The sequence below is a fragment of the Chrysemys picta genome, chromosome 5 (assembly GCF_011386835.1).
Source record: "Chrysemys picta bellii isolate R12L10 chromosome 5, ASM1138683v2, whole genome shotgun sequence".
NCBI lineage: Eukaryota > Metazoa > Chordata > Testudines > Emydidae > Chrysemys > Chrysemys picta.
In genome coordinates this window covers 61,229,764-61,518,121 of record NC_088795.1, presented here as the reverse complement: position 1 = coordinate 61,518,121, position 288,358 = coordinate 61,229,764, and the positions used below count along the sequence as shown (strand labels likewise).

At 41.2% G+C, this 288,358-nt stretch overlaps 5 protein-coding genes and 1 long non-coding RNA gene across 15 annotated transcripts; 2 read left to right on the top strand and 4 right to left on the bottom strand.

Annotated features, from left to right (window-relative positions):
• The first annotated feature begins 43,327 nt into the window (after positions 1-43,327).
• SFRP2 (secreted frizzled related protein 2) lies at positions 43,328-47,808 on the top strand. Its single transcript, XM_005299349.5, has 3 exons — positions 43,328-44,426; positions 45,748-45,828; positions 47,254-47,808. The coding sequence occupies exons 1-3, from the start codon at positions 43,928-43,930 to the stop codon at positions 47,556-47,558; spliced, it is 885 nt and encodes a 294-aa protein (XP_005299406.1). The 5' UTR covers positions 43,328-43,927; the 3' UTR covers positions 47,559-47,808.
• Positions 47,809-65,095: 17,287 nt separating this feature from the next.
• On the top strand, positions 65,096-102,226 carry RNF175 (ring finger protein 175). The gene is given in 12 exon segments (XM_024106238.3): positions 65,096-65,161; positions 75,745-75,782; positions 80,931-81,046; positions 81,049-81,068; positions 90,402-90,556; positions 91,483-91,523; positions 91,526-91,562; positions 94,100-94,226; positions 94,958-95,091; positions 101,149-101,250; positions 102,108-102,122; positions 102,124-102,226. Coding segments are annotated over 12 exon segments (954 nt in total).
• A 5,581-nt stretch (positions 102,227-107,807) lies between these two features.
• Positions 107,808-115,080, bottom strand: TLR2 (toll like receptor 2). Of its 2 annotated transcripts, none has more exons than XM_008169402.4 (2): positions 114,435-115,080; positions 107,808-110,523 (listed from the first exon to the last, which is right to left on the bottom strand). In XM_008169402.4, exon 2 carries the CDS (start codon positions 110,513-110,515, stop codon positions 108,164-108,166), a length of 2,352 nt encoding a protein of 783 aa, XP_008167624.2. In that variant the 5' UTR covers positions 110,516-110,523; positions 114,435-115,080; the 3' UTR covers positions 107,808-108,163. The 2 variants fall into 2 exon arrangements, with proteins under 2 accessions (XP_008167624.2, XP_042698100.2); XM_042842166.2 differs by having other exon boundaries at positions 114,414-114,665.
• A 5,380-nt stretch (positions 115,081-120,460) lies between these two features.
• On the bottom strand, positions 120,461-129,519 carry LOC101932616 (toll-like receptor 2 type-2). Its single transcript, XM_065596462.1, has one exon. The coding sequence runs from the start codon at positions 125,717-125,719 to the stop codon at positions 123,332-123,334; it is 2,388 nt and encodes a 795-aa protein (XP_065452534.1). The 5' UTR covers positions 125,720-129,519; the 3' UTR covers positions 120,461-123,331.
• Positions 129,520-153,250: 23,731 nt separating this feature from the next.
• LOC135983652 (uncharacterized) lies at positions 153,251-157,628 on the bottom strand. Its single transcript, XR_010601375.1, has 2 exons — positions 157,489-157,628; positions 153,251-155,346 (listed from the first exon to the last, which is right to left on the bottom strand). It is a non-coding gene; the product is annotated as an uncharacterized LOC135983652 (long non-coding RNA).
• Positions 157,629-158,767: 1,139 nt separating this feature from the next.
• TMEM131L (transmembrane 131 like) lies at positions 158,768-274,811 on the bottom strand. 9 transcript variants are annotated; one of them, XM_065596460.1, is made up of 37 exons: positions 274,484-274,628; positions 273,608-273,678; positions 265,555-265,598; positions 220,978-222,079; positions 220,838-220,875; positions 219,278-219,346; positions 217,902-218,025; positions 216,642-216,758; positions 214,020-214,130; positions 206,117-206,194; positions 204,515-204,668; positions 201,761-201,819; positions 201,299-201,407; positions 199,403-199,508; positions 198,032-198,185; positions 197,025-197,195; positions 196,383-196,449; positions 195,569-195,686; positions 194,642-194,783; positions 193,265-193,374; positions 191,482-191,554; positions 189,498-189,643; positions 188,432-188,574; positions 187,539-187,725; positions 186,480-186,665; positions 184,064-184,213; positions 182,521-183,140; positions 176,142-176,296; positions 174,598-174,722; positions 171,108-171,241; positions 169,738-169,923; positions 166,713-166,791; positions 164,988-165,073; positions 163,377-163,497; positions 162,406-162,494; positions 160,723-160,865; positions 158,768-159,184 (listed from the first exon to the last, which is right to left on the bottom strand). In XM_065596460.1, the coding sequence occupies exons 6-37, from the start codon at positions 219,280-219,282 to the stop codon at positions 158,906-158,908; spliced, it is 4,527 nt and encodes a 1,508-aa protein (XP_065452532.1). In that variant the 5' UTR covers positions 219,283-219,346; positions 220,838-220,875; positions 220,978-222,079; positions 265,555-265,598; positions 273,608-273,678; positions 274,484-274,628; the 3' UTR covers positions 158,768-158,905. The 9 variants fall into 9 exon arrangements, with proteins under 9 accessions (XP_065452532.1, XP_065452533.1, XP_065452526.1 ...); XM_065596461.1 differs by having other exon boundaries at positions 189,498-189,640; XM_065596454.1 differs by lacking the exons at positions 220,838-220,875; positions 220,978-222,079 and having other exon boundaries at positions 189,498-189,640; positions 274,484-274,811.
• Positions 274,812-288,358: the final 13,547 nt, after the last annotated feature.

Sequence of the window (288,358 nt, the reverse complement as noted above, 5' to 3'; positions counted from 1 at the left end):
GTATCTCTGGGAATAAGACAAATAAGAATTCTGATTGTATTAGTTACAAAGGCAACAAGGAGTCTGGTGGCACCTTAAAGACTAACAGATTTATTTGGGCATAAGCTTTCGTGGGTAAAAACCTCACTTCTTCGGATGCATAGTTACAAAGGATTACTGTGACCAGGAATACTTTATGAACAGCATATGACTGAGCAAAATGTATATCCAAGGTAATTCAATAAGAGAATACTCTTCCACCAGCTAACTATGGATTATAGAACTCATATCAGTAATAATGTCCATAAAAGCTGTCTTACATAAAATGTGCAAATAGAAGGTGCCTCCTAAAATTTAAGATATATGAATCCTGTGACTTGTTTTTTGGATGTGGTAAGGTTCAAATAAGCCTTTGGGTGCAGCTGACACAGCATCAGAAGTCTTCTCATCTGGGCCCTCCTTTTCTTTCACCTTGCCTAGTCCTTACTGCATTGCCAATTTCCATATGAACCTGCCACTATCTTCCTTGATCGATGGAGAATGTTCCACTAAGTAGCCTGCATTTTTAACACTTGTTCTTCATTCAGTCAGTTTCCATATGGTACTTGTAGCGTCAGTCAGCTTATTTGATATCTTGCTTTCCAGACTGTCTTTGTCTGATGATGTATGTGAGTCAGTGATGGCTTCCCAGATCATTTCACTACTCAAGGACTCGCTATTGTAAAGTGTCTAACATTAGCTCCATATTTCCTAGACCTGCAGAAATGTACCCAAATGTACTCAATTTCCCCTTCTTGGGAGCTCTATGCAATTTTATGCATTGTTTGGTGTGAAAATGTTTTGCTAAACCTGACAAGCTGTTCTTCATTTAAATAAGTGAGAGTGTGTGCACTCTCTTGTTCTTGTGAGGAGAGCTCTCAGGAAGAGAAAGGGGACGTGAGACAAAATGTTAAGAAAGGGATGAAAGCCCCCAGGGAGAAAGGATGGGGTGAACCCTCTGGGAAGAAGGAACCTATAAGAAAAAAGGGATATCAATCTCCATCAGAAGAAGAGAACAGAGCGGACAAGCCCCTGCAGAAGAAATGGATTGGTATTGCTTGAACCTATCCCCCTCCACACAGAAACCCAGACAAACAAAAAGTAAAACCCTCCTTCAGGGAAAGCCAAAAAAAAGCTACCAACCCTCATAGATTTAGTCTTGAGGACTGACAGACCTTCCAAGCCAATTCTAACTGCTATAACTTTTGCAATAAGGTCTCCCATTACAATGACATATTTGACACCTTTGCCAGGAGCACTTAACAATATGCCAAAGAAAGAGTTAGTGCATGGTATTGAAAAAGCAGACCTGCTAAGATGTCTCACTAGAAATTCAATTCTTAGCAAACCTGAACTGGTAGGTTCCCAGTCCAACATAGATTTGGATTGTTGTCTCATGGGAGAAGTTAAGATCTGCTCCTTTGTTGTGCTTGTCATCACTGCTTTCTAATAAGATCACATGGTTTTCCATCATTAAATCTGGATTCAGCAGCATCTGGGCACCTGCTGTCAGTAATGTTCAAGACATCTGTGTTGTAAATGGTCATTTCTTTTGGCACTTGGACCACTTTGAAGACAGTTTCTTCCCCTGACTATTATATAAATGAGTATTCTATTTTTGTCTTGTCTGAATTAGCAGCATGCCAGAAAGTCAGCTCACAACATGGGGCTTTTACCAGGTCTTATCATTACTAAAATGAAGGGCCAAATTCTGCTTCTGTGGTGAGGAGCCCAGAAGAGAGGTGCAGTCTCTCTGGGCTCTACAGCCATGGAACTTCACAGACCACAAATAGAAACACACACCTTCCATCATCAGACAAATGCATAACCCCTTTCCAGGGGAGGAAAGATGTGACATTTGGTCACTGTGGAATGACATCAAGGAAAGTATTCAGATTTCTCCCTAGCTAAACAACAGTCCCCTTTATGGAAACCATAAAGTCTTTGTATGAGTCCAAATCAGCAGTCAGCTAGGGATAGCAGAAGCACTGATAGTGCGAAAGAAGAGTAACAGGATACGGGGAAGAGGCCTCCCCTTGCAAAATAATCATGTATTTTTATGTATAAAGAAAGAGAGACATGCTCCAGTCCTATCTAGCTTCCTTGGCTGGTGGAGAGACCCTCCAGGAGAGTTAATGCAACTATAGAACTGGAGCAACTCACACAGCCACAAGAGGAAAGTGTATCTTCCAGAAAGAAGTCAAGACTGGATGCCCTTGAGGAAGATATGCTTTAGCCAGCCACAAGTTTCGGGGCTCAGTACAGAAGGTAACAATGTAATTCTTTGGTCTGAGTTATACAGCAAGACTAGATGGTTCCTTCTGGACTTAAACTCTATGAATGGGAAGAGAAGGGACCAGGATTTGCATAAATGTATTTAGGGCTCAGAGAGCTCATTTAGATGAGCTCTGCAACTTCTGCTCATAGGGAAGATGCTATTCCAGTCTGCACCTCCCTAACCATCAGGCCAGCCACTCCCAGGACAGGGCAGTCCTGTCACAGGCAGTTTACATGGCAATCACTGGGTATGGCATCCTACACAGCCACTTAATCTGGGCCCAGGATTTGGTGCTAACATACTGCATGTTCTTTTAACATGAACTCATTTCTACAATTAGATTTGTGCTTTTCACGTTGAGGAAACTTACCATTGCGAAGGGATTGTTTTGTCCTTTAAAAGTTATACTTCATTTAATTGTTTTTCTCGTTGGTTTTACCTCCCAATTTGGGGTTAGCATTTACATAATCTGAGTTTGAGGCTGAGGTTCTTGTTGCTGTTGGACAGTCAAAATATTTTGTTATATAGGAGCAGTTTTCTTTTGTTGCCATCATCCTGAGAATCTATTTTCAGTATTGTATCCTTTATCCAAATCACCTTTTTCTGGCTAAAAGAGCTTCTGATGAACATACTGAATTGATCTAATAAATCATCTAACTTCCAAGTCTATATCTTGCAAGATACTTTTGATTAATAGCTTGAAATAATCTTGGACTTGTACTGCCCACTCTTCTGAGCCAACTGAATGACTTGTGTCTGGCTAAAACTTCTCCCTTTGATATTTCACAGAGACCAGCATGCTGAAGAGCTATTCTTCCCTGACTTTTATATCCATACTCCTTCCTTTAAACACATTGTGTTTTTGTTTAATGCAGGGCTCCACGTCCAGAGCTTTGCAGATGGAATGCATAATTGAACTTTACATTCAACTCTTGAGAAACACACCATAAAATTAATATTTAAGCCATATTCCTATACAAATGTACAAAGAAAGGAAGCAAAATAACACAAAGAACATTTTTTCCAAAGCAATCTGGCCTATCTATATAATACTCTCCAGCCATTACAGCAGGAAAATGGAAGACTTAATATTAGTAAAAAGTGACTTTTAATTCACAGCAATACTGTCCTGCACTGATCTGCCTGGGTCAGTCTTGTAGACTAGAGACCAGACAGAATGGGGGCAGAGGGAGAGACAGAAAGAGAAACAGTGTGCAATAACACCAGAAATCCTGTAATGCCTCCTGCCCCAGGTATGCACAACTGCAATAATGGGTAATATTCCCTTTCTAAGCAGAACAAAAAGAAGAACAGGAGTACTTGTGGCACCTTAGAGACTAACAAATTTATTAGAGCATAAGCTTTCGTGGACTACAGCCCACTTCTTCGGATGCATATAGAATGGAACATATATTGAGGAGATATATATACACACATACAGAGAGCATAAACAGGTGGGAGTTGTCTTACCAACTCTGAGAGGCCAATTAATGAAGAGAAAAAAAACTTTTGAAGTGATAATCAAGCTAGCCCAGTACAGACAATACCACCCTATATCTGAAACCTACTGACCGCTACACTTACCTACATGCCTCCAGCTTCCATCCAGGACACACCACACGATCCATTGTCTACAGCCAAGCTCTAAGATATAACCGCATTTGCTCCAATCCCTCGGATAGAGACAAGCACCTACAAGATCTCTATCAAGCATTCTTAAAACTACAATACCCACCTGCTGAAGTGAAAAAACAGATTGACAGAGCCAGACGAGTACCCAGAAGTCACCTCCTACAAGACAGGCCCAACAAAGAAAATAACAGAACACCACTAGCTGTCACCTTCAGCCCCCAACTAAAACCTCTCCAGCGCATCATCAGAGATCTACAACCTATCCTGAAAGATGACCCTTTACTCTCACAGATCTTGGGAGACAGACCTGTCCTCGCTTACAGACAACCCCCCAACCTAAAGCAAATACTCACCAGCAACCACACATCACTGAACAAAACCACTAACCCCGGAACCTATCCTTGTAACAAACCCCGATGCCAACTCTGTCCACATATCTATTCAAGTGACATCATCATAGGACCTAATCACATCAGCCATACCATCAGGGGCTCGTTCACCTGCACATCTACCAATGTGATATATGCCATCATGTGCCAGCAATGCCCCTCTACCATGTACATTGGCCAAACCGGACAGTCTCTACGCAAAAGAATTAATGGACACAAATCTGACATCAGGAATCAAAATACTCAAAAACCAGTGGGAGAACACTTTAACCTGTCTGGTCATTCAGTGACAGACCTGCGGGTGGCTATATTACAACAGAAAAACTTCAAAAACAGACTCCAAAGAGAGACTGCTGAGCTAGAATTGATATGCAAACTAGACACAATCAACTCCGGTTTGAATAAGGACTGGGAATGGCTGAGCTATTACAAACATTGACTCTATCTCCCCTTGTAAGTATTCTCACACTTATTATCAAACTGTCTGTACTGGGCTAGCTTGATTATCACTTCAAAAGTTTTTTTTCTCTTCATTAATTGGCCTCTCAGAGTTGGTAAGACAACTCCCACCTGTTTATGCTCTCTGTATGTGTGTATATATATCTCCTCAATATATGTTCCATTCTATATGCATCCGAAGAAGTGGGCTGTAGTCCACGAAAGCTTATGCTCTAATAAATTTGTTAGTCTCTAAGGTGCCACAAGTACTCCTGTTCTTCTTTTTGCAGATACAGACTAACACGGCTGTTACTCTGAAACCTAAGCAGAACAAATGACTGTTAGATATGAAACCACATTGCAAGTGGGACCACAGTGGGGGCCATAGGTTCCCCACATGGTAGTAGCCATAGGGTCCTTCATGCATGTGAAATGCCCAGGATGGAAGATTGAGGCTAACACCTGGAGCAGCGCTATCCTGCACTGAACTCGCAGATGCTAAAACAAAAGAATGGTTGCAAGTCATATTCAAGAGAGACTCAATCAAAGGGAAAAGAACAAGGAGTTTAGCAACTAACAATCAACAGCTTTGGTCAGGTATACATGGTCCTTCCCCTGTGTGAAGGGGTGAACTAGAATGACCTCTCAAGGTCCCTTTTAGTCCTATATTTCTATGATTCTTTGGATTTTATAGCCATGATACTGAGAATTGAATTTGAATCTAAACCTTACTTGTCTTAAGAAGTTTGAGCCTTAAAGTTTCGAGCTGGGACCAAATCCATATTTTCCCAAGTTTTTCAGTTGTTTAGATCTGGGGGTTTCCATTTGTACCCATATCTACTCATCTATGCATGTTAGATCTTTAGAAACATTTCATTAAATGACATCTGGTGGCTCATCTTGATACCTAACACTGTCCAAAAATGTCTCGAACTGTATTGCACAAATCATGTCCTGGGGGCTGCATGTGACCAGATTCTGCAAAATTTAAGCTTTCATTTTTTAAAAATTAGGCTTCTAGTATTTATGATTGCAAAGAAACAAAGGAACAAACCCAAACCTGATATTCATCATATGAACAGATGCAGTGCTGTCTTCCTGATTCTACAGATGTACAGCCTGAAATGACAGATTTGAGAGAAATTTCCATTGCCTCCATTCATCTAAATGTGATGTTAGCGCTGATGTCCAGTGATGGTGATTTAAATAACATGGTAAATTATTTTACTGCTAATAATTTTAGCATAAATGTCCAACTAATGTGCACACACATCATCTCTAGGTATCATAGTGGTTAGCAATGGGAAAGACCTTGGCAATAGATAAAGCTATGATATTGCATCCAAAGCTCATATGCTTATTTTTCATGATTTGATATGTATGAAGAGCTTATGAAGTGATTTAGCCCACATGACCCCAGGAAGGTTGTAGAAGTAAGAACAACAGCCACAACATCACTGAGGCATAAATCTTTCCCACATATGTATTAGTGTATTACTCAATGGTACTCACTTCGTTTTGCATTATCACCAAGTGGAGCAATCATTAAGATACCTTACCATTCTTAACTCTGACCACTGTAGAAGCGCCATCTGTTGTGATGTCAGTAAGTTTCACAAACACAAATCCATAAAGCCACATGTGCCAGTAGACTCTTTTGTTTAACCTTGAATTGAAGACACCCTCCCAAGATGTACTACTCACTACCCTCCTATTTAAATCCCTTCTAAAGAACCTCAGTGCCAAAAATAAGAGAGTCTGCTATTTTATCACTATTTTGATTTTATTTGGTACTGAAAAAACATACCACGATGCACTCGTATCTTTAACTAAGGGCTGGTCTACACTGAAGCTGTAAGTTGACCTAAGTTATGCTACTTCAGTCGTGTAAATTTGACTTACAGCACTGTCGATTTACAGTGCTGTCTACACTGCACTGTGTTGATCATAGATGCTCTCCCATCGACTTACCTTATGCTTCTCAGGGAGCTGGAGTACAGAGCGCTCTCCCATCAACTTAGCGGGTCTTCACCAGACCCACTAAATCAATACCGCTGCATCAATTGCCACAGTGCTGATTTAGCCATAAGTATATACAAGCCCTAAGTAAAAGCAAATTGCTGTTACCCTTGTTTTATTTATTTATTGTTGTTCTCCTAGTCCCTGCTGGCTGCTGGTCACCATTACTTGTAAACTTGGGGCCTTATCCTGCTAGCCAATCCTTACGGTTGGATCCCTGCACTCATACAGAATCTCACTGACGTCAAGGAAGCGTCTTGACAAACACAAACACAAGGATCCACCAGTACGGATCCAGCTGGAGGATTAGGGATGCAGACTGTAATCTCTTTAGGCCAGAGCGTGTCTTTTCTATGTCCCTGATGAAGTTCCTGGCATGCATTTTGGCATTATAAAACAAACAATAAATAATTTTCTAACATAATTGAGGAGTGGGCAATTGTATTGTGGAATTAACTACATCTGTGTTTCAAAATTTGGCTTCACCACCAGCACATGAGTGAAAACAGTGAGCTAAGAAGTGATATATATTTGCCAAGGTTGAGAAAGGAAAAGAAGACCCAAACCAATGGTAACCTGGTCCCACTGAGGTAATGGCAAAACTACTACTGACTTCAGTGGAAGCGGAATTGGGACCCAAATGAGCTACCAATGATTAAAGAGAGGAGATCTTAGCTATTATTTCTAAAGGCTTTTAGGGAAGAGGTACATAAGAATTGGACTTCACCCTGAAATCAGATTTTACTCCCGTATTGGCAGATATTGATGTCAGGAGCATATATGTGCAGTAGCCAGGCTCTGCTTCAGCTTGTAAAATCTTTTTGTGTGGGGTAGTGAATTGCCCAGTATTTTTCATGTTAGAATAAATTAACTTAAGTATGCATGGAAGGTAGGGGTACATATGACTCAAATGAAAAGTAAGGCTAAAAATAGCACTACACCAATTGCTTTGTTCATACTCAGGAAAAGGAAACCTGGTTGGGGGGGCTGGAAGGGAAGAAATATATTTAACAGCTGTCTCAACATAATGTCAGATTTATTCAAGATTTCTAAAATAGTCTTTGACAAGCCTTGACTTAGTGTGTAGGGCTGGAAATGGTATGAGAGTGAACTATTTCTCATGATTTATAAGAGACCACTGTGACTAGTTTGAAAAACCTGCATACAAGTGCAATAAATTAAAACAGAAGCCTACATAAGACATTCGACTTGTAGACAAAAGGTTTACTGCATTCTTCTGTCTGAACCCCCAGTGTGGTTTGCAAAGGGAAATCAGATTCAAGATATTTTGTTAGCAAAATACGAATGGCCTAATATTGTAGTAGCTGAAGTAAATTTTAAAAAGTTTAGCACATTTTTTTAAAATTAAAAACTACATACATGGAGCCATGTCATAATATTTCCAATGGCGTTTTATTTGGACTCTGTGTCAAAAGTTGTAGTACATGTTTTCATTAATCAAAAATAGGTGATTTCTTTATTTTATTTATTGAAAAACTTGGGCCCCTAAAGCAAGATCTAAGCCATTACAACTTTGAAAGCACACAGCATGCATGTGCAGAAGAGTGGAAAATGAGACCATGTGTATTTGATCAAAAGTGGTGGACGGGCTGGCCTTTCTTTTAGCTTTAGAAGATAATTACACAAATTTTCACATTACCTAATTCATCAACAGACCAGAATTCATCAACCATAATGTACCACAAAGAAAACATTCCAGCCATCATCAGTGAAAGCAACTGGAAAGTGAAAACCCTGCAGCAAAAGATATATTTATTTTGCAGGGTATTACTTATATAGATAGCAGAGAAGTCAGATACTGATCTTCCTTCATCTATAATTTTCCATTTCCTTTCATAAGGTTATTTTCTCACATTCCATTGTAGAATCCGACAAATGACTGAATCTAGATTAACTCACAATCCCTCAGAGATTCACAGACAGGAGAGGAAGTTGAGCGATTCCAGCCTCTGAAACCACCTTCCATGGATTTAAGACAAATTTGCATGGATAATCCACACCAAGAAGACTGCTTCTAGGCCATTGAGTGTAAAATGAATGTTTACATTATTGCATAAATTGATTACTCATAAAGTTATTAATGCTGGTGTATATTCTCCAGAGTGCACACATTCTAAATCTCCTCACCCAAACACACCCACAAACACACCCATATTAAATCTTATGGAGAGGAAGATTCCTGTTCAGAACCTACATTAATTCTGTCCTGCTGTTTTAGTTTACATAATTAATTTTTTATAGTTTGGTAACAAATTATCCATAACTTCTACCTTACTCCACATAAACTAAACAAAATATCAGACCAGTGTTAGAGAACACGTAATTCTTTAGGTACTGCACCTTTCCCTCATATTTTCCATTAACTAACATTAAACAGACTCTATCTGAACCCACTTACAAATCCATTGAAATCAGTGGCATTTCACCAATGTAAAATTGCTATATCGATTACAATCAGAGCCAACGTCTTTTTTGTCTGCTGAAATTGCTAAATATTACTCTGAAATGATGGACCAATTATCTCAGTTATGCGTTCTTCCTGGTTTGGATGAGGATAATAAGTCTTGATCTCATAAATTATTCCAACACATATGGTACTTGCAGCGAGAATTATTATAGCTGCAGAATGGTGAAACTCAGATTTACAGTAACTGAACAGATGGATTACAGAAGTCTGGGATGGCCTTGCAATGGAAAAGCTGATGAATTACAGGAGAAACACATGCCAGTTATTTAACCTACTGGTTGCCTTTCATTAATTACTAGAACAACGAACAAAAAGTTAAAAGAAAAGAAAACCCAAACAAACAGAAATGTGGTCATCTTTTATATACCATACTAACTGTAGAACTTCCTTTAGCAATTTTATGACATGTGGTTCACCAGTATTCAAAATGATATATCATTATTTGTGATTATACAGTAACGCCTCACTTAAAGTCGTCCTAGTTAACATTGTTTCGTTGCTGCTCAATTAGGGAACATGCTCGTTTAAAGTTGTGCAATGCTCCCTTCTAACGTCCACTGCTTGCAGGAAGAGCAGCCTGTTGCAGCTAGCTGGTGGGGGGCTTGGAACCAGGGTGGACCGGCAGCTAGGGTTACCATATTTCAATACTGCAAAAAGAGGACACTCCACGGGGCCCTGGCCCCACCCCAACTCCACTCCTTCCCCGCCCCAACTCCGCCCCTTCCCCAAAGTCCCCGCCCCAACTCCACTGCCTCCCCTGAGAACCCCGCATTCCCCCTCCTCCCTCCCGCCCCCCGGCTGCTGCTGTGCTGGGGAAGTTGCTTCGGCCCCCGCTGCGGTGGAGAGCGGCGGGAGCCGGGAAAGTTGGAGCCCAGGGAAGAGGCGGTCCCCTTACCATGCCTCCCTATTTTCCCGGACATGTCCGGCTTTTTGGAAATTCCTCCCGGACGGGGATTTGAGGACCAAAAAGCCGGACATGTCCGGGAAAATCTGGACGTATGGTAACACTACCCCAGAGCTGCCTGCCGCCCGCCGGACCCCCCCAGGCCTCACCCCAGAGCCGCTTCCTCCCGCCCCCCAGACCCACCCCCAGGCCTCACCCCAGAGCTGCCTCCCGGCCGCCCAACCCCCCAGGCTTCACCCCAGAGCCGCGTCCTGCCCGCCTGCTGGACCCCCCAGAGGTGCCTTCCACCCACCCACCGGACCCCCCAGGCCTCACCCCAGAGCCACCCGCTCTCCACAGGGCCCATCCTCAGCCTTCTCTAGCCTCAGTGCCCCCTCTCCTGACAGCCTGCCCTCCGCAGCCCCCCCCACTCTCTACGGCCCCTGCCTCAGAGCACCCCATCCCCTCCCATAGCCCCCACCTTCCATAGCACCTTCCACAGCACCCCCACCTCAGTCCTCCTCTTCACCTCCCTCCATAACCCCTACCCTTCATTTCCCCACCTCCTCCCATAGCCCACCCCCTCCACAGCCCCCCACTCTCCACAGCCCCTGCCTCAGAGCCCCCCACCCCCTTCCATAGTCCCCTACCCTCAAAATCCCCCCCACCTCAGAGTCCCCCACCGTTCACCTCCCTCAGGGGAGCCTCCACCCTGCTCCCAGCCAGACCTGGCAAGGCTGCAGCAGCTCAAGCTGCGGGAGGCGCTGCAGCGCAGGCCCTTCCCGGGTCGGGGAGCTCGTGCTCCCGGGAGCCGCTGCCACGGCGCGCCAAGAAACTTTCTCTGCGCCGGGACCCGCCCCCAGGCAGCGGCTCCGCCGGTGGGGAGGCAGCCCCGGCTGCACGGACCACTGGCAGGGGGGCTCCTTGCACGGCCGGGACGGAGGGGGGAGACTGAGGCTCTGCCAGAGCCACCGGGGATGCTTGGAGGAGGGAGAAGCGGCTGTGGGTCCCCCGCACCAGCAGCTGGCTGAAGAGACGCCACCGCTCCTAGCCTTGGGGCGCAGGGTTGCAGCAGCACGGGGGGTTGCAATCTACAGGCTGAGCGAGCTGACACCCCAAGAGGAGGGGGGCAGTGGGTAGGGTTATCATACATCCGTATTTTCTGGACGTTTTTATATATTTAAAAAATCCTCCCGGACGGCAATTAACAACTAAAAAGCTGGACATGTCCAGGGAAATATGGACGTATGGTAACCCTACCGGCAGCCCCCCTATCAGCTCCCCACTTCCCTAAGTTCCCTGTGCTGCAGCCGGCCAGCAGGCTATCACTCAGCAGTTCAGCTGTCCCTCCCCCCACTGCCATGTGCTGCTCCTGCCCTCTGCCTTGGAGCTGCTCCCAGAGACTCCTGCTTGCTGTGCAGGGAAGGGGGGGAGCTAATGTCAGGGTGTCTCCCTGCTCCTGCACCCCACTTACCCCTTCTCCGTATAAACCAGGGAGGGACACGGACAGAGAGACAGAGAGAGCTTGGGGCAGCAGCTGCTGTCTCAACTTCCTGATCCACTTAAAAAGACAATGCACTTAAGAGTGGGTAAGCTTACTTAAAGGGGCAGTGTGGATCTCTCTCTCTCTCTCTCTCCCACACACAAGGTGAGTGTCTATCTCCCCTCCCTCCTGTTCATGCTGCCTTGATGAGAGGCTACATTAACAACGTGTTAACCCTTGAGGCAGGGCCGGCTCTAGCATTTCTGCCGCCCCAAGCAAAAAAAAAAAAAAAAAAAAGCCGCGATTGGCGGTGGCAGTTCAGTGGCAGGTCCTTTGCTCCTAGAGGGAGTGAGGGACCTGCCGCCCCCAAATTGCCGCAGGTGCCGCCCCTCTCCCTTGCCCGCCCCAAGCACCTGCTTGTTAAGCTGGTGCCTGGAGCCAGCCCTGCCTTAAGGGCTCAGCTGAGTGCTAGTTCATCATTTAGCAGCAAGGCATTCAGTGGGAAATATCCCTCCCTCTTCCACCCTCTAACTTCACCACCTCAACCAAGCTTCACAATCATCATAACTGTGAACAGTATTAAATTGTTTGTTTAAAACGTATACTGTGTGTATATCTATATAATATATAGTTTTTTGTCTGGTGAAAAAAATTTCCCTGGAACCTAACCCCCCCTATTTTCATTAATTCTTATGGGGAAATTGGATCGCTTAACATTGTTTCGCTTAAAGTCGCATTTTTCAGGAACATAACTACAACGTTAAGCGAGGAGTTACTGTATTGTCAAAATAGCTTTTATGTTTTGTGTCCCAGATGTCCACTGTCCTCTGGTCTTTCTGATCTTATATTTGTCTGCATGCCTTTGCATTCAGAATTAAAACAAATATAATTAAAAAATAAAACAGTCACACTGAGACGAGATCTCCCTACTGTGATAAGCAGTGTATTTTTTTCTGTAGCTGTCTAAACCCAGGGCAAAAAATAAGGCCTTCATAAATTCCTATATTTAACCTTTCCTCTTTATACCTATGCCCTCACACACACACACTTTGCCATGAATTTCAAGGAAAATTCCAGTGATTCATTGTAGCGACTCAGGCTTATCTTTAAACCAATGGCAGCATATCTCCAAAGGGCATCATGCTTTGAGAGAGGGGAGGGAGTGGGCTGGGGATCATGCATATGAATAGGCATACCACATGGTTGGCCCAAGATCTGCAAGGTTGGGGACTGGATTCAACACAGCTGGAAGGTTTCATCTCCGCTGAAACCCGATATACCTCATCGCTCAAGTGGGTGAAACTGCAGGATTTTTTCTATGGTTTAAAAGCCATATTTTTATTAGAGGAATCAAATTTCTGAAAACTGTGGTATCCTCCCAGTATTTTCAGGGTCAAATTCTGCTCTAATGTATACTGGTATAAATCTAGAATAACACAATTCATTTCATTTTATTTTTATTATTACCCTGTACTCCTATGTAACAACAGTGGATAAACATAATCAGAGGCATCTACAGTTTACAGTTCTAAGATGCACAATCGGTATAAAAGATGAGTCTGATATTGGTTACCCTCCTTCAAATCATCCTTGCATTTCTTCTCTGTTTCCTTTGAAGTATTTGTAACTCAATTCATTCTGAAGGAAATATCTCATAATATTGATAGCATATTTTCTATTTTGAGGGTTCAGAATTCCTCCTCTGTGTTTATACATCACTTTTGTATCAAATCCTGACCTATCTCTATTTGCAGACCCTTTCTGATTACAGAATGGCAAAGTGACTCATAGAAAATTGGAATTCCAATGAAAAGACCATTTCATATTTCATCATGTTATTGTTTTGAGACAGGCAGTTTTTAAATGTGGATTGCTTTATCGTTACCAGAGGATGCTCAGTGCTACATTCTGTGTGCCCTCTGAGTCAGACTCCATGTAACTCATTATATTCAAAAACCTCAAAAACCACAGTACATGATGTTACTCAAGAATGGTGACACTAGATTTTTCTGATACCCAGTTTCTCCTGAGATACTGTTGGCTCTATCTGTGTCATGAACCCATCTTCCACAAAGATCTCTGTGGCCTTAAAAGCTTAAGCCTAGAACATTTTTATTTACTTCATCCCCCTTTATTCGTTGTAATATTTCAGTTAAAATTTCTGGGCTGACAGCTTTTGACAATAATATGAGAGAAAGGTATTCTAGGAAATACATTACACTCTGCCCATATATGCATATACCCAAGCTTGATTCCTTTTATCCAGGTACTTTCATATTTGGAACTAACAGCTCCAAGAGGATCAAATGATGGTTTAGCACCAGCAATTAAGAATGTATAATGCTGAAGCCATTCTCTAAAGAATCATATTTGAGGATGCCCAGACATACATTTTCAAGAGTGGCAACTGATTAAGAGTGCCCAACTTGAGATGCCTTGAGCTTGATTTGCAGAGCGCTTGATTTTAGGAGATATCTGCAACTCCCATTGACTGCAGTGGAGCTGTTGGTTCTGAGCTCTTCTGAGAAATCAGATCCATGGTAGTTGGCCATACAAAACACTGAAGCACCCAAAATCATTGGCCACTTTGGAAAATTTAGCCATTTGGGTTCCCTTGAAATCAGTTCTGCATAGGCTTGCAGGAGGGGTTCCCTCGAGCAAGCAGAAGGACCGCACTAGCTCTCCCAGATGGGAGAAGCAATTTAAATTATTTACTTTTTTAAACTAAAATACCACAAAAACAAAACACAATTGTGATTTTTCTAACTCCATCAGACAGATATCACCTTTGTGGTGAACTCAAGAGTGAGCAGAATGGTAATATTCATAGGCTGCAAAGGAAATAATGGATACATTACTCTTCTCACCATCTACAGTACTAATCTTATCAGTGTTACCAATGGCTCCCAAGGGTCTCAACATGAAGTATATCAAATTCTCAGTCTGATTCAAACATACATCATTACTCCTAAAGGGTCAACTGCTATGGGGGCTTTTGTTAGGGCCTCGGGATCCATCCATTGCTTGTGAACTATCAAAAGAAAGGAAAGACAAAAACAAATTTAGAAGGAAAGAACCGTACATAATCAGGATTTAAACTGCACTCCTATGTTGATGCCACTGGGTATTTAAATTGCATGCTCTGGGGTTTCCTGCTAGTTCCCTGAATTTTGAGAAGGTTCCTTATGTTTCATATTCGCCCATCAGAAGCCCATGAAATCCACCTTCTATTTTGTAGCAAAAGGAGCAAACATAATCAGAAGAGGTGCCAAACATGCTCGGAAGTTCTATCCCTTCCTGCTTATATTCACATCACCAAAACAATCTGATCTGGCTCAGGCTGACAGCAGGGTTTGAAATCCAGGCTTTCAGTACTAAAAGCATAAGTGTCACAGCTTGTGCTAAATAACTAAGGGGCTGTTACATGGTGGGGTTATGTGCACTACGGGGTTGCGATTTCTTAAGAGCATGAACGTGTTGCACATTAATTGGTCCATGCAGACCCTGCTGGAGTGCATGAAATCATACCTAATACACTTCAATGTAGTGCTCTTTGAAACTAGGGAACCTTTAGGGTACGTCTACATAAGGATAAAAGACTCATGGCACAGCCGCGGCTGGCCTGGGCCAGCTGACTTGGACTCGTGGGCCCAGGCTGAGGAGCTAAAAATTGTTGTGCTGGAATCTGAGCTCTGGGACTCTCCACCCTCACAGAATCCCAGAACTCGGGCTCCAGCCCAAGCCTGAACGTCTACACAGCGAATTTTCAGACCTGGAGCCCAAACCAACTGACTTGGGCCAGCTGTAAGTTTTTTTATCCCTGTGTAAACATATCCTTAGTGAGCACTGGTAGGGTCTACGTGGACAAATTAATGTGCAACACATTAGTCCCACATTCATAGTGTGCATTACTCCACTGTGTAGACAAGTCCCAAGACCCTCAGCTGAAAACTTTAGCAAATTCATAAATCTTTTATGTGGATCAACTACTAAATGGAGACAAAGATCAATTCTCTCCTAGTATGGATTACATGAACAAGACTGAAGATCTCACAGGATCAACCACCTGGGGAGAAGCAACTGAACTCACAGATTTTGCACAAAGAAGTTTATGGGCCAGATCCTCAACCAATGGTGAACTGGTATCACTCCATTGATTCCAGTGGAGCGACAACAGTTTTATACTAGTTGAGGATCCAGTCTATGTATTAATAATAATGCATTACACTTAGATAGTGTTTCCATCCAAACATCTCAAAGTGCTTTACAAATATTAGTGAATTTAGCCTAATAACATCCCACTGAGATAAGCTGTAATGGTATCTTATTTTAATAAATAAGGAAACTGGTATACAGAGAGAGAAAGAGGTTTGTTCAGAGTCACACAAGAAGCCTATAGCAGAGATGGGAATAGAAGCCAGATTTCTTGACTCCCAGTCCTGCGTCTTAAATCACAAAGCCATTCTTCCCCTTTCCCAGAACAAAGCAAGAGAAAGGAAATCTACACAAGCATTAAACCACCAAGGAAAAATAACTGGCTTTCTATAGAATCAAGTCAGTGAGGTCTTTTTGCTTAAAGCACAGTAGGACCATGCTAGAAAGGAAACTTGAGAAATTGGTCAATACAGTTCCTTCTTCTTGATCAGGTAGTCAAGGAGAATTGTCCTAATAAAGAGCATTAGTATGCATGTTCATATTGTAAGTTAAATATTATCTACAAATAGGTCAAAGGTGCTTATCTGGTTTCACATCTCCTTAGAGGAGCAGAGTTCCAGAAAAAAAAATCTCATACAAGCACCCCAAAATTAAACAGGACAGATTTTGAAAACATGGGTATAGGAACAATCAAATACTGCACAGCATCGTGGAATTAAAACTGATACCTGGTGCATATATTCTAAATGCACAACCAGCATGTAATGACGTAGGCCATCTAGGAAGGATTAAGGATTAGTTATCATTTCAATCCAATGAAAGAATATCTATATTTTTCTTTTAGACATGTAATTCTCAGGAGAATAGTGCTTGCCAACATTCTGAAAAAATAATCTTTCAGAATTCCTGCAAGCTCAATGTGTTATGATTTCATCTCATGAAATATGACACCTTTACATTAAACCTCATAAAACTAAATCCTACTGGATCTCTTCCAGGTTCAGAGAATAAGCAGATATATTGGTGATGCTTAGAACAGTAAAACTTGGCCCACTGTTACATGCCATCTTCCCATTTACAAGGGGCCACAGGTCTGCAGGGAGCTAATTCACTTTATTACAAAATATTTACATATGATGAATTTCTCACATAACAGATCTAACAAATACTTCAAGAAATAAGAACACTTCACAAGGCTGTAGTGGAGATCTATTTCTATTGATACTCCTCCCCCCACCCCCAAAAAAATTAAATATGTGCAGAGCTGTCCTGCTTCTTAGTTTGCAGGAATTAATTTGGTTGTGCCTGGATTTCAGGTAATCAGGAGAGACAATACAAAAGGTTATTAATCTAACCATTTAGAACTACTGCTAGCTACATTCAGTGAGACCATACATCTTTTTTTAAATCTGATTACTTCTGCTATACAGACTGAAAAGTAAGACAGATAAGATTCAGTCTTGTCATTTCTGTCCAGGGTGAATGATGAGGGTATCATGGTGCCCAGTATAGGCACAAGCACATTGTGCAACACAAACATGATACAAAAGCTATCTTCAAGTCATTCCAATTGGAAATTATTAGTAGTGTTCACTGCATGCAGCACATAGCCTAAGTGTAAATAATATTCTATTAGAAATACCCCCCCTCCACACACACACACATATATATATATATAACTGTATTGTAGCCCTAGAATCTGGAACGGCTCTGGCACATCTTAGTGTGAGATACGCAGCTATAGATATAGAAGTGCACACATCGCACATTCCTGAATTTTCAGATCAGTTAGTGAGCTAATTCCATCTCAGACAAACCACAAGATAACTGAGAGACAAAGTGGGTGAGATAATATCTTTTAGTGGCCCAGCTTCTGTTGGTGAGAGAGACAGGCTTTCAAACTTACACAGAGCTCTTCTTCAGTTCCGTGTAAGCTCAAAAGCTTGTCTCTCTCACCAACAGAAGTTGGGCCATTAAAAGACATTACCTCACCCACCTTATCTCTCTAATATCCTGGGACCAACGTGGCTACAACAACACTGTATACACAAGATAATCTTCAATTTTGAGGCACAATCTGTTCAAGCACGAGGCAACACTAATGTTAACAGATACTGCGCTTCATCATATTCAGAAGTCTCTTAAGATTCCTTTCCAATGTTTCTACTTTGATCAGAGCAGAACATGGAAGAATGCAAAAGTCTTGAATTTTGCTTCTTATTACCTGGTGGGGGGCAATAGTTTTGTAAAATGTACATTGCTCTTGGCAGAACACACAAAAAAAGATCCTAAAGAGCAGACATGTACGATACAAGAGGCAACAGATAAAGCACACAGTGGGTGATCAATGCAAAAAGGGAAAGGGGGTTCCTGGGAGCCATGAATAAGGGCAACTTCACTGGAATAGATATAAAGGGAAAACTCCCTAGTAGTGAGATCAGTTAGATAATGGGATTGCAGGGCCAAGAGAAACAAAACAGCCAAACAAACAGATCTTCAGCCCACCTTCTGAGCTCAGTCCTCAGATCCTTCCGGGCTATCTTTAAGGCCTTCCCTGCTCTATCCGAGCACTGACTCCCAGGCTGCTTCCCTAGAGTCCCTCTGGCAGTCTACCTCTCGCTGAACTCTCCTGCTCTGCACCCCTACTCCCAGGCACTGCAAAGTTCTCTCTTTTTTTCTTTTAGGTAAGCACTGCCTCCCAGGGCTTTCTCCTTGGAGGCTCTTCTTCCTAGCAGGTTCCCACTGTCTCTGCTCCCTGGGGACTGTGGCAGCTTCTCCCAGGGACTGCTTTGCTTCTTGCAGACCCTATCTCATGGGCCTCACACAGGGGCTTAACCTGCTTCTTGAAGTTCTTCCCATAACTGGTAGTTAATTATGGTACACTGGATCTCCATGAATAGGACTGGCTAGATCCTGGCTGCTAAAGGGGCAGGCTGCCCTGTTATACTTATGTTTCAGTGTTGTCTATCTTTTCAGCCTGAGCACCTTCATTTCATGTAAGTGTATAATTTATTAGTCAGTAAACACTACACATGTGTGTGTAAACCAAGGTACCAATGTTTTCAATCTGTTTATATCACAAAGCTAAACAATGTAATTTCCCAATTCACTTGTTAAAGTAAATATTAATCCTAACCCAACAATAACATAGTTAATACAACTTTATTCAGTGGGAAGACAGTGATTTACAATCCAATGTAAACCTCATGTGCCCTTAAGCTGTGGTTTGCAAAGTGTTCTGCATCTGAGGAATGTGAGCAAAGTGGAGAATTATATAGCCACCATCTTTTACACATAAATACATTTCATTTTTCATACGGCGAGAGCCCATCAAGACTGCACCGTGCATTGACTGGGGATGTGGGTTATTGAAAAGCAATGCACCACACTTCCTGCCCTAGGAACTAATATACCGCCAACCACCCCAGGAAAGCAAGTGTAATGTAGACCTTAACATGATGGTACAAATCACTTTCACATTTCATCCTGAAGCATTTTCATATGACAAACAACTGTATTTAAATCTCAGAATAAAGGATAACAACACACTCTAGCCGTGTGCTGCCATTCCAGCTTATTGCAAGTTGATCTTGCAAGAAATAAGCTAAAGTGGAGACAGGAGAAAAACATATGATGCTTGCACTTTTTATAGATTACATCTGGGAAATACATAGGTCATCAAAGAAAGTCTTAGGTCAGCTCCCCAGCTGTGAATGTCTGTGGATATGTGCTCACACTCCCAGAGCAAGGGCTTCCAACGTAATCGTTCTGCTCTCTGAAATTTGTACATGCTGGCTTGACATGTCAGAAGTACAAGGGAAACACTTAAAATAAAATAGAGAAAGTCACATTGGAAAGTTCATGACAACTACCTTAGAAACTAAAGAGTTTCTGGAAGCACAAGTTTATCCTTTCACATTACAAATGTCGGGATCACCTTCTGAAAACCTTGTCAAGGTTTATTGATCTTATTAGCTTCTGCAATTCTTTCCCCCTTTCCTAGGCCTTGATACTACATGCATTTATGTATTTGAATAAAGTTAGACACATGAGCTAACACACTCTCCATTAGTAGAAAGCTCATTAGTGAAATCCTGGCCCTACTTAGGTCAATAGGAGTCTTTCCTATTGACTTTAATGGGGCCAGGATTTCACCCAGTTTTTCTAGCAGGGCTGTGACATATAGGATGTTACAGCTGTGTCACTTTTATGAAGAGAAAAGCTGACACTGCTTCAGGATTAAGAATTGCACACATCCTATTATTTTGTTACACTATCTCAGGGGTCGGCAACGTTCGGCACGCGGCTCGCCAGGGTCAGCACCCTGGCGGGCCGGGCTAGTTTTATTTACCTGCTGACGTGGCAGGTTCGGCCGATCGCGGCCCCCACTGGCCATGGTTCGCCGTCCTGGGCCAATGGGGGCGGCGAGAAGCGGCACGAGTGAGCGATGTGCTGGCCGCGGCTTCTCACCGCCCAGATTGGCCCGGGACGGCAAACTGCCACGTCAGCAGGTAAATAAAACGCCGAACCTGCCATGTCAGCAGGTAAATAAAACTGGCCCGGCCCGCCAGGGTGCTTACGCTGGCGAGCCGCGTGCTGAACGTTGCTGACCCCTGCACTATCTTATCCATCCCACACCCCAACCTGCTTGTTTGTTTTAACCGTTGTGTCTTATCTTTTAGACTGTAAGCTCTGCAGGACAAGGCTGTCGTTTTCAATGTTAGTAGAGTGCCTAGCACAACAGGGCCACAATCTGATTGGCCTTTAGGCACTACCACAATAGAATTGTTTAAAAAAAATTTATGGTAACTGTCCATCTTGAAAGATGATGGTGTAAGTACCAAAGCAGTTCCGTTACTGTGTGTCACCCTCCAGCAATTCTCAACTGACAGTCCTTGCCACAAATGGGCATAAGGTGCAGGGCCAGAAGATGCAGCCAGGGCACTACTAGTGTTTGATGCCTACTTGTCTTCTTTAGACTGATAACTTGTGATGAATTCAGATTAACTAACACAAAGCTGCTATGAGCACTGCACCACGGGCAAAAATAAGTTATCTTTGCAGGTGTTTGACTTTGCTTTTTGCTCTTAGACATGCATCTGATCTTGTATGGGACATGTACATCCTCGGTGCTAGCTGAGAAAGCATGATGAAACAGCAGAGAAAAGAACATACCAGAGTGTTAGTGCCAAAATATTTCCTTGTTTGACACCACTGTGGGTTTCAAATCGGTCAGATTCATCACCATCACACTAGACTGTAGCCTTCATGCCATCATGGAAGGATCAAAGCAGACTGAGGAGGATTGGTGGGCAATCAATTCTCTCTTTTGCAACTTTAAAAGGCCCTTTCTGCTGAGCTGGTCAAAAGCCTTTGTAAGCTTTATGAAAGCCATGTAGAGAGGTTTCCTTTTCTTTTCTTGAATTGCTTTAATGCAAAGACCATCTCAATAGTTTACCTACCAGCATGGAAGCCACATTGACTCTGGATATACATGTTCAGTAAGGACTTGCAGTCTGTTGAGAAAGACCCGTGCAAATGTCTTGCCAGCAACACTAAGAAGAGAGATTCACCTGTAGTTGTTGCAATCACTTCAATCGCCTTTATCTTTATGCAATGTTATGATGATGGCATCCTTCATGTCTTGCAGTATCCCTTCTTCCCTCCACCAGGCAAGCAAAACATTGTGCAGATGTTTAAGCACAACCTGTGCTCCTTGTCCCATCTTTTCCTGTGCCTTTCCTTGTTGTATGGAGGGGACTGCCTTTTCAAACTCATTTTTAGATGGTTCTATAAATAAGAGAGGTTGTGAAATCTCCGTCATTGGGGGTTTTTAAGATCAAGTTAGAGAAACACTTGTCAGGAATAGTGTAGCTAGGTATTATATTGTCCTGCGTTGAGTACAGGGGACTGGACTAGATGACCTACTGAGGTCCCTTGTATCAAGCTCTTTAGTATTCCGGAGCCTGGGAATTATGTTTAGGGCTGCTTCAGAAAGAGTGGCTTTGCGTGAACAGAGTTTGTGGCAGTGTTCCACCCAGCATTGTATCTGTTTGCTTCTGTCAGTGATGATATCTCCATTAAGAGATTTGACTGGGGCAGTCTTTACTGAAGGGTCAATTGTTTTCTTGAGTCCATGATACATACCTCTTAGATCTCCATGTCCAAAGGACATTTATATCGTCTCTTGCAGATCGAACTACAATGATTGAGTGCATTGCCTTGCTGTTTGTTGCAACATGTTCTTGGCTTCTCTGAGGTTAGCACACCCAGGAGAGGGGTTCATATTGTACTGGAGGTGTTGTCACTTCAGTAACTGAAAGCATTTCTTCAGAGTATGATCTAAACCAGTCTTTATCTCATACAGTCTTTTACTAAAAGCTAAGGTTGATGCTATATGGATATTCATTCTGAGTGTGTTCCATGCTGCATCAGCATTCAAGGGAAGTTGCAATCGATGACATACCGGGGGGGAGGGGGGGGCTATTTATAGTGAATTGGAGACATCTTCCTTGGTCTTTTGTGCTGTTGATGTCAATGTGTGGACAAGAGCTTTGTTTGGTATGATGGAAGTTATGTGGTAAAAGCTTTATTTTGCACCATAGAAGTATGTAGTCTGTGTCACAGTCTTCGCGGTTGAAAACTGGAAGTATGGAGAATCTCTTATAGGTGCTTTTTATCCAGTTGGTGCCACTGTCCAGACATGGGATGTTTCCATGAGCACCTTAGAAGCAGCTGTTGGTAATCCACAGTCCTTGTTGGGTGCAGAGCTCTATTAGTCTTTGCCCATTGTCATTCACTTTTCTCACTTCATGGTGGCTAATGCTTAGCAGCCACATCTCGTGATCTTGGCTGACTCTAGCATTGGAGTCCCCCAGTAGACAGAGTAACTGTCCAAATGTTAGTTTACATATGAGACTGTCAGGTTGCTGATAGAACAAGTTCTTCTCTTCAGAGAAGGAGGAAAGTGTTGGGGTACATGTACTGATGATGTTGGCAAAACTACCTGTGATAGATATTCTTAGTAATATAGAATCATAGAAATGTAGGACTGGAAGGGACCTCAGCTGCCTGCACTGAGGCAGGACTAAGTATTATCTAGACCATCCCTGACAGGTGTTCCTCTAACTTGCTCTTAAAAACCTCCAGTGATGGAGATTTCACAACCTCCATAGGTAATTTGTTCCAGTGCTTAACTACCCTGGCAATTACAAAGCGTTTCCTAACATCTAACCTAAATCTCCCTTTCTGCAATTTAAGCCCATTATGTCTTATCCTATCCTCAGTGAATAAGGAGAACAATTTATCACCCTCATCCTTATAACAATCTTTTGCATACTTGAATACTATTATCATGTCCCCCCCCCCCTCATTCTTCTCTTCTCGAGACTAAACAAACAATTTTTTCAATCTTTCTTCATAGGTAATGTTTTATAGACTTTGAATCATTTTTGTTGCTCTCCTCTGGACTTTCTCCAATTTGTCCACATCTTTCCTGGTGTAATGCCCAGAACTGGACACAGTGTTCCAGTTAAGACCTTATCAGTGCTGAGTAGTGTAGAAGAATTACTTCTTGTGTCTTGATTACAACACTCCTGATAATACATCCCAGATTTATGTTCACTTTTTTGCAAAAATATTATATTGTTGACTCATATTTAGTTTGTGGTTTACTATAACACCCAGATTCTTTCTGCAGTACTCCTTCTCAGACAGTCATTTCCCATTTTGTATTTGTGTAACTGATTATTCCTTTTTAAGTGGAGTACTTTGCATTTGTCCTTCTTGAACATTATCCTATTTATTTCAGACCATTTCTCTAGTTTGTCAAGATCATTTTGAATTCTAATTCTGTCCTCCAAACCACTTGCAACCCTCCCAGCTTGGTATTGTTCACAAACTTTATCAGTGTACTTTCTATGCCATTATCCAAATCATTTATGAAGATATTGAATAGAACTGGACCCAGGACAGATTCCTGCGGGATGTAATTTGACGCGCCCTTCCAGCTTCACAGTGAGCCATTGATAACTACTGTTTTCCAACCAGTTGTGCACCCACCTTATACTTTATACGTACATTCTGATGTTACAGTGGGACATTTGACCTTGGATGCTAATGAGTTTTTGACTGCATAACCCACTATGTTTTCATGGCAGTCTTGTTTTCTGCTTCCATGCCAGAAAAACATATAATGCTTCTTGTATAGAGACTCCGTGTCATCAGTCTGTTTCAGAGAGAGCAGCTACATTGATTTCAGAGTTCTCCAGCTCTCTGTCAATGATGGCAACTTTCTAGGATCACTGACTTTCTGTAGATCATGACACAGCAGTGCACATTGTCCTCACATTCCAACAAGAAAGTTTGAAAAGGGTGACCATTATACCCAAATTCTTGACATATACACCTAGGCAGAAAAAATGAGGGATAGGCTTGCCTTAAGACCAAATTCCCCCTCTAGGTGGTACTGACTTGGCCCAAAGGGTTGGATATCAAGACATTTGGAAGCCAGCACAGTTGCAGGACATGTCAATTGCTTGACATTATGTCCGCAGCAGATTTGGTTCAACCAAACCTTTGTTCAGCCAAGAACTAGCTGCCAGGCAGCTGTGCCAGATGGAGTAACTCATTGTGGATATTGTTTTTCATTCCAGTGAATATCTGGCAGGTTGTACTGGGTTATGTGGTACCAGTAGCAGGCCTTACATGCCTGACCTGACTTGAATGTTAAATAATAAATAATCATAATAAAGACTGAATTTTGCCAGAACTAGGCTTTAGGTTGGGGAAATGTTGAGAGAAATTCTCCATTTGGGTGGGAAGAGGAAATTTTCTGTGTGACTGATGTACAGAAGCACTTTGAAGCTGCTTAGGATTTGAGAATGTTAAAATGAATCCCAGGAGAGAGAGATTAGCAGGCAAAGGTAAGTGAGGCAATCAAAGTTGCATGATAAATAAATGTATCACGACACTAAAATTAACCACATGGCTATGACTTCCATATGTTGCGCATGGGCACACACACACATATGTACATGTTGTGAGAATAGCTTATATGGGAATACATTATATTTCAAAGCAGTTTCCTCTTGAGATGCTGTAAAGTAGCTCTTCTCTATCAAGATGAAGATTCTAGAATGTTATCTTCATGACAGACATGGAGAAGTTAGGTAAAAAATAGCTAATATTTATGCTGGAAGGTTTCAATATAACACTACTGTTATTCTTAGAATTCATAATAACACACAATGAAAAACAGAGAGAGAGAGAGAGAATATGCAGGTTGCTCTCAAAGACAGAGAGGCACAACTCATCCCAAGCTGTTCTAGGCTGATGGCTGCTACATCGCACACTTTACTACTGAGGCCACTAGCCTACAAACAGACCCAGGAAATCGTCCGACTCTTAAAGTGATACCATGAAATTCCAAAACAGACCTCAATATACCACATAGAAGAGAAGCTTATAACTTAGGTCCAGAATAGGAAGGAATAAGAAAATGGAGATAATGAAACTGCTCAGACATTTGAACTTATTTTTCATTCTGCTGATGAATGAATGTTGAGTGACTAGCTTTGTTGCCAGGCTTATTTTTTTCAGTGATTTTTAAAAGATTTTTTTATTGAACTTTCCATAGGATGGTGATATAATGTCATCCTAAAACCTTTCACCCAGATAAGGCCATGCCAGCTTCCTCAAAAGTGGTCGCATTCTCTGGATTATTTATCTACATGGGGGGGTGTCACAGATTTACAGTCTCTGTGGTATGCAAAACACAAAATATTTTTAATTGCTGATTTAAGCACAGTTTTTCCAAACTGATGCTTGCTAAAGGTGACCTAATTCAAACGTGATTGGACCAAGTTGCCTGTCTCCATTGTAGGCCTTGCACCTGATCTGTCTGAAGACCTTGGAGGGAAGTGCTACGAAGTGGAGTAAGTGAAGTTCACAAACCGTAAGAATCAAAGGTAAGGTTGAGAAGCCTCATCTTTTATCAGCAATCCACCTAAGGGAAGACTGATGTTCCAGAATCTCCAAGATCTTGCAACCTTGAGGAGAGGAAGCCTTTGACCAGTCCCCCTGCACCAGATAAAGGTCTGCTAGTGAGAAGTGGTTAGCCAGCAGAACATTGCCATCTGTCTCCTTGTCTGCGGTTCCAGCTCCTACTCTGTGAAACCCAAGAGAATGAGAGAGCTGAAGAGTCTGTGAGCCCCTGTTATCTTAAGTATTTTATTTTTTCTTTTTCCATTTTTTATTAGCTGGAAGATGTCCCCGTCCTTTTTATATTCTTTAATTTTGGGTATGAAAGGTAAAGCATGGTTGCGAGCAAATGTGTGTGTATGAGCACCCATAAAGTCCACACAGGGAAGGCTCCAGAAAGATAGGTCCCCAGGTTTTACAGCCCCAAATATTGTCTATTCAGTAGAGTGTGCCCTGTGTTCTATATTTAAAAGTCTTGAGAGATTTGAGATTGTCATCTGAAGTCTCTGGTAAATAAGAATTGTCAAACTTCTGCTTATCAAGACTGTTCTGTAGAAGTCTGTATTTTAATATCTCTGTTTGAGAAAAGTAGGAGTGGTCAACCACCAGAGAGAAACTGAAATCTAAGAAGGAAAGATTTATAAGAGTCTCTAAGGCTATGGTTCAGACATTAGATAATAGTTTGGTTTTAGTATTAAGATCCTTAACAATTCAATTCAAGTTATAGATATGATTGACTTTAGTAAGATTCAAACATTGGGATTTATATTTAAATGGACAGCCACCTTTTGAACTTCTTGGAATTTATAAGGAATGACTCTTTTTGGCATAAATTTGATGATTTAATGCATTGATTTAATTCTAATCTAATATTGAGACTGATTTGTTTATTTGACCTCGATGTGATATTAATTTTATAGTTGCTTTATTTTGAGTTTAGTTTAGTAACTTAGCTTTGGTGGTATGTTTTCTTGATTTTATGTTTTGTTTGTTTATGTGTTTTAATGAAATTTATAAAAAGATACTGGGTTGCATTTCTTTCAACAAGCCACCTGGGTCCAGAACCATTAAGGACCTAAGAGGATAACAGTCAACCTGAAAGCCTGATCAGCTCCCTCTAATTAGTCTTTGGTTCTCAAAATCTCACATACACACAGTGTGTATACTAGACAATTCAAGGGCAGAGTAACTTTCTTTCTTTAAAGTTCAGTGCTCTTGAAATCTGCAGACTGACACCTTTGGAAATTAAAGTCCTCTGTGTATCCACAGAATAGGTACAACACTAGGCCACCTCTACAGATGAGAGAGAAGCATAATCATCCTGGCCACTTAATCTTTGCCCCTCTGTAAGACTGCTAACCATGGTGGTACCAGCTAGCAGCAATCATATTGATATTTTTTGTGATGTGATGGCATCCATCCATTAATTTGGAACACCAGTTCATTTGAGACAGGATACCAAAAGCAAGAAATAATATCATCTGTATGTAATTTCTATGGCTTCAGATTTAGAACTACTGAAATTCTCTTTTCTTGAAGATTTGGGATCAAGTCCTGGTCCCATTGAAGTCAATGGAAGTATTGTCATTATTGACATGAATGGGAGCAAGGTTGGGCCATAAAGTGAGGAATCATAGAACTGGAAGGGACCTTGAGAGGTCATCTAGTCCAGTCCCCTGCACTCAAGTCAGGACTAAGTATTATCTAGACCATCCCTGACAGATGTTTGTCCAACCTGCTCTTAAAAATCCCCAATGATGGAGAGTCCGCAATATAGAAAACAATATAGCTTAGAGCACTGGATGCATAAAGCTCCCTTTTTTTTGGCAATTTTAAAAAAAAATCTTCAAACCTTGAGATTAGCAATAAAGCCAGAACAATCAGAAAGTCAGATTAAAACACACAGAAGCAAATGGAAAGAAAGAAAACATGATCTACCAAGACAGTGGGATACCGCATCTAGCCTGGCCCAGGATTAAGACTCCTCAGAATAGGAGGCAAATCATTGTTTGTATGATGCCCTCTGCTACAGAACACCTTGCCATAGTAAATTACAGTGAGCATGTTCAGGTTGAATGTAAAGTCTTCCCCTATAGCTGGAGTGGCAGCTGCCCACAGGACCAACCCATAATCATGAACAAGTAAAAGGCAAGAAGAGAACAAGGATGATCTTGTGGTTAGGGCACTAGACTGGGCCTCAGGAGATCTGGGATCTGTTTCCAGCTCTGCCATAGTCTTTTCATATGACTTTGGGCAAGATGTTTAATTTCTTGGAATCAAATTTTGTTTGCAAATTAAATCAATGGCAAAACTCCCCTGAAGTTCAATGGGCCAGGATTTCACCCTTTGTGCATCCATTCCCCATCCACAAAATGGGGACCACAATATTTCTTTCTCCCACTCTTTGTCAATCTTGTCTATTTAGATTATAAACTCTTCAGGACAGGGACTACTGTGACGGGTTGGATCACAGAAATCCCCTTGGGAGCTGCCACCTAATGTACCATGACTACTTCTATTCCTGTTTTCCCTGCCAGCTCAGGGCTCCAGCACCCTATCTTGCTGAGCCAGACACTCCCGTCTGCTCCAACACAGACCCAGGATCTGAATTACTTGCCCCAAAGCTGCAAGTTTACCTGAAAACAGCTCACAAAAGTGTGTTTGTCTTTAGCACTCAGATGCCCAACTCCCAATGGGGTCTAAACCCAAATAAAACCGTTTTATCCTGTATAAAGCTTATACAGGGTAAACTCATGAATTGTTCGCCCTCTATAACACTGATAAAGAGATATGCACAGTTGTTTGCTCCCTCAGGTATTAATACATACTCTGAGTTAATTAATAGATAAAAAGTGATTTTATTAAATACAGACAGTAGGATTTAAGTGGCTCCAAGTAGTAACAGACAGAACAAAGTAAGTCACCAAGCAAAATAAACTAAAATGCGCAAATCTATGCCTAATCAAACTGAATACAGATAATCTCACCCTCAGAGATGCTTCAGTAAGTTTTTTCTCAGACTGGACACCTTCCAGGCCTGGGCACAATTCTTTCCCCAGTACAGCTCTTGTTGCAGCTCAGGTGATAGCTAGGGGATTCTTCATGATGGCTCCTCCACCACCTTGTTCTCTTCCTTTGTCCCTCTGGGTTTCCACCCCCCACTGGAAAAGCACCAGGTTAAAGATGGATTCCAGGTCAGGTGACATGATCACATGTCACTGCAAGACTTCATTACCCACTTGCCAGCACACACATGTACAGGAAGACTAACAGGTAAACACAGCCATCTGCAGACAATGGTCCTGGTTAATGGGAGTCATCAAGATTCCAAACCACTATTAATGGCCCACACTTTGCATCATTACAATAGGCCCTCAGAGTTATATTTCATATTTCTAGTTTTAGATACAAGAGTGGTACGTTTATACAAATAGGATGATCACACTCAGATTATAAGCTTTGTAATGATACCTTACAAGAGACCTTTTGCATGAAGCATATTCCAGTTACATTATATTCACTTCTTATGTTTTTATAAAACCATATAGACTGCACAACGTCACAAATACCTCTTACTATGTGTTTGTACAGCACCCATTATAATGGGGCCTCAATCTAGGCTCTGGCCTCTAGCTGCAGATATCATAAAAAGAAGAAATAATAAGGAAAAATAAACACTATACGGAGGAGGGAGAAAGGAAGGTACTTTAAATCATTAATATAATAGGAACTGGGATGGGAGGCGGAAATGTAAGATGATAGCCCTTTCAAGCATGCGCTGTGCTAACTTTAATTGTTGTCCAGCACTTAGATTAGACAGCTATAATGGGAGTACTAATCACAAACAGGAATACTGCATTAGGCAGAAATCCACACCATGGCAGGAACTGCAGCCAAATATAGATATACCACAGATAAATGAAAAAGATCACAACTGACAAAAACATTGAAGTGCAAATAAATGTAGATTTTATAAAAATCTATGTCCTACTCTTTTCATGTATCATTAAACAGACTGTGGAAAAATCATAAAGTGTAATGTGACATTAAATATAAATTACTTGAAATAAAACAATGATAGTCCTGACAGTAATAAACGAAACTAGTACAATTTGTTTAAAGATAGCAAATAAAGGGAAATTGTTGTGATGTGAATAACCACACTGGAGACAATAAAAATCTTATTTTGTGCCATTTGAAAATGATCAAAGTTCTTCTGAGCCTATGCAGCTCCTGAGCACAGAAATGCTTCTCTTATGTTGCAAACCAATCAAACTAGTCCTAAGGATTCAATCCCAAAAGCTTGTTTTCCTAGAGAAGATAAGGAATGCCAAAGTAATCTGAACAGCAGTAAAGTACACTGAAAATCAATAGCTGATCTCACTGGCTGTAGCAAAAATTACATTATGTGCACAAGCGCCACCAAGAGGTTCTTCCTTTATATTTCATTCATCGCTTTTTTCCATTTCCAAAGCACATTGGTACTAACTGGGGGCACTGTTTAGCACTCCACACCCAAATACCACTACAGTATTCAATTAACAGCACTGTAAATATACAATAAAAACTAGAAATTAGAATATTTTCATTTAAAGCAAAAAAATATGTCAATGTGACTTTTAATTTTGCACAACTGGACTATAAAATATTGTGATACACACACACACACACACACCCCTCATTGTCCAGCTTTAACCTTGGTTAAATTCCCCTCTTATCAGCCACCAAAGCCTAGCCAGCAATAATCTTACAATTAGAAAACAAAATTCTGCCTTCAGTTAGAAATTGTGCAATCCCCTTTTCTTCAATGGGCTAGAGATTTTTTTCAGAAGCTATACTATAAACAAAGCATGAGTGTGAATTTCACATGTTAATACATGCAACACTTTTCCATCGATGTTCCTGTCAGTGCTAGATGTAATTTTTAATGGTAAAGGAGCATTTTCTGTCACCAGGAGAGGGCCATTTTTGAAGCCTATCAGCCTCAACATAGCCACGTTATAGGTTGTATTCAATGAACTTGTTAAATGTGCTTTAACATCTGGAAAGTTACCACTTTTTTAATCTTGTGCAATGGCAGCTGACCAACCTGTATTTTTCTTTCTATTTGGGTTGCTAATCTGGAGACATAGGTGGCTCTTGAAAAGCCTACCTCACTTTTCCCAGATTCTATCAGTCCAACATTTACCAGAGGGTTAGGAATATTGGACCTAATTTTCATCTCATTTATGAGAGTAGAAATCATTCCACTGTAGTCAATGGAGTTACAGTGTTTAAGGGATCTCAGAATCAGTCCCATTATGTTTTTCTTTTGACTAGCACAACTTTCCATTTCTGTGGTTTTCTTATTATTTGGTGGGATTCGCATTTATTAGGTATGGCTGCGTTTCGACGGGTGCTATTGTTCATGCAGATTGATCTGTCTTCTGCAGTATTTTTCTCTTGACGGAAGGATACTTTCCCTCTTCAAGCACTATGGCTCTCTCAAGCCTTAAAAAAACACACATTGAATAAGCCAATAAAATAGTTTAAAAGATGTATGCCTTCCTTTGCATACATTACATATTCCAGAGTTTGGCAGGATTAAAGAAAAAAAACATGTGCATAATTTAAATACATTTCTTTCAGAATTTAAAATTTTAAATCAGAATTCAAACTAAGGTAATGAATGTGAAGCAAACTACATTTCAGACCCCATAATTACATTTTAGTGAGATGACTCAATTCTGCAGATGAGTAGAGCAAAGTATTATTTATTTTTCCCCACTGCAACATAACATTAAAATCCAGCAAAGTATCCAAAAGGGTCCATTGCCTTTATGGCCATTAAATCAAAAAGACGACAATCAAGTAAGCATAATTTTCACTGAAGCAGAGCTTAGTGCCCATAAGATTCATCAAGGCATTGCTGCTTACCTACACAGTATCTCTTGTAGCCATTGGTATCGCAGTTTTGACTAGCTTTTGTTTAGATTTGAGACTATACCATTTATTTATTTTTTAAGTGAACCATCAAATTTAAATCTATTTGGTTTCAAAAATGATTTAGACGGAGTTTGAAGAACTACATCTGCCAATAGGCGGGTTTCCTAATTTTACGAAGGCTTTTCTCTTGCCTGTTGCTGTTTGAAAGAGCCACACAAACAAAAAGGCAAACTGACTGATTGACTATATGAGGGAATATATTATTTGGTTGGTCCTGCTTGAGCAGGGGGTTGGACTAGATGACCTCCTGAGGTCCCTTCCAACCCTGATATTCTATGATTCTGTGAATAATGGAACAGACTATACTACAAGCATAGTAAAATGAACAAAGTAGGCTTGGCAAGATGGTTGATTGGTTCGTCAAATAATCTCAATTGATCCTATTACTTGACCATAAATTGACAAATATTCCAGCAAGAACGTCCTGACATAGGTGGTGGGCTGTCTTTCTGATTGCATTATGCAGACCCAGATTAAAGAATGATGGGGCCCTGTGCACTAAGGAAATTGGGGCTCCCCACCTTCCTCAAAGCGCCTCCACCCCATACATACCCCACTCCAGAATGCCTCTCTATCCCCACCCTACACACAGACACCGGAATGCCCTGCCCGCCCATATATATCCCTACAACTCTCTACCAGACCCATTTATCCTGACAGCTCCCACACATGTCCCAGCGGCCCTGACATCCATCCTGCTCACCACAGCACCCAACACATCAACCCCACTGGCCAAATCCCCCAGCAACCCTCACTCACATGCAATTCCTCACCCCACAGCAATTCAAACTCTCAGTGCCTTGCCCATTGCCCCTGGAGCCTTCCTGGCCACTTACTGGCACTCTCCTGCCCCCCGGTTCAGTGCTCCACTCCCATCCTGGGCTAGGGCAGTTCCTCCCAATCCCGGCCATCCAGATCTGGTCTCTCCCATTGCCTGTCCCACACTCACCCGGCCCTGCACTGCTCAGATTTGGCCTGGCCACCCCTCTGTCTGGACGGGGAGGTGACCAGGACTAATTTGAGTGAGTAGTGTTGTGATATGACAAACAGGGTCACAGTGCCACTCGGTTTTGGTTTTCTTTTGTTTTCCAAAGGTCAACCCTCCTATCCCCGTGATAGGAGCCTTGTGCAAGTGCACCGTTGCATATTGGTTAATCTGGGCATGGCATTATTCTTTCAATATTCAGAAATTCATTTCATTGTTTCATATTTTTGAGTGAAAATAACTCAGTTAAGTAACTGGCTTTTTGCAATTAGGCATAAGTATCTATCTAAAGCTAACCCTACTGGAGACCATAAAGCAGTGGTTCCCAAACTATGGGTTGCGACCCCAAGTGGGGTCATGCCATCAGCAGATGGGGTCACAGCAATCCCTAGTGTGAAGGATGCCATTTTTGTTCTACACAGCGTAACCTCATAACCTTGCTCTTCAAAAATGGCATCTTCCATGCTGTCTGGGTCCTGGGAGGAAATGATCAATTAAAATAGGGTCATGTGGGGGGAAAAATTGGGAAATGCTGCCATGGAGTCTTACTGTTCTTTGTTACTGTAGTTACTATTCTAATAAACTAGTGCTTTAAAATATTTGGCCAGTCAAATGCCCAATCCTGGCACAAAGTTAAAAAAAACCTAGCAATTATTTTTTTTTCTTTACTCTCTTTTAATTATTTTAATTTTTGGTGCTACTTGTAACAATAATAGGGACAGCGTTCGCCAACAGAAGGGTGGGTTTTAAGTTGATGGTGTTCCTTTAATATATTTGAGAATGTCCTAATTGCGTGAACCACTCTTCCTTCTTTTTGCCTTATGCTTCTAACTGATTTCAGTCTCTTCAGACAGACTTTTCATTTTCCCTCTTGTTACATGTTGATCGGTTCTTTTCCATTTCTTTGACCCCCATGTTAGGGACCAGGTTACTGGATAGCTCCTTACATCAAGGCACTGAGATTCTATATTGAGGTACCACCCATAAATGTGAGTTTTATTGACCCTCGTTACATTATGCACGTATCCTTAGTCTTCAATACCCAGCCCAACTAGCTGGACCCAGCCCAGGGCATATGCACTGGGAAAAGAGACCAAGCCTCTTGACCCCACTGGGAAAAGAGAACACGCATCTAGCTGCTTCCGAGACTATTTCAGTCAAATGAAAAACATTGAAAGACCTGCTTTTTATAACCAGAAATTAACAATTTTACAATGATGCCCTAACAAAAAAATAGAGTTTGATGTACTGTGGCCATTTAAAGAATAATTTAGTGTTAAGAGGAGAAATACATATTTTTCCCAGCAGCGCTGACTAAAGAATATCTCCCTAAAATACACAACAGTCATCTAGGCATTGAAAAAATGTAAGCAAAAGACAGAGCATATTTTGTTCTGGCATGATATGGCTGCTCAGATAAAAGACATTATAGCTCCTTGTGATCACTTTTGAAAAGCATAAACAAACAGACCCAAGGCAGGATTATGAATTCCTAGAGAGACCATGGCAAAGGCTAGGAGAGGATTTATTTAATTTGACAATAAAACCTATTTCTCAAGCCCTGAGAATAGCTATGTAACAGGTGTTACACACATACAGTGGTGAAGTGCAATAGAAAGCTGACTAATTGATATACAAATTCAGATGGTATTTTAAAGCAAAATCTCAGATCAGGTCAGGTCGTCAGATCAACTGCTAATAGCCCACAGTGAATTATGGGTGGGATTTTTAAAAGTGCTCAGCCTTGGCCTCACTCTGCTCCCATGTAAATCAATGTGAATTTCAGTGAGAACAGACTTAGGCCAACACTGAGTGCATTTGAAAATCCCACCCTATATTTCACAATGAGCAAGATCCTTCATTGAGGGGAGGAACAATGGAAAAGACTCATTTCCCCTGAGCTTTTGAATCTTCAGAGAGACTCCTGAGCATAAGGAGCCTTTTACTAAACCGTCTCCATGCATAACTGAACTGAAAGAAACACTAGGAGTCATTGTTTTTTATTATTTAATATAGAGTGGTGCCTAGATTTCTCAGTCAAGCTTGGAGCCCCTTTGGGGTAGGCCTTGTACAAACAATAGTGGGAGACTGTCACTGTGCCTATGAATTTAAAGATGATTCACCATGTGAGATGAACAAACGAGAGGAGGGGACAATGGTGGGAAATTCATGCAGTTATTGAGGTAGCTCCTGAACAACTTGATGGTTCCTGAAGAATGACAATAAAAATAGTAGGACTGGGCATACAATAGCTATGAATATTTCCTATACAAACTACAGAAGACCCATCAAACAAACAAAAAAACCCACACTGATAGGCAGTGAGGATGAGTAGTGTTATGACTTCCTCACTCTTTATGTCACCATGTATTAAGTGTGTTCAAGGCAGTAAATTTGTATTAGTAAAAATGTGCAAAAAGTAAATGAATATAGTTGATATTATTTATTACAGTATATTTCAGCAAACTGCTACCCATTTTTTGCCTGTTAGTACACATAATGCACACACTATTATAGCCTTCAGTCCTCCTTTCCTTGTTCATTCCTCAACCCACAGATGGTTTTTCAATCCCTAAAAAAGTTAGTGGTGGTGTTTCTTTGACAATCTGAGATTATATAAAATTTGGGTATGGGGGAATAGGGAGAGAAATGGTTTTATAGAGATTGATAGTACACAGACCCACTATAATAGTCACTGTATTCTATTGCTGCCTCTTAAACTGGACCTCTGTACCCGGAGATCAATTTTTCAGTCCCTTTATTCTCGCTCTCCACTCTCAAGTCTTAAAGTGATTTAAACACTTTCCTGTCTTAAGGATTTAAGACATTTTAACAGCATACATTGCCTTATGATCTAAAGTGGCTTAAATGCTTATGCTACTTTAAGGATTTCATGTGGCTTAACTGCATATGCCATTTTATGAATTTATGGACGCTTAAAAGCTTATGCTTCCTTTTAAAAACAATAATAAAGTGGCTTAAAAGATTATGACATTTTAAGGATGTTTTCTTCTTTTTCTTCCTGCTTGTCTTTAAAAAAAAAATCTAGGAAATGAAAGAAAAAATATGCTAATGTAACAGTAAGGTTGTACATTTAAAATAAAAATCACTAAAGTGCAAAAGCTAAGAGTCCTAAAACAGCATGAACTTATCCACACTGTTTCTATAGAGGATTTTTCTATTCCTCATTTTGTTTGATAAATAATAATGTGACCTTTCATAAAATATTCAGAATATACTGCAAAACTGAAAATGCTACTGTAGGAGGCCATTTCCTGATTATTGTTGTTTGAAACATGCAACCTTTGAATTATATCATCATACTAGACAGATCAATCCATCGATCAATAAATCAATTGATTTGGGTTTGCTTTGACAAAATACTTTCAAATTAACTCATTGCATTTTGGGAGCCAGAGCAGCACAGTGGGCCCACTTTTTATGCTGAGCATGTCCTCGGGATTTACACTCAAAAGATTTTCCTGGAGAAACTCAAATTCCATCTGTTGCCTCTACCACAAATCGCCTTTATTTTATTTACTTTACTCTCTTGACGCTCTTATCTGGTGGCAATAAATTCCCACTAGAGTGGAACACCAACTTAGCCAGTGACCCCAGACAGACAATAGAGCAGGTCCTTGCAGACACTCTCAACTGATTTCTGAGCTGCTCGCTCTCTCTTTCTCGATTGCTTCGTTTGTGCCAGGTTTTATTCAAGAGTTCCGACTATGTGCAATTAGGAGATTCTTCATTTAAAGGGACCTCATGGGGGCTGCAACAGATCAGTGGAGCAATAAATTACTGGGGCTTCAGAAGCAGAAGAAGACTGGAAGACAAGGGGGTGGGGTGGGAGGTGAAAGGGTATATACAATCGCTTGGAATCTCAGAAGCTGACTCCAAGGTAAAGAAATTACTAGCCTTGTAAATCTCAGCACTTGGGTAATGATGGGAATAACAGAAGCTTCAAAACATAGAAATTAACTTTGGGATGCTGGAACCAAGAGGTGGAATAATCGGCATCCTCATAAAAACAATAGGAAAAGAAATGCCAGCCATTTCCTACCATTATGTTAGAGTTTGAGCAGAAAAACCAAACGACCCGCGTTTTTACAAAGCAGTTGTTCTAATGTCCCTGGGAGGGCTTCTTCGTCCCTTCGACTGCGCACGTTTACAAATCAGAGCAGCCAATAAAGGCGAGCTCCAGGAAGCTGGAAGGAGCGTATGCTTGGAGCAAAGCCTATGAGATGCTGAACTGGTGCTCGCGTTAACAAAGTTAAAAGATCATTCCTGGCGAAGACGAAAATAAGCCAAAGCCTGCAAAATGGACACGCGAGGAGGCTCTATTCTTTCGTTTCTGGCTTCTGTAGTAAATTACAATGTTATCCCCTTTTAAAGGAACATGATGTGAAATGGGGTTTAAACAGAGTTCAGGCGAATTGATATACATCTGAACCTTTTAACGAGGAACCAAGCTGCCACATAAATACACTAGCATAATATCACCAATCACTGATAAGGTGATTGTTCGCTACGTGCACTTTTTCAGGGCTACCTTGCCCTGGGATGGGTGGATATTCGCCAAGGCTCGTTGTTTGCACATGGAGATCGTCCTTTAGCTTTGTTCACGCTCAGGATTGTTGCAGGCTCTAGACAACTGCCTCTCGTTGAGAGGAACACAAATGACCCACCTAAGGCCGCGCTATTTCCACGCAGCGTTGGAAGAGAGAAATTTCCTCCGCCTGTAATAAAGGGTTAAATCAAAGCTTGCTTGGCGAGTCAAAGAAGGACTTAGATTTACTCGAGTATGAAGTGGGGTCTAACGTGTTAAGTACGTGGGAAAATGCAGCCAAGGGCCATAAATATCTCATTAGTTTCATTTCCAATTAACCGTGAAACAGCAGCTGTTTAGTGGAGTGAACGCGTGCAGCAGGGGGATCCTAGTGCTGAGTCCCCTCGGGCCATGGATGAGACTGGAGAGCAGGAAGAGTCTGTCTGACACGGACACCACTGGCTGTAGCTAGAGCAGTTACTTCACTTCCCCTTCTAGCACCTTGTTCCCTTCCTCTTGATGCCCTCTCCGCTCTCCTCCTCCACTTCAGAATCACTTCCCGTTCACTGCACCAGCCCCCTCTCTCCCTCCTTCACACTATACCGCTAGTAATTAACTCCTCACTGCATTTCCCCGCCCCTCATTCACATCCAAATATAGCACTCCTGAGAAAGCAAACCAAGGCAGGGAGCTGGTGGCAAGAGCATGTGAGGCTTTTGAAAGACTCTGACAGCAGCCTTTCCACCCCTTCTGCCAATAGATGCTTTTGGTGTAAGTGGACCAAAGAAGGATTTTTCTTTATGGGTTTTTAATACAAAGTGTTTATGTGGCTAATAAATTATCTGGAAAGTGGTTGAAATTGAGATTCCCCCCCCCCCCCCCCAAAAAAAAGCTGTACTCAAAAGTGTGTGTGAATTTTGCTTTTTCATTCTCTACAAATCCAGTAAATTCAGCCTCTCCGGAATAGGCAAACACGACTCCGTTAATCTACTATTCCACAGTTTGGGAACGTGAGTTTTGCCATTGACTTCAGAAGCAAACTAATCTTCCACTCTAGCAACAACAAATCCAGCTTTTAAAACAGAATTAAGTCTCAAACCACACACTCAAGAGCTCATCACAAATCTGGACTCGGCCCATTTCTGTACAATTTGACATGTGGCACATTCACATTCCTTTTATGGGCGTGCAGCTTTTACAGCTCTTCCTTGAGCTTTTGAATTTCTTTACGGAGATATTCAGAAATTCTATTTTTCTTAGGGAAAAAATGCTATTAACATTGGGGAAAATGTATTGCATCAAGGCTGCAGCCATTTAGCTTCACTCCAAATTACCTTAAGCACAATTTTGGTAACACCTCCTTGCCAAAAATACCTTACAGTTTAGTCACACAATTGCAGTGATGCATTTATAGCCACAGACCTAAATTTTCAAAAGTGACTAAGAATTTGGGGTGCCCAAATTGAGACCCCTTAAAGGGGCCTAATTTTCAGAAAGTGCTGAATACCTGCCTTCTGAAAATCAGGCCCCTTTAATAGGTCTCAAGGCACTCAAGATCACTAGTCACTTTTGCAGATGTAGGCCTCCGTGTTTTACTTGAAGGTATTCGCTTTATTTAAACAAATGCATTGCCAAAGCTCTGGTGTGAACTGTGTAGATAAAATTTAACACAATAATGTGTTGTTAGTTTCTTTGTAGTCTACAAAGTAATAAATACAAAGACACAATCAACTAGAACACTAGTTGGAAAGTTATATCACTACTGTTGTTTTTCACAAACCTGTAATGCCTTCCAGAGTTATGCTAAAGTCTTGCATGCTAATCCAGGTGGTGCATGTCAGTACTGTGTTTAAGCTATAAAATGTATGCACTGACAGTCCTGGAACATAACTTCACTTAGGAAGGGTTGAAACACAATACCAATTTTAAACAGTTAGAGTCTCATTCCAAATCCAATCCTGTTCTTAACCCAAATCATTTAATGAAAATCAACCAGAGCCAGACCGATTAAGAAGAGGTTGAGAAGTCTCTTCACCAGAAGCTGTAATTCAATATGTCAAACTTCCTAGGTATCTCTGCAAAAAGGACAAGCATCTCAGAGAGCAAGCCCCCGTGACTTAACTCCTAGTCAGTCTATTTCTAAACAAAGTTCTCATTCTCCTAGACTATTTTAAACAGCAACCTCTTGCTCTTTGTCTCTCTCTCTCTCTCACACACACACACACACACCTGTAAAACTGATCTTGCAATTTGTGTGCCACTCAGAGAGAATATTTCATATCAAAATATCTTGACCGAGAGCTAATTCACGAGTTTCCAGTTTCAGTAAAGCTTTCTGATGTGCAAGAGTAATGATAGAGAATACAGGCATTTAAGCCTGCAGTTTAGGAAAGTAATACCAGAGTTTACAATCACAAGGACCAACCCTCAACCTTTCAATCTAAAGCACCCCAACATTTTCTATTAAAAGGATCAGCATGAGGAACATAAATATTGCTTGGTGCTGGGGGTTTTAAAATGTCATCTCACATTTACAGGAGACTGGTTCTCCAAGTCTGGTTTTAAAATGCTATTCTATTATCAAATCTAATCTAAAGTCAAGGCTCTAATCCTTGAAAAGCACAGTATGGTCCCCATCCTTCCCCTATTGAAGAGAATGGCAAAAATCTCATTGACTTCAATGATTGGAGGATCTTCTCCTACAATTTTATCCTCTTTGTTAGGACACAGCTCCTCCTCTTGACCTACAGACAGTCTGAGCTTCATTCCCCACTGTCTTGCAAATGACTGATTACACAGCCTGCACCTATGAAAAGAGTGCATATGAGAGGAGAATTATGGTTTGGTCATGTTTCAGATCCACTTTGCACAAGTGTAAATGACAACCCAAGATGGAAGGCAGTGGCAAATGAAGCCCTCTAAATTATAAAACTACACAAAGTAATCAGAGGTCAGTAGTGCTAGTCAAATGTAGTGTTAGACCCTACTCTCCCAGTGAACTCACTATGCGTTTTGCTATTGACTCCAGTGGGAGCAGGACAGGGCCCTGAAATTAGATATCTTGTGGAAACAAAAGAATCTGAAATATCTTATATTGCTCTCTAAGAGACTAGACAAAAAGCCTTCAATCCAGATACCACAATTAGTCTGAAGAACGCATTGCCACACAGAATACTATTGAGGTCAAAAGCTTAGTAGATTTCAAAAAAAGGATAGATATTAATATCGATAACAAGAATATCTTGAGTTATAGAATAGCTTTTTTAAATAAAGCATTTCAGAAAGGATATAACCCTTCATGTTACAGGATGTAAACCAAGAAGGGGGTGAGGAAGAAACTTTCCCTGTTATCATTCCATAACTTCCTATTGTGAGGTTTCTTGCACCTTCCTTGGACAGGATTGGTGTGGCCACATTCAGAGACCGGCCACTGGACTAGATGGACCACAGGTCTGACCCAGTATGGCAACTCCCATATTCTGCAGGGGGGATACAATAGTGAGACACTCTAGGAGTATGGCCCAGCCTGCAGTCCCTGAGCACCCAGAACTCCCAGTGACTTCTACAAATTGACTGATGCACTGGAAAATCTGTTTTATCAAGTCCTTGGTCAGATAATGTATACAAAAGGTGACTTCTTGGTTCATGTTCAGTTACACAGTGATGAATGCACAATGGTATAATACACCCTTACAGATATCCTACTTGCACTCTGCTTAACAAAACATGAACAAAGAAAATGACCCCCAAGATTTCTGAAACCTCAGTCAGCTAGCTAAATGTAGATGCATTACAAGATATATTCGTAATTTGCCACCATCATGATTTTCAAGTCAAGCATCTAATACCACATCTATAAGGAGATATTTAACGGTACCTTCAAATAGCAATGTTGTCATAAATAATTTTACTAAATCTCAGAGATTTGCAATTGCAAATAACAAAGAAGCTGTGTTGTGAATGAGATCCCAATGCCTCCTCCATTGGTTTTTGCCCTTGTAAATCAATGCAATATCCAATCCTGTAAGTATGTTTCTAGATGAAGACAGATGGTTAGAAAGCGACATACATACATTTTGTTCTCCCTATAGAACAATTCATTGTTTACCCTCGGCAAAGTTTTTAGAGTTAATATTTCAAAGACAATCTAATTCTTGCAACTGGGCAAAAGACTGAGGTCCCAGTTTCTCATTGATGAAATACAACAGTGAGGTGGGGACAGCACAAAAGGGGGTGAACCTCCAGGCTTGATTCTGAAGTCAATGGCAAAATTCTCACTAACTGTAATGTGCCCTCTCTCCGCTGAAAGGGGAAGTAGGGTACTCTCTCCCAGCTCCCCTTACTGGTCGCAGGTGAGTGCAAACTGAACAGCGTGATTAGAGGGCAGGGGTTGAAAGGAGGTCTGAAATTATAAGCATTCTCTCCCAGTTTTGAACTATGTATTTCCAGACTCAGATTGCTCCCTCTCCATTAATTAGAAGAAAGGTTCAGTAATGAAAAACCTTCTTTAGAGTATGGATCAGTTACATAGACATATGACAGCTTAGTAGGGCAAGTAGCTCAGATTCAAAGAGGCCTCCCTATCGGGAAGGTAAAAGACCTGTTATCATATACCTCAGACTAGGATGTGTGGTGGGGGAAGACAGCCTTCTTTGTCAAAGTCTCCTTGCTGTAAAAGACAGGCACTAAACCCCAACCCGGCTTAATCTCTACAGCACATTTTGTGTGGCACCACGCCACCTCACCTTCTTCCCACTCACCACTTCTACTTGCATGTCATGCAATGAACAGAACTGATCTCCCGTGCTTGGAGGCGAGAAGGCAACGGGAGCTCATGAAGTCATGGCATCATCAGCAAAAATTTCCTATGGTTTCACTTGGGTGAGAAGAAAAGGATGCAACTAAAACAGAAACAGGTTACAGAAACCTTGAGAGAACCACCAACCATGCAGTACTTTATCACACCACCAGGGGCACTGCTCCTGGTGTCTAGCTCAGAACTAAGCTGCACTATTACATCCATTTTTAGGGGAACACCTCATTGTACAATTATTTCCCCCGTTTGATCACTAAGTATTCACAAACAGAAGTATTGGGAGCATAAGCTTTCGTGGGTAAGAACCTCACTTCTTCAGATGCAAGAGATGACTTGCATCTGAAGAAGTGAGGTTCTTACCCACGAAAGCATATGCTCCTAATACTTCTGTTAGTCTCAAAGGTGCCACAGGACCCTCTGTTGCTTTTTACAGATTCAGACTAACACGGCCACTCCTCTGATACTTAAGTATTCACAGATTCCCATCGTTCATTTGTTTTTTTCTGTACTTTCTCTTGAAAAGGGGTTGATTTTTCTTACTATATGGTGGGAACGGGTATAATTAATTTAATGTTGTCTTTTTCCCCCCTGAATCCTGGCAACTATTGAGCCACATTTTTATTTTAATTGTGTAAATTAATTTGCGCATTAGATTGGATGGGGTAGAGAGGCTTTGGGCGCTTATAAATGTGTAAGTTTGAGCAATAAATAATTACTATAAGGCAAAAAAATAGCATGCAAAAGTCTTTTCTGTGATGCTAATGAATAAAGATTGATCCCTGCTATTAAAAGAAGACTGAAATCCTATGGAGTCAGTTAATGCAGTACAGTCAAACTGCTGAGCTAGCGGCAGTTTTTACCCACTTCGCTATGAGAATTGGAGACAGGTTAACCATTAATTAGTCTCTGAGCGTTTTTCATTGTGATCTTTATACTCCATATACACAATTAAAGCTGATTTTTTTTCTTTATTGAAACAAGCATCAGGGGAAAAAATCCTTAAGATGTGTGTGTGTGTGTGTGTACTAATCACCAAACGGACTACTTAAAATAAGGTCCAGGGGAAGTAAAGAAATAGCTACACTTCGGTGCAGTGCTGCGAATCCAGTTCTAATGCCAGTTTAAAAAAAATACCCCTCTTGCAACAAATTCGAAGGAATTAGAAACAGGTCAGAGGTGAAGAGACTCAGCTGGGGTCAAACTCACAGAAAACAAACAAGTCTCTCCTGATGCGTTCCGCTGGAGAAGGAAGCACCAGCCCAGCGTGGTAACTGAGTAAAGGAGACTAGTAGGAAACAGACCAGCATCTTCAATTGAAGGGGAAGAGGAAGAGTTCTATTTGCAATAGCTTTATTAACTGCAAAGCTCACCTTTAAAACTAAGCCACAACCTTAAAGCAGCTCTCTCTATTTGCCTGAACAATGAGCTCCTAAGTCTTTTGTGCTCTTTGTTCAGAGTTTTTTTTTTTTTAAACATGCATTGTAACATTTCTTTTAAGGATTGCCTGCCAAAAGCGAATCCCCTAAGGAAAACCAGACCAAGAAAGTAGTGACCAATCCTTTTCGGATTATTGTCAGAAGGCTCCTCCCAGCCCCTTCAATTTGCATAAAAAAATCCAGAAAACTCTTGTTTGCCCAGCATCTTGATCAGTTTGTCCACCCCTGTCTAACAGTCAGAGCCTGAGCCTCCTGGAAAGCTGCATGTAGCCTAAGGGGAACTGAGAGTTTCTCTCTCTGGGCTACAGCCTGTTTTCTGCCTTTGTAAGAAACTGGAAGCCTCGCTGGGGCGTTTTTTTTTCACCCCCGTTTTAGAGTGTGAGTCACCAACCATGTACCAGGGATACTGGTCTCTGTTCCTGATCTTTATCGCCTCCCACTGTATAGGGTCCGTCAAAGGGCTCTTTCTTTTTGGCCAGCCCGAGTTCTCATACAAGAGGTCCAACTGCAAACCTATCCCCGCCTCCCTGTTGTTGTGCCGCGGTATCGAGTACCCAAACATGAGGCTGCCCAATCTGCTGGGGCATGAAACTATCCAGGAGGTTCTGGAGCAGGCTGGAGCCTGGATCCCTCTAGTTCAGAAGCAGTGCCACCCGGACACCAGAAAGTTCCTATGCTCGCTCTTTGCGCCCGTCTGCATTGATGACCTGGATGAGACCATTCAGCCTTGCCATTCGCTCTGTGAGCAGGTGAAGGACAGTTGCGCCCCAGTTATGTCTGCCTTCGGCTTCCCCTGGCCTGATATGCTGGATTGCAGCCGCTTCCCCCAGGACAACGACCTATGCATCCCCCCGGCTAGCAGCGACCACGTCCTCCCTACCCCCAGAGAAGGTAAGAATGATTCTGCTGCAGCTTCCTGCGATCTGGGGCATTATTATTTCAATGAAGGGTTAATGGATTTCCCCGCATATTGTAATGGCTCAAGAACCATAGCATCCCCTATACTCTGCAACACATGCCAGGGGCTATGGAGTCATCTGGGTTGCAGTTGTAGGTCCTATGGGAGAGGGAATATTAACTTTTAAAGCAGCCGAAAATGAATTGTTTCCTGCTGTGAACAGGTTTTAAACAGTGACCGAAGTTAAGAACTACTGAATGTTGTTTTACACCTTTATTTACCATGTTAGTTTGTTGTAGGGTTGCTAAAGAGAGCGCGCTAGATAATGGAACTGAAAAAATGCCAACATTTTTGATTGATCAGCAAAACATGGACGTGAAAAGTCCATGAATCGACAGTTATTACGAATGAAGAATGCTTCTTCCATTGGTACCCGCTTTTTATGTGGGGGCTGGTTTTAATTAGCTGGAGAAGATCATGCAAAAGGAGAATTTCGCTAGTTATAAAAGGGGTGGGCGGGTGAGAGGGAGTTGCTATAGAAAGGGAACCGCGTGCGCTTGATACTCTTTCACAAAACCCCCCAGTGTGCCTGCCTTGATTTTTGTTCCTCGTGGGAGGGAAAGGGGGCTCCTTCATCCTTTTCAGGGGATTCGACAGGAACTTCTTTTCAAGCCCCTGCTTCATTCTAGGCAGATCTTAAATCAATTGCAAAGTTGCTTAGCAATCTTTTCTGACATGATGCAGCGTGACTTTCCAATCCTCTTGAGGTTAGATGGGTAATTCACTGGAAATGTTTTGCATTTTTCGAACATTTTCCCAACCCAAGCGATAAACAAATCAACGCGGTAGAAATGCTTTTATTCCTATCGCTTTTAGTGGGAACTGTGGTGGTTTTGTGATTTTACTTTAATGCCCTGGCTCTTTGCTGCCGTGCATTTCACGAATCTTCCTCTCCTTTTTGAAAAAGGAAGGACTTTGACCGGAACGTGATCTATATTATTACCATAGCTGAAAGAATACGCACACTTCACCGCTCATTCCTGTTTTAATGAAAATCCCTCTTTTCTTAGAATTAAAAAACCCAAAACAGTTCGTTTAGAGAGATTATGTTAACGAAGCAACCTCTGTGTGATCAGTTCTGGTGTCATCTAGGCAATGAAAGGTAAGTCAGAACTTAGTTAAAGGCAGCTGTGAGAATTCTATCAAGGGCACATACCAGTTGGTAGAAAATCTCGATTCGCTTCGATGTTCCCAAACGCCACCTGCTGTTCCTTTTTAACCAAACCTGCTGAAAGCTGCTTCTTACATTTCCAGCACCAAAGGTCTGCGATGCCTGCAAAAACAAGAACGAAGATGACAACGATATCGTGGAAAACCTTTGCAAAAATGACTTTGGTAAGTGGAAAAAGCCCCCTGGTTAGAATTCCAGGACTGGGGTCCGCTCCTGTATTGATCAGGTTAAACTCTCATAACAGGCAATGGGATTTCTACCAGAGTCAGGATTTAGCCTTATCTGCGAATCAAACGAAACTCAGTCCTTCCAAGATACTGTGTCAGAAGGCTTCCATCATGCAAATCTTAGTCCTCAGAGTGGACTAAAAAAAACGGTGTTTTTAAGTCCTAGCAAAGTCAGATTTCTAGCAATTTCCTCCTCATCTCAAAAACCAACTAAATCGCCAACAATAAAGCTGTCTAGATGTTTAATATTAGTTTATATAGTGGATTCGGGCAAGTGGAGTAGTACAATGAACAAGAGCAATCTGTAGTCCAAAATTCTGTCCACGGGAAAAAGTGGAGGAAGGATTTCATATAGGGGTGCAGAAGAGAGATCCAAAACCCAGTCCCAAACATTTGTAAAGACTTTCGTTGCACATTCATAATGAGCCTCTACATACGATTTAACAGAGAAGGTGGTGTGTGGAGACTTATGTATATATACAAAACATGAAAATTCTGGGTTAGGATAGGAAAGCCCCTTTAACAGGGAGAACTGGGAACTGTACAAACTGGAACATGCTTATTTCAAGAGACTATTATAATAGGTCAATATTTATAATTGAAGGTGGATGTGTACTGTAAACCTCTAAAGTAATTCAAATGTGTCCTCAGAAACAAAGCCATTATGAGGACAATGTATTCATATAGCCTGTATTTATCCTAGCTTTGGACTGGCAAACAATGCCTGAGGTATTCAGATAAAACCTTTTAGAGCTAAACATGTTGTGTAAGTCCTTAAAGAGCCTTGTATTTCCCTCTCCTAGTTATTTTATCAAATCAGATGCAGCTGTTAGAATAGATCACATGGAAGGAGAACTGACCTTTCAAACAGCAATACATGTGAAATATCATTTCCTTACAGGTTTACCTAAAAATCCTCTCCAGACTAATAAATTAAGTTTAAAGTTTTTAACCACAGAAAAGATCAGATTTCAAATTAGATTTAGATTCTTCCCCCTCCCTCCTTTTCAAATTCTAGGGTTTCAGTAAGAATGTCTAGTGCTGGGTTAAAAACTAGTGCATATTTAATGTACAAAATGTGCCCTCTCTGTGTTTGCAAATGTTAGGAAAACTAGAGAAAAGATGCATTTAGAAAAGAAGAAGAAGAAGAAAAAAATCTTAAGGTTGATTCAAACTGAGATGACTTGCATGCACTTAATGGCTTTAGAAAATGAGCCACCTGCTGCCCATTCTGTCAGCCCCTGACAGTTTAATTAGCAATAGAAGACCTCCCTCCCCAGGTCCCCTTTATGTGCACTAATGGGAAAAAAAATCTCTCAATCTCTCTCATCCCACTTCTCCCTCCCCCCCTCTCCCTATTAGCCCTGAAGATAAAAGTGAAGGAGATCACATACATCAATGGGGACACCAAGATCACCCCTGAAACAAAGAGCAAAACCATCTACAAGCTGAATGGGGTGACGGAAAGGGATCTGAGGAAGACAGTGCTCTGGCTCAAAGGTGGCCTGCAGTGTACCTGTGATGAGATGAATGACATAAATGCACCCTATTTAGTGATGGGACAAAGGCAGGCCGGGGAGCTGGTGATCACCTCCGTGAAGCGGTGGCAGAAAGGGCAGCGGGCATTCAAACGATTCTCCCGCAGCATCCGCAAACTGCAATGCTAATCACTTTTACTCTAGTCACTTTCACCCTAGTCACTTACACCAGCTGCCCCAGTTCTGAGCTCTTCAAGCCTCTTGCACCTTCTTGTTTCAGCCTTTCTGAACCACAAGATATAGCAGGCATGGGAGACAATGGCTGTTTGTTTAAAATGAAGAGGAGGGGAAAACCCTCCCCTTCAAATTTTGTAAATATATTAAAACTGTAATAAAAATCATGAATATTTTTGTGAAGTATTAAAATATCTTGCTTAAAGCTAGTTTGTTTGTGTTTTGTTTGGTTTGGTTTTTGCATAAGTGCAAATGTAACATTGGTCTCAATTTTTTCTTTTTCCTTCACATTGGGAAAGTTGATCAATTGCTATCACCACCTTTCTCTATACACGCATGTGTGTTTGTGTTTCTTTCTGATACACTCAGAAATGGCAACAAACATTTCTCCATTTTGTTGGCCTTGTAAATGGGGTCTGATTTTGTCCATGTATGAAATGGCATGCCATCTATTTTAACACTATAGAGGAGACCATTATAACTGCTACATGAGGTACATACGCATCAATAAAAGTAAGTTAACCATGTGCACATTGTATTTTCTACAAATCTGACCCCCCCCCCCCAAAAAAAAGTTTTGTAGCCTGATCTGAATACAGCTTTTAACTTTTTTAAACTTTGCAAATTTAATCATTTGTAGCCTAACTGTAATATACCTAACGATTAACCTGAGTTATAAAATATTGCTTTAACCAACCTTGTAAATATTCCAGATAAACATTATATTCTTGTATATAAACTTTACATCAGTTTATCAATTGTCTTCCTTTGGGGGCAGGAGGGGAGAGTTATTTCAATGAGTTTTGAAAATGAGAGAATTGAGAATCACCACCACAAACAGGTTTTTGTTATAATACAGCAAAACTTGCACCAAAGTCCCCAACTCCAATAAGTGAGAGAGAGAGAGAGAGAGCGCGCCCAATCCTGTGATTGGATCCATGTGGGTGGACTCTTACTTGAATTAATAGGACTCCACATAAACTTAAAGATCCACCCCTATCAGTTCTAAGATGTTTCTGTGGGACTTTTAAATGCCATTCTAAGATTAGCAGGGTTTTTTGCTGCTCCTTTGGGTGGCCACTTATGGTTTCACCATGTCTCCTAGGAAGACTTTGCTGTCTTGCTCTTCTTTTTTTTTTTTTAAATGTATTTTTTTATTCTCCCCCTTCCCCCCAAATAAGAAGAGAACAAAAAAATGACAAAAAAGGAAAGGAAAGAGGGTAGGGAGGGGAAAGGAAAGTAGCATCTCAGGTCTGGTCTACACTACCGACTTATACTGATATAACTACATCTTTCAGGGTTGTGAAAAATCCACACGCCGAGGGACATAGTTATACCAACTTACCCCTCCCCCCATAGACAGCACTATGTTACTGGGAGAGCTTCTCCCACTGACATAGTTAAACCACCTCCCCAAAAGGTGATAGCTAAGCCAAAGGGAGAGAGCTCTCCCGTCGGTGTAGAGCATCTTCATGAAAATGTTACAGCAGCATAGCTGTGCTGATGCAGCATTTTAAGTGTTGACTTGCCCTCAGATTCCACCCACTAAGAATTAGTCAAAGATTTCCAAAAATTCAAAACAAAACAACTCTTTTCAAATTTGTCCGAGGGGAAGACTTCACACTTTATCGATATAGAGTTACAATGGCTTATCTATTTTTAAATGATCAGAATAAGGTTCATTTTCATACACATACAATTGAAAGAAAGAAGTATAAAAGGAACCGAAAGGCCTGTGTGAAAATCCCTGTTAGTGCAGAATAATTAAGATTCTTTGTTTTGGGGTTTTATTTTATTTAAAATTTCCCAGGAATTTGTCAGTTTTTATTACTAAAATTTTTTTAAAAAAGTGAAAATTGGTGCAAAAAATTAACTTCATGGTTTTCTTGGGTAAATATCAGGATTAATACTGGGAGCTTTGTCCGGCAGGAGAAGCAGACCAAGCTCTGTGACCTGGGTCTTCTCTCTGGGTGCATGTTTTAACCCTCTCTCAGGCAGCGCTGAAGGGCCCAGATATTCACAGGGGCTATCACTGGAGCCAGTACTCACAGGGGCAGCGATAGGAGAGGGCTAGGAAATACCCGGTGGGGTGCTTGATACTTGCGGGGCAGAGTGAAGGGGTTCTTGGTGGGGCAGGAGGCCAGTACTCACTGGACAGGGGGGTGACAGGTGCCCATACTTACAGGGTGCAACTGTTGCTGTACTGATTGGCAATGGTCTCGATGTTGCCACTCTGCATCACCATGATGTAGCAGTGGAGGAAGTTCAAGTCCATGCCAGCCACCAACATGGCAGTTTCTGGTGCCTTCCACTCCCTGCAGACCTGTCGTAGCAGTGGTTGAGCAGTCTTGACTTCTGAGACCTGGTATCCTGCCAGTCTCACTGCCCCACTGCAGAGCAACAGCTACCCACCAGCAGTTACCCTGTTCGGTGCAGCCACACTCTGCTGTCTGGCAGGGACTCTACATGGAGGGACACTCTCCCCACCAGAGTCTGGACCAATACCCTGCTCTGGAAGGAGAGAGAACCACTTGGTATGTGCCATCTCTCATTTCAGGGCAGGGAGTCAGGTGCGGGGGCGGGGGGAAAATCAGTAAAAACAAAGAATGGGTTTTGTAAAACCCAAGACGTTTTCAGTAAAAACCAAAACCAAAGGGCCTTAGAAATAATTAAAATGGTAAAATAAACAAAAAGCTGGTACTTCTATTTCATATATATTTTTATATACACTAATATTTTTATTTTGACAAGAAATAGCAACAAACATAATAGGATTTTTAAAAACAAAACATCACTGGGGTTACCTAAGAGCTTAACTAGGAGACTATGTTAGCACCCATTCTTCCAAACAGTTACAGTGGGATGTGATTAAACGGTCATGTTTTATCATATATATCTTTAAATCATATAAATGGGCCTATTCCTCAAAGCTGCTGAACACCCAGTACTCCTATTGACTGCAGTGAGAATATTAGACTCTCAGGATCAGTCCCGGTCTTTTATTACTGACACAGAACAACATGCATATACCACACAATAATCAGTTTTTCAATGTGAAAACGAGAAAAGCAGCCCCATTACTTTCATGCATTCAGAATCATTTTTCCCTTGCAGCATACAAGGTTAAACCTTTTACTGTCTATTGCATAGAGCTTGTTTTGAACAGGATAAGATCCTGGGGCCCCATCCTGCATTCCTTGCATACTCAATACTTCCATTGAAGTCAACAATGCAGGACTGGCCCTTCACAGGAATATCTGCAGACAAACTTAAAAAGTAAGTGGCTCATACATTGCAGAAATTTTCTTACAGCTTTTCCTCTGAACATTTAGGGCTTCTCATGAAATAGGTCGGATCCTTTCTGTGCCTGACATTATTACTGGACTACCAACAATGGACTCAGCATTGTACAAACTCAACAATAAGCAGATGCCACACAACTCTATCTATCCTTCACAACACATGATAGGACCACTGTCACTAACTTGATCCAGTGCTTAGACCAGATCAGCTCATGGATGAAGAACAGCTGGCTGAAGCGGATCAAGGTTGAAATTATGCTGATTGGCAGAGGAAAGCACTTAGAGAAGTGTGCAGCCATGGTTCAGTCTCCACTGAGTGAAGATGCACAATCACAACTAATCAATTCAGTCCACAGTTTAGGAGTACTCCTTGTTTTCCTCACTGATACTAAGCTCTCATGTAATAGCCATAAGATTGTCCCCATCATGTTTCCCCTCTGAAAACAATAGCTTTGACTTCAATGGGAGCACAAGCGAGCACCAAGTCACTTGCCCAGCATCACCCTGAGTCAGTGGGACTGTTTGCTCAGGGTCACATTGACATCAGTGGGATTACTGTCATGAGTAAAGTATGTAGGATTTAGACTAGTGTCAAGAATAGCACTCAGGTCATTTAATTCCTATTTATTTCCCTGATTTAACTATGTTTCTTGCCATTTTAATGGCAATATGTTACTATAACAATCATTCACTTCGCCAAAAAAGGAATGGTTTAGTCAGTGTTTGTATTATAAAACCTATTATCAGGGGTGTATAACCCAGCTATTGAAAATCCAGGTCAGTTGAAAATTTGCATTATAAAAGGTCTCAACCTGGGAACAATCTTCTCCAGATGTTACCAAAAAAAAAAAAATCCATTTAATCTATTTCATGATTTTTACATTTTAGGAAATCATTTGGTCTATAACTGGAAGTCTTTGGTTATGTCAGGTAAAAAGAGATTCAGGTAAGTAGCTAAAGGCCATGCAGATCTATAACTTCTGATCAACATTGAATCATATACATTTGTTTAGAATTAGCTTTCTCATCTGATTTGTTAGGTTTCTAACTTAGATAACAGGGTTATTTGCAAACAGAATAAAATAGGGATTCACTTTCATATGTTTTAAGGGGGAAAAGTAATTTTCTAGACACTCTTGTTCTCTTCTAATTAAAAAGAATATTGTTAGGTAGTCAAGTACAGAAATTCCATTGTTAGTGCTTCCACAAAATATTTGTAAAATACCAGTTGACTACAATGGACTAATTTATGGAAAATAATAATACTTGACATTTATTAATTATCCAAGTTTCTCAAGTGCTTTACAGTCGCCCTAATTTTATTGATCAGGAAAATCAGGTCCAGATGGGTTAAATAACTTGCTCAAAGTCACACAGCAGCCATTTACAGAGTTCTGAAAAGAATCAAATCTCTTGCCTCCAATTTCTGTGCTCTAACCACTAGACCATAGCAATCTGAATGGCTCATGGTAGTACATCAATGTTGCAATTGTATCATTTGCAAACATAATAGTGACTAATGTTCCCTCTGTGTGAAAAAATGAGTGCCCAAACTCAAGTTTAAAATTTACCAGCTAAGTCTTTTACAATCTCATTCTCTTCCTTTCTTATTGGATACCCTCTAATTCCACCTACTCTTTCCATTTCACTCATTCCTGCTCCTTCCCTCCCCCCACCATTCCTCATTTATTCCATACCCCTATATTCACTGTTGCCTCCTCTCCACCACTCACTCGTTCCTTCCCCCTCACCACATATCCTCTCCCTCATTCTCAGTCTTTGTACAAAAAAGAAAGAACGTGCACACCAATTCTACACGTTCCAAAAAAACAAAAGATACTTGAACAATTCAAAACTACCTAATCATCATCTCTCCCGCTCTCTGTTTTCTCTTGTACTGTCTATCATCAGAAAGTAATGGGCTTCTCCTCTGCAAGTGGCTGGGCTGCAGGTGGGTGTGGTTAGAGAGAGAGGCGCTGGGGGAAATGGGAAATTGGAACTGAGCCCTTTTGTCTACTCTGGATTTGCCAGTACAGCAATAATGGTATAAACTGCCCCATTGGAAGTACAGCTTATACCAGCAAAAGAAAGTGCTTTTGCTAGTATAGTTTATACTGGTTCCCCAAAACATTTTTACACATATAAGTGCTTCCAAACGAGGGCTTTTGCTGGTATCGAAATGTTGTAAAAATAAAATAAAGTAATCACACCCCTAACCAACAGTGCTATTCTGGCAAAAGTTTCCTGTGTAGACCTGCCCTAAGTGTTCTTGAGGTGGGCAGGGTCATCGTTGCCAGAGGTCCAGGGGAGGCAGATGCTGCTGTGTGAGGCTCTGATAGCATTAATATGGGCTGGATTTTTTTTCTTCTGGTAGCTCTGAGGTTACAATATTACATAAGCGCACCCAAACTGCAACCTTTTCATATTGAACAGAATAATCCCATTTGCCCCTAAGCAGACAAATATTATTAGTGACAATGCTACTGTATTTTACTCTAGGTCATAAGGATGTGTATGTTACATTAAAGCAGGAATATGACTATGGTAATGAACCGCTAAACTTGATGGTAGAAAAAAAAAGTATTATACTCTGTTATCTAAATTTTTAGCATTAAGAAAACATCCCAATTTCCCTCAAAGCCAAAGGAAAGATAAGAGTGAATTTCAAAGGAAGTTTGGATCAGTACCTAAAATACCAACATAAATCCTGGGGCAAAGATAAGGTTGGCTGGGTGCTCGTCTGGTCATGGAGAATGTTTCCATTTAATAATCCATGGCTCAGAACTGTGTTTTAAAATTAAAGACTGGAAACACTGGTCTACAATTTTTGAGAAGTCATCTGCTTCAGAGATAAAATGTGCTATTTATTATGTATTTTGATGTGCTGAATACAAATACGACAATTAAAACAACTGATTGGCTACTGTTTCTAAGATATTTAAGTTTTTACATTCTATGTCTATGTATATTGTGTAGATAGTACAGTTTTAATCATAAATTGTAAACCTAGGTCTTTTCATGTGTTAATGGTTGCTTTACATGATAATATTTCACCTGTCCTGTTTATGTAACACTTTAAAAATCAGCAAAAGGGTTATATAAATCAAATTTATTATGAAACAAAAAGGCAAAAAACTATTATGTACATAGTTTAGTCCTATTCAGTGTCTACTCGGCGCTTCTTGGCTTGTCTCTTGTATTCATTAAATGGAGCATCTCTTGTCACTGTCCAGCAATAATCTGCAAGCATTGATGGGCTCCATTTGCCCTGATTGCAACAATGGAGAAACGCTATGTCCTGGTGAAATCGCTCGCCGCTCACTGCTCCGCAGTTCGGTGGGAAAAAAAATCTAGATGAGAGTGCCAAAAATGTATCTTTAGTGACATGTTGCAACCAAGGCTTTTGTATGCCTTGAGGAGGTTTTCCACCAACAACCTGTAGTTGTCTGCCTAGTTGTTTCCGAGAAAACTTATTGCCACTAACTGGAAGGCTTTCCATGCCGTCTTTTCCTTGCCACGCAGTGCATGGTCAAATGCATCATCTCAAAGAAGTTCACGAATCTGAGGACCAACAAAGACGCCTTCCTTTATCTTAGCTTCACTTAACCTTGGAAATTTTCCACGGGGGTACTTGAAAGCTGCTTGTGTTTTGTCAATGGCCTTGTCAAAGTTCTTCATCAGACCCAGCTTGATGTGTAAGAGTGGTAACAAAATCTTCCTTGATTCAACAAGTGGTGGATGCTGAACACTTTTTTCCTCCCAGGCTCCAATGACTGTTGGAGTGGCCAATCTTTCTTGATGTAGTGGGAATCTCTTGCACGACTATCCCATTCGCAGAGAAAACAGCAGTATTTTGTGTATCCAGTCTGCAGACCAAGCAAGAGAGCAACAACCTTCAAATCGCCACAAAGCTGCCACTGATGTTGGTCATAGTTTATGCACCTCAAAAGTTGTTTCATGTTGTCATAGGTTTCCTTCATATGGACTGCATGACCAACTGGAATTGATGGCAAAACATTGCCATTATGCAGTAAAACAGCTTTAAGACTCGTCTTCGATGAATCAATGAACAGTCTCCACTCCTCTGGATCGTGAACAATGTTGAGGGCTGCCATCACACCATCGATGTTGTTGCAGGCTACAAGATCACCTTCCATGAAGAAGAATGGGACAAGATCCTTTTGACGGTCACGGAACATGGAAACCCTAACATCACCTGCCAGGAGATTCCACTGCTGTAGTCTGGAGCCCAACAGCTCTGCCTTACTCTTGGGTAGTTCCAAATCCCTGACAAGGTCATTCAGTTCACCTTGTGTTATGAGGGGGTGTGGTTCAGATGAGGAGGATGGGAGAAAATGTGGGTCCTGTGACATTGATGGTTCAGGACCAGAAGTTTCATCCTCTTCCTCGTCTGACTCAAGTGAGAATGATTCTGGTGCATCAGGAACCGGCAGTCCTTCTCCGTGGGGTACTGGGCGTATAGCTGATGGAATGTTTGCATAATGCACAGTCCACTTTTTCTTCTTTGACACACCTTTCCCAACTGGAGGCACCATGCAGAAGTAACAATTGCTGGTATGATCTGTTGGCTCTCTCCAAATCATTGGCACTGCAAAATGGCATAGATTTTCCTTTTCTTGTTCAACCACTGGCGAAGATGTGTTGCACAAGTGTTGCAGCATATGTGTGGGGCCCACCTCTTGTCCTAATCTCCAATTTTGCAGCCAAAATAAAGGTGATAGGCTTTCTTAACCATAGTGGTTATACTGCACTTTTGTGATGCAAAAGTCACTTCACCACAAACATAGCAGAACTTATCTTCACTGTTCACACAAGTACGAGGCATCTCTGCTCACTTTGGCTAAACAGAAATGTGTCCCTTTGCAAAATCAAACACTGACAAATAAGAGAGCATGACACTGTATGATTTCTAGAGCTGATATAGGGAAATTTGTTCTGCAGAGTGATGTAAGCTTTGTTATGATTGCATCATCCATGACTTCTAGGAATAACATGATGCAATTCATATCATGTATGACACAATACCAGCTTCAGATTGCATCATTCATTGTTTTGCCTAAAAAGCAAGTACTTTCCAAACCCAGTCACAGATTTATTCATAGATCCAGTCAAAGATGTATTTTAGTCATTTCTGGTTTAAATTGAGATTCCTTCCCTTTATAACTCACTTATCCTCCGCCAGTCCCAAGTCAAGGGTCGTATATACTGACCCAATTGCAGATCTTGAAAACTAGAGCCAATCAATTTTAAGCATCATTTTCGTTCTCAGTGATCCAGAATTAGTAAAGTTTGACTACATTTATTTCAGAAGCATTTTGGCTATAGAGCAGTGAAATCGCAACCAGTTTTTGCGGGGTTTTATTTTGTTTTCACAGATGTGCTTAATGGTGCATTTTCTCTTGAATGAACAGCTTTAACTCACAGGCTCCAGAGACCGCGGGGCCAAAGGGCCATTGTCCTCCATTTTTAAAAACCTGAACACATTCATGGCTGGGAGGGAGCAGGACGCAGCCTGGCTGGCACCCACGTCCCACTCTGCGTCGTGCCACATGCCGGGCCCTCACCTGCTGGCTGCCAAATTCGCAGAGGCTCTTCTTGGTGCCAGTGGGTCCGGGAAGCAGGACAGTCGGCTTGCCAGCAGGGAGGGTAAAGTAAAGAGTAGGGTGGAGGAGGCAGGGGCTCCGGGAAGATAAGTCTGGTGGAGGGGGTGCTTCCTCCAGGGCTCTGGGAGTGAGACGTTTTGGTTGCTTGGCCCTTCCTCTTTTGCAGTCCTTCTGGTGCCCACGCTTTAACAACATTTTGTTTTTGCAATATCACAATAAAGATGCATTTGAAGCCTTTAACTACATTGAGTGTTTTAGAATCCTAAATATATCCTTAATTATTCAGTGGAAAGTAATTACATAAACAAGGTATTTCAAATATCAAGGTACATCTAGCATACTGAATGACTAAGGCTAGCTCTACAAGTTGTGCTGCTCTAGACAAACCAGCAAAATGTTGCTCTTACCAGCTTACAGTCATCCACACAAAGAGTTACTGAACATTTTGCTGTTTTAGATGCCTGCATGATACAGCCAGCTCTTTTGGTAACATTCAGAAGTACATGAGACTTCCATATCCAAAAAGGTTTGGTTAAGAATAGCTTGGCTGTGTGACAAACTTGTAATCCTTTAGCAATGGAAAAAATTGACCCAAGGGGGCCCTCAGTAGTGGAATAAACAACAGAAAGGTTTATTGCAACATCACATGAAAAAAAAATTGGCTCTCAACAAAATACAATGGTTGGCGACCATTCCTGACCTATTTGTATAACCAATCTAATATGAAATTCCTCTCCACCCCCAGCAAAAACCACAGAACTACCCCCCCAATCCAATATATAATGAATAGCTCAAGGGGAGGGGGGGGGGGGGAAGGAAAAACCACTGCCCAAGACCTGAAGATGAGCGCTGTGTAAGCTTGTCTCTCTCACCAACAGAAGTTGGTCCAACAAAATATATTACCTCACCCACCTTATCTCTCTAATATCCTGGGACTAACACCACAATATCAACTCTGCAAACAAGACAAAAAAAGGCAAAGGGAATGTTTTAATTTAATTTTTCTGTGGGGGCGGAAGAGGAGAGCTATACACACACACACACACACACACACACACACACACACGTACATATTAGACCCCATCCTGCACAACCACCATGCATCCTCTGCAACATACAGACAATTACAGTGTAACATCCCTCACATACTTTGTTTTATACCTCCCTCAGCCCCACTGTTGCACTCCTTTCTGACCCAAGTCCATGCTGCATCCAGTCACCCTAAAGCCCCATACTGCAAACCTTCAGCCATCCTGCTCATTTCTCTTTAATTTCTGGGGGAAGAGAATGGCAGCGAGGCCACAACTTGCTTGAAAGTTCTGGGGCATGGAAGGATCTGTTTGTTGTTTGAGGCCTCCAAGCATGGCAGCACAATTCCTTTCTGCATTCTTATAGAGTAAAAGCAAACAGTATGGCAAGCCCTTGTTCCTGTTGCTTCTTTCTGCCACCTGGTAGCATCACATTGATATACTAGCTTTGTGTGCATGAGTGATGTTGCCTCTACTGGCAACGCCACAGAAAGGATAAGAGACCTATTGCTAGCAGAGCAACAGGAGTTCTCTCCTAGTTCAAGTGGTAAAGGCTTTTGTTCTTAGAGCTGAAGGATCATATTTTGACAAAGGAAGAGTGAGAATGATGCCACAGGCCAGCGGCACTCATCTACGATGGGGGGTATCCAACTTCAAGTCCCTGTTCCAATAACTAGTGGAACAGCTTCAACAGGAGAAACTGAAACTCACTTGAAACCAGTGCAGTAGCCAAGGTACTCTCCTGGGAAATGGGAGACCTGGGTACAAATCCCTGCTCCACATCTGCTCCACATCTGGCAGGGGGAAACTGAACCCGGTCTCCTGCATCCTGGCTGAGTGCTCTAACTACTGGGTAAAAGAGCAGCACCTACTCCTCAGTTAGGGGAAAGGGTTAGGCACTCCAGGGGTTGGGGTGGGGCGGGGGGTTCATGGCTGTGAATATCAAGCAGAGGAAGACACCTACTTCCAGTCCAGAGTTAGGCACTTAAGGGCTAGTCCACACTAACCCCCCAGTTCGAACTAAGATATGCAACTTCAGCTACGTGAATAACGTAGCTGAAGTCGAAGTATCTTAGTTCGAACTACAAGGTACTTACCGCGGGTCCATACGCGGTAGGCAGGCTCCCCCGTCGACTCCGCGTACTCCTCTCGCGGAGCAGGAGTACTGGTGTCGATGGCGAGCACTTCCGGGATCGATTTATCGCGTCTAGACAAGACGCGATAAATCGATCCCAGAAGTTCGATTGCTTACCGCCGAACCCGGAGGTAAGTATAGACGTACCCTAAGTGTCTTTGAGGTCATGACTTAGGCCAAACATCCCTCCTTGGCATTACCTATTGGCTAGCATAGGCGGCTCCTGGCTCAGCATGCTTGTGTTTGTGGATCCCATTCTTAGGCTCCTAACTCTCCTCATGCATTGTATAGGGAGCCTCAGCGCCTAACTTCCACTAGCAAGCAGGGTGCCAAAATATTAGGCATTGCAACACTGAGACTAAGGGTATGTCTACACTACCCACCAGATCGGTGGGCAGCGATCGATCCCCGAGTGCTCTCCCGTCAACTCCTGTACTCCACTGCCACGAGAGGCACAGACAGAGTCGACGGGGGAGCGGCAGCAGTCAACTCACCGCAGTGAAGACACCACAGTAAGTCGATCTAAATACATTGACTTCAGCGACGCTATTCACGTAGCTGAAGTTGCATAACTTGGATCAATCCCCTCCCTTCCCCCTAGTGTAGGCCAGGCCTCGGTCTCCTTTGTGGATCTAGGCCCAGGAGCCTAAGTCCCATTTTCAAAAGTGACTTTGGCCACATTTTACCATTAACCCCAGTTTACAGACTGACTAACCAAGGCACAGAGTAGTTAAGTACATGATTAAGGTCAAAAAGCAAGTCTGTCACAGAGCCTGGAGGAAGCTCTGAGCAATTAGACAAACAATTCTAACCACTAGACAAACTTATTAATAAAAACAAAAAAGCTGGAAGACGAGAAGCTCCTGGTACAATAAACTCTAAAAAACAATTATTGTACACATAAAAAAGTTATAATGCACAACTGCACATCCAAAAACTTTACTGTATTAACAACACTTTTTAAAAAGTGAGATGATTCAGGTATCACAAAACAACATTAATCTTTTTGGGATCATGTACAACCCACATTTTGGTGCAAAAAAACCACTGGAGTATGTTCTGATTGTAGTCAGTGGAAGCAACACGCACACAGCAATATATACACAGACTATGGCTCATTAATGCAGAATGAGGGTAAGGTGGAAACAACATAACTGAAATCCAACACAATTCTTTGGCTATGTAGGGGGTTAAATTCTGAAGTCAAAACACAAGAGTCAGAAAACTCATAGTTAAGCATTAAACCTCCCATACTGAGCCACTATGGGGTGCCACTTTAATGTTCTCCAACACCTGTTATACTCAGGTAGGAGAAGATTAATCCTTCACTGACAATTTCCTTGCTTTTGTGAGTTTGCTTCAGATACTTAACATTATCTAAAAGGCTTTTTTGTTATGTGAATTTTGAACCATATGTGAGGATAAACCACATTTGGTTATATGGTTATGTAGGTGCTCTGTTGGATGTAGACCTTGCATCACAAGGCACACACACCATGTTAACAGAACTATCAATCACTTCAATTTACTTTAAGGCACAAAAGTGAATTTATTTAATGAAGTTAGGTCCTGACAAATTGTGTTTCTCTATTTAAGATAAAACTTGTTTAAAACATATTGCTCAAGATGAGATGGTAGAAAAAAAAGTTTTAATTTGTAGATCTTCATGGATCTAGAGGAACTAGACATTCAGAGAAAGCATGAAGATAAAAGATTATTTAAAAGCCAGGGATATTTTTTAATGGAAGATCACAATTTTGATAAAACTTGGCAGCCTTACTCAGCATGTCTGTTCCCTTCACAGACTGAATATCCTAATGTAGGGTCAGTTTCCAATACCTTAGCTCACTTTGAGTTATCCTTTACCCTGCAATTATCCCAGTGAAATCAATGGAGCTTTTTCAAGTAAAGGGGAAATTTTCAAGAACAGGTATATGACATAAGAGCAGGGGCTGGTCTATGTTTTTTGCCGCCCCAAGCACGGCAGTCAGGCGGCCTTCAGCGGCGTGCCTGCGGATGGTCTGTGGTCACGCAGCTTCTGCGGCGTTTCTGCGGGTGATCTGACCGGTCCCATGGCTTCAGCGTACCCGTCGCCGAATTGCCGCAGGAACCGTGGGACCTCCCGCACGACTTCCCGCAGGCATGCCACCGGAGGCTGCCTGACTGCACCCTCACAGCGACCGGCAAGCCACCCCCGCGACTTGCTGCCCCAGGCACGCGCTTGCTGCGCTGGTGCCTGGAGCCACCCCTGCATGGGAGCCTAAGTCTCACTTTTAAGAGACCTGGGTTCAAAGTTTTAAAAGGTATTTAGGCATTGCTCTACCCAATGTTGCAAAGCCAAAGGGTCAGGTTTTTCTAAAGATATTTAGGTGGCTAAACATGCAGATAGGCACTTGGGATTTTTAAAAACACCTAACTTTATCATTGGGAATTAGGCACCTGTGGGATTTTCAAAATCCCACAAGGCACCTATCTGCATCTTTAGGTGCCTAAATACTCTTAAAAATCTGGACCTAGTCATCTAAATCACTTTTGAAAATAGGACTTAGGCTCCTAATTCAATTAGAACATTTTGAAAATGTTATCCTAAAGGTATTACTCAAGTTGGATAACAGAATCTGTGTCAAAGACTTGATTTTTTTTTTAGGTCATTTGCTAATCATCTCAAAGTTTCACAGATGCAGTAGTCTGTGTGAGATGCAAAATAAGCTGTCCTGTGTAGATCTTTTTTGAGGACACTTGTCAGGCAGCTTGGATAATTTTTAAATTATTATTGTCCATTTTCAACCGACCAGCTAGTCAAAGTTCAGGGCCCTGAGCATGTTCCAGCTGGTAGAGGAAATTGAGAGAGTCTGCTATTTTCTTTGATGCAATCTTGGTTGTGGTTTTTCTTTGTTTGTTACAAGGAATGTACGAAATGCTGTGTCTTTCAGGCTTCCACAATTTTTTTTGTCCCAACACTTAGGCGAATGAAAGCAGTCGTAAGAAATATTTAGTTTCAGTCTCCACAATAAAATGTCTCTGAATGCAGGCGGAACCAAGAACAAAAGGAGCAATTTCTTAGCTTACCGTCCCCAAGCCTTTTAAGCCAACACCAGACCCAAAAGGTTTCTCGCTAGCTTTTTCCAGGCCTATGCTGTGCTCACAGGCTACTGCTTGGCTTTCTTGCCTGTACTTCTCTCTCTGATTTTGTCTGTTCTCAGTTTCTGTGTTATCCTCTTCCCATACTAAAAACCCTCCCAAAACAATACTCAGACAAAAGTTTCTGGGCAGTTTCACACACACCTGGTTTTAGGTGAGAGTTTATGCTTAAGCATAATCTCAGTAGGGTTTTAACTCAACCCATAACAAGGTTTCACCCAGCTCATAACATTATGGACCCAATTTAATTACACTTGTGCAAGAAAATCTCCCATTAAAGACAACCCTAGCTATTGAATTGAGCTTCCAGAAATCTTTCAGGCTTCCACAATTTTTTTTGTCCCAACACTTAAGCGAATGAAAGCAATCGTAAGAAATATTTAGTTTCAGTCTCCACAATAAAATGTGGCAGAAATTATACAGTGATATGTTGATCATTAACATTTTTGACTGTGGTAGTTAGTTGGCAGATAGAAAGGAGGGATGGAAAAACCCCAAGAAGCACTGGGTTTCACAATAGAAGGTACAAGGTGAAGAGGAAACTGTTTTCCTACTTAAATAAAATTCTTATTGTGAGGAGCATGGGAAATATCTGCATTATTAATTATTATATGTACCTCTGTCTAGATTAGTGGTTCTCAAACTTTTTTTTTTCCCATGGACCACTTGAAAATTGCTGAGGGTCTCGGCAGACCACTTACTGATCTTTCCAATTGTTGTTTGTACCGTTAGCTAACTATTGTAAAGCGCTTTGGATAAAAGCACTATATAAAAAAACCCCTTAATAATAATTTTTTTTGTTCTAAAAATAAAAGCACAACTCATATTTTAATATCAGTAGTCTTACTTTTCTAATACGATGGATGTGCCCACTCTCCCCCACCGCGGCAGCCCCTGAGCTGGGGCTGCAAAGGAGGCGGGTCTCTCCATCTCCCCCCCCACAGTAGCAGCCCCTGAGCTGGGACTGAGAAGAAGGGGGGTATCTCCCTCGCCACAGCAGCCACAAAGCTAAATCTGGGAAGGAGGGCCATCCCTCCCCGGCAGCCGCAGCCCTGGAGCTGGGGAAAGTCACCTCTTTCTCTGGCTGCCGCACCCCTGCACATCCCAAATTCCCCCCACCCCCTCTTCTCACCCCACTGCCCCCTCCCACCTACCTCCTATTCCCCCCCAAGGCCACCACCTCACCTTACATGTGCATCTTCTCCAGGGTCCTGGCACCTAATTAGTGGAGCCACGCCTGCACAGATTCACTAATTAGGTGGGTGGCCCTTCATTCTCTCGTGTGTGGCTGCCCAGGCGCGCACCTTAGAGCAGTGGTTCCCAAACTTTAACAACCTGTGAACTCCTTTCAATAAAATGTCAAGTCTTGCGAACCCCCTTCTTCAAATGAATATTTCCAGGGATTTTCTCCTTTGCCTGAGTATAAATTATAAAAGCAGTGATCTTGGAAATAACATTTGTTTTTATGACATGCTTATTACACACAATTTATTATTAATTATTATTTATCATTACAATATGTTTATTACATGATGAAAACGGCAACACTTTTCCAAGATCTCACTTTCGTAGCTTGTATCACTTTGAATAAGCCTGTTATAAGACAAGGCTCCTATGTTTCATCAAGGAGTATCAGATGTGAAACAGCAGGAAGGTATTTAAGACGTGAACTCAAAGAGTTCCTCCTACACAAGCATTCAGGTCTTGAGCAGTACAGGCAAACAACACACATTACAACAAAGCTTAAACTTATTTGTCATAATTTTAAAAACAATACTAGCTGCCTATTTAATTTTAAAAACAGCAAAACATATCCACCTCCCTTTCCATTTCTTATAAGGAGTCTTGAAGTTTAAATCTCCTCAGTGTGATAAAGCAAGCATATCTGATCTGCTTAGCTCTTGGAAGTCCAGGGTCTCCTGGCTGTTGGCCCCGTGCTGCCCAGGGTCCTAGGGACAGCTCTGTCTGCCATTACGGAATTCCCCTGCCCTCCCCGCCCCCCAAGAACCCCCTGTAACATTTCACAAACATGAACCCCAGTTTGGGAATCACTGCCTTAGAGGGAACTATCCACATACCACCTGAATGGAGCTTGCAGACCACTGGTCATCCGCGGACCACAGTTTGAGAACCTTTGGTCTAGATGATTCCTATCACAATGTCTGCTATATAGGGGCAAAGAATTAACCTAGTGCTGGAGGGTTATCCATCTGCAGGAAGACAGACAATAGTTGTAGATAGCCTAGTCACTTGATATGTAGCCAAAAATACAGGTGTCCAGACTTGTTATTGTTTTGTCCAAGTCCAAGGTGGGCACAACCAGCGTAGGACAGAGCCAGGGCCCTAGCAGGACAATGGAGATTACCAGTCAAAGGCTATTGATTTGTTGATGACTCTGATCCACTATAACAAACACAGAGGACTGGAGAATAGACAAATCTCAGTGGAAGGACAGATAGAGACAAAGGTATTAGAATCTGCTGTTAAAAGGGAGATTCTCTCTAGCAAGAAGTGACCAGACTGGACCAGAACCAGATGATAAGACTGAGCAAGAAAAGAGAAGGTGCAGAAGGATTCTGAACTTGTTCGAAGGATACAGACAAAGACCCAAAGGGCTCTAATGGCAGATAAGGAAACTGAGCCAGGGTCTTGTGTTCAAGTATTAGACAGTTTTCCATACACCTGTAACTCTTGTGCTTTGTCTATAAGTAAAGTGGGTGTGGTTTAGAAATTCTTCATAACATTTGTGTCCCCCTTGCTTTAACTGCCACATAGTCCTTGAAGAGTTAAATGATAAACCAGAGAACTCACAAGGATGAACCTCTGGAGAGGTTATGTGTGAGCTACTGGAGAGTCTTGGAGGGTCAGCGCTGGTTTTGGCGCTTAGGATAGCTGGCTGTAGGGCCTTACCTCCCAAGAAGGGGTACCAGCATTGATGTCTGTATCCCAGGAGTAGGTCTGAATGGCCAGATATAGAGACAGTGTCTGGACCCAGCTCAGACCCAGTCAGTTTAGAAAGTATGTGGGATCCAAAGGCAGGGTCCCATATAGGTAGCTCAGAGAGGCTTGTAACACATTTTAAAATACATGAAAAAATATAAATCTCAGTATTACAGTCCTCTTGGCTGGATCCCCTGCTGACGATATTTGAGCTGGAAATCCTAACTGCCTGCATGTCTCTTTCTCTCGTCCCTTTTTCCTGAGAATTGCACTCTAGAAGAGCTAGAACTGCTGCATTCAGTTTTTGACACCTTGTTCCATGATGGACATTGGAGAATCAGAAAACATCAAGGAAAAGACACCACCATTTACTGGAGTCTTTGCTAAGGTGCGGGAAGCTTTCCATGTCAGTAGAGATTTAGTGTGGGATATTCAAGTGCTCACTGCTGACCTAAATTTTCTCTCATTGAAATCAGCAGTAAAACTCCATTGACTTCAATGGGAGCAAAGGTAGACCAAAACTGAGCACCTTCAAATATCTGACCTTTGAACACTAGGATTATTTAATTTGGAAATGTCATAAGAGGTATGGTATATAAAATAATTAATGTCGCAAGTAGGTCAAGTTGGCCTCTCCTGCTTGCCCTATCCCATAATACAACCAGTAAGCATTCCATGAAATTAGCAGGCAAACATTTACAATAGATGCATAAAAATGATTTCATGTAACATATTACTGAACTACTGAAGTTACCACTGTAAGATATTATTGATGCAACTATTTGATTAAATAATTAAAGATAAAGATTAAATAAAGCAAAAGGCACTTGTCTGTGAACAAAAATAGCATCAGAGGTTACACTAGCTAGAAAAACAATGACTGCTACAGTTTCAAGGCATAAGAGGAGGATAATCATAGACTATCAGGGTTGGAAGGGACCTCAGGAGGTCATCTAGTCCAACCCCCTGCTCAAAGCAGGACCAATCCCCAACTAAATCATCCCAACCAGGGCTTCATCAAGCCTGACCTTAAAAACCTCTAAGGAAGGAGATTCCACCACCTCCCTAGGTAACACATTCCAGTGCTTCCCCATTCTCCTAGTGAAAAAGTTTTTCCTAGTATCCAACCTAAACCTCCCCCACTGCAACTTGAGACCATTACTCCTTGTTATCATCTGGTACCACTGAGAACTGTCTAGATCCATCCTCTTTGGAACCCTCCTTTCAGATAGTTGAAAGCAGCAATCAAATCCTCCCTCATTCTTCTCTTCTGCAGACTAAACAATCCCAGTTCCTTTAGCCTTGCCTCATAAGTCATGTGCTCCAGCCCCCTAATCATTTTTGTTACCCTCCGCTGGACTCTTTCCAATTTTTCCACATCCTTCCTGTAGCCCAAAACTGGACACAGTACTCCAGATGAGGCCTCACCAACACCGAATAGAGGGGAATGATCACGTCCCTCGATCTGCTGGCAATGCCCCTACTTATACAGCCCAAAATGCCATTAGCCTTCTTGGCAACAAGGGCACACTGTTGACTCACATCCAGCTTCTCGTCCACTGCAACCCCTAGGTCCTTCTCTGCAGAACTGCTGCCTAGCCAGTCGGTCCCTAGTCTGTAGCAGTGCATGGGACTCTTCCATCCTAAGTGCAGGACTCTGCATTTGTCCTTGTTGAACCTCATCAGGTTTCTTTTGGCCCAATCCTCTAATTTGTCTAGGTCCCTCTGTATCCTATCCCTACCCTCCAGCGTATCTACCACTCCTCCCAGTTTAGTGTCATCTGCAAACTTGCTGAGGATGCAGTCCACACTTCATCAGATGCATGGAGTGGAAAATACAGTAGGAAGATACATATACACACACTTGGTTATCATGGAATAAGGTACCATATTAAAAAAAGAACAAAAATTGTTGCTTGCATTGTTTGCATTGTGCTAGCCCATTAATTAGTTCTAAAAAGTTAGAAATCATGAAATTGAGATATGAATATGCCAATTATTGAATTTCAATTTGGATAAAGATACGAACACAACGTTTACTGAATTTGCTACATATAAACACATTATTGGAATAAGATTCTATAAAAGTAATAGAGCTATCAAGTTAACATTAACTCTTATCTCTTCTAACTCACAAGTATTAGACAATCATCATATGATTATAATGGCGATCACAGGACACCAATCTTGTGAAAATTGAGTTCACAGCATCACACAGGAATCCAAACAACAATTTAACCAATATATTCGATAATCTGCAAAACAATTAATCTGCATAAGATAATACTACCAAGTAATAAATCAAATTGCAGCTTTAAATCTGAACCTCAAATCAGCTATTTAGTTATTAAGCCTCTGATATGGGGTAGCAGCCAGATGATTATAAACTCTTTTCAGGTTACAATTTAGTTACGGTTACAGGGTTAAACAATGTACTCTCATTTAGTCCTCCAACTGGCCAGATTAACCATTATTTGTCACTACACTAGGCATATGCACCCTGCTGGTTGCTACTCTCCAGTGCCAAGTCATCTATTTCCCTGTTACTGCTAGGCAGCGGCTGCTCCATTCACACTCCAGACAGCTTCCTTTCAAGTGAGCATTACAAGCTCAACAACAGACTTCATTGTTGGAATTTCTATTTACACCACTATTTTTTGTTACTGAGACTGTGAAAGGAAACAACAAAAGATGGAGAGTAGATGGACTGCTAACACGCTAGACTAGAAGTCATCAACCCACAGTTCTTTGAAGTTATCTGCATGTAAACATAGAAAATATACAGATATGTGAAATAACTTTGTGGACTTAGTTCAGTTCCCAGTGGACACATGTGTCTATACCACAAAAATCATCACCACAAGCAGCAATAACTGGCAACCTTGCCCTATGCTTACAAAGACTTGCAGTGTATTTATTCGCCCAATTCCTATAGATTCTAATGGGATTTGGCTGGATAAATCCCCATGTAACTCTGAAAATGCAGGGACTTGTGGGCAGTCTCAGCGCAAAGGTGAAAAATTAAACAAACATTAAGATGGAATGTGATCCCTTCAGGCTAAAGGTAAAATACCTTGGCAGGTCATTGTAAGGGAAGCTCACACTATTGCTGCTGTGTTGGACCTATTTCTAGGGTTGAAATTCACCTCTATGCAGAAGGTCAGTGCCAGGCTTATGCACCTACGGATACAGACCCCAATTCAGCAAAGCACTTAAGCATGTTTAATTTTGAGCACGACTTTAAATCCCATTGATTTCAATGGCATTCAAGCATGTGCTTAAGTGCTTTGTTGCATAGGGATGAAGTTAAGCACATATTTAAATGTTTTACTGGACTGGGGCCTTAAATGGGATTTAGATGGTTCACAGACCTTTACATGGGTAAATTAGAGGACTTCAGCTTCTAGATTTTAGCTCAGCCCCTTTCACGAGCTCTATACACTTAGTTTATTTTGTAAATTACTTGTATCTATTATTAACCTTTGACGCGGACATGCCATTCTAATGCCAACCCGTGGGTTTATTCACATGAGTAAAATCACACATGTGTAAATCTGAGCAGGAGTGAGGCCATATATACTAAATTGATAAGCGCTATCTAAAACACTAAGCTAAACAGAGATATACAGCTCAGCCTCAGTGAACCCTGCCCCACTCACAAACTTATCTACTACTCTATACTGCAGCTCCACCAAAGGCACGCACTCCTATCTTCGGTGCTACTCTTCCAGTTGAGCCCATATCCCCGGTGCTACCGCACCTTTCCATTCATTTCCCAGTGCTTCCCTGCTGCGTTCCTCCTTTTGGCTTTCATTCCACCCGATTCCTGCATCACCAGGCTCCCACGACCTCTTATTCTAATGACCACTTCCCATGAGTTATTGCTCCACATTTCAGCCCATCCCCTGCTCCGTCTATCCTATCTTCTTCACTCCATCCATAGTTGATATGGGGCATTCTCAGATTCTCATGATCTCCTACCTGTATGCAGCATTTTCACAAACTTTTGGTCTTATTCAAAATGGCTCCCCATCTCCCAATACCTTCCACAGGGTGAGGCTATATTGCCTCAGATCAGACAGACACTAGTTCCCTACAGGGCTGGTTCTGGCTTTTTGGCCGCCCCAAGCAAAGAAAACCAAACAAACAAACCTGCGGGGCGCGGCTGGAGCGCGGGTGCAGGGGGACCGGCTGGGGGGGGGCGGGGGGAGGGAGTGGGCGGGAGAGAGAGAGAAGGGGGCGGCCAGGGCTACAGCAGGGGCGCTGCCACGCGGCCTCTCCCGCCGCCCCCTACAGAAAAAAAAAAAGCAGCCGTGCCGCCCTAGGATTGGGCGGAATGCCGCCTCAAACAATCTGCCGCCCCAAGCACCAGCTTGCTCAGCTGGTGCCTGGAGCCGGCCCTGGTTCCCCAAGACCTTGCTGGTGGAAGTAAAGTTGCCCATAAAGAAGATGCCTATTTCCCATCATTTTCAGTGGGACATAAGCCACGGGGCTGCCACCAGCTATGGCACTGTACAAAAACAGAACAAAAAGATAATCCCTGCCCCAGTTAATTATTCATTAAGTGCTTTGAGATCCTTGGACAAGAATATGTGCAGATTATTACTGAACATATTTATTACTGTACCAGATGGGATGTCAGTTCAGCCATTCAGCTTGTTACCCAGTCCACACCCTGTCATTTCCCCCCCATTTGTTTAAAAAGTGATAGAAGAGGAAATGGTTAGGGCAAAATATAGTTTTTGCCTTGTACATTTCTACTTTATTTAGTGGTAAATTCTGCAGTCCCCCTGTCTGATATGGGACATTGTGTTGAACGGCCAGTGTGATATTTGTACTGGAGAAGTGCATCCAGTGGTCAATAAAAGTAAAACACCAGTACTTAAAAAAAGTCACCAATACTACTGAAGAAACAGCAAACTGACTGGGGACAAGGCAGAGCACTGCGTAACTGGAAAGCTTGTTTCTCTCACCAACAGAAGTTGGTCTAATAAAACATAATTACGTCAGCTACGTTCTCTCTCATTCAGAACACTAAGTTACTGGAAAAATCCTCCACTCCAAATATTATGCACATATTAATGACGAATGAAAAGCTAACAGTAGCAACACCAACACAAGTTTGTTTTAAAATACAGTGCGTTTGTCTCTTGTATAACTATTTTGCTACCCTAAAAACATAACCACAACAAACAAACACACACACAAACAAACTGGGAGTGGAGGAGAGATGATAACCTTCTCCAATAGGTCATTTTTCAGTTAAAGCATATATTTGCACCCACCAATGTTACAGCACATACCTGTGTGCATGCACTAAACTGGCCTTCCCATGCCAAAGACGACATCTGTAGTCAAACTACATCATGAAAGGGCCTTTACCCAAATGTGCATATGCAGACCGCACTGCAACACACGCCATCAGTTACCCAGCTTGTGCATGCAGGTTGTGCTGCTAGGTTATCTGTTACCCGCCTGCACGCTATGGGGACCTCTCCTGGCCCCGCAAACAGGGGCGACTAAGGCCAAATTTAGGCCCTGATTCAAGCTAAGAGGGGGCTCGACCAAGGGAGGCTCAAGGCCTTCCAGCCATTTCTGAAAACGGGACCCCCAACGCGGCTGCCACTTCCCGTGAGTCAGCCCTGCCCTCCCACAGCTGCCAGAGCCCCTCTCCCGGTGCCACCGGGCTCCTAATCAGCGCTGGCACCCAGCCCCCTGCCTGGCACCCAGCCCACCCGACCGCTCCACCGCGGGGATGCTGCCGCTGGGAGCCGCCGGCGCAGCTGCTCCGCACTAGAGCGCCGGGGAGAGCAGGGCCATGGCCCTGGCCGCGGCGCAGCTCCGGGGGCTCCAGGCCCGGCACGAACAGATAACGGCGGCGCTGCAGCAGCCGCACCCCCTCCACGAAGGCGATGCGGGGTGGGGGCTAGAGGGCTGGACCCCGAGCCCGCCCCCATAGAAGTCCATTGGGACAGCTCAGAGCCAGGTTTTTCAACAGCATCGTTGATTGTGGCGCCGGGAGGACGTTGTATACATGGGGGTGGAGCGGAGGGGAAGGTGTGTTATTGGGAGCAGGATTTGTATCAGCTGGGGGTGGGGGTTGTGTAGCGTGGAGGGGGTGCTGTTTTAGCATGTTCGGGGGGCCAATTGAGGGGGGATCATAACATGGGGAAGTTGTACGAATATGGAGGAAGATATTGGTTCTTAGGGGTTTGTATCAATTCACTGTAATTTCGCTGTTATTAATCCCACTTTATTAAAAATTTCAAAGTTGTGTAAAGAGAAACGGAACTCTGCCAGAGAGATTTGACTCAGTGTCTTTTTGCTGTAGCGATTATTTGTCAGTTTCCCCTGCCTGAATGTAAGCCAGATCTGCAACCCGTTCTTATCTGAGTAGCACTTACTCGCCCAAATCATATTGCAGGCCTTACGCTATAGCTTCTACTTACATCTGGGCCCCAAATCACAACCCTTGTCTAAACAAAAATCAGAAGCAAGAAGCAAAAACTACAGCGCAGGAAGAAACCCCATGAATAATTCCTTATGCTCCAGGGGTATAACAAACTGATGAGTTGAGTGAGGGAGATTTTAACAACTGCAGGTTACGGGTTTGATCCTGAAAGCCTTTACTAACATGTAGAAAGGTTTGCCAAATCAAGCCTGTTCTTTCCACTAGTATCTTCCATCCCAACATCTCAAAATTCTTTACAAAACAGTAATTAATTAATGGGATACTAGATAATGTTTTCACCTCTCTTAGCCAGAAGGCCGAGAAGCGAGAATGTCTCATTTAAGCACATACACCCAGGGGAAAGACTTAAAATGTGCTCAGAACAAATCCCAAATATAGGAATTTTCCTTACCCCTGCTTGAGGGAACACTTAGCTTTTGGGTTTGTGGACTGCCAGCCCATGCAGCAGGACTTTCTGCCTCTCCCCCAAAGAGTATGTACATACATATGTACACACACTGTAAAAAATTGAAGAGGCCCTTAGAACAGTGGTATTAGGTCTCCATACACGACAACTTATATTAATTATAAGTATTATTAATTTGCATCTTGGTAGCATCCAAAGGCCCCAATCAGGAGCAAGGATCGTTTGTGCTGGGTGCTATACAAGTGCATAAGAATACATGGTGCCTGCCCCAAGGGACTTACAGTCTAATTTAAGACAAGATACACAATAAACAGGTGCTGAAAAATGGGAACAAAATTGTATAGTGTAAACTTAGACCAATATGATAATTATCGCAGAAGGTGCAGATAGCCATGTCTTTATTGAAGAGTGTGATAAAGAGAAAAAACAAACCTGTTAGTCACCCAAACAAAAGATGAGTCCAGGAAATAAGAATTGTACACCACAGTATCTACTCATCTACACCCATCTTTCCAGTCTGTATATTTTGCCACAGTGTAATTAGCTGGTCAAAAAACAAATATGGGATTTACCTGTGGTTGTGTTTCATAGTCATGTAAAATTACAGATTGGAAATAGGTTTTCCAGTGCTGTACATTTTTAAAATGGAGGATATTGCTTTACACTTCATTAGGGAGCACTTTTCACCTGACAGACATTCTGAACTTGAGTTTTTTGCTGCGTAAATAACTTCTAGTCTTTGCCATCAGCAGCTTTGACAGATAGGGTAAACAGCAACTTTTGAAAGGTAATCTATATAGTAAGGATTTTACATACAGAGCAGATTTTTTTGTTTTTCTCTCATCATTCTTCATTACTAAGGAAATATGCATGAAAAGAGGTGAATTTGACTGTAATTCCAGTGGCAGAGCTCTTTATACAATGTTATGCTGAGGATGCTTTCTATATTGATATAAAGTCTACAGCCATCTAAAAACAGACAAGTTTTTTTTGTTTTTTTTTTAATCTTGACCTACTGGTTTGGGTTAAAAGTGTCCCAATATTACTCCCAAATTTCTTCCCCTTCCACCTGTTGGTACACACATACATACAGAGAGCATGGTTCAATACCATCAAATGGGTTCCTGTTTTTCAAGTTTAAATTTAATTTATTTTTAGTTCAAGCACTTTTCTTTCTAAATAGATCAGTCCAACAGACAGAAGGTGTAAGTATTTGTGATCTTGAGGAAAATGACCTGGTGACTCCTGATTACATTACAAACCTTTTGGTAGAGTGACAGCAAAACCAAGACTGACTAGTATTACAGGAAATGTTTTAACATGGGCTAAAAGTTATCAATTCTGCAAGATGATTGGATACATTAGTAGCTAGGTAATGACATTCTAGAAGTGAATAAAGAGTGTAGTGCCATTTCCAGCTCTTCAGCATAACTGCGGCCTTTTTAACTTGTTTTCAACTGATTTCTAGAGAGAACTTTGCAAATGTGCAGTTTCAGAATTAAATAGTTTTATAAAGTCACATTAGTGCGTGCACATACACAGAGTAAAATAAAGTTTGTGTTTTGTAACCCTTGCTGATTAGACTCAGACTCAATGTCTGAGCTGTCCAGAGGAGTACTTTTCTAGGGTGACCAGACGTCCCGATAAAATTGGGACTGTCCCAGTATTGAATTCCGTCCCACGTCCTGACTGATGTACGATCGGGATGCCATTTGTCCCAATATTGTAGGGTTGCCGGGCCTCGGGTTGGCACAGGGCTGTCAGGCTCCCTACCCAGCCGGCTCCACACAGCTCCCCGGAAGTGGCAACATAGCCTTCTGGGTCCTAGGCGCAGGGGCAGCCAGGGTGGGGGGGCTCTGCATGCTGCCCCCACCATGAGCGCCGGCTCTACAGCTCCCATTGGCCGGGAACCACGGCTAGTGGGAGCTGTGGAGGCGGCACCTGCAGGCGAGGTAGCACATAGGGCCGCATAGCCACATCTCTGCCTAGGACCCTAGGAGGGAAATATTTCCACTTCCAGGGAGCCGCCTGAGGTAAGCGCCATCCGGAGCCTGCACCCCCTTCCACACACCAAGTCCCTGCCCCAGTCCTGAGCATCCTCCTGCACCTAAATTCCCTCCGGGAGTCAGAGCCCCAAACCCCTCTCTCATGCCCCAACTCACTGCCCCAGCCCTGAGAACCCCCCCTTGCGGTGGGGGCCAGAGCCAGGGCCACGCAACCCTGGCTTGCGTCGGGAGACGGAGCCAGGGCCGTGTGCCCCCGACCTGCAGCTTGCAGCTGGGGCTGGAGCTGGGCTGTGTGTCCCCGTGGCTTGTAGCGGAGGCTGGATCCAGGCAATGTGCTCCCCTTACTGCTTCCTAAGGCTATGCATCTCTCTCCCACATGGTTCAGGTGGGGACTGTGGCTTCCCCTCCCCCACGTGTCCCGATATTTTACTCTTGCGATCTGGTCACCCTAAGTACTTCCCCTCTCACGCCTCCCCTTACTCCAATGTAGCTCCAGCCACAGAGAAGAGAGCAGGAGCTACTTGCTTGATACTCCCTCCTGCAAACAAGTAGTGGTCAGGAGATGGGATGGGGCAGAGAGTGGGAAAAGCTTTGGTTCCATGGCAGTTAGATGCCCAAGGGGATTGAGAGTTGCAATTCCTCCTGTGGGTTGGTGCAGCTATATGCCACCCCTTTATTCAGGGTAGATTAAAAAGTTACAATCTAGCCCTAGATTCTCCCTTGTGCTGGCATTTTGCTTTAAGTCCTACTGTTAGGATTCCTATAGCAAACAGCACCCTAGAAATACCTCTAAATAAATAAAATGAATGTAAAACGTATGCACATGAGTAGTCCCACTGTAGTCAATATATTCTCAGGACAGGGCCGGCTCCAGGCACCAGCTTAACAAGCAGGTGCTTGGGGCGGCCAAGGGAGAGGGGCGGCATGTGCGGCAATTCGGAGGCGGCATGTCCCTCACTCCCTCTAGGGGAACTGCCACTGAACTGCCACCGCTGATCGTGGCTTTTTTTTTCCCCCCCCCCCCAATTGCCGCCGCTGGTCGCACTGCAATCGCGGCTTGTTTTTGTTTTTTGTTTTTTGCTTGGGGCGGCAGAAATGCTGGAGCCAGCCCTGTCTCAGGATTTGGTCCAAATGTATTAACAGGATACAAAATAACTGGTTGAGAAATGGCAAGACTGTTTTGTGAAAATTTTCAAAAAATAATTTTCTGGATTTTTTTTTTGAAATTTTTTTTAAACTTGTGGGTTTTAATGGAAAACCAGAAAAATAGAAATCCATTTTTAGTATTTTCCCTTCCTCTGTCTTTCCCTTCTCTATATCCCCCTTTTTTCACTTGCCACTGAAAAAGGGGAATGCATTTTCAGTTTTGATTTTAAAAAGAAATTGCAGGTTTTTGTTTGTTTCAAATTTTAAAAATCAGAATATTTTGAAGAAAAACAAATTTTCATGTACACATTTCATCTTCAAAACTAACCTACTTTAAGTTTTAAAAAGTTTTGTATTAAATATTTCAACCAGTTCTAATATGCAGTATCTAGACACTTCACTCTCTGGGCTTGATCCATCAGCCCTTACTTATGTGAACGATGCTATAGATCTATGGGACTTCAACAGGACAAATCATACCAGCAGCAACTGCAGAATTAAGCTTTATATTTGTAAGTCACTCTAGAGTATACTTAGCTTTAAACTCAACCTGATAATTTTTTTATGCAATTGCTATATTTTATCCCCAGGGATTTAAGGAGAAAGTTAAAGGACATTATATTTTATGATAAATTCATCATCTTAATGTACCATCCTAGAACAAGCATAACAAAAATTCCAACTGATATAAATTTTGCTTTTGGTCTTTCATTCAGTTTTGGGACCTTGATCTTGCTCAAACTGAAATTAATGGCAGAATTCCCCACCTATTTCTGGGGGAATGAGATGGAGTCCATAGTTTACTTGAGGGAAACTGTGGCATATGTATCTGATTTAAATATGTCTTACCTTTGGTACAGGGGGAAGGGGACTTTGAGAAGGAAACCCTCCTGATTATTGTACATTGTCAAGCTGTAATATTAGTTTTATGTCTGTTTCAGGGAGATGCGTTAAGATTATCAACAGAGGAACAATGGAAGTAAGTGAGTTTGCATATTAGCAGTAGATTTTATACATTGGTTTTCATTATAGCAGTTCTAGAAATTGGCAGAGCTGTTATCCCAAATATTTGTTTTTAGATTTAGAAAGTCTAGTCTTTTTTCCTTAATTTTCTATATTAAGCATAAAGATCACTTACATTTCCTCTAACATTTATTCATGGCAGAAAAGTTAGAAAATACTGCTCAAGAACTTTTTATTCTAACATTAATTCAACTCGACAGCAAAACAAAATAATTAGCATTTCTATTACTAATTAAAGTATAAAGTATTTTTTTAACCAATTAAAAAAAACAAAAACAAAAACAACCCAGTAAGGCTAAGATACAGAGAGTGGGATCATGACCATTTCATCTTTTTCCCTCCATCACAGTAGATTTTAATTTACCCACATATATAAGCTGTATGCATCCCCACTCCAGCTATTTTTAGAAGGCCATCATTCCAGCATGCTCTATGTGAAACAGAATGAGCATCTTCCTTTGTCATTATATCATGTAAATTATCCAGCAGGCGGCACTCTAAGAGCAGTGCACTTTATTTCTGGGAGGAAGATGCTAAGTGCATCACATTCACTGGCCACTTTAAAATATTTATAGCAAGTGTGGTGTCAATAAAATAGCAGAAGTGATTCTTTTATTATATCAGAACATATACATTTCATGTGTGTCAGAAACATATACATAAACATTCTCCCCGTCTGCAATTCAAAGTGTGGTCTGACCATGAGTCATTCAGCTAAATTCTGCAATGCTGTTTGACAAGTACTTCTCATATCTCTTCTATAGCTCTCATATCATCTTTGTTAAAGTGAGATACTGCATTCTATATTGAAGTCTTGAAGGGTGTTTCGATTTTGGGGATTGCCAGAAAAATCTTTCAGGTAGGTTTATATATATTATATTTATATATAGGTTTATATATTTTATTTATGATTAGATAGCCTTTTTACTTTGTGGAAAACAATGTTATAAGGGATATATTTCAAATGTCCATTTGGGGGTATTGTGTAGAATAAACTTAACAGGGACACTTTGATAAATCTGCATTTCTGAGAAGGAAGAAGTGACTAAGATGGGTAGCTATACTGCACTCATCTGTGATGTTGGCACAGGCCAAATAGCCATTGCTTTTTGAACGGAAGAGTCAGTATGAAAAGTAATAGGGGAGAAGTGGTACATCCTGATCCTTTCCCTCCCAACCGCTACTTCTGTTTTAAACTAAGAAAGAGGCAGCTAGCATCTCTTTTTCTGAGAAGCAGAGCCACAACATTAAGATCTGGATCCAAACTTCCTCAACATTCAAAGTATTGTTGGATCCAGGGCTTTGGTCTGACACATTACAGAGAAGTACTAGCAGTGAAGAGTAGATTTCCATTCAATTCAGGTTTAAAATCTGGATCCAGATGAGACTAGCGCAGGGGTTCAAGCTGCAGATCAAAGCAGGGCTAGAGTTCAGGTTCAGTCTTGACAACCCCAAAATTTCACAAAATGTTGGTCCCAAATTTATGGTAGGATCATTTTTTAGTTGTCAAGATTAAAGATTTGGGCTTTAATCATGAGAGTGACTGGTTTGGGATCCAAAACAGAAAATAGGTCTTTTCTTCTTCCCAGGCTCTGGGATTCAGCCCTTAGCATTTGTTATATAGCACTTTCTAGCTTCACAAATTTTTACAAGCATTAACTAGTTAACCCTCACAGTGACCATGTAAGGAAGATAAATAACTGAGCTCATCCTCATTTTACAGTCAGGGAAACAGAGGCAGAGAATTTAAGGCTCCTTCCAGTTTTGTTTCTGACCTGGAACCAAAATGCCAGGGTGAGTTCAGATGTGACAACTGGAATTCTACCCTCTTGCAAACACATCAAAAATTGAAAGAGAATTTGTCTCTGTAGCTTCAGTTGTGACCTCTCTGTGTTTAGAATGGGATCAACAGAAATTAGAGAGGAGAAGGGCCTATTAGAGCATCTAGTCTATCGCCATGCTAGTGCAGGATGGTTTTTCTCTTGTTTTAGTCAGTCTAGTTCTAAACAACCCAAGCACTGGAGCTTCTACCATTTGCCTAGGAAGAATTTAATTAATATTAGTGTCATGAAGTTTTTCCTGGTAATCATGCTAAATTTTCTATTTTTTAATTTTATCCCACTATGCCCCGAGGTACCATTTCTCTCCCTCTCTGATGTGCATAAGGGACAAGTTGATTATTATGACATTTCCTCTTCTCCCCTTGCCTCCATTAGCCATTGCATAGGTAAACTGAACAGCATTTGGCTTGTACTTAAAGTCAGTCCAACCCCCTAATAATTTGTGTTCCTTTTCTCTGAACGCCTTTCAATTTGTCAATATTTTTCTGTTATTGAGGTACCCAGATAGAAACCTGTATTCCAGGCAGGACTGCAGTTATACGGATGGTGTAATTCCCTTCCAGCTCTGTGATTTGATAGTTTCATATACAGTAACTCCTCACTTAAAGTCGTCCCGGTTAACATTGTTTCATTGTTACGTTGCTTATCAATTAGGGAACATGCTCGTTTAAAGTTGTGCAATGCTCCCTTCTAATGTCCACTGCTTGCAGGAAGAGCAGTCCGTTGCAGCTAGCTGGTGGGGGCTTGGAACCAGCTTGGACCGGCAGCCCCCGCATCAGCTCCCCTCTCCCGTAAGTTCCCTGTGCAGCAGCTGCCCAGCAGGCTACCAATTGCAGCTGTCCTTCCCCCCACTGCCATGTGCTGCTCCTGCCCTCTGCTTTGGAGCTGCTCCCCGAGACTCCTGCTTGCTGTGCAGGGGGAGGGGAAGAAGAGGGGGGCTAATGTCAGGGTGTCCCCCCCAAACACCCCGCTTACCCCATCTTCCATAGAGCAGGGGGGAAACATGACAGGGCTCAGGACGGAGGAAGGGAGGGAGCTTGCTGACAGCAGCTGCGGTCTCAGCAAGCTGATCTAATTAACAAGGCAGTGTACTAGGGTTACCATATTTCCTCATTAAAAAAAAGAGGACACTCCACGGGGCCCTAGCCCTGGCCCCGCCCCAACTCCGCCTCTTCCCCAAAGTCCCCGCCCCAACTCCGCCCCCTCCCCTGAGCACCCCGTATTCCCCCTCCTCCCTCCCAGCCGCGAAACAGCTGCCTGAGGGCTACCGGCTTCACGGTTTGCCGGGCAGCCCCCAGACCTCCAGACCCTGCCCCCGGCCGGGTGCTTCCCCAGTGCAACCGGAGCCCAGGCGGGGAAGTGCCTGGCTGGGGGCGCAGGGTCTGGAGGTCTGGGGGCTGCCCAGCAAACTGTGAAGCCGGTAGCATTAAGGCAGCTCGGCTCTTCAGCTACACAGAGCTGAGGTGTCTGGGGTGAGCAGCAGCGGCCGCCGCGGGGGAATCCGCCTGCAGCTCGCAGCCTGCGGGAGCTGCAAGGTAAGCAGGGGACTGGGTCAGGGATGCCGGCAAAGCTATTTTCCCGGACATGTTCGGCTTTTTGGCAATTCCCCCCGGACGGGGATTTGAGGATCAAAAAGCCGGACATGTCCGGGAAAAACCAGACGTATGGTAACCCTACCTAACTGCCCCCCAGGAATCCACCCCCTACCTAAGCCTCCCTGCTCTTTGTCCCCTGACTGCCCCCTCCTGAGGCCTTCCCCCCATCCTAACTGGCCCCCTAGGACCCTACCCGTCCCCTGACTGCCCCAACCCTTATCCACAGCCCCACTCCCAGACAGACACCAGGAACTCCCACGCCCCATCCAACCACTCCCACCCCCTGACAGCTCCCCCCCAGAACTCCCAACCCATCTAAACCCCTCTGCTCCCTGTCCCCTGACTGCCCCCTCCTGGGACCCCTGCTCCTAACTGCCCTCCAGAACCCCACCCCTACCTAAGCCTCCCTGTTCCTTGTCCCCTAACTGCCCCCTCCTGAGACCCACCCACCCTAACTGCCCCCCTAGGACCTTACCCCCTACCTATACCCTGACTGCCCGAAACCTTACACCCCCAACCCCCAGACAGCCCCTCCCCAAACTCCCGACCCATCCAACCCTCCCCCTGCTCCCTGTCTCTTGACTGCCCCCTCCAGAGCCTCCGTGCCCCTTCTCTGCCCCCCTGCCCCCCTTTCTGTGCTGCTCAGAACAGCGTATTGAGCTCCATGCACAGCCCGACACGCTGCTGTGCTCCCCCACGGAGCGCATAGCCCAGTTCCCGCCCTTGCAGAGTGCTGGGAAGCGGCGCGCTGGGCAATGGGAGGAGCTCCAGACTGCCGGAGGCCCATTGCGAATGGCCGGCCGGCTGCGAATGCAGGGAGGGGGAGGGAGGAGGGGAGTGATCTCAGCTGCAGGGGAGAGGAGGGGGAAGTGGAGGAGGGGCTCTCTCTGGCTGCCGGAGCCCCATGCAAGTGGCACCATCCGGCCGGCACCATGTCAGCCGCGCGCACTCTGCATGGGAGGGGGGGAGGAGGGGGGAGTCTGGACATTTACAAATTCCCCCCGGACGCTGAGAAAAGCCGGACATGTCCGGGGGAATCTGGACGAATGGTAACCCTAAGTGTACTTAAAGGGGAAATGCACATCGCTCTCTCTCACACACAGGGTGTGTGTCTTTGTCTGCGATGCTCTCTCCCTCCCTCCATTCCTGCTGCCTTGTAGAGTGTGAGAGTTAACCCTTGAGGGCTCAGCCAATTGCTAGTTCATCATTTAGCAGTAAGGCATTCCCCGGGAAATATCCCATCCTCTGACTCCTCCATCTCAACCAAGCTTCACAATAATCATCATCACTGTGTACCAGTATTAAATTGTTTGTTTAAAACTTATACTGTGTGACTATATTATAGTCTTTTGTCTGGTGAAAAAAAAATTCCCTGGAACCTAACCCCCTCATTTACATTAATTCTTATGGGGAAATTGGATTTGCTTAACATCGTTTCACCTAAAGTCGCATTTTTCAGGAACATAACTACAACGTTAAGTGAGGAGTTACTGTATAGTGACCAAAACTGCAGTGGCATATTGCATTGCAAACTAACACCTAATTTACTAGCTCACTATCTTCTTCAGGTCTGTCTGGGCATTTCCAGCTATCCTCCTCCCAGCTTCTCATTGTCAAAAAAAGTATGGACTAGTGTGTACATTTTAATTGTATGCATTTTCTTTTCAGACTTCAGCATCAGAAGATGCATGCAAAGCATGGCCATGGATCTATGCATATGGAGATGGTTCTTATTCTCATTGCAACCTTGGTAGTGGCACAGATTGTACTGGTTCAATGGAAGCAAAGCACTGCAGCTCATACAATGTAAATAACCAGTCAAAAGATTGCTGTTTTAGAGCCATAGCATCTCAAAACATCAGTTCTTTCTCATGCAAAGATTGTAAGTCAAGACTTCTCTTGAGGACTTAAGTTCAGAATGGCACTGCTGTGAATGGATGGAGAAAATGAGCCATCATTCTTGTTCTCAAGAAGAGTACCTTTTATCATTCCATGAGGAAAAAAGCAACTCTAATTTGATTTCCTCTATATACGAACTGGTGCTGAACTCAGTCCTTGGTGGGTTAAAAAAAAACAGTAGGGAAAAAAATTAGAGCACAGCCCTCGGAAACTCAAACGTCTGATTGGGAATCTGGGAGTTGGCTATGAATTTTCTCAAGGGGGTATGTCACATCTCTTTCTCTTCCCTTTCCACACCTAACCGAAGGGATGATGTAGAGAAGGATCCAAAGAGAGTCTGAAGTCTTGATTGAGCAAGGTGTTTCTGCATGTGACTAACTCTTAAGGAAGGATGGTCCAGTGATTAGGGCACTAGCCTGGGACTCAGGATACCTGGACTCCACCACAGATTGCTGTGTGTCCTGGGGCAATTCGCTTAGGCCCAGATCCTCAATCAGTGGAAGTTAGGAGCCTAAATATCTTTGAGGATCTGGACCTCAGGCTCTCTATGCTTCAGTTCCCCAACTGTGAAAATAGACACAATACCCTACCTCCCGAGTGCATGGGAGTGTAACTGCATTAAAGATTGTGAAGTGCTCACATACTATGGAAATGGGGGCCCTATAAGTACCTGAGACAGAACTTTAAGCATGTGAGCAAGTCCACTGAAGCCAATGAGTCTCTTGTAAGTAGCTCTTTCCCACTGGGAATTTGTCCTTGGAAATGAATGATCCAGGCCAAAGCCCTTGTTAGTTTGTATACTGATATCTTGAATTTTGGTGCCAAGGAGTTAGTGCACATCAGTAACCACTTCCTAAATCTTCCTTGACCTCTTTCCAACAACTTACCCGTCTTGGAGAGATTTTAAATTTAGTATGTTGCAAATCCCCTAGTTTTCCCTCTCTTCTTGTATTGGTTGAGGGAGGATAGAATCACAGTTTTATATGATTTACAGTCATTGTGTTTTGACAGAAAAATATAGAAAGAGGCTGATTCACCACTGCCTTACTTCAACCTCATGCTGGAGTTATTCTGTTGATTTTAGTGGAATTACAATGGCAAAAACTGGAATAGTGAAGTGGTGAATTAGTCCCTAAAAATACACCTTACAAAATAAGGAACTGTAATAAAAACTTTTAATAATGGAAGGGCTGTCAAAATGAAAAGCCTTTAATGGGATTGCAATGGGTGTAAGTCAGTGATGAATTTGGCTCCATGTCAATAAGAACTCCACAACTCTGAGCATACATACCAATATTGTCTGTTGAAATCAGTTTCTCAAGGTAGAGAAACTGCTGTCCCACCACCAGTACAAACACACAGCTGAATACTAAATATATACGGAGTTGTTGAGCTTTTATAATGGCCCCTCTTGGCATGTGCAAATATCTGATAGTGCTAAGAAACATACATTTTGCATTGTCCTTTCATTACTCTCCCTTACAATACTGTAAAGCTATTCATTGGTGCTGGATCACTGTCAGTGTCCAAAAACGCCAGTAGTATACTAGCTCTTGTCCTATGCCTTGTGTTGCTTACTAGGATCTACTTTTTGAAACTTTAGCCTCAACCAGTAGTTAATTACATTTTAAAAACTATCTGGTTGGTAGGTGATGATTTTAGTGGACCTAATACTCATTCATATGATCTATCTTATATCCACTTTATAGAGGACCCACTTCAGCTACAAGCATTAATCAGGTTTTAATAAGGGGGGGGGGTTGGTTTTTTTAAATGTACAACAACAGGGGTGGGCAAACTACGGCCCGCGAGCTGGATCCAGCCCATCAGAGCTTTGGATCCAGCCCACGGGATTGCCAGCCCCATGGCGGAGCGGGATTAAGGCAGGCTTCCTGCCTCCCCTGGCCCCGTGCCACTCCCAGAAGCAGCTGGCACCACATCCCTGTGGCCCCAGGCACTGCCCCCCGCAGCTCCCATTGGCTGGAAATGGGGAACCGTGGCCAATGGGCGCTTCAGGGGAGGTAGAATCATAGAATATGATAGGTACCCACAGGCGAGGGCAGTGCGCGGAGCCCTCTGCCCCCCGCCGTCCCCTGGAGGCCACAGGCACGTGATGCCGGCCACTTCCAGGAGCGGTGCGGGGCCAAGGCAGGCAGGGAGCCTGCCTTAGCCCCGCTGCGTGCCACTGTCACCCCGGAGCTGCTCAGGGTAAGCAGCACTGGGCCGGAACCCACACCCTGAACCTCTCCTGCATCCTGCACCCCAACCCCCTGCCACACCCCGCAACCCCAACCCCCTGCCCTGAGCCCTCCGCACCCCTTCTGAACCCCATCCCCCTGCCTTGAGCTCCCAACCCCCTGCCCTGAGCCCCCTGCCACACCCCTCCTGCACCCCAATCCACTGCCCTGAGCCCCTGCCACACCCCTCCTGCACTCCAATCCCCTGTCCTGAGCCCCCTCCCACACTCCGCACCCCCGCCCTCAGCCCCCTCCTACACCCCAACCCTTTGCCCTGAGCCCCTTCCTGCACACAGCACCCCGCACTCCCTCCCCCATCCCAGCCCTATTTAAGTGATGAATCACCGTCCTGTGGCAATGGCCAGATCTTCAAATCCAGTAATAATGGAAACGCAGTGAAAAGAAGCAGAATGTCTGTCTATATAAACCATCATACCAGAAGTTGAAGCTAATTTTGGACTTGGTTGTGGCAGTTCTGCTTTATGCTCTGCTTAGCTGAGAAAATAATTTAGTTTCGCATCCGTGCGCATCTATTTTTACAAGACTGTTAATGTTACTTGTACTGAGTCTCAAACAGCAGATAGTGCAGAGCATTAATTCCACATTAGATAACTTCAGAGAATTTTTCATTAATATATCTTGTAGTTAAAAAGAATAGATCTACACCCATATGGCAAGTCCGGGCATATATTACCTAATTTTCAAATTGGCCTCCTCAGTGGCACAGTTGCACTTTCACATGGTAAATAAACACCCTGACTTACACAATAAACAAAAAAATCAAGCTAATCCCATTTCAAAACAAGGTCAAAACAAGCCAATCCCTAAGAACCCCAACCCTCTATGTGACTAGATCCCCCTGGCATGCAGTCTGGGACTATGGTGGACCCGCTGTGCACCCCTGGCTCTCTCCCCCCTTGCCCCTGCTTGCTGGGAACCGATAAGAAAAAAAAGCAGCAACAAACTACAACAAGCTACAAGTCAAACAAGCTACAAGTCAAAAACTAGCCAACAAGCAACTCACAAGCCAATTAAGCCAAAAACAAGCCCAAGTTCTGCATTTTTTCCCCCACAGGGTAGGCATGTCTGATCACTGGCCACATAAACATCCTGTTTAGGATATTTCTGTGAATCACAGGGAATCTGTGAACTAACTTGAACACAACATTTTAAAATGCTTGTGCATTAGGCAAGTACAGAAAGAAACAAGAGATATCATTCACACCACTGGTAAACCCTTTTAGTCTCATCACCTTAAAGAATTCACTTCCTCTTTAACGATAACTTTGCAACAATATTGAAATCCATTCAATCACTCTAAATTTATACCAGTGTAATGGATAACAGAATGTGAGCCACTTTATGAGGCACAATAATATCCGGGACAAGGATCAGGACATAAAAGTTTACTGACTAGCTAGATTCTTACACAAAATAATCTGAATGTAGCATCTGAAACCAATCAGCACACACTGATTTATCAACTCAGATCAGAACACTTTCATTTAGAAACAGAGGCTTTGAATGCACTTACATTAATTACTTGATTAACTTGACTAACACACAGGGAACTGCACATTTGGAGTTAAAAACAAAACAAAACCTATATCACAAAACTAAATACAGGCAGGTTTAGGCCTCTGCATCACTACCTGATATAGGTACAGTCAGGTGCGAGTTATGATGGTTATAGGGTGTGCTCATACTGATATCACTGTAATCTCACCAAATCAGTGAGATTTAACTAAATCCTAGTTTAAAAAAAAAACCCAAACCCAACACATTAAAAAGATAAAACCGCTCTCTACTCTTGTTGCTCATGTACTTGCTTGCTACCCAGCTTTTGATCATCCAACTTGTATCTGAATAGTTTACTCATACTTTATGTGTGTGTGTCAGATTCTATGTACAGATGTGAGAGAATTAAATATTTTTGTTTCTGATGCTGCTGACTAAATGCTAACTTCTTAGGGAGTATGAGCGATGGGGAGGGGGTCAGATAAAGAAGCAAGCCATACAACCCTCCCCAGTAGAATAACTGTATAGTTGAGGCTTGGAATTTTAGTCTGCTGACAAAAAGCAGGTGGTTGTAATCGGGGTAAGAGTGGAAACTGCCTTCTTCTGTGTTCCCTTTCCCTAGGAGATTAGGGAACCAGATTATCATCACATGTGGCTTGGTTTGGCATAACCATTTGGCACCATGGTGCCTCTGGTACAAAGGCACTCTTATTCCTAGTAGTATGAAGGCTCTGAGGGAAGGCTGTCCTAAGTCTTCTTATTCCCTCCAAGGTATCTCCAAATGCTTTCTGTCTCCTTTATTCTGAGCTGGATATGTATGTCCTCTGCGGGATGCCTGTTTGATTGACTCATTAATGAGATCTTTGCATGACTGTAGTAGGTAGGAGTCAGACAAAGAGTTGAGGGGGATTGACAACCTACCAGTTGTTTGGTAAACTTGGGGGAAAATAGGCTACAGGAAGCATAAAAATCAAACCTGGAAGGAAAGGGCATCAGTGTGTCTAAAAAGAGAAAAATACCCAAATACTTACTGAATTCAAGGGAGGTAGTTACAGCCTGCAGCTTCTAAAATGTGTTCTGTAAGTTTATTCAGAATTTAGAGGGCCAGCAACTGAAAGAGGAGCATGCTGGGAAAGGTTCCTGTGTCAAAGGAATGAAAGCATTTGTTGTAACAAACCAGCCAAAATTCAGCTGTGGATAATTCTGGCGTGAGGGAAGAAATTGCCAGCCACCAGATGGTCAAATGTAAAATAGCCTGGGTGTGAGCCTGGAGAAAAAAAAATGTGGTTTTCCTGATGCTGGAATAAATCTTAGTAGTCCTCGCTTCAGTACTTCTTGTAGATGTAACTTCTTGTAACTCGGCTAGTTGGCCGAGAGAATTAGCTTCCAAATTATGGAGGTGCAGATTGAAGGAAACTATAAGAGTTTATTATCAGAGGGGTAGCTGTGTTAGTCTGGATCTGTAAAAAGCAACAAAGAGTCCTGTGGCACCTTATAGACTAAAAGACATATTGGAGCATAAGCTTTCGTGGGTGAATACCAACTTCGTCAGACGCATAAGAGTTTATGAAATCCTGATTAGTTTTCTTGACAAATTAAACTTGTTGTCCAAGTTTTTCAAAGTTGAGTAATGATTCTGGATCCCTCCATTTTTTTTCATATGCAAGCTGAAAAATATCTTAAGAGCCTGATATTCAGAAAGTGATCAGTTCAGTGTGCAAGTAGCAGGCCTGTTTCTCCATTCCATTACACTAGTTTTACACTGACTTGACTCCAATGAAGTCAATGTCAAACTGATGTGACAGAATGGAGTGTCAGGTCTGGAGTCTTCAACTGAAAAAAAGAATATAGTAAGAAAGCTTGTCAAATGATTTGACCCTCTGTCTTTTCCCAAGGGAAAATCTGACTAGCAGATACTGAGGTGCTTCTTATCATAGAGTTTGCTTATTTTTGGAAGCTATCCACTGATTAATATTTAATATATATGATCTGTGTTGAGAAAAATGCTTTCTTCTGGCATAATACAAAGTTTTAAAATATGTAGGACAGAAAAGGAATATTTGTCTTCAAATCATTTCAGATGTTTCTGATCATAGATGACTATATAAATATAAGTTGTGTATTCTACTAGTCATAAATCCTCTGTGGCAAGATTGCCATGTAATGAGTACTTTGGAATACAGTTGACAAATGAAGTAATATATTTAACAAATAATTGATTTCTACCAATAAATAATGAGTCTAAACTTGAAAATATTGTCATTTTGGTTTGGTTAATATAGAAATCTCTGCCAATTTCTGGCATACAATTGAATGTAAGCATATTACATTAAAATTTAAATGCCACATAGCTGAGTTATTACTGCTTTCATGCACGTTTTAAATATTTGAATATGTCTGCATCAAAAGAAACTAGATATTTAGAAAGCCCATTGGCTTCTGTTGCCAAATTAACAAGTTCTGATGAGATCATTCTGTCACAATAAATCTAATTATTAATAGTTATTTTCTTTATGTATGCATTTTTCACCACTTGCTTTAAGATGGAAGGAATAGCACAATAATACTTTTTTTTTTTCTGAATTTGTTTGTGGTATAAGTTCTTGTTTACTCATAACAGGAAAAAAAAGATAATTTGAGGCAGAGTACAAATATAATCTTTAAAAAAATCATTGTATGTTTGTGTGAATTGTTGTTCCATCTGTATAATTAGAAAATGGGAATGCTGTCTAGGACGCCAATGCTGACTTCACTTCCAGGTCTTTTTGTGCTCATTTAAAGTACAATAAAGAAAAAAACATTTTACTTTTTGGCAGCTGTCTGATTTGTCAGGAAATTCCTCTTGCTATGATATATGGATGAGGAAAATTTGGAATAATATGATCCAGATGCTAGAGTTGCCATTTACCAGCAATGCAGATGTGTTGTTACATGATGTTGTCCAGATGGTGACCCTCCAGAATTATTAATATATTGCAGATACTAGGCCTTGTATCTTTGACATGATTTCATATTTTTATACTCTTATTTACTTGATATAACTTTCCTACATTTCATATGTGGCAATTACTATTAAAATTAACAGTTCAATTTGTATGGAACACAATGAAGAGTATCTTTAATAGCTTTGAAGAGATGAGTTCTTTTTAGATTTAATGTAATATCTTCACCAAAATTCAATCTCCTTTATAGAATTAGCAAAGAAAATCTCAAAGTACAATTTTAAAATTGGTTAAGACATGAATGTTTATAACTAACCAATTAGATAATGATGATTAGCATTGAACAAATCTGGGAAAGTTGCTGCTCCTATGTAGCTGACGGTCTGATAATTTAAGAGGCTGAACTGTAATTTTAGGTTCCACTTTCAGCAGCCAAAAAATAACATGTGACCATGTTAGAACTTTAGGATCATGTTCTTCCTGGCCCTTACACAGGTGCACAGTGGGAAGGGGAGGCAGCAGGAAGCCTCTTCCAACTGGCATGGCTTAGGTGAGGGCCAGTGAGAATTCCAGTTCCTGCAGTCAAAGAAAGCCAGGAACTGCTCCCCCATCTCTTGTGAGGGTGAACAGTGCCCTACAGGGGGCAGGAAGGGATGGGCAGAATGCAGTGAGAAGGCACAGCCATAACTCATGCCAGCCACTAAAAAGGAGAAGGTGCTGAACTCCACAAAGGAGTACACGTACAGTGTGTATGCTTGCTCCCCCTGCACATTGGAAAGCATTCTGTAGTCCTTTTGAAGCTACTGCAGATCACATGCCAATCCTACACTACATTGCGTGACATGCAGAGGTTGCATTCACCCTGTCTGGTGTTCATAGAATCACCCAGCACATGAAAAAAAACACCTCAATGAGGGGCGTAGCTCCCAGCGCTTGGGCACTATTTACACTGGTGCTTTACAGTGCTGCAACTTGCTGTGCTCAGGGGGGGTGTTTTTTCACACCCCTGAGTGCGAAAGTTGCAGCGCTGTTAATTGCCAGTGCAGACAAACCCTCAAATGACCCACCAGAGGCAACTGGTAGTGCATGGGATGGGAGGAGCAATATTATTTTGATAGTTGAGTAGCAGACTTTCCCACACCTTGTAGTAGCCCTTGATCTCTGCAAGTGCAGGGCTTAGGCCCAGCTGGATCAATGTCTGATCCAGAATTGCTGTGTTCCTATCTTTTACATCTATTTATTTTAAATGACCTAATCTTTTATCAAGACCTTGATAATTAAATACTAATTTTAACAAAATATTGCTTCATATTAAAGCTCTTTTTTAGGGGAAAGTCTGTATTTAAAAACAAAAGGGAAATACAAAAAGTCCCTAATTTTTCTTAGTAACAGAGGAAAGCCTCAGTTCTGCTTCCATTGGAGTCTATGGCAAAACACCGATAGATGTCAGCTGGAATAAGATTGGGCACTACATGATTTCATTTTAGGTTTAAGAGATGAGATTCTTATCCTTCCCTTCCCTCCCCCCAGTAAGGAAATTGTGACCCGTCACCTTGTTATAGATAACATTTGAGGGTGGGGGGTTGTTGTTTTTTAATTTATCCACGTTCTAAATGAGTCTCTTCACAGTTTCTTTTATTCTCAGCAACCTTATTATAAAGTCTACCAATACAGGATTAGGAGCTGCAACTCTTAAACTTTACAAACACACTAAAGTCATTTAGCTTTATCTCTACCACCATCAGGTTTTCCCAGTGCCAAATTCATGGTCAATGAATAGGAGTCCTGGAGAGTGCCAACATCAGAAGGCTGACTATTCAGTGGGTTTAAAATGTTTGCATATTGTAAAGGATCTGGAATAGATATTTGATTACCACAGGCAAATTAAAAAGCAGAGATGAGCAAGTATAAATTATTAAGTTTACCAGCATTAATTGAGAAAAAGATGAAAAAGTTTAATCCATTTTGTTTGTGCTGGTGAGTGAGATTTTTAGAAAGTCATTGTCAGTGTTTTATGGCTGGTTTATTTGGGACTGAATTCAATGCCATGACTTTCAGTAGAGGCTTTTAAGAGTGACTCTAAATCTTATCGGCCAAATTCTTAACTGATGTAACTCTGTTGATTTCAGAGATTTTGGCCCATGAACTTTCGTATCAGTCACTTTTAAATGTAAATTGATTTTTTTTTTTAAATCAGTTGATTTCAGTGGCATGACATCAGCGGAAGATATGGCCTTTTGATTATGGGCCTGATTTCTTTTACCCCAGTTTTATAACAGTGTAGCTATCCACTGAATTGGAATTATTCCTGAGCTACAGTGTTGTAAGTGAGAGAAAAATCATCATAATTAGTTATAATGCAGTAGTGCCCAAATCAATATCAGGGCCACATTGTGGTCAGTGCTGTACAAATGATGCAACATATATTTTGTAGTGGTTTGTCACTATTCTGGTTTGTCAATATACTTTAATTAAAGTAATGATGGAATACAGAACTCTAGGCTCTTAGTAGTTTAAAGTGACTTTCTGTATTTCTCTGACAGCTGGTAACCCTCCTGCAGATGTGGGTTGTTCCTTTGTATTTCACCATCAAACTTCACTGGTGGCAATTTCTGTCCATGTGGGGAATGTTCTAACTTATTACCAGTTACATCATCTTCAGAGATACCCGCAAACCCTTCTCAGGCAGAACACTACGGTATGTATTCTTTAGGTCCTCTTTCTTTTGAAGGACAATTGAAGATGGAGGGTGGGGATTGTTAAGGGGATACTTTGGTTGGACTTGCAGTCATTTGCTGTTCATGTGTCACAAAGTTTAATAAATTTAATAGTTGTAGATTAAGACATTTATTAATCACATTGCTACGTTTGAATAACACCTAGAGAAAATCAAGCTCCTTTTATTTAGGTGCCTAAGTATGCTTTTGGTTGGTGACCTTTATCAAACTTGAAATGTAAATGAGTAAGTATGAAAGTTAAAGTTAACACCATATATGTGTATCTTAATTCCTATATTCAGCTATGGGCCTCTCACCCTACAAACACTACAGTGTGGTGCTTACTACAGTGAGTAGCTCCATTTGAGCACTATCATTGGCCTTGGCTACACTCAAGACTTCCCAGTGCTGCCGTTCTCTGAGGGGAATAGCTTGCAGTGTTGCGAGCGAGCGTGCAGTGCTGCAGGCTCTGATTACACTCGCGCTTTACAGTGCTGTACTTGCTGCGCTCGGGGGGGGGGGCATTTTCACACCCCTGAGCTCAGCAAGTTGCAGCGCTGTACAGCACCAGTGTAGCCAAGGCCATTTACTTCAAAGCGACTACTCACAGCAGTAAATCCTAATGAACACTAGTCGTCTTTTGGTGGAGCAGGCCCAGGGTACCTTCTCGGCAATGTATTTTGTTAAATATGCAGGTGTGGTGATACACCCATTTCTTGTGATAAGAAAGGAGTTTCTATCCAAATGGATTTTAATCCCAGTTTAATTTTGAATATAGACAAAGACAGGACATTTTAAACTTGCATTTCTTAGAAACTGAATTTGTAAAAAGATGTAGCAGTCTAAGATATGATACAGTATGAGATTTTGGAGATCTTCAGTATGTTTCCTTTTCTCTGATCCACAGGTTGGTCTACAAGTGGTTTCTTCTTATCTATAAACTGAGTTATGCATGTTTACCATGTTTGGATTTAATTTATTCTTTCGGTAGGTATCTTCAGGTAATCTTCAGATTGTGTGTCTCTTGTTACTTTCAAAATATGCTTTTATGTAGAATTTTTATAAACTTTGATGGTTGCAATGAAAACATTCACCTGAAATTTAATCTTTTCCCCACGTCAAACAAATAACTATAGCTTAGGGCACAGGTTTACATTTTCTCTAGTTTCTTGATTTTTTTGCACAATTAATCTGAGACTTGATACTTAAACTGCTTTAGTGGCTTCATATATTGTATTCCTGGATTGTAAGGGGAAAAAATAAAATTACATACCACCCCGGTGTTTGTACTTTTAACTATTTATTTTAACTGTTAAGTAAGGCCCTGCTCCTGCAATGGGATTCACACAGGAGATGATGCATACACAGGCTAAGGGACAGAAATAAAATATATAAGCATGGTGATCAGAGTGATGTTTAGCACACATCTTGTAGTTCCTCTTTATATATGGCTATGTCCAATTGCCGCTCTACTGATCTATTGTATTGTCAGGTTTTTTCCTTTTTGATTTTGACTCTTACCCCTACCCTCAGTTCTGTTCTCTTTAACCCAACTAATTCCACAAACTATTACACATCTCCCTACTGATTAATTGTTTTAAGGATATTTACAGAATTCCCCTTCCTGTGCCAAAATCCAATCAAGGTTTTACCAAACCCACCTCTCCACCCCCAAATTCATGGAGACAACAACCGCACTCATTTTAAAGGCTCTCCTTGTGTCCCCCCGTCAGCAAAAATTAGCAGTGCATTCTTAGGCCTCGTGGGAGGCTCCCAGATCTGTGAGAATGTACTCCTGGGGGAAGTTTCTGGCCTCCCAGGGAGTCCTGGCCTATATGGCTGCTCTTGGATTGAAAGGCTGAATTTTGCTACCGCCACAGTCTATCAATGCCAATTCAGAAGCAACTATACAAATGTATATGGAGGAATATTAGGCGTTACCTTCTCCCAAGTTCATGCGACCCCCACAGCACTTGCAGCCACTAATGGCTGGGGAACAAAAGACCCTTATTTGAGTCTCCTTCAAGGCAGTTATTGCATTATTCCCCCAATCTGTGTATGCAAATGAGTAAAGAAACAGAGTGGCTTGTTGGTCTACAGTTGCTGATAAGAAAACAGTGTTTGTAGTACTGATTTTTTAGAAGGAAACATGAAATGAGGAGGCTGTTTTGGAAAACTGCCTAAAATATTACATGTACTTCACAGACAGGAATGACTGGATAGTACCCATTTAATATTTACAGGCAGCATTGCTTTGGAGCTGTGGGAACACTGGAGATGAGGCAAAAAAAAGCTTTGAGAGTTTGCAAAGTGTATATAATATCTGTTGTTCTTTTAGGTGCGTGTACAGTATGTATGATTAGATTGTAAACTCAGCAGGACAAGGACCTGACCTATAAAGTACCTAATAAACTTCTGGGTGCTGTTAATAACTAATATTGTATAAAGTAAACTACTCTAGAAGATGACTTAACAATAAGCTTTATTAACATCACACTTAGTCTTTTGACTTAGATCACAGTATTTTCACAATTCCTGACTGTTATTTTTGTGTAGTGTTTCTGCTTTTAAGCTTCATTTACTGCAGTATAGTGAACTTTATTGTTGAGCATTTTTTCCAGGATGAGTTCTTTCAGCTAAAATAATTTAGCATTTATTTAAAAGGCATTTTACATTTTTACTAAGTATTGGGTGATTTTGTTGCTTCCTCGAAACAATAAAATGTCCGCCTAATTCATTTGTATTTTAAAGATTTTTCCCTTGGAAAAAAATGCCATTTTGCACTTTCTATAATAGAATCATAGAATCATAGATTATAGGACTGGAAGGGACCTCGAGAGGTCATCGAGTCCAGTCCCCTGCCCGCATGGCAGGACCAAATACTGTCTAGACCATCCCTGATAGACATTTATCTAACCTACTCTTAAATATCTCCAGAGACGGAGATTCCACAACCTCCCTAGGCATTTGTTCCAGTGTTTAACCACCCTGACAGTTAGGAACTTTTTCCTAATGTCCAACCTAGACCTCCCTTGCTGCAGTTTAAACCCATTGTTTCTGGTTCTATCCTTAGAGGCTAAGGTGAACAAGTTCTCTCCCTCCTCCTCATGACACCCTTTTAGATACCTGAAAACTGCTATCATGTCCCCTCTCAGTCTTCTCTTCTCCAAACTAAACAAACCCAGTTCTTTCAGCCTTCCTTCATAGGTCATGTTCTCAAGACCTTTAATCATTCTTGTTGCTCTTCTTTGGACCCTTTCCAATTTCTCCTTAAATACCTTATTTAGGTCGAGTTAAGTGTCTATAAAGATAACAGAAATTGTTAGAGCATACTTTTATGAGATTAATGTTGTTCCTTATTACACCACAAATATGAAGTTGGCTTCGAAGGAAATTGAAAACAGAGTTGTAGTGAGGAAAAACAAAGGCCGAGCTATCAGGAGTAAAAATCAGTTTGATACTTTCTCCCTATATTCTGTACACTAGCAAACACACCCATATGCTCTTTATCTGTTGTTATACAGAATCAAGACGGAAGATTCCATGGATTTTGGTGTGATATTGCTGTTTTATGGAATCTACTATGGAGTGATGGGAAGAGACTTTGCAGAGATTTGTTCTGATTACATGGCTTCCACTATAGGCATAAGTGCTGGTTTCATTACATTGAATGACAGTCAGATGGACTGGCAATGAGCTCTTGAGTCTAATTGTACCCCATGCTTCTAGAAGAAAGATTCCCCCCGTACTCTTTCTACAAGTTTATCTAACCTTTCCTTAAAGACAACTTTTATTGTGCCATAGGCAAACTCTCCTACTTTCTGACTGATCTTAGTTTCAAAAGGAATTTCTTAATACAGTATTATAACCAGTGAGTATTCACTGGTCTGAGTTAGGAGACACAATCCCTATATAGCAACGTAGAGGGCTGGTCCAAACAAAAAAGGCAAAAATAGGGTTTCTCTCAACCTGATTCCATATAAACAAGAGACCAAAAAAGACTCCTCATTGCCATAGGTGGGTCTGCTTCTTAGTTCTCCAAAACCCAGTGAAAGAGCCATTAAATCTTTCCCTTTTTGCAATTCTTGTCTTTTCTTCTTAATGAGGCAGTTAGGGAATGTAGGTGTCCTTAGTGAAGGACAAGTCTGGGATGTTTGGCACGCTTTGCAATAGAGGCAGACACTTGAAGTTCTCTTCTCAGCAAGAAGATTTTAATTCTCTCCAAACCACCTACATGTCAGGATCTATACATTCTGTCACTAGTATCTAAGTTTTAGCTTCTTTCATTCCTGTCCTTAACCATTGTGGACTTATACTGAGTTATTTGTGTCTCCTTGGCCCTAATGGAAAGTGTTGTTTCCCCCACTATAAATATTCAACAGTTTTATAATGTCAGTGGGATGCCTACAAGAAATTTGTCCAATGACATCTGTGCAGTCTGTAGACAGAAAATCTTTGTGGACATAAATGAGGAAGGGATAATTGAAAATACCTACCAGCTGTCATGCAATCATGTGTTTCCTTTCAATTCAATTATGAAATAATGGTTTCCTCTTTTCTTGCTGTTGCACCAAAAATAAAATGATTAGCAATAAACAGTCGGGGGGGGGGGGGGAGGGGAACAGAGGTGAAGAGAAATAAATGAACACAATCAAAGAAACCACAGCACAAAAGGTAAAAATAGCAATATAGAATAAGTTGCCTGTTTGCTCACATGAGGTTTAGTGGAAGACCTAAGTTTAAGTGCTATCATGCAATGCTTGCTTCCCAAGCTACTGAAACTCAGGTGCACCAAGCAGCTAACCCAGTGGTGGCCAACCAGGGTAAGCTGATTGCAGGCCGTGAGACATTTTACAGATGTTGACTGTCTGCAGGCATGGCCCCCCGCAGCTCCCGGTGGCCACGGTTCACCGTTCCCAGCCACTGGGAGCTGCGGGAGGCGGCACGCCACAGGGACAAGCCTGAGATTACAAGTCTGATTGATAAAGGTAATAGTGTTTGATGTAATGTACATAGACCTTTGTAAAGCATTTGACTTGGTACTGCACAACAGTTTGATTAAAAACTAGAATGATATAAAATTAATATGGCACATATTAAATAAATTAAAAGTTGGCTAACTTAACATGTCTGAAAATGTAATTGTAAATGGGGAATCATCATTGAATGGGTGTGTTTATAGTTGGATCCCACACGGCTCTGTTCGTAGCCCCACACTATTCAACACTTTTATCAAAGACCTGGAAGAAAACATAAAATTATCCCTGACAAAGTTTGCAGATTGTTTGCAAATTGTGGGAGTGGTAAATAATTCGGAGAACAGGCCACTGATGCAGAGTGATCTGGATCGCTTCGTAACTTGGGTGCAAGCAAACAATACGCATTTTTAAGATGGCTAAAATGTAAATATATACATCTAGGAACAAAGAAGGCAAGCCATGCTTACAGGATGGGGGACTCTATCCTGCAAAACTGACTCTGAAAAAGCTTTGGGGGTCATGGTGGATAGTCAGCTGAATATAAGCTCCCACAGCGAGGCTGTGGCCTAAAGGGCTAATGTGCTCTTTGGATGCATAAACAGGCAAATCTCGAGCCATAGAGAGGTTATTTTACTTCAGTATTTGGCACTGGTGAGACTGCTACTGGAATACTATGTCCAGTTCTGATATCCACAATTCAAGAACAATGTTGAAAAATTGGAGAGGGTTCAGAGACAAGCCGTGAGAACAGAAAATTTGCCTTACAGTGACAGACTCAAGGGTCCATGTGTTTATCTTAACAAAGCAAAGGTTAAGGGGTGACTTGATTACTGTTTATACAAACTGGAAATAAAGGTGTAAAATTTCAACAGTGAGAGTAATTGACCCTAGGTAAATTATTCCAATGGTTATGGTGGATATTCTATCACTGACCATTTTAAAAATCAATATTTGTTTTTTTTCTAAAAGAATTAATTTTGGGTATTTCTATGGCCTGTGGTATAAAAGTCAGAGTAGATGATCATAATGGTCCCTTCTGGCTTTAGAATCTATGACCATTGCCCACTTTCTATGTAGCGATCCATATCTACAGTCCAATAATACCTTGACTGCGTAGCAGCAGCGTTTGCATATCCTTCCCCAGAAAAATCAGTGCCATAGAACAGAGCAGCTGCAAGTTGAAGTTCAGCCATTGAGAGATGCAGTTTCACTGAGCCGGTGCTGCCATCTGATGTACCATAGGTTAAGACAGAAGGGCCTGATCCACAAGGGATTTAGTCATTGCATTGCTGAGCATCATGGTGTCTAACTTGTAGGCTCCTAGAAAAAAAAATCACAGGAACACTACTGTGATCCACAAAGCCTGAGTTAGGCACCTAGACTCCCTATACAATAAATGGGGAGATCGGAATGTGACACACAAAAGCCAGCACATTAGAGAGAGAGAAACCAAAAAAGAGGTGTGTGCAGGGTCGGCTCTGGCTTTTTTGCCGCCCCAGGCAAAAAAGCCTCCTGCCGCCCCCCTTCCCTGCCACCCCCCCGGAGCACGACAGGGGAGGGCGCTGAGCCTGGCCGCGGGCCCCTGTCCCAGACCGGCCGGAGCGCCGGGGGGAGGGCGGCGAGCCCACTGCGGCTCCGCTGGTGTCCAGAGCACCGGGAGGAGGGCGGAGAGCCCGGCTGGGGCTCCGCTCTCCCCGGCGGCCAGAGACGGAGTGACACGCCGTGCCGCCCTCCTCCAGGTGCCGCCCCAAGCACAAGCTTGGTGGGCTGGTGCCTGGAGCCGGCCCTGGGTGTGTGATAAACCCTGCCCCTCTCTGAGGTAGGCTACTGCCTCTGGGCTGCAGGGAGGTGCCTGTCTCGGCTTAGTGGTCCACAAATGAAAACGCATCTCTTGAAGTCAGGCAGCTTAGACACCTAAGAAGTTTGCTGCAGGAATGAGTTAAGCACCTATCTCACACACAAAATGGAGCTGTTGCTCACACTATAATTTTTAGCCTTATGGTTAATGCACTCATGTGTGATGTGGGTAGGATGACTAGACATCCCGTTTTTAAAGGGACAGTCCCATACTTAAGGCCTCCTGCGGGTGTCCCAACTTTTTCTTAAAAATGGGCAAATTGTCCTGTATTTTCTGTCTCTCCTCCCCCACTTCCCCATCAGGGCTGGTGGGTCTTGCTGCTGGTCGGATCCCTGCTTGCCAGCTGCCCGCCTACCAGTGATTAGTGGAGGGTCTGGTGGGTGTGCAAGGCTGGGGGTGGGGCTGGCTGCTCCCCCTGCTGGTCTGTCAGCATAGCCCCTGTTGCGGTGCCAGCTCTCGGCTAGTAGGGCTCTGCCCCCCGTTATGTTTCTGCATGCTGTGGTGGCTGGTGAGTGCAGGCAAGCGCTGGGCGATGGCCAGTTATGTGTCACCTCTGCAGCCCACCGATCGGCTCTTTACATGCTTCCCCTCTTGCTGTCCTCTCCCTGCTTTGCCCCTTTACCCCCTGCAGCTCCTCCATATTCCCCTCCCCCACCACAGGGTGCGTCCCGCTCCCAGCGCTGTGTGGAGAACCAGCCCCTAGTCGGAGCGCTGAGCTCACCAACAGCCTGGCCAGCAGGCTCCTTCCTTCCCCCACTGCCTCTGGTTGGGCTGGCACCCCGGGAAAGCTCAAGACCCTCCATCCTGGGGCGCTGGCCAGGAGGAGCTGAGCCCTGCATGTGCCAAAGCCCCACACAGCGCTGGTACGGGGAATCCTCTCTGCCCTTCAGCTAAGCTCTGGAGTGGTGAGGGGAAGCGATTTTCAGCCTGTTTGCACCCCGACCCTGCAGGCTTAACATCAGCCCCCGGGGCAGGGGCCTAGCACCCTCTTCACCCACCCCCTAGCGTGAAGGGCTGCTCCGTCCCCTAGGCACCCTCCCCTGCTCAGGGCCGGCTCCAGGCACCAGTTGAGCAAGCTGGTGCTTGGGGTGGCAGATTGTTCAAGGTGGCATTCTGCCCAATCCTAGGGCGGCACGGCCGCTTTTTGTTGTTGTTGTTGTTCCGCTCCGGCCGCCCTGTAGGGGGCGGTGGCACGGAGAACCAGATCACCCTGCAGGGCAGTCCTCTTCCTTCCCTCCCCGCCGACCGGAGCGGAGCCCTCACAGCAGGCGGCGGGAGGGGCCGCGTGGCAGTGCCCTTGCTATAGCCCTGGCTGCCCCCTTCTCTCTCTCTCCCACCCGCTCCCTCCCTCTCCCCCCCCCCCCCAGTCGGTCCCCCTGCACCCGTGCTCTGGCCGCGCCACAGGTTTTTTTTTTGTTTTTTGTTTTTTGCGCTTGGGGCGGCCAAAAAGCCAGAGATGGCCCTGCCCCTGCTGAGTCATCTCTCTGGCCCAGTTCCCTGAAGCCCCTGCAATCAGGTTCCCTGGGCCCTGGTGCACAATGCATCCTTAGGGCTTAACCCCTTCCTAGCTGCACTGTAGCCTGGGGACAGGCGGTGGCTGGGTTATGTCGGTGGCCAGCAACAGCCTAGAGGAGTTAGCTGCCTTTCGACACTGTGTGAGCAGGAAGGGACAAGCTGCTTCCAGCCATAGATAGGAAGTGGGGGGGGGGGGGGGGGAAGAGATGAGCTCTGCAAAGACACTGGCCAGGTCATCCCTCCCTCCCTCCCCCATCCCATGCGGCTGGAAGCAGGTCCCATCCTGCACAGTGCAAAAAGGCTGCTGCTGGCCACATTCTGGTGTGAACCACGGCAGAAATCGGGGATGAGGGGATGACCCTATGTTTCCCCCTCCACATGGTGCCTTGGGAAGATGCAGTACCAGGAGAGGCGGGTCTGTTCCAGGGGCCCAGCCAGGCATGGAGGGCGGAGAGTGCTGGGCAGGGAGGGTCGGTCACCCCCTGATATCAGACAGGTGGGGGGGGCCGTGTCCTCTCCCTGTGTGAACCCTAAAGCCTTAAAAATAAGAAGGTAAATAAAAAGAATCCAACTAGGCAGTATTTCTTTTTAACAAGGGCTCAGTCAACTTGATGTTAATTTGAATGTTTGTACTGTGTAGTTCGGATTGATTGCCGTTGAACTCGCTTGAATAAGATTAATTTTACCAGGTGTCCTGTATTCAGCACAGGGAAATATGGTCACCCTAGATGTGGGCGATCTAGGTTCAGGGGGCATTTGAACAGTGGTCTCCCAGCTCTCTGGAGGTCTGGGGCTGATGCGGGGCTCCTTTAATCTCTCCTAATGATGCTGTACCACTGTGGATAAAAACTTAAATAGTCATTTGGTGGATGCAGGGACAAGGAGAATAACTCTGTAGCCTGGTAGTTAAGACACCCACCTTAACCAGGGTCCAGTCCCTCCTGCTCTAGTCACTAATTGTTTATACAAAGGGGAAGAGCTTCAGTGGGAGAGATTAAGGAAGCTTCCCCATCTCCCATAGGTCTATGATTAGAGCATGTTCCTGAGAGATGGGAGATCCCTGTTTAAGTTATTTCACCCCTTCTGCCTGAGGGGAAAATTGAACCTGGATCTCCCACATCCCAGGTGAGAGTGCTAACTACTGAGCTAAAAGTTAAGGTGAGCTCCAGATTTTGAATAGGATCTGATCCAGTAGGTGGCCTCTCAGCAGTCTACCCAATTGGGCTCTGCATGCAAATTAGATAGACAAATGTCCATCTTCCCCTGGTTCATGAATTGCTCTGGGGCTTAGGCAGGAGATAGGCATCAGTGCACATGCTGAGAGGCAGAAACTTAGGCACTGCGTTAGTTTAGTAGCCTACAGGGTTTGGTTGGAGTTTTGTGGAATTAAAACTGGGATTTAGACATGTAAACCCTAGATTTAAGGCGCCTAAGTACCAAGGGACCTGATTCTCCACTCACCTAGCCTAGTTACACTGATGTGACTGACTTCAGGTGAGGTTACCCCCAAATTTGCATGAGTGAAAGTGGGATCAGAATCACTCAGGGAACACAGCTCAATATATGAAAGCATGACAAGGACAGGAGACCTTTAAAGCTGTTCTAAGGTAACTGATATCACTTCTTTTAATAGCTTAATGTAAGTAGTTTACAACTAATCAATCATTTAATCCCCTCTCCCCAAATTAAAAAAGAAATTATAACCTACTTTATAACAACTTCATAAGGCTCCTGACTTTCCATGAATTTCAAATGCTCAACTGCACTTCTTTTTTCTTTAACAATGTCCTTAGACTCTCACGATAATAGTTATAGACCCAAACTGGGAAATTCAAGAGTATTTTGATCTGAGGTTGTGATTCAGCCCATTCAAGAATAGGGCCAGCTACTAATAAATTTGGCTCTAGATTCCAGTTATTCCTAAATTCAAGGATGTCCAGATCCAGAATTTTGCCTTGGGCCCATATCTAATAATAATTAATAAATATAATATGAAATTGTGTGGCATGCTTTTCATCCAAGTTGGGTAAATATCATTATCCCCATTTTTAGTTGGGGAAACTGATGCAGAGAAGTTAAGTGACCTGTGTAAGTGCCTGAGATAAATAGCAATGCAATGTGCGCAATCAATAATAATTCAAATCTGTAGATAAGTTCACAGAAGCATGTATTGTTCCTTGTTTATATTTGAAAGAATCCTTAACAATATGCCCGATACGAGATTTCATGAATTTTGCATCCGAGGTTGGTGCATTGTTAGCAAAAAGCAGACTTGCCCATACTGCAACGAGAAAGTTGATTTGAAGAGGATGTTAAGTAACCCGTATCCTTTTCTTAACAAATGTGTTTTTTACTTCAATTTTTTAATTCTTTTGACTTTGCTAGTTTGTGTTATGATCCAGTGGAGAGAGGTGGGAGTAAAAAATAAAAATAAATATGGCCAGTTAAAATACCAGTAATAGCAGCAGATTTCTTTACTTCCTTCTTACTAGTTAGTATCTCTCCTAGTTTCTCCAGAAGGAAGGACAGTAGCCCAAATTCTGCTGCTGCATTTGTGAAACCCCATTCAAGTTGGAGCAGAATTTGCCCTACTGACTTTTTCAACCCATTTCAATTCCCATTGGGGGAACTGTTTACATTTTACTTTAAACATTTTTATGATAATATCATTCAAAACACAGTAATCTAGAGCAGTGAAACTCAGACCTCAGTGGTTCAGGAGCCAAATTAGCAATCAACATTACCCAAAGAGCCACAGTAGTGTGAATGCATTATTTCATTTACTATAGTACTATTCATATTTAAACTGTTCAACAGGGGAAATATTTTGTTTATATATATTATTCTCCCAGAAAATAAGTGAATAACTTAGTGCAAGTTGATAACTTAATTGGTTAATAACATAGTAAAAGCATCCTGATAGTTAATAACTTAGATTGGTGAATATTAAAATACTGTGTGATTTAATTATCATGTGCTGCAAGAGACACATTAAAGGGCCACTTGTGGCTCAGGAGCAACAGTCTGAGTATCACTACTGTAGAGGAACCGGAGAGCACTATGTTTGAGAACATTAAACAAGTACTTTTCTTCGCTTATTGCTGAAGGAACTGATGTCATATCAAATCTCTTTTCATCTTTAAACAATCTTGGCAGCAGATTTCCTTAACAGTAGTTTAGGTGGGAGCGTACAAAACATGTATGGGCAACTGTTGGATTGGCTCCGCTATCTGGTGGCCTGGCAACCAGTTGTTATAGGAATAGTCCAAGTCATTAACTATTCGCTGGGCTTAGACTAGGATATGTGATTATACACAGAATGTAAAATGTTGGGTATTTCAATATGTAAAATACTATTTATATCCTGTAATTAATATTGTAAAAATATAATTAAGACTGACCTCTGGTGTTCTTGTTGCACTGCTCTACAAGAGCCTCAGGTGGACCTCTCTGATGTTACAGCAATACTACATTACTTGAACAGCATGAAATTAAAACATTTCCGATTTTCTCAAAGTGTGCATGGAAAGGGTCTCCTTGAAAGGAGCATTTATGACAGGACAATGTTAGTAAAAGAAATGGCTATTTTTCTCATTATGACTATTTCTGAATATTTTTTTTATCTTTGCTGCACTAGTAAGTATGTCAATAGCACCAACTGATTGATGTTCAAGTCAGATTACTGAAAGACGGGTAGTGTAAATAGGTAGCCACCTCTTGAGCACACTCTCCTGGCCTGGGTGGTTCTGCAGCACACTTCCTCAGTTTCCCTTTCTCCCAGGGCTCCTCAAAAATGTCACCAATTCCATGTAATTTTAAAATATCTCCCTTCTGGAGGGGGATCCACTTTAGCCTATAGAGACATTAGTACTTCATACCAGCTTCCCCAGCGGGCCCCAGGGTTCTACAGTTTGAACAGTTCTCTCTCCTGGAGTCAGGAGTCCCCCCATCCCTCCTTCTCAGAGCGGAGTTCAGTCTCTCTCATTGAATCAGGAGTCCCTAGCCCTCCTTCCTGAAGCTGGGTTATAATCCAAACAGTCCCTTTATTCCCTACAGGAATCAGTCTCGCTCCTTACAGCACTGACCTGCAACAGCTTCTTCAGGCCAGTTGCTTCTGTTCTGCCTGACACTCCCAGCCCTACATAGCTCAAGTGGGAGACAGTAATACTCCAGTTCCTCACTCTCCCTCAGGCTTCTCCCTTATATCTGTAGGCCTGGCCTCAGTTAGTCATGACCTCATTTATTAGTACTCATCCTTCCCATCTGGGGAGAGGAGCTAAGCTTGTCCCAGGTAGGGCTGTGGCCTATCACCCCTTAAGGGGCCCAGCCACTCTGTGACAGGTAGCATTGGCTGATGAAATTGAGGATTGGCTCATAAAACTTAAATGCAACACAAGAGCTTGGCAAAATTTTACATGCAAAAACCTTTTTTTTTTTTTTCTGAAAACAAATGCAGATTCAGCTCGACTGAAACAGTTCATGAATTTTGGTCGATTTTGGCTCATTGTTTAGGTCCGAAAAAGAAAAAACATTTGCAAATGTCAAAATGTTTTATTTGTGTATTTCCAAAACAAAATATTTATATTTTTTCATTGCAGAAAGATGTTTGATTTTGAAATTTCCCTGAGTTTTATTTAGTCCAGGCATCGGCAACCTTTCGGAAGTGGTGTGTCGAGTCTTCATTTAGTCACTCTAATTTAAGGTTTTGCATGCCAGTAATAAATTTTAATGTTTTTAGAAGGTCTCTTTCTATAAGTCTATAATATATAACTAAACTATTGTTGTATGTAAAGTAAATAAGGTCTTTAAAATGTTTAAGAAGCTTCATTTAAAATTACATTAAAATGCACAGGCCCCCGGACTGGTGGCCAGGACCCAGGCAGTGTGCGTGCCACTGAAAATCAGCTCGCGTGCCGCCTTCGGCATGCGTGCCATAGGTTGCCTACCCCTTATTTAGTCTGTTTTTAAATGTTGAAAAAAAAACAACCTTGAAATGAAAATGAAAAATTTTTCAACATTTCAGTTCACTGAAAATTGTGAAACCGTTTCCTTTTGGGTTGACCCAATGTGATTTCTCTTTAATTTTTCAGACCTGACCCTGACCCAAATAGTCAGTTATTCAGCCAGCGTTAACAGCATCCATTCATGTGATTATTTGGAGGACCAGCCACAGCTGTGAGGACTAACTCAAGATCACTTATTCCCAAATGCAGCAAACATTAATCTGAGGCTATGTCTACACTGCCCCACAGTTCAGGTTACAGGAGCGTGTACCAAAATGTTATTCTGTCACTCCCCTGAGTGGATGCTGTTGGCACAAACTAAAAGGCTCCTGTTTTGCATTACGGTAGCCCTGTTTGCAGAAGACTAACTTAATTTGAACTAGGAACCTTTTAATTCATGTCCGCAGCACCCACACCAGGAAGTAACAGTGCAGCACTTTGGAGCACGCTACTATTCACAACCAGTAGTCCTGCAGAGAGGTATAAACAAGCCCTGTCTTTACCACTAGTCCTAGTAGGCACCTCTCTCGCCATTGTTTTTTGCTGTATCGGTGCTCCCCTCTTTAAAGAGCTGCTTGTACTAATCAAACTCCACTGAAATCCATCATAAAAGCTGCAAAATAATCTCCTCACATGTACCCCTCTCTTGATACAAGAGCATCAGAAGTCACCGATAAGCTTTTGCTTTACAGTGCAAGATCAGTGAAGCTGGGATCTGTTGCAGATGGAAGTGAAAGACACAGTAGGGGATGTGAAAGCAGTAAGGACTACAGACAACTCTTCTTCTTAACTTTTTATTTCCATGCTTTCCAAGTTTTTGAGTTGGTGGAGTGTGTCTTTGTTCAATCTTTACTGTCAGTAACTAACATTTTTATGTCTATTATATTATGTATTTTTTCACATTGTAATTCTCCTACCCTCAAACTGTCAAACAGGAAATGTATAGTGTAGGAAGGGTGTGACAGTCATGCACACGGGTGGGCCTTACGTTTTGATATGGCAAATTGACTTTGCTACAAGTATGTTCCACTGTAGTTGAAGACACTGCAGCCCTTTTACTTCTAAGGGCTGGTCTACACTGGGAACATACAGTGGCATAGCTACATCTCTTGGGAGTGTGAAAAACCCACACCCCATGAAAGACGTAGCTATGCCAACCTACCCCCATTGTTCACCGTGCTAGCTCAACAGATGTCAATTTAACTACCGCTTCTCAGGGAGGTGGATTACCAACAGTGACAGGAGAACCCCTCCCGTTGGCGTTGGTAGTGTCTACACTATGACAACTGTGCCACTGTAGCAGTTTAAGAGTAGACATACCCTAATAGTAAAATATTTTTTAGGTTATGGTTACACTAAAAATGCTACAGTGGCACAGCTGTGCCACTCTGGTGCAGACACCTACTGCAACAAGAAAGGGGTTCTTCCATCACTGTAGTAAATCCACCTCTCCCAGAGGCGGTAGTTAGTTTGACGAAAAAATTCTTTCGTCAACCTAGTGGGGTCTACACGGGGCTTAGATCGACTTAATTACATTGCACAGGATGGGAAATTTTTCACAGTTCTGTGCGATGCAGTTAAACCAACCTAATTTTGTGAAGTAGAGCAGCCCTTAGTAAGTGAGTTGTCCAGAATTAAAACAAGTGCCACTCTGTGGTATCAACAATGTAAAATGCTTTCTCCCATTTAATTTCTAGATTTATGAACTTCTGCAAACATAGGCCACTGCTGGTGACTTCCTCCCACCAATTCCCCAGTAAAGAAGAATGGATTTTTTTTCCAGAGAGGTCGCTTCCCTTTATTTCCCCACACACACACTATACTCTAAGGGGCCACCTCTTAGCAACCATCTCTCCAACCAAAGAGGGGTGAAGGCAAGATCCCTAACCATAATTCTATGTGTTAGCTATAAAAGAGGTAATATTTCAAAAATTATGTGAGATTCTCCCTTCTCAGGGACTGCCTAACGTACTGCCTCAGCAGTACCAGACTCTCAGCCCAAAAAGGAGGGACTAGAACACAGATTGTGCATGTCAGAGTGTATTCTGCAGTTCATGAGTCAGTGAAGTTGCCCCTGGAAGGGTAATTTCTCCAGGGTATGTATAACAGCTACTGTATTCAGACTAAACATCACCTATTCTTTAAAAGTATTTATATTGAGGTTTCAAATGAAAAATATAATGAACGTCACTTAAATGGATCATATTCCAAGATAAATTTGAAGTTACATGGAGCCAACTAAGGACAACTTTAAGGTTTTGATATATAACATAAGAAATGGAAGAAGAATAAACCATAAAACTTCAGCAAATAAGAAGAGCAGAGAGAGTGGAAGTTTTGCCTTTAAGAAGGAGTGGTGAAATTAATGATCCAAAACTCCAGTTTTGGGTGCAGTGCGGTGGAATTCTTCAGAGCAGGTCTTATTTCAACAGGCAGTTCCGTAACTACGAGCAGCTCAACGTATTGTGCTCATTAGCGTAAATTTCTGTTTAGTGTGTACTATTCTTTGACTCCATAATGTTTTTATGGCTATGTTCACATGTGCAAATACGAGTGTAAATAAATCTTCCTTTTTATGTTGCGCTGTCTGAGAGTTACTTAATTGGGAGGTGTTAGGGAAGCAGATTTAGTTACAGCATGCTAAAGGATTAGTGAGAAGTGCAAGAGGACTTCCCACACTGACCTGAATAATTATATAACAGTGAATCAACGACACATCTTCCAAAAGAATGTGTTAAAGACCCACAGTACTAAAAAGAACTAAGAGAATAGGCCCAATCCTCCTGTCATTGACATCAATTACAGAACTTTTCTTGACTACAGTGGGAGTGAGGTTTGGGTACCTAAGCAACCTAAGAGCCTGAATCCCATTTTCAGAAGTGATTTAGGAGCCTACGACGCAGTGGGATGTAGGCTATAGCTTTAAGAGGACGAATTGGAGAACTCAGAGGAGCAAGATAGTGGATTTTTTTTTCAGAGCAGTTCTTACTTCATTAGGTAGTTAGGAGTTAGGGCCTAAGTTTCTAAATCACTTTTGAAAATAGGACTGAGGATCCTAAGTCATTTTTGGATATGCTTCTATTGCATAGTCTATCCAGGCTCTGACACATGTGTAAGCCCAGGTATGATTGCAGCTCAGGTAGAGAGACTGGAGCTAGCTTTAATCTAGTTAACTTGAGAGCATGTGCTTCAGCATAGGCTAGCCCTGTGAATAGTTATCCAGAGTTTGAGGCAAGTTTGCATAACCTCCACTGAAGTGCACACTGCCGTGGCTTCAGCATTGCAGGATCCGATCTAGCTAGATTCAAACTAGCTTGGGTATGTGTACAGACCTGCAGTTGCACCCTGTGATTGCAGTATAAACATAGCTATAGGGACTTTTGACATTTTTATCCTGGGTCTAGACCAATTCCAATGGAAGTAAAATGGGAAGTTTTCCAATTGATTTAAATGGGAGCTAGATCAGGCCTTGAAAGAATTAACAACAAATTTGAGCAATAGCCAAATGTTTCCTTGGGTTACATGTTTTATAACTCTGGATTTATTTTCTTTACATTATTTTACTTTACAAAAAGTAACCAGACTACCATTTTCAACCCCCCCACGCCCCAGAAAAATCTATATCCAAAGCAAGGCCCCATAACCAGGGAAGAGTGAAGAGTAGAAGACTCAATGGAGTCCATCAATGACCTTGCATTGCCAGTCTAATAATGTGGCAGGCCCTTAGGCCCAGGTTGTCAAAGGTATTCAGGTGCCCAATTCCAATTGATTTCAAAAGGAGTTAGATACCTTAATACCTTTGAGGAGCTGGGCCTTAGATGGTATGGGTGCCAGAAAAAATATAATCTTAAGTATATAAATAAATAGGATGACTACATTTGGTTTTAAATGGTTTATATAACGAATACAGAATTGCACCAGATATTGCATATTCTCGCACTACAGCCTTTTTATAGACACGTATGCAGAGACGACATGGACAAATCTCTAAACAATTTTCTGTCCTCAATTCATATATTTCCTTAACACAAATTTCATTACTGTCAATTGAAATGTGGAGACAATACATGGCAAAAACAAAACATAAAAAGATTAAAAACTATTTTCATAACACCATGTAGAAACTCCAGTGTTTTCAGCTTTCTGGGAAATTTAGGAGCCTAATCCTGCAAATGTAATGGGATCAGGCCCTTATAGTGGACTCATTACTGGCTCAGTCTTGACAGACCTTTTCTAGTATTTTAATGCTATTTTCAAATTAAACCAAAATATCTGTTGCTGACCTTCGTCAAGAGGCCATTCAAGGTAGGTCTTTGTGTTCATTATTTTCCTCAGTTTACAGAATCTTTTGGGAATTGTTTCCTCCTGAATAGGCTCCAAAAGGATCAAAATTGCTGCATCATTATGCTCATCAAAGAGACGGAAGTGCGAGAACTCCAGCTCATACTTGCACCACTCGCTCTGCACAAAGTGCTCTGACAGCACAAACAGAGTTTTATGACTTTTTTCAATGGAGTCAATGATGTTGTCAATGATCCACTTCCCAGGCACAAAGTCCCGTTTATGAAGGCACAGTTTAAATGGGGGGATAGCATTCTCAAGTTCCTGTACCATTAAGTTTTCAACCCATTCGGAGTCTCTTTCACTGTAGGAAACAAAAGCATCATAGCAGAAGTCATGATTGTGTGATTTCTTGGGTTTCCTTTTTGCTTGAAGCCAAGCCCAGGTCATTTTCATGTACCAGATCACATGAAGTTTGTAGCCCAGGATCACAGTAAGCAGGATTACCAAAACCACCAGAATGCAAATTAAGGACACGGCCAAAGTTCTGTGACATTCAAACAGCGAAAGCCGAGCAGCTTTTACCTGCTGCCCTCTCACAGAGGACGGAGAGTCACAGATGTAATTCTCTGGCCAGTTAGCCAAGACATTAGCTATTCCCTCCTGATATTGAATGAAGGAGAGAAATTCACAAGAGCAGATGAAATTATTGTCACCTGCATCCAGTGTCTCCATTTTCCTAAATGATCCAAACTCTTCTTTCGAGAAACTGGTTAATTTGTTTCTGCTGATTCTCAGGGCTATTAAGTTAGGAATAAATGGAGCATTTGGCAAGGTCTTTAATTTGTTTTTTGAAACATAGAGCTCTTTGAGCCGTGGTAGCTTTAATTTAAAATCATCGAGGTTATTACTACTAACATCCAAAACTTCAAGAGTTTGAGGAATGCACGTTGTTAATTTGGGTATTTGAGTGCCTGAGATATTTAAATATTTCAGGTTTTCTGGCCACTGACACGATTCTGGAATCTCACCAAAATTGTTTCGGCTAATATCTAGGTGAGTAAGGTGTTTTAGATGAGATAGACTTCGTGCCGTCATTTGTAAATCACCCAATGTATTTTGACTTAAATTGAAAGTTTGCAGCAAGGGCCATGCACCATCACAGGATGAATGTTCCAAATTTGGATCTGCAAGCAAATTTTCACTGAGATCAAGATAAAGGAGTGAGGAAAAATGTTTTGAAATGTTGCAAGGCACCAAGAAGACCTTAGTATTTACAACTGTGATTTTAGTGATGTTACCTACAAGATTTTTTAAACTGCTAAGATCTGAAAACAAATAAAATTTTTCTATAGTTAATCTCTGTATTGTCACAACTTCCATGGGGCTTCTTCTCTTTATTTTAATTGGTTCATGCCAGTGTCCCGTTCCCTGCAGTATAGAATTGTCCAGCTCCAGCTCCAACAATTGCTCAGCATGCACCAAGATGTTTAACATTTTGTCAATACTTGCATCTGTAAACAAAACATTTTTTAACACAAATTTCTCCATGACAGAATGACTCATTGGCTCCAATAATGAAGATTCATTAGCTGTATTGAAGGCTATATGTCTCAGTTCTAAACATATTACAGAATGTATAAAATCTTCTACCATCACTGATAACACCTGAACGTCATTTATGTTTATGATGATATGATTTATGTTAACTGTTATCAAACTCCCTGATTCATATTGCCTGAGCCTTTGACCATCAATCTCAAGTTGCTCAAGAACGGTAATTCCATCAAAGTCTTGCTTCCGTATAGCAGAGAAGGAATTGTTATTCCCCAGGTGCAGATATCTCAAATTTTTGAGATTAGAAAACAAGGGATTCTCCCCCAGTGTTGTATATAAATTACCCTGTATGTTTAGGTGCTGTAGGGAAAAAAGATGTCTAAACCAAATGGGTGACAAGTGAGTCAACTTATTATTTGATAAATCCAAATGTTCCAATTTTCCAAGGAATATAAATGATTCCTTATCTATTGTCCAAATTTGGTTGAATTGCAGCAGCAGCACTCTCAGATTCACCCCCACCAGCAGATCAGTTTCTCTGACATATTTTATGCTGTTGTAGGACAGATTTAGCCCCATGATATCAGTTGTTAGCCCTGAAGGAATGGTGCTCAAATTCATTGAAGAACAGTCACAGAAATGAGTGGCATCACATGAAGGACACATCTGCATCGTGGTTTTTTCTTCAGAAAGATTTGCCGTTATGACCATGTAGATGACCCACCCTTTCCAGAGTTGGTTAGACATGATTTTACCTAAAATTTAAAAGAGGGATAGAATAAGCATAACATGAATTATTAGTGTTAAAAAAGCCAAACTTGAAAAATAGTCTCTACTGACTATCTTCAATAAGATGTTAGGAGTAGTTATTATTGTAAAGCCCTTGGAACATGAAAAATATATCAAGTGTTTAAAATATTACGTCAAGAAAATCAGATTATACATAAATGTGCCAGAATGATTTTCTGTTTGGCTTTCAGTTCCTTTTTCTTTTTCTGCTCTGTTTAACTTTGGAATGAAAAACATTACATTAATTACTACCTGCACCAGTCTTTCACAGATCAGTGAATACTTTAGTCAAATATTCATAAACCTAATAGTAATGTGATATTTACTAACCTAGTCCTTTTTTATGTTCAATAAATAGCTAGGTTCCAACAAACTGCTTTTTAAGAAAACACCCTCTAGTTATTCCCCCCTTCCTCCCCCCAAATCTGCAGATTTCATTTTGTGTACAAAGTTTGAGCTGTAGGGTGCTTACACTTTCTATGCACTCCAGCTCCCACTGAAGTCAATGAGAGCTGGGGACAAGCAATTTCTTGTAGAAATAGCTTATTGAATACTAAAATTATTTTCAAGATATGTCACTATTTCTGCAGAGTGTTTCTTTGAAAAGAAGAAAAAGCATTGTATGTGTTGTAATCCTTTCCCTCAACCTTCAGCTAGCTTTTGACTTTTCAGCTTGTGAAGTCTTGGGCACAGGGACTGCCTTTTCCTAGTGTCTGTGCAGAGCCTTCATTACCATATTGTATATGGACAGTGATGACAAACAAATATTTGTAAATATTGACAATGAATCCCTGAGAGGAGGGTTCAGCACTGGTTCCTACAGACCCTCAGTAGAGAGAAGGCTATGGTGTCTTTATGCTGCCAGAGCCTCTTCCCCGGTGGATGTTCTGGTTAGCATCGCTGACAGCCGCTCTTCCTTGTTCATTGTCTGCCCCACTTAGCATCTCATTTTTCAGCTTTTTTACAGGAAATGAGCAGCATTGCAAAATGAGAGTGTTTGTGGGTCAGGAGTGACATGGCTTTGTGAGGCAGCTAATGTACTGCTAGCCCAGCCTACTGCAGCAGGCCCTGTCTGTAGAAAGAACACTGGTACATTCTTCGCCGTCAACAGCGTCCTTTGTTCTGCCTTCCTCAGTCCCCCCAGTGCAGATGGCTGTGCCCCCCATTCTTCTTTCCTTCTCCCCCATCTGAGGTTTGGCAGTGGCTACTGTAGCAGGTACCGTAGCCAGGCTATGTAACAAAATACCAGCCGTAGACCAAAAAGAAATTAAGATAGTGTGCTTGGAAAGAGGCTACCTCCACATGTTTTCCCATAGCCCCTGAGAGTACCACAAGAGCAGAGAAAAGGTTACCAGAGGATTAAGAAAGCGGCTGCCTAAACCGTTCTAGTCTTATGGTTATTTAAAGGGATAGAATTATCGGTGTTTGTGCATTTATTTTATATACTGAGGGAGGGTACATTTCTTCAACCCCTCCCCCACCACACCACATCCTGGCCCCACACTAGGAGACTGTCTTCGTCCATGAGGCCCCCCACTACTCTCTCACCTATTCCACCTTTTTTCCTATTATTGCTGCCTCTCCCTAGAACTTTTGCCATAGAGTGGAAATCATGGGCGGAGAGTCCCGAACTATGACTACACCATTCACGCTTCTCTAGACTCAGCTATATTCCTGCTACAGCAATGGAAGTCATAACAGCAAAGAATACACAGGGCCAACAAGCTGGGGGGTATCACAGGAGCCGCTTGCCCCTTTAACTTTCCCCCTGTTCTCAGCCCAGTTGTCTAGTACTGTACTTCTGGAAAAGGAGCAGGCCGGCATTGGGGCTTCCAGCTTTCCCTACCCTCTGCTCTGACTACGGGCTTATCTAAATGATATTAGGTTGCTCAGTCACTACAGTGATGGGAGGTGGGGAATAAAATTAAATAGCTGGATTACAATCAGACCCTCCACTTCATGAGCCCCAAATGTACCCAGTTTATAAAATGCAGAAAGACCACACTTTGCCTCTTAAATGGCTCAGGAAATTCAAAAGGAAACACTGAGTAATGTGGCAAATATGGGCAGTTATTTACAGATAGAAAATTCTGGACAAAAAGTGAGGAAATGGCTAGCCACTAGGTGTAATCTCTAGCTGACTCAGCTACACACACCATGCTCCACAGGCACCAGCACTTCTTTGGACAGTAGCCTAAAGTGAAACTTCACTTGGATGCACTGCGGAGCAAATTGCATGGAGGGGAAAGAATTCTTGAGTAACTTCTCAGATATTTGAAATAATCAAGCTTTTCTTTAACATGCATTATGCAGGGCACTTTTCCCAGTCTTCTTCTTTTGACTGTGTTACTGTGTGAAATGCCAGGGAAAATCCCATTCTTATTTGTGTTCATTTTTTGCCAGCACTCTCACTTTCATATTTCTGGCTAGTAATTAAATTTAAGATCTTGACAATATTCATGGCTTTTTTAAATGGTTTTTCCCTGTCAAAGTAACAATGTTATCTTGCCCCTACGCATCATCATTGCTTTGGAAAGAAGTCACTTTCATCCATGCCACTCTAAAAGCATTGTCAGGTAGAAATTCAGAAACAACTAGCATCAGTCAAATATTTGCAGGAAGAAACACAGTAATGTCTATGCTGTAAACTTGGTATGAACTAACTTAGCAATTTTCAAGCTGTTGTACAGCTGTGTCTTCAGGGCCCCACAAGTGCTCATATCAATTAATAACTATTACAATAAAACTGAAATGTGCCAAGTTCTGCAAACTAAATATGGTACAGGAAACTATTATTAAGCTAAAGTTTAAAAATAAATGTTAACAGTTCTATGTACCCTGAAGCACTGAGGTCAATGGACATTTTGACATTGATTTCACAGACACAGGAGCAGGTCCTAAACGGGATAGTGTAAATTGTTACTATTCAACTCGAGCAGTGGTTCCCAAACTTTAACAACCTGTGAACCCCTTTCACTAAAATGTCAAGTCTCGCGAACCCCCTCCTAAAAATGAATATTTCCAGGGATTTTCTCCCTTACCTGAGTATAAATTATAAAAGCAGTGATCTTGGAAATATAAAATTTGTTTTTATGATATGCTTATTACACACTATTGTTAATTATTATTTATAATTACATTATTTTTATTACATTATGAAAACGGCAACACTCTTCCAAGATCTCACTTCCGTAGCTTGTATCACTTTGAATAAGCCTGTTATAAGACAAGGCTCCTATGTTTCATCAAGGAGTATCAGATTTGAAACAGCATGAAGGTATTTAAGAAGCCAACTCAAAGAGTTCCTCCTACATATGCATTCAGGTCTTGAGCAGTAAAGGCAAACAACGCACGTTACAACAAAGCTTAAACTTGTTCTTCATAATCATTTTAAAAACAATACTACCTGCCTATTTTATTTTAAAAACAGCAAAAAATATCCACCTCCCTTTCCATTTCTTATGAGTCTTGAAGTTTAAATCTCCTCAGTATGATAGATATGCTTAGCTCTTGGAAGTCCAGGGGGTCCAGGCTGCTGGCCCCGTGCTGTCCGGGGTCCCTAGGGACAACTCTGTCTGCCATTAGGGATTTTTTTCCCCAGAACCTCCTGTAACATTTTGTGAACCCCCAGGGGTTCACGAACCCCAGTTTGGGAACCACTGAACTAGAGCAACTACGCTAAAGTTATATGGAGGATAACTGCTAATATACTTAATACCGTTACATTCATCAGATACAAACACGCAAAGTCCTGAACCAGTTGGATCTGACCACGATGGGCATCGCAGGAAAAATGTCAGGTAACTAAAGAGATGTCCCAGGGCGCGCCCGAGAGAGATTATTATTTCTACCTTACCTATTCGGGTCTGTGACTCACCTGTCTTCAACACCGGGCTTCTCCGGGAGGTGATCAGAGGTCTAATAAATCAATATCTCGGAGAACAAAGAGCACCCTACAAACCACGTGCCCGTCAACCAATAAGCCAGGGCTGGAAGCTGTCAAACATGGCCCGAGGGGAGCTGCCCCAGTGAGCCCGTTTTGCTGGACCCAGCAAGGCCGGGACCAGACTCAACCCCAGGCAGAGGCTGCTTTGCTCTTTCCCCCTCTGTCCCCGCTTGCCCCAGCGCTGCACGGAGCCGCTCCTCCCGCCTGGGGAGCTGCAACCTCCGGGGACACGGGACCCGTCTGCGGCCGCACTGGGAGCTGCCGGATGGGTAGCGGGGGCGAGGCTATCGCACTGGCTCCCACCGCAGCCCCGAGTCACGCTCCGCTCCTCGCCCGCCCTCGCTCCGGCTTGTCCCCGCGGGAGGGCAGCTGCAGCGGCTGGGTCGCTCGGGCGCCGCAGGGTCCAGGAAAGCCCCGCCTGCGCGCAGAGAAGCGGCCAGCCAGCTCGTGCTGATGTGTGGCCCCGAGCGGCTTGGCTCGGACCCAGGCAGCGAGCCGGGGGCATTCGTTAGGAGGGCGGAGGAGACAGACATGGTCCCCGGCACCTCCCCAGCTCACTGCCTGCATCTTCCCTCCCTCCCTCCTCCGGGAATCTCCTCCCGCCTTCTCTAGCCCCCCTCCCCCTTTTCTGACAGTCTGCAAGGCAAAGTCAACTGTGGCCAGGCACCGGTTGTCCTCCCACTCAGCCAGTCATCACTCTGCTTCCCCGTGTAGAGAGCCCCGACCCCTGGTTTTCACTGGGACTTCAGTTAAGGGAAACGCTTCGCTTGATCTATTCCTGTCTCTCCCCTTTCACTCTCTGCATGCTCCTCTTCACCTCCCCGGCGCAGTGATGAGCTAAGAGGGAAGGTTCTCCCAGGGACCAGTAACTGTAAAGACAGGAAACAAAGCCTAGGAATAAATGGTCAGTTTTCAGAATGACAAGTAGTAAATAGTGGGGTTCCCCCAAGGATCCCTGCTAGGAATAGTGCTGTCCAGTTCAACATATTCATAAATGAGCTGGGGAAAAGGATAAACAGTGAGGTGGCAGAGTTTACAGACAATACAAAATTTCTGGAGCTAGTTAAGTCCACAGCTGACTGCAAAAAGTTACAAAGGGTTCTCACAAAGCTGGGTGACTGGGCAACAAAATTGCAGATGAAATTCAATGTTAATAAATGCAGATTTCAAAGTAGCAGAGTAATTCAGAGTAATGCACATTGGAAAACATAACCCCAACTGTACATATAAAATGGTGGGATCTAAATTAGTTGTTACCACTCAAGAAAGAGATCTTGAAGTAATTGTGGATAATTCTTTAAAAAGATCTGCTCATTGTGCAGCAGCAATCAAAAAGCTAACAATGTTAAGACCCATCAGGAAAGGGATAGATAATTAGACAGTAAATATGATAATGCCATTATATAAATCCAAGGTACATGCACACCTTGAATACTGCATGCAGTTCTGGTCACCCCATCTCAAAAAAAGATAAATTAATTGGAAAAGATACAGAGAAGGGCAACAGAAATGATTACGGGTATGGAACAGCTTCCAGCTGAGGAGAGATTAAAAAGACGGGGACTGTTGAGCTTGGAAAAGAGACGACTAAGGGAGGATATGATAGAGGTCTATAAAATCGTGAATGGTGTGGAGAAAGTGAGTAAGTGTTATTTACTCCTACACACAACACAAGAACCAGGGGTCACCCAATGAAATTAATAGGAAACAGGTTTAAAACAAAGGGAAGTATTTCTTCACACAACACACAGTCAGCCTGTGGAACTTGTTACCAGGGGATGTTGTGAAGGCCAAAAATATAATAGGGTTAAAAAAAGAACTAGCCAAGAAGGTCAGGGATGCATCTCCATACTCTTGGGCTAGGTCTACACTACCCACCTGAATCGGCGGGTAGAAATTGACCTCTCGGGGATCGATTTATCGCGTCTCATCGGGACGCAACAATTGATCTCCGAATCAACACTCTTACTCCACCAGCGGAGGTGGCAGTAAGCGCCGTCGACGGGAAGCAGCAGAGGTCGATTTTGCCGCCGTCCCTACAGCGGGGTAAGTCGGCTGCGATACGTTGAATTCAGCTACGCTATTCGCGTAGCTGAATTTGCGTATCTTAAATCGACCCACCCCACCCCCCCATAGTGAAGACCTGCCCTTGGTGTTTCTAGCCTGTTTGTCAGAAGCTAGTGTAGTAAGATGAGGCCCTGAAACATAAAATCTTGTACAGGAGGCCCAGTATGAGGCCTGAACTAGAGTAATAGTCAAGACATTGTTAAGCAAAGCTGGGCTGTGAGCCAGAGGCAGGTCCCTGCTCACAGAAGTTGGCAAGAAGTGGGCTACTAGAAGTACGTATTAATCACTAATAAAATGAACATGGGCCAAGATGGCACCAGAACAACTGAGTGCAAACACATCCCACACAGATAACAAAGAACAGGTAGACCTAGCCTAAAGACAATACAGTAGAGACAATATGATGGATAGACAATATGAAAGAACAATACGATGGATAGACAGTATGATGGATGGATAGTTTGTCCAAACCAACCTGTGCCAGGAGAAAGGCAACCCCCTAATAGAGGGGCTGTAACTTAATGTGTCAGTAGTGATGAGTAATCTGTTCTGCACCTGTTTATAAGAATAGGTCCCGGAGTGCACATCTTTGTCTGGCCTAGGGGGCAGTGGAAAGTCCTGCCACTGACTGAGCCGGTCCATTGCCAGGGAGCACATATATACTAGCAGACCCATCGATACCTAATCCGGCGAGCTGGAGACTGTGTTTCTCTTCGACAATAAACCTGGCCCGGGTGCCTTTGTACCTTATTAGAGTCTGTGGTCACTGGGGGTTCTCTCGGGGTCTGCTGTGTCAGTATCTGCGCAGAGCCAGGGCAGCACACAGAGGGAACGCACACAGACGACTGATATCAACATTGAGCAGAGCAGAGCACCACACCGGTAGTGTCTGACAACAGCTGGGAGTGGATGACAAGGGATGAAACACTTGAATGATTGCCAGGTTCTGTTCATTCCCCCTGAAGAACGTGACATTGGCCACTGTCAGAAGAGAAGATGCTTAGCTAGATGGACCATTGGTCTGACCCAGTATTGCCATTCTTATGTTCTCTTACCACTTGCTCCCACTCCTGGCCTTTTTTCTCATTCCAATTTTCTTCCTTGCAAAGGAAATATGTTTCTAAGCATTAGATAATTAACCTGTCTAATTCATTACCCAGGGGTATAATTGATGAAGATTTTAGTTTAATAAAATTCCAGAAGGGATTAACACACATGAATGAGAGGAGCTTCTCTAGTTACACTGACTATGCTAAAAATATCACTCCTCTGCTTCAGAGCATAATTTCATCAGCTGGAGTTAATAAAGATTTGCCCTAGTGTACTTCCACAGTACCCTGCTCAGGTGAAAGTTTGATCATGATTAGCTGATATGATGGGGAACATGATTTATCCTGGTCTACAGTGACTGCTTAATCATGTTCAACATTATGTTCATTAACACCATTGTTCACAACCACATGAAAACATGGTACATTTTAGTGTATACCAGGCCCAAGACTACTGCAGAGATCAGCAGAAACTGTGTGGTAGGATTAAAGCCCATTAACCAAATTCCTCTGAATCATCCAATTCTAAACAGACTGTGACCTATAATCCAAGACCAGGTAGTAGATGAACAGGTTCCTCTGCTCTGTGTTGTTGTTGGTTTTTTTTGTTTTTATAATTGATAGAATGCAGCATTTTGTAATTTTGGCTGCTGGCTAATGATGGTGTCTGGGACTGATGGCTCTAAATGTACTTTGGGCTACTTCCAGATTAGAGACACTTGACTCCTCAATGGGATAACTTTGCTGGGACATGGGTACTCTAAGAAGCAGGTTGATTTCTTTTGAAAACCCAAATCATTCTAACTGTTCAAGAGTATTTTTAAAATGCTGTTTTCCTGGTGTTCCCCCATAGTAATCTGTTACCGCTGTCTACACAGGATATCTGGAATTCCTTCTAGAAAGCTTATGTGAAGCTTGAGGTAGCGTTCCCTTCAAATCCAGGTCTCTGAATTGGGTGCAAGAGCCCATTTCTAGTCTACTTTAGAATTCTCATATCTGTTGCTTCTACAAAGGAAATCCCCTCATGGATTTCCCAAATGGAAAGATGGAACCTAAACAGGGTATCTCAAGATGTGACAAAGGCATGCTTTGAACCTAGGATGGAAGCATCACCATTTTTTTTTAATTGTGCATTAAAAAAATCCCCCTTACCAAACAAAACATTCCACTGCACACACACTTCTATCCCTAGGGAAAGGAGAGAAAGAACCGATCACATGTGACAGATATTAGTCATGTCCCTTAATGCACTACAGATAGAGTGGTGATGAGGGTGATATACAAGCCAATACAGAATAGAATATTTTTCAATCCTCAATTGTCTTTCTTACTGGCCACCATGTCACACAGAAGAGTGAAGATCTGAGTAGTCCCCTATATTAAAGAGGCGTAATTGCAGTTTCTCCCAGATAAATTAGTTCTTCAACCAGGGTCTGATTTTCCTCCTACAACAAACAAAATATTTCTCCTGCATTAATTGAAATTTCCAAGTCTCATTCAGTCCTAAATCTTCAAACAAGTTGGAATAATGATGCCAGATGTTAACTATGCTCAGGGCTATTCAAGTCAGAAGTGCCTTAAAGTAAATACTGCTTATTGCATCAGCGGTTCACTAACAGGTCTGGATTAATGCAGGGGCTTTAGGGGCTGCAGTCCAGGGACCCAGGCTAAGGGGGGCCCCAGCACAGCGGGGCTCAGGCAGGCTGCCTGCATGTCATGGCCCCACGCTGCTCCCAGAAGTGGCCAGCTGATGGCACATCTCTGCAGCCCCAGGCGGAAGTGGGGGAGGCAGCTCCATGAGCTGCCACTGCTCCCAGTACCATTCCCAGCCAATGGGAGCTGCGAGGATGGCACTTGCGGAGACACGATATCCCCCTTCCCCCCAGGGGTGTGCAGAGATATGCCAGCAGCCAGCCACTTCCGGGAGCGGCATGGGGCCACGATATGCAGCCTGCCTGAGCCCTGCTACGCCACCAGCCGGAGCCTGCACCTCACACTCCCTCCTGCACCCCAACCCCCTGTCCCAGGTCAGAATCCCCCTCCTGCACCCAAACTCCCTCGCAGAGCCCACATCCCTTACCCGGTCCTGCATCCCAACACTCTGCCACAGCCTGGAGCCCCCTCCTGCACCCAAACTCCCTCCCAGAAAGAAACTAAGAACAGCTGTTCCAAGGTAAGAAGTAGGCTATTTTGAATTAACTTAACTATATTCTATATCTTTTAAGACTGAAATGTAACCACACAATGGCTTTATGTTAACTAAAAGCAAGTTTAGTATAGCGTTAATAGCCTCGATGCCATAATTGTGATCATTTTGTTTTAAATTAGGAAAAAGACTTGTATATAGGGGCCCCAGAAAATCTAATAGCCCTGGGCCCACAGGAGAATTAATCTGGCCCTATTCACTAACTTCATGAAGACAGAGAGCTTCTAATGACATGATCACAGTAGTGTAGTGTGAAAGTAGAATGAATTATATTGTAAAAATAAAATGGATTAAAGAAATGCTGTATGTACCTTTCAGCAGAAATAAGGAATGCTGAAATACAGGTGTCAGGAAAAGGAACATTTAAGGCATAAACAATGAGTCCGCTTAAGCTAATGGTGAAACATTAACTGGAGATTGGTAAAAGTTAGTAAGGAAATTAACTATGCATGTCTAGCCCAGGTAAACTTATCAGATTCTGCTTCCTGTGTTATCTTGTTAAGTTCGCACCCTTTTATCTGTATAAATAAGATAATTTGTGTCTTGCATGGTGCTCACATTATCTGGGTGTTATTAGCAGAGCGCTGTGCTAGTAAAACAGAGTGGTCTGACAAACAATGAGTCCTGAGTCTAACTTTGACAGTAGTAACTTGGAAAGCCTTTGTTTTATTTGTTAACCAAACACTGTAAGAGTTGATTTATTTTTCCTTTCCTGTATTCTTAAAATGCAGTGTCACCAGTTGTCTCTCACTTCCATCTAATAAAACAAAGATATATTTTAAAATATATTCATAAATTGCATAAAAGACTACATTAACAGCATATTATTAAAGTTCTGAAGTCAAGCACTTAAAAGTTAGGAGATGAGTGAGTAAAGGTTGCTCGACAAATGAGCAACTCTTCGATATTTCTTTTCTACCTCCTAATTCAAGGTGAGGCCTCATGCCTAATTTACTGTACACCATTTAATCCCTGCACTGAATACAAAAATATTCACTTCCTCATAGGATTTTCCATGGTGCTTGTCGTCAAGGTATTTGGTGCCTTACAAACATGAATGAATTTATCTTCAACTTCTCTGGGAGATGGTACTATTGTCCCCATTTTACAAATGGGGAACTAAAGCACAGAAAGATTATGGCCAATCTTTGCAATAATGTTTTCTAATTTGAGGTGCCTCAGTTATGCAAAATAAACTACAGTCGGTGAAACTCACTTTTTACAACAATGCGGTGTCTACCCATGAGGTTTGCAGTGGTACCACTATATAGGTGGGTTACATCCGTGCAAAAAATCCCACTATAAAAAACCATGAATCTACTATACCTATACCTTAGTGGGGTAGGTAGAAGGAAAGAAGGGTAACATTGGGGCAGCAATAGTGAAACAGATTGGCTGGGGTTCATGGGAAGAGGGAGAGGAAACCTAATAAAGATGCATACTTAACATCACCAACAAGCATTTTGTCTGTTGTTTGAATATCTTAGGGTAAGCTACTAGGGACAGGAACTGTGACTTCAGTGTTTTTACAGTGCCTATAATAACAAATAATAAACACATAGAAATAATAAAGTACACAGACCATTAAAACGTACATATAGTGATCCTGTGACCTTTGAGATTGGACGCATCTCAAAGTTTTCACACCAAGTATCTGACATATTTGTCAAGTTGCTTCATTCTTAAATTGCTGGGCCACAAACAATCCTGGTGTAAATCCACTGATTCCCCTGGAGTTACATATTCTGTATTCTATTCTCTTTGAAAGGAATTACCTGTGGGAGGATCTAGCTTCAGAGATCTTATTTTTATCTAACTGGGCAATTTCTACTTTTCCACTGCATTTTTGTTGAATGACTCTAAATAGTCTGATAATATTTAAAACAAATAAGACGATGTAATCAATGGATCCTGTGGCATGTTTCAGCATGTTGGCTCTCTTTTTTATGAGAGAGAAAGAGAGAGCGCTGTAACTGCATTTGTTTTGGAATGGTTAAAAAGAGACTAAAGAAGCACACCAGATTCAGTAGTATTTCTTCCCCAAATCATTTTTAGAGACAGAGAGATGCTAGGGTACTTATTTACAGAAAGGTCAGACAACCAAAGAATCTCTAAAACAGTTGGATGCTCTCAGTTGGTATCCTTCATTTAGCTAAGCTAAAATTAGTTTAGTGTGAAGTCAAGTCAAGCCTAGCCTCCACAACACTGACATAAAAGTCAGCATAACAAAATATTTCTGTGACGTTGTGCAGTCTATATGGTTTTATAAAAACATGATAATAAGTGAATATAATGTAACTGGGATAGCTTTAGAAAAATATGGTAAAAAGTGAGTATAACGTAACTGGGATATGCTTCATGCAAAAGGTCTCTTGTAAGGTATCATTACAAAGCTTATAATCTACTGAGTGTGATTATCCGATTTGTATAAATGTACCACTCTTGTATCTAAAACTAGAAATATAAAATATAACTCTGAGGGCCTATTGTAATTATGTAAAGTGTAGGCCATTAATGATGGTTTGGAATCTTGATGACTCCCATTGTCTGCAGATGGCGGTCTTTACCTGTGAGTCTTCCTGTATATGTGTGTGCTGGCAAGTGAGTAATGAAGTTTTGCAGTGACATGTGATCATATCACCTGAACTGGAATCCATCTTTAACCTGGTGCTTTTCCAGGGGGGGCGGGGGAGGGGTGGAAACCCAGAGGGACAAAGGGTTCCCGCCTTATGCAAAAGATATATAAAGGGGTGGAAGAAAACAAAGGGGAGAGAGGAGCCATCATGAAGAATCCCCTAGCTATCACCTGAGCTGCAACAAGAGCTGTACCAGGAGAGAAAATTGTGCCCAGGCCTGGAAGGTGTCCAGTCTGAGAAAAAACTTACTGAAGAATCTCTGAGGGTGAGATTATCTGTATTCAGTTTGATTAGGCATAGATTTGCACATTTTATTTTATATGGTGACTTACTTTGTTCTGTCTGTTACTACTTGGAACCACCTAAATCCTATTTTCTGTATTTAATAAAATCACTTTTTATTTAGTAATTTACTCAGAGTATGTATTAATACCTGGGGGAACAAACAACTGTGCATCTCTCTCTATCAGTATTATAGAGGGCAAACAATTTATGAGTTTGCCCTGCATAAACTTTATGCAGGGTAAAACGGATTTATCTGGGTTTAGACCCCATTGGGAGTTGGGCATCTGAGTGCTAAAGACAAGCACACTTCTGTGAGTTGTTTTCAGGTAAACTTGCAGCTTTGGGACAAGTGATTCAGACCCTGGGTCTGTGTCTGGAGCCAGACAGGAGTGTCTGGCTCAGCAAGACAGGGTGCTAGAGTCCTGAGCTGGCAGGGAAAACAGAAGCAGGGGTAGTCTTTTGCACATCAGGTGGCAGCTCCCAAGGGGGTTTCTGTGATCCAACCCGTCACAATTTCTTAACAGGAAAAAGGCTTTACAAATGTCCTGCTTGGAAATGTAGCGTGGCTGAGTTAGTGGTTCAGCCTTAAATGACATCATAGGATTTTAATGCTGTTTTCAAGTTATTCCAAAATATTTGCTGCTGATTTTCGTCAAGAGGCCATTCAAGGTAGGTCTTTGTATTCATTATTTTCCTCAGTTTACAGAATCTTTTGGGAATTGTTTGCTCCTGAATGGGCTCCAAAAGGATCAAAATTGCTGCATCATTATGCTCATCAAAGAGACGGAAGTGCGAGAACTCCAGCTCATACTTGCACCACTCGCTCTGCACAAAGTGCTCGGACAGCACAAACAGAGTTTTATGACTTTTTTCAATGGAGTCAATGATGTTGTCAGTGATCCACTTCCCAGGCACAAAGTCCCGTTTATGAAGGCACAGTTTAAATGGGGGGATAGCGTTCTCAAGTTCCTGTACCATTAAGTTTTCAACCCATTCGGAGTCTCTTTCACTGTAGGAAACAAAAGCATCATAGCAGAAGTCATGATTGTGTGATTTCTTGGGTTTCCTTTTTGCTTGAAGCCAAGCCCAGATCATTTTCATGTACCAGATCACATGAAGTTTGTAGCCCAGGATCACAATAAGCAGGATTACCAAAACCACCAGAATGCAAATTAAGGACACGGCCAAAGTTCTGTGACATTCAAACAGCGAAAGCCGAGCAGCTTTTACCTGCTGCCCTCTCACAGAGGACGGAGAGTCACAGATGTAATTCTCTGGCCAGTTAGCCAAGACATTAGCTATTCCCTCCTGATATTGAATGAAGGAGAGAAATTCACAAGAGCAGATGAAATTATTGTCACCTGCATCCAGCGTCTCCATTTTCCTAAATGATCCAAACTCTTCTTTCGAGAAACTGGTTAATTTGTTTCTGCTGATTCTCAGGGCTATTAAGTTAGGAATAAATGGAGCATCTGGCAAGGTCTTTAATTTGTTTTTTGAAACATAGAGCTCTTTGAGCCGTGGTAGCTTTAATCTAAAATCATCGAGGTTATTATTACTAACATCCAAAACTTCAAGAGTTTGAGGAATGCACGTTGTTAATTTGGGTATTTGAGTGCCTGAGATATTTAAATATTTCAGGTTTTCTGGCCATTGACATGATTCTGGAATCTCACCAAAATTGTTTCGGCTAATATCTAGGTGAGTAAGGTGTTTTAGATGAGATAGACTTCGCCCTGTCATTTCTAAATCATCCAATGAATTTTGACTTAAATTGAAAGTTTGCAGCAAGGGCCATGCACCATCACAGGATGAATGTTCTAAAGTTGGATCTGCAAGCAAATTTTCACTGAGATCAAGATAAAGGAGCGAGGAAAAATGTTTTGAAATGTTGCAAGGCACCAAGAACACATTGGTATTTATAACTGTGGTTTTGGTAATGTTACCTAGAAGATTTTCCACACCACTAAGCTCTGAAAACAAATAAAATTGTTCTATAGCTAATCTCTGTACAGTGATTACTTCAATGGCACTTTCTCCATTTACTTCAATTTGTCCATGCCATTTTCCAGTTCCCTGTAGTACAGAATCATCCACTTCCAGCTCCAACACTTGTTTAGCATGCCTCAAGATATTTAACACTCTGATAACACTTGCATCTGTAAACAAAACATTTTTTAACACAAGTTTCTCCATGACAGAATGACTCATTGGCTCCAATAATGAAGATTCATTAGCTGTATTGAAGGCTATATTTCTCAGTTCTACACATATTGCAGAATTTATAAGATCCTCTAACATCACTGATAACACCTGAACATCATTTATGTTTATGATGATATGATTTATGCTGTTAACTGTTGTCAAACTCCCTGACTCGTATTGCCTGAGCCTTTGACCGTCAATCTCAAGTTGCTCAAGAATTGTAATTCCATCAAAGTCTTGCTTCCGTATAGCAGAAAAGGAATTGTTATTCCCCAGGTGCAGATATCTCAAATTTTTGAGATTAGAAAACAAGGGATTCTCCCCCAGTGTTGTATATAAATTACCCTGTATGTTTAGTTGCTGTAAGGAAAAAAGATGTCTAAACCAAATGGGTGACAAGTGAGTCAACTTATTATTTGATAAATCCAAATGTTCCAATTTTCCAAGGAAAATAAATGATTCCTTATCTATTGTCCTAATTTGATTGGATTGCAGCCGCAGCACTCTCAGATTCAAACCCGGCTTCAGATCAGTTTCTCTGACATGGTCTATGCTGTTGTAGGACAGATTTAGCCCCATGACATCAGTTGTTAAACCTGAAGGAATGGTGCTCAAATCCATTGAAGAACAGTCACAGAAACGAGTGGCATCACATGAAGGACACACCTGCGTCGTGGCTTTTTCTTCAGAGCGATTTGTACTTATGGCCATGTAGAAGATCCATACTCGCCAGATCTGCTTAGTGTTTGGTTTTCTTTGGTTCAACATCTTAAAAGAGAGAGCGAGAAAGAGAAATTAATATAAGGGAATTGAAATCCAGTGTAAGTTTAGTTATGAAGGAATTCACATTCGGATTTTTTTCTTGTAGTGATTTCCCGGTGGATTTTTTTCTCCCATTCTGGCTGCTTTATTTTGGAAGTATGAGAAGTCTTTGAAGTGAATTCATACTATAAGTTAAATATTCATAAAATTCACAGACCTGGTCCAATTTTTTAAACAGATATACCTCTGGATGTTTGAAAATTCTGGTTTAAGTCCGGGAGGGATTTTAATAACCTTTAACTTGGTTAGAAGTTTTAACATTATCAAACGATGCTAATGGTATATTCCCAGAATTCTGAGACCCACCCCTTCATTAATTATAAGGTGCAATTACAAAAGAAAAAAAGTGCTTATATGTAGAACATAAAACTATATATATGCTTGTCTCCCCAATGTCTGCCTCTATTTTTGTACAACGCATAACACAATGGGACCCTGATGTTGCTCAGAATGTCTAGTGTAACAGTATAAACAATAAAGGAAAGGATGAGACACATCTGACACTCCCTGTAAATTCTGCAAAAGGCAATTTAGTTTCTTTTTTTAAGTTAGAGTCTGATATCTAAGCAAACAAGTTCTTTCTGCATGTACACAATATAGGTACAAGTAATACATTACAATGCTATACATTACATTCCCCCTGCCAGAACAGCACTGTTTTTAATTCACACAGGATCTGATCCTGCTACCATTGAAGTCATTTGCCCTTGACTTCAATGGAAGTCAGAACAGGCCCATAGTTATTAAAGTTCACAAAAATATCTTATAGGAATCCTGGGTAGCCAGAGATGAAGTACTTATCTTTTTTACTGAGGCTTACAGCTTCGGTGCCAGTGTTTTGTATTGGTCTCATGCATTAGGATCCATGCAGTCTTCTCATCTGCAAGATGGCAACAGAAGCTGGAAATCTTTTGGCTGATAAACAATGGAAGGACGCAGGTCTGATGCTATGCCAGCTCTCAGGCTGGCAAACACTGATCTGTCCTGCTTAGTCAAAGCTTCACGCTAACAAATTTCCAAATGTTCCTTAACTCTTTGTCCCATAAACTTTAAGTAACCATTGCACTCACTCTACGAATTCATTGCTTTTGGAATGAGTAGGATTGTTCAATATTTCCACTGCACAGCTACTCTGCACTATACCATCCCTTATAGTCAAACCTCTGCCGCATTTATTTTTGTGCTAGAAAACGGATACAAAAGTTACTGTTTATTCTTGAAGTATCTTCTCTGTATGCTGCAATTCAGCAGAAGATCTCTTCTTTTGTTTGGTCAGCTCTCTTTGGTGCAACCACTGACGCAATGCTTTTGTACAAATTTTTCTTTCACAATCAGTGACTGCAGCACTGACAGGAATAATAGTTTCAGTACTTTTCTATTCCCATTCCTTCAATTTAAATCTATACTTATTTTTTGATTAGGAGTTGAGTAATTTTTGTCTTAGTTTACTCTATTGAGAATGGAGCATCTCATCTTACATAAGGTATTTTTTTTATATAGGTCCCTCTGAGTTGAAAGTGTTCTGTTCTATAAACCACTGTTTATATATAGACTATTTTACTGGGTCAAGTTGTTTAGTCGGGGAGGAGGGGGGGGAAGGAAGAGTTTTTTCATTTCCCAAGACACTGTATTCAAAGACATTATCTGAAGTGGACTTTTATTATCAACAAAGATTAAGTTAATAGGCAACAGTTCTGAAAATTGGATCAAGATCCTGTATCCAAGACAGAGAATTTTAATGAAAAAGAATGTCAAGTTCTCACTGAAAAGGTGCATCTAATTAAAAGTCAGCATGGAATTTGTATTAGGAAAAAGGAAATTATAAATTTTGCATTCATGCCACTTCTAAAGGAGAGGATGGACTAAAACTGTTTGTGCCTCACCAAACTTCCTGACCAAAAAGATGTTACACAGCTGCATAAGTGAAAGGTACAAGTGGTTGTTGTTTTTTAAACCAGACCTAAAAGAGGAATCTTTTGGATTCTAAGCACCAAACTTTTAAAATATGTTTTGCATTTTTTTGTACACAACTTTGCGTGTACACTTTTCCAGGTCAACCATTTATGAGTATATGTGATAAATTTTACATATGGGGGGGGGGGGGAAGGTTCATGCACTAAAATTCCTCCATGTGCATGTGGCAGAATGTGTGTGCAAATATTTGTGCTCCCAAGGTTGCGCAAACAGAAGAAGCCTGGCTGAGCCTCTTCATGCAGTTTGATCCTAATATGTTAAAATTAATAATTGATATCAACATGGCAGCTAGACATTTTCCAAAAATGATTTAAAAGTATTATACCTGCTTAAATTCCCAGCTGATCACATTTTGTTCATACTTAAAGCATTTTTGCTGTGTGAAACTGATTATACAGGGGAAACAGGGAAGCTGTTTTTTTATGAAGTTCTGTCATATGCATACAGCAACAAGCTAGAAAAAAAAAAAGATAGAGATTTTCCCCTCTAATTCCTTTCAATTGTAGCAATGTTAGATACAATATTTTTAGACTGACAATGAAAAACAATGCAGGATTACTAGTTTTTTTTAAACACACCCTTTAATAGCTTTTTTGTAATCAAGAGGAAAACTGCTTATCAAAGCTAGAATTAAGTTTGTAAAGCACTTTGAAAATGAGAAAGTATGAGATAAGCATTGTATTTACTACTTAATACTTTTGCTGTTTTGTTTTTCAGATTATCCACCACTCTTTCGATAAATACATTTGTGTATCATCTGGAATTGGCGTGATATTGGGGCATTTAATGAAATATTGACTCTCTCCTGACATCCAGGACCAGCCCACTATCTAATAACACATCTGTGTTGCACATAGCAGTCATAGTCCCTCAATCAGGAGGGCCAAAATAAGTTACATCAGCGCTTCTGACTTCTTCTCCAACCCACCTACATTATCTCAATCTTGTTTGGATTAAGTTGCAGCCAACTAGCCTTCATCCAAACGCCACATTCGTATAAACAACGAATTATTGGTTCCATTGTTCCGGCTGAGTCAGAGGTGATGGAGATGTACAGCAGGATGTCATCAACATACTGAATGCCTGGCAGCCCATGTTTCCTCATCAAGACACTCTTCAGTCTCATATACACAAGTTGAGCAGAAAGGTTGCTAGGACAGACACTATGGGATCAAGACAGTACCCTTAGGGCATAAGAACAATGGTCCACAATTGTCTTTTGGATTCTCTCTAAAAGATCAGAATGGAGTCACTCAAGAACAGCTCCATTCACCCTTACTAAGGTCCACAAGTGAGTCAATTCAATTCAAGAAACTGCTGACAGATCTAGAGAATCAGTACAAACACTTTATTTTCATCCATCAGTAGGTAGAAATCATGAGCTAACACAAGCAGCAGAGTTTCTATTTCATTCCTATAGCCCAATCAACAGAGGTCAAAGAAATCTTGGGGACTCAGACAAAAGCCACAATTGCCCTGCCACAACCTCCTTGGTAACTTTTCCTAAAGACAGAGATTGAATCCTGGTCAATTGGTTAGACAGATTGTCAATATCTAGAGTTGGTTTCTTGGAGACTGGCCCAAATGGCATCTTTTGGAACCATCTAGCTTTAATAAAGAAACATACTCACTCTGAATGCATATTTTTGAAAAGGAACAAAATACTTCCTCTAATTTCTAGCCAGAAGAGGCTGATGTTTAGTATTTATCGGATATGTCAGTATAAACGGATATGCCAGTATGTCCAGTAAGTGTATGTGCCCTTTAGTCTGAAGTGATGCTCTGTCTTCCTCTTTTGTAAAGCTTAAAAAAAAAAAAAAAAAAAAAAAAAAAAAGGAGGGGGAAGGGTACATTATATTTCTTATTTTTGTGCTCTTATGCTGAAAAGAAATCCAGCCTCCGCTTGTGAAACCCTAGCTTTTCCAAGCATTTACGTCAAGCTACAAATTATTGCACACATGGCAATTTTTTCAGCAGGAAGTGAGCAGAAATAAAGAAATGCAAGATGTGTGGCGATATTTTTGGGGTTTGGGTTGTATTACAGGTCACATGCGTGGATGCCCAAATTTAATTAATAAATAAATAAATGGAGATATCCTATCTCCTAGAACTGGAAGGGACCTTGAAAGGTCATTGAATCCAGCCCCCTGCCTTCACTAGCAGGACCAGATCCCTAAGTGGCCCCCATAAGGACTGAACTCAGAATCCTGGGCTTAGCAGGCCAATGCTCAAACCACTAAGCTATCCCTCCTGCCCTTCTTTCTTCTTGCTCACTGTGGGCCCTGGCCTACCACCCATGTGCAGACTGAGTAGCATTTATTCTTAAATTGGCTCACTGCAGCAATAGGGACTAGTCATGTAAGTGCTGCACAGCATAAGCAATATCGCCAACTCTCATCATTCTATCATGAGACTTGTGATACTGATTATTTTTCTTAAAGCCCCAGCTCCTGGAATCATTTGAATACATGAGAATCTCAGCTTTTTATAAAAAAAAAAAAAAAGAGCAAGTTTCTAGGTCTCACCATTGTGTAGTAAAACATTACCCCTAAAGGTTCAAAACACAGAAGGCAAATTAAAAGTACCAATATTTATTTGTCTTAAAAATAATGAGATTTTAAAATCTCTCTCATGATTTTTTGGAGACAGAATACTGAAGTAAATGGACCACTGGGGTCTGATCCGGTATGGCTATAGCTGTTTCTATGCCGGACACATCTTCTTCTACACTCTGCATTCATTATTGCTTCCATTGCACCACTCACTCTGGAGGGAGAGGGAGAGAGAGAGAGAGAGAAAGAAAGGGTCAGATGTGAGAGTAAGTGGTAGAGAGGAGGGCAGATAGACCAGAGTGATCAGAGAAGGCCCTTCATCCCAAATGAGAGGTAGGAATCCTGGGGTCGGTCTCTATCCCCTGGTGAGCGTGGAGCAGCAGCAGGAAATACCCCCATACCTTGGAAGCAACAGAAATAGACAGCTATACTTACCCCACCAGCTTGGATATATCTGCCTGGGAGCATGAGTGCATGGACCGGGGATAGCACTCTAGGCCAGGGAATGCTGTGCATTTCTCCTCTCCTGCCACACTCAGAGGCCTCTGGCAGGAATTCTCCAGCAAAGCAGGTTTCAGAATCAACAATTCACAGACCTGCCTGTTCACACCTCTCAGAGCTATTTTTTTTCCTGGGTCTCTGCAAACACCACTCCAACTGCTGCTCTTGCATCACACAAGCTTTTCTTCACAGCCAGAGCTAGAAACAGCATATTTATTTAAATTTTTATTTAGCGTGTTCATAATCACCTAGCATCTTCAGTGGCATGATGCAGTTCTTTTAGGCCACCACTGAACCTAGTCAGCAGGCATTCATCGACAATGTGCGTCATTGTCTGTGTTGTGCCACAGCTGCACAAAGGGCTGTCATGAAGGCTCCAGAGTTACTGGTAGGCTGAAAAGAGACCTTGCCCGGTCCAGAACCTGTTCAACAGGGACCATTGGTAATGGGGCAGGTCAAAACCAGGCAGACAAATTGTGGGGTTGGCGATAAGGGACTGGTTGGGGATTCTTCTCGCCAGAGCATTTCCACCGTAACATCCTGGCATGGTGGATGAGACTATAATGGGTGACGTGACAACAAACATACAGCTGGTGGTTTAAAAAGGTCATTGTGCAGCAGCAGGCTTGAGTTGGCATGTACTTTCTCCAGTCACTTGCCAGTGGCAATCTCTCATCGGATATGAGGAGCAGCAGTATTGCTCAGAACTGGGAGCCACGGGAGTGGAGTCGGATGCAGGGTGCCGGAGATGATACGCATGGCGGCATGTAACTGCATATCCACAAGTTTGATGTGTGATGATCTGCTCCATACTGGTGCACAGTACTCCACCACCGAATACAAGGTGGCAAGAGCTGACGTCCGCAGAGTTGGAGCATGAGCACCCTATGACGAACCTGCCAGTTTGCTAAGAAGATTGTTGCACATCTTAACTTTAGCTACTGTCTTCTTCAGGTGGGCATGGTAACTCAGTGTGCAGTCTAAAGTCACACCTAGATGGACCGGTTCTACTTCATGCTTCACCTTCTGAATATTTATCTGAATGGTCAGTTCTCGGGTTGCGCTGGCGTGACGAAGATGGAACAAACTGGAGACTGTTTTTATGACGCTTGGCTGGAGGTGCCAAGTCTTACAGTAGTCAGCTAACTTTATCACGTCCTGGTTTAAGATGGCATCAAGCTCGTGGAATGTCCAGGCCTGGGTACTGCAGCAGATGTCATCTGCATAAATTACCTTTCATTACTCCGTTGTTGGCAGGTCATTGATGCAAAGGTTGAACAGGGTTGGCAAAAGCACAGAGCCCTGGGGTAACCCATTGCTCTGTCATCTCCAAGCACTCATCTTCTCCCCCATATGAACTCTGAACTATCACCGAGGAACAGTTAAATGACTCCTGTGAGCCAAGGTAGCAGGACCCGTGTTATCTTCACAAGCAGGCCAGTGTACCACATTGTATCATACGCCATTGTTAGGTTGATGAAAACAGCACCTGTTTTCAAGTTTCTCTGGAAGCCATTTTCAACAAATGTGGTCAGCGTGAGTACTTGGTCGCATGTGCTATGGCCTCGGCGAAAGCCGGCTTGGTCAGGGCTCAAAATTCTCTCCACATCAGGTAATATGCGCTGTAGGACCAAGCACTCCAGCGCCTTGAAGAACACTGACGATGATATGGGACAATAGCTTGATGCTTGACTTGGATCCTTTCCAGGCGTTAGGAGGCCAATGACTTTTGCGGTGCGCCATATCTTCAGTAGCCTCCCTTCACTGATGACCCTGGTGAAGAATTTCACAAGCCAAAGCCGAGAACGGAAGCCAAGGTTTTTCAGGAATTCTGGGGATATGTTGCCATAGACTGTAGCTGTTCCACACTTGATGCTACCCAGTGTCTGTTCCAGTGAATGGTTCTGGGCAGCTTCTGATCTGGTATAGATGTTTAAACATACTCCATTCATTCCTCACTTGTCTTCGCACCTGTTTCTCCAAAGGTGCTCTGGCCACTATAAGGAGGTGTCCAGCTACCTGGTTGGGTGTCACTGAGGGTTGGCAGAGTGCAGGTGGCTGCTGCGCTGCTCCAAGGTGTCGGAGCAGACTCCAACACTTGTGGCTGGAGCGGGTAAAGCTCATCCTCTTGGTCTTCTCCTCCCATCTGGCTCGGCAAGCAGTGTCCAATGATTCGATCAGATGGTCAGCAACATCTGGGTCACCAGATGCCTCATATCGCTCAAACAAGGCGGCGCTCTCTGTGTTGAGACAGGGGATGTAGACCGGGTGACAACCATGTGGGATGGCACTGCAGGCTGCTTTGTAGATAGCACTACAGAAGTGAAGGTAGGTCTCATTTACTGAAATATGGCGGGCTGGTATTGTCACCACATTCTTCTTTATTTAAATGAAAGAAGAGAGCCTGGCATCATCACAGGCCTCCAGGAGCTGGGCCCTAAGCATTTGCCATTTGAGCCAACGCCTTCACCCTGCCTGCATGGCTGTGGGTATTAAGTATTAACTACTAAAAGAGGAACAATTGTAACAAAAATAATTAATTTTCAATTTGTTTTTGTTCCACAGTCCCCACCCTGATTCAGAACTCATTTGTCACCAGCTGAACCTTCCACAGTCTCTGATAAGCAGAGCTGAATTTTTAAATGCAGAGGAACAAATTCCACAATTTCTCTTCTTGGGGTTCCTGGATTGGCCCCTTCTCTCAGAGGAGAGCACAAAGCCACGTGAACAGCAGCAGCCGCCTCAGCAGTCAGCTATTCTCGCTTTCTGTGCCGGGAACCTGGAAAACTTTTTCCAGCCACTTACTGAAACATTCCGTTTGAAAGAACAGGCAGCTCAACCGCTGCCTTTACACAGGAGAGAAGGCGTAGCTGTTTGGCATGCTACAATTCCACATTTTCCCTTTGATAGCCTCTGGGAAAAATCACCTAATTCTGAAGTGATGGTCTCTCAGGGGGATTCGAAACTTTCAATTTGAAGTCCCATGGAAAAGTTAATTTATAAAAAGCAAATACTCCAAGGCTCCAGTCAAAAATAAGTTAGACTCAAGTATCAGAGGGGTAGCTGTGTTAGTCTGAATCTGTAAAAAGCAACAGAGGGTCCTGTGGCACCTTTGAGACTAACAGAAGTATTGGGAGCATAAGCTTTCGTGGGTAAGAACCTCACTTCTTCAGATGCAAGGCTTGAAGTGAGGTTCTTACCCACGAAAGCTTATGCTCCCAATACTTCTGTTAGTCTTAAAGGTGCCACAGGACCCTCTGTTGCTAAGTTAAACTCAGTTTTCTTCCTATTGTATATTCTAACAGGTAGGATGGAATTGGTTTGTTTGTGACATAAATGCTAGGAATTGTGATTTGCTAAAGGAGCTATATAACACAGTTCCCAATAATCAAATACGATAACAGGTACCCCTTTGGTACCCCTTTTCAAATAAGTATGGCACAAAACTATCGCAGAATGCCAAATACATACAAATGACTGTCAACTTAAAATTAAATCACACCAGGAAATTGGAACCTACTTTTAGCATTCCAGATTGCTCCACAGGCTCTCACATAATTTCGCTCCAATCAGCTACACTGAATGAGTATCTCTGCACCTGACAAACATTAGATGTACAGCATAAGTGATTTTCCCATTTTTATAGGAAAGTGTAGAAAGCAACCATTCCTAGCCCACGGCAAGGAATAATGCAAAATACCAAACAACTTACCCCCTTTCTGTAGACAAAATGCACAATTGTTATGGTCAAATCACCATCACTTCCTTTGAACTGAGATCCAGGCTTTCTTCTTACCTGTGGGATCTATTTCTATAACCTGCCTTCAGTGAGTATGGACCCATTGAAATAAGTGGGCGATATCTGGGCAAAATAACTGAGAAAGTAGTAACTACCAAGCTCCAACAACATGGGACATTAGCCAACATACTGGATGCCTCACAATCAGGATTCAGAGCAGGGCATAGCACAGAAATTGCTCTAGTGACACCAAAAGGTGAGCTCCTTATGTTGATGGACACAGGTAAGATCTTTTGCCACAAGCACTATGTAAACCAGGATACCCAGGAGGACAAAGGAAGTGTCCACGAGCCATGTGTTAATAATATTGCCACCCATCACTGTCATATTTGAGTGCTTTCCCTGTAAAATCAATATCAATAGCAAAGTCCTTAGTGGATTTCATGGAGTCATTGGCACAGCTTACTTTATGGGGTGAAAACTCTGTGTGGGGTAGGGTTGTTGTTGTTTGGAGAGGGAATTGCAAGGGGTTGGGGATGTAACGGGTGTTTGAGAAAGTCTTTTCACTGTAAGTTACACACACACACAATTCAAAGAGAAGGTTTTGTACCATTTCCTAAAGATGGTCAGTCTCTGGATTCACCTGATCTCCTCCAAAAGGCGGGCAGGAGCATTGTGTGCCAGCTGGAGCCTGTGCATTGTCTTCACATTCAGCTTCAGAAACAATGAGTTGCAGTAATCCAGCATGGCGGCAACAAACGCATGGATCACTGCGTCCACGGCCTTGTCCAGGAGGAAGAGATGAAGTTTCCTAGAGAGTTAGAGTGAAAGAAGGTATTTTTGCAAATTGATGCTACCTAGTCATCCACGCTTAGTGAAGAGTCAAACAGAACCCCAGGGCTTCACACCACATGGATGAATGGGGCTGTAAGAAGGTGGTGATGATTTTTTGGCCAGGTCTTTGAAGCATTTCTCCTTTATGACCAGCATCAGGGTTCATCTTGAGCCAGCTGCTATTCATCCAAAAGCTAATTCCCTGTGGGAATTCTGACATGTTAGCAGTAGCAGTGGTTGCATCAGTTAAGAATGAGATATATAGTTGAACATCATCAGCATAGTGTTGGCAGCCAAACCCATGGCATGTTACCTCTACCAGTGATCTCATGTAGATATTGAAGGGGAGGGGATAGTATGGATCCCTGTGGGACCCAGTAAGTGAGGGCTTTCAGAGAAGGAGGAGCAGTTACCCATCCCCACTCTCCAACTTGTGCTGAAGGGGAATGACTGGAGCCACTGTAGTGCTGGGCCTTCTACTCCTGCTATGCTGTGTAGGTACCTTGTGCTCTACTGTGTCAAAGCCTGCAGATGGGTTCTAGCAGTATAAGCATGGAGATCTATCCAGGAGGGCTATCAAAATTAAGTGGGCCTGTAGCAATGGGACTCACCCCTGCAGCACCTCCTGCTGGTCTCTGTCAGGAATTAGCTCTCCAGCCATCGGAGCACCCTCTGCAGGCCGGTGATCCGCCTTACCGCTGGCTCTCGTGTCCCTCCCAGGACCCCAGTGCCCCTTTGTGGGTGCTGCCCCTCTGGCAGTAACCCCCAATCTCAGGGTCTCCCCTCTCAAGGGAACCCCCACCCCCTATTCCCACCTTGCCTCAGTCTTGGCTACTGCTAGTCACCACTTAGCCCCCATTCACTGGGGCAGACTGCAGTGTATCAGCCACTCATCACAGGCAAGGGGGGGTCTGGATCTGCTTCCTCTGCCTTGCATATCCATGGGCTGCCTCCTGCAACCCAAGTGCCCCGTTGGCCTTACCCTACGCCTGCAGCCTGGGGCTTTCCAAGGCCAGATCTCCCCAGCCCTGCTCCACTCTAGGCACTTGGTTAAGCTCCCTGCAGCCAGGCTCTTCTCTCTCTGCCTTCAGAGAGAGATTATCTGCTTAAGCGCCTGGCTCAAGCCTTTATAAGGCCAGCTGGGCCCTGATTCGGGCATGGCCTCAGCTGAGCCTACTTCCCACTCAGCCTGGGCTGTTCTCCCAGCTCTCCAGCTCTCTCCCAGGGCTGGTTTTAACCCTGTCAGGGCTGGAGCGGGTAGCCACCATTGTAAGAGAAAAGTTTTGTTGATTGCCCCATCCACCCATGGAGAAGTACATGCAGAAGGCCTTGTCCCATTGGATTGAATGCTAGAAGAGGGAAATAAGAACAGTTGACATGAGAAGGTTTCCCCCCCCCCCCCTTTAGACACTTACAAGGGCTGGAACTAAGAAACAAAAAAGCAGAAATTCCCAGGGTCAACCTATGTTAGCCTTGAAAAGACATTCAGTGCTGTCTGATTACTACATCTCTGTCATCTTTTTGGAATCATAGAATGAACTCATTTGTGAACATATGTTGCTTGCTTTAACCTGTAAATAACCCTCTCATTTCTTAATTAGTTTACTATAGGATTGGCTACCAGCGTTGTCTTTGGTGTGAGATCTAAGGTACAAATTAGTCTCAGGTAAGTGATTGGTCTCATGAGAGTGGGAGCAACCTGAATATTTTATGATTTTTGCTGTAAGTGACCATTTATCAAATTCCAGTTTGCCTAGGTGGCAAAACAAACTGGAGAGTCCAAAAGGACTGTCTGTGACTCCACGGTAAGATTGTTACAGTGAGCCAAGCGTTCACATTTGTTACTGGGTTGGTGAAATCTAATTATAGAACATACCAGCAGTTTTGGGTATCTGCCCTACTTTTGATGGTTTGCCATGACCCACTCCAGACAGTGTGACAACCGTTTTCAAGATGTATTTGTTCAGAGAGGTCTGTGTGTACAGTTTATTTTTTCTCTAAGTAGAAACAAAGAATAAATCTCTTAATTAATAAAAGCAGATTTTTAATGCCTGTTTAAAAAATAAAATGTCTTTGGCCAACTTTCCCCATAGTATTCAGGTCCTCTTTCACCTCAAATCTCCTATTCATTTATGTTAAGTATGAAAATCATTGTATCAGTCCTGCTAAGTTTCTCCTCCAGCCTGTTTATTTTTCTTGCTCTTCTTTGACCTTCCTTCATTTTATCAATATCTTCCTTGTAATGAGGTGTTTGGGTCTGGACACAATATACCAAGTGTAGGTACATTACGAACACAGTGATGGACAGCTGTGTCTTTGTTCTGTAATGCAATCCCTCTGCATGTGTCTACTATTATAGCTGCAAAAAAACTAGCTCAGGAGATCAACCCCCTGCAGAAAAGTACTTTCTGCTGCAGTTAAACACATACAGCTACGCATGCTTCACGCTATGGCATTTGAGCTATTAGCACAAAATAAAGTTACAAAGACAAGGAATATTTCCGCAACAGTGCAGACATATTCAAAATGATCTGGAAACGTTTGTACCAAGTGCAGTGAATCTAAAAGTTCACAATACTTTCTTACAGCTTTCCATTTAATTTACACTATTCGCGTGTTGTGAATTATTTTTGCTCCTGGAAGCTTTCATGTTTCAAAGTTTTATTTCATTCTGTTCTTTTTTTGTCAGGTTATTTTCTGTGGGCGGGGGAATAGGAGTGCGCCTGCGTGGGAAGTGAAAGGGAGACTAGTCAATTTTACTTCCAGAAACTCCAGTGGGATTTAAATGGAAAATATTGAGACAAATTTAAAGTAATAATTCTTATTTGCATATTCCTACTGACTCTATGTCCCGGTTTGCACTATTTCTCTGTCCTTGGTGTGCAAACTACCTCTCAGTTTAGCATAATCTGCAAATGTCTTTGACATGTTGTTTTCATCCTTTTGCAAATCATTAATGAAGATGTTATGTAAAATGGGGCTAATCCTGGGTCTGGAGGAGGAGCGGAGTTTGTTGGTCTCCCTGTATTTAAGGAATCTAAACTTTCATTAAAAATTTTTAAAAAGTAGGGCTGTCAAGCGATTAAAAACATGAATCGCGCAATTAATTGCACTGTTAAACAATAATAGAATACCATTTATTTAAATATTTTTGGATGTTTTCTACATTTTCAAATATATTGATTTCAATTACAACACAGAATACAAAGTGTACAATGCTCACTTTATTTTTGACTACAAGTATTTGCACTGTAAAGAAAACAAAAGAAATAGTATTTTTCAGTTTACCTAATACAAATACTGTATTGCAATCTCTTTATCATGAAAGTTGAACTTGCAAATGTAGAATTATGTACAAAAAAAATGCATTCAAAAATAAAACAATGTAAAATTTTAGAGTCTGCAAGTCCACTCAGCCCTTCTTCTTGTTCAGCCAATCGCTCAGACAAACAAGTTTGTTTACATTTGCAAGAGATAATGCTGCCTGCTTCTTGTTTACGTCACCTGAAAGTGAGAACAAGCGTTCTCGTGGCAGTGTTGTAGCTGGCGTCGCAAGATATTTACATGCCAGATGTGTTAAAGATTCATATGTCCCTTCATGCTTCAACCACTATTCCGGGGGACATGCGTCCATGCTGATGATGGGTTCTGCTCAACAACAATCCAAAGCAGTGTGGCCTGATGCATGTTCATTTTCATTATCTGAGTCAGATGCCACCAGCAGAAGGCTGATTTTCTTTTTTGTTGGTTCGGGTTCTGTGATGTCTGCATTGGAGTGTTGCTCTTTTAAGACTTCTGAAAGCATGCTCCACACCTCATCCCTCTCAGATTTTGGAAGGCACTTCAGATTCTAAACCTTGGGTCGAGTGTTATAGCTATTTTTAGAAATCTCATATTGGTAGCTGCTTTGCGTTTTGTCAAATCTGCAGTGAAAGTGTTCTTAAAATGAACAACGTGTACTGGGTCATCATCCGAGACTGCTATAACATGAAATATATGGCAAAATGTGGGTAAAACAGAGCAGGGGACATACAATTCTCCCCCAAGGAGTTGAAACACAAATTTAATTACCACTTTTTTTTTTAAAAACAAGCATCATCACCATGGCCTCTGGAATGGTGGCCAAAGAATGAAGGGGCATATGAATGTTTAGCATATCTAGCACGTAAATCAGACATGCCACACCCTCGAAAAAAACACAGAAATTGGGCTTGTTTTTGGCTTAATTGGCTTGTGAGTTGCTCGTTGTAGCTTGTTGCTTTTTTTTTTTCCCCCAATCGGCTCCCGGTAAGCAGGGGCAAGTGGCAAGCAAAGTGGGGGGAGAGTTAGGGTGCACAATGGGCCCACCACAGTCCCAGACTGCATGTCGGGGGATCTAGTCACATCAAGTGTTGGGGTTTAGGGATTGGCTTCTTTTGGCCTTGTTTTGAAGTGGGATTAGCTTGATTTTTGGCTTATTGTGAAAGTTGGGGTGCTTATTTACCGTGTGAAAGTTGGCAACTGTGACAAATACCTTGCAATGACGGCTACAAAAGTAGCCTGTTCTCACTTTCTGGTGACATTGTAAATAAGAAGAGGGCAGCATTATCTCCTGTAAGTGTAAACAAATGTGTTTGTCTTAGCGATTGGCTGAACAAGAAGTAGGACTGAGTGGACTTGAAGGCTCTGAAGTTTTACATTGTTTTGTTTTTGAGTGCAGCTATGTAACAAAATAAATCTACATTTGTAAGTTGCATTTTCACAACAAAGAGATTGCCCTACAGTACTTGTATGAGGTGAATTGAAAAATACTATTTCCTTTATCATTTTTACAGTGCAAATATTTGTAATAAAAATATACACTTTGATTTCCATTACAACACAGAATACAATATATATGAAAATGTAGAAAAACATCCAAAATATTTAATACATTTCAATTAGTATTCTATTGTTTAACAGTGCGGTTAAAACTGCGATTAATCACGATTAAATGTTTTAATCGCGATTAATTTTTTTGTTAATCACATGAGTTAACTGCAATTAATTGACAGCCCTAAAAAAAAGTTTTAATTCTAGCCTTTATGGGTGCAATGATAACTTTCCAAATGGAACTGATGCGGATACAATCTTGTATCTTGCACCATGGAAGATAGGAACAGATTCCATCTATTGCGGCGCGTGCGTTGCTCTAGCTCCCACTCTTGCTGGGAAGTAGCACGAAGGGAGCACTGGTGCATGCAGCAATGAATTTAGTCTCTCTGAGTTCCATTTCAATAGCTTCACTGGCACAACAAGGTATGCAAATGTTGCCAAAGGTAATACTGTGACAGTCACTCATTACAGTCTTTCCCGTCACAGCTTAAGATTTCTGATTATGGGAATGGGTGTGTATATGAATGTTTGCATAGCAATATGCCAAGCTTTCTTACAGCTACATACACATAAAAGTGGTGGAAAATCAGCTCAAGCCCTGATTCTCAAAAGTATTTAGGCACCTCATGTCCATTGATTTTAATAGAAGTTAGAGGAGCCTAAATACCTTAGAGGATTTAGTCCCTATTTCCCATGGTTAACACATTGAAAGGGAAGGGACAGGCCATGTCTGTACAAGCTGCTGCGTAGCTTGGCATTTCTCATCAATTTAATTTATTTTGGCTGGCTGCACCAGGTAAAACATAACAAATGACTGAAACCAGGAAATGCTAAAAAAAAACCAAGTTCATGCATGCAATGAATTTCTCTCTCTCACTGAGAATCACTGGTTAGACTAGATCTGACAGTCTTCACACAAGCGAAATGCCCATGGAGAACTATAATTGACTAAGCACATTGATAGCAAGGAAATCAGCCACAGTCCCATTAATCAGGGAATTGTTTTGTAATTTAGTAACATCTCAGATTATGTAACTACCAGTCACTCTGCCATGCCCTGTAGCTCAACTATTTGGAAGTGTCGTTGTGAATGAAGACATTGCCCTACAAGGAGGCGAGAATCTTGTGGTTTATACCTCATTTTTTTAAACGTTATATCTGCATTTCATGTTTCAAAGAATTTCTCTGCAATTTTGATTTTCATTGTTCACTGAAAAAGTGTCAGGACAGAGAAGACTCTTTGTGCACAAATGTTTGGATGTAGTGATACTTGTACTTTGCACCTGGCACAAACAACACCTTTACTGATTGATTTATTTTCCTTAATAGCTTACATTCGGCTTATGCTAACATCAGCCCTGCACCTAGCTTAGCTACTCCAGATGATGGTCCAGGGGAAGGAATCCTCCCCTGGGGCAGTTTAGCACTATAGCTCCGTTGCTTTAACATTCCCGCTTCGGTAAGGAGGAAGAAATAGGATGCAACGACACACATAGCAATAGATCTTCCAGCCTTGCCCCATGAGTGCTTTAATGCAGGGCAGCAGCATGGAGCTGAGCTCAGGGTCACACAGGGAGTGTGTATCTCTATTTAGATGTAGTGCCCAGGCAGAGTTTGCTCCTAAGTACATACTCTCCCTCCTTTAGCCTGTGTTTACAAAGGAGTATGTCGGCACTGCAATGTAAGCCCAGGGTTAGTGAGCCTCAAGTCCATGGACAATGGGTTTGAAAACCGAGGACTTGAGTGTCTCGATTCATTGGTGATCGTAGGTTACAAAATTTTGAGCCCAGGACCCACACCCAGGCTACCGTGTCCACACTGCGATGAGCAGCCCTGAGTCAAACTACCATAACCCAGGCTTCCTAGCACCCTCCTGAAATGTGGCTGCTCTAGTCCTTTGTTCATAGGTGTGGGTGTGTCCTGTGGGAAAACTTGATCATGCAGCCCAAATGTTACATCCTGCCAAGCTGTCTTTTGGGTCTGCATGTGCCTGGAAACCAGAGCCAGCAACATGGCAGAATCACCATTTGAAGAACTTCTCTTGCTTGGGCTTTCACACTCCCGTTTCTGAAAAAGAGCAGAGTTTCTATGAGCCTTTGGTGGACATTTCAGCAGCTTTTTCTGACCTCCGGAATGCATCTGACAGAGGAGGAGGAGGAGGACAATACAGACATGGCGGGTTCAAACTGGCTGATGATGTTCATGACTCTCAGTATAGACACTGATGCCCTTTACATAGACCAGCACTTCTAGAGCAGGGCCAAAAGCACAGACGAAGGTGTATGTGTGTGGGGGGGCGATTCATATTATTATGCAGACCTGGGAGGAACAGCAGTGGGTCCAGAACTTCTGGAGCTCTGTGACCAGCTTGCCCTGACCCTCCAGTGTCATGACACATGCATGAGGGTGGCCATACAGGTTCAGAAGCAGATTGCTAAAACCATCTGGAAGCTGGCTACCCTGGACTGCTACAGTTCTGATTCTAACCAGCAGGGTCGGCTCCAGGCACCAGCCGACCAAGCATGCGCTTGGGGCGGCATCTTGTAAGGGGCGGCCAATCTTGGGGTGGCAGGGGGCTCTCGGGTTTTTTGTTTTGTCGGGGCGGCGCTCGGGGGGTGGGTTGTTTTTGTTTCAGGGGCATGGCATGGTGCAGCGCTGTGGGGGTGTTTCGGCTGCGTGGCACTGGGGGGGGGTGTTTCTGTGGGGCGGCACTTGGGGGGTGTTTCTGCGGGACGGCACGGCACTGGGTGTGTGTGTTTTGTTGGCACGGCGTTGGAGGGGGTGTTTCGGTGGCGTGGCGCTGGGGGGGGTGTTTTGGCAGCACGGTGCGGCGCTCGGGGGGGTGTTTTGGGGGTGACGCAGCACTGGGGAGGTGTTTCGGGGGGGGTGCTCTTTTTTTTTTTTTTGCTTGGGGCAGCAAAAAAGTTAGACCTGGCCCAGCTAACCAGATTGGTGTTGGAAAGTCAACTGTGGAGGTTTATGAGGCAATCAGGCATATGGCTTACTCCAAGGTGGTGAACATAAACAATATTCCTGAAGTAATTGCTGGCTTTGAGCAAATGGGATTTCCAGACTGGGCTGGAGCAGGGCCGGCTCTTTTTTGCTGCCCCAAGCAGCAGAAAAAAGCGCCGCCCCGCCAAGCGCCGCACTGCCGGAATCCCCTCCCCCCCCGAGTGCCGCGCCCCGCACTGCCTCCCTGCCGAACGCCGCCGGAAGCCCCCCCCCGAGCGCCGCGCCCCATGCTGCCCCCCCGCCGAGAGCCGCCGGAACCCCCCCCGAGCGCTGCGCCCTGCGCCGCCCCCCCACCGAGCGCCATGCCGCCAGAGCCCGCCCCACCCGCTGAGCACCGCGCTGCCAGAGCTCCCCCCACCCGCTGAGCACCGCGCTGCCAGAGCTCCCCCCCTGAGCGCCGTGGCCCGCGCCGCCCTCCCACCGGAGCACCTCCCCCCCCGCGCTGTCCCCCGCCACCTTAAGATTGGCTGCCCCTTACCAGGAGCCGCCCCAAGCATGTGCTTGGTTGCCTGGTGCCTGGAGCCAGCCCTGGGCTGGGGCCACTGATGGGACTCACATGCCCATAGGTTGCCCTCCTCAGAGAGCAAGGAGTACATAAACCTCAAAGGCAGACCCTTGTGGACCACAGAGGCTGATTTATGCAAGTCAGTGTGGGCTGCAATGGAAAAGTTCATGATGCCAAGATTTTCTGCTAACCAGAAATCTACATTCATGGATAGGCTGGGACACTATCCCCACCAAAGAACATTGTCATAAATGTAGTTACTATCCACACTGTTATTCTGGGGGAACCCGTCGATCCCATTCTTCTTTAGCTTAAGTAACCATATCCTGATCTCAGAAGGCCTGGCTAAAGAAAGTTTAATTACACTCTCAGCTGGTGTAGAATAGTGGTTGAATGTTTGTTTGACCGACTGAAATCCTGCTGGTGCTCTCTACAGACCCATTTGGATTCCAGTGTCATCAGTGCTGTCTGCACTATTGTGGCTTGCTATTCTCTTCATATCTTTGTGAAGCCAGAGGTGAGCCATATGCCTCTGAATGGACCTATGACAGTAATGGATTGCTGAACCAGTACACTCAGCCAGAAAGAGCACCTATCACAGCTGGAGCAGAAAGCTCCCGCACAACAGAAATCAGGGATGCTGTGTGGACTTGTAGGGGCAAAGAATAGTATGATTATGAATGTGTTTATACAGCAATGTTTACAGTAAATAAGGTACTGCCACATCACACAACAAAATGGGGGCACTGTCATTGTCTGCAGAGAATGGTGGGGCAAATTGATTGTCAAGAATTGTTATTATGGATGCGCTGACTGCTTATGAAATGGGGGGAACTGTGGCATATACTTGATAGATTCACGTACATGTATTGAGAAATTGTGTACAGATGCAACTTACCAGTTGTGCCTTACCATGCGTTTCTCTTTAGTATTTGAAATATACATTATATGATGTGATGTAGAGATGGCAATAAACTTCCTTAATAAAATCAAAGCCCTTTACTTGTGAACATGGCTGTATTCCCCCCCCACAAAAAAACACCCCAAACCAATATTAAATATTGCCAGGCAGGCTAGCTGCCATTAGAACATCCCAACAACAGAAATAAACCAACACTAAAACCAGTAATAAAGTATATAAACCTAACACTGAACAGTGCAAAAAGTGCCATGAAAAAAATCCCCTAATTTTGTGTGATCCCTGGTCCCCCTCCCCATTCGCCTTTCCCTTTCTTATGCCATTAGCACGCACTTGGCACCGCTACATGGTAGTGGAGACCTATCAGTTCCTTTGTCTGTCCTGCTACTTCATCCCCTCACTTCAACACCATCCCATAATACATATTAAAATATAAAATAAAATCTCATCCCAAAATACAAAACTTAACATGATGCTTGCGGGATATCATGCTGATCACACTGCTAATATGTCACGTCCCTTCATCCCTGCTCCCACCTCCCTCCACACAGTTTGTCTGTGTTACTCATTTGGACCCCGGCCCTCATAGTCAGAAGTCTCACTGTCTTTTTCAAAGCCCCTGGTGGAGATACAAGGTAGCCCAGCTAATTAATATATATCATATGCCAACAGAATAGCTCTGGGATTTAAAGGTTTCTTTCTTTCTGTCCCTACTAAACTTATCTATCTTAGGTATTTTATGGAGCTCATTTGGGGGAAGGAACATTGGAAAAATTGCACATTGGAAAACATAATCCCAACTATACATATACATATATATAAAATGATGAGGTCTAAATTAGCTATTACCTGTCAAGAAAGAGATCTTGGAGTCATTGTGGATAGTTCTCTGAAAACATCCACTCAATGTGCAGTGGCAGTCAAAAAAGCGAAAAGAATGTTGGGAATCATTAGGAAAGAGATAGACAGTAAGATCGAAAATAGCATATTTCCTCTATATAAATCCATGTTATGTCCAGATCTTGAATACTGAGTGCATATCTGCTCGCCCCATCTCCAAAAAGATATACTGGAATTGGAAAAGGTTCAGAAAAGGCCAACAAAAGGGGTATGGAACAGCTTCCATGTGAGGCGAGATTAATAAGACTGGGATTTTTCAGTTTGGAAAAGAGATGAATAAGGGGGGATATGATAGAGGTCTATAAAATCATGACTGGTGTGGAGAAAATAAAATAAGGAAGTGTTATTTACTCTGTCTCATAACACAAGAACTTGCATCTGAAGAAGTGAGGTTCTTACCCACGAAAGCTTATGCTCCCAGTACTTCTGTTAGTCTCAAAGGTGCCACAGGACCCTCTGTTGCTTTTTACAGATTCAGACTAACACGGCTACCCCTCTGATACAAGAACTAGGGGTCACCAAATGAAATTAATAGGCAGCAGGTTTAAAACAAACAAAAGGAAGTATTTCTTCACACAGTGCACAGTCATCCTGTGGAACTCGTTGCCAGAGGATATTGTGAAGGCCAAGACTATAACAGGGTTCAAAAAAGAACTAGTTAAGTTCATGGAGGATAAGTCCATCAATGGCTAGTAGCCATGATGGGTAGCGATGGTGTCCCAAGCCTCTGTTTGCCAGAAGCTGGGAATGGGCAACAGGGCATGAATCACTTGATTACCTGTTCTGTTCATTCCCTCTGAAGCACCTGGCACTGGCCACTGTCAAAAGACATGATACTGGGCTAGATGGATCTTTGGTCTGACCCAGTATGCCTGTTCTTATGGACCAACTTTTTGTTCTGTGTTTGTACACCGCCTAGCACAATGGGGTCCTGGTCACTAGGGCTCCTAAGCAGTATAGTAGTACAAACAAGTAGTATCTGAGTGCTTCCTGATCTTTAATGTATTTATCCTCACAACACCCCTGTAAGATGGGGAAGTGCTACTGAAATCAACACGAGTTAGACATGGAGACATATAGCGGGATCTTCAAAAGCCCCTATCTGTGTCTTTAGGCACCTGCCTACCTTTAAAAATCTGAGCCTAAGTGACTTACCCAAGGTCACACAAGAAGTCTGCAGCAGAGGTCATCGGTCTCCCAATTCCTAGGCCAGCCTCTAACTACTCAACCAGCCTTCTTTTCTCGCAATGTGTTTGACTACAAAATATTGCTCCAACAAAGTAAAAGTTGCTTTTAAATCCACAACTGACATTTAATGCCACCTGAAGGCATCAATTAGAGAAAATCAACTACATTTGTAGGAAAGCAATTTTCTGTAAGAATGCAAGTAGAGCTAGGCAATTATTTTGCACAAATTCGGTGAATAGTTTAATCAAAAAATGTCGGGGGGGTATTTGAAATGTAAAACATTTCATTTCAACCTTTTTAAAATGAACCATTTCAACATTTCATTTCAAAACATTTTCAGAACTGCCATTTTGAATCAACATATTCAAAACAACGTTCAAAGCATTTTGTTCAACTTGAATGATTTTTTTTTATTATTTTTGTTTTGCTGTGGTGAGAACAACAAAAACAATTCAGTTTTGGTTGGAAACAAACCAATAGTTTTTCCAGTTTGGACAGTTCAGACACCATACTGAAATAACAATTATTCATTCAGTTCTAAATGCAAAGTCATTAACACTGTCTAGAGACCTAATCATAGTGCAACCTATGGTAATAGTAAGGTTACCAAAGATTTTTGGCATCATCTGCTCTTTATATCAGAAAATAGATTCTATCTTTAGGCCCCATTGGAACTAGAGTAAACAGTTTTACCTGTACAGAGTCTCTTTCCTTTTTAAGGATTCCAAAGTACCTCACAAACAATATAATATGAGTACAATATGCTACCACACCCTCTGTTTTTGTTTCAGTTAGGCTTTTCTATTGACAGCATGAACTTCTAGCAACCCGCATTGCAAGTTATACTTGCACTGTATACCTAGGTCAGCACATAAATTAAACAAATACCAAATAATTTAACCAAGCTAACCCCTTTAACACCACTGATTTTACCTTTGAGAGCGCTTTCCCTGTAGGTCTGGTTGTCCTTCCTCCCCTCTTCTGAAAGAAGTTACTTCAAATTCCACTAGCACCCAGGTAATAAAGTTCACCTGCTCAATTGATTATGTCAGAGGCATTGCTCTGCTTCAGTCCCACAGCTTATGTGGTTTGCTCCAAAGGAGCAAGAGGGATGGTAGACAGCAGCCCACAGTTATTTCCTGGTAGTGCCCTAATGTCCTTGTTTCACTGTCATACCATTGTCTCTGTTTATTGATTTTACAAGCCTGAAATACTGTGTCACCCTTGTTAAAATTTGAACCTGTTCCAGAAAGCTTAGATAATCCAGCGAGGATGCATAGACCACGTCAACTTTATCTTTACTACAAAAAAGGTGCGTCTTCACATTGAGGTACCTCCTCTTTATAATCCATAATACAGACCACTCGGAGAATGTTAAGAGGCTAAGATAAGCTTCTCTATGAGTAACCATCAGCCAGAGAAGTTTACTTCTTTCCTACTAATATGGAAAGCTCATTTTAAAAGTATCTTCCTTTTATACAGCAGAAAGAGTAATCAACCATATACAAAAGAGAAAGTTTTTAAAATAGGAAAAATCCATTATGGCTGAGGCCTTCATATCAAGATCATATATCAGGACTTCTTCCAAATATCTTGTGGTATGTAAAGCATTAAATATTTTTTTCTCCGTCTCCTAATGCTAGAGACGTGTTTGTGGCAACTTTAACTGTAAAAAATATAAACATCAGGGCAAATTCACTGCTGGCATAAGTGGATGCATTTGACATTAGTGGATTTCACCCATTTATTTTACAGGTAAATTCTATCTATAAAAATGCATTATTCTGCTCTCTGTGTTCTTGGGGAACCAGGGCGCAGTATCCAGCCTGACTCATGAAAGACATCCTCCCACCCCCAGTCTCTGCTTGAACCAAAACCAAACTTGCAGAGAGCAGCGAAGGGCAGTTGGAGACACACCTAGACCCCTCCTGACAAGGGTGACAAGAACAAAGGCAACTCCCTTAGCCTCATCTGCATCAAAGAAGGGACAGGGGGCATCTCCATTACCATACAGAATGGAGAACAGAGAACCGCACTGAACCCTGGGACCAGAAAAGCAGGGAAGCACTGCATCATGGGGATCTCTGCTCCAGATGTTAATGAACCTACGGCTGCACACACCCAGCTCAGCAGTAATCAGACCAATTCTAGTAATGAATCCTTGATTGATATCCAAAATACTGAAGCAGCCTAATTGCATTGTGAGCTCCCTGCAAGAAACATCACCCATAGCTAGGAGTGATCAGCTCCTACTGTCTAGCCTAAAGAAAAAATCATCAGTTTACCCATAAACAAATCTAGTGTTCTCCCTTGAACCATTGTATTTTCCCTATAAAAACCCCTACTCACACTCCAGTAAGTGTTCTGATGCTTGGATCCAAACTATGCATCAGTTCCACTGGGACTCCATCTTCTCCTAACTGATTGTGCCGGGGGCTCTGCCTGTCTCCAGCACTCAGGACCCTGAGCTACCACCATCACCTGGGAACCCCGACCAGTTCAAGCTTCATGGAAGTGGTGAGATCCTTCTCTTTCTCTCTCTCTGTTTTCTTTTTTACCTCAGGTATTAACCTTTAATAATGTAACTATGATGTTGGTTTAGGCTCTCCTTGTGTAGTTATCACTGTTATTCAATAAATAACTTTTATGGTTAAGCTGGTTGCTTCCCTCTCTCTCTGAACTTTACTCTGTTGTGTTTTAGCTTCCCCCTTTACTCTGCAGCAACGCTTCTCTTACCTAAGCTAAAGATCCCTGTAGCGCCCAATAATACTGTGGGGGTTTGCTCATCAAGGGGGTTACTACCAGTACAATTGTGACATGAAAGTGGTGATAGGGACGTGCTGAACCTGTGGCATACGAGGGCGGCAGCTTGGAAGTGCTGCTTGACCCAGACTGCTCGAGCTTACTCTATTTCAGTGCGGTACCTGTGGTATATAAGGGTGGCAGCTTAAAAGTGCTGCTCGGCCCAGCCTATTGAAAGTGCTGATTGACCTGGTCCACTCAGACTGTGTCTTTGTCTGTGTGTGTGTGTCCCCAGTTCTGGGGCTGGAGGAATCCAGCCCTGGGGAATCTAGGTCCTGCCGGATAGCTCCATTGGGAGGGGACTTGCAGAAGGGAGAAGTAGACCTCCATATGAAAACACACATGACACAAGCAGTACATTCATAGAATTACAGAACACCTCACCCCTCTAGTTCCCGAGAACAGTAACCCTAATAAATGAGCATACCCCAAAGTAATGGGCAAATCTGGTAACAATGTTTTTAAGTTGGCCCTTTAGTATTTATAAAGATCAAATATAGCTATCACTTTTTTGTAACGTGTAAGAATACTAGTTACAGTACTGGTTAAAGCTATTTAGTTTCTGAAGACATTGGGCACCTGTTTCCTATTTCTGATTATAGAACTGACAGAACATTTTGTTTATTCTCTGGGGGCTTCGTTAATAAACCCACACTCCTGCATATAGCTACCAACTTTATTGCATCTCCCAAAACAGATAAGAGGGGAGTGCCCTCATGCCTGAGAGGTTGACGGGAAGAACTAATACTGAGGAGGATGGACAACTGGAAAAGGGAAGGAGATAGAAGAGGAAATGGGAATGAAGGGAGCAAGAAGATAATTTAAGACTCTTCTCTTCCATGCTCCCCTTCAAGCAAAACACTGTTCTGGTTAGTTTTTCAGATTTCTTGATCTTGGGCATAAGCTGTTTTAGATACTTGTAACAAAAAGCCAAACCAACAAACATGCAGCACATCTGATTTCATTTGCTTAAGTCATGCTGAAGGATACACGTTTCAGAGCACAGTGGGCCTGATTCTCGTTTACACCACTCTGGCCACGTAAAGGGACCTCAGTGCAAATGAGAAACAAGCCCGGGATGTCATTGAGACTCTACTGCATGGCAAAGGAGGTTCCTTTGTATTATGTATTCCCAGGGCTGCATTTAACCAACAAAAATTAATAATGATTAATACTGATACTTTACACATTTAGCAACTTTCATTTAAAGTCCTGTAAGTTCTTTTACAAACAATTATTTGGGCCTTGACAGCCTTGTGAGGAAAATATTACTCACTCTGCATTACATTCGCTTGGTGTGAATCATTAAAGTATATTCAAGGTGAACAGAAATATTTTTAAGAGCCCAAATCAATACCCTTAAACTACAGATGAATACATTTCAAATTATTTCCTTCTATACTTACCTGCCACAAACCTGAGTGCAATGTTTAATGTTCTCCTATAAACAGTGAGGTCACCTAAAAAAGTAAAAGCAATGCATTTCCTCCTCTATTGTGGGTGGTAGTGAGGTGCTAAACTGGTACAAGAGAAACAAAGAACCTTGAATTCAACTCTTGGCAGCAAGAAAATCTTAATGCTTCATTTGAAAAACAGTGAAGGGCAAAGGCAGACATGGGCTCACCCTCCCAGGCAATCCCTCTGCTGTATTGTCTTGCTGGTTAGGACTGTAAGACACCTCAACAGTCATTTTCATATTATTATTTATTTGTATTATAACACCTAGGAGACATACGTTCTGCTCAAAAGTTGTGCTTGAGATCAGGGATATTCTGAGCCGTAGATGAAGTGGAAGGCGTGCTTGGGCTGGCTGTGAAAGTGCACTAATCACTTTGGTATCACCAGCCATGCAGCAGGGATTCAAGGCAAGCCAATCTTGTGGTAGTGACTTGTCTCATACTGGTCACAAGGCCCATCATCTGAAGGTGCTAATTGTTATGATAGCCAGGTTAGGGATAGAGTTGCCTTAGCAAGTACTGGAGTCTAGTAGCAGTGGAGATCTGGTGGAGAAACTCCAGGAGGCAGTAAGAAGCAGGGGCAGAGAGTGACAATGAACCCACAGAACTTGAGTGGTTGGGGGCTGTGCTGGCTAGCACATTAATAGCAGTGAGGGAGAGCCACAAAGGAGGCAATTCTGAAGTCATGGAGACAGGGAGAGCCCTGGCTAATTATTAGCAAAGGGTCTTCTGAAAGGGCTAGGCCTCAAGCTACAGAGCACCTTAATTGGCTGGGTATAGAGGCATGGGGACTGGAAATGAGTCATTTGCTTCTCCATTCAGTTGAAAACTCTTTAAAGGGCAGTATGCATGATTTAAGGAATGTTAGAAGATCCATGCTCTGTAAGGAGCAGTGATGCAGTATACCAGAGAGGGGCACTCTGAACCTGCTGAGGGGCTGCAATCTGAACTGGTCAGAGACCACTAGCCATTTCCTATAGAGAACGACTCATCCAGCCCTGCCATGAGGCAGCCTACAACCTCAAAAGTTGTTTAAACAGCAATTTGTTTAAAAAATGGATTGTGGCCCCAAACAGTGGTGACAGACACGGGAGTAACTAACCACATGGCAGGAGAGATAGGGCAGCGATGAGATCATTCTTCAACTCACACACACAATTGATTCCTCCCAAAGCCTCCATGTGCAGTAGTGAGCCAAGCTTAATGAAGAGTAATTAATGAAGTGCAAATAAAAAGTTGGTAGGAGGAATATTGCAACAGTCCCTCATTTCTGATTTGAGCAGTACTGAAAAGAAGAATTTAGCCTAACTGACTATATCATACCATCTACTTGAGAAGACTGTTTGGAAGGAGATGCCATTTTTCTTCATCAGACTTTACTTTTATTTCACTCCCGAAAGGTTCCCTTGCCAATTTCAACATCCGGTTGGACTGGTTCTATTCTTTGGCATTTCCTTCTCTACTCAGAAAAACACCTTTCCTTAACAAGCCAAGTGAATTATGTGAAATTCATTTATTTCAGTAAATAAGGGACAGACATCATAACAGATCCATGTATAATGTCAATTGTGAAGTGTTTCACCAATGCAGTCTGAACTGTTACATTCAGGGGAAAGTAATGAAGTATTTCAATTGTTTGGGGACGGTGGGAGGAAGAGAAGTCTAGCGAATGTCTGTCACCCTGCACAAAGTAGTTTCTGGAAGTCAGACGAGTACAACGAGAAAGCTTCCTGTACATCTGTGCTCACACAGAAGTGGGAAACCAACCACTTCCCTTCACAAACTGTAAACTCAATAAAAATAAAATAAAAAAAAAACAGAAATCCAAATTTTGCCACTACTGGTTTGAGAAGCGAGGTCTTGCACAGCTAGTTATTTGGCATGAACATTCCAGAAAGCGTGGGTACAACCACAAGATATTGGTGGGGCAATATCTTCTGGAGGTTTTGGAGTCTGAAATGGCAGTATACAAGAAAAGAAGGCTGCTGGAATCAGGGCTTGTTCTGCAATGGGGTTGCACCAGTTTAACTAAAGATGTGAAGTTAAACCAGTGCAAACCCCAATATGGACATTCTTATTTTGGTTTAAGAGTGGCTGTTTGCAATGTAGCTTAAGTCAATTAGGAATAGGTTCATGCTAGACCAAAATAAGCCATTTTTTTGTGCTGATTTTTATATATATATATATACATACACACACACACACACACACACACACACACAAATAAAAATTTATATATAAATAAAACTTTTCATTTTTTTCTTATAATAAAAGGAACAAATTCTAGAAGCCAAAGTATGGAACACATATAAAAATACCCTACACCAAAAACAAGAAAAGACAACACTATTTACATAATGTCTGGATTTCCATGTATTAACTGCAATATTTCCAGCACACCGATTTTTATAGCACATAGCAAAACAACAACAACAACAACAACAAAAGAACAGCAGAGAGTTCAATGCAGAGAGAGATGACAATAAGTAAGGAGCCAAGAGTGGTCACAATAAAATTCAAAAGGATGGTGGTTTTTTAAGAAGCAGAAAAAAATGAATTAAGACTGATGCCGAAGGGGAGTCAGTTCCACAGCCGAAGTCCCACTGCAGCAAAAGGGTAATTTCGGTCAACCAGGATGGTGGAGAACTTTTAAAGAGAACTACACTACAGTGATCAGGGAGTTGGAAGAGCAGTGCTAGTCAGTCTGTCACAACAGAAGAGTCTTTGCACCATTTACTAAACTGTGGAGCAGACACACAAAATCTCCAAAGTTGCATCATACTGCTGCTTTATAGCAATGTGACAATGAATCCTCCCTCTCCCTCCTGACTTCTCAATAAAGGGGGAAAGTAGAGAGACTCACAACAGTGCTGTTCAGTGATCACTCAGTGCTTGCAAGAACTCTGCTTTATTCTATGTCCTTTTCTAACTGGCTGGGTGCAACAAGAGCTTCCACCAAACCCCTCCAGACTCTGTTTGGGTAACTCAGCACTTATAGGCCAGTTCCCACTACCACTTCGTCCCTGCCAAATGAAACTGAGTAACAGAAACATTAAAAAACCCAGTATTAATACAACACACAATTATTAATGTTGAATCAGTCTTCGATGTGCCTGCACTGTTGCTTGGACCTGTGGGGCTCCCCTAGAACAGCAGCACTCCTGCTTTCTGGAGGCAGTAAATCCACTTGTTCTTAACGTATTCTTGGTGCCTGTCTGAGACCCTCCTGGGCAAAATGGCAGACTTATCTCCCTCTCTTCTGGGATTATTCCTCTAGAGTTCATGTCCATCTGGGGTGACAGATGGCAACCTTTTATGACACCACTTCCGTTTTAAACCACTGTTTCCCATCAGAGAGATACACTGTGTCATGTTCATGAAGTGGTGGCAGCTCCCAGGACCCCAAATCACACTGAGGTTTTGTTTTCCTTTATCTGTCCCTTTACTGTCTGCAAGTCCTCAGTGGCTCTGATACCAGTTTCCAACAGTGCAGACATTCTTGTTTTCTGTTTTCTTTTGAACAAAGGATCAGCGACGACAGGGGCAGAGACCAGCATTGCATGCTTTTCTTCCTTAGTTCTCTTTTCTTGTTTTGGATTCTCTGTCATGTCCACATCCACCTCCAATAAGCTTCACTCTGAATTGGAGGATTTCCTTTTCTTGGCAAATTCTTATTGCTTTGTCAAGGATTAATTTGGCTCTCCCCATCATCTATTGCTGAAGTTTTTGTTTCAAATCTCAACCATACTCAGGTCTCTTATCAGGAACTCAGACCCCCAAAATTTCAAGATTGGCTCTTAGATCAGTCACAAACTCTTCTTTGGTTTCATCTTCTTTTTGTACTCTGTTTATAAACATCTCTCTCAGAGGTTTCATTTTTATGTGGAGTGCAGTATTCCTCAAATGTCTGTACTAGTTTCATGGTTGGCCTCCTCAGCCTGAGTTAACTGAAATTTATTATACACTTTGAGTGCATCGGAACCAGCTATTGCAAGACCATATGCACTGAGCGATCACCCCAAAACAGTACCAGAAGCAGAGTTGAAGTTCTCTGGAAATGTAAAAGACAATTCAAGAAGGTTTAAACAGCACTTCACTCTGTATGTGCAGAGGTAAGTGCCAGCTGTCTTCCTTTTTGTTGGGCTAAAAGTTATAAGGCGGATGATATTACCACTACCCTTCTCCTCTTCTTGCCAGTTAGGGCCAAGTTCTCAGCATGAGCTGAGTGTTGGCCAGTGGCACTGACAGGGCAGCAGCTTTCACAGTCATCACTCTTGAGGATGGAAACAAAAAGTCCAAACATTGGAGACAAGCTTCTGGCGCTTGAGAGGTAGGGCTGTAGGACAAGAAAAAAGCATCAGGGCAAAGTGCAAGATAATGCTTGGGGGGGAAACAGAATCTGAAAACACATACACTACATCAGAGGAAGAAGACTGAGAGAAGCCCAGTGTTCATATAGCTGGGAAATTATACGGAAGCTTACAAATGACATGGTTTCACACACACACACACACACAAAAAAACAATGCCGTTTGGGTTGCAAATGCAAAGGCATTTCACTAATCAGGGCAGTATTAGTCTTTTCCTATATGGCTCTGATGTGACACAACTGGAGTACTATATTCAATTCTGATCAGGCTTACCAGCCTAAATAGAGACAAATGGAAAAAAACTTAAAGAAGAGTAACAAAAAATATCAGGGGGATGAAGGACTGATTTAAGATGCAAGACAGAAAGAGCTAAAGATGTATAAGCTTGGCTAAAAGATGACTAATGGAGGGACATGGCAATGTGCTATAGCACTATTGGAAGGCTGAAATCACTAAGGACGGAGAGGAATTATTTAGAGTGCTGTAACGATGAGTAATGTGGTGCAAGCAAAAAAGAAATTTTAGGATGAGTATCAGGAAAAACCTCATGACAGTGAGATGTAGCATGTGGAACAGTCTGCCAATGGATGTCATAGAAACTTTAGGACTTTTAAAACCATCTAAAAGATATTGCACAGGAACTCCTGTTCTGTCAGGAAAATAGACTGAATTATCTAATAGGTTTTTCTAGTCTCAAACTTCTATGATTTCAGAATACATTCAAATGAAATATAGAATTAATGTGCCCCTCTGCCCCCTGCAAATTTCTATCACTTCTTCCATCCAGTGCCCTACTGAATCCACTATGAATGTGTGGTATTCAAATAATCTCTTGCTTTTACTGATGAGATTTCTCTACAATAAACTCTCTTCTCCTATTGCAAACACAAAAAATACATTTTCAAAGTGCAGGAGGTGATGATTATATTTAAAGACAACACTACAATACTTTGCACTGTGGGACTGAAATACCCACAACACGCATCTCTCGTCCAAGTGCAATAACCACATATGCATGTTCACGATAACTGGTGAACTGTGCAGACTATTCTTCGCAATTTAGTTGGTATGTGGGCACTTGTTGTTTCTATGCAGTGCTAAATACAATTTGGTATTAGCTTCATAGTGGTATGTGAAGAGCCTATTCCTACGGTCATGATTTCCTGATATGAGGCAAGAAATTACGGATAATATTGCTCAAGAGAAATGAGATTTCCTTATAATTAATTTGGACTTCTGATTCTTTCTTCTAACTGAAGTATAAAATCACTTGGGTATGAAGAACCAGTGGTAGATCATCTACTCCATCTCCCATTGCAATAGGAGTGATTTAACTGGCCATGACTATGATTAGTTGAGCCTTGAATGTCTTCTGGGGGGGGGTGAAGATTCCTCAGTCTTTTTAGCAGCTTGTGCCATGTTACATTTGTAGTTATTTGTAATATTTGGCCTAATATTACCAACTCAGCTCTAGTTTGACTAACGAGTGTTCCATTTTTTAATAACATTCTTTTACGTATTTGTAGTTTTATATGACCTTTCAATTGTTGTCTTTAGCCAAAATATGGCCAGTTCTCAGTATCCTTTTCTTGGAGTCTTGTTTTCAAACACTGAAATTTTTGCTGCTGCCTCCTGAACCTTCTCTAATGGATTTCTTTTTTAAAATGTGCAGCATGGTGCAGAATACATAACTCCAACTAGAACCTAAATAGGGCTGAGCGGAGAGACCAAACCATCAGTGAGGTTTCTAGCTGCAGTTCAATGTGAGTGCAAGAAGGCCATTTGCCTATAGCAGGGAGCAAAACCCTGTACTAACTGAGCAAAAATTGCATTATAATACATGGTATAGGGATATCCAAGGAATGAAAATCAGGCCTCCCCAATCCCATGAACATCATTAAGTTAACAGAACTGGTTGGGTATAGCAAGAGAGTGTGACTAGGCTTTTGCTAGATTTCTCTGCTGACTGCATTTCTTGTGGTTCCGCAAGGAACGAACATGGTATAAAACAAACAGCATTATCTGGGAAATCAGGGACTTCACTGCATTAGAACCTATAAAACCAAATGATCACTGGTATTCTTCACACATCTTGTGTACATACTCACAATATATATCTTTCAAAATCTCCTGTCAACATGCTGTCACAGGCTACAAAGACACAGAAAGGAATGTTAATGGTGACATCTACTTCTATAGGCTTAGCATTCAATTCTGGTATACCAGCAAAACTGAATTCAGAGAGTCCTATGAGCTATTACTTCTATGCCCACAGTCAGTGGGACAGTCCAGCAAAACACACCAGAAAAAATAGCACAGCATGTGAGGGCTGGTTACCAGTATAATAAAACCATTAAACACAAAACATGGAATTTTCAAAAGTGCTCATTATTAGCCTAGCTTTTGTCCCATTGAAATCAATGTGAGTTTTACCACTGACTTCAGAGAAAAACATTTTAAAACAAAAAAGGTGTGCTGTAGTTATCTCCTTAGATTTAACAGAGCTTAATCAACTCCTGCCCACTTTGTGACATATCAAGGGGACAGGGAAAACTGTGTGTTGTCCATGCCTGAGGAGATGACTCTTTAGGGATGGGCTGCTGACACAGCTTGCATGAAGGATACAATCAACAAGGGGCTGGTTCCTTTCTTGGCAATCTTTTCAACTATGAAGATTCAGCCTTCATGAAACAAACCGAAGTGTTGCTGTTCTGTTAACCCTGCTTTGCAGAAAAGCATAAAATCATCCCTCAATGAAAAGTGTGCCCCAATTTAAATGTTAGTGTTTTTAAACAAAGGAAATTAAATGCACCAAAGAATGCTCATGTAACATGAAAGTAAAAATTGCACCAAAAATGCTATAGCAACATGAAGGTTAAAACACAAAATATCAGGAGGTACAAAAAAGAAAAGCTTCTCAGAGAAACACTGACTCACACATGTTGCACAAATACAATACTATCAAATTACTAGTTAGGATTTTAAGGCCTGATATACAGCCAGACCACAGCCCAACCTCTAATTTTTGTGGGTGCAATTTTTGCATCCACAAATACCTTCTGCCTGTAGAAGCAGAACTTGGACATCTAAATATCTGCAACAGTAAGTGCAAATAGTTAGATGGCCAAATGTTACCATTTGCTGTGACTGCAATTATTTATAAGTGCAATTTTGTGTCTGCAAATTTAGAGGCCATTGCTGAAAATCAGGCCCTACATGTAACCTTTATATGAAATATATGCAATGCGGGTGAATATATTACTATGAGAATCTGAATTTTTTCCATCTTTTGAAAATTGTATTTTAAAATTTTAACCTTCACATGATGTTAACATAATGTTTTGTATATACTATTTATTAATTCTTAAAAAGTACTTAATACACAGATTTCTGTAAAAAAAAATTTATTGTCCATATAAAAGTGCCAAAATATCCACCAACACTGTAATCTAGTTCAATAACCAGCTTAATCTAGTAATCAAAATTGCAAGCATCTTTATTCACATTTTTAAAATCAAATTCCTGTCACATGTTTCCACAATAACCCGAGTCCCTAGAAAGTGGGAAATTTGCATTCCGGTTGGTTGTTGTAGTCCATATGTCCAAGTTCATATAGGCACGGAATGGGTTAAACCTTGGATAATACTCCTGCTTACACATAACTGCCTGGTTCTCAACATGAGCTGAGTGTTGACCGGTGGCACTGACTGGGCAGCAGCTTTCATAGACATCACTCTGAGGTGCCCAGATGGAACCAAAAAGTCCAGACATTGGGGACAAGCTTCTGGCGCTTGAGAGGTAGGGCTGTAGGACAAGAAAAAAGCATCAGGCAATATGCTGGGGGAAACAGAATCTGAAAACACATACACTACATGGGAGGAAGAAGCAGCCTGGGGAGCAGAATTGCTGAGAGAAACCTAGGGATCATATAGCCAGGAAATTATAGACAGGAGTTTACAAATGACATGGTTGCAAAAAAAAAAGGCCAATACAGTTTTGGGTTGCATATGCAAAGGCATTTCACAAAGCAGGGCAGTATTAGCCTTCTTCTATATGGCTCTGATGTGACCACAACTGGAGTACTATATCCAGGTCTGATCAGGCTTACCAGCAAAAATATAGACAAATGGAGAAAATTTAAAGAAGAGTAACAAAGAGTATCACGGGGATGAAGGACTGATTTAAGAGACAAGACAGAAAGAACTAAAGATGTATAAGCTTGGCTAAGAGATGACTAATGGAGGAACATGGTAACATGCTATAGCACTACTGGAAGAACGGAACACACTGCTGTGAGAGTAATGGGGTGCAAGTAAAGAGAAATTTTAGAATGAATATCAGGAAAAACCTCTTGAAAGTGAGATGTATTAGCCTGTGGAACAATCTGCCAATGGAGGTCACAGAAGCCTTAGGACTTTTAAAACCAGCTAAAACACTAAGAAATGTATTTTAGGGAAAATCCTGTTCTGTCAGGAAAATAGACTGAATTACCTAATAGGTTTTTCTAGTCTCAAACATCTATGATTCCAGAATACATTCAAATAAAATATAGAATTAATGTCCCTCTCTGCCCCCTGTAAATTTCTATCACTTCTTCCATCCAGTGCCCTATTGAATCCCCTATGAATGTGTGCTGTTGAAATCATCTCTTGCTTTTACTGATGAGATTTGTCTGTTAAACTCTCTTTTCCTATTGTAAACACAAAAAATACATTTTCAAAGTGGAAGATTTTCATCCTAGTGCAGGAGAAGGTGATTATATCTAAAGACAACACTACAACACTGAAATAAACTTGTCCCATCCCTTCCTGTTCATCTGCTACACTTTTCTCTTTGGAGACAAGCAACAAAGTGCCAAAGTGAGTGCTCAGGGACTCATGCACAAATCCAGCTGAAGTCAGTTTGAGTTGCATGTATACATTGCAGAGCAAACCTTGTGGATGTTACCAAGAGCACCAGGGCTGTGCATGCTACTCTACAATTTCTGATTTCCCTTTTGTGTTTATAACTTTAGAATTGTTTTCATTATCAGCACTTCTTGCTTCTATCCTCCACTGAAACCGTTTTTGTTTTTTTTTTTGAGGGAGGGAAAGGGGTAAACAGATTATCCAAATCCAACATGCACGTTTCCATTCTTAAGGGTCTCAATACAATGTTCAAGTAAAATGACCCAACAGAAACTTATCAAAATATTGGTGAGATACTATGAATAGTGCTAACAAAATCAACATCAAACACCACAGCCTACTGGAAAGAAAGGAGGAGAGACTGAAATGTAAAGGTATCTGGCAGGCACTTCAGAGCAGCACATTAGGCCAACACATAGTGACCGGAATACTCACTGAAGAGTTGACGTAACTGGCTGGTTCCCAGGTAGGCGCCATGTTGGGTGGAGCGCTCCAGGTAGACTGACAATTGTGATCAATGAAGGCAGTATTTTGAACTTCTGCAGTACATGGGAAGCCATTGGGGTAATTCATGTTTTCTGCAGTTGAGGAGAGATGGAGAACAAAATTAAGCTTTTTGCATTATAAATTATATTAAACTTTCTGCAGGGGGGGCTGAACTGTGCCAGCATGAGAGACATTAGAACTGCTGGCCAGTTTTCACCACTCCAAGCTGACTTCCTGGCAATACAGCAATCACCTCTTTGTAACATTTACATATTTCCATGTATCTTTCAGACCTACAATATAAATAGGATTATCATTTCTTATTAGCTACTACTGGGGCCTTTAGCCAATTGCTAGCAAGGGAAATGGGTAAAGGCTACATAAAACCTTTTATCTCTAGATTGCTGAAGCTTGAAACCCTCCATTAGCCACGGAACAGGTAGAGCGTGGACAACATTAAGGCAAAGCTTCCCCATCCTTCCCTGCCCACGTGCCTCAGCCCTAAACTCCCAAGAGACTACGGCGATTCAAAATCCTGTGCTCTTGTAGCTTCATCTTTAAATATAGCCTAGCTAGTAGTGCAGTATTCCAGGTAACTGTGAACATGCTTAATGTGCAAAATAAGTCACATCCTGGGGGAAAAATAGGCCACAAGAGACGTTATGTTGTACACGCTAGTATACTGAGCTCTGTCACAGGTGCACAATCTGTTGGGATTTCTACTTTGAGAAACCTGGTCTTTGCATAGCACTTTTAAGTTGCCTTGTTATTTCTTATATGCACACACAACACAATACTGTATAGCACTTGGTGTCAAAAATTTAAATTTGAGTAAATGACAACTTCTCAAAAACGAACAAATACTTTTCAGGCTTTCTATTCGTAGATTTGTTTCAGCTCATTCTCCACCAATGAGTACCGACATAGTTGAGGTTTGATATTTGTGAGTGCGGTGCACAGAAGGAATGTTAAAAAGAGCAGTCTGGGCCTGATAACTCTTCTGGAGTTACTGTAGTCACACTAGTAGAAAACTGATGTAAGTACAATCAAAATCAGGCCTTTAGGAAGCTCTGCAAACCAGGTTTTGGGTGAGTGGGTCAAAACTCATTCAGGTTGTTCCAAGTCAGGAATTTAACTAAGGGTGTCTGAAAAACCTCATTCTAGAGAGGAGTGAGGACCATGTGGTTAGGGCACTAGAACAGGAATCAGGAGACCTAGGTTGTGTTCCTAGATCTTCCACAGATTAAATTATTTAACTCCTCTGTGCCTTAGTTCCCTAACTGGAAAACAGACATAACTGCACTTTCCTTCTCCCATCCTTTGTCTGTCTTGTCCACTTAGACCATAAGTTCTTTGGGGTAGGGACCAACTCTTGTGCGTGTTCAGCACCTCGCACAATGGGAACCTCATATTACCTGGGGTCTCTAGGCACTACTGTAATACACATACGTGATAAAAACTAATTTCTCCTAATCTATTTTACCCTAATTAAAAAAATTAGCAAGCTCAGCTCTCTAACAGTCTAGTGCTACTGGTTTTAAAAGAACAAATGATATTCATTACCTTGCTTTTCAAAGGAGGAGAGAAAAGAACATGCTTAGTGATATTTTGGAAGTTTAGCAGCACTCTTACCTTCTGGAAAAGCACTGTATTCATTCATCTCTAATGGGCAATACATGTTGGGAAACTGGCTATCACAAGTTGCATTCCAATCAATGAAGCTATTACAAACGACAAAATCAAACAACAAAAATCGTATAAAATCAAACAACAAAAATCAAAATACTGTACAGGGTTTATGAAAATAGTTTAAAAACACTAAGATACTGTTAAACTATTAGATGACAATTGCCTGAAATAAGTGATTGCACTTCACACATACTAATTACGTAATAGTACAGAACAGTCATTATCAGCAATGGTGGTGTGTTAAAATCAGGCTCATTCTTATACTGAGTGGGGTTTGGAACAATTTTTATTGGGGGGGGAGGGACTGAAAGCCATTGAACCAAACTGTAAACCCTGTATATGATGGGAACCACTTCAAGCCATGGGGTGCAGCACCCCCTGCCCTTCTAGTTCCAGCACTTCTGATACTGAGCATTTTTTTAATCTTTTCCCCATGAGGCGGAAGAAGAGACTAGTGGCTAAAGTACAGAACTAATAGGAAGGTTATCTGAGTTCTGTTTCTGGATCTGCCACAAACTTCCTGTATTACTTAAGCAAGTACAAACCTTCTGGGATTCAGTTTCCCCATCTGTAAAAAAAAAGGAATTATAATATGTTCCTACCACATAAGCGTTTTAGGAGGGAACTATGGCCACTGGGAGTTGCAAGCGGCTGTACCTGCGGACGCTCAGGTAAACAAAGCATCTCACGGCCTGCCAGGGGCTTACCCTGAACAAGCCGCAAACCAAGTTTGGGAACCCCTGCTCTACAGTAAGATTCTTGCTTACTATAGCTTAACATGCAACCATACCATGGAAACTGTTTAAACGGCATATGCTTAAGAATCATTGCATGATAAGCTCAGATACATTCATGCTGTTAAGGCCATAGGCTGAAAAACACGATATCAAAAAGTGAAGCAAAAAATAACTTGCCTATTGTGAACCGAAGGGGTTTCCTGGATCATGCATGGTACGTTATTCTCAAGGTTATAGTTTAAGCTATTTGTCAAACAGACTGGTTGAGCAGGCCACAAGTCTCCTGTAGGATAAAGACCTAGAAAGGCAAAGAGATCTTGATTGAAGTGTATGAAATGCAACAGGGTAGAAATGAGGGATCCACCAAATCTTAGTACTATGGTGACATCTGATTCTCAGATCCACAGTAAAAAGGTTCTATGTATGAGAGATAATCCAACCAGAGAGATCGCTTTATAGTTTTCCCAAAGGACAGTACCTATCCCTCCCTCCTATATTACTACTTGAAACCAAAAAGAAGGGCTGTTAATATAAAAAGAAACCTCACTAAAAGATTCCAAGACAGACTAACTGTCAGGGCCAGATCCTACAGCTGATATAAACTGACTCAATGGAGGTAGGCCAATTTATACCAGGTGAGGATCTGTCCCTAAGAGTGTATGTCACTGGGCGAAAATTCCTAGGGAAGAACTTATTGACAAATGTTTACGTTTGATGGAACTTGCTGTGCAGATGAAAACAAAATCAAACACTTTTCAATTGGGTAAAAAAAAAAAAAGATAATAATAATAATATTGAAGCGGATTCTGAAATTCAACATAGCAAAAGCAAAGATTCCTACAGAAAGTACATGTGATGTTGGAATGACATCAGTGATGAGACCTGGTACTTGTATCTTTCATCATGGGAGAATGGACTAAACAAAAATGACTGTTTTCACAGCCAAATTTGAATACTGATTACATGTTTGTGTATTAAAACTTTTCCTCAGGAAGAGGCTCTAGTTTTGAACAGAAGAGCTCGTGCTGCTAGAGCCATTAAAAACAGGAATAAACTATAAGCGCACATACTTTTTAAAGGGAAAAAGACATGAAAAAAACAAGAGAGAGAGCAAGCTTCAGATTCCCTCTTGGATCCACAATTCTATTCTACAATCTCTAATTTATCCCGTAATCTTTTACTCCACAATTTATTAATCCCACCAAACAAATGAACATTATTTCCATTTGAAATGCAGATAAACGAAAACAACCACATATTTAAGATCCCAAAACATCACATAATTCATTGTCCATTTTGGAGGGAGTAAGGTCAAAAAGGGCTGAGGAAATTAGGAGAGAAATATCTGATGGCATTAACTGTGTCTCAACTCCACTTAAGACGTAGGTTCTTTTGACCTCTCAATCATGCTGGTACTGTTTAAATGTTACTCTGCAGTCAGGGTGCTTAGCCTGTGCAAAGCAAGGCAACTGTCAGGAAAGAATACTGGAAGAGTGAAATGACACCTGAATCCTGCCTTTTTTCACTGAGAATACCATAAACAAAGTCTAGGTTATAACAAAGACTAGTGATAGCAAAGAAAGTCTTCTCTGAGTCCTTTTAGTTGTCAGGAAGTTTAAAAAAAAATAAATAGGCAAGTCCTCAGCAATGTAGCTCAAACTCAGCAGTCTGACAGTAAAGCCCTTGTGGGTTTATACATAAATGTAGTTAAGAAACATTATGTGTGGTACTTATATGTACTACTGTACAAACATTAGCACCAAATCTGTTGTTGAAAAAGCAACTAACCTTTATTTTTGTCAGGATCTGCAGTTATGTCAGTGAAGTTGGTACATACGGTTTCTGGATACTGGGGGACAGTATTTATGTCTCTGCTGAATGAAGACAAAGGACTTCTTAAAATTTTGGATTATCAACATTAAAAATTCCCTAGTGATTCTTCCAGGGCCACCCAGAGGATTCAGGGGGGCCTGGGGCAAAGCAATTTTGGGGGCCCCATCCATAAAAAAAGTTGCAATACTATAGAATACTATATTCTCATGGTGGCCCCTGCGGGGCCCAGGGCAAATTGCCCCACTTGCCCCACTCTCTGGGCGGCCCTGGACTCCTCTCCTAGAAAAGAAAATTCAAGGAGTTTTATACTTTTTTTCATGTTGAAAATTTTCTGATGCATGTCTCTAGAATGGAAGCTACTACACAGTGCGATGGAACACTAAATAATAGATGATACTGTAGGGAGCATGGAAATGGTGTCCCTTTGCTCCAGAAATTAAGCTTTTCCTTTGCCTATTCTCCTTACTCTGAGCTATCGCATACCTCACAATCTCATCATTTTAGTGCTTATTACATGTGGAAAACAAATAAAATACTCATTATCTTAACTCTTTATTATCCATATTTCAGATGATATAAAACTCATGAGCCAAATTTCATTTATCAAACATTCTGATCATCTGAAGACTTCAGATGTCCCCCAACCAATTCAGATAATCAGTTTACTTTAAGATAATATATATAACATAATCCATATATTAATGTATGTGTATTCACATATTCCACATACATCTAATTTAACTGGAACACAGACTGTACTGAGACTAAATGAGAGCATGGTTCATAGGTTCAGACTGAGATTAAGTTTGTTTGGGATGAGCTTTATCTATTAGTGATTGCTAAACATAAGAGGTCCACCCATATCTTTAAAACCAATAGGTCAGCTTTCCATATACTGTACTACAGAAATTTAGTTCTCAGTCACCTGCAGAAGTTAAGAGGAAGAAAAAACTCTGCTCACTGAGAGCCCAACTCTTCTTTGTGGGTGTGACCTCTCTCCCAGTCTGTGACATTTTGGGCTGTACCTCTCTTCCTGCAAATATCAGAGATGGTTCCCAATTTGTTGTTGGGAATTACAGGCTTTTGACTACTGTTGACAGGTATTTCCAAAGCTGCACTGAAATACTCCATTATCAGTAACCCAAGGGAAAATATGTAATTGACTCTAGTAGCTGAATCCCACTTGTCTCAAACTGGGAGTGAGATGAAGATCCAGGTAACTAAAACTTTAGATGCTGCACATATTATAGTAAGGGGGAGGATATGTCAGAGAAAGAAAAGGAACAATTTTCGAGTTGTCTCAGGACAGCATGATTCTCATAAAAAGAACCACATCAACTTAAAAGTGACATATTTGTCTGACCTTTCCTTACCTAAAAATTAGCACAGAAAACTACTAGAATGGGAAGATAATAAAAATATGTATCCTATATTTCCCTTGCACAATAAGCAAGGTTCCCCTATCATTTGTGTAGTTTTTTTCAGAGAGCTACAGGGAAGAGAGAAACATTTTCAACATTAGGAAAACATGACTGTACTACCTCAAAAATTAGCAGTGACAATCACAAGCAGGTGGTAAAACCTGAAATTGTTTTTAATTCATTTTTAAAAAACTAACAATATTTCAAGTTGATGGAGTTTCTTTAATATTTTACCGGGGTAGACTTAACAAAAATTTACCTGGTATTGCAGATGTTATGAGACAGATTTAAAGTGATGGGAGTTTCAGTTGGAAAATCATTTTGTGAAATATTCTCCCCTAAATAAAACAATGATTGTGAATCAAAAAAGAATTTGAAAACAGAAACATATACACAATACACTTACCAATGGCGTGTATGAACTTATTTCTCAGTGTGGAATGTCAGTACCAGCACTTACCATTTCAGAATGTATTTATCAAATATGCTTATTTATAAACCCCTCTGAAATCTATACAGTTGTCATGTATTATATGGATTCTCAACCTGGAGACCATGATCCCTTCTTTATGGCTAGCTAAGAGGAGGGCCCAGACATTTTTTTTCTGTTGCAATATGGGCCCAGGATTTGGAAAAAGATTGAGAGCCACTATTCTACCAGAAGAAGGGGCGGCTCTAGCTTTTTTGCCACCCCAAGCATGGCAGGCAGGCTGCCTTCGGCGGCATGCCTGCGGGAGGTCCCCGGTCCCGCGGATTTGGTGGCATGCCTGCAGAAGGTCCGCCGGTCCCGTGGCTTTGGCGTACCCGCCGCCGAATCCACGGGACTGGTGGACCTCCTGCAGGCATGCCGCCAAAGGCTGCCTGACTGCCACCCTCACAGGGACTGGCAGGGCGCTCCCCACAGCTTGCTGCCCCAGGCACATGCTTGGAATGCTGGTGCCTGGAGCCGCCGCTGACCAGAAGAGTAAGTCCTTCTGTGGTGTAGGACTTTATGAAAAGAAAATACATTTATGCATTGGTTTTTGTGCAGTGTTCACCTCAAAAATTGTTACTACTAACATTTATAATGTTAATTATTCATTCCTACTTACTATCAAAATGATTGAGTTTGAAAAGAGTTATACTACATTATGAATATATAGGGTTGCCAACTTTCTAATCACACAAAACTGAACACCTTTACCCTGTCCCGTCCCTTCTCCAAGCCCCTGCCCCTTCTCCAAGGCCCTGCCCCGATCACTCCATCCGCCCTCCCTCCATTGCTCCCTTTCTCCCACCCTCACTCGCTCATTTTCACTGGGCTGGTTCGGGGGTTGGAGTGTAGGAGGGTTTGTGGACTCCAGGATGAGGCCAGAAATGAGGGGTTCAGGATATGGGAGGGGCTTCCAGGCTTGGGCAGAGGGTTGGTGTGCGTGTGGGGGGAGTGAGGGCTCCAGCTGGGGGTGCTGTCTCTGGTTTGGGACTGGAGATAAGAGGTTTTGGGTGCAGGGGGGATTCTGGGCTGGGGCAGAGGGTTGGAGTTGCAGGAGAGGGTGAGGGCTCTGGGAGGGAGTTTGGGTGCGTAAGGGGGCTCCCGGCTGGAGCTGACCAGAGCTGCCTGGGTCCCTTTTCAACCAGGTGTTCCGGTAAAAAACCAGATGCCTGGCAACCCTATGAATACATAGAAAATTATTCCAGAGATAATTCATCTCATTAGGTCAGAGGCACAGCTAATCTTTCCTAACTCTGAAGCCAGGTTTGTTGATACGTTTTTGCTCAGACACTAAATTATATTTATATTATTCAAAATAGCATTTAGAGACATGAAACCAATTGTTCCATGTCACTAGAGAACATTCAATATAAACTACTTTAAATTCTGTTCATTATTAATACTGCAGCAAGCTACCTGTTAACACTACTAATGGTACTAAGGATTTTCACCGTTCTTTTTAATATGGCACAGCAACCAAGCATAATTGTGCCTTCTGGTGTTTGTGATGTGCTTTGGGCTTATTGCCATATACAAGTGCATGATTCTGGGGTATTCTCTGTAATTTTTTGAGCTGTCCATCCATGCCCTTTCTTAATTACCCACAAACAAAGATTCTTTTCACTTTTGCCACTTAAAGATGTAGGTCATATACAAGTTAAATAAGTTAATGGAGATATCCTATCTCCTAGAACTGGAAGGGACCTTGAAAGGTCATCGAGTCCAGCCCCCTGCCTTCACTAGCAGGACCAAGTACTGATTTCTGCCCCAGAACCCTAAGTTGCCCCCTCAAGGATTGAACTCACAACCCTGGGTTTAGCAGGCCAATGCTCAAACCACTGAGCTATCCCTCCCCTCCACATTATGTGTGTTATATTACAACACATAACATATACATTGTTCCACATGTAACAATAATCTAAAGGTAAGGACTGAATTAAAATGTGGACAGAGTTAGTAGCTCTCAGTTCTGCAGTCTTGCCAAAAGTGACTAATTGTACAGCTTCCTTAATTTCTGGTGTGGTACATTTTCAGTTTGCTTTCTTATCCGCATTTTCTCTTTCCCCTTTTGCTTTTACTGTTGATGGCTCTTTTTCTCTACTGTTGGGTATAGTATCATGGCAACCTGAGTCACTAATGCATTCACCCTAAGATATTCTTGAAAAATGATTACATGTTTTAGACACATTTAATAAGTAGGAGACCATTTTTCCCCATGAAGGAGCACAAAAGGCATACAAATTAACTGGAGGCAACTAGATGCCTTGACTAGAGTACTGGGGAGCACTGAATGAATTTTGAGGTTTTCTAATGTTTACAAGGAATTTTCTAATGCAACAAAGATCTCAGCTACTTCAGAGTGTGCACAGGTCAGATATTGGAGTCCTGGCTCATTTCTAACATACAATATTATAATGGTTATGGAACAACAAATACAGCAATTCTGCATCTTGGAGTCTTAACTCCAATGTTTGTTTTAGATTTCCTGAATAATAAACTCAGGTGAACCATGAGTGGATGAATACAAAACCCCTTTGTGTTATATATACACATGATGTACATTGTTTTATACAGGATGTGCACTTTCAAAACTGAATGCCAGCTTAAAAAAAAGTAGCTGGAAAAAAGATTTAGCAACTGGTAAAATACTTTCTGGTCCCTCACTCTGTAGAATGCTACCATGAAGACTCGATTCTATTAAGCCCTGGTATCTGGGTAGACTGCATAAGCTACACACACTCTCCTTGTAACTATCCAAAAAGAAGACCTAAACTCGGCATGTACTTGTGCGTACTCTATTTCCAACACTTACTTGACGGAAGAAAATGCCGGGTAGTAATCATGGGCTTTTTATCTCCATCTGAGCTGCTTGTGCTACTCCAGCTGCCCCAGCTACCACGACTGGCACGTACACTTCCTGAAGAACTTCCACAGTCCGAGCTTGAATCAGAGCAAAATTTTTCCAAACAATTCTTCTTAGACCGTTGATAAAAGCTTTCTGAAAAAAGTTGAAAAAAAAAAGAAAGAAAAGAAAGAATATTACATTTAAACTCAAAATTAAATATTTTTTTTTAAAATGTGTTATATTAATCCTTTAAACCTACTGGGCAGAAACAGGAAGTATTATTTACAGATAGCATCACTGGCATGTATGGCATTTTATGGGCATACAAGATGACAAAATCTCTACCCTGGAGGAGCTTATCATCTAAGTTACACCTATAACACAATGAGAAGTGACAACAAACCATGGCCTATAGGGGCTGAGACAGGAGTAAGAAATGGGAAGTGCATACTGCTCTTTACAATAAAATTTGTGCTGCTTAAACAGATACCTTATATAAAGACCCTGGGAACATGCACATTAAAAACAAAAACAAACCTAATAAATAACTCAATAGTAAACTATGGACTTTCCCCTCCTCCTCATCTTATCGAGAATAAGAACTACCACTATATAAACTCATTTATCTGCCTAACACTCCCCCTTCTCAAAAGCTGGGAAAAACAGATAGACTTTGAGGAAAGGTGAACAGGCCCTGGATCTGCGGACCAAGGCAGGAAACAAGATTCAAAGTTGATGGTTATTCACTGAAAATGCCCTACCTATACCCCACCTGAAGCTATTCTGGGGACTGTCACTTTAACTGATCTCAATTGTGATTATATCACACAAGGAGACAGTTGATAGGTAGGTATGTCCCAAATAGTTTAATGCAGTGTTGTTCCCAGGACATCAGAGACAAGGTGGGTGAGGTAATATATTTTATTGGACCAACTTCTGTTAGTGAGAGAGAGAAGCTTTCGAGCTTACACAGAGCTCTCTTTAGAAGTTGGTCCAATAAAAGATATTACCTCACCCACCTTGTCCCCCAAACAGTTTAAGGCATTACAGTTTCATGCTCTGACACGTCTTCTTACCTTGGCTAGGGAGTATTATGGATGAAATGCATTTAGCCCCTCAGAGAAGGAATACTTTTTGGAATTCCTTGGCATCTCAGCAACCATACTGACTGGCTCCCAGGGGAGCTACATATAGCCCTCATTGGCCAGGACGGTCACATTAAGGGGCCCATGAGAGCAAGGGAAATAAAAATCCCCAAGGGAAGTAATCAAAATATTGTGGTGTCAAAAAACTACACATTACCTTTTCCCAATGCAATCCCAATAATGATTACATACCTGTTTCTCCCTGTGTAGACAAGCTCCCAACTTTTTGATCTGTTTTACAAGTTTCCCTTATGCCAAAGTTAGTTCTTAGTTCAGGCCTTTCAAATTCCTTGCACATACGCTTCAACTCATTCTGTTCAGGAGCCCTGAAATAATCACAAACCAAATGTGTTTACATTTTAACGATCATTTTCCCCCTTCCAATTACTAAACATTTTATTAGCAACTCGGTCAAGCCAAGATCTTGAGCTGGGAACAGCCTCAAAACTCTCCTCAGGTTGGCTGGGACTGTGAGTGAGACAAAGGTGATAGATACCTTCAGAGCTCACACAGGACAGTGCGGGTGCAAGAATTGGCAGCATATTTCCAACAACTTGGGAGGTCACCAGAACCACCAGGTGCTTCTTTACAAACATTGTCACACCTTCCTGTCACTGCCCCCTACCTGTGAAGCACAAAGTGATCCACAAAGCCATTACCCTCTCCTCCAAGTTGTTCCTCAAAACACACTTCTCCTCTGATGCCTACAAGAAAGTATAGGTTGGGAGACAGTCTGGGATACTGAAGTATTGTCACCCTTTTTTAATATATAAAAATTGTATATCTTCCAAACAATCTCTCAAATTCTCTATATTGTTTGCCTTCCTAGACTCCAATCTTGCAATCAAATCCACTGAAATCGAAGTACCGTATATACTCGTTCATAAGCCGAATATTTTTGGTAAAAAAGTGATGCATCAAAGAGCGGGGGTCGCTTTATAAACTGGTCTACACCAAAATTTGATGATTTTAAACTCTTTGGAATCATTGAATTGAATATCTAATACACTGTCGTTTTGTTTACCTGGAGTGTCTGCAGGCACGGAGCCCCTCAGCTCCCTGTGGCCGCGGTTCACCATTCCCAGCCAATGGGCGCGCCACTTTCCGCAGCTCCCACTGGCTGGGAACGGCAAACCGCGGCCACTGGGAGCTGAGGGGCTCCATGCCTGCAGATACTCCAGGTAAACAAAGTGTCCCGACCCGCCAGCGGCTGGGAGCCAAAGTTTTCCAACCCCTGAAATATAGGGTCAGCTTATGAAAGGATCATACAGGCTTTGCTATTTTTACTTATCCATCTTGTGGGGGTCGGCTTATAAATGAACAGACTAATGAACGAGTATATACGGTATTTCTGCAGAGCTGTAGAGTCTGCCCAGGGGGATCTGACTGCAGGATCAGGGTCTAAAATTGTTAGTTCCTTGTGAAAAGGATCTAGATTTCCAGCGCACCCTAAACCCGATTTGGGCTCCTGAACACTAACACAATAAATAATCATCAAAATAATAAGCAGAAGAAAACCCACAACTGATTCAGGAAATATTAATCTCTTTTCAATTCTTAGCTAGTAGGAGCCAACATTTCTTGATCTAATACATCATCAGTCAGATCCATGTTAAGAGAAGCCCAAAGCCAATCAAGTGGCAGGGCTGAATGCAGAATAGAAACACCAAAAATTTTTTTATCTTTAGCATTGTGTATTTCAGGACTAGTTTGGCTAATATTGGAAATGACAAAAATTTGAGTTCTTATTTCTATGGAGAGTAGATGGCCACATTTTAATGCCTAGACAGCAATGATTGTTGAAAGGAACATAAATGAACCAGTAAGAGAAATAACAGACAAACATTTCCCTTCCATTTTTGTCTGTCTTATCTACACAGACCCTGATCCTGTGCTGAATTCTATGTATTATGAGTAGATTGGGATATGCAGGATTATCACAATGGTCCCTTGTGTTCTGACTTTATCTAGTTACACTACTTAGAGACTGTTAAAGTCTATATAAATCCTTTCAGGATTGTGGCCTTAAATCTAAGCTGTTTGGGGGAGGCACTTTCTCTTATTGTATGTTTGTACATTGCCTTGCACAATGGGGCCCTGATTCCAGATGGCATCTTTAGAGTGACTGTAATACAAATAATTTAATAATGATAAATAACAACATAAAATAATAGGAAACTCTTACAATTAATTGACTCTTAGAAGTTATTGAAGTAAACTTATAAAAAAGTTTTAAAAATATTTCTCAGTATCTTTTCATATTGCTGCCTAATATTCCGATCTAACCTTGCTTTAAACTTACCTAGGGTTACCATATTTAACAAATAAAAAAAGAGGGCCCTCCACGGGGCCCTGGCCCCGCCCATTTCCCACCCCCAGCCCTGCCCAACTCCGCCCCTTCCCCGCCCCCTCCTCCCTCCCACTCCCAGCAACGCGAAAAGGGCTGCCCGAGTGCTACCGGCTTCACGGTTTGCCGGGCAGCCCCCAGACCCTGCGCCCCCGGCCAGCGCTTCCCCAGCGCAGCTGGAGCCCGGGAGGGGAAGCGCCCAGCCGGGGGCGCAGGGTCTGGAGGCTGCCCGGCAAACCGTGAAGCCGGTAGCGCTCGGGCTTCGGGCAGCCCCCTTGCCTCCGGACCCTGCGCCGCCGGAGCCCGGGAGGGGAAGTGCCCGGCCGGCGGCTGGGGTCCGGAGGCAAGGGGGCTGCCCAAAGCCCATAGAGCTCGGGCAGCTCGGCTCTTAAACAGAGCCGAAGAGTCAGGGGAGGAGCAGAGCAGCCGCGGGAGGGGAAGTGCCAGGCCGGCATTTTCCCGGACATGTTCGGCTTTTTGGCAATTCCCCCCGGACGGGGGTTTGATTGCCGAAAAGCCGGACATGTCCGGGAAAAAACGGACGTATGGTAACCCTAACTTACCACAATACTTGGCTACAAGTCACAAAAGTCATGTAGTCAGAATGCCCCAGGTATCCCAGACTTCCTCTTTCAAACTTTAATTTTTAAATCACTACACTTCATCGGGGAAATGCTGGCTTCTTTATAAAAACAACCTTCTCTTCCTCTTTATACTATATTAGAAGATAAAATTGCTTCAAACTATTAAGAGATGATCTGATTCCCATGAAGATGGAATCATTTCAAAAGATTTTTCTTTGCTGCAGACAATACATACGGATTTTATCCACTCGAAATAGAGTGGAAAGGAAACTAACCATCTAAGTTTTAAAGCAGGCAAATTTCCAGTCTATAAGGAGAACCAATTAAATATTGACCAGGATGTAAATTCAAACCCTCACGTTTCTCCATTGCTTCTTAGTTTAAAGTCTGTCTACACAGGTGTAACGTATTTTGCAAAGAGATCCATCCAGGTGACCCTTTGCAACCATGACAGGTCCCATTGTAATCAACAGGACTCCTTACAGATCGCTTTGCAGAATGGGGTGTGTACGTATACACACATATTTGTGTATGTACATGGACACGTGGCCACACACCCATTTTCCTGTGCAATATAGTATAGTATGTATTAATATGACAGTTTTAGCCTTGACTTATATTATACCATACAATAACCTGCATACTGTATTATACAAAACCTAAAGAGAGACTAAAAACGCAGAAATGAAAGCATTTTCAGTTTCAACAAGGTGTAATAAAACTTGTGATTGTCCAAGGATGCAGCACACACCTTGGAGATATATTAACATTCTTTTTCTTGTTTTTTCTAGATGTTCTATTTCTATTCCAACTTATATTTGATAAATTGCCTTCTCTTTTCTCCTGAGATCTCTTCTTCCTGTAAGCCTCTTCTTGCTGAAAAGGTAAAAACATGAACTAGTGAGATGTCTATTATCAATGAAGTAACCTTGGTAAATTCAGGTCAGTGGTTTTATCTAGGCAAAGTACATTCACAAAATGACTCTTTTAGAATTACTGGAAGATTTAGTGCCACTTTCCAAGATCACCACTTAATCTACCTACCCAAGATTCAGACCTTCATATCACCTGTAAATGTTGAGAGAGAAAAGTTTCTGAATCTCCAATGTGCTAGCATTTCCCCCCTTTCCTTCCCTGCCCCTGAGCAAAGTTGGGAGTGCAGAGGACGACAGGGGAAATGATATATACAATTCTTAATGGACTAAAAACTAGAAACATCTCCTTGATTTGTGATCAGCTTGTGGGAGAGTTCAGCAGCAATAAATTCTCTCTTCCCTCAGCTATTGGTGGTGTTCCCTTTGTTTATCTGAAATACTACTGAAGAAATAATGGGGATAAGTAAAACAGAAAATATTAGGAAATTTAAGTTTTAATTTATATTGGACTTAAAACAAAATAGACCACCCCCAGAAACACATGAAAAGCCGCAGAACATGGCCAAAAGCCACTTATAACCGCATTAACATTTTCTCAAAACAAGAGTAGGATCCAGCAAATGTTTTCAATATGTGCTCCAGAAGTACAACATGTAATTTATTATTAAAGCTTTTCATGAAGGCATTAGATAGAGCAGGGGGCAGAATCAGAAAGGTTCTATCAGTGAATTTAGGAAGCCACTTAAACTCTCTGTAATGTAAATACAATACTTGTAAAGCTCTTGAAATCTTTGAACAGAAGATGCTATCTTGTAGGTTCCTGGTGATTATTACTATTTAACAATTTGTGTAAATGAATTCATCTTTTGTCATGCTCAAATTCAGTTCCTGGCACAGAGGTTAGAGTCATAGGTTCCAAGGCCAGAAGGGAACATTGGGATCATCTAGTTGGACCTCGTGTATAACAGGCCATAGAACTTCCCCAAAATAACCAGAGTGAAAGGGGGAAGGATGATCCTTGTTTGCAAGATAGCTCTCCAACAAGGGTTGGAGGAGGGAGCTCCCGCAACACACTGCTGACAATGTTGCTGACACTTGGTGTTAGATTTAAGTCAGACTGTGTAAGTGTGTGCTTGTGCCTGCACTAATATTAATTGCATGGAAACAAATGTGTTTGTGATATAGCCCACATTACATATAAAGCCTACTTGGGAACTTCACCAAAACATCTTTTATCACTTTATAATCCAGTTTTAATACATAAAACTAGGACACAGAGAGTATCACAACCTGGGGGTTCTACTCATTCATCAGATGATCAGTATGTGATTTTAGGATTTATTCTTTACAGAATGTTTCTCTCTCTCTTTTAGTTTAGGCATTTTAAATATGAAATGGAGAAGGATCATATAATACAAACCTCAACTGAAGCAAGTTCCTGTTTTCCACAGCATGGTGTATCCTCCTTAGGGCCTTTACTAATCTTTTTCTCAGTGGAAGGCTTTGTGTTAATCTGCTTTTTCAAAGTCTCACAGTTTTCTATTTCATTCCTGAGAGGCACTTGCTGGTTATTCCCTGGAGTGAAACAATACAAATAGTGTAACTTTGGGAAGACCATGAGGCTCCCATTCCCTTCCCCGGTCACTCCACCTTGACCAACATTTTCAAACTTGGATGCTTCGCAAAACACTATGATTATCAATCATTTTGTTTTGCTGCTTATCCCAAAAAACCAAAAATCCAAAAGTTAACATTGCTGTGTAACACTTCTAAAACCAACTGCAAGAGGCAGTTTTATATATAGCAGTACTAATATACACTTCTCCTATATACCCACCCTGTTATAATCACCCTACGTCAGTTGGTTCTTTAGTCCCTATGTACAGTTAGGACCACGCTGGGGGCACACTCAGCTAAAACTCTCAACCAGGCTCTCATCATCTTACATCTCAATTGCTACAACATCCTTTTCTCTGGCTTTAATAAATGCAATCTAGCCTCATCATATTTATTCAGAATGCTGCTGCAAACATCATTCTTAGTCCTCTTTTTACATCCCTCCACTGGCTCCCTTTTCTCTAGCACATCAAACATAAGCTACTTGTTTTACTTTCAAGACTCTTCGTGGCCTATCCCCACCCAATCTACCATCTCTCATTCACCATTGAGATGTCAGCTTCCACCGCCCATTGCCCCATCAGGCCAGCCTCCATAGACAACCTATTTACATTTTCAAACAAGCACATTGGTGCTTTCTCCCTTGCTGCCCCCTCCCCACAAACACCCACAAAGCTAACATCTTGTCTACATGGGGAGTTACTCTGGAAAGGCTATGACTGATTAGCTCCATTTGTGGATGCTCTTATTCTAGAATGAGAATGCCTTATTCCAAATTATCTTAATCCATTTCTAACCTGGATTAAGACAGTTCAGAATAATGCACTCTCATTCTGGAATAAGAGCGTCCACACATGGAGTTAATCTGAAATAGTAAATCTGCTTTAAATTCACATTCTGCCTTATTCCAGATTAACTTTCATATGTAGACAAGCCCTTATTCACTATCTTCCTTCAAAACCCTCCTTAAAACTCCCTCTGCTGTGATGCCTACAAAAAACTTGTCCATGGTTAGGCTGCTAGTGGGCCGAGATCACAGCCCATCATGCTGCCAATGTTGCCATTGCTTCCTTATGCTCCCGTCTATTTGTTGTTATCCGTATGTTGTACCATACATAGATTGTAAGCTTTTTGAGATAGGGATCGTCTTTTGTTCTGTGTTTGTACAGCAGCTAGCACAATGGGATTCTGGGTCATGACTGGGGTTCCTAGGTGATATGGCAATACAAATAGCAAATAATAAAAACAACAGCTACAAGGATGCACTTGGGCAAGGATTTTTGGTTGTGGAACTCTCACCTAGAAGTTAGCCAAGTTTCCCTCTCTGGCTGCTTTTAGGTAACTTAAGGTCCATTTATTCTGTTTGACCTATCATCAGGCTGGGTGGATCTTTTATTTTTAATGTTAGCGTTCTGCACTGATATTATTGTACAATATTTAACTGCATTATAAATGCACTGAATTCTTCAGCTGCAAAATATTAAGAAATACAGACATTTGAGATTACCCTGCAACCTAATGACAAGGTTTTTGGCTGCACTGCACATGGCACGCATAAGGAACAGGAGTACTAAGGTCATGACTATACCACAGATCAAACCGCAGTGCTGATCTTTGGTGGGAAGGGTACGCCTGTCCCAATCTCATTCTTCTGTGCTCCTTATTAGCCAGTTTACTAGTAGTGCCTGCAGCCTCTGAGGAAGTTAACCCTCCCTCCTCTGTGAATGGCAGCATCACAGTGGCAGTGGCATGGATGAACATGGAGTGGATAGGGAAGAGTGAAGAACCATCACAAAACAAAGCAATGAGCAAGATCAGAGACCAGAGCTAAAAAAACATGTTACTAGTCTTCTAAAAAATGTGTCACTGCTTTCCAAGATGTAACACACGGAGTAAAGTGTTTCCTGAAGAATTCCTGGTGCCACAAATATTCTCTATAATTAACAGTTATTCATGTTTCATATTGGTATGATTCAGATTTAATTTATAGTCCCAAACCATCTACAAATTAAACCACAGAACTTTAGACAGCCAGCAAACCCAGAAAATGCCAGGAGTCAAGAAATAATTGAGACAACGCTTGTTTGTTTCATTGTTTGCTCATTTTGTTCTTAAAATTTTGATAATTAAGCAATCATGAGAACTCTGGAAATGTTCTATGAAGGAGTTATATTCCAAACAGCAGATTTTAAAAGACTCAGAGCTGGTAAGTAAGAAAGAAAATCTGGGAAGAAAATCTAATGGAAAAAGGAGTTCCGGAGAGAAGTTTCTCAAAGAAACAATATTAAAGGTGCAACAGCTGACTATCCCAATGTGAAGGAAAGATAGGATCAATAGTAGAAGTCCAATATGGCTCCATCAGGAGCTCTTTCATGACCATAAAATCAAAAAGGAATTCTACAAAAATACAAATTGCTAAGGCTGAATACAAAACAATAGCACAAGCATGTAGGGACAAAATGAGAAAGACCAAGGGACAAAATAAGTTACATCTAGCAAGGGACATGAAAGGAAATAAGTTCTATAAATATACAAGAGAAAGACAAAGGGAAATGTAGGTCCTCTACTTAGTGGGGAAGGAGAGCTAATAATGGGTGACATCAAGAAGGCTGCGGTGCTTAATGCCTGTTTTGCTTCATTATTCACTAAAAAGGTAAACTGTGACCAGATATAATTAATATTAACAACATGCGGGAAGGAACACAAACCAAAATAAGGAAAGAACAAGTTAAAGGATATTTAGATAAGTTAGATATATATTCAAGTCAGCAGGGCCTGATGAAATTCATCCTAAGGTACTTAAGGCAACTTGTTGAAGCAATCTCAGAAGTATCGGCAATTATCTTTGAGGACTCATGGTGGATGGGTGTAGTCCCAGCGGACTAGAGAAGAGCAAACATAGCACCTATCTTTATAAAGGGAAAGAAGGAGGACTCGGGGAAATTACAGATCAGTCAGCCTAACTTTGATAACTGGAAAGATACTGGAACAAATTGTCAAACAACCAATTTGTAAGTACCTTGTTCTCAACCTATTTATCATTGTGGGCTGCACATGCAGCCCACAATGTGTTACCTGGGCCACGGCTCTCCTCCCCCCAACCCCTTCCAAAGACCTCTACGCCCAGTGCCTCCCGCCCAGAGACCAACTCCACAGAGTGGGGCCAGGAATGGAGCCCTGAGCTGGGTAGTAGGGCAGCCAGGCAGCAGCCTGAACCCTGACCCTGCGGGGTTGGCCTGACCCTGACCCCTGCCACGCGGGGCTGGGTGGCTGCCCTGGACCCCAGTTGTGCAGAACCAGCTGGCAGCCCTGACCCCAGAACCCCGCCACGCTGGGCAGCCGGGAACCCAGACCCAGCTGCACACCCAGGCAGTCTTCAGCACACAGCTGGGCTGCAGCTGTGTGCTAATTGGGCTGCATGTGGCTGGAGGGTTGAGAATGGCTGACCTAGAAGATAATAGGGCTATTAGTAATAACCAACATGGATTTGCCAATAACAAATCATGCCAAACCAACCTAATTTCTTTCTTTGATGGGGTTTCTGGCCTCATAGATGGGGGTAAAACTGTAGACATGATATATCTTTATTTCAGTAAGGCTTTTGACAATCTCATTTGACATTCTCATAAGCAAACTAGGGAAATGTGGTCTAGATGAAATTACTATAAGGTGGGTGCACAACTGGTTGAAAGACCATATTCAAAGAGTAGTTATCAATGCTTCGCTCGGGGTGTGTATCTAGTGGAGTCCCATAGGCGTCAGTCCAATACCATTCAATTATTTTCATTAATGACTTGTAAAAAGCAACAGAGTCCTGTGGCACCTTTAAGACTGTGGGTGAATGCCCAGTTCGTCGGATGCATGCACGAAAGCTTATGCTCCAATACATCTGTTAGTCTTAAAGGTGCCACAGGACTCTCTGTTGCTTTTTACAGATCCAGACTAACACGGCTACCCCTCTGATTAAGGACTTGGACAATGGAGTGGAGAGTGTGCTTATAAAATCTGTAGATGACACCAAGCTGGCATAGCTAGCACTTTGGAGGACAGCATTAGAATTCAATACAACCTTGGAGAATTGGTCAAATCAACAAGAAGAAATTCAAGAAAGACAAGTGCAAAGTACCTCTTTAGGAAAACAAATCAAATACACAACTAATAAATGGGGAATAAATGGCTAGGCAGCCGTACTGCTGAAAAGGTTCTGGGGGTTATAGTGGACCACAAATTGAATATGAGCCACCAATGTGATGCTGTTGCATAAAAGACTAATATCATTCTGGAGTGGATTAACCGGAGTGTCATATGCAAGACATAGGAGGTGACTTGTCTTGCTCTACTTAGCACTGTTGAAGTCTCAGCTGGAATACTGTGTCCAGTTCTGGGCACCACATTTCAGGAAAGATGTGGACAAATTGGAGAGAGTCCACAGGAGAGCATCAAAAATGACAGAAGGTTTAAACAACCTGACTTATAAGGAAAGGTTAAAAAAACTGGGAATGTTTAGTCTTGAGAAAAGATGACTGAGTGGGAACTTGATAACAATCATCAGATAACTTAAGGGCTGTTACAAAGAAGACTTATCAATTGTTCTCTATGTCCAGTGAAGGTAGGACAAGGCAGCAAGGGAGAATGAGGTTAGATATTAGGAAAAACTTTCAAATTATCAGGATAGTTAAGCTTCCAAGGAAGATTGTGGAATCCCCATCATTGGAGGATTTTAAGAACAGGTTAAGACAAACATCTGTCAGTGATGGTCTGGTATACTTGGTCCTGCCTCAATGCAGGGGGCCGGACGAGATGATCTCTCGAGGTCCCTTCCAGCCCTACATTTATGTGATTCTCTATTTTGTCATACTAAAAATGACTCTATAAATAATCATTTATTTTTGTTAAGAATGCAATGCCATTTACAATAGGAAGCAGCTTGGTTTAGGTATAATGCATGATCTCTCTGAACTGTAACTGAAGATATTTTCCCATGTATTTGATTATGTTTAAAAGTGTAATCAATGTTTTTAAATTTTATTTAGCAGCTTTGAAAATATAAAGTAGGTGAATAACAACACTGTACTTCTAGAGAATCTGAAGAATTTCAAAGCACTTTATAAATATTAATTAAATTAGTTTGTCAACATGTCTGAGATGAGTAAGCAGTAGTACTGTAAATCCATTTAACAGATGAGGGAATACTCAGCGTAACTGACTGGCTCAGGGTCAAATAGTTAGTCTGTGGCAGAGCCAGGAACAGAACCCAGATCTCCTTATTCTCAATCCAATAAAAACGGACTTATCAACGGAATATTTGGGATTCAATCAATGGATTTGCTTTTCCCACATTCTCAGTGAAAACACATGTCCACAAGAAATATTCCTTTGACTTCCTAACCAACATTTCTCCTAAGTGTTCTTGTGCCTCTTCCCCAAGGCTAGTCTCTCAATTTAAAGTCATGACCTAAACATCTCTTGAGTCTCTGATAGAAATGGCAACTTGTGAATTCCTAATAATGTGAGAACTTCCAAATACCCTGGTGGCAGCTTCTGGCCCTTTTAGGTTACAATATTATTACAAAAGCCAGATACCTAACTTTCAGAAGTGCTAAGCACAACTCCAAATGAAGTCAGTGGGAACGCTAGCAAGTCAGCAATCAGACCCCAGATTTTCAGTGGGCCTAAATAGTAAACAGGTACAGTTACATTTCCCAGAGTTTAACTTTTTTTTTTTAGATTTAAATAATTTCAATATCTGACCAAGGACAAATTGTATTTTAATCATAACTTTGATGAAAATATGTTTGTCTCTTAACATTGTTTTAACCTTTATAAATATTATGGTGTGAACTTATGCACCGAAGCAACTGTGAAGTCCTAAAACTTTATTATATCCATATTATATGAAACTTGCTTTCAGTTTCAAATTTTCAGAAATACCCTTGAAGTTGCATCTTAGCCGCAGTTTTGATTTACAACACAAAGGAATTTTTCTGGCCAGATCCTCTTTCTTGCAAATCTGCATAAACGTATCAAAATCAAGAGGCATGAGTAAAATATCCTCACACAAAGGGTGAAATCCTATCCCCATTGAAGTGAAGGAATGTTTTGCCATTGACTTCAATGGGGCCAAGATTGTCACCCAAGAAGTCCAATAATTTCAAAATGAATTCTATAAATGGAAAGATTACCATTATTTTTCCTGGAAATGTCTTGCAATTCTGGCTGTTGCTGAGGTGAATTTGACAAGTGACTTTCGGGTAGCTTCTTAGATGTCTTCAGAGGACAGAACTCCTGTTCTTTGAGCTCAGTTATATTTTCTGAAGTTGTAAGGTTAGTTTCCTTAGGAAACACACATGCTTGAAGATCCTCCTTCAAATCACACTCTGAAGAAGTACTTTCCGTGAGAACTGTATTTTTTAGTGCACTTTCTTCTTTATCCAGAAAGTTTCCTGGAAGAGTTAAATTCTTCTGCATGTTTACATTTATGCCATTTGCATATTTTAAGTGTAGCCAGTTCTCACTAACAATGTCAGTGCAAATGTCCTCTTTTGGTGCTGAGATTTGGTTCTCTACAGTCTGATTCTGCTTTTCATCAGTAGTTGTAATGCCACTGCCAGTTACTGTGTTTGTTTTTTGTTTACTGTAGTAAACAGAACATTTATGTTTCTTCTGAGAGTGGCTATAGGTTGCTGGACTTCTCTTTGCAGCATTCTGGCTTCGGCTGGATGGAGTGCCTACAGAAAGGAAGCCTTTTCCTTTGCCTTTATCAGAGGTGCCACAGGAATCCATAAAGGTCTTGCAGCTGCCCCTGGAAATGAAATAAAGAAATTTTAAGTTTTTTTTTAAATATATGTAAAACCATCATTAAATTATATCTTTTAAAAAAGTATTCAATGAGAGGCAGCGAGAAATATTAATGAAACATAAGAACTGGATTTCAACCTTCTTTCGGTATAAAACTCAGGAAGGGGCAATTTACCCGAAGCTATCTTCTGTCTTAACAGAAGTGAGTGCTCACAGTGTAAAGATTTCACTTAATGGCTATGGGTTAAATTCTCATCCAAGTTGCATACATGGCTCCTACTGTCTTCAAAGGCACCCACAAATGTGTTTCCAAGCCCGAGGTATGTGCATCTTGTTTGGCCGCACAGGGATTTGCATTTTTAATTACATCTAGATGTCAATAATATCAATGATCCCTACACAAAGGCTCTGGGCACCCGGATATTTAATTAAATGTTACAATTTCACTGTGATTTAAGCATGAGTTTAAGTGCTTTGACCAACTCCAATACATGTTCAAATGCTTGACTGAATTAGAACCTAGGTTCAGAGATTAAGATTTGATGGCCTACAAAGTGCTTTCCATTTCTAACTTCTGTGACTGTTATATATGTACATGTAATTCCCATCACACAGTACCAGTACCACGGCAGCTATGTAGTGTGTTTACATTACCCACCTTACATTTCATTATCTAGGTATTACTAGCAATACACAAGATTAGTTATTCTGAGTTTTGTTCATCTGTCATCTGTACAGATTAAAACACCAGAGTGCACCTGATTATGTCAGAATGCTGAAAACTCACTGAAACGAAGAAGTTTCTTGGAACAGTATCTTCCTAAAGAAGTTCACAGTAATATCATAGTACAAAGATTTAGAAAAGGCTATTCTATGTTAAACAGAGTGCAAATGAGAGCACTTCAGAAGAAGAAGAAGAATTTTTACTTGTAGGAATCGGAGCTGATTATATCCACAGGATTGCTGTTTTGCTGTGATGAAGAATTGGGATTTGGTCTCTGCCTTGATTTCATGAATTCTGCTAAAATGTACTGTGCTTGTTGGAAGGCTATTAGAATCACACCCAATAGGGACAAACTGCAAAAGAAAACAACAGGTTTCACTACATGCATGTCTCTAGACAAATGAACAAAAACAGACCAATTCCATAGCGAGAATTGTTTTTCAGACTAGGTGCTGGTAAATTCCAAACACTAAGATACCTAACATTAAATTGGAGGAATGGGGTATGGTACAAACAAACAGTTTCTAGAAGTAAAAATTATTACTGTTTTATTTTTAAGTTCCTGGAAGCTATGATTATTTTCTGGCAAAATAATTGAACTATTAGTTTTACAACAAAAACAAAAATCAAACCTAAAAAAACAAGATAATTTGAAGATTGAAGCTAAACTGAGGACAGACATATTTCATTTTGCTTAGATATAGCAGAGATCTCAAAACAATGCAAGCTGAATAGGGCATATTGTAATAAACAATGTACTTCACATATATGGGATATGTACATGTATTTGCAGGAAGACAGACTGGATGATCCATTAGATCCCCTCTCACTCAAACTTCAATGATTCTGTGATGTTATTATTTCTTAGGCACTAATAATGCACTCACTGCTACACAAATATAAACACAGTCACTCCCCTAAGCAACTAACAAGCTAAACTATAGACACCAAGAAGACAAATTGCACTGGAGGCCCCAGAGGGGAAAATAAACAACAACAAAAAAACCTCTCTCTTTTTTTTTTTTTTTAAATATTCTCATCCTTTCTAGAGAGGATGCTAACATATAATTTACTAGAAATATCAACCTTCATTCTTCGGGGGTCAATGTTTGAAGTCATAAAGGATTTTTTCTGTACAGTATATTATAGCACGGGTGAATTATGGGTAATTTCTTTTGCTTCCTCCAGAAGTAGTCTATATACTATCATCAGGAAGCCAAATATGTAAACTAATGGGAAATGGCTTTATTCCTATGTTCCTGCAGCATCTGTTAATCAGGCTTTTTCACAAAATACTTTTAGTTTGTATTCAATGCAAACAGAATTATTTTGGATTTCCAGGCCACAGAATAAGCATGCACTGACATGTTATAGTATTACCATGACATTTACATTCACATCCTATCAATTCTGAAAACTAAGAGTGAAACTATTAGGATTTAAAGATTTGTATGAAAATGGCACCAGAAATCATCTACATTGAGAACAGTTTCTCAGTTACATTATACAATCTAAAAGGTAGAATAGCGTGTGTATGTGAACGAACACACACACACACACACACACATATTACAGACCCAGAACCTCATCTGTTGTAAATTGGCATATGTCTACTCACTTCAACAGAGGTAAGCCAATTTACATCCGCTGAGAATCTGAGACACAAAATTAGCTAATGCACATATGCTGAGATACCTTTCCACCATAGCCTCTTCAACAAAAAAAACACATTAAACAAGAGTATGTTAAAAGAGGGTCTGTTTATTTGTTTTAAACAATGTCACTAAAACTGATGTAAACCTACCAGAAATGCTCAGGGTAGATTATATGTCCATTCAGTTCCTTTTGGGCTGCTCAGATAGTGACAGAAACCACCCACATCTACTGCTGGGGATTTCCATGGCACGGAGGAGAGCTCAGTGGTATAAAGTCACTCCTGGGGCCAGGGGTGCTGGAAGAATTTGTATAGTGGGGGTGGTGAGAGCCATTGAACCAAACTGTAAACCCTGAATAGGATGGAAGCCACTTCAAGCCAGGGAGTGCGGCAGCAGCCTCCCCGCATCCCTAGTTCCAGCACCTATGCCTGGGGCATAAACGAGGCAGGAAGGGGAAATGGCTAATGCTTACTCTGCTCTAACTATCCCCAGGTGACATATGGGCCCACAGGGCTCATATTCACCTGGCACAAGTTAGAACACTTGGATGCAACAGAGAATCTGTCCATAAAATGTATGACTTTACTAATAGCTTAAACAACTTTTATTTGCATCCATGCTAACCATCTATAGTTATCTAATAAAACACTGCCATAGGTGTGCATGGCACTTTCCAGGCAGCAGAAGACATGTTCTTTGCCCAAGAAACTTAAACTTATTATAAGTCCAATCCTGCAAAGTTCTGAGCATCCTCTATGTTCAGTACCTAGGTCTTTGAAGGATTAGACCCTAATTATACACCACGACATTACGCATTTCTCTAAAACTGACATTTTATATAAAGGTGGCAGCTGCTGACATGCAACTCAAAGAACCGAAAGCAACTATAAATCTTTGATAAATTGATTTTATTTTATTTTGAATTTGGATGAGGAGTGCAAGGTGCAAGAAGCAAGTATATTACCTAACAAAGAGAACTGTGAGCCTCCAGAAAGACTCTTCCCAGCTAGGTCCTGGCACCACATCTGCACACAAGGGTAACAAATGGTGAGGAAGGGTCACGTTGAGTGTGAAGTGGAACTCTACATCAGCAGCAGTCACCAAAGTAAGCTCACGGATTACCCACGAAGAAGTAAAATCAGGGGTAAACCTGTCAGCAAAATAAATGAGGCCAGTGTTATTTTTCTATAGTAAGATTTAGTTTTATTAAGATGTCATTGATTTAAAAATACTACACAGTTATCATAAACAGCTTCTACTTTTCTAAGCAATGACAGCTGCTTGCTTCAAGATTGCCTCCTGCTGACCAGTTCATGCAGTGATGTTATCATCTACCTAAGAGAAGCACTTGCCTGCCTGCTTTACAACTGTAATTGTGTTGGCATTCTCTGTGTGATACACTATAAGGTATTATTTAATTTTGATGTTTCCTCCTGGAAAAGGAGAATGGATAATCAACAAATACTAAATGAAATTCTTTGTACAGTGCTAAAATGTACAGACCTTTTCAAACAGTTGAGAGTGCACTGTATTTGCTCTATGTACAAGCACAATCACTGCATTACAATCATGCCCCTTTTTCCTTGTGGTTAAAATCTTGAGTTATACTTGCATGGACATTAGAAACAATACTTAAAATATGTATTGGTAGAAGCACCTGACTAGCTGGTACTAATGACTGTGATATGCATAGAAAATCAGCAAACAAATGATAAAACAATGAAAAAAAAAAGCAAATATATGTTGCTCATTTGTCCTGTTCAACCGTTCAACTTTAATTTATTAATACTTCATAATGTAGTAATAAAAATACCGTAGTATGCTTTGTAAAAATTTTTTTACTAATATGAGACTTTACTATAGTACTTGCTTTTAACGTAACATGAACGGAAAAGAGGAGAGCTTTATATGTTTATTCAAAACAGACTGAGCTTCTTCTGTGAACTAATGAGGTGAGGTTCTTCTGCAATTTCAAATTCACACTTAAGATAAACTAATTTCTCGGTTAACAATCAATGCTTACACAATGCTGATCTCTCGCGAAGAATTCTGAGCCAGGAAAAATTCCTGACAATCTAACACTTCAAACCCATATCCTTGGCAACTGTACCCATTAATCTTCATAGATGATACAGTTATAGGAAGAGGCCCAATATTCTCCACTTTGAAATTCTTTGTGATAGATAAAATTTGCTTGCTGTCTTTCAGTTCTAAAGGAAACAAAATTAGCATTTGGTAACTACACAGCACAGAGAGTAATTTTACTTTTAATATTATTTTAGAAATTACTGCTTATAGTTCACATTTTAAAAAAAAAGTTCCAAAAGTGAGAGTTAGATTTTTCATTTGATAAATTGCATTTTGCAGTAACATATTACAGAATTTGTAAGATCATCAGCCTTGTGTTGTGACAAAACAGAACCTGCATCTGTTTTACTACTGGGCTATCAAGTTTTACTTTGACAAATTCAATTTTCATTAAATGCTGTAGCAGTATTAATAATAGGAAAAAAATAACAAAACAACAAATTAATTTCTATGCTGCTACACATTCTTTTTACTAATACCAAAATATTATCCAAAATGCTTTTTACTCAACACATGAAGTGTTCTTTATCATTACATCTACTGTCTGCACTAATATATATGGAGGTGATTTCTGATTTACAGGAAGGTAGTGGAGGGCATGCTTGATGGAAATGCTTTTTAAAGAGGATTCCCTGACCATCTGGGTTTTTTTGTTGATGTCAATACATGTAATTTACAGAATCCATTTCAGCCATCACAGCTGATCACGGTTATGATTTTTCCCCTTTATGCTATTTCTGTATAACACCAGCATCACTATAGTCACAAACTAAATGGAGCACAGTAATGCATTACTACAGGATCAGAGACCTGTTTTTAGTTACTCACGTCGTCTGCAGTCCATGAGTGTAGCTTCTGGCACCTTAAATCTAAGTGACCCTCCTGCACCTGGCAGTCTTCCACCTACTTTTAATAATTCTCTGGCTCCAAAGCCTTCTACATTGACCACATCCAGAACAGTCAAGTTATTTCTGTCATAACATGAAAAACATGCAATCAGCTTTTGATACAGATAAGATAACTCAGCAAAACAATCCCACTTCTATCACAATCTTGGTGCTTGGTGCCAATCCATCACAGTTCCCACCTCAGCAGCTGCAGAGGTCACGCAGCAGCAGAATCAGTGTGCAAATTGTGGATCAAATTCACGCCCATACAGCAGGTCAGCACAAGGCCTATGCACCACTGAAGTCCCACGTAGGCTTTCTGAGCAGAGGTGATTTTCACCCCCTGTGCAGTGCAGAGCCAAATTCCATGGAGACCTTCTCCAAGATAATGCACACAGAGCAGCTGGGAGCCAGAGGGTCTGCCACTGGATAACAGCTGTCTCAGCTGGTGAGAGAGGTGTGAAAAATTCCTCCCTTACCAGCACTCTCTTCCTGCAGAGATCCTAGTACACAACCTGCTATTCACGCTGGGCTCTGGGTCCCTGGATTTAGTCGCATAAGAGCCAATGTAGTCTAATTGATCACACTACTAACATTACTTGGATTCTTAACATCAAGGAGTTAGATGAAAATCACGTTTTAGTGATAAGAGCCAAATTAAGAAACCTCTTCTTCTATATACACAGGAACAAAACTGATGGGAAATCGAAGGTATTATTCTGCAATGTCAACCACTGGAACTATATGTTTTTGTGACTATATGTTACATGCTTATCATGTACAAAAAAATCATTTCAATTAGAATTCTATTTATTACAGTGTCCACTTCCACAGGACACAAGTGCAAAGTGTATATCAGATTTTGAAAATATTTTAAAGTGAAATGGAGGTATTTAAAATGGAAATGTGGTGTATTTGTCTCTGCTGCAGTATTTGGCAAAATTATTTTCTTGAAGCTGTTTATTTATTGCTTACAAAAGCTAGGTTAAATTCAGAAGCTGGCCTACCTGATTAATATAAGGGATGCTACTCTTTTGTAGTCAACTGGTGTAAAAACTACACCAATCCTTCGGGTTTCCAATGGTTGCAAATGTAACTGAAGCACCTCATAACTGGATTTCATGTTAGTAAGGTCCTCCTGATGTGCATCCTGCTAAACAAACATGCATTTATTTATTTATTTGGCATAACTCTTTAAAAAAAACCCCATCCCAATACAGCAGACATTACATCGCTGCTCAGCACTGTGTAAAAACATCTCTGGGTAAGGTGCAATTACTGCCATTTAGCTTATTTATTTTATGAAAATTATTTCTTATCTGACAGCATAAACCCCATCATATAAAGCTGTTTATTTGATCAAAAGTTCACATGACAGCATTTCTTTCATTATGAGGAATGTATTATTTTATTTTTTTAAATCAGATCTTACTTGCTAATATGGAAAAGTATTTATTTTTATACAGTAGCTTTCATATTAAAGGAATCCCCAAACCACTTTACAAAGCAGGAAGAGTGGTAGTGCACTGACTGTATAGGAAAATGTGGCAACCATTATGCACACAGCATTGGACATTAGAACTTGATTTAATTGATGGAGGGACTGTTGGCAAGTAGTACAATCACTTGAGCCACTGGAAACACACCACAGAGAACTCCCTTAACATTGTAACACCACCACCACCACCAACGCAGTAAGGCTGGAAATATTATCAAGTTGGGGGGGGGGGGGGGGGTTCTGGTAGGATCATTTATTCTTTTTCACTATTTAAACAAAAACAAAACAAAACACATCCTAAAAGCTTTCTATGCCAGAACCGGGCCTCTCCTCTGACAAAGAGAACATTTAGCCACCTACAGAACTAAAAGATACATAAACAATAATAAGGAAATGAGCTTTTAAAGATCACACCTGGCCAATCTTCTTTTTTTTTTTTTTGGTTCAAAGTGTTTTTATGACTTGTAATATTTTATAAACCAAAAGATAAAATTACAAACTACAAGACACACAATTAACAGCCAACATTTATGAGAAGAAAAACATATGGGGCACATTTGCAAACATAGCCTATAATTCTATACATGCAACTGTGTGCATGTACCCAGGTGTGATTATAACAACTGGTTACATAAACACAGTAATTAAGCACATTATGACACATTCAAAATGTGTGTGTATATAATTAATGACTGGGAAAAGGACAAATGAAAATCTGGCCCCTAGTCTTATATAGAGAATTGCTGGGTGAAATTATCTGGCCTGCGTCAGGCCATAGGTCATACTTCTGGCCTTAACATCTCTAGTGAAATCCTGGCCATATTGAAGTCAATGTGAATTTTGCCACTGACTTCAGTGTGGCCAGGATTTCATGCTACAACTCTATCTGGAGTTTTAATAATAAATGCACTGTTACAGCTATGTTCTCTTTTTCAATACTTGCTTAATGACTAGGATATGAGAAATGCTCCCTCCACCCTTTCCAAAGTTACTTCTGAAGTATATGGGGAAAATCAACTCCTAAGTACAAATGGAAACTAAGGCAGAGAAGTTAAATGATTTCTCCAAGGTCTCTCAGCAAGTTGGGGGCCTGAGATGAGGAATCAGAAATCTAGATTTCTGGTCCCCTGTTCTTACTAGACCAATTCAATTTTCTTCTATTATAAAATTATCACCCAGCTCTATAGGGCAGAACCCCACAAGTACATGATCAACATTAAAGCTAAACACAAATTTAGTATATGATTTGAACCCACAGTGCCTTTTTGAAAGCACAAAGCTTCCAATTTAAAACAAAAAACAAAAAAAACCCAAAAGCAAACTCTGGAAAAAGATCGAATGTCAAGCATAGAATCTAATGCAAGACGAAAGAACTTATGACTGAATTACTATAAACAGCACTCAGCAGCAAATTTAAATATAATGCAGCTAGGAATATATGTTTATTTTTCTAATTTGTCAGATATTTTTTCTGTCAAAATTAGACATCTTACCCTGTGTGCATACTCCTCCATGAGCCTAAATTCAGTGGTTGTGAAATTAATAGCTTGCACATTTGTGCCAAACCTAAATAAATCAAGACAAGAATTTAAGTATTTAAACCCAGTTTGTCAAAACATCACTGCACACATTTTTGGAGAAATTGCAATATTGTTGTATGTTGGGACTTATTCTTAGGGCAAGAATACTTCTACCATTGCATTTTAGCAGATGTGGAATATTACGGAAACAAAGATCTGCATATTAATGGATTGCATTACAACTAAGTTTCATGAATGTGCTGTTCACTCGGAGAACAAGGTGATGTTTGGGCAAGGTCAGATTTTTCTCCCCCCAAAGTAAAATATTATAATCAAAGATTATACAAGAATCAACAACTGAAATTCCTAAGCAAGATGTAAACACAAAAGCAGAACATCCTTGGCCATCCATACAATCTTTAGGAAACATTTCATATCAGAGATTAGTGAAAAATTCAGAATGAATAATTTATTCAATAAATGTTGTCCCTCTTTCTGTTCATGAATTGCCCAGGAATAGATTGTGGTTTTCTCTAACTTATTTTTAATTTGCAAAAAATATTTGCAACTAATTTTTTATCTGTCTGTGAACAATTCAGTTGCAAGTATTTGATATTTGTCACTCGGGCTATTTGGAAAGGGCATACCAAACAGATTTTTGTTCAATGGGGATAAACACTGCTCTTAAAAGTAAGCATCTCGTGTTGAATATTTGTAAACATGAATTCAAAACTCACTTTCAATGCAATTCTGCAATATTTGCTTAAATTAAATCACGTCAGTGAACATTGCTTCCAACACTTGCTAGAAAATGTGTAGAAAGTAAATACAAAAGGATGCAAATGCAAAGAACATTTGTTAAAAAATTGGAATTAATATTTGTGGACATTCTTTTCTAGAATTCACACAAATATAGTTATTAGTTTGAGTACATTTAAAAGAATTATGATGTTGAGGAAGCAATTAAATAAGGATCTGGGCCTTGACTCAGCAAGGTACTTAAATAGGTAACCAACTTTAAGCATGTGAGTAATCCTAATGATTATAAGAATGAGAGTGAGTACTCAAACTAACCTAAAGTCGGTCCCTTTCTCCCATCTCTTTCCCCTCTCTCCACACAGCTTATACCAGCCAAAGAACTCATATGTCTTTCAGGGAGTTGGCTTAACTATCCTGAGAAAAGAACTCATTTTGCTGATATAGATAGCATCTTCATTTGCGGGCTTTGCCAATGCAGCTATAGTAGTAAGCCCTTTGAAGTGTAGACTAAAGCAGAGAGTCTTTCTGTGTAGAGCAGTTCCCATAACCCTCCTACTCCTTTGAGTGCCCCTAAACGCTCCCTCTCTGAATTCAGGCTGCCTTTATTTCTTCCAGAAGGCCTAATTCTGAGTCACATGCCCCCATCACAGACCCCTTGACTCACAGCCTTACCTCCCCAGGTGAAGGCTATATCCCAACCCCCAGAAAAGACCAGCTCAGCCTCTGACAGGCATGTGCTTCTTGAATCCATGCCTTGGGGTTTATCATATAATAGTTGTATCCACAAAGACAGTCATATAACGTACAACCAAGGTAGATTCAACGTGATCATTATACACCATCAAAAATGGGATTTAAGGTTATGGGGAACCATGCCTCGAGGTAACTTATGATTTTTTAAAAAAGTTAAAACAAGTGCTGAGTAACAATGCTAAGGGACAGAAACAGATCACTAATAAGGAATATCAGTATTCTGAGATAACGTTATATTCATTACCATTTGCTGAGCAGACTCAGTGATGCTTGGGGATCAGGATAGTAAGACAGAGGCAGAAGTTGTAGCGTAACTGGGAAGGATGAGGGGTTTCTTAGCACAAAATATTTTACCTAAACAGTTTGGGGGAAAAAAGTTAGAACTACATACTTGTGTGCTAGAATTCTGAAACAAGATAAAATAATTCTGCATTGGTAATACTGGCCTCATTTTCAAAGGAGACTCAACCTGACTTCTCTTTTTGCACATTAGAATTTTACATGCACAAAACTACATGCAAAAGCTGGGCATGTGTGTACAATGTTTCTATATGCAAAAGCAAATGGTAGTGCTTGAAGAACTACATATGCAAAAAGAGAGGCTATCTTGTCAAGATATATTCTTTTTATTTCGACTTATTATCAGGTCACACTGGTAGACAGGAACAAAGTTTACCCAAAGAAACAGGTAAAGTGTGTAAGACACTGTTCTTCCTCACTTAAAAAATGAATGATGGGGGACTAGCTGGCTCATGCTATTGCTTAATAATTTAACATACATACATTGAATATTAAGATAATAAATAATATTTGCATATGAAGCCTTTCATCTCCATATGACAGGTTCTAACCAAGACCAGGTTAGTAGTGACCAAATGTTGCCCAATGAGAACTGAGTTGCTGGGCCAGTCTTGTTCCAAGAAGACATACGTCATCTGATAATCCCAATCAGGGATATTTCACAAGCACAATATTCACTCTTAAAAGATGTATGCATGGGGTGATAAAGATTAATGTGGAATTATAAACATCACTAATAGTAAAGCTCATCACAACCAGGAGCAGCCCTAGATGTTTTGCTGGCCAGCACAGAAAATGTTTTCAGGCCCCCCCAAGCTCAAGCAAAACAAACCAAAACAAACAGCTAATCGGGAGGGAAGGGAAAAAAAAAAAAGTGGGACAGCAGTTCAGTGCTCCCTGAAAGCTGGTGTCCAGGGTGACTGCCCTGTTTGCCAGCCCCTAGAACCGGCCCTGATGACGGCATATCCAAACATACTGTTCCATGTTATTCATTAGTTTTATAATAAGCTACTCTACTCTAGCTGATGAACGCGTTAACAAACATTTCAGAAGGTGAGATCTACAGTATATGGCTAAATCCTCAATTTATGTTAATATATTAAACTAGATACTTCAACAATTTAAACTGGAGCCAATCAGATTATAAGAAACTGGTGTCTTGAGATGTACTGGTATGGAGTTTTCCAAAAACCTTTTTCAAAACCAGTTTGAAAACAATATAAAAACATTGTGTATTAATAATGTTGAACTGGAATCTTCATAATTTAAACTAGCTAAAAATATACAAACTTAGATAAAGCTTGAAAATAGTTATCATTACCATACTATTCTTAAGTGCAGTTGCACTAAAGTTTAGTGTCAGGCCAGGCTCTGTAATCAAACGTGGCAAAAAGAAAGCAAATGACTCCTCCTCTTCAGGCTTCTTATGGTGAGCAATGAGAGTCATTCCCAAAAAATTCCTCCTGTTTAATTGGTGAAAACAGAAAGCTTTGTTAAAACCAAAAGAAATTGATTTTAGTCTCTTGACATGAATTTTCCAGGAGCACTTCGTTATGGTAGATAACCTTTTCTTGGGGGGAAAAAAAGGCCTTTAACAAAATAATGCCCATAGGACTGTGACCCTGCATTAACAATCAATTTAAATTCATTTGTCCCTGATACCTCTGCTTTCATACCTGTAACGTAAAGACTCCCTGTTTATACAGCTCCATTTTCTCATGCTGGAATGGGGCTGATGTCAATGCTTCACCAGCTTGACAAGGACTGCTCATGCACAGACACACACTTTTCCCTTCCCCATGTCCCCAATGTGTCGCATCCATTAGGCAAAGGAATAAAGAGCTTAAAACCTATTGAAAACCCATGACCCTGAAAAGACTACTGTGCAACCTGTTGACAGAGAGGATTTGTGCAGCTTCCATATTTTGATCCTGTGAAACATGCTTTGTTTTCTTTCAGAGTGACGTAGAAGTGGTGAAGTTACTACAGTCAAAAAGTTATTTACATTCAATGTTCAGGTATTTAAAACAATTATTTACACTGAGTTAAAATGGGAGATGAGGTGCTTAGCTGCTCTGAATCTCAGGACACCTAATGGGAAGACTAACTTTAGGCACCAAAGCCTGAAAGTTTTTGCTCTTATTTTCAAGTATATTAGTATAGCACAGCAAGATTTGTTTCTTATAATACAATTTAAAGTTTACTACTAGCTACTGGAATTAAGAACATGAACAGTCTTTGTACAAACCTGCAGGCTTTCCCATGTTTTATTTTCTGCCATCTTTCATAAAGCTCACTTGCAAGCTCAGAATCCACATTCCACGTAGAATGGTCCAGAGACAAACTCCCTTTCCAAAACAGATTTGCTAAAATGATAATAGATTTCCCATATTTTACTAAAATAACATTTACTACCTTTATCACTCTGTCCCATAACTTGAAGAACTGATATCAATAAAGAAAGCTATTTTAAAAAAAATAGGTACACGTGTGTGTAAATTGGAATTTGTACAACCAATTGTGCATGCTTTTGTACACTCAAGTAGGACTTTTTTTTTTTTTGCTGTATCTTACATTTGGAATTTAAGGGCTATATTTCATCACAGATTTTTAAGCAGAACTCTTAACTGATGTCAATGGGATATACGTATCATAGTTCAATATCTCTAAAATGGTGCAAAATTATGTTATAGCACCCGCTAGTAGCCAATAATCATTTCCATTTTAGCTCCCCTTTTCCAATTGCTGATAATTTTCTCAAACAAACAAATTCCATTAAAGTAAAAAATATATTTTGAAAGTTAGAACTGGTTCAAACATTTTTGAGTTCTGTGAGCAGGAATTAGAAAACTGGAATATTGTGTTTGCTACAAGTTACTAAAATCCATGCAGAGGAGCAACAATTTAAGAAATCAGGATATTCTTAAATGACGTAAAACTTACTCGTACCAATCATCTATATATTTGTACTACAAATCCAGCAACAAATACACATTTTTTTCTAGCTACTTTTTCTACATTACCAAACTGCTAATAGAGGCCTAAAAATAAAATAAACCTACCTGTATCAGACTTTCCCAAGTAGCAGTGTATATCACAATGTGCTATGGCTTCAAAATGAAGATCCCCCTGTTGAAAAACAATGCTTGAATATCTGACAAAGCAACACTGTAAATAAAATAAATCTAGATACATTTAACCAATGAACATTACAAACTTTAATCAATCAAATGTATTCAAGAACAGTAAGCCTGAAGCATTGTAGCCCTTGTTTTGGATGGATGATACACCACTTTATGATTCTGCATGAATAGAGGTTGGATTGAGCTCCCTTTGAAAACATGGCCCAGTAGATCCTTCCCATCCCTTATTCTAGGATTTACTATTCCAAAAAGTCTAATACCTATTAAAGAAGATTACTAGGCTCTAGAAACAGTAAGATCTAAAAAAACCAGAACCTTAATTATGCTCCTTTGTGCATACATATGATACAATCTTTAATTACATGATCATATACTATTTTTCCATTGGTTCCCTACTTCATTCAGTGCATGGGATGGACATACCAAGGGGAAGTATTTTGGTGGCATGGGCAACCATAATTCTGTCATTTCCCCACTTCTGAGCACTTGGCTTTGCAAGCTAAATAACGTTAACATAGCTTTTTGTATGTAATATACATACAAGTCAGTGGAATACAATACCTTGGACAGAGTTGAATAAATCCGTAGAGGTATCGCAAACATCACTCCTACATTTGTAGCCAAAAATACATTAGAAAATACATTTATTACAGTGTCTTTGACACTGAGCTTCAAAGAAAATACATTCCAACAGCCTGGAGGTAGAGTCAAGGGTTCAGTGAAGTTCAGAATCTAGAAGAAAACAATCAGATCAGATCATATTGGCCAAAAATTGTTTTTTTTAAATCAAAACTGCGAGAATTATTTAAGTGTACTTTTGGATAAGAATTATATACTTCTAAAGTGATATTTGCTCCTAATTGTTTTGCTTCTACTACCATGAAATTCTTAACTCCTATATACATATATGTAAAAAACATTGGTCATGAGGGTAAACTTATCAGGACACTGTAAAGTACCTTTTTAAATACAACTGCATTTGATTTTTAAAAATTCACATGCATTTGCACACCTAATTTATCTTTGCAACTATTGTGACTGCACATATGAATCTGGGATCTGAGTGCACAAATGGCCAATTCAATGTCTAGTTTGTCATTTGAGCATGCACACATCAGCTTTGTTTGTTCTAATGAAGCAATTACATATTTTTAGAAGTTTAGGCAAAAAAATGTAAGACCTCTCTTTTGTAAAATCTTTAATAACTTTGCACAAAGCTCGTCCACTCACCAAAAGATTTCCAATATGAAGAGAGATTCACTCTTAACATGTACCAATAGCATAAGTATCAATTGTGAGAACATTGACTATGACGGCAAAATTCTGTACTTTAATGCACACGTACAACTGCTACTGCAGCCAGAATTTACTCTAACATATACTAAAACAACCATCACACTGAATAATGGACCATAGCCTTCTGGAGCCTGATAAAGGCACACAGCACTTTGCACTAACTCCCACCGAATTCAGTATGAATTGAGGACACTCAGCTCCTCAAAGAACCTGCTCAGCAACTTGAAGGACATTAAGGAAAAGACATTATAGGATTCTAGAATAAAACTTACCTTTAAAATGTTCTTAGTCTCTCTGGCTACAAAGACATCATTTAGTTCAATGCTAAAGTCAAACTTGTTTGTAAACCATATAGACCAAAATCCTGAAGTGTTGTGATGTGGCTCTATGTGAAATAATGCTGCAGAAGGGTCAACGCCAAAATACCTGTAGAGAGAAACAGATTAAAAATGTAAGGGTCCTTGAACATGCAAAGTAATTCACACAGACAGACAGATAAAAGTATCACTGTTGGGAAATGAGCATTTTTAAGGACTCTGGAGGAAGAACAAATTATTTTATTGAAAATACAGTAAAAATTGGAAGACAAAGTGTAACTCTAAGAGGGATGGATAGCTAGTCATAGTACTGTCTCACAACTTTAGAGTACAATGCTGCCTAGTGCTTTCCCTGTTATAATGTGGTAGCTGTGATAACACTACTGAGTCAAGACTAGAAAAAATGTTCAATTTCCAGTTTTCCATTAGAGTACTGTTCCCATAAAGTAGGAAAAAGAGATAAGTAAATTCATCTCAGATTTTAAATAAGGCCTATGTGACCTTAACTGTTTAAATTTCTTCTTACTGAATCTTGAAAGTTTATGTGTATGAAATACAAGACTATTCTATGAAATGCCACGGGGTTTTATTTTGTTGAAAGACACGGCAGCAATATGCAGCAGTCTGGGCACTCATGCTTACTACCATTAAGTGAGAAAGTTAGCTTGCTTTGACTCTACAGCATATATTTGAGTACATTTTACAGTTTCCTTACAATTCTAGCGAATGTTTAAAACAGGGGTCAGCAACCTTTCAGAAGTGGTGTGCTGAGTCTTCATTTATTCACTCTAATTTAAAGTTTTGCCAGTAATACATTTTAATGTTTTTAGAAGGTCTCTTTCTAGAAGGCTAGGTCTACACTACCCGCCTGAATCGGCGGGTAGAAATCGATCTCTCGGGGATTGAATTATCGCGTCTCGTCGGGACACGACCATCGATCCCCGAATCGACGCTCTTACTCCACCAGCAGAGGTGGGAGTAAGCGTCGTCGATGGGGAGCCGCGGAGGTCGATTTTGCCGCCGTCCTCACAGCAGGGTAAGTCGGCTCCGATAGGTCGAATTCAGCTATGCTATTCGCGTAGCTGAATTTGCGTATCTTAAATCGACCCCCCCCGTAGTGAAGACCTGCCCTCTGTCTATAATAAGTAAACTACTGTTGTATGTAAAGCAAATAAGGTTTTAAAAATGTTTAAGAAGCTTCATTTAAAATTAAATTAAAAAGCAGAGCCCCCCGGACCGGTGGCCAGGTCCCAGGCAGTGTGAGTGCCACTGAAAATCAGCTTGCGTGTCTACCCCTGGACTAAAATAATCCCACCATCAACCTACCCTTCCATCACAGGATGGGAAAGACATGCTTTTAGTGTTGTGGTGCCTTCTAATGGATTCATCTTCACATCACTAGTATAATGGCTTTCATTGTTACATGATGCAGCTGTATAAATGAAAAGTAAACATATATATTTGAATAAAATCTTTGTAATAATAATGCTTTTCATGTAAGGATTTCAAAGACCCTTACAAAGAAAAGTCTGTCTCAACAGCTCTACTTTACAGAGGGCAAAATCAAGGGATGTGAACGTTAATATTCTGATTTTCAGATGTGCTGAGTATCGACTTAAAAAGGATTTATGGGTGCTCAGCACTTCAGAAAATCAGACCAAAATCTTGATTTGTCCAAGATCAAACAGGGAGTCAGTGGCAGAGCTCAAGTCTCCTGACTCCCCGTCCGCTACTCTAGCTACTGAACCAAGCTGCTACCCTCAATAAATAAAAGCATGCCTGGGAAAATAAAAAACTCACTCTACTGCTCTACCGCCTTCTTTGCCTTCTCTTTCTTAGAAGGACGAGTCCCACACTCATTATGAAGTAAACTCTTTGAGAAAATGTATTTTGTTGTCCCCGTCACCACTCCCAAAACAAACAGACAGACAAACCAAAACACATGTTTTTATAAGAAGCAGAGGAAAGAATTTGGAAGCACTGACCAGGAGGGTGAAAGCATAACAAAAATGTGCAGGGCACTACTGAGTACAACAGTGACAAAGTTTGCATGACAACAGTGATCCGAATCAGGGAAACTAAATAAAAATTTCAGTAATAATGCAGTAGCTCAGCAGTTCTCAAACTGTGGATCAGGACCCCAAAGTGGGTTGCGACCCTGTTTTAATGAGGTCGCCAGGGCTGGCATTACACTTGCTGGAGCCCAGGATCAAAGCTGAAGCCTGAGCCCCACCACCTGGGGTCAAAGCCAAACCTCGAGGGCTTCAGCCCTGAGTGGCAGGGCTCAGGCTTCAGTCCCTTCTTCCTGGGGTCGTATAGTAATTGTGGTTGTCAGAAGGGGTCATGGTGCAATGAAGTCTGAGAACCCCTGCAGTAGATCATCGACATGGTCTAGTGCAGAGGTGGGCAAACTACGGCCCGCGGGACCCTCCTCCCCGGCCCCAGAGGCTAGCCCCCGGCCCCTCCCCTGCTGTTCCCCCTCCCCTGCAGTCGGGTGGGGGTTCCGGGGGCGGTCAGGGGACAGGGAACGGGGGTGGGGTGGATGGGGCAGGGGTCCGGGGGGACGGGGGACATCAGGGAACGGGGGGAGGTTGGATGGGGCAGGAGTTCAGGGGCGAGAAGCAAGGGGGGGAGAAGGGGGCAGGGGCTGGGCTACACCTGGCTGTTTGGGGAGGCACAGCCCCTGGTCTAGTGGTAAGAGCATGGGACTGGCTGGAAACAGCAACTTCTAAATGTTAACCCTAGCTCTTCCACAAACATGCAATTCTCTCAAACCATCCTTACAAAAACTGCCATAAAAATTTACCACCCAAGCACAAAAGTGTACTATTTAAGTAAGTATTTAAAAAAACTATTTAAGTACTATTAAAAAAAAAAAGAATCATCTAAATGATTAAAAGGAACCTAAAAAGTACATTCAATACATGCTGGCAATCTTATTAGTCACCCACTTTCCCTTCCTGTTAATATGGCCTTTACTGAATCTAAGATCGGGGGGGGGGGGGGGGGGGGGGGAAGCGCATGTGTGTGAAAGTGACAGAATGATACGAAATAGGATGGAAACAAAATAAGTACAAAGAATTCTTCCTCGTCCTAGCCCAGTATGTTTTAAGAAAGCAAAGTTGCACAGACAAGTTGGTCTTGATCCTTTTCTGAGTATCTTATAAGGTAAATATGTACCTCATGTAATCATATTATACACACAAAATATACATACTGTACCTTTACAAACAATGGAAGCAACTTTTGTAAAATTTGTGGTTGAAGAAGGAAGTTGTGTTGGCTCAAACTGCACAGATGATGTATCTTTTTGTGAGAAACGCTGTATGTCCTGCATTAAAACGATATATTACCAATCCCTGTAGCACGATTACTGTTACTATATTTTTAGTATTTGTTTAATTCGTCTTCATGACAAACTTAGAAGGAACTGTCGTTTATCATATGTGATAAATAGTTATGTGGATTTATTTAGGTTAATGGGCACATTAAAAATCATTATCTGAGCTGTAGCTCACAATCTACAAATTCTATTGGACATATATACAAACTTAAATGTGTTAAATGCATCTTAAAATAAAGAAGTGTGCTATTTGGCGACAGCAGAAAGTAAGTAGTCAAGCTAGTTAATATCCTAATTAAATTCAATACCTCCGAATATGATTGCATGAAGAACATAATTACCTGTATATGTAAAACGTTGTTCCCTGAATGCAATACATACATGTTTACTGTGGAATCATCTGTCCAAAAAAATGAACATCCAGATAAGTACCAAAGATCAAAGTACCACTGCTTTGTCAGACATTAATATGAGAAACAATATCTAACATATTCAAATGAAAATTAGGAGATAGAATTATTCTATGTGAAAATATGTGTCTTGTAAAAATTAAAAGTTAATCACACATTGGGCCTGACTCTCCTCTCATGCCATGTTATGCTGGTGTAAATCCACCTTGCCATATCTTTGGCCCTAATTATGGTGGCAAAAATCGGCTGGAAAGCTGGCATTGCCACCAGCTCCTAAATCCCCAGCTGGCACACAGCCCTATCCACAGAGCCAGCATAGCCTCCCTTTTTCCAGGCCATGGTATAGTGTAGCCCATAGGGATAGGTATTTGTCAAGTAAGACAGGGGTATAAGTTAAGGCAGAACCATTACAAGGCCTGTAAAACAATAGCTTAGGTAACAAAGCATAAGGCTCAAAAGCCTTCGCATACGCAGTTATCTAGGAGTAACCCTAGATTATAAAAGAGACAGGACAAAATGTAGTAATAACTAAACGGCTGACAGGTAACCACAAGATGCCAATTTATATCAGCTTGGGATATTTTAAGTTAGGTACATCAGCAGAGGTCTGACCACAAGAGTACCATGGTAATTAACAAGCTTGAGATAAATAAGCTAGTAACCTAAGGGAGAAAGGCACCCCAACATTAGTAGGGTGAGGAAATACAAATAAGAAAAAGAGGAAAAAACTCTACTGTGAATATGCATTAGGCATAGTGGCAGTGTAACACATTATAAAAGTTGCATCTCGGCCTGTGTGGGAGATATAACTCTTGGGAGACCCCAGGGTGGTGACCACTGGCGGTGATGGTGAGTCTGATGATGAGGATGATAACAAACACTTCAGGTTCTTTTGCAAGGGACGGTGTGAGTACATGAATGCTCAGAGACACATTCTGAATTATCTCTATCCACCTTGCTGGGCTGGAATGTTTGTAACTTTTTTCACTATGTTAATAAAACTTACAAACACAAAAGGTTCTTCCAATGTATGAATGTTGTAACCATGCACATTGGGGTTCCCAACTGAACAGTAATTTTAATAAATAGTGGGCATGATCTTGGGACAAGAACCTACCAAGTCTCAAAGTGCTAACTGGAAATTCCTAAGTAATCAAAATAATTCATCCAAAATCAATAGATCATCCAACAATAGGAAGTATGGCTGCCAGAGAAGGGTGTGGCTAAAACTGCACTAAATTACTGTAGGGGCCAAAGTAATCCCAAAATCAGGGATTCACAAATGTGCTCTAAAGCCTCCCTTGCACACACACATACAAGCACATACACCCCAAATTTGCAAGCCCACAGAACACATGATCTGGCTTACTGACTTCAACACAGTTACTCTCGATTTACATTGGTGTAGCGAGAAGAGATGCAGACTCCAAGTCTCTCTAACTTAAGCACATCAACATAAAGAAAATTAACAAACATTATTATCTGAAGTTGAAAAGCTGCCCACAGGACCATCAAGGCAAAAGATCTATAACTTCCCACTGCCAGCATCATAAAGGAATTATGACAGGCCTTTACCCTAGTGTATAGGGATTTATGATTTGCATTATACTGAGGAAGTATATAGCTTTTTTAAAAATGCTCTTCTATCACCTGAATCCATTAAAAAGGATGTTACAGCCATACCCCTGGACATGACAGATGTGAACATTTATCCACAAGTGTAAGAATAAATATGCTTCCACAACTCAGTGCAACAAAACACTGCTATCTCAGATATGAGGGAAAACAGATTTACTGCGGACATATCAGCTCCATCAGTCAAATGTAAATATCACTCCAGTCAATTACCAACCCTTTCAACTACATAGCAGGCTCTGGAAGAACGATAAATGTGTTTTGCACCCAGACCTTGAAATGTGGTAAAAATGATAATTGAATCATTTATCTGTTTTGATGAGTCATTTTTTCTTCTACCAGACAGTACAATTGGCAGAAAACAATATTTTTGTTCCAAAAAATCTAAACAATTATAAAGGTAATGGTGTGCTATAAATAATTAAAAATCAAAGATATCTCATCCCTTGGATTTGGAGAAAAATTATCTATTTACCCAACAAACGTATGATACAAAAAGTTTAAGTAGATGGTTACTTCGCATGTGGAATTCTAGCCTCCAAAAATGATGATACGAAGATCCTTTGTATTATATTATTACAGTAATTTCCACAATGCCTGCTCTTTCTAGATCCTGATTTCTTTGCAGGTCTAGTTCTGTTAATCTAATTCCTTGGAAATTAGAATACTACAATTTTCATCAATTGCACTTTTGCTGAAAGGTGGAAACAAAAGCAATCATCACTACCACACATTTTGTACTATTTAAACAGACACCTAAGAAAAGGATGTTTCTGTTCCATACAGAAATCTTAAGGGAAAAAGTAAAGAATGTAACAAATGTAGTTTACAACTGCAGATGCTTGCTACCTCTTTCATTAAGAAACACCACCACAGTAATTCTGCATTAAACACAAAATGTCAAACAGTTTCACTTCAGTAATCTGGCCTTCTCATTAAACAGCAAAATAAAGAGGATGTCACTGAGATCAATATATTTTTGAATACTAGATTCTGAAGTGTATATAAAAGCAATTTCTATTAAAATTAACAGTCATGTCTTGGACTTACCTGAGGTCTCAGTTTTGTCCATTGCTACATAAACTACAAAAAGATTCTCCAGTAAATACTGTCTGTGATCCACAAATTCCTGTTGGGAGTTTTCCATTCTTAGTACTAAGCTCATTTTTAGCAGCACTGGATCGTCAGACATAAAACAGCAACTCTGGAGTGATATAAATGAGGGGGAAAGGTGGTGGAAAAAAGGAGGGGAAATTTCATAAAATAATCTGATTTGAATAGAACATACTGAATTGATGGTCTCAGCCAATTTCTAATGGACAAATGTTCTATGTGCATCACAAAGGTACCAATCCCGGGGCAGTAATTAGAACTTTGATGGAATTCTCAGTAGAGGCAGAGGACTGCACAGGTACAGAGAGCAAATTCCACTCAAACAGGGACTTTCTGGGGGCAACATGGGGAAGCCTTCCCTGGCAACGTTGCGCCTCTTTCTGGATAAACAGAAAGCTGCAGTCTCCAGGACGCATTCTGCAAACACTCAGTTCACACACACACACCCCTACACAAAAAAGTAAAACCAAAGCATAGCACAATGGGGTCCTGGTCAATGACTTGGACTCTGAGGTGCCATAGTGATACAAGTGATAAATAATAATAAACATTAAAACGACACTAAGGATTAAGCCTCAAAAGAATCCCAATGTAACAGTAGTTTCAACTGGAAGGTCTGGCCTTAGGGACTGTAAAACATTTTCATTTGTAAAATCCTTCACTCTGAATAAGGCGCACTATAAACAGACTAGCGGAATGAATTCCAAAGGTGGGGAACCTTCAGATGTGCAACAAAGAATGTCCAAGTTCAGGGACTGAGAGAAAGAGCACTCAGCTGACCTTAAATAGTATGGTGAGGTATAAGGTAAGAGAAGCAATCTGGATCCCAGACGTCTCACAGCCTTGAGATTCCAAAAGACAGAAGTGGAAAACATCCAAAATATTTATATAAATAGTATTCTATTATTGTTTAACAGTGTGATTAATCGTGATTAATTTTTTTAATCGCTTGACAATACTTTGCAATGCCAGCTACAAAAGTGCCATGCAAACGTCTGTTCTCACTTTCAGGTGACATTGTAAATAAGAAGTGGGCAGCATTATCCCCTGTCAATGTAAACGAACTTGTTTCTCTTAGCAATTGGCTGAATAAGAAGTAGGACTGAGTGGACTAAAGTTTTACATGGTTTTGTTTTTGAGTGCAGTTATGTAACAAAGAAAAAAAAATCTCCAGTTGTAAATTGCACTTTCATGATAAAGAGATTGCACTATGGTACATTTATGAAGTGAACTGAAAAGTACTATTTTTGTTTTTTATTTTTACAGTGCAAATATTTGTAATAAAAATAATATAAAGTGAGCACTATACACTTTGCAGTCTGTGTTGTAATTGAAATCAATATATTTAACAATGTAGAAAAACACCCAAAATATTGAATAAATTTCAATTAGTATTTTATTGTTTAGTAGTGCGATTAAAACTACGATTAATTTTTTTTGAGTTAATCACATGAGTTAACTGCAATTAATTGACAGCCCTAATTTTTAAACCTAAAACCCTGGTCAGTGTTCCATTAAAATGAAATGTACATGTCATACCTTAAGTTGTTGGCACATATTGTTATGTAAACTGCATTCAAGATGAACTTGTAAGAGACTGGCATTCGTAGTTTCTGCCTAGAAAAGGAAAAATTAAGACAACAGTTCAAAGTGTTTGATTTAACAGATTATATCCAGTCAAATTTGGCCCAAAGTTTACATTTTGTAAGGCCAATAAAAACTATTCCCATTACATTTCTATTGAGATTCCAAAAGATACAGTGTTTTTTCTCTAATATGAAGGCTTTTGAAAGCCAAGCTTTTACACAAAATCTAACATTTTCATTTGTTTTTAAAATCCATAAATCCAAATCACTGGCTTTAGATACATGTTTTTGTGCAATATATGCCACCCAAACATTGCATCACTGAGAACCTCCCAGTGAAAGCTGACTATAAATGAATGTGAAGTTGACTTCGTTATTTTCATTGTACTAGCTGAAGGAAATGCAAAAGGCAAACAAAATAGCGAAAAACAAATGGCAATGTTGTTAATTCTTTCAATTTCAATAAAATGTAATCCCTGACAGCAAGGAGATCAGTTTAAAAAATGTTGTTGTTTTTTAATTTGACTATTATTTTAGGGTAATATGGCAGCCAATATCACTGCTCAACGAGAAACAGTATCATTTCCACTCCTACTTCCATGTCAAATTATTATTAAACATTTTATACAGTAGCAACATATGATGGACTCTTATAAATCTTAAGCTCCTACTTGATTTTCTCCTATAATGCCTTTTTTTACATACAATAAAAGCTTCCTTCCTTGTTTTCCTGTATATTTTCTTTGAAAAACATATTTAAAAAACTGCTGGTAGGCTAAATTTGTGGTAAGATTTCCTGGATGCAGCCTTGATGTTCAGGCCTCACACCAAAACAAAGAAATAAAACAACACAAAACAGAGAAATTATTTTCTGTTGCTTCATCTTTTTATTAATTTGAAAGAAAAAAAATGAATGTGTTTATTTTGCCAGCTTATAAAATGTTCATGCAGTAGCACTGTCTAAACTTAGCCAGACATAATGCATGCAAGCTATGTGAAATATTGTCATACATAGTATGTCATACCAACAATCCATAATAATTCTGTGCTTCTCCTTATCAGTGATTGTCAATTATGCCAAATTACATGATGGTTTGGGGACTAATTTAAGATCACAGTCAATTTTTCATTTGTGACCTCACTCAAATTTGAATCAAGGTCTCCAAAGATGCAAGAGCCAGTGTAATCTACTCAATCTTTTCCTTTAAAAAAAACTGAAATCATTTGAAGTTGAAAGAGGCAGAACTGTGAAAGAAATGTTAAAAGGTGCCATACCCTAATGCATATTTTTATCTCTGATGAGCTTTTGTATAAAAACCTCACAGGAAATCCATTCCATTATTTGCTCAGGGAAGAGACATGCATTTAAAATCCTGAAAGAAATACAATCAGGAGGAGTCACTTTGAAGCCTTTTTCTACAGATAAGGTGGTGGTGGTTTTATCACACAGTAAATTCACCACATGCATAATGCTTCTTCTATAATGTGATGTGTGATTGCATAAGAGCACAACAAAACAAAAAGTCAACATGATTTATTTGGTATTCACTCAGTTTATATAGCAAATATTGCAGAATCCCACAAGGGGGAGTTCTAACACCTCCAAAGGTTAATCACATAATTTAAAAAACAATTTAAAAAAACTCCTTTTTTAGCACAGCATTATTGAGGAATGGGAGTCTCAACCAATTCACCTCTTTTTGCAATTTCACCTTTATTTTGTCCTAATCAAATTATGCAAGTAGATCAAGCTCTTAAATCCAATATGTGCATCATGAATTAACCTTCCACAGCTATTACTGGCAGTGGAGTTTCAACAAGAAAATGGGTTTATGTAAGCAGACCACTTACAAGTCAGCTAATTGGTCTGATAAACCTTATCCAACTTAGATTTCCCTTCTGAACCTTCCTGGAAAGAACTATATATTTTTTTTCACTAGCCTATACACCACTACTTTATGCATTCTTTTCTTTTGCTTAAAGTGCTTGGTCAGTTAAGGCTCTTCAGATTTTCTCCAGATAAAGGTCAACTAAATGTAATACTCTGAGTCAAGTTTTTCTATAGCTTTGTCTGAACCACTTCTCTCTCTACTTCGAGTAAAGGCTATTCTGTCTCCTAGTCGTATACTTCTCAGTTTGGCCCTCACTGCTATTTTGGAGGCTTCTCCTGTCATGTTTCATTTCTCATGTCTCCTCCCCCTTATGTATCAAATGTGATTTAACAACTTCTTATAGGATGAAGTTTATCCTAAACCCTTAAATCAGAGATTAGGTGATGAGGCAAGCCTTATGAAAGCCCTACATGCTTTGAGAAAATTTTATCCTTAATAAGAGTAGGATTCACAAGATGATTTATTTTGTCCCAGATTTTGGGTCCTAATGACCTGTCAACGGAGTTCTATTCCCCCAACTTTTATAGTGATTACTACATTTCTGAATTGCACTCTGTCCAGTCTAGATTTTAAATGCCTTAGATCAGGGGTTTCCTGCCTTCCTTTTGTTGCCCACAATTGCTAGGAGCGCAGTAGTCAAGTAGCCAATTTGGTGCACCAGTTAACCAATCCCAATCATAATGGTTTTGTTTTGCATGCCCTGAATGCTATAATTTGGTATTTTAAAAGAGTGAAGCTACTAAAAAAAAAAGAAAGGAAAGAAAAATTCCAAAACACAGCTGTATTTTATGTTCATCTGCTGTCTATAGGGATTTTTTTAAATGTGCAAAGGTAACTTCAGAAAAGAAAAGGGTTCTTCATTGTGCTATGACAGACAATATATATTGCCTGTCAAGCCAAGTGTCTTACGTAATTGACAGGATGCATACATCACAGAAGAGAGGACAAAATAAGGAATCTTAGAATCAGTACACTACACTTCCATGAAAAAAAGCTTCACCACCTTCATCTTCCTTTCTTGATTGTGTAAGTATTCTGTCCTATAACACAGAAAACTGCTATGGCATATGAATCATAGCAGAATGTGAAATTATACAGTGCCTTGTTCTCATAAGAAGCAAAATGAAAAAGCAAAGACCCATAACAAAGAAAAATCTAGAATGAGCCCTGTGTGACAGGAATAATGGAACCATTTTCACACACACACACACACACACACACACACACACACACACACACACACACACACACACACACACACACACACACAATTTCAGCTCAATGGTTTTTCATCAGGATTTGCCAAAACTGAAAGGTTCTGTGGATATGCTTCAATTTTGACAAAATTCTGCTCTTGCCTGCTCCTACCTGCCTGGCTCCTGAGCAACACACATGATGGGCTGCTGCAAAGCCCTGGGAGTCCTGGCTCCCAAGCTCTTAGGCTTACAGCTCTTCAGCAGCCTGGGCTCATGGGCAGCTTGCCAGACGAGGGGCCTCCGAGTTAGTACTTCCAGTAGGACTGGGTGGAAAATGGTAATTCCCTTTCATGAAGAATTCTGAAAAACTTTTGGTTTGCTTTCTGAATTGAAAAGAAATCAAATCTTGAAATCTTCCATGAAACAGAATTACCATTCTCCATTCAGCTCTAACACACATGCATGCAAACACAAATATTAAAATCAACCTGGTCTTTAATACAGGGCCATTATACACTGGTATATTTTGGATATTCTAAGCTTCCCATCAGTTTGTAAAAATATAACTAGAGACTATTTCACCTCATTAATTACTATGGGCAAAAGGAGCAATTATGAATGTTTGATTATATAGTTTGCTATTATGGACGTTTTGTTTTGCTCTGAATATTGTACTGAACATACAGGGATAGTAGATACAAAAAAAGGTAAAAATTGTCCTAGAAGCAAGAAGCAATTGGTTTGATGATAAAGATAATTTCCAACAAAAACCTCAGTTTACTAAAAAAGACATTTTTAATGGCAAGATTAATGGGAAAGCGGGTAGGGGGGTAGAGGGAGAGGTGTGCAGGGTGGGAATAGAGGAAGAATGCTAATTTTCAAAGGGAGAAAAGAACAGATTTGACTGAGTAAGAGTCAAAATTACTACAAATCTTCAAGTCACTTCTTGGTTCACACCAAGTAGAGATCGTACAGAGACAGAAACCTTTAAAGAAAGAGCAAGAGCTTGGACCAACTGACCTAGTAGGTTCCCTTTCCAGCCATAAAAGTTCAAGGATTCTACTTTATATTATTACACTCTGATAATTCATTAAAAACAAACAAAAAAACAGTCTGGTGGTTCTGAGTAATAATCATCATCAGTGAAGCTTATTTTTACCCATCCAAACAGAGAAAACATCACAGACTGTTGGCTGGACTGTTTTCAAAATATTTTTCAACCAGCACCAGAAGGGTTGTGTGGAAATTGAGTGCAATTTCCCTCTATGTCCACAATCTAGCCTAGATAGGGCCTCAATTAGACTGATTCTGTAAACATTTGCACATAATAGGTGTGCTTGTTGGATCAGGGTTGTACTATTCAAACTCCCTCCCTCCCAGGAGTTTAGCTTTAATAGTAAATAAAACAATAATATACAATAAGCCTCCTCTGTGATCTTGGCTTCAACTGGGATTTTCCTCCAGGATTTCCTCTGTCTTAAATCCCTAGTTTCCTATTCCTAAAGAGCTATCATACCCTCTCCCCCCCCCCCCACACACACACAGACACTCCCTGTTTTATCCAAAGTCATGTTAACAGACTGTACCAGTCACAATGATTAAGGCTATATTTTAGTCATGGGTATTTTTAGTAAAAGTCATGGACAGGTCACTGGCCGTAAACAAAAATTCACGGGCCTGTGACCTGTCCATGACTTTTTATGAAAAATACCTGCCCTGACTAAAACTTGGGCGGGGTCCGGGGTGCTTGGGGGGGAGGGAGGAGGTCCAGGGGCACCGCTGGTAGTGGGGGACCGGGCCGAGGTGGTACTGTGGGGGGGGGGGGGGGGGGGGAGAGGATTGGCAGGGCTTCCTACCCTGCTCCGTGTCCCTGCAGCTCCTAGGCACATCCCAGAATGATATTTGCTTTTTGGCAACAGTGTTACACTGTTCACTCGTATTTAGCTTGTGATCCACTATGACTCCCAGATAGGGTGACCAGATGTCCTGATTTTATAGGGACAGTCCCGATTATTGGGTCTTTTTCTTATATAGGGTCCTATTACCTCCCACCCCCGTCCCGATTTTTCACACTTGCTGTCTGGTCACCCTACTCCCAGATCCCTTTATACAGTACTCCTTCCTAGGCAGTCATTTCCCATTTTGTATGTGTGCAACTGATCATTCCTTCCTAAGTGGAGTACTTTGCATTTGTCTTTTATTGAATTGCATCCTATTTTCTTCAGACCATTTCTCCAGTTTGTCCAGATCATTTTGAATTTTAATCTTATTCCCCCCAAAGCACTTACAATCCCTCACAGCTTGGCATCATCTGCAAACTTTGTAAGTGTACTCTCTATGCCATTATCTAAATCACTGATGAAGATACTGAACAGAACTGGACCCAGAACTGATCCCTGCGGGACCCCACTCATTATGCCCTTCCAGCTTAACTATGAACCATTGAGAACTACTCTCTGGGAACGGTTTTCCAACAGTTATGCACCCACCTTATAGTAGCTCTATCTAGGTTGTATTTCTCTCGTTTGTTTATGAGATGGTCATATGAGACGGCATCAAAAGCCTTACTAAAGTCAAGATATACCACTTCCCTCCCCCCACCCACACAAACACGGCTTGTTACCCTTCAAAGAAAGAATTAGGTTGGTTTGACACTATTTGTTCTTGACAAATCCATGCTGACTGTTACTTATCACCTTATTATCTTCTAGGTGTTTGCAAACTGATTTCTTAATTATTTGCTCCATTATCTTTCCAGGTACTGAAATTAAGCTGATTGGTCTATAATTCCCCAGGTTGTCCTTATTTCCCTTTTTTATAGATGGACATCTACATAGCCTGAAATAATTCCTAAGGAAGAAGAAGCTGTAAGGCCTCAGATTATTTTGGGACTTGTTAGAGAAGTTTAAGCTGCGTATGCTGCTTTGACTACTGTGAAATTCCAAAAAACTCCCTAAAAATACCCACACTATGTGTAAACTGGGGGGTGGGGAGAAGGGTGCAAGATGTAATATGACAAACCCAAGACAGCATAGTGTCCAGGAGGGATAACTCAGGGGTTTGAGCATTGGCCTGCTAAACCCAGGGTTATGAGTTCAATCCTTGAGGGGGCCATTTAGGGATCTGGGGCAAAAATCAGTACTTGGTCCTGCTAGTGAAGGCAGGGGGCTGGACTTGATGACCTTGCAAGGTCCCTTCCAATTCTATGAGATAGGTATATCTCTATCTATTTTTTTTAGTGGACTTGGCTCACTATGTCTGAAGTAAGCAGAGGGAGTTGAATCCCACAGCTACCAAACCCTGCACATACATTCACTATTTAAAGTGAAACTGAGAATGGGGTGGACTCACTCCCGAAATTCAGAAGGGTCCTGCCCAAATCAGAAGACTGAAAGTCCAGAAGAAAAAGTCACAGGCACAAACAAACCACAGAAGGAAAGCCACATTTTTAAACTAGAGAAGGGTTGGGTTCTGTGTTTTTTCATATTAAAAATACAGATTTGCTTTAAAATGTGGGATGAAGTATAGTTAATAAAAAAAAAGGCAAAACTTTATTAATGCCCAAACTGTCATGCCTCTTCCCCAGGAAGCTGCTGATCACCTTCTCCCTTCTACCCACCCTGGCTATAGGTTTCTGCTGACTTTCCTTTTCACCTTCCTCCCTGGGAGTCTCCCCTTCCCTCCATAGCTGCTGTGCCTCTTGACAGCTACTCCCATTCTCCTCTCTTTGGAAATGGATTACGCTAAACCAGCAAAAGGTATTCTGATTCCAGAATAAGAGTACACCTCTACCCCGATATAACATGACCCGATATAACATGAATTTGGATAGAACGCGGAAAAGCAGTGCTCCGAGGGGGCAGGGCTGCGCACTCCGGTGGATCAAAGCAAGTTCGATATAACGTGGTTTTACCTATAACGTGATAAGATTTTTTGGCTCCCGAGGACAGCATTATATCGAGCTAGAGGTGTATCTACACATGGGAGTTTTTCTGGAATAGCTATTCTGCTTTAAATTCACACCATTTTATTCTGGAATAACTGTCATCTGTACACAAGCTCTAAAGTAAGAGACAATGGGTCTGACCCTCAAATGCCTTGAACTCCTTCAAAGCAAATGGTGTGTGTGCGTGTATGTATAAACTGTCACCAATCTGATACAGCAGCATTTTATTCAAACTTTGTGTAGGCACAAATGATTACACAAGATTCAAGGCAGTGGCAAATAGGCCAATAACTTTTTTAATCGCTATGGGCTTATTTTATACATTATTAACATGCAGAAAAGGTCACAAATACAATTTTTTGAACTCTGCAGGTCACCTTTAAATTAATAACTATTCTGGGGAGCTTTCACCCTAGTTGTAGGCACCATGGTTAAAAAAGAAGTTTAATCAAGCTGTAAACAAATATATACAAAGTTAACCATATAAACAACTGTTCATGCCAATTTTTTCATTTAAACTTTACCTCCCGACCATGTTGTAATTCCTACCATAACATTACTGTGCCACTACAAAGAAACCAGAAAATGAGAGAGAAAGTGAGATTGACCAGTAAGATTCACCCTCCTACAACGTGAAATGCAAAAATCTTAAAAACTCGAGTGATGCAAATTGAAGTCAATTTTTGAAAAAAATTAATGTTAGTAACACAAGTAAAGATTTTTTTAATATATGTTTTTATTTGCATACCTGAAAATAAAAATGTAAGTTCCTGTATTTCTAAGTTTACTAATGTTGTGTTTTAAAAAAAATGCATACTGTACCAGTGTTGGTGAAATCTGGATGTTTTGGATACTTGGAAGCAGTAAACAGGTATTCACTAGCTGCTTGTTAGAATCTTCTGGAGAGGTTCCCAGAGATCCCATTCCAAATACCTGTTGTAAAAATAGTACATTATTCCAACATTTGATATTTAAGTAATTATCACAAACCATGAAACTTCATTTTGCTAATAAGACTCCAAGAAATCAACTAGTTTTTAAAATTACACTTTAAAAACAAAAGGTAATGCAGCGTTTTGTGCAGAGAGTTCTACTCTAAAAAGTAACTACAGGTCCCCCTTTGTGCATTCATTCATTCAGACATTATGATGTATCCCTAATAAAAGGGCACCCATCAATGTAACATATAAGTGTCTCCAAACAATTAAAAACAAAAACAAATTCTCTTTCAGGCAATTTTAATAGACACATCATATATGTGGATGCTGCTGATGATTCTTGTGAACTGCACCATGATATCAGACACCTCCAGCCAACAGCTTTTCTATCAAAAAGAACGTCTGGGGAGAACACACATTTCACGCCTTCTTTACATAGAAAGAAGCAAAAGAGGGAACTTGTTTTAAAAATTCCATGTCACCTTTAAAACGTACCATGTAGGCTTTGTTGTTCACAGAGCATTGAGAAAAACGGCATGGGGAATGAGTAAATTCATACTTTGACTACTGTTATTTGGCTGAACACAGTTTTCTTCAAAGCTGCGTTAACAGATCAGTAGCACATTGCATATGATGGTTGTATCTTCACAACAGAATAAGACTTTTTAAAACAAGCTTAAAATCTGCAGAGAAATGCAGAATGGAATAAAAACATGAGGGGACCATAAAGCTGCAAGAGTTGAATTTTTCCACATCTGGGATAATCCTCTGCCCCTAATATTAAGGCAGGTTTTATTTAAAGATGATTTTGCTGATTGTGTTTCAATAAGGTATTTACTGTTTCCTTTATCCAGCCTGTACATCAGTGCCAACCCATCAGCAGCCCCAAAACCTTCATGAACCATATGAAGGCACATACATGAAGGCAAAATGTGCAGTTCTCCTCACCCACAGTGATGTCACAGATAGGGCAGAGGGTTCGTTAGTCTCTTCTAAAATCTTAGCTGCACACTGAACATGTTGAGAAGTGAATTTTCAATCTCTTATATTGCTTTCTTATTCCTCACCCCCAAAACTTTTTTCAGTGAAAGAGCCACATGCTAACTTTGGAATGTATTTTGCTTACTGGTGCGAAGAGAGGTCTTTGCTTTATTTTAAGGTGAAAAAGTATACTCGCCCTCATTTTCCCATAACTCAAAATCACAGCAGTGAATTTTCCACAAGGAACATTTAAAAAAAAATTTTTTTTACATACTCACTGAAATATAAATACGGTATAGAAACATCAAATGTGTTTTATATCCTTTATGCTGTCACAGTGCATCATGCTGCCTCCTGCACCACAGAAGTTATGCCTACCCTAGAGTTTGTGGCCCTGTTGTAGTTAAAGCTCTTACTTTATTCTATTAAAGATGACTGCTGTAAAAATCTTTGCAGACTAGTAAAATCTTGCTGTAAGTTAGTAGCTCCGTTGAAATTTGTACATTACAACCAGGAATTAATTTGGTTTAATACATTCAGCCTCAGTGGTGAGTGAAATGACTGACCATTTTATAAAACACCTTCCTAAAACTTGTCCACAAAAGGACAAGGTGAAATGAGATGTATGAAGAGCAACAAGCCAAATGAAAGAGAAGAGAAGCTGGACATAAAAATGAGATGATAAATCAGCATATAGTAGATTGTTCTTCTAGCTTCCCTAAAAATATCCCAGCCACATTTCTGAGCCTCTCCCAATGTCACACACCAATAGTGTGCATTATCAGGTATATTTTTCAAGTTAGTTGACCTACATCTCATTTTGAGATTTTTTTCCTATAGCAGTCTCAGGATGAGGGAGTGGGCAATGTGGTTTAAGTTGGTGTTATTTTTTTAAATAATGGAGGAAATGAATTTAAAAATTAATCAAAGTGCAGGAAAAAAACAGCAAATATGTAACATCCCCTTTAAAATATTTTAATGTCAAATAACTCAAGAAATACGTGGTGAATTCTTCAGGTAACCAGAATAAGAGGAATCTTCAGGTCACCAGCCATCACTTACCCTTTTGTTTTATTTTTCAAGAAGCCTAAAACTGCTACAACTTACCCCTTCCACCCTGTGAGACTCCACTGCATCTATCCACAAAAGAACCCCAGCACTCGAAGACCACCTACACAAGACTCAGTAAGTTTGTTTCCTAAACACTTCTAATGCATGTTACATCCCAGCATAGTGCATGCTATGCTGGCACATGGTGTAGAAGCAGCTATTTGTGGCAGGTGGACATAGACCCCAATCCTACAAAACACACATGAGTTTAACTGGATTACCATGAGTTAGTCCCAGTAATGATAGTAACATTAAGGGCATACATAAATGTTTGTAGGACCAGGGTCTTAGTCAACGGCAAACTTTGCTCCCTTTATCCTGGTTATGTCAGGAATTCAACATATTTTCAAAGTTAGATTTTTAAGTTAATGTCTTTAGAGGTCATTTTTGAAGCACGAGTCAATTGAAAAGTTACCTGATATGAAAGTACTCCATGAGATGAGGTATTTATAAATAATGAACTTTCAATATTGCCTTCCTCTGTTGGCAGAAAGAGGACTCTGAAAGAAATTTTTCCCATTGCTGGAATCACCTAAAGAGACAACATAAAAGCCTGCTGCTCAATACAGCTAATTGCAGCTCCTTCCCTTTGACATCATTTATCATCAGACCTTTCTATATATGAATCCAGATGCATGAACCCCACAAATGCAGGGCCCCATCCCGCCAGGTACTGAGCACACTCAACTCCCAATAAAGACAAGAACTGAGAGCACTCAGCAATGTGCAATGTTGAGCCCAGAATTTTTAGGATATCAAATGGTCAGGACGACACTTAACAGAAAGCTCTAAAAGCTTGTCCACCTACACAATACCGATGTCCAAAAACGTTTCAGCCCAACAATCGGTTCTCTGTAGTTCAGTACACAGTGAAGTGAACCAATGCATGAGCTATATGATGCTTAATGAACTGAGTCACAGTTAAGGTTGGGCATACAGTTTGGCAACCAAATCTGAGCCTAACTCATAAAAACAGAATCAAGTTTATGTCTGGAAAATCCTAACTCTTCCCCATTTATGTGAGCCACGTTCAAGCTTGTTTGCTGAACCATTCATTCAGCCCTAGTCAAAATGGTGATTGGATATAAGCAAATGGGGGAAAAAATACCAGCACACCAGAAGAGGGTGAAATCTGGGCTTTGTCAACTTGAGCACCGCAGTGTACTTTTTACATACTTCAGATGTTCTTAAGTTTCACAAAGAGAGTTTTAATTAAACAATTGTCCTGAAGTTTGTTATTTTTATAACTGCAATCCAAAATCTTTAAAAAAAACCATTGTATTGTAAATCTGCTTTATAAGGAACATGCAGGACTATACTCAAGAGATTGAGAATCCAAGGCTATAAACAGCTTCAGGCCTTTGAACTACTGAACTCCACAGAAGCACTATGGTACATACAGTAGAGTGGGATTTAACAAACCATCTTAACAATAACGAATTCTTTCCTTTCTGAGCCATCTTAAAATGAGCCTCTCTTATTGTAGGAGTTTGGATTTCCCTCCCTTATCTATCCAGGTATAAGTGAAACAAAAATGTAAGCTAGCAAACACAGAGAAAGAATGAGTTGGGGGTAGCATGGAAAAAGAACACAGAACAAAAACTTTAAGCCAAAATAAACATGAAGCATTGGCACTCCGCCACTGCATAGTTTCCAAGAGTACATCAACACTCACCCTGCGATGAACAGGAGACACATGAAAATGTCTAGTAGCTGTAAACACTGAATTCACTACAACTTCTCTATCCCTACTAGGGTTGTAAGCATACAGCACTTTAGATCTGGGCAGTCCCAGTAACCTAAGGGGGAAAAAAACAAAGTATTACTGATTTTATAAACATTGGTAATTTGCAAGAAAAATCAACACAGTTTGGTGCTATTAAAACATTTTGATATGTAACAATCTGTCAGCTTAACAGTTTGACCCTTTAAAATATAAAGAAAAATAAATGACATTGAAACATATCGGTTACACATAGCAAAAACCACATACGGTCATTAACAGTTTGTGAAACATAGATACATACATACATACATATATATATAGAGAGAGGGGGGGGGTCAGGTTGGTTTTTTTACTTGCTGGGTACAGATTTTTTAGGAAACAAATTATGTTTAAGAGAAGTAAAAGCCTTGCTTGGTCAGTTGACAAAATGATTCTTTTAGGCCATATATTTTTGGTAATAAGTTTGAAAGCTGTTTCTGATGCAGACATTCTCTACTTCTTCTGGAACATTCCTTTCGCTCACAAGGGGATTGTGCTTTTTGGTAACCGATGGGATAAAGCTGCTAATCATTCTTTAAAAGCTTTCCTCTAGCCAAAACTTAAGCAGCACAGACACCCTTACAGATTCTAGCAATGGATTTATTTTTTCAGAGAGTTGATTTCTTTTAAGTGTTATTCTTGTCCTATAACAAGCCCACTCCCAGATCTACTAAAGCAACTTATCTCAGTAAGAGGCCATCCAATGGTAAGAACCCATTTGGTACAGCTACAGGAATCACCTACAAATGCTGTTTACTCAGTGTTCACTGGTTTCCTGTCTACAGTCACCCATTCTCCTTTTAACATCATGTGTTCTCCTCCCAAACCCTGAAGCTACCGTTTTCACCCGACCCCCAATGATCAATGTTCCTCAAACCCAGGAAATTTACTGCAGTCACAGTGGTGAATCATATTTCTCGTGATTTGGGAGCAATGAGAGAAGAGTATCTACGTACTTTGTCTATACCACTCTTTTTTCTGACAAAATTCCCTTTGTTAACACTGGCCCGGGTACCCCAGTGGGACAGGAACAGTCAGCATGCTAGCGTACAAAGATGTCAGTGTTTTCACTACGACTTGCTCTGAGCCACACTGCTAGGTATCTGGAAGAAGGAGGGCTGCTGGGAGCCTGGACCCTGTGTGACGATGGCCTCAACAGGACAATGTGTAGGATCTCCCGTAGAAAGGAATGATCTGAGCTAATACTTTTTCATTCCAAACTGGCCTCAATTTGGTAGCCCACCCATTAATTATTAATTAAAGGAACAATAATCTAAGATACTCACTGCATTCCGAAATGCAGACCCGAGGGATGAAAATGTAAGGCCTTCCCATTAGGTATCCTTGCTGAGAAGCTGAAAAAGAAAAAAATGATGAATATTTTGTTGACATGCTATTTTGAAACTGAGGCAGACTACTACCTAAAATGCACATTTGTCTTGTTATTGAGCTAACACTGAAGTGCTCTCCTAACTTTACATCTCAAGCACACTGTTCCATGGCTTTTCATACATTCCTCTGTAGAGCTGCACTATTCACACTTTTATAAGATTTCTATGGTGTGGAATATACTGGCAATCACTACAAGTGAAATTATGACTCAGGTTCAATTATTTCTTATGTGCAGAAGAGAATTTGGATGAAATCACCACAAGGATTGTAACACCATGCTTACATTATCCACAATTATTTCCAATAGCAAATCCTAGGTTTACAGATACTGCTTTAGCATCTCTTCTCCAAAGGTGTATTGAAGAAATAATGGAGTAACATATGTTTCAGTTGTCCCTTTACTCTTCTCTGCACTAGGGAAGTTTACAAAAAAATTCCCACCATTTCTCACATATCTTCAGCTGCAGGTTACAGCCCTACTGTAGACAAGGATTCCAGGTCTGGACCCATTATCATCACTGTTTAAACTTTTCAACAAGATTAAACATGGTAGTGAAAACAAGTATGGACCCCAGAACCTTGTCTATAATAGGTATACACCCAGTGTTAAATATGTTTTAGAAAAGTTCCTTACTGTTGATGCGGCCGATTGACTACATTTATACTCATGTAGAGTGCAGACACTGCGCCCCTACCCTCCTGCAAGCATGGTATAAATAGCAGTGTAGATGGTGCTGCTTAGGCCAATAAAAACCTTTGGGTACATACCCTACATAGCTCTCTGCATGTGCCTCTCATGTCTACACCATTATTTTTAACAGTGTAGTATCCCACTGTGGGAAACTTTCCACGCCACAGTGAAAGATGCCGGCAGTGGGGAAAAGCTCTGGCAGGGGGCAGACAGCCAGGAAGGTTCCAGCAGCTCCCTGTGTTGGGAATGGCAGGTGCATTCACTGCCATGCTTAGCTACACATTACAGTGTAGCCACAGCCTGCTTTTCACTGCAGTGTGTAGCTACACATACCCTAAATGCCTAGAAAAGGCCTTTGTGTCATAGCCAGTGACCAGGTTCAGCAATATAGGGCAAAAGGCAGATACTTCGCAGAGGGTGCAGCTAGAGAAAGAGTAGCATCAGTCTGAAGATATCAAATACCGGAAATGGTCCTGAAAATTATGTGATTTTAATTGTTGCAGTTTTGAAATAGGTTGGGATTAAAGATGGAAATTTGCAAATAGTATCCTCATCAGAATCAATATTTATTATTTGTATCACAGTAGCACACAAAGTGATAGGGGACTTACTGTGTTACAAGCTGTACAAAGAAACAGAAAGACACTTAGATTTCAAACAAGGTGCATCAAGTGAGTAACAAACAGTAGTAGGGAAGGAGAGGGAAATCCACTGCCCTTTTATTATTCTGTCTTTTAATGGGGAAAAAAACACCATGACAAACCTCTGATGTAATCAATCAGTTTATATCCTGAGGACTACCTGCAAAGAAAAGGGATAGAGCCTTTCTAAATGAAAATGTTTAATTCTCCACCATTTCTGGGCATTTTTTTTAAATCTTCTGGAAGCCAGCAGAGCACTTACTTCTGTTTTTGAGATGAAATACAATTTGGAAAGGCCACATCACCAGTGCCAACACTGCTCCTGATTGCTCCAGCTGCACTTCTGTCCAGACAGAGAACCCAACTATGGATGCCTCTACCTAGGTACTGGTGTGGATTTGCAGAGAGGTGTCTACCTGCAGAATCTCTCAGGAAGCATGTGGGAGAGCTACAAGAGGAGGTAACTAGACAGAGATGTATCCAGGCACATGAGGAATTCATTGAAAATATGCGTATAGAAATCTCCAAAGCCGAGGAACCAATCCAGACAGAGAAGATTTCAGTAGCACCACCAGGGAAGGAGGAAATGGCTCCTTCACAGGGAGAGAGCTTGCTGCTTGTTATTTCTGGCAGCTGACAGTGCACAATGCCTGCTCCCAACCCACCATCCACACAGATTAAAAAAAAAAAAAAGTATACTGCCCAGGCAAAGAAGGATGAGGAATCTCTCCCAAACATGGAGGAGGAGAAACTATGTACCCCTAAGGCAATGAGGACTGTGGCCCCACTTTTAAGAGAAAACAAAGGGTGGTGGTGGTGGGTTGGTGACTTCCTTCTAAGGGGGACACAGGCATCCATCTGCCAGACTAACCTGGCATCCCGGGAAGTGTGCTGCCTGCCGGGGCCCATAACCAAGGCATTACGGAAGGCTTGCCGAGAATCATCCGGCCCTCTGACTACTCCCCCATGCTGCTCGTCCACGTGGGCACTAATGATACTGCAAGGTATGGCCCTGAGCAGATCAGAAGTGACTACTGGGCACAGGGTGTGAGGGTGAAGGAGTTGGAGGCACCGGTGATGTTCTGATCCAGCCTTCCAAGGATGGGGCCCAGGCAGAGACGAACAGAACCTGGAGGTGAACCACAGCTACGCAGATGGTCTCGCCAGGTGCGCTTCTGCTTTTTTAACATGGGATGCTGTTCTGAGAAGGTCTGTTGAGTAGAGACCGGGTCCACCTATCAAAGAAGGAGTAGAGTATCTTTGGATGCAGACTGAGGAGGGCTTTAAACCAGATTCGATGGGGGCAGGAGACAAAAGCCCATGGGTAAGTCCAGAACATGGAGACCAGAGTGAAGGGTCAGAACCTGGGGGGAACAAAGGCAATCATAGCAAGGACAAAGGAGGGAATATAGAGGAGAAATCTAATTAACATCTTAGTCCAGCGGTTTTCAACCTTTTTTCTTTTGCAGACCCCGAAAAAATTTCACATGGAGGTATGGCCCCTTTTGGAAATTTAACTTGTGGTCCAGGGACCCCTATCACAGAAATCTTAGACTGAAAACTTACTGAATAGAATTCAGCTATCAATGTTGCACATGTTTGGCCTGGCATTTGATGCAGCGTGAGAAAGGGCATTAAACTGTGGGCTTCTATGGTAATACTTACTTCTGGGTTTTGACCTGTAGGTGGGAGTATTCACATACTTTTGATTGATCAGAAAAACTGAATGTCTTTTCTGGGATCTGAAACTTTATTTTCATAGTCACCTTTCGCAGACTCCTTAGACATAATCTGCGGGGTTCATGGGCCACAGGTTGAAAATCACTGTCTTAGATATCTGTATGCTAATGCAAAACATATGGGGAATAAACAGGAAGAACTAGAAATACTAGTGAGTAATCACAATTACGACATAATTGGCATCACAGAGACTTGGTGGGATAATTCACATGATTGGAATATTGGTATAGAACAGTACAGCTTGTTCAGAATGAATAGGGAGGGGAAAAGGGGGAGGTGTTTTGTGTATCAAAGATGTATACTCTTGCACTGAGGTCAAAATGGAAGTGAGAGGCAGACCTGCTGAAAGTCTCTGGGTAAGGATAAAAGGCGTAAAAAAAACCAACAACCAAAAAAACCCCCATGGGTGATGTCATGGTAGATGTCTACTATAGACCACTTAATAAGGAAGAAGTAGTGGATGAGGATTTTTTTAAACAACTAACAAAGTCATCCAAAGCACAAGACTTGGTGGCGATGGGGTACTCCAACTACTCAGACATGTGTCGGGAAAATAATACAGCAGGGCACAGATTATTCAACAAGTTCTTGGAATGCATTGGAGACAACTTTTTATTACAAAGTTGGAGAGAGCAACTAGGGGAGAGGCTATTTTAGATTTGATTCTGACAAATAAGGATGAACTAGTTGAGAATTTAAACGCAGCTGGGGTGAAACTGCTCATGAAATGTAAGAGCTCATGATTCTAAGAAATGGTAGGAGGGAAAACAGCAAAATAAAGATAATGGACTTCAAGAAGGCAGAATTTAGCATACAGAGTATAGGTAGGTAAGATCCTGTTAGAAGCACGTCTAAGGGAAAAAAGAACTCAGGAGAGTTGACAGTTTTTTAAAGAGATACTAAGTCCACAAGAGCAAACAATCCCAATATGTAGAAAAAAAATAGGAAATATGGTAAAAGACCACCTCCTGGCTTAACGAGGAGATTTTCAATTACCTGAAACCCAAAAAAGAGATATACAAAAAATGGAAACTAGGTCAAATTACAGAGGGCAAATGTAAAAAAAAACACCACAAGCATGTAGAGACAAAATTATAAAAGCCAAGGCACAAAACGAGATTTAAGTAGCTAGGGACATAAAGGGTAACAAAGAAACATTTTACAAATACACTAGAAGCAAGAGAAAAACCAAGGAAAGGGTAGGCCCATTACTCAATGAGAACAGAACGGAAAATGCACCAAGGTTAGCAGTGATCAGATAACGAAGGGTATGTCACCACTACCACTTATGTCAGTATAACTTATGTCATTCAGGGGCATTAATAAGCCAACCTCCTGAGTGACAAACTACACCGATCTAAGTGTTATGTCAGCAGGAGAGCTTCTCCTGCCAACACAGCTATTTCTGCTCATTGGGGATGGATTACGTCGACATGAGAGCTCTCTTCTGTCGGCTTAGAGCAGCTACACTAGAGAGCTTACAGCAACACATCTGCATGAGCCTAACCTAGTGAACATCAGTGTAAATAGGGTAGGATGTGAGGCTAAAACAAGAGAAGAACAAGTTAAGAATTACTGAAACAAGTTAAATGTCTTCAAGTGGACAGGGCCTGACAAAATACGTCCTAGAATACTTAAGTAACTGGCTGAAGAGATCTCTGAGCTATTAGCGATCATCTCTGAGAACTTGTGGAGGACAGGAGAGATCCTCATGGACTGGAAAAGGGGAAATATAGTACCTATATATATAAAAAGGGGAATAAGGACAACCTGGGGAATTACAGACCCCTCAGCTTAACTTTGGTACTCGGAAAGATAATAGAGCAAATATGCAAACCATCAATTTGCAAGCACCTAGAAGATAATAAGTGACAAGTAACAGTGAACATGGATTTGTGAAGAACAAATCATGGCAAACCAACCTAATATCCTTCTTTGACATGGTAACAAGCCTTGTGTCTAGGAGGGAAGCAGCAAATGTGATATATCTCAACTTTAGTAAGAGTATATCTACACTACCCGCCGGACTGGCGGGCAACCATCGATCCAGAGGGGGTCAATTTATCGTGTCTAGTCTAGACGCGATAAATCAACCCCGAGCGCTCTCCCATAGACTCCTGTACTCCACCGCCACGAGAGGCGCAGGCAGAGTTGACGGGGGAGTGGCAGCTGTCGACTCACCACAGTGAAGACACCACGGTAAGTCGATCTAAGTACGTTGACTTCAGCTACGTTAGTCACGTAGCTGAAGTTGCGTAACTTAGATCGATCGATCTCCCCTTCACCCACTCCCCGGCCCTCCCCCCCAGTGTAGACCAGGGCTAAGACTTTTGATACTGTCTCATATGACCTTCTCATAAGCAAATTGGGGAAATGTTGCCTAGATAAACCTACTATAAGGGGAGTGCAGAACTGGTTGGAAAATCATACTTAGAGATTAGTTATCAATGGTTCACAATAAAGCTGGAAGGGCATATTAAGCGGGGTTCCATAGGGATCTGCCCTGGGTCCAGTTCTACTCAATATCTTTATAAATGATTTGGATAATGGCACAGAGTCTACACCTATAGTTTGTGGATAATACCAAGCTGGGAGGGTTGCAAGTGCTTGGGAGGACAGGATCAGAATTCAAAATGATCTTGACAAACTGGAGAAATGGTCTGAAATAAAACAGGATGAAATTCAATAAAGATAAATGCAAAATCTAGGGAGTTGGTGGAATCTCCATCCTTAGAGGTTAGCTTGACAAAGCCCTGGCTGGGATGATTTAGTTGGAGTTGGTCCTGCTTTGAGCAGGGGATTGGACTAGGTGACCTCCTGAGGTCTCTTCCAACCTTAACATTCTATGATTCTATACTCCATTTAGGAAGGAACAATCAGTTGCACACGTACGAAATGGGAAATGATTGCCTAGGAATACGAGTCAACAATGTAATACTGTTGAAAAAAAAGCAAACATCATTCTGGGATGTGTTAGCAGGAGAATTGTAAGCAACGCACAAGACCTCAACTGGAGTACTGTGTCCAATTCTGGGCACCACACTTTCGGAAAGATGTGGACAAATTGGAGAATTCTAGAGGAGAGCAAAAAAAAAAAAAATACAGATCTAGAAAACAGGACCTACAATGAAAAGATTGAAAAAATTGGGGTTTGTTTAATATGGAGAAGAGAAGACTGAGGAGAAACATAACAGTCTTCAAGTACATAAAAGGTTATAAAGAAGAGGGTGATAAATCTTTCTCCTTATCCACTGAGGACAGGACAAGCAGCAACAGGCTTAAATTGCAGCAAGGGAGATTTAGGTTAGACATTAGGAAAAACTTCCAAACTGTAAAGGTAGTTAAGAACTAGATCAGTGGTTCTCAAACTGTGGGTCAGGACCCCAAAGTGTGTCAAGACCCTGTTCTAATGGGATTGCCAGGGCTGGCATTAGACTTGCTGGAGCCTGGGGATGAAGCCGAAGCCCAAGGGCTTCAGCCCTAGACAGCAGGGCTCAGGTTACAGGTCCCTCGCCTGGGACTGAAGCCCTTGGGCTTCGGCTTTGCCCCCCCACCCAGGGCAGCGGGGCTTGGGCAGGCTCAGGCTTTGGTCCCCCCTCCTGAGATTGTGTAGTAATTTTTGTTGTCAGAAAGTTGTCGCGGAGCAATGAAGTTTGAGAACCCTTACGTTAGACCAAATTACCTAGGGAAGGTGTGGAAACTCCATCATTGGAGGATTTAAAGAACAAGCTAGACAAACACTTGTCAGGGCTGGTCTATATACAAGGATTCTCACAGCAAATTTTTTTGGTGGTGGCTGCTCTCACACTATTTCCTAAAATATTTAATTATCTTTAAGAAAAACAAATCACTGTAATTTATTTATTGCTAGTAAGTCCATTGTGAAAAGTGGTATTAACAAATGTACAAGTATCACTTTTCACAGCAGACTTACTCAGCCCTGGCAAGCCTGGAGACAAATTAAACCCTGAATGGGGGGACCAATGGAGGCAGTGGGGGGCTAGAGCCTGAAGCTGCACAGTTGGTGCCCAGGACTGGAGCCTGAAGTCCCGCAGCCAGAGCCTGCCAAGTTAGGGGTTGGGAGAGAGAGAGACAAATATCAGCGGAATAATGGAAACTCTGAAACAAGAAATAGGGTTATAAATCCCAATTAACAATAAAAACAAATTAGGTTTCCAGCTACTTTAAGATCTCCAATTCCTTTGTAAAATTGGTGAATATCATTGCATTAAGCAACTGGCTGAATGAAACGAAGCCCTACATTCAACGTGATGGCATTTCTCTGTCCTTCTGTAACACAATAGCTTTTGCACACAGCATCTAATCAGTTCCAACATTTCAGGAAATGTTCTAGGCATCGGTGGGCAGAACACATTTGATGAAAAAGGGGGATGCACACAGACCCTGGCATGGAGGTGATGAATGTGGGATAATGGTATGGGGAATGGAGACCTACAGAGCCCTGGCATGTGCAGATGGGGTACGGAGATGGGTCATGGGGAGGCACACAGAGCCCCTGGCGTGGGGGGAAAAGAGGCGACCCTGATATGAAGGGGGAGAAAAAAAGGAGAAAATCTTGAAAATGTGAGTTCTAAAGGCTCAAAACCAAGAAGGCAAATAAAAAGAACCCATAATGTGTTATTTTTAACATCCATAGGTGCTGGAACTAGGGTTGCTGGCATGAAGTGGTTTCCATCATATATGGGGTTTACAGTTTGGTTCAATGGCTCTCAGCACCCCCACTATACAAATTGTTCCAACACCCCATTAACATCTCATGATTTAGGGGGATTGATGCCACGACTTTTGAATGCTTGGGGTTGTCAATACTGTGTCACAAACTCACTACTACGCTTTGCATTAGACTGTAATGTCTTTGGAACAAGGGCTCTTAGGCCTGGTCTACACTTACAAATTAGGTCAACCAACCTATGTCACTCAAGACTGTGAAAAACTTCACACACTGAGTGCTGTGGTTAGGTCAACCTAAGCCACAACGTAGACACAGCTAGGTTGATGGACGAATTCTTCTGGCAACCTAGCTACTGCTTCTCGGAGAGGTGGATTAACTACATCCACAGAAAAAAAACCTCCACTGATGTAGGAAGTGTCTATGCTACAGAGGCATGCCTACTGTAGCAGCTGTAGTGTAGACATATCCTTACTTTGTGTTTGCACAGTGCCTGGCACAATGAGGCTCCAATCTCAGCTGGGTCCTCTAGCAACAGCTCCTGCAGCAGAGGCCAAAGCTGTGTTATCCAAAGACATAAACCTGCAAGAGGTGGCAGCCATGCAGGACTGAATTCCACAAAACAGTTAAGTTCATGCGCAACTTTGCAGTACTATTAATACAAGCACTTTGCAGGGCTGGTACCTAAACCATTAAAGGGTGGTCAATTATGTTTTTTCCTAATTACATCAGATTTGTAATTATCAAACTCCATGTTTTGCAGCACAAACTTTAATAAACACCAGGCTTAACTATCAGTAAAATTAAGGACATTTTCCACCTCTATAGGAAAAAATAAATATAAACACTCTTCGGAAAACTGCCAAAAATGTTAAATACCTAATTTGACAAAATCAAGAGAATTTTACACAATCCTAGTGTTGAAGACCTAGAGATAGATGTTCTATAATGAATATGACAGTGACAGAAAATAACCATCTCCTCCAGACACTTTTGTATGTGCACAGACGCACAAGGTTTGTTTAAGAAGAGCACCAGAGGTAAAACATGTTTAATAACACAGTGCAACTACAAGCTCTCTCAGAAATCAACCCCCACCATCTGAAATAACAGATTATTTACTGATGGTCAGTAAATTAAAAAAAACGCATGACTTTAGAAACAGCTTAAAAGTAATTTTAAATATGGTTCCTGAAAACTCTTCTTCAGAAACAGTCTTTTGTCAGCATGATTCAATTTACCCGGGGTGGAGTGATTTAAATTAAAGTTATTTAAATCACCAATTTTAATCGTGATTTAAACCAGCAAGCAGGAAACCTTGATTTACATAATGAATTTTAATCTTGTTTTATATATACACCTACATATATATACACACACACACACGTGTGTGTGTGTGTGTGTGTATAAAACAAGATTAAAATTATATATACACACTTTTTATTTTTACTTTCCTAACAAATGGCCAATTCTCATTTGTTGGTATAAGTTCGTACTTCTCTTGCCTAACCCGAGATGATATACTATAACAATACACATTTATTTAAGCTATTTTTATAGATTAACATATCCTAACTCATATTCTTATTTTAATAGGGTTTTTTTGTTATGTTAGATAATGGAGCATGATTAAGGCGCTACTTAATTTGCGATATTATGGAAATTGTGGATCCCGCAATATTAGACTTCCACCACAATTCTGATATTAATTAGTTTACTTTGCACAATCCACAATTTTGCATACATTTTGAGGTTTGCTACACACACATTTTTCCCCATTAGTACAGTAGAACCCCATTTATCCAAGCTTGTAGCGGCTGGGCTGGGGAACAGGCTGTCAGCCTCGCACATGGCGGGGCTCCCGCTGTCAGCCCTGTGCATTAATGACAAATATAGTTGCAGCAAAAAGTCTGGTTATCAAAAAAATTAACAGGCATAACATAAAATTGAGCGTTTATGTTGTTACAGCAAATGTTTCTTAAAGAAAAGGTCTTGTCTGGTTTTTCCAAAATATCACAATTAATAAAGGTCCATTATTATTTTTCAACGATTTTCCATGCCTTGTCCGCAACTCAGCCACAATTATTTGACAATCATCCCGCAATTCAAGTAGGGCCTTAAGCATGATGCATTACTTGTTTGCTAGTTTTATTAATTTTTTCCTCATGGTTTGTGCAAAGCTACAGATGGATGGAAATTAGAATTCAATTAAAAATGTACAAAAACAGCATTTTATAATTGCTTAAATAAAACCATCTGAAATGTGCTGGGATACATAAGTAAAAAAAAGGTATCAAAATATTTTTTGCAGTTAAAACTGGCTTCTACAAAGGGAAGTATTATCCATAGTTAGTGAACTGAACTGACTGTTTCTGGTCACTGTCTCCTTCGGATTGTAGAACTAGTAGATCTCATCCTCCTACACACAGTTTTAATTCATAGATTGGAAAAGGAAAACAAGCTTTTCTGTGTTTTCAACTCCCTGTTTCGCAAATCTGAATGAATTAGTCGCTGAACTGAACTACTTGAATAAATTAAAATTAAGAAAATATTTTCTCTGCACCTGTAGAAGAGGCTATTGCTGTCAAAAATGGCTACTGCACTTCAACAAACTCTGGTTCCAGTGTTTAGCCAGTGATTTCCACTAGTTCAGTGGTTTGACTTTCTTTAAAACTTTGGCAGCAAACATATATTATGTGAATATTTGTTTTAAATTTAAATATTAATAAATTTAGAGTAAGTTTAGGCCTTAAAATATGTTGTCAATTTCAAATTTAAATTTTAAATAAATTTATTTAAAAAAAGAAAAAGTTATTTAAATTTTAAAAATCCAGTTTAAAAATACGTATGATTATTATTTTAAATCACTGATTTTTGTCCACCTTGCTTCTAACAGCTGTCCCCTAAAAATATAACAAATTAGAATGGGAGTAAGTAATTTTAGGTGTTTGAATAGACATACTGTTTGGGCTAAGTAATAAAGAAGAGATATCCTAAAAATGTTTAGTTATCACTCTTCAGATAGTTTTAACAGATTTTCTAAACCTAGCATTCTTTTTGTGTGAACAATTTGTGGGACACAAATAACTGTAGGCACAAGTAAGGTCAGTTAGATACTTAAGTAGAGGACTACATTTGCAAATCAGATACTTAGTCATCTCTATGGCTTAAATTTGACCCATTAGTCTAGACCCATCTAACAATTTCCTCTGCAATATCTCTTTCTCGCTGCCAGCAGGCCTTGATGCAAACTCACAATGCTGGAGGCCTCATTTCATTTTTGTCTACACAGGATGGAGTAGTTTGTTTAACTTAATCTATAATTTTTTTTTTTTTAAAAAAAGCAAGTGCTCATAAACTAGGAACTTCTGAGATCAAGTTTTTTTTTTTTTTTAAGTTTCTTTTTAATTCTAAGTCTTATACTAAAACAGCTGGCTTATTTTTTCTAACCATGTCAAGAAAAATATCAGAAATTTTACAGTTTATTTTCTTATCATTCTAAACCAAATCCATTCAATTTAAGCAATACTTTCAATATTGCAATATTTAACCTTTTTTTTCTAAAACTCTAGCTGCTGTAGTACTGAGATTGTGTGTCAGTCTTAACTTTCACTTAAAAAAAAAAAAAGTTTCCAGCCCTCATGGTTGCTGAGAAAACCTCGAAACGTGAACCCTAAAGGTAGGGTTGCCAACTTTCTACTTACACAAAACCGAACACCCTTGCCCTGCCTCCTACCCCACCCCTCCTCCGAGGCCCTAACCATGCCCTGCCCCTTCTCCAAAGCCCGGCCTCCACCACTCCATCCTCCCTCCCTCTGTCGCTCGCTCGCCCCAATCTCACTCACTCGCTCATTTTCACCAGGCTGGTTCAGAGGGCTGGGATGAGGGAGGGGGTGAGGTCTCTGGCTCCGGATGCAGGCTCCAGGCTGGGGCCAGAAAAGAGGAGTTCAGAGTGTGGGAGGGGGGCAGTGGGTTGGGATGCAAGAGGGGGTGAGGGCTCCAGCTGGGGGTGCAGGCTCTGAGGTGGGTCCAGGGACGAGGGGTTCGGAGAATAGGAGGGGGCTCCAGGCTGAGGCAGGGGGTTGGGGTGTGGGAGGAGGTACGGGCTCTGGGCTGGGAGTGCAGGTCCTGGGGTGAGGCAAGAAGTGAAGGGTTGAGGGTGCGGGAGGGGGCTGCGGACTGGGGCAGAGGTGCGGGGATGCAGGGCTCTGGCTGGGGGTGCAGGCTCTGATGTGTGGCCGGGGTTGAGGGATTTGAAGTGCAGGAGGGGCTAGGACCGAGGGGTACGAAGTGCAAGAGGGGACACTGGGCTGGGGCAGTGAGCTGGGGTGCGGGGGGGTGTGAGGGCTCTGGCTGGGAGCGCAGACTCTGGAGTGGGGATGAAGGGTTTGGGGTGTAGGCGGATGCTGGGCTGGGACCGAGTGGTTCGAAGTGCAGGAGGTGGTTCAGGGTTTGGGCAGGGGGTTGGGACATGGCAGGGGGAGGGCTCCGGCTGAGGCTCCGGGCTCTGGGGTGGGGTTGGGGTTCAGGAGGGTGCTCCAGGCTGGGACTGAGGGGTTCGGAGGGGAATCTGAGCTGAGGCAGGGGGTGCAGACTCTGGGGTGGGCTGAGAATGAGGGGCTTGGAATGTAGAAAGGTGTCCGGCAGGGACCAAGGGGTTCAGAGGGCAGGAGGGGGATCAGGAATGGAGCAGGGGGTTGGGGCGCAGCGGGAGGTGAGGGCTCCATCTGGGGGGTGCGGCCTCTGAGGTGGGGCTGGGGATGAGGTGTTTGGGGTGCAGGAGAGTCCTCAGGGCTGGGATCGAGGGGTTCGGAGGGCGGGAGGGGAATTAGGGCTGGGGCGGGGGGTTGGGGCCCAGGAGGGGTTCAGGGGGCACTTATCTCAAGCAGCTCCTTGAGGCATCATCATGTCCTCCCTCCGGCTCCTACACGGAGGTGGGGCCAGGCTAGTTCCCAGCCAATGGGAACTGCGGGGGCAGCGGTTGAGGCAGGGGTAGTATGTGGAGCCTCCAACTGCCTACGCAAAAGAGACGAAGGGGGGACATGCAGGCTGTTTCCCGGGAGCCGCACGGCGCGGAGGCTAGCAGGGACCCTGCCAGCCCCACTTGTGCAGTGCCGCCAACCCGACAGTCAACAGCCCGGTCAGCAGTGCTGACCGGAGCTGTCAGGATCGAAAACCAGACACCTGGTCACCTACCTAAAGGCTCAGAAACGAGAAGGCAAATAAAACAATTTCCAAGGTTGTTGTTTTTTTTAAAATCATTGTTTTTAAACTATTGGCTGATTTGAAGGGAGAGTGGCTTGATTAATGAATTTTAAATGCTTGGGGTTGGCAATACAGGTAGCTCAGCCCTCTGAAATCTCAGGCCACTTAAAGTGACCGAAGCTGTTCCCCCCAAATCACTAGTTACTTTTGAAAAGTTAGTTCTGGAAAGTTATTCATGTAGGAAGTATCTTACATCAAAATATGCAAACCTGGTATACAAACAAAATATGCTATACAAACAAATATATAAATAACTTGGTCTGATTTTCAAAAATGCTGAGCACTTCCAACTCCCATTGGCTTCACTAGGAGCTACTAAGTGCTCCGTACCTCTGAAAATCAGCCTGTTTATTTAGGTTCCTAATTTTAGGCAATGAGCTTTGAAAATGCTGGCCTAGTTCTCGAGAATGTGGTATTATTAACCTGTTTCTTAAAACCAATTATAAAAAAGTGAAATACTTACTGTACACAAAACATGCTTTTACAATGTCAGCATTCGCTTTTCTTAGGCTAAAATTCTATGCAAGACATCCTGCTTATGGGTCTTAATAATACTTTCAATTTCAATAGTACCTCTTTATCCAAAGTTCGCAACAAAGTGCTTTACAAAAATTAACCAAACTGCACACATCCTTGTGAAATAGATAGGAAAATATATTCTTAAGGAAGCAGAATCCTTGATCAAGTCACAGACTACATTGTACTTAATGCTGGTCTACGTGAATTTTTCTAAACCAGAATATAACACATTTCAACATTATTCAGCCCTGTTTACACTGTCCAAGAAAGCTGTGTTTCAGACAAGAGTTGTTTTTAAACCCCATTCTGACTAACATGCTTTGAACTCTAGCGTAAAAAAAGCCAAAGAATAACGACAAAATAAACATTGATTTTATCCTGGCTGCCTTTGTTAAAGGCTCTTGAACACAACAATAAACACAAGTTAACAGGAAAAAAGGTGAAAGTTAAAAAAAAGAAAAAGAAAACTGGCATCAAATGGAGATGAGAAGGTGACAGAGTTGAAACATCTGGTCATTACAATAAGGGGAGGGTTGACCAAAAGTTGGGAGAGGGTTGACCAAATGTCTTTCACCAGCACAGTTTATTTAAAACTTTCCGCCACGTAGAACAGCCCATTTTTGGCAATTCAGCAGCCCTGCTTCAAGTATTTCACTTTCATGCATAAGTGCATTTTAATATTCATCTTGCACTCAACAACTAGCTCCTCACTTGAAAGAATGGGGGAGGAGGTTATTGACAGGAAACACAATGGGCCTGCAAAACTCAGAGTAATAGGAAGTTACATTCTTGTTAAATATCATTACACCCAACCATTTCCTTTTTCTATCTACAGCTGCAACCAAAAATTTCCATCTTCACAGAAGCCATCTTAAGCTAAACCAGAACACTTCAGCAAAAAGTATTAAAAAGTTCTCTAGTAGGTATAAACCTAGTCTATTTAATTATTAACATTTATAATCTTCCTGCAGATGTTGCTTTTTGCTGTTGCTTTAAGATAATCCAGGCCTTTCAATTTCTTTTTAAAATGAAAGGGTACAGACCTGGAAACACCCATATGCAGATCTGCATGACCTTAATGGGTCATGAGAAGGCTTTACAAAGATATCTGGTAAATATTAAAGCCTTCACAAAGTCCCCTGCCCTCTCTCTTCCCCCTGAAACTAACATAAAAAGGAACACTAACTAAAAAGGAAACTAAACAAATGACAGAAATCTAGAGCCAAGACTTACAAACTCACACTCTGACTTTAGCTTATTCCCCAAACTCTAACTTTAGCTTATTCCCTTGAGTCTAGATCTTGCATCTGAGACAGCTGGCTCCTGTCAGGGGCTCACAGAACAGTGGGTGATTTCACATACCACATGAGCTGAAATACCCAACCACAACTGTTTGACACAGAAGTGGTGAGTTTTAGCCTGGACTTTGCATTTCCTGCCTTTTGTATATTTCAGTCAGACCTTTAAAACCACTATTTTAATTATGCTTACGCATTAGCTAATAAGAAATGCTAAGTATATCTGTACATCTCAAACGCAGTTTTTGGTTTACACAATTATGTGAAAACACAAAATAAAAACAGGTATGCAAAACTACACACAGCTATTTACTCTGCATCAGGATGAACAGAGTCTAATGTTATGTAAGCTACAGAAAAGCAAATATTGCAGTATGTTGGACCCAAGCAGTGAAGCATTTCACAGTCCTACAAGACAGTGGAAACAGAGTGTCTCTATTGAAAGCTTAAGCAAACATACGGCTGTCTTTTTCCAAAATCATTTCACAAAATATTTGCTAGAGAAAAAAAAAAATCACCACCACAAATCCAATTTTCTCAATGCTATGGAAACTGCATTTTTATTAGAAAACTTTTATAGCTGCTATAGCTTGCCTTGCTTATTAAAACTCATTCTCTTCTCCAAGAGAGGAAATTAAATACAATATTTCAAGGCATGTGCAGACTTATCAGAATTTAAAGCACATAGATAAGGTTTCTAATAGCACTCCATATTTCATATCATTAAATAGTATTTCTGTAATTGCAAATTTTCAAGTAACAAAATCTACAGAGAAAGAGTAGTGCTACACTTTTGCCTATTTGTACTTTACCTGCAGCACTGCTGCAGGGTGAAATTGACTATGGTTACATAATCCTACTCAAATTCAGTCACAATAGAAGCCATGGGAAAAGTGCTGTTATGCTTGAACACAATGCTACTCTTCCTTCCTCTGCAGGTGTCAGTGTGAGATCTTAAGGAGTGCTAAAGGGGAAAGACACAAAGAAAAAAAGGGAGATAAAGCCATAAATATCAAAAAGTAGTAATCATGCTCCATGCAGCCATAAGAACATAAGAACGGCTGTACCGGGTCAGACCAAAGGTCCATCTAGCCCAGTATCCTGTCTACCGACAGCGGCCAATGCCAGGTGCCCCAGAGGGAGTGGACCTAACAGTCAATGATCAAGTGATCTCTCTCCTGCCATCCATCTTCATCTTCTGACAAACAGAGGCTAGGGACACCATTCCTTACCCATCCTGGCTAATAGCCATTAATGGACTTAACCACCATACATTTATCCAGTTCTCTTTTAAACGCTGTTATAGTCCTAGCCTTCACAACCTCCTCAGGTAAGGAGTTCCACAAGTTGACTGTGCACTGCGTGAAGAACTTCCTTGTATTTGTTTTAAACCTGCTGCCTATTAATTTCATTTGGTGATCCCTAGTTCTTGTATTATGGGAATAAGTAAATAACTTTTCCTTATCCACTTTTTCCACATCACTCATGATTTTATATATACCTCTATCATATTCCCCCTTAGTCTCCTCTTTTCCAAGCTGAAGAGTCCTAGCCTCTTTAATCTCTCCTCTTATGGGACCAGTTCCAAACCCCTAATCATTTTAGTTGCCCTTTTCTGAACCTTTTCTAGTGCCAGTATATCTTTTTTGAGATGAGACATCATCTGTATGCAGTATTCGAGATGTGGGCGTACCATCGATTTATATAAGGGCAATAATATATTCTCAGTCTTATTCTCTATCCCCTTTTTAATGATTCTTAACATCCTGTTTGCTTTTTTGACCGCCTCTGCACACTGCGTGGACATCTTCAGAGAACTATCCACGATGATTCCAAGATCTTTTTCCTGACTTGTTGTAGCTAAATTAGCCCCCATCATATTGTATGTATAGTTGGGGTTTTTTCCCCCAATGTGCATTACTTTACATTTATCCACATTAAATTTCATTTGCCATTTTGTTGCCCAATCACTTAGTTTTGTGAGATCTCTTTGAAGTTCATCACAATCTGCTTTGGTCTTAACGATCTTGAGCAGTTTAGTATCATCTGCAAACTTTGCCACCTCACTATTTACCCCTTTCTCCAGATAATTTATGAATAAGTTGAATAGGACTGGTCCGAGGACTGACCCTTGTGGAACACCACTAGTTACCCCTCTCCATTCTGAGAATTTACCATTAATTCCTACCCTTTGTTCCCTGTCTTTTAACCAGTTCTCAATCCATGAAAAGGACCTTCCCTTTTATCCCATGACAGCTTAATTTACGTAAGAGCCTTTGGTGAGGGACCTTGTCAAAGGCTTTCTGGAAATCTAAGTACACTATGTCCACTGGATCCCCCCTTGTCCACATGTTTGTTGACCCCTTCAAAGAACTCTAAGAGATTAGTAAGACACGATTTCCCTTTACAGAAACCATGTTGACTATTGCTCAACAGTTTATGTTTTTCTATGTGTCTGACAATTTTATTCTTTACTATTGTTTCGACTGATTTGCCCGGTACTGACGTTAGACTTACCGGTCTGTAATTGCCGGGATCACCTCTAGAGCCCTTTTTAAATATTGGCATTACATTAGCTAACTTCCAGTCATTCGGTACAGAAGCCGATTTAAAGGGCCGGTTACAAACCTTAGTTGTTAGTTCTGCAACTTCACATTTGAGTTCTTTCAGAACTCTTGGGTGAATGCCATTCAGGTGACTTGTTAATGTTAAGTTTATCAATTAATTCCAAAACCTCCTCTAGTGACACTTCAATCTGTGACAGTTCCTCAGATTTGTTAGGAATCTCCCTAACATCCTCAGCCGTGAAGACTGAAGCAAAGAATCCATTTAGTTTCTCTGCAATGACTTTATCGTCTTTAAGCGCTCCTTTTGTATCTCGATCATCAAGGGGCCCCACTGGTTGTTTAGCAGGCTTCCTGCTTTTGATGTACTTAAAAAACATTTTATTACCACCTTTGGAGTTTTTAGCTAGCCGTTCTTCAAACTCCTCTTTGGCTTTTCTTATTACATTCTTGCACTTCATTTGGCAGTGTTTATGCTCCTTTCTATTTGCCTCACTAGGATCTGACTTCCACTTTTTAAAGGAAGTCTTTTTATCTCTCACTGCTTCTTTTACATGGTTGTTAAGCCACGGTGGCTCTTTTTTAGTTCTTTTACTGTGTTTCTTAATTTGGGGTATACATTGAAGTTGGGCCTTTATTATGGTGTCTTTAAAAAGCACCCATGCAGCTTGCAGGGATTTCACTTTAGCACTGTACTTTTTAACTTCTGTTTAACTAATCCCCTCATTTTTGCATAGTTCCCCCTTTTGAAATTAAATGCCACAGTGTTGGGCTGTTGAGATGTTCTTCCCACCACAGGGATGTTGAATGCTATTGTATTATGGTCACTCTTTCCAAGTGGTCCTGTTATAGTTACCTCTTGGACCAGCTCCTGCGCACCACTCAGGACTAAATCTAGAGTTGCCTCTCCCCTTGTGGGTTCCCGTACCAGCTGCTCCATGAAGCAGTCATTTAAAGTATCGAGAAATTTTATCTCTGCATTTTGTCCTGAAGTGAAATGTTCCCAGTCAATATGGGGATAATTGAAATCCCCCACTATTATTGGGTTCTTAATTTTGATAGCCTCTCTAATTTCCCTTAGCAGTTCATCATCACTATCACTGTCCTGGTCAGGTAGTCGATAATAGATCCCTAATGTTATATTCTTATTAGAGCATGAAATTTCTATCCATAGAGATTCTATGGAACATGTGGATTCACTTAAGATTTTTACTTCATTTGATTCTACCTTTTCTTTCACATATAGTGCCACTCCCCTCCCCGCCCTTCCCCCCCCCCCCCCCCCCCCCCCGCGCACGACCTGTTCTGTCCTTCCGATATATTTTGTACCCCGGAATGATTGTGTCCCATTGATTGCTTTCAGTCCACCAGGTTTCTGTGATGCCTATTGTATCAATATCCTCCTTTATCACAAGGCACTCTAGTTCACCCATCTTATTATTTAGACTTCTAGCATTTGTGTACAAGCACTTTAAAAACTTGTCACTGTTTATTTGTCTGCCCTTTTCTGATGTATCAGATTTTTTTTTATGTGAATGTTTATCATCTGATCTGGCCCTTACATTATCCTCCTCCATCCTCTGCTCCTAACTATAACCTGGAGATTCTCTATCATTAGAAGAAGAACAGGAGGACTTGAAGCACCTTAGAGACTAACAAATTTATTAGAGCATAAGCTTTCGTGGACTACAGCCCACTTATGCATCCGAAGAAGTGGGCTGTAGTCCACGAAAGCTTATGCTCTAATAAATTTGTTAGTCTCTAAGGTGCCACAAGTCCTCCTGTTCTTCTTTTTGCGGATACAGACTAACACGGCTGCTACTCTGAAATCTATCATTAGACTCTCCCCTAAGAGAAGTCTCTGTCCGATCCACATGCTCCTCTGCAGCAGTCGGCTTTCCTCCATCTCCTAGTTTAAAAACTGCTCTACAACCTTTTTAATGTTTAGTGCCAGCCGTCTGGTTCCACTTTGCTTTAGGTGGAGCCCATCTCTCCTGTATAGGCTCCCCCCATCCCAAAAGTTTCCCCAGTTCCTAATGAATGTAAACCCCTCCTCTCTACACCATCGTCTCATCCACGCATTGAGACTCTGAAGCTCTGCCTGCCTACCTAGCCCTGCGCGTGGAACTGGGAGCATTTCTGAGAATGCCACCATAGAGGTCCTGGATTTCAGTCTCTTCCCTAGCAGCCTAAATTTGGCCTCCAGGACATCTCTCCTACCCTTCCCTATGTCATTGGTACCTACATGTACCACGACCACCGGCTCCTCCCCAGCACTACACATAAGTCTGTCTAGATGCCTCGAGAGATCCGCAACCTTCGCACCAGGCAGGCAAGTCACCATGCGGTTCTCCCGATCATCACAAACCCAGCTATCTACGTTTCTAATAATCGAATCTCCCATTACTAACACCTGCCTTTTCCTAGCAACTGGAGTCCCCCCCCCCGGAGAGGTAACCTCAGTGCGAGAGGTAACCCCAGCACCATCTGGAAGGAGGGTCCCTGGGCCTTTCATCCTCCTCAACAGCGCAGGGGCTGTCTGACCAGAGGTGGGACAATTCTACAGTGTCCCGGAAAGCCTCATCAACATACCTCTCTGCCTCCCTTAGCTCCTCCAGTTCCGCCACCCTAGCCTCCAAAGCCCGAACGTGGTCTCTGAGGGTCAAGAGCTCTTTGCACCGAATGCACACATACGCCACCCATCCACAGAGCACGTAATCATACATGCTGCACTCAGTGCAATAAACTGGATAACCCCAACTCTGGTCCACAACCCTCCCCTCCCCCCCACTTTACCATATTTTTTCAAATGGGATTGATTGTGTGTTCTTTGCTCTCTCTCAAACGAAGTTTAGAAGTGGCTTAACCAAGCTTTTTTTTATTTTGGTACAATAACCCACTGGATTATCATGCTACATTTAAATTAACTTACACCTGTAATCATACTAATACTACCTTATGTTGCAGCTGTGATTTTCTACAGAAATTCAAAGAGCTTTCTTTATGGGACTTTTATAGAAGTACTACAGTATTTTACAGTAAATAGTTCAATACCGATCACAATAATATTACATTGCTTTGATCCATTACAGAATACATTAGTTCTTTATACGTCTTTTATTAACTGTTTCCCAGCTGTGTGTGTTTTCATCTACTATATTCTCCAACAAACAAGTAATGTCTATCTACTTTCAAATCAAGTATTTATTCTTTAAATGCACCACACACAGCCAGCTCACTCCTTTTATTATACTTCCCAAGTACATCCCCTTTCTTTTCTATTCACAGAAAGAGGAAATCCTGAATGCTGCATGCTATGATCATTTCCACATCCTGACCCAAAGAAAGTCAACCACTTTAATGCCAGGACACTACAGAGATAAGGGACTGGGAGAATTTCTCTAGCTACATCTTTTGAAATATGTAGCTTGCGAGCCTGTTTTGTATCACTCAGCACTATGGTCATGGTATGCAAAAAGAAAATACCACAACTTAGTGCTATTCATAAGAGGAAGAAGCCCTTTTCTAGTATATTCTTGACCTACTCTAAGTGTGACTGCATTTATTATACTTTGTGAAATTCCACTGCTAAAGAATACAAATGTACAGTATGAACAAAACTTACACCACAGCAAATCAGAAATATTTGTCAAAAAATAAAATGATTGCATTAAAAGGATTAGTAAAGTTATAAAGGTCAGTGCAGAAATCTGCCAAATCCTTACAAAAATATCTGGGGTCTGCTGACATCAGTATACAGCAGTGTTTCTCAAACTACTGTACTGGTGACCCCTTTCACATAGCAAGCCTCTGAGTGCGACCCCCCCCCTTATAAATTAAAAACACTTGGTTATATATTTAACATTATAAATGCTGGAGGCAAAGTGGGGTTTGGGATGGAGGCTGACAGCTCGCGGCCCTCCATGTAATAACCTCGTGACCCCCAGTTTGAGAACCCTCGTATACAGTTTACACCTTGTATAGTAGTTCACAAAGCCAAATCTAAGGCACGGAATACTGCAACCCACTGCTATTAAATAAAGCAGAACCATATGAAACAAACACTGTTCCATAGAGTTGTTAACAAAATGTCTTCCATTATTTTGCTTGAAAAACCTCATGTATATCATGGCTGGGCTGCCAACCCCCAGAGTTTAGCTTCCAGACAGCAACATCCTGAGTTAAGAAGCTAACATTTGTATACTTAAATAGAATAACTTCTTGCTAATATTTTTAAATTACTGTTTCCCTCATAAGTCAGCTTTGGCTGCTTTGAAATCAGTTCAGTGGAAGTACCATAATAAGGTACTGCATCAACACTTTACCTTCTTTAGAATCTAGTAATTCCTCCTCTGTTCCAAAACAAGGAAAGCTAAGCAAATTAGCTAATTTTGCCACTGGCAAGAGATTGCTATATAGTGTGGCTAAATATGAGATCTGGACTTTAATTTTTTCCTCACATAGTGTTTTTATTTGGTTTTATTTTTTAAACATAACAACACCACCCAAATAGAGACCATGATCCTGCATAAGAATCCAGTAGCATTTACCTCTATCCATGCAAAATCTCATTGAAATAAACGGGTCCCTGGATGGGTACAGGAATCCATGCTAGTGGATCATGTTTCAGGACTGAAGTCTAAACTATCATGATGATTACTAAAATGTACCAGAGTGCTTTTTGTGCACTGCCACGTGTGTGACCTCTGTTCATGCAAACCAGTTTGGCAAGAGCCAGCAATGCACTCAACATATAGAGGGATGCCTCAAGCAACCCCTCGAGCTGATAAAGCAGCAGTGTTGTTGGGTTATAAAGGAAGCTGCATTTAGTTATCTTAAGATGGAAGAGTGGTGGCTGTAAATGAGGCTCTGAGAGGGCAGTAAGAGGAGATCACAAAAGTTCAACAAGAAAAGTAGAGGGTGTGGCAAGAAGTAGGAAACAGGAATTGGCAGACTGGATTAGATCCATACTCCATCTAGTCCAGTATCCTGGCTCTGACAATAACCAGCACTAGACAGCATAGAGAGATGCAACCACCATAAGACAGTTTTTGTAATTCTTTATGATGTATGAAGAAGGTCTGAAAAGTTGTATATGTCCCCCCACCCAGCTCTCTCTTGCTGTGTGTGTGTGTGAAATATGAGGAATACCAAGTTTTATCTTCCTCAATTTTGGAAGGTTCAACCCCCCTCCACACTTCTCCCCCTCCCCCAACCCTACAATTAAGGGCTGAGTAAGCACCTATTTCAACATGAGATATATTCCAGTTGTTTGTAAATGGTGACATTTGTCATTCCATAACAATTGCAGCAAAACAGTATCTTCTATTCAAAATTTAGGAAGATAACATTTACTGTGCCACAATATTTATGGGGAAATACTGGAGTAAAATTAACATAAGAACAATATTTAACAACATAAGAACGGCCATACAGGGCCAGACCAAAGGTCTATCTAGCCCAATATCCTGTCTTCCGACAGTGGCCAATGCCGGGTGTCCCAGAGGGAACGAACAGAACAGGTACATCCCCTGTTGCCCATTCCCAGCTTCTGGCAAACAGAGGCTAGGGATACAATCCCTGCCCATCCTGGCTAATAGCCATTGATGGACCTATCCTCCATGAATTTATCTAGTTCTTTTTAGAACCCTGTTATAGTCTTGGCCTTCACAATATCCTCTGGCAAAGAGTTCCGCAGGTTGACTCTGCACTGTGTGAAGAAATACTTCCTTTTGTTTGTTTTAAACCTGCTGCCTATTGATTTCATTTGGTGACCCCTAGTTCTTGTGTTATGAGAAGGAGTAAATAATACTTCCTTATTTACTTTCTCCACACCAGTCATGATTTTATAGACCTCAATCATATCCCCCCTTAGTCGTCTCTTTTCCAAGCTGAAAAGTCCCAGTCTTATTAATCTCTCCTCATATTAAATCAGTTTTTAATTATGCCAACTGGAGGTCTTTCCAGTTTGTGTGTTTTTATATGGAGATAAACCTATCTCATAGAGCTGTAAGGGACCTTGAAAGGTCATCGAGCCCAGTCCCCTGCCTTCACAGCAGGACCAAGTACCGTCCCTGATAGATTTTTGCCCCAGATCCCTGAATGGCCCCCTCAAGGATTGAACTCACAACCCTGGGTTTAGCAGGCCAATGCTCAAACCACTGAGCTATCCCTCCCCCATCCCTCTTACAATGGTAGATTAAAAATTGCAACTTTCCCTTCCAAATTTCCTAACGCTGCTAGCATTAAACAACTCCTTTGAGAATTATATCCATAGTGAATCTGTATTTTTATTGCCCCACCTATTTGTTGCAAGATATGGCCAACCACACACAATATTGATGGGATAAAAAAGTGACATGTCTTCTCACCTCCCCATTTCTCATGATCTTTTCGCTTGGCTCACTCACCAACAGAAGTTGTCCCAGTGAAAGATGTTTCCTCACTAGGGTGACCAGATGAGGGGAAGAAAATATCAGGACACATGGGGGGGCGGTGCCCACCGGCAGAGCAAAAAAAAAAAAAAAAAAAGCAGAGTCCTGCCCCGGCTAGGGGGGGGGGGGGGGGAGGAATAGTGCTGCCGGCGGATATCGGGACAAAATGTGTGATTTTATCGGGACGTCTGGTCACCCTATTCCTCACCCATCTTGTCTCTCTAACATCCTGGGACCAAGACGGCTAAAACAACACTGCACGCAAAATCTAGGTCAATTTGTGGGGTAAGGATGTGTGCACATTTTCTCAAACCAAAGTCAATGCCACCAATCTAGCACTCATGACTAACACAACATCTAACCAAAGTAAGTCCTAAAAAAGGACCCAAGATGATGGTAGGGATAAGAGTGGAAAAACAGAGATAGGGCTGCCGCGCAAATTGCTGCTGACATTGGGTAGGCAGTGCTGCGGCTGCTATCACTTAGACAGACCCCCAAGACCATCTAAATTACACTGGGGTCCTCTCCAATCCCAGAGCAGCCCCAGATCAGGAGGGCATGAAGGTGGCTTAAAGCGATGTCAGCACTGTCCCAGCCTCCCTCTCCTTAGACTGGGAGGTCTGTGGCTGTACCGCTTGGAGACACAGCACAGTATCTCAACCTTACATTGTGCTTATACTCCGGAAAATTGACACTATGAAGGCACCATGTTTACTTTCTCACAGTAAACTTCCATATTAAATTTGCACAGTCTACAAGTAAAAAGAGGGCTTTTTTTAACTTTACGTGAAAACTTATCAAAATCAGAAGTACATGTTCTGTTCTTTCTAGTTCATGTACTGTCACCCATAATAAAGACTATGTTAACAATTCCACTGATGCCAGACTGCACTCTCCCAGAGTTATGCTGGCTGGGTAGTGTGAAACATTTTATTTTTTGTCAGAAAAGGAATCAAATCGTACTCTAAATATATATAAACCAGATCATCTGAGTAAGGACATAACTTCGCTAATAGCAACTACGCATCTGCAAAATCAGCCACAATATCTGGGTCACTTTCAGAAAGTCACATCCACAACCACATGAGCTAGAAATGCCTTTCCACCCCCCACATTTAAATGGCAGCTTAAATGCTGCAGAAACTAAGGCCTTGTCTACACTGCCACTTTACAGCACTGAAACTTTCTCGCTCAGGGGTGTGAAAAAACACCCCCCATGGCGATGCAAGTTTCAGCGCTGTAAAGTGGCAGTGTAGACAGTGCTACAGCGCTCGGAGCACTGGGAGCTACTCCCATCGTGGGGGTGGGGTTTTTTTTTACTACACAGCTGCCATGGTAATGTTGGTAGTGAAGACATACTCTCAGAGGTCTCCAGCAGGCCAGAAAAAATACCTGTGGCAGCAGCCTCATGCATTGTGTACAACAGGCTTGCAGCACAGGACTCAAATAAACAAGTCATACCAAGACAGAAACCAAACAAAAGCTGTTGAGGAAAAGCAATTAATGTCACAAAGTATGTAAACCATGGGTCAAAGAGTTGGTCAAGTACAGACCTGTTCCTCCTCCAGTTGCCAAGAATTAGCATTCATAGATGCCAAACAGTGATGAACAATGCATGTCCCTCCAGCAGCAGGCAAGTGGGCAAATAAAACAGGTACATTTTGTAGATTTAATACGAGGAACAAGAAAATGCACTCCAAAATATCACAAAACATATTTTCTTTCAAAGTGACATACAATATCTATTATAGTGCCAAAATAAAAACCAAGAGGAGTTTTAAGTTTAAAAGATTGCACAATAAAATGCTAGAATGTAACTCATGACGTTACCAACCAGACTCAACATACCAGAAATGTATGTAAGCAAACATTATTTTAAATCAGATAAAAAATGTTGTAAAACAGAAATAAACTTGCCAGGTGTGATTCTCCACTGCCTTGTATCTTGTGTAGTAATTTACAACAGTGCAAAATGAGTGAAAAGTGGATGTAAAACACTATAACCAGTATGAGTGGAGAATTCTAAATCTTTTTACACTCACTTTGTATAGAGGCAAATGACTACACGAGGTGCAAGACAATCGATAATCAGCCGCCCCTATGTCTGGTATGTACATCTCCCTCTTTTCACTCATTTAACTTTCTTTACTTTTACTCTTGTCCATCTTCTCCTGTCTTACACCATAATCTGTATTTTCCCTACACTAATTCTGTAGTTTTAAATTTCATTACTTTTTCTACCAACATCTTTCATTTCTCTCTTTCTTAGATTTGTTCCCTTTTCCTTCTATTTTCATACTTTACTCCATTATTTTAATTAATTCTTTCCTTGTTTTCCCTCTCTGGCCTATTAACTTCTGCTTTATGTCCTTTTCCCATTCAAAATTCCATTCCATTCCAGATGGGTTCTTAGACCAATCTCATCAACATGGTATCTCAGCGGCTTCAAGTATGGCATTAAGCATCATGACTAATATCTGTCACATGTGGTGTGTTTTCTCTCCCCCCAGAGGGAGAATTAGAATGTTTTCTTTTGGTGGGGTTTTGTTTTAAACATACATATTGTTATGTGTTTATATGAAAGAAGGCATGTTGAAGGAGTGTACCTTGTAGTTCGAGTAAAAGATGGTGAGGTTTGTGATAACTCCCACAGGAACCAAGAAAGTTCCGTCTCCTGTACAAACTTTACCCGTACAGTAGAAAGTTCCATAATGCCTGAGGAGCAGAGGTGTCAATCATAGTCTTCATCTACAGCGAGAACTGATCCTTTTGGGACTGAACAAGTGAGGGGTCTCGTGGCAAAGATTCCTATCACTACCCTTTGGATGAATCACTCCAGGAAGGACTTAACTTTTTAGTAGATTCCCATGGACCCATGCTACCTTCTCAGGTAGAACCGCAGTATCTCATCATCAACAGTATTGAATGCTGCAGAGTTGTCCCAAAGGATGACATTATCTGTCCACAATCCATTCACAGCAAGAGATCATCCATCAGTGCCACTAACACAGTTTCCATGTTTGAACCTTCCTGTTTCAGCCTCTCTTTTCCCCATCATCGGCACTTGAGCTTCCAACCCTCTTTCTTCATTCAGTGCAGAACATTAGAAAACCAAGACGATCATGTGGGCAATATGGAGAAGAGGCCCTCAGGGCCAGTGTGTCGATGGGGGAGGCTAGCATACAATAGTGATGATTCACCAGGTCCTTGTCCTGTTGGTGGAGTGCTGCTGTCTGTTAGCATGCTTTGGAGTTTTATGGAGACTAAGAGTCCCCCAGGTCAAATGAGGATCATGGGTCTTGCTGCCTGGGAACTGGGAGAGCTCTGATCAATGCCTTAATGCGGTGATGGTCTGTCCAAGACAGTGGCTCGATTGTGATGCCCACAATAACAACATATAATCGGAGACCAGGTCCAGGGTGTGGCCCGGCTATGAAGGCTGGACCAAAGATGACCTGTCAGAGTCCTAGGGAAGCAAACAAAGAATGACTTGGGTGTAGGGGAGAAGGACCTTGCATCTGAAGCCTAAACATGAATCTCCAATCTGAGTGTTTCACCACCATCACTGACAAGGGATCAGCAAACTCCTTTTAGAGCCCTTTTTGTTTCCGTTATTTGTAAATGAGCATAAAAACAATCTTAGCATTGGCTCTAGTTTCTACTATTAGATGAAAAAATCTAAATGTACTCATCTTACCTGAAGCAGCTCTTTCTGGATTTGCTATTTGAAGAGAAGATGAATGAAGCTGTCTGGGTCTCTGATAAGGCAAGTAGTCAGGGGGATAGGGTGGGCTAGGACAAGGCTCATTGTGTCGTCCAAGAAAGTGCCCATGATGTAAGCTATATGGGAACATGTACTGATGAGGTCATGTACTATTTGTTGTTGTTGGATCTTGCATTGATCAGCATCAATTTTAGTTCAGGTAGCCACCTTCTTCAGGCCCATACCTGTGCCGCAGATAGGTAAAATGTGTCTGGCACCCATTTTCTTATGTCTGCTCTGCTGTTTCTTTAGAGAGTTCCTTCTGGTTTGAAGTCTGATAGGTGAAGTAGTGGGTTGTATCGTAGAATGCTCTAAGTGAAGGAAAGGTTGTCTGGTTCGCCAAATGCCATGGGCAAAACAGGTCTGTTGGACACCTTTTGGCACTATGCCCTGGTTGAGTCCTGGGAATGGGCAGACCTGGAGCAGTGTGTTCCTGATGTAGCAGTGGGTGTGCTGGAAGCTCAGAGGCATAGCAACAAAGGAAATAATAATGATAGTGACTATAATACTAGGTAGGGTCAAGTCCAAAAAAAGGGCTTAAAGATCTCAATGGCATCAGACATTCATTTCCTTGAAATAACTTGTCTGGTTTGTCATATCATCCATGTTGTACTTTCCTGCTTTGTGGGAGAAGAGAGAGAAAGGGAGATATATAGTACTTACTATTTAGGACTCAGCCTTATGTCCATCTTCCCTTCCCAAAACAGCTGCTTTGTTCCTCTCCAGGAAAGACCAAAGGGCTTTATATGTATATATTCCATTAGTCATGTGTATTCACTGTTAATTGTTTTGCTGATCAACTGTTGAATACACATGCCCTGAACAAATCTGAACAGCAAAAAAATTAAAAATATATACACATTAGTAATGTGGCACACAGAACAGGAGGTAGTTTACCTTGACACTTGGCTGCCCGGATTCCAAGAAGTACTGTGGGACAATGAAACTGTCATTAACTATAAACTAGAGACTCGTTTCTTTCTTCTAGTTCTGCCTCTGGCACCCAGGAATGCCACCCTTCCCATTCTCTCCTTAAATAAAACCTTACAGTAACTTTACCTAGTATAAAAACAACAAGGAGTCCGGTGGCATCTTAAAGGCTAACTGATTTATTTGGGCATAAGCCTCTGCCATGTACATTGGCCAAACCGGACAGTCCCTACGTAAAAGAATAAATGGACACAAATCGGACATCAGAAATGGTAACATACAAAAGCCAGTAGGAGAACACTTCAATCTCCCTTGACATTTTTATAACAGATTTAAAAGTGGCTATACTTGAACAAAAAACCTTCAGAAACAGACTTCAAAGAGAAACAGCAGAACTAAAATTCATTTGCAAATTTAACAACATTAATTTGGGCTTGAATGGGGACTGGGAGTGGCTGGCTCATTATAAAAGCAGCTTTGCCTCTCCTGGAATTGACACCTCCTCATCTATTATTGGGAGTGGACTACATCCACCCTGATCCAATTGGCCCGGTCAACACTGGTTCTCCACTTGTGAGGTAACTCCCTTCGCTTCATGTGTCAGTATAACAATGCCTGCATCTGTAATTTTCACTCCATGCATCTGAAGAAGTGAGGGTTTTTTACCCACGAAAGCTTATGCCCAAATAAATCCGTTAGTCTTTAAAGTGCACCGGACTCCTTGTTGTTTTTGTGGATACAGATTAACACGGCTACCCTCTGATACTTTATCTAGTATGGATTCACTCTAGTATATGGAGCAATAACATTCCATCCTAACCTGCAACCTCCTTCCCATCGTTTTTGGATGAAATGCTTATTTTGTGTATCATGGTAAAAAGAATAATTATGCTGGGGGATGTTGTTATATGTCCACTGCATGTATGTAATGGGCTCATATAAACCAACTCCTTCCACATTTAATCAAATATTCCACCCCCAGCATGTACAGTAGAATCTCACTTTGCTAATCCATGGCATACAACCCCAGATATAATACACTGCAACTTTTGCAAAACACTTTTGATTTCAATGTAATATATGCTTTTACATTCAGGGTATTATGAAACAGCCTTTTATGTACTTTTTATATAATAAAAATGAGACAAAAGATTTATTTATTTACTTAACAGGTTTATTCAAAGGACAGGAGATCCTCACTACTGATCCTACCAATGTTTTTCATAAGATTAAAGTGAGAAATTAAGAGATAAAAGTATATATATTTTCCCAGAATAGAACTTTAAAACGTTTTTCCCTTACAAAATACTAAGTAACATAACATGGGTGAATCTTCAGAAAAATATTAATATTTGATTTGTTTTTGCATTATTATTTTTTTCCTTTTTTTAAAAAAAAAGATGTGGATCTCGCAACCGTTATCCATACCGAGGTAAGCTTATTTATTTCTTTTGAGCACCCAAAAGTGCATTGTCCTTTTCTAAAAAGTTTATAATCCAATCTAAGGTGCCGATCCTGCAATCTGTTTGGGTGAAGGTGCATGCAACAATTTTTCAGGACTGATGCTTAAATTCTGACATGATAACAACAAGGGAGGTCTCAAAATGATTCCTCAACTATGTACACATCTTGCCTGATAGTTACATTCTGGTTTTGTTGGGTTTGTTGTTGTTGTTGTTGTTGTTGTTTTAATATATTTTCTCCCAGTCAAGGCAGTTTGATCATTGTTTAATCACTATATTGAGCAGCACCTTCAAACCATACAGAAGGTACAGCTAGGGCAGAATGTGGTGGCTTTTTAAATTAAGCAGCTTTTCCTTCAGACAGCATATAAATCCAGTGCTGTATGAGTTGCACAGGCTGCTAAATGATACTTGGATTGAGTTTAAGGAATGAAATCCTAGCTCTATGGAAGTCAATGGGAATTTTGCCAATGACTTCAATAGAGTCAAGATTTCACCTATGGTGTTTCTGACCTCTAAACTGTTTCTATGTTCCATATCCTTCTAAAAGATATGAGGATAAGAGCCATCTACCCTGATCTACTAGATAAAACGGGCAATACAAGTTTTGCCAGTAATTCCTGCATCAAGCTAATAACTCTGGTTGAGCTAAAGCACATCTTTTAGAATGACATCTCATCTTGATATACTTTGTATACTATAAATTTAATTTTAAATACATCGTCATTTTCAAAGCAGTGTATCATTAGCAATAATCATCAATAAAAATATGAGAGCAAGCAAGGAAATTTAGAGCAATTGGTTAGACAATAAAATCAATGGCTTTCAAACAGGTTACAATAATTTAATCTTGAACAAATTAGCTCATGTAACACAATATTTTAATTCTATAATGCAGATTTGAGCAACTGTGATCTTATCTCACAATTCGATTGGACTTCAACCCTGGATTTTCAATAAATGTAAACACCACTGTTTATAAGACAAAATATGTGATGATGGTTTGCGTCTTGATTGGCAAATATAGTTGACACCCCACACCCCCCTTAAAATATACAGCCTGGAAGGCAATGGGTGACTGACAATTTCCATGTTCCTGTTGAGCAGAATCTTGAAAATTGGGTACACTTCATTACAGGATGCTGAGTACGGGAAGAGACCCACATCTGAACACTGATCTTTCTTGCAGAGGTCATCAAGAAGGTCCAGAAGTTTCTCTTAGAGGATTTCAGCCATTCAGGTGCCCTTTTGGAACCTGCATCCTTTGCTCAAGAATTACACAATTGGAGAGGTAGAGGGAGTAAAATATAGTGGCGCCTTTAGACTTTGGAAGGGATGAAGAGGATATTCCTCAACAAAGAACAACAAACACAAGCCATCTGTTTCACTCTCCCTAGAGCTAAACACATCACACTAACACTGCTGGCTCAGGGTCATAAGAGTCCCAAAGTCCCTCTTCACTCCAGGTGTCCTCCCAATGGCAATGGAACGTACAGTACTACTCCTGCAGCCCTGGGCCAGGGTCCAAAATGCCAGATATGACACCCAATTTGGTAGTACGTGAGGGTTAGTTTCAGCTTGACTCATGAGGCTTGAACTAATTTCTAATCATGCTAATAGGAAATGAGCATCTAAAGAGAGTAAAACTCTTAAGAGTTTGTCTGAACATTCCAAACATGTAAGCAATTTAAATAAGAAAGTCTTCACCAGAATTGATAGAGACATGACCTATTGTGTAAGAGACAGAATTTCAGGTGCCTGCATGTTCAGGGAAGGTTATAGGATTGGTCTTACAATCACAGTACCAAAGAGAATTGTGTTAAGAGTTACTGGCAAAAATATAAAAAAAGAGAAACTTTATTACATCTTTAGAGCTCACCTTTGCAATCTGCTGTGCACCCTGCACTATGACGTTTGTAGGAGCTGAAAGGCCTCAGCACCTTCAAAATAACTCTAAAAGTCCACCACGAGGTGTTGATTTTGAAAGTTTGAGAATCATAAATGACAACTATTCCTATGGCTACTAAGTTACCTTCTCCCCTACTCAAACCAAAACAAAGAAATACATCCGCATCTTCAGGAAGCCAGGAGAGGAAGCCAAGCTGTCAGGAGCGTGGAAGATAATACAGTAAATATCAGTGTTGCTAGCAATCCATGTGATTAAATGTCTATGCTCTTATATAGCTATAACATAAAGCTAGGAAATTCCCACTGCACATTCCTGAGAATACATGGGTGGGGGTGGAAGGTAGTTGAGGCTCAGAAGAGGAACTGATGAATAGAGCAAAGCTGGGGTGCAGAATGACAACTACTTATTACCTTGCATTTTACAGTTCATGATGTTGAGGTCTGCTATCTACAACCTTAATTCAAAGTTGGGGGTAGTGGGTTGCATAGATATATGGTATAGACATACTATTATCCTTCAGCCTCTTAATGAAAACAATCAGGTCTCAGGGGAAACAAAAAAGAATGATGAATAGCAGCAAATGAAAAATTAAACATTGAAAAAATACCAAAAAGTTGCAGCCAAGATTTTTTTTAATACTTAGCGTCACTTACTCTATTTCCTCCTATACAGTACTGGAATTGTTCACGTTTTAGGAAGTCTTCCCAGACATTTTAAAATTTATCGAATTAACATTAAGACCAGACCACTTTTAATCCTTAGGCCTGCGAACGAACTGAAGTCATTTATGTGAGGTTTGGCTACTTTATCACAACTGTCACAATCCCAACATCCAAAGGAAATGTTTCCCAATCAGTCTAGGCTTAAAGCACATCAGGATATTTTCTGTATCTTTCCTTAAGCAGTATGTTGTTATGAACAAACGTATACAAGATTTTAATAAAACTTCTTTTCATTTAAAAAATCTCATGTCTTCTTCTAATATAAAAAACACAGGAAAAGTGTGTATCAGGCTGCACCCAACACAGCACAAACCACACTATCACTGTTCCAACTTTCTTCTCACGGTTTCCACTTCATTAGAACTCCTTGATGTGTGCTGTGAAATTTTATAGCTATGGACTTGACTTTTGCCTGTGGGTGGATACGAGGTAAACAACTGAACAATGTTAATCAAGAACTCCAGCAGAACCCCTGGGTTACCCAAGAGGCTACTACAGAGGAGACCAGTCTAGATTGCTGCACTAATCCTTCATGGAAAAACATTCTTCCCCTATCCCCCTCTTCTTTGAGATTTATTTTTGAGAGCAAGGCTGGGCTTACTGTGGTTGGCTCTAGTCTGGAAATTCCTGTGTTCAAAACATAGTATATTCACACTGATTGCTAATAAAAACGGAAAACAAAGGTTATTTTGTACACAAAATAATCCCCAACTTCTCTCTCTCTCTCTCTCCTACTTATATTTCCATTACTCTTCCTAAAAATTACTATGACAAAATTGTAGCCCTGCTCACATTTACAGTACATGTATAGTCAAGAACCTTAAGTACCCTGCAGTGACTGCTCTGAATTCTGCAACAAATTTAATAGGGGACGAGTAAAGTGTAATAAGGTAAAAAAGTGAAGTTTAAAATAAAAAAAAGGTTTCACTGAATTAAATAGGAAAATACTACAAGTACAGTATTTCTTAATATTTTGCCACTGTCCAAGTTAGATGTGACTGCTTTGACCAAAATAATAAGCTGACCACTCAGTAGTGACTTACTATCACAGAAGAACTTTCTTTCCTAACCAGCTATGCGGCAAAGTGGATACAAATTAACATTTATCCCAGTGTAACCAGATATTTGAAAACTTAGGTTTGAATTTATAATTAAGGCTAAACTGAAAGTAGTAAACAAAAAGATGAAACAACACCTCACTTTGCTTTTTTGACCACATTCTATACTCAAATTACCATGGCAAATACCTAATTATTGAAACGCTGATGCTGATACACTTTCTATACCTAGCCACCCTTGGTACAGAGACCATCCACTGGTTGACCTTCCACTTGACTGGAAGAAGTCACTGAGCCAGCCACCCAGAGGCTCTTTGTTAAAGCGGGAAAGTAGGTTTTGATTTCATTTGAGTTTCCTGAAGGGGAGGAATAATATTTTCTTCATTTGGATTAAATTAGTCAACATGCAATAAGCTAACTAATTAGGGGAAGCAGGAAATGCAAGCTTCCTGTTTTATGCTAATTTTATTACATAAGTCAAGAGATTTCAGATAATTTTATTTTCAACTAATAAAAATCAAACTAACATGCTCTGTTTTAGTAATCTGTTGATTTCAGTTCTAATAAAACTGAGTGGGCTTCTAGACACCGGCTGAATAAATACGTTATATTTCTCAGGTTTTTTTAAGTAATTTGCCTTTAGTGGAAAAGTGAAGAATCTTAATAAATGTAATGTAGCAGTGTTCATTTGTCCCTATCTGAACACAGTTAAAACCACCTAGCCCTGTAGGCACCTTTAATTTTACTGTCTCCGATCCACATTTGGATTTATGGACCAACTAATCATAATTACATTTTCTTTTAAAAGGAATCAATAAGTCATTCTGAATTAGTAATGTAAAATTAAAGCATCTGATATCAAACCATTGTATGGTTATTTATCCAAAAATCAGATGGTGGAGTTTGGGATTAACATGAGCATTTTTAATGTAGGGTTCTTATGTAATAAATAAATAAATAAATAAATAATGGTAAATTACTGTATCTTCCTGTGTGCCTAAACAGCCCTTAGCACATTTTAGGTTTTTATGCAATACTAATGTAATGTGCTAGGGCGATTTAGACACATAGGAAGAGAATCTCTGGACTGAACAACTTACAATACAAAAACAGCAAATAAGGATAAGGGAAAGAAAAGTGATGACAGACATGTCATGTAGTAGCATTTTTTCTGTATGTTCTTTTTCAAATATAATCTATCCCCTGCTGTCCCTCTACCCAACCAATCTTATTTCCTTTGTTTAAAAATAATATATTCCTTCTATTTATCATTATTGTTCCAAACAAGGTAGGTTAGGTTTAACAAGATACACATTTTGTTCCAGGGATCACAAAATTTAACATGTACAAGATGGTCTTGCACAGCATTCAAAGTGGGATAGTATACAGTCATATGGCATATTGAATTGGCACTATGTCAACTTGTCACACTGCTGTATAGTGACACTAACAGCCTATTACACCCTGAAGGCTTTTGCTCTTGCTTTTGGAGTCAGGGCCAGAACAAATGCAGACCCAGAGAAATTGAGAAAGGATGCCCCTGATCCGTGTGCATTGAGTAGAAGGACTGTTCAGGCTCTAAGAATCATGAGCTCCAGGTGGGCTGGGTCCCGGAGCACAGCCAGATGAGTTTAAGAGGGCTCAGAAACAAGCCTGAGAAAAACTACACACAGAATGGCACACGCGTAGGTGCGCGCGCACACGGTTTCCATATGACGACAAATAGCATGGCCCACTATTCAACTTCCCTCATATCCACCAGTTACTCCGACACAAATATATCCACCTTCCTCCCTACATCAATTTTCCATTACCGAAACACAGCATCCATTCTCCATCTCCACCCCTCATACCATCAGTCCTCTCTTCCCTGATCTCTCCCCATGTCACATAGTTCCTCCTGATCCTCATTATCACCATCTCCTAAAGTCTCCCTATTACCACCATCTCCTATAATCCTGGGGCTGAGCTGCTCTTCACAGCAGCAACAAGCACCTACAAGGGTTCTGCTGTTATTCCCCAGCCCCGTGCTCAGTACACCCTGCCCTCAGGGCAGCTCCCCAACGCCCTCTGCATCACTCAGATAAGACAGCAGGACAGTGAGTGAACCCTGCGAGGAGAGAAGAGGCAGTCTCAGCCACCACCAATCCACCCACCCTGGCAGCTGGCTGAAAGGGAGGCAGGAGAGGCAGAGACCAGAGACTAGGCATGGCTGAGTGCAGTTGCAGCACAGAAATCAGCAGGCCTCTATCTAGCCATTTATACTGTGCTCCTCAATGTAGTATCTGAGCGCCTAGGCCATGAAAACCCCTTGCTCCAGGTGAGCTGAGTCTCAGAATACATAACAGCATGAAGTCCAGCGCTAGCCCGAAGAATTCACACTCCACACAAACAAGCGGTGGAAAGGCAGGGAGAGCCTTGTCACAGTTCAGGGCCACTGCATCTGTATTCCCCTTCTATGGTCACAAAGAGCACTCACTCTTGGGCTTCCAGTTCCCCCAGCAAATCACCTCTCTTGGAAGGAGATCCGCATCTTTCCCCCGCTCACTGTTTTTCCAGACTGCACAGTCCCCAGCAAGTCAGGCCACCTAAACAGGCCTGCTTTACCTTCTCCTCAGAGGCTACAAACAGCGTTATTGCCTACAAACAGCATAATTGTTGTCAGTTACTGCAAAGCTTTTCCTAAGCAAACACCTTTATTCTTAAGGTGACAGCTTTACAGAGAATACATACAAAAACAATAAGAGAACCTATATACAGGCTAATAAGCTTACCAAGGATCACCCTTAACCCTGGTAAGCAACAGCCCTTCAAACCCCACCAAGAGTTTGTCTGTGGTTACAAGTTCATAACTGCCTTGGCTCAGAACGATCACACCTACAAATCTCTGACGAATCTCTGAATCACTTCTTTATACAGTTTGGGCTTCTGATCTTGTCCTCACATAACAGGTGATTAACAGATAAAGATCCCCTCCTCAGGGGGAAGCTTCAAAAGGCTGAGTACCTGCATCACCAAAGGGGGGAAATCTACATTTGCTTCCCTCAAGAGATTTCCTGGGAAACCCGCTTATTTTTAAAAATTCACATTGTTTCAAATCGCCCTTTGAAGCTCTTAACAACTCCCAGGGTTTACACCAGTCATGTCTTTCTATTAGAGACGTTACATACAATAATACATAAACATTTGCATTTTAATATAATGAACTCCTAAAATACTTTAAATCAATTCAATAAGGTTTGTTCAGTACACTCGAAGAAATTGCAATATCTGTCGCAAGACTGACCAACTGGCATAGACTCGGACAGTGAGGGACTGGTGGTGGGAATTGAGATTGATAAGGAGAGGGCTAGAAAGACAGGTAGACTCAGGAAGAAGATGGATGAAAGATCGGGGGGGGGGGGGGAGAATAGAGGAAATAAAAACAATAGAAAAAAGATAAAATAGTATAAAGGAGAGAGAGAGGAGACAATGAAAATAAATGAAAGAAAGAACACCAACATTAAGTTAGAAAACTGATTTATGCATGTATTTAAAACGCATTTCATACTGCCAGAAGAGAGCAGATTTACAGTTTAGCACATGTACAGCAATATAGCTCTTGACATATTCAAGCAATAACCACAACACCCCTACCAGATAGATGAGTGTTAAGTGCATTCTACAGATAGGGAAACTGAGACACAGAGGGCAGGAACTGGCTCAAGGCCACACCTTAAACCAACTGACAGAACCACGATTAGAGCTCAGGAGATTAACTCCTGATCCTGTGCTTGTTTCTCCGGAGTGGGCTGTCACCCAACGGGGGTGAGGAAGTCCACTTTAAGTTGACGTGAGAAAGTAAGTCTACAGACCAAGTGTGCCCTGGGATGACAGCATGTATCTTCCAGCTAATTAAAGTTCAGTGTGGTGAGAGAGGTGCATAACAGCATTTATTTTTCCAACTCAAGTACTGATTCTGCATTTTTCCCACGCTATCACAAAAGCTAAAATGCATTAGCAAGATTAATTTAGGTGACTCATCACCTGCACAGTGTTTCAGCAGAATATCAATAGAATCTAAAATGAGAGTAGAAGTTTGACAATTTTTTCAGACTATGGTGGATGGATTCATATTCCATTAACTGTAGTTCCTAGAAAGGCATGGAATTTAGATGTACAATCTGGCATACAACAAAATACAATTGGCCTGATCCAGTGTTATAACTTCTGACTTTGATTAAAAGTCTCTTAAAAATGGGTTGGCCAGATGACTCATTTGTTAGAATATAGCACTGCCATGCAATACACTTTGGGAGTAACCTCGGGTCTCTTGTTCCCCAGATCAACAGACATACCCTGTTTTTAGCAGATGAACCCTCCTGTTTGTAAATAAATTGTGCAGTACGCTATGAAATTCTAAATATAAACATATGGTAGCCTTATATGAAGCAATGGATAAAAATGCAAGGCTCTCTGGACCTGCTGGAATCAAGGGATGAAAGACAAACCAAGTCACATCAAGCAAGTTTTTCCCTAAGAAGTTGTGGAGCATTTAGACACCTATTATTAATGGACGTTTTTCTTCCATAAACACCATATAGGTCCTTCTATATATGTCTTAACAGGAACAACATCTCCAAGACATTTTGGAGGAGGGGTGGAGAGTGGAGATTTTTATTAATTTAACATACAATGAAAACACAACAGTAAATTGTGTGGGCTAATATGAACACAAATAAAATAGTGAAAGTAAGAAGCACATTGTATGTATGGTTCTCCAGAACAATACAGTAGGATAAATAGTTTGGAAGAAGGACTGTTTTTGATACTACAGCAGTGCAATCCAAGCTAAAGTTAATCAGTGACTGAATTACAACATTGGAAAGACAAAAAAGCCCTATAAAAGAAAGAAGGACCGAGGAGATGCCAGTTTGCTCACCATAGCTACCCCCAACTTAGGAAGCTAGAAAGGTGTATGTGTGTTCTAGAAATGTAGTTTCCATTCACCGCCATCTGTTTCTCCATTATTAAGATATACCAGAACTTTGCAAACCACTTTGGTAGTTTTCTTCAGTGAGCAGCAAAAGACATCATGTGCCAGCAATGCCCCTCTGCTATGTACATTGGCCAAACTGGACAGTCACTACGTAAAAGGATAAATGGACACAAGTCAGATATCGGGAATGGAAATATACAAAAACCTGTAGGAGAACTCTTCAACCTTCCTGGCCACACAATAGCAGATGTAAAGGTAGCCATCTTACAGCAAAAAAACTTCAGGACCAGACTCCAAAGAGAAACTGCTGAGCTCCAGTTCATTTGCAAATTTGACACCATCAGATCAGGATTAAACAAAGACTGTGAATGGCTAGCCAACTACAAAAGCAGTTTCTCCTCCCTTGGTGTTCACACCTCAACTGCTAGCAGAGGACCTCACCCTCCCTGATTGAGCTAACCTCGTTATCTCCAAACTGATTCTTGCCAGCATATTTATACCTGCCTCTGGAAATTTCCACTACATGCATCTGATGAAGTGGGTATTCACCCACGAAAGCTTATGCTCTAATACATCTGTTAGTCTTAGAGGTGCCACAGCACTCTCTGTTGCTTTTTACAGATCCAGACTAACACGGCTATCTCTCGGATACTCAGCAAAAGACAGTCTTCCAGTCAGCCAAACCTTGTGAGCTTTTCTACTCTATTAGCCCAAAAAAGTAAACAACAGTAAAATAAGGACACCTCCAGCTGGAGTTCCTGAGTAAATTTTACAAATTATATCCAGAATAGCACTCCAGTTTAGCTTAATTTGGAGGAGTAACTCCACCAATTTTAGATTAGATCCCATTTTCCTCCACTTTAGCTCCAGGCATCTATTTAAATCTTTCTGTTCAGAGAACACATATATACACTGTTTTTGGCCATAAGGAGCCTGCAATTGCAGTGGTGTATTAGCTACTTTTAAAAGGAAAAATTAACCGATGAAATAATTTTCTGCTGCTCCCATACTATACCACAAAAGCTGGATTCATTTTGTATATGCTGGAGGCAATTTTCGATTTGCTGCAACTCCAATTAATTGACAGTAAAAAGGCTTAAGCTTAAAAAAAAATAACAACTGCATTTTTTGTTTTTAGTAATATAAGAAAGGTTTGTTTATTTTCTGAATAATCTATATATAGAAAGAAAATTAGTTCCATGAGGCTGTTATGAAGATTTGAAGTCTGCTCAATATCTCTCCAATGCTTAAGAGTGTATCATAGGTTCCATGCCACTACCTCTTCCCCCGCAAAAAAACTTTAGGAATTAAAATATCAAGGCCAGGAGTACCTGTCCCTTTTATTTTTTAAAATACATCACTAGCTACCCTAAACTTCTTGCCTTTCTCAATGTATTCACAGGTCATCTGAACTGGGTCTCAACACTATAAACTTGTAATTATGGAATAGATAACTTGACTTTAGCAACACATTCATTTATAGGCTAGCATATTAATATCCAAATCAGCTAATGTGAAGCATGCCAATTTTTCATGTCTTCTTTTCAGTTTGCAATTACAATTAAATTGCATTAGTATCGGTGCATATATTAATCCCTACTACTTCACTGATTTCTCAGTTCATATGAACTATTGAGAATTTAACCCCCATCTTATTATCCCTCAGAATGGCAACTGATAAATCATCTCTTTTTCAAAATTCATTTAAAACCCTTCAAGAATACCAAACTCCTTATACTTTGCTAATATAAACGAAATCTCAATGACCAACTCCAAGAAAAATTAAGTGACAGCAGCATACAATACAACTTTGTTATTCTCTCCGCCTATATTTATCTCTGATGCCTTTGCCAAGACTATTACACAGATAAAACAAAGACCAGTATAAACAAGAGTATTTTTCCTTGACAAGTGAAAGGGGTAAGAATTCTAACCACCAACTCTTACTCTAGGCATTGAATTCTTAGGGAGTTTGGAAACAATTCAAAGTCCATATCTTCAAGTACAGTACGTAGTCCCACTCCACCAGGGAAAAGTTTAACAAAAAAACTATTTGATTGAGATAAGTGGATCACACATGACTTTTATTATGTTATCTGAGACTTGTCGACACAAAACAAAGATGCCTAATCTGTTTAAGTGAAAGTGGGTAAAATACCTTCTATCCTATTTGTTACTACTATAATATTGCAACAACAACAAAAAACAAAAATGATCTGTTTGCAATCCTTCCCTTTCTCTACTGTGTGTGCCTTTATGATATAAAAGTGTACAGCAACATTCCTTCTACACACATTAATCAATGACAGAGGTAATTTTAGGGCAAACTTTTCTATAAAATCCCCAATGAAAAACTGTAAAAACGAAGAAGCTTTTTCTCCTTCAAAGTCTTAAAAGACTCAGTTTTTAAAATAAATCAATGAAAATGTTCTTCCTTTTTCCCTGTGGACTAGCCGGAGACTTTGTAATGGACATTTAGAAATTTCAATGATGTCGGTCTCTGTTTATCACTTGACTTTGCAATGTCTTTGGCAACTCTATGTGCAGATTCTAATGTGAAAAAACTGGGTAATAAAAATAAAAGCACTTAAATCCTCATAAGTAGAATTCTAAAAAGCCTCTGATTCTACAAGTTGAGGTCTTTCCCTCCCCCCACAAATTATAGGAGTTTGGCAGGGAAAGCCTTTATCATAGCTTGGTCTATCATGTAACCTCTTTCAATAGTTTCAACTTCACTTTCTGGTTTTTCATTTTTACGCTCAGCTAAATTAAGCCCGGCCACAAGATCCGCCACAGCTTACCGTACTCTATCTTTCTCTATTTTAGCGAATTGGGCAGTATTACAGGCATTATCTTCCCTCAATTCAGACAAGCAGTATTTACATGTCCATTTTCAGCTGTTCAAACTCTGAAGTTTCAACAGTTTGAAGAAATAACTGTCAACAATAGCCTATGCCAAATTTGTTTTTGTTAGAGCGATTTCCCTCCAGCTCTACAAAGTCAGGAGATTTTTTTTAATAAACTTGAAATAACATAAAATTTTAATTTGGTTAAAGAATGTATCCAAAAAAGTATGTCCAACCATCTAACTATGCATTATCAGCATTTCCTACATTGACCTTGATTCAGGTAGCAAGAAAACACTGCCCAGGAGAATCCAAGCAATCAGGAAAACAGGAATTGTAACCTAGGTAACTAACAACATCTTCCTCCCCCGCCCCCCCCCCCCCCACACACACACACACGCCAAGCACCTGCCAGCCCACAGAACTCCAAACAAAGCATTTCTGACTTGTCAGTGAAAAGTTCTTGCCAAAACCACCGTTTTGTCATAAATTTTGGAATTAGCCTATGTAGAAAATTAGGTACAAAGATAATAAATTATATCTATTCCTCTTATGTACACAACACAAAACACATCTCAAATGGATGTTTCTGAGATGCACATGTACAGGAAGTCAGTTAATACACTGTTAATGCCTTGGTGATCATTTTTCTAAAATTAGATTATCAAGCTCCCAAAAGAACCCATTAACCTAGCATTAGGCATCGCAGACTATGTAATGCTTTGGGAAGATCTCTTTTTCTGTGTGTCCCAAGATCCAGAACTCACTCTGCTTTCTTCAGCACTGGAGACCGCTTTGATTCACTTTCACCATTAGCTTCTGTTACACTTGCTACTTTTAGCAATGCCAAAAGAGTTCACTAATTTCCTTCCAATGCCTTGGGAGTTTCCTAGGTCTGATTTGCTAAACATACATCACATTCCCAACTATGTTATATGGTATGCTACCAGTTAGCTTTTTGTTCACTGCTTTAGGAAAAGGAAATGTGGTCCCAGTATTTCAGCATACAATGTAAACCAAGTGAATGAAACGGGATCTGAAAAGAAAACAACTAGATAGAGAGGGGAATCCTCTTCTTATTACCCCAAATCAATGAGCAGTCCGGTGGCACCTTAAAGACGAACAGATTTATTTGGGCACAAGCTTTTGTGGGTAAAAAAACCTTTGTGCCCAAATAAATCTGTTAGTCTTTAAGGTGCCACCGGACTCCTTATTGTTTTTGTGGTTACAAACTAACATGGCTACCCCTCTGATACTATTCTTATGACTATATTTCTCAACTATCTTTTCTAGCCCTTATTCATAACGTCCAAATAAATAGTGCATACGCTAGAAAATACAAAAAACAGCTTAAAGGACACATGCAAATCGAGAGCTATATAGATCGGTTTCCTGGAGCATTCAAGTATGAAAATAGTTTAAGCGTGCAGTGCATCTGACAAATTTTACTTTCACAACAAAGATCCATATTCGAGATGGATCAGCCATTAAGATATTTTAAAACAATCTGAATAGTTAAAAATTGGTCACAGGACCTATCACAATCTCAGGAATAATTTTAATCTTTTATCAATATTTTTATTACCAGTGCCCTTTGAGCCAGTCACACAACCTACAGGGAAAAGCAAACATCAAAGGACGTTTTTTTCTCCCCAAGCCCCATGTTTCTGGCAACTAATCAGAAGCACAAACACCATCTTCAGTTGATTCTGACTTCAGCTCAGCAATGCTTAGAGATGCATTAAAAACCCTGCATGGAAAATCATACAGGCCACAGGCACAAACAGCGGGACAAAAACCTCGGTCCTTATCCAGGCAGAACTCCCACTGTTATCAATGGAAGTTTTGACTGAGTAAAAACTGAAGGATTTTGCCCTTCTTTGGAGGAAAAAACAAGGTAAAGTTATACCTATTAAACTAAATATCTTGAGTAGCAGCCACATATTGTGACTAGGAATCACATGTAGTACATGGGCAGGAACTGTAAACAGCAACTGATAGATGTATCAACAACTGTGCTATTTCATTTCTAATGCCATTTTTACCATTCTCTAGGATGGGATGCCCAACCTGAGCCTGAGAAGGAGCCAGAATTTACCAATGTACATTGCCAAAGAGCCCCAGTAATATATCAGCTTCCCCCCGCCAGCTCCACCCCTGCCCCCCGCTCCCAGCGCCTCCCGCCCACCGGCAGCCCCGCCAATCAGCGCCTCCCTGTTCCTTCCCCGCACCTCCAAATCAGCTATTTTGTGGAGTGCAGGAGGCTCTGGGTGGGAGGGGGGAGGAGCGAGGCCATGGCAGGCTAAGGGGAGGGAAGGGGTGGAGTGGGGGCAGAGCCAGGGGTTGAGCAGTGAGCACCCCCCCGCACATTGGAAAGTTGGCGCCTGTAGCTCCAGCCCCGGAGCTGGTGCCTATACAAGAAGTCGCATATTAACGTCTGAAGAGCCGCATGTGGCTCCAGAGCCACACATTGGCCACCCCTGCTCTAGGACTTTAGAGATAATAGAGATAACAGCTTTGATTCTGTCCTGTGTTAGGCAGGCTCCTGACTGCATATCCTAGGCAGCTGGGCTCCTGATGGAAAAAAGTCTACCTGGAGGAGAGCTGAATTGGGGTGCAAATCACCCAACAACCCACATTCCACTAATAATTAACAAGGTAATGAAATCCTGTGTTTGCCCACATTTAATCACTGGCTGAATGAAACAAGCTTTTGTGGATAACTGCCGCTATTAATATATTGTTGCATTATATCTAAAACATTTGTTTATTTTAAGTCCTGTGATTTGTATGACTTACATGGCACTGAAAGCCATGCCCACACTAATGTGTACCAAAGAACAGAACTGTTTCATTGGTAGATTTCCAAGTATTTTAATCTGGACACTTAGAGAAAACAAAATATGTGTGTGGGGGGGGAATTGTGTAATATTTACTAGGGTTGTGAGTTTGTCATGGTGCTAAAAGTATTATCAATACCATGACTTTCTTGTGTGTGAATGACTTTAAGAAAGCAGCGTTTCCCAGACAATGGTGGATCGCCTGCCCAGTACAGAGGGAAGACCCTGGAAAGCAAGCCCACACCAGCCCAGTGAGGAGGGGAAGCCTGGGAGGAGGGCCTGGAGAGCGAGTCCATCCTGCATGCACCCCATAGCAATGGCTCCTGACCCGCAGGGCTGGGCCTGGCTTCCCAGTCCTAGAGCATGCAATCGTATCATCACACACTTAAGTTTTGCCTGGCCACCGTCCTGTCATAATGACAGAAGGGGTGACTGCACCAAATGTGTGTGGCACTGAGACCCCGTGCACAAAGTCACAACACCTGTAGCGGGGAGCTGGACCCAACCCCGTGGGACAGGAACCACCAGTGTGGGATGGGCTCATTCTTCCATTCCCTTCCGCCCCAAGGGCCTCCCCTACTCGCTGGGCTGGGCTTACTCTCCAGGTCTCTTCCCTCCCACCCCCCCCTTCACATGGCCTCTCCTCCTCCTCCTCAGGCAGGGAATAGAGTACCAGTGCCAGGGAATAGAGGTTACTGCTGCAGGTGGTCAGTGCACCCTTGGTAGGGTGAAGCGGCTGCAGCAGTGGAGAAGAACACCAGCATAGTGTTTGAGTTTGTATCCTGGGTGGGTTTTTCCTTGCGGCGGTAGACAGACTACTGTGGAAGTATTTATGTATGTTGCATTTAAAGAGGCATAGATAGTTGAACTTTCATATCCATGATTTTACACACCATTTCCCCTGAACCCATGACTATAACTAAATTTACCATGACCACTCCATGACTTTGCATAAAGTATGCTGTGACAAATCTGCAGCCCTAGATACTACCCAACCCTTCAAAATGGAAGGACTGACATTAAAAGAAACAGTATACCCTAGATAAGAGCTACATTTCTTAAAAACTTTATTGTTTATCTAATTTCAAGAAACTGAAAGTTCAGGAAATGTAGGAATCTATAATAACAAGGTGAGAATGTTTCTCTCTCCCACCATTACTTCTGTCATGCCTATCACTGTAACATCCAAGTGTTAACAACACTCACAACACTTTCCATTACTTGCATCTGAAGAAGTGAGGTTCTTACCCACGAAAGTTTATGCTCCCAATACTTCTGTTAGTCTTAAAGGTGCCACAGGACCCTCTGTTGCTTTTTACAGATTCAGACTAACACGGCTACCCCCCTGATACTTAACACTCACAAAGTTAGCAACACTGTGAGACTATTATAATTTACAACTGAGATTTAAGACCCATTACAAGTTCAAACAACAGACACTATGAAAGACACAAAGTCCATTTGCAAATGTAAAAATCTTTTGTGCAAAAACTGTAAAAATCAAATACAACTAAGGTACAAAATTAGGAAGAAAAGAGGCAAGAGAGCATTTTTTTGAGCCTGGTACATATTGTGCTTTATATCCAGCTTCACTGACTACAGTTAGTGAGTATTAACATTAATTGCTAATGATATAAGTACTGTAGCATTAATGTCATGGACATTTCAACTTTATTATAAAACACAATCTAATATGTCAGAATACTTTTATTTTTAACTTATCTATCCAGTGACACTTGAATGAGTTTTAAAGTGTATAAAGCAGTTTTATAAACTGAGATGAGCTCTAATATCTATGGTTTAAGTTGGGTTTTGCTTACCTTTGCTCTTGTGGATGCTCTTCCACATCCTCCTCAGAATCAGCCTAATGAACAGAAAAAATACTGTGTAAGGATTTAAATATCATAACAGTGTACAGTGGAAAGGTACTGTGTGCTTCTAATCCCACTGAAATTGACACCATCATGATTCACTAGTAAAAAGTCAGAAATTATAAAATAATTAAGAAGCTCCATTCAGTACAAAGAAATTCTACATACTTAAGTAATTAAACAACATCTAGCCAAGATTTAGGATTTTATTGCCACTTGGCATGGTTAATCCATTATCTTTTCCAAACTTCCATCTAATGTATTTATTTCTGATTGTACAAATGCACATATTTGGAATTTTATGCACATGTACAATTCAAATGATTAAAAGCACACAGAAAGAATTAAAGATAAACCAATATCAACATTAAAAACTCAGAAATCATAAAGATCAATCAGTTCCCCTCAAAGTATTTGTGCTCATGCAATGCATTCATTAGCCAAAGTCTGAGGAAACAGACCACAAAACACCTTGAAGGTCGACAAACTCTGGCATTTGTCTGACCAAAGGCAGGGAAGCAAATTCCTAAATCTAGGACTCTCCAATGAACACAGAAGCCCACAAACATTTCTAGGGCCTATGAGCTCAAGCATCACAGGTGATCTCAACTGCTGAAATAAAACACGAGAAGAGAGATGGTCTCCAAAATATACAGGGCACAAATCATGACAACTTGTATTTCAAAACACTTTGATTTGCATACTGAAGTGAAATAGAGCTTTCTTTGGTTTAATATGCTTGTTGCAAGAAACCCCTTTAACTGGGCAAATAGCTGTGTTCTGAACCAGCTGAAGTTTCCAAGTGGTCTTCTGGTGTAGTGCAAAACAGGGTGCAACAATCCAATTTGCATTGACAAAGTAAAGGACAATTTTAGTTAGATTAACATTTTCATGAAAAGGTCAGTCATCTTGCTAAGCACAAATGATATGAAGTTTTCTTGGTTACAGAAGCAACAGCTGAAAGTCCCACAAGATACTCAACTTGCAAACCTGAACAGCAAAAAATGGGAAAACGCCACACGATGAAAAGAAAAGATAGAACTTTTACGACCAGCTGTTTCCCCAGTCTACGTCTAATCCAAGATGAACCTCTGTTCAAGCTCCAATATTGGCTAGACACTGGAGAAGGGATTAACTATCATCGAGGTCCAATAAAATGGAAACTCAGAGCTGTGGGGCAACAAAAACCACCCAGCTTCACAAACCTACTGAACAGTGTAGCAGAAAATAATCGCTGAAGAGATGTGCAGCTGCTCAGTATTAGCCAGGGGCCTACGAAAAGAGGAAAAAGACAAGCACTCAGATACAATTCTGTCTATCTTTGCCAGTGTCAGTAAATGCATCAATACATCATTGGTAATAGCATTAAAAGCATCGGATAGATTTTATTTTTTAAAGGCAGCACAGACAGCTCATCATTGTCCATCCCAGAAGCAGATCGTCAACAAATGAGACAAGTGCAGTCTTCATACCATATCCAGGCCTGCAACAAGACTGACAGGAATTAAGAAAATCCGAGGACTTCAAAACCTTTTCATAATCTTTCCTTTAAAAGGGAGGCTAGAAATTCAACCTCATCAGAGGGTTCTTCAGCATCAGCATAACAAGAGATGTTAGCATCTGAAACTCCTGAAGAGGGATTGACAATCTCCTCTGATAAATGAGCTAGCATCTTCCCCCACTAGACTTAACCAAGTCGGAAGGAGATAAATCCAGTTTCCCAGTGTTCCCTATGCATTTCAGAACCTCCATGAGACTTCAAATTTTAATCCCCCCAAAATAGCTAAATCACAACAAAGGCTGGTAATCCAGTCTGATTCTAAGTGGTATTATCCACAGCTTTTAACAAGCGTGAAAACCTAAAATCTGATTCTGTGTTGTCTCATTCTATATCTCCAGGCTCTCCACCATTCTTTAACAGTTCTACTGTTCAGGACTTCACATTTGTTATGGTGGTGGCATAACACTTCGAACATTCATGACTTGGAACATGCCTTCTAGCTCTAACATTATCTTCCATCCTCTAGCTGCCGAATGATATCAGCAAGGTGGATAAAAATCAATGATTTTTTTTTAAATAAAAAAATCTGTTTTTAATCGTATTTTTTTGATAAAATGCTTTTTGAGGAAAAAATATCTAAAGATAGTTTTAATTAAGATGAGATATATTTGAGCTATAATGTATCATGGAATAGGGATTATAAATTCTAATTCTATAGTATGAGACAATATATTTATGTAATGTTTAAGAAAAGTTTTGTAAATGAGTTCTAATAGTTCAAGGATTAGGGACCCAATCTTATGGGGTTTTTGTATAGATTATTTAGGTTAATCTTTCTATCTATCCAATGGGACTCAGTGCTCAGTCTAGAACAGGGATCGGCAACCTTTCAGAAGTGGTGTACCTAGTCTTCATTTATTCACTTTAATTTAAGGTTTCGCGTGCCAGTAATACATTTTAACGTTTTTAGAAGGTCTCTTTCTATAAGTCTATAATATAGAACTAAACTATTGTTGTATGTAAAGTAAATAAGGTTTTTAAAATGTTTAAGAAGCTTCATTTAAAATTAAATTAAAATGCAGAGCCCCCTGGACCAGTGGCCAGGACCCGGGCAGTGTGCGTGCCACTGAAAATCAATTTGTGTGCCACCTTTCGCACGCATGCCATAGGTTGCCTACCCCTGGTCTAGAAGATACCATCAGAGAGGCTTAATTTTGCAGTTCTCAAACTGTGGATTTGTGTCTCCAGAGATAACATGCTTGTTAACAGCAAACATGTTTTTAAATAAACAATATATAGATGTGAGAAATAACAGATTTAAACCATATTGTCCCTCTGCAAATTTATGTACAGAGTCAATCCCTTACCTCTCTCTAAAAGTGCGAAGTTTTAAAAAGTTCAATGAATAGACGATTGTTGGGGGCAGAATAGATCTGGACAAGGAGAAGAAGTCTGGAGATAAATATGAGAAAGGAGGGACAGGCAGTAGAAACCAAAGTGAAACTGTTTGAGCAGCATATTCCAGAAGTCTTGAGGTCTTTCTGAGTGTAGCCTTCATTGATTTGAGATCTACCATACCATTCTCTCACTAGAAGGGAAAACCTATCATGGCAGCAGGCCGTAAAAGTGACCCAGTTTGGGAAAAAGAACCATTCAAGAAATATGTGTTTGCTGATGATGTTTTAAATAAAGTCAGACCAGGGAACTGGTGGAAGTCACTTAAGCACTTTGATTCAGAGAATGTTGAAGTGATAATCTCACTTTTAACAGCAGTAGCTTCTTCTGCCGGTGTAAAAAGAATTATTTTCTTCCTATGGACTAATTCATTCCAAACTGAGAAATCGTTTGGGACCTGAAAAAGCAGGAAAGCTTGGTTTTCTTTTCCAGATTATGAGCAAACAGGAAAATGAAAGTGAAGACGACTGAGTTAGCTGCAGAAGCCAATATTTTAAGTTTCTCATGTTGACCTGGCTGACATAGTTGATTTAATTTTTTTTTAATATTTCATTTAACTATTTTAGTTAAAAACCATTTTAACAAAAATAAACCTGATTTTAAAAAACTTGGATGTTTAACTAAATTCAAAAACGTATATGCTTGTTTTGTTAAAAATATTATGTTTGCTGTTGAAGAAAAAAATCCAGAATAAATAATGTTGTTGTTTTAGTTAAATAAAACAATTTAAATGTCTGTCTGGTGATGTTCTCCTCCTAATACAGCATGGCAAGAAAATCTTCCAAATATTGATGATTAACCTGTTGAATTGGAGATAGTTCACCTCCCAATGACTTCATAAATATCTGCTTCATTTACCTTTGGTAAATGAAATAACCAAACAATCATTCATTTTCTGATATAGCTGTAAAACTAATATGAAAAGTTTTCAAAATACATCACTTTAAAAATATATAGTGTGTACCTTCCAAAAATGAAACCTACATCTATCTCTTAGTTGTGAAGGATATATATTAAGATTATAACAACCAACAAGAATGCACTTTTATATAAAAATCCATGATTAAATAAGTCTTCCTGACTAGTGATTTAAATCAAATCCACCCTGGCTCTCAGTATATCATCATTATCTGGGAGGAACATGCAGGGAATGAGCGTAACTAGACACACTTCATTGACAATCTAGGATAAAAAGATAGCCTGGTAGGACAATATGTTATCTAGGGGGTTGCCAGTCTGAACAGCCATTTCCTAACAGCCATCTGAAATCTAACTTGTTCTGGAGGTAGACCAACAAATGAGAGGTGCCCTGACCTCACAATGGAGGTGGCAATGGTATTGTCCATGACAAGAGTGTAATCTCTTCCCTCCAAAACTCATTCAAAATCAAGATCCAGTGTATACATAGCTGTGTGTATTAGGCTAGAAAGCACATGGGGGAGTCCCATATTTGACAGGGTACCCATGAGATTCTGAGCTAACACTGGATAGTTTCTGTATTATCTGTATAAACCATCAGTCACAACCACTCCAACACTGCATTAAGAGGAATATAGTACAGTAGAACTTCAAGAGTTACGAACACCAGAGTTACGAACTGACCGGTCAACCACTCACCTCATTCGGAACTGGAAGTATGCAGTCTGGCAGCAGCAGACACAGACACAGACACAGACACGGAAATACAGTACCGTGTTCAATGTAAACTACTAAAAAAATGAAGGGAAAGTTTAAAAAAAGATTTGATAAGGTAAGGAAACTGTTTTTGTGCTTGTTTCATTTAAATTAAGATGGTTAAAAGCAGCATTTTTTCTTCTGCATAATAAAGTTTCAAAACTGTATTAAGTCAATGTCAGTTGTAAACTTTTTAAACAACAATCATAACGTTTTGTTCAGATTTACGAATACTTTAGAGTTATGGACAACCTCCATTCCCAAGGTGATCGTAATTCTGAGGTTCTACTGTAATTCTCAACCAAGGACTTAAAGGGTGGCCTGCACATCCTCACAAGCTCCTCTGACTCAGATTGAGCTCTCTTACGGTACACCTACATTGCAAAACAAAACAAAATTAAATCCCACAGCAGCGAGTCTCAGAACCTGGGTCAACTGATTCAGGCTCATGCTATGGGGCTAAAAATAGCGGTGTAGACATTCCCGCTCAGGCTGGAGCTTAGGCTCTGAATCCGAGCCCAGGTGGGAACATCTACACAGCTATTTTCAGCCCCATAGCTCAAATCCCACAAGCCAGAGTCAGTTGACCTGGTGTCTGAGACTCACTGTCGCAATTTTTTTAACAATGTAAACATAACCTAAGTTGAATACAGCTTTAAAGCAGAAGACCATATACGTTCAATCTCTGCTTTAACTGACTTATCTGGCCTAATGACGTACTGCAATGTCACCCAGCCAAGTCTCAGTTATACATGCAGCACCAAAAGCTTCATCAGCCCTCAAATGAGAGATGGCAATTAACCTCATTAGCCACAGACACTACATTAAACAACATGAAGCGAAATTAGGACCCTACCATCTGGCACCCTGTGCGCCAAAAATAATATTCATCATCATCCCAGACCTAACCAGGCCACTGATATTAAACAACTAGCACCACTCTGTCCCTGGGAGTCTCACCCTACCTAATCTCCCTCACTTGTACTTTAATCGGCTATAAAAATGTATGATTATTGCATTCCCTTTTATTCCGGTTTATTCCAGCACCCTGAAAATGCTCTGTGTAATTTAATATAATTTTTGTAGAAATCTGCTAATGCTTGTAAACAGAGACAAATCCACACTAGCAACATCTTTTACAGAACATCCTGCTGGTCTATTATACTTCATTTATGTCCACAAATGTGACAGAATATAAACTCCCCCACAATTTTAAAGTAATTTAAGATATATATGCTACCGACACCACAAAGGAAAAGTTCAGTGCAAACTAACAGTGCTTGATGACTTAATTGCTGGCATCTTCAATGTTTATAGCCATAACCAGGATTTATTTTTAAATTGAAAAAAATATATGAACTCCCTCTCTGAATCTATGGTGGCTAAGAGGGTTATTTTTGTCCTGGGGATTTCCAAGTCACTCTTCCCATCATAAAATTCCCTTTAGTAACAATGTACTGAGTCTGCCTTGCAGAGTGCCAATTGTTAATTACCATGCTATTGGTTTTTGGATTCTGATAGAAACAAAATATACTTTGACCTTAACAACTACAATGGTGATCTGTTGATACTTTTTCAAAAAGTGCCTGCCAACAAAAACAAGTTGTTTTAGAGTCCCTGATCACGCGCGCGCGCGTGTGTGTGAGCGCGCGCGCAGATATAAAGAAAGTCAGATTCCCCCTCCTTCATCCACCCCCAATCATGTGCTTGTTTTTTATTTTAGAAAAATCAGAACTGTATTTCCTTTTTCACTGGAGGACTCAAGAGCCTGTGTGCATATCTGAAGCTTTTTCAGTCCATAATTGAGAGGATTTAAGTGCTGAGTCCTTTACAAAGAAACTTTTCTCTCAAGTGTTTTAGTTAAACAGACATTAACAAATTACAAACAAACAAACAAACCCACAGAATTATAAAGAGTCTAAATAAAAGCCACACCTGCTCTAATCAAGTTCCCCTTCTTGGTACTTGTGAAGTCAACATTCCACTAGTTTTCCATTCATCCATTGTTTTTCAGGATAAACAGGACCAATATTTTTAATGTTACAAACAGGTAGGATTAAAACAAAACAAAACCACCTTGTTTTCTTGTGCTGTACAAAGAAGGCCTGAATGCAAGGCATGTGTCCAGTTCTCCCGTCCCTTTCCTTCCACACACTTGGAGGTCACCTTACAGAGAAACTAAGAAACTAAAGAAACCAAGAGAACGGTGCTGCCCAAGTCAGATTCAGAAAACAAATGATTTCAAAACAAAAACAAATATAAACCCCACGTGAGATGTCAGTATTGGCAATTGCTGCAAGTTATTATTTATGGAGGGCTGTCAGAATGATGGATACTGAACCAACAAGAAGTAGATAGATATTACGCTTCACACACAAACTATGGCTCAGTCTCAAATACTGTGTACACTGTGCATGAGGAGAAGTCATCACTGACAGGCTTAGTGGATCAAATGTTTTTAAAAGTTGAAAGGAGAGAAGTGAGTCCAAGCATAGGGGGCAGCATTGAAGAAAATGTGAGGGAAGTTGGGAGGGGCTTACGAGGAGCAAAAACAATGGGAGGGAAAAGCAGGCAGAAATGGTTAGAAGAGTTTGAACTTGCTTCCTCTTGCCTACCTGAGCTATATCAAGAAGAAGCTAAGAAGGGACTGTAAAACAATTACAAGCATGTAAGTGTTTTGTGTAGTTTCTTTCTTTCTAACTTGACTTCTTTCTTTTGAGTCTCACAGCTCTGGAAAACAAAATCAAGGTGGGACTTGATTGCTGAATGGGATATTGAGCTTTTTAAACTTTAATACTCCAACTCAAATCCTGCCCACCTCAGCACATGCTTAAAGCTACCATTTGATGGATCTTTAGTGGAATATGTAAAATAAGATGGTTGTGCGAAGCCACAATCCACATCAGAAAACCATCACCATAATTAGCAACATTGTTGGATACCTCAGCAAAAAAAACAAAGGACTGACATACCTCTTCTGTCACTCTTAGAGCTCATCATACCAAAACTGAATGGAGGTAGAGCAACACTGTAATAGACTCTCCTTTACCAAAGGGATCACGGGCTGCTTGATATCACTTTATTTCTCTCAGAGTTACAATGTAATCTTAAATGTGAGCACTGTTGGCTGCTGCAACCCTGGCAAGGTGCAGTCCCAACCCCAAACACACACCCTGCCCCTGAACCTGAAGCCATTATGACTCATGGTATCACATGGGGGACTTGTGCACTGTTGCCAGGTGTGGTGGCCACAGAGTTTGTTTGCAAGGCAAACTGACATTAGTAGCGGTCACTGCTGCTGGGGGCTGGCTGTCCAAGCTGCATCTGCTCCTCCCTCTATACACCCTCAGTGCTGTCACCGTATCTCCTCACCTGAGTGGGCATCAGCAGTTCCCCTTCTTCAGCTTGCCACAGCTCCACCACGCTGGGGATTGGGTCAATAGCTAAACAAGCCAAACAAAACAACACACACTAAAATAACTAATCACATTTTAAATGCACGAGAAAGCTCTAACAGCAGCATTTCATGTTTCTCTTTTCCCCAATGCTGAAAAAAAGTGTCCATATTAAAAGCAGCACAGGCTGGTGACATCTAAAGTGGGCAGGCAAAGCTGGCACATAAAGGTGCCTTCTGAGCCAATTTGTAGCAGCGGGTAAAGATCATAATGTGTCTGACTCCAAACAGGGGGTGGTTAATGCCTACCCTGAGGAGCCTCTACTGATTAAAAAGGAGGGTCTCTTTTCCGTGCAATGTCAGCGTGTGTGCAGCATGGTATAGCTGGGAGAGCGAACCACAAGGATGTGGGGTTGGGAAGGGGGAAATTCATGGCTTATTTCGCTGTAACGCTGGCTCGCAGTTTGTTACAAGGTTGCAACTGCTTCTAGCATTAAAAGATGGGCCAAACCCGAGGACTCCAGCCACAACAGCAGAGCCAGAAACAATGCTGCAGGAAGCGAAGTCCTCCTCATTCTTCTCCCCTCTATTTCGGGGCTGGGAACCATTACAGCCAACACAAAGCTGGGGGCTGTGCTCGAATCGCACGCACAAAAGGATGGCGAGAAAGGGAATGGCTTTGCAATCAAAATCGATTATGCTGGGCGGTGCTCGAGCAGGGCTTTCGCCTTTGCTTTGCCCATGCACAGCCCCTCTGCTCTCCTCCACCACCTTATTTACAAGCAGCAACCCGCTTCCCCCCATCTGCGAATTCCACCAGCCCCTTTCCCTTACGCGGATTTACCAGCGCTTACCTTGGCCCTGTGCTTCTCCCGGGCGAAAGCAGGGTAAGAGGACCTGGAAGACGCCTAACAAGAGGTTCATGGCCGTGGCTGCGCGGCAGTAGCTGCCTTGCTGCGGGTAGCGCAGCCCCGCCATGCTGGTGCTCTGCTACTGCGTGCTGCTCCGAGACTGTGGGCTGCAGGCTGCTGCTGCAGCCGCCGCCTCGCTCTGCTCTGCGCGTGTGTGCCACAGAGATAGGGAGGGCTGGGCGCTGCGCGGCCCGGGGTGGAACATTGACAATGAGAATGCAGCCTGCACGCGGGGCCCCGCCCGGCTGCCGCCGCCGCTCTTGCAGAGCACATGGCAGAGGGGCCAGCCAGAGCTTGGGAGACGGGGGGAAGAAGGTAAATCTTCAGCCAACACTGGCCCAAATCCTGCCCGCCTTACTTCGGCTCGCTGAGTTCAGCAGAAGCCGTGCCCGAGTCAGGAGAGCAGTATGGGGCCTATTGTCTCAAGCTAGGGGAAATACAGTTTCTCAACGCTGTTCTCCATGGGGTTTTAAAATGTTAATAGATGCACCCCTTTTACCCACGCCCTTATATCCAGACACACATTTATACACAGGCGGAGTAGTGTGTGTGTGTGCATGTGGGGAAACACACAATTGCATATAAAAATGGTGTCAAATACAACTGTATTTGCATTCCAGCTAGTGGAATATATAAGCAAATTATCACCTTGATGTGTCGGTCTTACACATACACACAAAGTAATTTGTCTGCTTATTCACGGTACCACTTCGAAAGCAAATTGCATTCTGGCCTGATGTGGTGCAAGCAATTTGTTACATGCCAGCACCAGGTGACAGCTCTTCAGGACTAAATTATTCTGCACACACATTCCTCCCAACTCCAGTCTCCAATCACTAGCAGAGGAGTGTTTAATTTTGTGTGTATGTGCACATGCATGCGTGTACACACATGCTACAGAGAATTTTTATTGCCCACAAAAAACAAAGTCTGCATAGAAAGCATTAATGGAATGGTGATTAAAACTTACAGGAAGGGGAAAGGGAAGTATATCTGTGTGGCCTCTTGCCAATTGTTGCAGTGAGGATATCTGGTGAATTTGACAAGCTGTTACTAGGGGTGACAAGACACTGACTGCTTCCAGAGGACTCAGGAGTCTGACCTCAACATAATATAAAAAAGGGGAGACCTCATGGTAAGGCTTCAGCTTATAACAGGTGTTGACAGAAATAGACTAATGCAGAGCTCATGTGGAATGTGGACAACCTCACTTTCAGATGCAAAAGTCATGGGAAACCCTTTCCTTCAAAGTCAAACTACAGAGACTTACCCCATTTCCTGTTAAATAATTCAGAGAAAACAAATCATGGTGGTATTTTTCTATGGAAACCAACCATTTATTTATTTAACTATATAATAAATTCTGGATTGCTCACCAGTTTGTTTACATGGTCTAGGAATATTTCTCGATGCCTAAACTTCTGATCCTGATGCTGTCAAACATAGAGGATGCTTGAAAGTCAGAAGACAGAAGTGATGCAACTGCACACCTGTCAAGCAACATTAATTCTTAAAATTAGGGCTAGATAAACACTTCTAGCTTTATTACCCTCTTGAATATTTTGAGGATCAAAAGCTCAACTAATGTTGTTTGGAAAAAATGGATCAAAAGAGTGGATAGAGCTAAAAACAGTGAGATAGGCTGGGGAGGGAAAACAGAACACTGAGAGGAAGCAGGGGAAAAAAACCCTCTTGGTTTAGCCCACATCTGCTGACCTTCAGGGCAGATATGCTGAAGAGGGCTGCTGAAGAAGCAAATATTGGATGTGATATTTAGAGAAAAGTCAAGAATTTGGTTTATTCTTGTGTTACTTGGTTACTTAGCATTATTACATGTAATGGGGTTGCTATTTCTTTTTTGTTCTATTGTATTTTTGAGTAACTGTCATAGGCAACTACAGTATTCAGATAAGGCCCTCATCTTTATTTTATAAGTCTGAAGCCGACATAATGTATAAAATGCAGTCCAGATACTGTATAGAACTCACCCATTTTAACAATATATAGCTTCCAACATGTACTCTAATCATACCACCACATAGCATAGCTTTTCCTCTAGCTAGTAATACTTTAAACAAATATTTTCCAAATTCAAACTAGTTTTGCAAATCTTAAAAAAAACCCAAACACCCAGCTAACAAGTGCAAATGTGGTAGTTAGAAAAGACATAAATAAAGCCAAACAATTTACAAGATCCTGTTTCATCTCTTGACCCAGGCTCTGTATAAATCCTAATAGGAACTCCATTAGTCATTGCTATCAGTAATAATTCTCTAAGAGGTAAACAACAAACAGTTATATATGGCCATCTAGGTCTTTATACTTGTTAGTCATAAAATGTTTCTCAAATCCATGGGCCTTTTGGATAGCAACTTTTCCAAGAGTTCATGCTTGAAACTTATTAAGTGTTTCTACATTCGCTGAAAAAGCAACATTGGATCTTGACACGTTTGTCCCCCAGTAAAACAGAAGACTTTTCTTTTTGCCTGTCATGCATACAGACTCTGTATGCTAACTATATTTTTTACCCTTACTTATTTCCTCCTCTTCCTTCTCCCTCTATTTTATTTTTTTCTTTTTCCCATTCTCTTTCTATAATGCTGTTCTTTTTCCAAACATCTTTCCTGTCTTCTGTTCATTCCTCCAGCATCACTAATCAATCACTTTTCACATACTGTACACTCTTACATTCCATCTATACTAGGAAACTAAGGCCTCATTTACACACAAAAGCTGCACCATTTTAACTATAGTGGTATACTTAAAGTGGTACAATCCCACTTCATGTGAATGCAGTTATACCGGTATAAATGTATTTACCGTATACTGGTATAGTTTATTCCTGTACAAGAAGGGGAATAAACTATACTTGTTGTAGGAGCAGCAGTGATCTGTATGCTATGTATAACTATGCTATATATAGCCTGTATGCTCAAAAGGTCTGTTACACTCCCCCGCTCCCCTTTTGTCTCCTCTCCCTCTCTGAATACCTGTGAAGGGCTTTCCCCCTCCCCATCCCTCCTGGAATGCTTCTGGGATGAATGAACAGCTGGAAGATCAGAATTGCTTCCAGGTAGACAAGGTGTCTGGGACTCTAATTAGACAGCACTCACATACCCAATGTATGGACACTGCCCGAGGTGGAGTGTGACCAATTAGACGCGGCCAAGTCATCTCTAGTCACAGGCCATGACACTCTGATTAGGCAGTGATCACACATCAAGTGCATGGACACTGCCCGAGGTGGAGTGTGACCAACCAGATGCAGCCAAGTCATCTCTAGTCGCAGGCCAGGAGGAGCAGGTCCTTAAAAGGGGAAGGGGCCACAAGCTTGTACCTCCGGTGAACGCCCTTCTCTGGGAAAGGTTCCCTGCATTGTGCCTCGGGAAGACTTACCTTCATCACTCCGTCCATCACTGCGCTGTGGGACACTTACCTTCAAGGATCATGCCTGCCTGTCTTGGGAGCGTAAGTATGCGAGTTTGAGCATGACTCTCCCCCCCCACTTCCTTTGAGGTTAACTATCAGTATAATAAATGTGCTGCTTTCTGCCAAGTCTGGTGGGTCCTCCCTAAGCTTACTAACTGCCCAATTTCAGGTAACAATACTGGTATAAGACACCTCTCTAGGGCTAGGTCTACACTATGGGGGTGTGGGGGTCGACCTAAGATACGCAACTTCAGCTACGTGACTAGAGTAGCTGAAGTTGCATATTTTAGGTCGACTTACCTGGCTGTGAGGACGGCGGCGAGTTGACCGCTGCCGCGCCACCGTCGACTGCTGCTGCGCCGCTGTTGACTCCGCTTCCACCTCTTGCTGCGGTGGATTTCTGGAGTCGACGGCAGAGCCATCGGGGATCGATTTTATCACGTCTTCACTAGACGCGATAAGTCGATCCCCAATAGACCTGGTTTTAGGAGATTTAAGATGATCTGACCTGTTTTGACTGAACTGGTTTCAAGACTACCTGAAAAATAATTCCTAGGAGAGTGAAGGGAAAGGGTGATAAGTTTGGTGCAGGGTTGTTTCCATGGATGATATCAAAGGACCAACTCTGTGAATGGAGAGATTGTATGAGCATCTGTGGGGGTTGGAGCAGTCACGTATTGCTTTCAACTTAGATATGACTGAGCAGGATTGGAGGGAAATAAGGGTTAAGATAAGTAGGTACCATTTCCTGCTGTAGAGAACTATATTGTATAACACAGACATCAGCAGGGAATAGGCAGTATAATTATTTTCTCCTGCTTTCATGCCTGTGTCATCTGTGCATCACTGTACCAGTAAAAATGCTGAGGACTGTTTTTCTTGCATTAAATGGCAAAACAGAATGAAGTGTGCTTGAAGCTAAATAAGAGCAACATATTACTTACATGCTGTGGTCCAGTGTATGAGCCAATAGGCACAAGGTAATACAAATGTTTTAGTCATAGTGCCCAATATGTAATTTATTGCCACTTGAAGCTTTTCTTTTTTTGTTCTTACACTGCAGTTACTGATTCCAGCCCCTGTCCAAATGTCTGCCATTCTGAGTCCATTTTCACAGCATGGCACAGCCAGCCACTGTGCACTCTGAGCCAGGTACTTCTGCAGTGAGTGGGAGCAGCAACTCATGTAGGTGAAAAGGGGTTGCTGACCCTGGAGAATAATGGGAGAACCAAACTAGGCAATCTAGAGAGAAGCTTGACAGCTGCCACCTCTGCTGTGGAAGCAGAGAGAGGATGGAACAGTGAAGGCAGGGGAAATGGAGGTGGATACTGTCACTTCCTCCACTCTTGCACATGAGTCTATATCTGTCTTGCACTAATAGCAGCATTCATAAGATGTTGAGAACCCACCCAGGCCCCAGACTGCAACAATCAGCCCCTATTGGCCAATCCAAAAAAGCCTGCACCCCTGCTGGAGAAGCCCCTCATCCCAGATTCCTTCTCCCTCCTGAATCGGCTTGACCACAGTCTCCAGGTCCCCTTCCTCCTGCCTACCCTCCTCCCCCAATTCCTGGCAACATCTGTGGCATCTTCCAGTCTCACTTCTCACCCTGTTGGCCTGCTTGATTCACCAAGCCATTGTTCTCCATTTTCAGTGTTTTCATAATGCATTTAGATTACTATTACTTCCTCAAGCATTAGGATTTGGGAGTGGCACAGAATTTAGAGGGCAAGTGTATAAAACAGAATGCCATTATCCTTTAGTTTAACAGTCATATGTATATATAATACCGCAATGTTCTGGCTACATCTGCAGCAATTTCACAGCCAGCTCTCCAACTAAATCTGACCTACATAAGCTACCTCCCTCACTAGAGTTGCATTATTTTATTCTGAACACTGTCGCACTCCAGCGGCCTAGTTGCAGCCAGTTAAACAAGTCAGTATGCTTGTCTCCCTGTAAATATAGTCTTGTCAGCAGCATGCATAAAATGGTCACAGTTTCTGCTGCTTCCAGGTCACTCCCTATATCTACAGTAAGGCAAATTTTGAAAGCACACTTTGTATTTGAATGCCTTCAGTGATTCAGAGATGGATGGAGAGTGGGCTGAGTGCAGGAAGATGAAAAAGAAAAGCCACTGGCCTGACTCTAGTAGCCCTTTTTGATGGGCCGTCACACTAAGTAAGTGGCTCTGTATCTGAGAAATTGGTTCCTAATCTGCAGCCAATAGATGCACTTTACCTATCTTGGGAAAAACAAATACTATTAAAGCATCAAAATATGGAACTGGTTAAGTAATATAGAGAGAGAATTGTTCCAAAATATTACAATATAACTGGATTCATGAAACTTCTCCAAGTTATTTATTAAATGTGTTAACCTGCTTTCAGAGTTCCTGTATTTAGAGATCTATTGACAATCTTATGTTGTCCACAAGGGGGGAAAAAACATATTTTGAGATAGGCCTGTACTTATTGTTCATCTGAAGCAAATTCCCAGACTGGCATACTTTAAGATCACCTTGACTGTTTGTTCAGTACAATACAATGCGCTGTTGAAATATTTGTTTCCACTGTTTTCCTTGTCCTTGAACTACAGTGAAACTACGCTGCATTTTACCTAGACTACCCTGAAGATCCTGTTGTAAAATATTGCAATTTATAAAACAAATATCAATAATGAACCCAGTCCAGCAGTTTTCCTTCAAGTAAAATTCCCCTCAACTTCAGAGTAGGATGACCACCTACATTTCAAGAAGATAAATGACAGCTATATGAAAAATATTGGAGAAAGCTAGTTTTTAAGAGACTCTAGCCTACATGTTTTATGCAAAGCACAAAATCATTTATTTGTATCACAGTAGATTACACTTTGTATGATTATTGCTTGAAAATATACTGATCGACTTCTTAGAAGCTCCTATTAGAAACTAGTTGTGGAACATAAAGCACATCCCTTAAAAAATACAGGATGATTGGCCAACCCATTTCAGTGGAGCTTTTCCTAAATACAGAATGCAAGTCTAATATCAAAAATGGGGGGGGGGGGAGATTCAGAGGAGATAAGAGACCATATCCCAACCTAACCCATATTCCATAAAAATAACATTTTGCAAAAAGATTGTTATGTAGTATTTCTGGTCTAAGGAGGAAGGATGAGCTTGTAGTTAAAGCACTTCAGGAGACTCAGGAGATCTGGGCTTGGTTAACAGCTCTTTCTGTGCGACCTTGGACAAATCATCGAGGGCTCGATTCTGCAAGGTTTTGAGCACGCTAGCTCTGATCCATCAAAGCTTAATTTTAAGCACATGTGTAGTCCCATTGCAGTCATTTGTCACTGAAGTCAATGAGACTACTCACATTCTTGAAGTGAAGTATGTGCTGTAGTGCTTTGATGGGTTGGGACCAGAGTGCTCAGAACCTTGCAGGACTCAGCCATAAAACTCTCTGGGCTCAGTTCCCCATTTGTTAATGGGGATAACGACATTCCCTTTCCAATCTTGTCTATTTAGACTGCAAGCTTTTTGGGTCAGAGGTGATGTCTTACTGTGTGTTTGTACAATTTCTCTTGGGGTCTCTGTGCATTATTGTAATAATAAAATACAACAGCAAAAGTCTCTCTCTTTCCCCCCTCCCCATCCCAACCCAAAGTGACCATTGTGCCGTCCCACCCTCTGCCCCACCCCCAAAAAAAGTTTAAAAAAAAAAGATGTGATCATTTCTTGTTAGCAAAGTTGGGAAATGTCGTTTGTGATGGGCTGGTGGTAATTCTTTTGAGCACTAATTCAGACTGATAAGGCTGCATGAGACAAAACCAGCTCTTGCAGCGTAATTAGAGAAGTACAAATTGTTTCTAAAGCCTCATGCTGGCAGAATTTGTACAATTAATGAACAGTTGTCACTGTTGGGGCTTGCTTGAGAGAAATTGCTCTTCTCTTACAAACACTAACTGGGTCAGCAACCAATCATCTGTTTAAGAAAGGGAAAGTAAACAAGCAAATCTGTGCTACACGAATAAACTATTAAATGACACGGTGGCTCATTATAAACAAATGTGCGATATTTATCATTTGCAGTAAACAGATTTTCTTTTGCCAGTTTCCTTGGACTATTTTTATTTTTAAAACAAGACTTTAGTTAAATGCATGCAGATAAATAGCATACTTACCTGGCCTATCTTTGTCTTTTCCCTTATGCTTCTTTCACAATAAATCCTCATAGTAAAACAAACCTCTTGCCCAGTGTCTGTCTACATGATCACATTGAAGACTTGAAGAATATAGGACAGTCTTGGATTACTTAGATACAATAACTTATATAGTATTAAGAAAATGATGATTATTCTTGTTACTAAGCAACACATAAGCAAGCACTTGCTTTTGGAATCCCCATTAAGAAAAATATATCTACCCTAACTTCTCTGCCTATTTTTAAATATATTTTAAATATTTTTAATTAAAGTCAAATCATATACTAGGTAATTCAAAGTTAGCGCATGTACACCCCCCCCCCTTTTCTTGTCTTCCTCTCCTTATATTCCACAGTATATCAACTGGATACACTGTACAGTGAGGTGGATCCTTACACACAGCAGGATTTGGCCGGTTCCACCATGTTGCGATAGCGTTCAAAGCTTTATAAGCTTCATTTCGTTTCAGAAAGCCTGTTTGAGCATTGTCTGTGCTTAAAGAGGCATTTAAAACTAAAGTGAAGCTTTGAAAGCTTCAGAGAAAACAACGCTGGACCTAAACCCATGAGTTCCCCATCAGGTTTTTGAAGTGATGGCACCATGTAGAAAACATTACATGCTGATGTCAGAGCCCTGAAGTACATGGGCACAAAAGGGAGATTTAACAGCAAATTAGGGATAGAGTTTCTGTCTCTGAGTTTACAGTATATTACTGAATCATGTATGTGCACTGAGGAAAGAAAAAAATCCGTAATTTGGAATTTCCTCCTCCACTGGATCTTATTCATACATTTATTTTCTCTTTTTGCACAGATTATTAGGGCATAACTATTGTTATGTGCCTTTTAAAAAGTACTATGAAGGGAAAAAAGTACACCTTTTTTAAAAACACTATAGGGTGTAAAATCCACACTCTGCAACATTTGAAAGAAGTGTGCGAGTGTAGGAGTTCCACAACTAATAATTTCTATTTCTCCCTCTATTTTTGTTTCTGTTTGCACACAACACTTCAAGATGATTGAATGAATTGGTTTGAAAATATTGTTAACACAACTATACAGTCTATAAACTGGAAAAAAAATAGCCTTAAGAGAGGGGTGGTTCAATGTTATATTTTCTTTAAAGTACTCATTTTAAAATTTACACATGTGCCTGCTACAACTTCTAGGCATGTACACACCTTTTATACAAACACAAACTGATAACATCTCAGGTCAAGAGGAAAATACTCCAATTATAGCCACTGCCTTCAGGCACTAGCCTGCGTTAATAGGCAGGCTTTGCCATATGTGCTTTGAAGATCAACAGTCTAGTTCTGTTGGATCAACCAAGGAACTGAATTTTCTCACTCCACCCATAAAAATACATGAATCAGGCCCGAATTATTCCAATATGGGCAGCGTCAGCAAGAACTTCCCAGCTGAATTCAGCTGTCAGGATGGAGGATCCAGAAAGAGGCCATTGCCGTGATAGCCAAGGGCCCAACTCATGTAAGGCTTTATAAATCAAAATCAGCTCCTTGAACTGTCCCCAGAAACAAATCAGCAGGCTGTGCAATCTATAGAGAATTGGTGTTATACTGTCAAGGTGAGAAGCACCACTAACGTTTCTGAGTCAACACGCTGAACACATTGCAATAATCCCACTTGAAAGAAACAAAGCTCTGGATAACTCTGCCAAGGCCTGCCATGCATCTAGGATGAAATGCTAGGGAAGGTGAAAAAAATCCTGGTTATGCTACTATCTGGGAATTTAGAAGCAGACAAGAAGCTAAAATCCCCAGATTAAAAATCATATTGATCAAAGTTGGGTATTTTGACTGGGGAAGTACAAGCCACATTTGGTCATCACTTCTGGACGACATCCTATTCCACAGCATCACCCGTGTTTCATTTGGAGTCAGCTTCAGGTTAAAAGCTCTAGACAGTGGGAAAGAGGAGAGAACTTACCAGCTAGGTCAATGAAATAGACTAGAATTTATTAGTTTTAGTTTTCCACGAAAATGTTGTTTAAAAAAAAAACTGCGCAGGAAAATATATTTTCCTTCATCTCATTCTTGGAAATAACTGGATGATTTTTTTCAGAAACTTAAAAAATAAAATAAAAAAAATCAGCCTGAAGCAGACAACTGACATGGGAAATTTTAGTCCAAATGATTAAAGTTGGGCAAAGTTGTAAGCCACTGAAAAGAGGGTCTTATGGAAATGTTCGGAAACCCTAACTAGAGGCAGTTCTACCAGCTCCAAATATATATATATATATACACACACACACCCATTCCTACCCCTCTCCCCCATCAAAAATGTGAAAAGAAAATTGAGCTTGCAAAATAAAGCAACTGAAAGTTGGAAATACCAATGTTAAGGTTACTTATGCAACCTGCACAGTACAATGAGGTTCTAATTCTGTTTAGGTACAACTGCAATAGAAACAATAGTGAAAACTGATAATAAATAATAATAAAATAAATACATAATAATAAATAATAAGAATAATGCAAAACTCCCAATCAAGTTATTCATTTTGCCTGAGTAACAATTCAGGACTGGATCCAGAGTGATTTAAAAAAATCATAAGACAGGATTTGAAGTTTTTGGCTGACATTTGTTCCCCTGCATGCAGTAAAAGTTGAGCATATTTATTTCTTTAGTGGTTTAATTCAGTGAGCAATTATAGGTACAATCCCCAAAACTGCAAGTTGTAGATTCACAGAGCAATAATTTAAATGGACTAGAAGACTATCCCAGGAATCATTTCAACCAATTGAACACGGCCAGCTCTGGAACAAAACATAGCAACAGTTTAACAGTGCCACATACAGCTAGAACAGGAAGTGAAGTTTCATATCCATCTGAAACGGCTTGGGGAATTTAGGTAAACCATAGGCAGACTATAATTAAAAGTACCATGGGATTTTTAAATGGCCACAGATGGTCAGGCTCTTGCCTTTAAGCCATCTAAAAAAACAGCACTTTCGGCAGTAAAGTGCTCCCTCATAAAATGCTGGGGTATTGGTTATGTATACACTCAAAATGGAAAGTGCCATCAACCAAATCGATATCACTACTTCCAGCACTCAGGATTTTGCTTGGACATGTCCTTTTAAGGTACTGAACATACTCAACACTGTTTGATTTGAGGGATCTAAAAAGATCACAGCCTGAGATGGTGTGGATCCAGAGAAAAATTCTTGTGGATTCTTACAGTAATATTTATCTTCAATATTCTGCTTCCTCTACATGCACTGAACTCCAAGGGACATCAATGGAAGATCCTCACATGTGGGAGAAGCAGAATACACAAAATGAATACTATGATGATCAACTGAAGATTATTTTGTCAACAGGTACATGGACCACTATTACATATTCATCATTTACCATCCCACAGGACTTTCATCTCCCTTTACTGTAATATTTTGTATTCTAGACAGAAAATACTGCAACTCCCACAATAAAATACCTGGTAAATGTTGAATATTTAATGGCAGTCACTGTAATAGAGAGTAAGGTTATTGAAATTCTCCTTAGTGGGTTCAATACCACTCTTATTGAAATGAGTTTAATATTGACTTTAATAGGTGGAGAAGTGGGCCCAGCATATAAAAAAAGAATGAAACAAATATTTGCAGTATTAACCATTTCTGACGAAGATGGTCTGTGTTTGTAGACTCCAATGTGATGCTCAGTATAATTTTTAGATTTTAACAACATTGGTTATTTTTAAATTGCTTGTTTCTAAGGGTATGTCTACACTACGGGATCAATCCAAATTTATATAATTCGAATTTTGGAAACAGATTGTATAAAGTCGAATGTATGCGGCCACACTAAGTACATTAATTCGGCGGTGTGTGTCCATGTACCGGGGCTAGCGTCAATTTCCAGAGCGTTGCACGGTGGGTAGCTATCCCATAGCTATCCCATAGTTCCCGCAGTCTCCTCCGCCCATTGGAATTCTGGGTTGAGATCCCAATGCCTGATGGGGCCAAAAACATTGTCGCGGGTGGTTCTGGGGACATCCTTCCCCCTCTCCAGGGAAGCAACGGCAGACAACCGTTTCGCGCCTTTTTTCCTGGGTGAACACTGCAGACTCCATACCTCGGCAAGCATGGAGCCCGCTCAGCTCAAGACAGCAGTCATGAACATTGTAAACACCTTGCGCGTTATCGTGCAGTTTATGCTGAACCAGAACCTGCAAAACCAGGCGGCGAGGAGTAGGCTACGGCAGCGCGGCGGCGAGAGTGATGAGGACATGGACATGGAATTCTATCAAACCGCGGGCCCCGGTGCTTTGGCGATCATGCTGTTAATGGGGCAGGTTATAGCCGTGGAATGCCGATTCTGGGCCTGGGAAACAAGCACAGACTGGTGGGACCGCATAGTATTGCAGGTGTGGGACGATTACCAGTGGCTGCGAAACTTTCGCATGCATAAGGGCACTTTCTTGGAACTTTGTGACTTGCTTTCCCCTGCCCTGAAACGCCAGAATACCAAGATGAGAGCAGCCCTCACAGTTGAGAAGTGAGTGGCGATAGCCCTGTGGAAGCTTGCAACGCCAGACAGCTACCGGTCAGTCGGGAATCAATTTGGAGTGGGCAAATCTACTGTGGGGGCTGCTGTCATGCAAGTAGCCAAAGCAATCACTGAGCTGCTGCTACGAAAGGTAGTGACTCTGGGAAATGTGCAGGCCATAGTGGATGGCTTTGCTGCAATGGGATTCCCTAACTGTGGTGGGGCAATAGATGGAATCCATATCCCTATCTTGGCACCGGAGCACCAGGTACCCAGTACATAAACCGCAAGAGGTACTTTTCAATGGTGCTGCAAGCACTTGTGGATCACAAGGGACGTTTCACCAACATCAACGTGGGCTGGCCGGGAAGGGTTCATGATGCTCGCGTCTTCAGGAACACTACTCTGTTTAAAGGGCTGCAGCAAGGGACTTACTTCCCAGACCAGAAAATAACCGTTGGGGGTGTTGAAATGCCTATAATTATCCTTGGGGACCCAGCCTACCCCTTAATGCCATGGCTCATGAAGCCATACACAGGCAGCCTGGACAGGAGTCAGGAGCTGTTCAACTACAGGCTGAGCAAGTGCAGAATGGTGGTAGAATGTGCATTTGGCCGTTTAAAAGGTCGCTGGCGCTCGTTACTGACTCGGTCAGACCTCAGCCAAACCAATATCCCCATTGTTATTGCTGCTTGCTGTGTGCTCCACAATCTCTGTGAGAGTAAGGGGGAGACCTTTATGGCGGGGTGGGAGGCTGAGGCAAATCGCCTGGCTGCTGATTATGCGCAGCCAGACACCAGGGCAATTAGAAGAGCACACCAGGAAGTGCTGCACATCAGAGAAGCTTTGAAAACCAGTTTCATGACTGGCCAGGCTACCATGTGAAAGTTCAGTTTGCTGAAAACCCGCCCCCTTGATTGACTCATTCCCTGTAAGCAAACTACCCTCCCCCCTTAAATCACAGCTTGCTTTTAAAGGAAATAAAGTCACTATCATTTAAAAATCATGTATTCTTTATTAATTGATTATAAAAACATAGGGAGAGAATCGACAAGGTAACCTGGGTGAGGTTTGGGAGGAGGATAGGAGGGAAGTAAAAGGGAGATTATACAGCGGCTGCAGCGGCAGTCTGTTATCCTGCTGACGTTCCTGAAGCTCCACCAGACGCTGGAGCATGTCCGTTTGATCACGCAGCAGCCCCAGCATTGCAGCCTGCCACCTCTCATCTCGAGCGTCCCTCATGACCTCACGTTCACTGGCATCTTTCCTGTATTTCGATACCATGTCCTTTCACTCATTCAAATGAGCTCTTTCATTGCGGGTGCATTCCATTATTTCCGAGAACATATCGTCTCGCGTCCTCTTTCTCCACCGCCTTATCTGAGATAGCCTTTGGGACGGAGGAGGGAGGCTTGAAAAATTTGCAGCTGCTGGAGGGAGGGATGAAAAAAAAGGAGAGAAGTTTTTAAAATGATACATTTTACAGAACAATGCTTATACTCTTTCATGGTGAACAACACTATTCACATTACATAGCACATGTGATTTCAGTACAAGGTTGCATTTTCCATCTTAATATTGAGTGCCTGTGGCTTTGGTGTTAGAGATCACAGACGCAGGTCCGGGCAACAGAATTCAGCTTGCATGCGGCCATTGTAAGCCATTGTCTTTCGGCTTCTGCGCCCTC

What these genes read in the sequence shown, in the direction of transcription:
- SFRP2 (XM_005299349.5), top strand. Translation starts at nt 43,928, where the DNA reads ATGTACCAGGGATACTGGTCTCTGTTCCTGATCTTTATCGCCTCCCAC. An exon ending in CCTCCCTACCCCCAGAGAAG is followed by an intron (nt 44,427 to 45,747) that starts GTAAGAATGATT and finishes TTACATTTCCAG; the next exon opens with CACCAAAGGTCTGCGATGCC. An exon ending in CCTTTGCAAAAATGACTTTG is followed by an intron (nt 45,829 to 47,253) that starts GTAAGTGGAAAA and finishes TCTCCCTATTAG; the next exon opens with CCCTGAAGATAAAAGTGAAG.
- TLR2 (XM_008169402.4), bottom strand. Translation starts at nt 110,515, where the DNA reads ATGTCTAACCAACTCTGGAAAGGGTGGGTCATCTACATGGTCATAACG.
- LOC101932616 (XM_065596462.1), bottom strand. Translation starts at nt 125,719, where the DNA reads ATGTTGAACCAAAGAAAACCAAACACTAAGCAGATCTGGCGAGTATGG.
- TMEM131L (XM_065596453.1), bottom strand. Translation starts at nt 274,607, where the DNA reads ATGGCGGGGCTGCGCTACCCGCAGCAAGGCAGCTACTGCCGCGCAGCC. An exon ending in CTGAGTCTGCTCAGCAAATG is followed by an intron (nt 191,555 to 193,264) that starts GTAATGAATATA and finishes TGATTTATTTAG; the next exon opens with GTTTGGCACAAATGTGCAAG. An exon ending in TCGCGAGAGATCAGCATTGT is followed by an intron (nt 186,666 to 187,538) that starts GTAAGCATTGAT and finishes TTTTGCTGACAG; the next exon opens with GTTTACCCCTGATTTTACTT.